General features: G+C 47.0%; 1 protein-coding gene across 3 annotated transcripts; it reads right to left on the reverse strand.

The window, feature by feature from the left end:
- Positions 1-6,853: 6,853 nt before the first annotated feature.
- LOC144732768 (uncharacterized) lies at positions 6,854-179,282 on the reverse strand. 3 transcript variants are annotated; one of them, XM_078614346.1, is made up of 10 exons: positions 179,082-179,282; positions 178,879-178,921; positions 161,750-161,815; positions 158,579-158,681; positions 152,419-152,489; positions 138,013-138,111; positions 135,701-136,197; positions 122,893-122,987; positions 41,810-41,913; positions 6,854-10,357 (listed from the first exon to the last, which is right to left on the reverse strand). In XM_078614346.1, exons 2-10 carry the CDS (start codon positions 178,889-178,891, stop codon positions 10,221-10,223), a joined length of 1,185 nt encoding a protein of 394 aa, XP_078470472.1. In that variant the 5' UTR covers positions 178,892-178,921; positions 179,082-179,282; the 3' UTR covers positions 6,854-10,220. The 3 variants fall into 3 exon arrangements, with proteins under 3 accessions (XP_078470472.1, XP_078470473.1, XP_078470474.1); XM_078614347.1 differs by lacking the exon at positions 161,750-161,815; XM_078614348.1 differs by lacking the exon at positions 138,013-138,111.
- Between the last annotated feature and the right edge of the window lie 109,076 nt (positions 179,283-288,358).

Below are 288,358 nucleotides of genomic sequence, written 5' to 3' on the forward strand. Positions count from 1 at the left end.
ATTGTCATTGTAGTGCGTATTTAATGTGGCGCTGCACTCTGATGTTGTAGGAGAAAACATTTATAAAAAAGTGTATCTAATTAAGTAGAACGTGTTGTTTATATTTGTTTAAAGTTGCGCATTTTGATGTGACGTCACATTTCTCAACCCCCCCCCCCCCTCCATCGTCACAAATGTCTGACCCCCCTCCACGTAGGTGCGTGACGTCATTCATGGACGGCCCCAAACGGCTATTGGCACTTCACTCAATTGGGATCCCACACAGAGCCGCAACGTCGCTCGCCCTCCTGTGTAAACGTGGCAGGACCCTCTTGAGAAGAAGTCTTGGGACTCGGCGAGACTCTCCCGGTCACGCAAGCACAACAGTATGAGCGGGTGGAGCTCCGAGGCATTGCCCCTGGGCGGGGCTGTTGTGAGTGACCTCTGACCACGTGGTGTTCTAATTCAGAAAAAACCTCGTCACGTGCATTGGCCTTCCCGTGCAAGTGATGCAGCTGTCTTATCTAGCGACGTTTGGCGTTAATAAACAAAACACTCAAAATGCTGTCCCCATGACCCCAAGTCCACACTACACAACCCCTTCTGGAGCGTGTAGGCCGTGTGAGCTGCTGTACCTCGCGTCGTGACGTCGTCTCTCATCACTGCCACGGGCGCCTTTCTCACCGCCCTGAATGGGTCTCAAGCGGCGTGGCTACAACGCTGGAAGCTCGTCGCAGTGAACGAAGGGAAACCTCTCGCTCGGACGCCTTCACAGGCGCCCCGAGACCTCCCAGAGGCACGGCTGTGGTGTTGCAGCGGTTTCTAACATGAACTTAAAATGTTATCCTCATTAGGCAATTCACGTTTGAAAGAATCGTTATATTATAACTGCTTTAAACACAACAACAAAAAATTCGTAGAAAATTTATTTTTTATTTGAAAAAAATCACTTCCCCTCCCCAGGCGCTTGGTGTGACGGCGGCGGCCCCAACGCCGCTTGTGGACGAGTCGCGCTGAGTGCGAGCGATGTGATCGTGGTTTGCAGGGCCAGGGATTCAATCCAGGTGGCTGGGATAACACCGTGGCAAGCTAACCACTGCACTAATGCCACCCACGTGCACACAATGTGGTCTCTCACACACACTCGCGCGCACGGATATGGCCATGTATATACCGCAATAAAATGCACAAACATTTGTGCATTACCGCCTCCGTCTCATCAAACACGTACACACGCACATCGTTTAATGGATATTTCCCTCGCGCATGGATGCACGCACGGGCTCTGAAGCATGCACAGCCATATGCGGGACTTGTAATGAACAATCGCTAACACGTGCAACCTTGCGTGGTGAAACGATGTTTTGGGAAGGAATCATCGAGAGATGGAAGCGCGTAATTACGTATTCTTAGGTTTTTTCGGTAAAGTCACGTAGGTAAAAAATTAAAATTAATAAAATAAAAATAACATAAAAAATCACGACGTTTTGGAGGCAACACAAGCTTCCTTCTTCAGGTGGAACTGTCACAGCACGATTGCTGTATCAAGTAAGAGAAATTCCAAGAAAACAGTCCTTGTATATATACTGGTTGAGGGTGGGAGGAGCCAAGGCAGGCCCCTGGATATAATTATTATTGTGAAGTTGGTGCGGCATAATTACGTGTTTCAGATATTCTTCAGTGGGTGCAGCAATGACTTCTATGTCGATGCATATGCACGTACGTTTGAACTTCTTTCGCACCGTACGTAGCCCACCGTGCTAATCGGAGGCGCGGTGCCCTTCAATCTCTCGTGTTGAGCTGTCGGTACAAATTCCACATTACTTTGGGTAGGGACGAGCCTGTGCACAATGTAACCACTTGTGACTTGACAATCGTTGTGCGGTTGCAGCCCCATCAGAGGTTGTGTTCCTTTACCCGAGGATGAGCAGTCAAAATAAGAATAATAAAAGTCCCACTTAAAAACGCGTACAAAGTTCGCGCAGCGAGCCACTGACGGCAAGTCATAGGCACGGGGGAGTTTAACGCCCCACTGGGATTTGAAGTCACGAACTCGCGGCTAAAATATCCAACGCGGGAGTGTTCGTGGGTACACATCGCTTCGACGAATGGCAGCCCTGTCGTCCGTCCAGAAAGCCGGAATACATAAAACACGTGGCAGGGAAGACAATGACCATATGACCTATACCTCACCAAAGGTCACCGCTAAATACCCAGCCCATTGTTTAAATGTTGCAACAATGGGTCTGCGTTTGTTATGCCAAGGCTGTTTGGACAAATGCAGCCCAATTACGTCCCGGTGTTCCGAGTTATTTAGAGCAAGTTGGAATCCCCAGGTCTGCCAGCATATGTAATGTGGCTCCGTGACAGGCAGCGTGATCCCCGAGACATCCGCATTATCGATTGGATTTCCATTCCATCTGTACCACGGCGAGGCTCTCCTAGGACACAGCCTGGAATGGCTCCACGAACTGTGCAGTCAAAAGTCACAGCATCTCCTCCGATTACCATAATTGGTCACTTTTTTTGCCATCAGAACCATCCTACCCACCACCCTCACTTTGGTTGCCTGATTTAATGAGTTCGATCCCAGTCCAATTATCAAAATGGAAAAAAATATCTGAAAATGATGTGGATTTGTTTCACATGCTGAAAGTAGGATTTAGTAGGAATGACAGTCTTTAGCCAATAATCTAGTCACGGAACTCTTGCAGGGAAAGGCCCGACTAGGGATGCATTTCCAATCATGTTTTATTAATTTATTTATCCGTCACCAATTTTATCCCGACAGTGCTATCGGCCTCTTGTAACGAGCTAAATAATCTACGTAAATCTCACAAAATCGCGAGATCCACGTGGATCTCTTCAATCCCTTCGTGCGCTACGGTGCGGCCTCTCGTCCACACGGTAGCCCACAGCTCCTTCCCACCACGGGAGGTGAAGGGTCTTGCGACGGAAATTTGGCCAGTATCGTTAACTAGCTCTTCTTCTTCTTCCTAGCGTTGTTCCCGCTGTGGCGCAGGGTCCGCTTTTCGGCATTGTCTTCTCCATCTGGCTCGGTCCAGGGCATCTTCAGGGGATGCGTTGACCGTCTTCATGTCTTCCTTTATTCGGTCCATCCATCGCTTCTTCGGACGCCCGCGTGGACGGCGTTAACTAGCTCAACTTGAGGAAATTTACAATCGAGAACAAAAGCAAAGGAATGGTCAAGGGCTTTGTATTTTATTGCTTACAGTGGCTCCAGAGGCAGAGTGGGATAACCAAAGCCAGGCGGCCGCTGATCCAGTCTCGTGAAGATGTCACGAGTTGCTGAAGATCATCACCATCACGATCCACGGGCAGATAGCCCCCAGGTGTCTACTGCACATTTCGTAATTTATTTCCACTTTCCTCTCTGCCTTGTGCCAATATGCTCGGGTGGTGGACACATCTTGTCTGGCACCAATCTCTTGCGATGTCATCGTGACGCCATTCTCCTTCCGGTGCCTGTGGAAGAGGCATTCTCCCATTTCATCCACCACAGTGAGCTGGCAATGTTCTCGCCAAAGACGCACACACGTGGTCGTGACGGGCACTGCAAGGTCCGACCGTGTCCGTCCAGTGCTCGCAGAGCTGCATTGGCTTCTGGGTGCCGAACAAACAAATTGCTGTCAAGTCGCACTCGTCACACGCACAAAGTGCTTGCCACAAATGAACGACAATTCTAGATTTGAACCACAACACCTTGCTGGTCTCATCAAGGAGCATAAACCATAAATTCCGGTCATCCGAATCCAAAGGAGGTCGTAGGTCCGATCCCAACCCTTACGCCTGTATATTCAGAGTTTGCATGTTCTCCCTGTGGTCGCGTGGATTTTGATGCGGATCCTCTGTCTTTCTCCACATTTCGAAACGTGATTTTAAAGTATTTGCCTGCTGTATTTGCATGATGTTAATGTGATAAAACACTTGGTTGAGCTATCAGTAGTGGTCAGATTCCTTCTGAAAAAAAGATATACAGCTCAGTGGCCTTACCTCGTCAAATATAAAAAAAAATAGTTTCGTTGAGGCAGACCCGTCACTGTCGCAGAAATGTTATTTTTGTTTCTTGCATGCACGAAAAAAATACTGTTAGTTTTAAAATAACGGTGTATTCCGTGCTGTTTTCTAAACGTTCAGCTATATTTTACTGTTAATTTACAAACTTGATTCCTAATTTATGAACAAACAAATGGATTTCATGAACAAATGTTAAATATTTAATAAAAATGGCTTTTGACATAAATGGCTTCCCTCGCTACGTCACTCGCCCGGGGGCAACAGCAAGATAAATGCATCAGCATCAGCATCATTGGCAATCAATTGTTTCGTTTGATGCATAGAGGCAATGTTGTCTTTTTGTTCTTCCCCCAAACAAATCTCGTCAGTGACAAATCAACTCCGTGTGCACCAACAACGAAACTGAAGATCGCCACCATGAGACAGCATTTCCCTCTGCCACATAAGGGCTTCCAAAAGCGTTTTGGCTCAGCGATTATATCGGAGTCATGCCGCTCCCGCTGGTGCGTTGACAATGGTGCGCAAGCACAAACGAACGCCACAACTCGCACTCGTCAACAGTTCAAAGAAAAATAGCAAAAGGAAATGTGTATAACAGGTGACGTTTCAGGCAATGACCCCATCCGATGTGCTGAGAATGGCCGTTGCGCGAAACGCCGTCTATCACATTCATATTTTGTTCCTTTTAAGGCAGCGTCATTGACAAATGTGTTGAGATTGTTTTAGTTGATAGCGGCTGTACTAAGGAGTGAGTGGCCCTTGCTTTGTGTATGTGCCATTTGCCCTCAGCGGCTCTGGATCACTGCCCTGAACTAAAATGAGTGTAGAGGGCAATTACATGGATTCACGTGGACATTTGCGTAAACGTGCCGTATCTTTATACATATTCTCAACTAGACTATGTTTTTATTTTACGAGGTAAGGCCCACTAAGCTACACAGCTCTTTTTCAGAAGCGACTTGGCTATCACAAATGATAGCTCAACGAAGTGGCTTATCACGTGGATATTGATAGCAGCCAAATACTCTAAATGCACGTTTCTAAATGTGAATGGAAAAACCGGAAGACCCGGATAAAAATCCCAGCGACCGCAGGGAGAGAGACACACAAACTCCAAATATGCTGCAGCTCGGCAATACATTTGCCAGACGTCCGGGAGAGTAGTGAGTTGCGCTGGTTCACTTAACGAGCAGAAAGACAGCCTGAGTAGTGTCCTACTCAGAGGGCGTTGTGGAATGGTGACGTTTCTCGTTGACCTCGTTGGCATGCATGGGTCCAAGACTGGCTGCCAATATTTGACATCCTATCAGGAGGTGTCTTGACCACCTCTCGCCTCTCCATTGGTCCTCGCGAGCGTGCAAAGGACACTGGTGCCAGCCGAGTAAACACCCAATTACCTTGGTAATCTCTCAGCGTTAACGAGAAATGGGCCAGGCAATTACCCGGACACTCTGCTCATTCGCGCTCTCCCTCAAGGCGAGCGTTGCATTTTCATCGCCGCCACCACCGGCGTGTCAGGAGGAGGCCATCAGGCCGGGACTGACAATCGCGCGCAAATGAAAGTGAACTCCCAGAGATGAGTCTGGTCAAGCCAGGTCACACGCTGCAACATTCCCATTAATTCGGCAGGACTGGGGGTAAGAGCCACCGCAATGCGACCGCTTAGCCGAGCCGAATGGGAAAGCGCCTTCCCCGTGGTTCGTTAACACGGGTGGGACATGTAGTACCGTGAATCATTATTACGTATTTTTTTTAAACTTACGCTGCCATCGAATAGTGTTGGCACCGCGGAGAGACGACCCCAAGCTTTGCGGAACGTGGGACTTTTCCCACCGGCTCGCCGAGCTGCCAATGGAGAGCGCGAAGAAACGGTAAAGGGATTTATTTCTCGCCGCGACAAGTCGCTCGGAGTGATTTGATCGTCTCAAAAGAGGTGCTTCGGACTTCCTGTTCACAGGCTCTGAGTCGGTGGCGGGAAATTCCACGTTCCTAATGGTGAGGGCGAGTTCCTCCATGGGACAACCAAACAGGGATTGACTTCGCCGCAAAAGTGTCGCTGGCTGTATCGACACCGCAGCGAAGATGGAGCGAGTCGAACCCCAGAGCCGGGATTTTAACTCGGAACCTTCCGATGGGGCCCGCTCACTCCCTCAACCGCTCGCTGGCCCTACCGCTTCGGCCGGTTAGGCGCCACTGCGCTGCTGTGGCCGGATGCAACGGACTGCGTGGGGCTTTTTTTGGGTGGGTGAGGAAAAAAAGAAACACTTCCACAGGAACGGCAGCGCGGCCCAAGTTGTCGTCGGGCCACCCCCCCCCCCGCCGCCCGGCATGGTCACGCGCGAGACCCGCGGTGTCTTCGCTAAACGTGGACATTTAGACGCGGTGGATAATTTTCAAGTGATTTGTTGCTCCTACGAGGGCTGAACGTCCCTGTAAATAAGATCATTAACGCGCCTCCGCGGATCACTTCAGGACGAATGCTTTAAAAAACCCGGCGGCTCGTAAAGTGCTCAAGCCCCGACGCGAATGGGTGTTACACCACGGGAGGCAGCGCTGTGTCCGCAGCGCTGGTGAAAGCCCTTTTTGTTAAGCGGCAAACCAGCACGACGAGGGTGATAAATCTCGGCGCAAGGTCCCAAACCCCGCCACCGTGCAGAGTGACCGGCCTGGCTTGATGCCGCTTTCTTTTGCCACATTCACGGCCAAGTTATTATATATATTTTTTATCGCAGGGCTTACATTAGTCCGTGTGACCTTCCGACCGGTCAATAAACAAGGCGAATGTTTGAAACGCAAGGGACACTGGAGAAGAGAGAAACCCACCCCAACCGCGCGAGATGTTTAAATGGCATCTTTTATTAACAAACGGCAAATGTAGAAAGCAAACCGAAATAAACGCTAAATCATTACAGGCAACCACGAAGCGATTGGTGCATACGCCAGGCACGTAACGATTCCCCTCCTCGGCGATTCAACTGACTGCCCCAAAATCCGGCAGTCACAATTCGATTCAGGAACCACTCGTTTTGACGAATCTCACGTCTTGTTTCTTGCGTATTTGTTTCTATCCCACGAGCTTAGTCAGGTCTATTAGCCGAAATATAACAGACTAATGGCTCGCATACAATTAGCATGAATGCGTACACATTTAATTCCTCCGGGTAAGATTATGTGCGGAATGTATTTAATCATTGAGTCGATGCATCGTTACATGCCTCGTACGTATGTCGACGTTGACTCACGAAGGCTGTACACATTGTACGAGTGTACGTACGTGTGTTGAACTTCCGATGCAACCGACGTAGCCCACCATGCTAATCGGAGTGCATGCAGGCGACGCGTCTAAAACGATGCAGCTCAAGTGAGCATTGAGTCACTGGTGCTCAGCTCCTGCTCACAGCCCTGAGCCAGCTGTGTCAATGCCACACTCCTTCGGGGCGAGTCAGGCCATAGGATAACTACCATCGATTCTCCCCACAAAGTGGTACCCGTTTTATTGACCCTGGAGGGATGATAGGCCGAGTCAAACCACGACCAGGATTTGAACTCACAACCTTCGAATTGCGAGCCGCTCGCCCTATGGCTGAGCCACCGGCGTACGAGTCAAATATATACAGATTTTATATATATATATATGTGACTCTACTTTCAAGAAAACACACTGCACGTGTATACACAGCATGCAGGATACGCAAAAACTCGTTTGTATGCACGTTACGTTTTTAGATGACATATTCTGTTCCGAAAGATCAACTCCGAACATCAATGCCCTTATTATCACTATTGCTGCTACTACAATGATCAGTTACATATGCAGGGCTCTGACTATGCTTTATGTTTAACAATGGAGAGACGCGATATGTTTCGTAGCAGCATCAGCTGGGTGCTGCTGCTGCGATCAAACCGCATGGCTCATGAATGCGCCACGGTGGTGAGACGTTAACTACATCGCCAAGTACACAGGAGGTCGTGGGTTCGATCCCGACCCTGGCGCCTGCTGTATATTTGGAGTGTGCGTGTCTCTCTCTCTCCCCGTGGTTGCGTGGATTTTTCTCCGGGTCCTCCGGTTTTTCCCTCCACAATTATAAACACGCGATTTGGCTGCTATAAATTTCTACGTGAATAGCGACTTCGTTGAGCTATCATTTGTGGCCAGGTCGCTTCTGAAACCGAGCTTCATAGCTCAGTGGGCCCTTACCTGGTAAAATAAATTGTTTAGTTTTTATAATTTAATGCAATGTCACGATTTAAAACACCCCTGGCTCAAGGGTCAAATCGGTCCATCAGCTCACCGTGGCTGACAAACCCCCAAGTTCCGCTGAGCGTTTTTCTTCTAAAAGAGAGAATTGGCCCGAGTTATACGAATATGGAACCTCCTTCACTGGCTTCGGGGCTGCCAAACGAGAAGAGCAGTGTCCCATGCCCATGTGAGTACTGTATGTGGAGATGCAATAGCTTGTGTTAGGCCTCAAAACCTTTGGGCGATCTCTTGTAAACGACTGCCCCGCGTATGTTAACATTGCGTCACGTGCCACTGCTCACACCACTGCTTGACAATATGCACGCACTTAGTTCTTGGCTCTGTGAAGGCACATTGCGCTATTTTAGCAACGTAGGCCAATTTCTGCTTGCGGAACCTCGTGCTGCTGGGATTGCGTAATGATCACGTGTTGCACGACTTTAAAACACAACCCAGACTTTAGTCCGCACCCAGAAGAGTTCAAATGAAGAGCCCACTCACTGCAGTGAGTAAATGCTCAGCCGCAAACGACTGCCGAGAGATGATTAACGATGTAATTATGAACAAACAATAACAGAACAACAAATCGGTGTTTTCGTGGCTGAATAATGACGACGTCAAATCCCTTGGACACGTGGCCGAGAGTTGCTACAACATCGTGAGTCTCAATGCTCGCAGCCACAAGTCTGGAATGTTAGACCCCCCCATCTGAGGTTTACCAATCGGGTCCCGTCCATTGGGATGATAACGAGTGGCATGTGGAGCGGGCCCTGAGCACCCCGAGAAAAACCCACGCGTTGGATGAGGGGGGTTCAAACTCACAGCTCCACACGGACACGTCACAAACTCGGTCGCGGTGAGTGGACCGAACGGAACTGGTGATCACGCCCATCGCCACGATTCCATCTACCTGCAAACTCACAGCCCTTGCGGCGATATGCCCAAGCCACCGGAAAAGCGCTGGTGGTTACCAAGCCAAAAGCTAATCAGGCTTAACACTACACAGCAGCCAAGATCCGATGGGATTAAACACATTCAGGGTTGCAGGCCATTGACATTTCTTGGGTAGTGCCTGGGTGTTGGCAAGCACATACAAATGACACCAAGAACAAAACTTTGCAACTGACGGATGAAGGAAATCTCCGGTCCACCTTACTGGAGGCTATCTTTCATAACCCCATGAAGCACATGATGTGCGATATTGCGAATAAGTTTGCGAGAAATAAAAAAAAGTTGGCTCCAGCGGTGAGTCTGCAACTGCAAATAAAACTGTTTCATGTCAACTGAAACAACGAATATGCACATCGGTTATGCAGATACCAGGTTTTCAAAACGTTCCGTGAAAATGGTGATTTTGCAAGAGAGTAATCGAATGGCTTCTAAGGACACTTTCACCGTCGCATAGCCACTGGTAGGATAGAATTAAGCACAACATCAAAATGTCTGGGAATACCCCAACGTTCACGATACTTTCATCACTTAAACGCTTCTGCAAGCAATCCGACGCTTTTCCGTGCGTATATCTGCATTTTCGCTGGCTTCAGAAGTCTCAAACTGTACCCTTAAAAGCTTGCGCCTATCTCGCAATGCGTTCACACACCGAAACAACAACAACAACAATGAAAGACATCAACAGAAAGTAACCCGAAGACACGGAGCAGCATCAACAACAACAAACGCTTCCTTAAGAGGTTTTTTTTTTTTAAATGCTTCCTTGCTTAACAAACAAAACAAATTCCTGTATCTTCAAATATCCAATGGCTCAAGGTGAGCGAACATTGATGTATATTTTTTCTTTCACGCCGTATTGAGATACTTTCAAAAAGGGGTTGACGTTACGGAAAATTAACGAAAGACACTTTCCCACCACCCCCCCCCCCCTCCAATGTTTATTTCAAACATTTTTTTTCTTAAACCTTCCGGCTTTACACACCGCGACGCAAAATACCAACCAAGAGTCGGCCTAGAGCTGTGGATAATACGGCCAGAGCGGCAGCATGGGGAAGAAGAGGTCGGCCCGGCAGCTCAGTGACTCGCGGTGGTGTGAACAACAAGCACATCCTGCGACGCGGGGCGATGGTAGACACGACCGAGGACATCCTGCGGAGAGAGAACACACAAAGACAAAGATCCCCCGTGTATCCTTAACAGACTGTAGGGGCAAGTGCCGTCAGCGAGCACCTTTGAAAGGCTGGAACGGCACACAAAGGGGGTGGGTGGCCAACACCACGCCCGGCCGCCTTTGTCTCCCCGGTGGCAATGTTTACACAGGCCCAGGACCGGTTCAGATAATCGTTGGCATCGAGCGGGAATCAAACCCGGGTCGCCGGGTTCATAACCGCTACACCACCACTCCCCGTACACACACACAGACACACACATGCGCGCGCATGCATGACACGCGTCTATGGTGGCGGCGACGGCAGTTGCCGAGTAGAGGGGACGTTTCTACCGCTCGTTTGTCGCAGACGGTGTCGGCGGACAGCCAGGTGAAAGTGGCCGATGCCCTGCGGGTGGATCAACGGTGAGGGCCACATGCGGAGCCAGCGTCGTGGTCAAGATTTGTAAAAAAAATTAAAAAGCTTAGCCAACAACTTTCCTTTCCTCTGGCTGTCCACACTGCTGAGACCCTCCGTGCCAAGTGCGGTTTGTTCGATACCCAGGCAGGGTAGAGTTAGCTGAGGTCACTTTTACCAACGAGGCCATCCCAGTCTCCGGAGTTCTCACATCGTTCAACAAAATACGTGCACCTTCTCTTCTACCATTCCATCGTCTCTGGACGATGGTGTTCTACCGTTGGCTTGTCAAAAAATCTAAACCACCTCAATTCCCTCGCCTCCTCTTCATCAAGCTCAAAGTATGTGCTGCACGTTTCGCCCACCGTTTGTGCGGAATCCTGAGATGAGGTCACACTTAAATGAACGGAACACACCAACAGCAAGTCCAACATGTGACAACGTGATCGCAAAAAAGACATTCGTCCCAAGCAAAATGCCGTGGATATTTAAAGGACAATTCTAAGTGCTAATCACGCATTACAACGCGTGAATTAGTGTTAAATTCAGAGATGTGGGTCACGCCAATTTACCGAATGTGCACGCCACGTCAGACCGGGTAGCACTGCAACCGTCAAGATGAAGATTGTCATCGCGATCAAAGGCACCGCTGCCGCCACCACCACCACCGCCGCCACTACCGCCACCACCACCACCGCCGCCACTACCGCCACCACCACCACCGCCGCCACTACCACCACCACGATCCGCTACCAATGCTCTCTACCCCTCCGCCAGATCTCACACAAGTAGACGCCACGGTGGCGAGATGTTAACGCCCTCGCCTGGTGCACAGGTGGGCATAGGTTCAATCCCGACCTTGACGCCTGTATATTTGGAGTGTGCGTGTCTATCTTCCCGTGGTCATGTGGATTTTTCTCAGGGTCCTCCCGTTTTTTTCCCCTCCACATTTAGAAGCAACGTCACGCGTTTGGAGTATTTGGCTGCTATACATTTCCATATGATAAGTAATCCACTTCGTTGAGCTACCACTTGTGGCCAGGTCGCTTCTGTGGGCCTCACTTGGTAAAATAAAAAATAGTTTTAACAGTTTAGTTTTGGACACGCCATGACAGTCTCCAGCCGTTTCCTCTCAGTTCTTGCCCTCGGTCGCCGGATTCGTGGAGACCACTCCAATGCCCGTCTTGGCAATCGGCCCATCCCGGACGCACAAGCTCGCGTCCCACACGACTTCTGTACTTGCGCCGTGCCCTCCGGCGCAAGTCCAGCATGGTTACGAGTTCAAATCCCCGAGGAGTTAACTCGCCCTGATCGTCGCTCTGTGGAGCAAATGACGCGAGTGAATAAATACAAAATAATAATCAAAGTGTAACGCTTTGGTGGACGTCAACCTTTGGGCGAGCTGTGACGAGACCGGGGTCGTGCTAAAGGAAAGCGGAGTTTCCATTGCAAGCTCAGGCTCCACCGATGGAGATTTGGCAATGCCCCATACCCGTTTGAGCCGTCGATACACTTTTACTGGATGATGACAGTTGAAAAAAAGTGAAATGTAATCCCTAATTACATTGAACAAAGCCTACGTGTTCAACTAAATAAATTTGAAAAGTAAAACCAGCATTGGTTCAAGCAAGTCGAACTATGCTGATGAGACGGGGAATGTCAAAAAGCACTCCAGAGTTTCGGTTTCGTTGAACCAACGATGATGAAATTGCTCACTCCCAGAAGGCCTTTTGCTTGATGGGAAGTATCAACAAAACGTACATTTGTTTTATACGCGAAGGAGGCGCACTGCCCGCTTACTTACCTTGTTGCTATTGGTGAAGGTGCTCGCCAAATTGAGTACCGTCAACAAGAACACACGGAGCAGGTGTGGTGGGTGGAGGACTACCTCAGCGGCAGTTAACCTTAAACTCCACGGCTGACGTTGTCAACACAACGCCAGATACGACGTTGTGAAGATCAAACATAAGCCGACCTAGGCAATAGCGAAGACCGCCTTCGACGCTAAGAGTCTCAAGCACCGCGGTACCCTGCGCAGCGCATCCATTAAAAACGCAAAAAAGTATTTCCGATTAAAACTGCAGACGCGTCATTCAAACTCCTCCGTAATTTATTTTCACTTTAAAGCGCCGCGTGCGAGCCCCCCCATCCCCCCCGCACCGCCACGGTCGCGTGCCGCTCACAAGGACAGATTAATTACTCTATTTATGCATTAGGCATTCTTTAACGAGGGCTGGCGATTTTATTATCCGGCACATCTGCTTGAGTTAACACATCGCCCGCCTCCGCGAGCTATCGGGGTACTCGCACGCGGGGGCCTCATTCGTGTTGTTGATGGGAGAGGACTTTTTCCGCGGAAAATAGCGGCAATTTTCGCGAATTATTTTTTCACACCCTCCTCCTCCCACACCACCACCGCCTGCCAACGAAAACTTCATTCCTACCAATCGATGAATTCATCGCGCGGCAAAACAATTTTCTACTATTCTTGATTTGAAGCTTTCGTAACTGCAGGAATCCATACTCTTTGGTTCTTTCGGTAAAGTCACGTAGACAGAACATTAAGAGATCACGACGTTTCGATCGCAACACAAGCAACCGTCATCAGGTGAGACAAACACAGCAGGCAAACTGCTGACGCAATATTCTACTATATTAGCGGCGCAGCGGTGAACGCATATTTTGCCGGAATGTCCACCTAACTTTTACCCCGCCTTCGTTTACGAAAGATTGTTCGGGTAGGCGATGTAATTAACTGGCCAAAAGTATGGTTAATATCCCGCCACCCACTGACGCAGCACAACCGCTACTGTGTCAGCTCACTCACCGTGCAAGTTGAAGGACAATTCCCATGAGGACATTTAGCAACTGGATACGCTGTGATGTGATTCTAACAACATAATGTAGCAATAACATGCAATGCATATAACTGCTAAATGCAGTTAAAACGCATGTACACCACGTGACAAGTTGATTTGTTTGGCCGTGTCTGCTGGTAGAGGGCCTTAAGTGACACAGATTAGTCCAGCTTATTATGGAATGGCCTAACACATACATCAACGAAGAATCATAATACTGGCTGCAAAAACCCACGTGTTACATTCACACATGCGGTTCTTTAATGGACTGCTTCGTGACGTTAGTTATTAATGGACCACCGTCTCTAGTATTCACCACACGGTGCATTGGGGCTCTTGAAATATTGAGGGTTTTTTTGTTGTCACCCGAATTCAAATAAAATGGCTCTTCTTGTGATGTTTGGTTGCCCACGACCTGGTTTAACCACTTCGGGGGACATCAACGAGAGTTGCGGCAAGCGGAGGCAAGTCGCTGGCAGACGAAAAGCTGACGTATCCACTCATGGCCTAGGTGTGCCCACAGAGAGACAAACTCCACGTGTACACACGAACTTCATCTTTATAACTATATTTCATCCTCGCCGTGGCTTTTGGATCGCCATCGAACAAAGGCGGTGGTCACCGCATTACGCGCAGCGCTTTCAGATGCGCTTCTGTGGCTGTCTGGAATGCTCTTCCTTCAGACCTGGAGAAAAATCCACGTGACCACTGGGAGAACACGCAAACTTAAAATATACAGCAGCAGGCGTCAGGGTCGGTATCGAACCCACAACCTCCTGTATACCAGGCGAGGTGATTAACATCTCGCCATCGTGGCGTCCTCAAGTTTCCCAACGAGAAGGGAGTTTCACAACATTTGCATTTGTGTGTTTCACCAGCCGTCGCCTCCAGTGCTGGATTACAGGCGTGCATAGCCACCACCACCACCACCACGGCCCGGCCCGTCAGCCACTGATGGACCCGTGAGCGAGCAGGGCAGCAGTGTCTGCAGGAGGCACTGTGGCAAGGGTGTTTGTAACGACGTCTGTGCAGCGTTCGCTATCCACCCCACAATCGCTGCTGTATGCAATGGGTTTTCGTGCCAATATATGCAGCAAAATATGTAGACAAATTATAATCTCGAAGCAAAGTCCTTCACTTGTAGGGGCTGTGAATTGTTACACCCCTATTTAACATTGACTAGCCTTTTGCTCGTCCAAGGACGGGTGTATTGCAGTACATCTGAAACTTGCAAGCGAAAAACAGACCGCGATGTGATATTCATCGCATTCATGCGTGTGCAGTTTGTAAGGGCGCGGTGACACAGATTTATTTCATTTAAAGGTTATAATCCCTTGTTCATAACGACGTCCTTTTTACTTTGATGTCTCAATAGCGTTACGGAGATCGCGTGACGTGAGTGTTCTGCCTTCGTAGTGAGGGTTGTTAAGTTGACGCCGAGGAGGGGGGAGGAGGCGCCTCGCCCCACCATGTGGAGTGACGTCACCCGCTAATTATTATTAATGGAGGGGGGGGGGTGTCTATTTGTAAGACGTCACTTCTTCATGATTAATAATGAGGGGGGCTGTTCGACGTAGAGTGACGTCACGCGTGTTACACACTGACATTCTTGGGTAAATATAGTAGTAGATATATAACTGGCCAAGTTAATTCTAAATGTTGTACAGACAGGGGCTGCCAATCACGAGAACAAGAGTTGAATTCTCACCCAGCGTCCACATTCAAAACCACGACTACCACAGTAATTTTTTGTCGTCATTACCATTCCGCCAGCGTGGGTAATACCCACCCCAATCCACGAGGGAGTCACCAGCAGTCGTCCTACGGAGACGATCCGGAGCCAAACAAAAATAAATAGCGTTTCAACTTGTAAATAAGGACCACGGATGTAAACGAGCAGCGTGTTAAATGCTAATTCAGGTGTAGAGACACCCGGCTAATTTCCCAGGAACAATCAGACTCATGATGCCACCATTGGTGACCTTGGGGATAATGGTCCCAGAGTGCACCTTTGAGATCGTTATGACCCCTCGGATGGGGCGAAATGTCACGGGATAGTTTGTTTTCTCTCAGCAGCAACTCATTTTGATCTATTAGCGTGTCAAAGAAATATCTATATCACGGAACAATAAAATCATTAGCATCACTCACGTTGCCTATTGAGGTCCCCTTTGGTGGGATTAAATGTTAAATGTTGTTATTTCCTTTAAACTGGCACATCATAAAATATCACCTTATAAACGAGCACCCGGATTTATTTGAAAGCATCTCTCCTCCACACTGAGAACAGTGAATATTCTCGGAATTAAACACGACCAGAGACACACGTGTTGCGTGCGTACGCTACGTTCACTTTGAGCGGCCGCTTTATGCGCACGCTTGATTCTAAACCGAGGACGGGCTCCGTGCGGGCCGTGTTGTCGCGACCGCCATGATTGGACCGGCGACGTCTCCAAGTGCGACACAAACCGCTCAAGAATTTCATCGTTGCCGTGTGCGTGCGTCAGTCCAGCCATGACGCGGATCCCGCAGTGTCTGTGCCTTCCTTTCAGCCGCTCAATCGGTTTCACTCGTGGGCTTTCGCGGCCAATGTTATGATTCATAACGAGGGTGAGATTGTCAAAACGTCGTTTGCTTTTCAACATTTCTCCGAAATCGAAAAAACCGGCGCGATTGCTCACGTGACAACTTGATTCGAAAGCCTCCCTGTCGCTGGGTGGTGGAGCGTTTGAGTTAATAGATTTACATTATACCAATACGTTCTAATCTAAAAAGACACTCCGTAAGAAGTTTTTGGGTTAGATCGCGTAAATATATGAATGTGTCGTTAAAACCCACCACCACCCGACACAGCCAACTAGTAAGGGTTGTCACGTAAACAGAACGTGGCCAATTCGTCACTAGTACAGCACGCCAGTGTGTTGGAGAGCCAAGCCACAACATTCGTAATCTGAGTAAGAGACTAACAATGAATCAATAAATCGATCAAAATAAACTTTAAATCAATTAAATTGAAGCATGGATTAGGTTACTCTACGACCATACATGTTCTAACAATAATCTATTCATCTGCAAAAATACCTGGCATCGTTGTACTTAGTTGCCAGGAGAGCCATGAGACTCATCGATACTCTTCTTGGTTAACAAGAGTAATAATAAAACAAATATCGTAGAAATAAATGGACATCATAGAAATCAGCGGTTTGCTGACTGTGCGATGAAAGCAGCAACACCCGCTTAAGTTCTTTGCTACGGCTCACATCGGTGGCACGCAGGAGGGCAACCTTACTGTGGGTGTCACGTGTGTCTGGGCAATCCCACGTGGTTCATCAATGGCTAAGGGACACCCACAATATATATGCCTCCTGGTCAAAGACAAAGATTCCCTGCATAGCCTCAGCAGACTGTTGGGGCAAGTGCTGTTCACGGAGCAGCGCCTGTGAAGGCAGGCAGGGGGTGGGTTGCACGTTTGTCTCCCCAGTACTGATGCTTACACACTGCTCCAGGGACTCAGTTAAGGCTGAGTCGATCTAGAGGTGGCCCAGGACCGATTCTAAATTTCATCACCAAAATTGGTCGTGAGCGGGAATCAAACTCGGGCCGCTGGATTCGTGTGCGTGATGGATATCTTCAGACACACACGTGCGCGCACGTGTGAAAAGTATCTTGAAGTATACCTCCACGCACATACACACACACACGGTAAACATCCACATTGACACACATTCAAAGTCAGCACACGCGTGCATATGCACATTGACAGTCAGCACATATTCACGAAGCCAGCACACACACATGATCACATTCGTCAGCATACACACGGTCAATATAGACAACGATATAGCCTTGTAGTATGTGTGTATGTTGAACCTCTTTCGCACCGTACGTAGCCAACCGTGCTAATCGGAGGTGCGGGTGGAGGACAACAAACTGAACACAACAAGCAGTTCCAAAGAAATTAGCTTGTCAATGTAGATGATTTAAATCTGCATAGCTCCCAGTGGCTTCCTGACATCGGAAGGAAGAGCGTTCCAGACGGCCTTAGAAGCGCATCTGAAAGCGCGTGATGCGGTGACCGCCTTTTTTCTGATGGTTAACCAAAAGCCGCTGCGAAGATGAGCGGAGTCCACGTGATGGTTGTTGCTCCTTGACGAGATCAGCGAGGTGTTGTGGTTCATTTGTGGCGAGCACTTTGTGTGTGTGATGAGCGCGACCTGATCATGTGTTCGCTCGGAAACCGGCGCAAGTGCTGTTAACGAGTAGCACCTATGAAGGTCAGCATGAAACATGAGGGGGTGGGTGGCCAGCACCACGCCCGGCCGCCTTTGTCTCCCTCGTTGCGATGTTTACACAGCGCACCAGGTACTCATTTAAGGCTGAGTCAACCTAGGGGAGGGCCCACGACCGGTTCAGATAATCGTCACCGGTGTTGGCTGCGAGAAGCAATCGAACCCGGGTCGCGGCGTTCGTATCGCAGCGCGCTAACCGCTGACCCACCACTCCAACCTACACGGTCAACACACACAGATGCACACAGTCAAAGACTCCCCCTCACTGTGCTGCGAGTTCACCATGCCCGCGTTGAACCCACAGATATCGGACACGCAAAGTTTGTCTCCCCACATCAGCACGGATGAGAGGAATTCTGCCGCAGTATATATGTACGTGGTATAGGATCCGTAGCGTCACAGTATTTCTTCAGACTATTGCAGACTGTCATCGGTGTCAATGGGAATGGGGCATTTGGAATTGAAATTCTCGGACAACTTTGTTTATTCCAGTTTGTTGTTGTCGTCGTCATAAGCTTACACTGCTGTCGTGGAAAACACGTTCAGTACTAGTTAACGATAGCAAACAATTAGCCTCTGCGCTTCATAATTATAAATGCGCTGCGTTGGCGAGACGTTAACTACCTCGCCTGGTATACAGGAGGTCGTGTGTTTGATCCCGACCCTGACAACTGCTGTATATTAGGAGTTTGCATGTTCTCCCCGCGATCGCGTGGATTTTTCCCCGGGTCCTCCGGTTTATCCCTCCACATTTAGAATCAACATCACGCGTTTAACAGTATTTGGCTGCTGCTATGAACTTGACAAGCCACTTCGTTGAGCTATCATTTGCGGCTAGGTCGCTCCTGACAAAAAGAACTACACAGCTCAGTGGGCCTTTGCCTGGTTTTCAAAATAGTTTTATAACCCATGACCACCGTCAACTATTACGTCTCTAGCAGTGCACCCCCAACCTGCAGGCAGTGGCTACGGGCCTGGTGGGTTCGTGGCCATCTGGACCTCCTCCCCACTCCCCGTGGGTCAACCCGGTCGGTGAGTAAACATCAGCGCCGGAGGAGGGGGACCGAGTCGGCACGGCAACGCCCTCCTGCCGGCCGTAATCGCTGGTTGCGAGCGTCCCCCGGCAACGCGGGACGAGCACGCGTCTTTGCACGCGTGCCATGAACTGGCCGCAGCATCTGGCTGCTCGTTGCACTACAGCGGCGGGGGGTCTATGAGAGCAGATGTAAATATCACAGCTTGTTCTTCAGTGGCCTTCAGACGACAGACAAGGGACAGCGAAAGCAGTTTGGTGTTTGACTCGCGGCAGTGAAGAGCCCTTCAGAAGGCGCACGATATGACGCGGCACTAGTCACGGTGGCCGCACGGCTCACGGGGCTCGTGATGCCTTTGTTAGAGCACCGGGCGAGCTCGCGCTAAGATCCTGGGTTTGAATCTGGGCAGCCACTCGTGGTTGAGTGACACATCGCCAGCTTAGCGAGCTGATCGCAGCCTGTCCGACCCCTTAAAACGCATTCAAATTATACCGTCCTCATCGTCAGAAGACGAAGAATTAATTCATAGATCCCACTGGACGGAGTGTGCCACACGTGCCAGAGGGTCAACTTGACATCTGTGAACGACTGGACACTCGTGTAAAAGAGTTTTGAAGCTCATCGGATTCCTCCGGTCTAAATAAAGATTCTGATTATGATTGTGGAGGGCTGTCGAGGACTTTTTGTCACAGGCCTTCTCACAAAAAAATTATAATAATTTGTTTGGCCTCTTATTATTCATTGCACGGAAGTTGTAACACTACGGATTATTTTTTTGTCATTGGTGACGAGGCCGGGCCCACCGGCTCATCGATGAGACTGCCAGATCACGGCGCATAAGGACCCCGCTTAACCCCTTCCCATTCTGATGGAGTATGCATACAGTTGTAAAGTAACTTTATCGGTACCGAGGCTCCCACAAGGTCATGAGGGAGGGCGTGTGGCACATTTTGGACCTGGCTATCGTAGATATCGTAGATAGCCAGGGTACAAAACAACGGCGCGATCAGAGATCCAGCTGCGAACGGGACCCGCATCCTGCAACTTGCAGGCGTCTCGGGACGGTGAAAGGGTTCATGAGCGGTGGCTGTGCAGATTGGAGCCCAGGATGTTCGCAGCCCTGACTCAACACGACGACGTCGGAGCCACCTGTCCATCACCAGAGCGCGGTGATCGATGATGGCATGAAAAAATAAATCGTATTTATTATTTCATGTATTGTAGCGCATCTCAAATGCTTCTTAATGCTCTGTAAATCGTGGTTTGCCACGCATCAATGTACATTGGATAAAATGTTAGCCTCATCGTCAGCCCTCATCGATCCACTGCTGGATGAACGCCTTCCTATTTGGGGTTGTTGGGATACGATGGCGTATCGTAAGGAACCATGTCCACGGTCATCGGTTGGCTACGTACGGTGTGAAAGAAGTTCAACATTCATACAATGTATCGTCTGTTTAAAAAAAAAAAACTTATATCACGATTACCATGGTTTGCTTTAAAATATATCCTCATATCTCATGTCAGAAGAGTTCTGAAATAACAAGAGCACAATTGTTAAAGTCATAAATACATAGCTATTACCCGTTAAATTCCCGCGCAAAGTTACCCAATAATATAATGGAATAAAAAGTTAGGATTTGCATAATGGTCAGGTTTGCTTCCTTTTTTTTGCATGCGGGAAAAAAACTTGGGAGTGCTCCAGAGAAAACTCTCGAATATGAGGGGAGATGACTTAGGCTCACACACACGGGTCACCAACCCGGTTCTGTACTGACGCTGGCCATAACCGTGCAGTTCAGAGACATTTCTCAAACACATGATCTCTGTGTAATCCACCAACCCCATTCTCACGGCTCACGTTACCCAGGCACGCAACACCACAGACCCTTAAAGTTACTTTGCTTCTGCCTAAACCAGGTGGGAACTCAAAGAGACCAGGATAAGTGAAATGTTCAATCGTGAGCTGGGGTAAGACGTTTTAAGTTGTCCGAAAATCTTACTCTGAATGGATTCACCGCGACTGTGTGAAAACATGACGCCGTTTACAAGAACCCACACTCCCGAAACTCAATTCCAAGCCCTAAAGTGAACCTGCGTGCTTCCTTAACCCAAGAGATTGTACACAGACAAGACGACAGCGTGTGGGATTGGAGAGATGAAATCAGAATATGGAATAAGGAAAAAAAAGCAGCATTACGGGAAAGCCTGACGAAAAGAAGGGCATTTGAAAGAAGGATGAAAGGTCATCACCCAGTGGTAGATGGACGGTGGATAATGAAGAAGAATGCATTTATTTGTAATATATTTATGGCCAATATTTTCCACTGAGGTGGTACGCATCTCATTCGCCGAGACGTCCGGCCCTCAAAGGGAGAGAGAATTTATTTTGCGAATTATTCATGCTCGGGGAGCAAAATGTGGCCAGACTCAAGAGCTTATTATTAAGCCGCGGTTGTATTTTATCCAGGCCACCGGGGGTTAACGTCGCATTGCTTTCATCCGGGAGAGACACGGGATCTTCAACGTCTGCAGAGGGTGGACAGGACCGCCCTCCCCACTACCCACGCGCCCCCGAAGGGATACGTGTCATCACCCCACACGACTGGCACCTCCGCCAGCAGCCGTGCGGTCGCCACGAGCGGGAGCCACACTTAAAGCGAACCGTTGCAGCTTCAGCCACAAGAGAGGTTTCTTCCGGCACTGAGCGAGGGAATAGATGCTGCACGACCACTGGCAAGTGAAGTGCTCTCGGTCAAAGGTCAACTTGTCTCTGAACAGGATGCAGTGCGTAGGCTTTCGTGGCCAATATTGATAAGTATTACGAAGCAACAATTTGTTTTATATCACCAGGTGCAAGGCCCACTTGAGCTACACAGCTCTTTTCCCAGAAGCAACCTGGCCATCACAAACGACAGCTCAACGAAGTGGCTGATCATCGTGCGGACATTGAAAGCAGCCAAATACTCTGAATGCATTCCGATTCTAAATGTGTAGGGAAAAACCGGAGGACCAGGAGAAAAATCCACGCGACCATTGGGTAGAACATGCAAACTCCAAATATACAGGTGCCAGGGTCGGGATGCAACCCACGACGTCCTGCATACAAGGCGAGGGAGTTGACATCTTGCCACCGTGGCGAGGTGTTGCGTCGGCATAATGCCACACAATATCCGAGCTCGCGTTAACACCCTGACGATGCTGGATGTCATCTCCAGCGAAACGTCGTGTATGAAATTGTCAACATTCCAAGCGGTTTCGTTCATAAACCAAATCAATGTCCATGTTTGCCCACGTGACAAGTTTATTGGCTTTGTCGGGTGGTGGAGGATTATAGTTAAACATTGGTGTCATACCTGCATAAAAATCGAACCCCAAAGGAAACCGGTTACATTAACCGAGGTTTATAAATCTTGCTGCTGCCACTGCAGCAGAATTTACTTGATTTATTGCCACCGTTGTTGGAGCGACTTTCAGGAGCCCCATGGTTTAGCTGTGTGTGGCCTTTCGCTGTGATACCCTCACCCATAACATTCCGAGTGGTCTGTAGCTGAGAGCATATGAGCACTTAGGGAAATAAGTTTTTCTTTCTTTCTTCCATGCAGAGGACTGCTTTGTATGCTTCAAAGAACGGTTAGAGAAAACAAAGTGAGTAATATCTGTCAATGAGGAAACTTTACTCGATACAAAAACACATTTGCCTTCAGTATCAGATTTTCCAATAGATTCCATTACAGTACGAGCGATCATGACACAGAACGCATCGCCAAATGTATTCCGAATGTGATATTTGAATTATGTCGTGCCAAGAATGAAACTTTGTTTCGCGAGCTCTCTTTTGTCGTCAAACAAATGTTCAAGTTTTACATTTTTGGTACTCGTCGTCACGTAATGAGTGAGGATCTCGCAGGGCTGTGTGTCCCATCTGTCAGTGGAGTGCTCGCAGAGGCAATTTTTCTCAAGAATTATTCTGAAAATGGACTTCAAGCGGCCGTCTTTTTTTTATTATTAACATAACACGTTCATACCAGCTCTGCTGAGATCGTTGAATGACAGTCTCACCAAGAGTATCGTTATTAATTTTCAGATTAAATTATTTTACAACCGAGTTATATAAGATGCTATTCTCGTGCTGTCACTGGTGGGCAGGCTGAGTGAGATCAACAATAATAATAATAATACATTAAAGCAAAGGCTAAATGAAAGACACAATTTACAGATAGCATATGAATAACTCAAAAAGATGTGGACAAACAGAGAATAATGAAAAATATTTTCGTTCGTAATTTGTTCTTCCCTCGACTGTGGGGTAATATGTCTGTCCTGTGTAGTTGTTGGACAGTCTACTTGGCCAGCAACCACTTCCTGACCGAGAACATTTTTTTCTCATAAACCCCTTTGCCCTGGTATCTCGTGAGGTACTGAATGGGAGGTACGGGATCAATAATTAATGACGACAACGATGACGGTGATGATGATGATGATGACGAGACACTCAACTCAGCAGCTCTTTTATCCCCCTAGGAGGCTCTAATCCCACACTCAATCCCAGGGCCTCCTCTGCAGTGCCGGCTCAGGATGCTGACCTCTGAGCCACCTGGTACCCTCTCACGGAAGGAGTGCGTTAGTTCAACACTTCGCATGTCAGCCTTTTAACTTTACATCGGCTGGGCTATGCGCAACTAAGTTAAAGGCAAATTTAAAATTATGCGTTTTGTTGTTGTGGTTGTTGAATTGGTGCCACGATTGTGTCTGAGCTGCAACCATCGACTTGATGCACCGACGAACCTGGATTTAACGGTAGCTGGCTACCCAGATTTGTAGTTGGGATCTGAGATGTCGGTGGAATGCTTTCGCCCCGTCTATGCGACCCGGCCCACCCGTAGTGGCATGCGTTGCATCAGCAAGGCGGCCAGAGAGGGAGAGAACAATCCAAGAACAGCACTGACGGAGCGGGCATGCATTATAATAGCGATAGGGAGAAGCTCAAACACACATTCAATTACTCTTGAGGGCATGTAAGAGTGACAGCGGGAAGCGCTGTAAAACAATATGAGTTACGATGTTCGACATGCAAAATGCAGCAGCGAGCCGAATTAGCAAACACGTTTTAAACTGCACGGCATTCAAGCAAGATTGACCTAAATCTAGAACCAGTGCAATGATGTTGTGCAACACTGAGGATGGATATGGCCTAGGTGATCTGAGCACCCAGTCCATATTAAACGCACGGCCGTGCTTCCCTTATATTTCCCTGTTTGATAAAATGTGTAGTCGTAATAATAACAACAAACACACATTGGTAAGGCGCGCCATATATGGAAAACAGGAAGCAAACAGAACCTGCAGGGCAAACGGCCAGAACAAGGGATATGAAGGCGAATCTAAAGAGGTGCGTTAGCAAGACAGAATTAAACAGGCTAACGGCTCTCGTTGTCTTGCTACCCAGAGGCAAAGTGTTCCGTAGTCTGAGAGCTGTACTGTCACAAGCCCGATCACCCTTCAGTAGACAGATCTTCCTGCTAACAGGCAGATATTACTCAAAAGTGACTGGGACAAATTCACGAACATGCCGTGCCTCGTACTGCAAATTATTATCCTCCATTAAAACTGTAAAAAAAAATCTAAAGTAACCATAAATTTTATAACGTTAATTTAGTTTCCGTCAGTAAATGCGGCTCTACCTTCACAGAGCTTATTTAAACAGTTCGAAAACTGCTCAGAAAACAGGCGCCCTGGAATTATGTTTGTGTGGGTCCACAACAGCAACGCACTGGAGTGGCGTGTCAAGAGCATTGCATGTATCCAACACAACCATGACCAAGGGAGTTGTGATAGCCAACGTCATTGATCGCTCCATTCGTTGCCACTGCTGTAGTACAGTAGTAGTAATACTAATTGTGACTTGCAACGCGAGTGACGCAAGAGTGGTCGTTAACTCTGGAAGGGAGAGAGAGAGGAACGCGGAGGCGCGAGGAACCACAGACAAGGGGCAAAGGCAGCAGCCACGATGTGAGCTCCTGCCAAATTTGCCCCGCCCCAAGCTCTGTGGTCCTCTATATGCTAAGGTGTCATCGGCCAACGGAACAGGTGGAGTCCACATTTTCGGTACCGCCTTCTCCTGCCAAGCCCAGGGCACGGTGTTTTTTCTGCAATATTTTGCTGTCTTTTTTTCTATTTTCTGTTTGCACTCAGTCACATATTCACTTTAAGATGTTTTTTTGTTCATGTTTGTGTTTTTTGTTTGTTGCGGTTGTACCCGATTTAAGAGCCGAATGGCTCACAGGGCTATACCTAATAAATGAACTTGAACTTGTACGCCCACGAGAAGGGAGTTTCACTGCCTCCACGGTGCTGGATTGCAACAACAACAACCGCCATTCGCCACCAAGTGGCGGTGACGTCACCACAGCGCTCGTGCCAAACTACGTGCACGTTGAGGCCACGTGAAGTGTAGAACGCCCGCTGGCAGGAGGTCACGGGACAGACCCAGGTGTCACGGGTCGACTGACCGAGTTGGCCGGCCGATGGATTGCAGGCCACTTGCATAGCCACCACCGCTTGGTTCCATTTCTTTTTGCTAGATATCACAGCTTTTGCACATCGGACATGTGACCTCCGTTGTCCCTATCACCCTCTGGCTTCGGATCTTCTCATTGGTCGCCGACAATTGGGCACCACTCCGATAGCCGTCTTCGCGACCTGACCGCCCTCCACAAAAAAACCCTACAAATTCCCTCCCAGTCGTTCAATTCCACCAACGGATGGAATTTTGTTTATTTTGCACGACGTGAAATGTGTAGATAAATAAGCCTCCGTTCTTTTCCATTACTAGCAGCACAGGAGGTGATAAAAGTGACGGTTTTTCGAAAAGCATGCCATTCCAATGTTGTTTATTACTTTGGTAAGTGCTCTGAGGGTCTATTCATCTATCTATACAATGTTAATTAGACAAGGTGCAGCAGCAATGTATTAAGCTTCCACTGAGCGAACAAAACACCCATTTTTAAAGTGCACGCGTCTAGACTGTGCGGGGGGCGCAGGTTCACGGCAAGTGCCTTCTCAGAGCTCGGATGCACAAAATATCACCGTAACTTGTTTTCACGTACCAACCCGCACTGACCAGCCTGGTGAAGTATGGTCAAATAACCCACAAGGCCTGCAGCCAGCAGTGGATTGCACCTCCCCCCTTTCTTACCGAGATAACCTCCTGCCACGGCAGCTCTCTCCACCTGATGAGGATTGCTTGTGCTGCGATCGAAACGTCGTGATTTGTTTTATTTTATTTTTCTACCTACGTGACTTTACCCAAAGAACCAAAGAGTATGGATTCCTGCAGTCACGAAAGCTTCAAATAAAGATGAAAGGCATGTACGTTGACACATACCAGGGCACCTTTAGTGATACGGCGGTTCATTTGTAAATTAAGATTTACTTACGTTACTTATTTGAAGAATTATTTTGTTTTTTAACCTGGAAAAATCCCCTGGGATCGAACGCATCATTGGCGTGAGTGCTCAGGGTGTCAATTGCCGCAGATAGCAAACAAGCAATGACACGTGCACCAACAATACCCGCGGCTCAGAAGAGAACTGACATCCCCGAGATTTTAAGGGTTCGCTGTTCATGCCCGCGGGTTATAAAGACAGACTGAAACGCCTTTACAATTTTAAGGGTTAGACTGTGAGCGCTTGAGGTCCAGTTGCAAGAAGTGCATGGCTGGAGGAAGCCCAGCTGGTGTGAGCAACGTATTCATATGAAATATTAATTAAATCGTGTCTGCTCATCCGTCCATCCATTCGAAACCTCTTGCATGTGACTTTACACACACGCAAAAATCATCGACGTGAGGCGATGTAAATGGAATTTGTTCGCAAAGATAAACTCAGACTTTGCAGGGGGGGGTGAGGTTTAGAGGGATATGGGAGTGAATAATCGAATTAGTGGCTATGCACACTCAGCACTGTAGAGGCATGGTGGCTCACACAGACCACTGTGAAACTCACTTCCCGGGGGCGTCGAGGTGGCAAGCTAATACCCTGGCTTGCCAGGAGGTGGTAGAGAAAAATGTTTTGTCTGTATGGGATAGAGCGTTGCCCCCTCGCGGGTTTTCGTCCGTGAGCTACCGGTTTCCTCCTACGCGTAATCCACTCACCAATTGGGGCGATAACACCTTCGCGTACAGAGGGCCGCAGAGCTTGGGCAATTGTTGGCACCGGCTTATCGTGTGGCCGCTACCTTCCTGCTTGTCTGCTGTTCCTCCTCGCGCATCCGAGTCGTTCTCCCTCTCTTCCCTCGGCGGCGAGTGAAGGCTGATTGGCGGCATGTTACACGTCCAATTGAGCAACGTCGTGTTGAAATGTCCTTATCGAGTAAAGCATGTCAAAGCGATGTAAATGTGTCTTCCTGCTCAAAAGAGATGCTCATCTCATGTTGCTACCCATAGCCCAAGAAGAAATATACGCATTTTATTTTTACCCTGGAAACTATTACAAACTAAACGAAGACGTTTTATTTTACCAGGTAAGGCCCGTTGAGCTGTATAGCTCTTTTTCAGAAGGAACCTGGCCACAAATGATACCTCGACGAAGTGGCTTATCACGTGGGAAATCATGGCAGCCAACTACTGTTCAACGTGTGATGCTGATTCTAAATGTGGAGGGGAAAACCGGAGGCCCAGGAGAAAAATCCACACGACCTCAGGGACAGAGAGACAAGCAAACTACAAATTTCCAGGCATCAGGGTCGGGATCAAACCCACGCCTCCTGTATACCAGGCGAGGTCGTTAACTACCTCCGTGGAAGGATAATCGGTTGTGAATTTCAAACCAAGATTTGAACTCACAAATCTTCCATCTATATGATAATCTTTGATAGCCAGAACGTGGTTAAAGAGGTTTAAAGATTGGCAACTGTCCACCGCTTAAATAGGTTCAGTGGCAAAGCATGTACATAGCTTAGAACAAATTAAGCAGCTATCCATTATGCAGTTGAAACTGAGGGTGAAAATGTAAACACAATTCCTTGCATTAAATGTATGTATATGTACGTTGAACTTCTTTTGCACCGTACGTAGCCAACCGTGCTCATCGGAGGTGCTAAACGTTGGAAGATGTTGCCAGTTTTTACACCGTCGCTGAGCACAGGGCCAAAAGGCCCAAGACGTCAAGGGGCCAGCCGCAAACGGCACTGTCGTCAACGCTGTCATGAACAAGGTGGGAGGAGATTCCTTTCCACCAAGAGCTCCGCTCGCATTAACCGCCCGGCTGGTCGACGTTGGCAGAACGAGGAGGACAAATGCCCGAATGTCAGGGCCAGAAAAATGGAGATGAGTGTCAACCGGAGCTCCTGTGACCCGGCGCTCCTGCGCTGCCTGGGAAATTCCACCTTCATATGGCGGGGGCCAGTATCGCCGCAGGAAGCTCGCTATTATGCTCCCACTCAAAATTACCCACTCCGTAAAATAACAGGTGGAGTAAAAGTGTTAAAATATGCATTGTGCGAGACAAAAATAACAAACCTCTTAAATTAATAAAGGACTGTAATGCCGCAATGGAAGATTAAGCAGATCGTATTTAAAAGGTTCGAGAAATTGTAATATTTACACATCTAAGGCACGGTAACTGCCTTACCCCCTGAGTGCATGCCTACTGTGGCTTTTCTTTCAAAGGCAGCCATCGCATTTGATTGGTTAGACATGAATCACATTTGTAAAAAGAATATTAAATCTTGTTTCAATTGTGCACGCCTCAACGCCGTTGTGCCATGCAAACTACCAACGCCATAAATTTCGATTTAAAGCTTTCGTGACTGCAGAGATTCATCTTCTTGGTTCTTTCGGTAAAGTCACGTAGAAGGGAAGTAATAAAATAATAAAAATAAAACAATAAAGTTATTCTCACGACGTGTCGGCCACAACGCAAGCATCCGTCCTCAGGTGAAGACCATGTCTGTCGTGACTTTACCGAAAAAACCAAGAAGATACCAACGCCATAATAATGTTGAGACCACCTGTTTAGAATCACAAAGTTGATAATAACGATGAACACAGCAACAGGAATGTTGAATTTCCACTGCTGGCTCACGACAACAAAGTTTATAATAACGATGATGATTGCATAAATGAATGCCCATGTAAGTCACCGTATCGTACTGTTGTCTTTCCTTGAACCTTGCTATTCCAGATTAAAGTAGTTCAATGACCACGTAGGAAAATACACGGTTCCCGCACATTCTTCGTCGTAACGAGATGCAACTGTTGAGTGTGAGGCTAATGGCGTTGGCAATCAGCCTTCACCAGAACAGACACCAACACAGCTCTGTGGCAGAAATGTTGTGTCAGTCTGCAAGTCTGTGCGTCACTGTGTGTAATAATACCGACTGTTGCGTTAACCTAATTTCCACTGCCAGTCCTAATTCACAACTGTAAATTGTACGCAATTATGGTGGTGGCAAATCTATCCAGAGGACAACTGCTGTTGATTTCCTACAAAGTGGTGTATCCATTTTCATCGACAAAGGGTGGATGGTGGGCCAAACAAACCCTTACGATATTTGTTCTGCTCGAAGGTTGTGTTCATGGTGACATTGATTGTGGTTTTTATTTCTGGTAGAAACATTTAATGCTATTCAACGATACCACGGAGGCGAGATGTTAACCTTTCTCGCCTGGTACGCAGGAGATCGTGGGTTCGATCCCGACCCTGACGCCTGCTGCTGTATATTTGAAGTTTGCATGTTTGCTCTGTGGTCGCGTGGATTTCTCTCTCCACATTTGAAATCATGCATGAGGAGTATATGTTGCTTCCGCTATGAATGCCCACGTGATGAGCCACTTTCGTTGAGCTATCGTTTGTGGCCAGGTCGCTTCTGAAAAAAGAGCTAAATAGCTCAGTGGGCCTTACTTGGTAAAATAAAAAAAAGTTTAGTTCATAATTTAGATATCCTGTTGAAATGCGGTCAGAAGTTTTATTTCAGTATCCATTTTAAAATGCTGGAGGGCATTGCCACAGCATACTGTTAGCTGTAAAGTCAACATTAAAAACAAAACCAACTGGTGAACTAGGGCAAGCATGTTCTAATTCGAATTACAACTTTAATTACCGATTATAAAAATAAATAAACTTAACTGTGTCTTTAAGCATATACAAATGAAATGCGCCTTTCAAATGGAAATTATTACAACACGAATGAAGGTTTAATTTTGTGAAAAAATATAATGAATACTATTGGATCTGATTAGGCTAAATAATTTTCAACATTAATTTGGTATGTATGGCTTGTGAGTGTTGTTTAAAAGTTTCAGCAGAAAGTAAACTATAAATTACGGCGATCTATCGTTCAATGATTCACAGAATATCTCTCTAGAAGAGAGATGATGCTAACAAATACAATTAAAATGATGACTATGCTCACAGCGCTTTAATCAAAATATGCGTGTGCAAATCCTTATTTATAACAAAGACATGTTCGTATATATGGATAGCACCACAAATTCCACGTGTGATCAATCGACTATTCACGCAGAGCAAGGCTCCACTAAGTATTGATTTGAGAACTTAATCATTACCGAATAGTCAATTCAACACGATGTTGAAGGTGTAAATGGCTTCATCTAGAATGTTAGACCATCGCAGACCTCTCAATTATAAAACGAAGTCAAAAACATGGGCTCACGCAGCCAAGTAGTATAGGTATGCGGGAAATCAGAAGAGGGGTCTTACAATTCGGGTCCTTGGCCGCTAAACGGGAATTTTAAGTTGATTTTATTTGTTGGACGGACGGTCCTGTGTAGCCAGCTACCTGGCCTAAGTTGCACGGAAGATCCGTGCTGCGTGAGCACAGCAGCAACCAACAGACAAAAAGAACGTCAATGTTGCAAAGGACGCTTGTGTTGCGCCCGAAACGTCGTGATTTATTTTATTTTATACCAACGTGACTTTACCGAAAAAAGAGTTTGAGAAGAGCGTAACAAGAACGTCCTTAAGGGGACACTGTACAGCTAACAAGAGCGTCCTTAAGGAACACTGCACAGATAACAAGAACGTCCTTAAGGGGACACTGCACAGGTAACAAGAGCGTCCTTAAGGGGACACTGCACAGGTAACAAGAGCGTCCTTAAGGGGACACTGCACAGCTAACAAGAACGTCCTTAAGGGGGCACTGCACAGGTAACAAGAACATCCTTAAGGGGACACTGCACAGGTAACAAGAGCGTCCTTAAGGGGCACTGCACAGATAACAAGAACGTCCTTAAGGGGACACTGCACAGGTAACAAGAGCGTCCTTAAGGGGACACTGCACAGGTAACAAGAACGTCCTTAAGGGGACACTGCACAGCTAACAAGAGCGTCCTTAAGGGGCACTGCACAGATAACAAGAACGTCCTTAAGGGGACACTGCACAGGTAACAAGAACGTCATTAAGGGGACACTGCACAGGTAACAAGAGCGTCCTTAAGGGGCACTGCACAGATAACAAGAGCGTCCTTAAGGGGACACTGCACAGGTAACAAGAGCGTCCTTAAGGGGACACTGCACAGGTAACAAGAGCGTCCTTAAGGGGACACTGCACAGCTAACAAGAACGTCCTTAAGGGGGCACTGCACAGGTAACAAGAACATCCTTAAGGGGACACTGCACAGGTAACAAGAGCGTCCTTAAGGGGCACTGCACAGATAACAAGAACGTCCTTAAGGGGACACTGCACAGGTAACAAGAGCGTCCTTAAGGGGACACTGCACAGGTAACAAGAACGTCCTTAAGGGGACACTGCACAGCTAACAAGAGCGTCCTTAAGGGGCACTGCACAGATAACAAGAACGTCCTTAAGGGGACACTGCACAGGTAACAAGAACGTCCTTAAGGGGACACTGCACAGGTAACAAGAGCGTCCTTAAGGGGCACTGCACAGATAACAAGAACGTCCTTAAGGGGACACTGCACAGGTAACAAGAGCGTCCTTAAGGGGACACTGCACAGGTAACAAAAGCGTCCTTAAGGGGACACTGCACAGCTAACAAGAACGTCCTTAAGGGAACACTGCACAGGTAACAAGAGAGGCAATTGAGAGTTGTAAATGAAACACGTGCGAGTCAAAAGCGGCAAGTTTAGGTGGAGCTGCACGTCAGCTCTCTCTCTCTCTCTCTTTATTTTAGCAGTGACAATCTACCTCGCGGGATGGAATTTGATCATCGGAGAGAAATGCCAAGCATACGAGGGGACGATGCCTCAACGTTCAAATTGAACAGCGGCCCACGTGCTCTTCATCCTATCCGCCGGATCCCTCGCGCTCCTCGCAAAGCGGACGTCTTCTCGGTTCTGTGCGGAGTGGCTGCCCGTGGTCAAATGCAGCTGTTGCACTCACCACGGGCAAAGGGCACGTTTTGACTTCGTGGCAGGGGACACGCGGCGCGATATTTACACCTGACGGACGGCCCACATTGTGCCATTGCAGGAGAAAGTAGGAAAGTAAGCCAAATATGGACATGCAGAGGATTCAATATTTTTGACCGATGGAGAAGTTGATTTCTTCTTCTATGTATAGACTTTTAAAAAAATTATTCTAAAAAACAATGTAAAATGTAAGTTAGGAGAGGACTCGTGTGTGTGTATATGCCGCGTATACTAACGTTTTGCCATTTCAGCAACTTGGCAAAGGATAATACAATTAGGGGGGGGGGGGGAGGAGAAAAAACAATTACATCTGAAAGGGAAAGAGTCATCATTTTGACTGACAGGTCTTTCCAAGATACGCGGCCAGATACGCACGGACCCACAGTGCATTCAGCCACACGAGCACACACTCACTCACTCAAACGTAGAAGCATTTACAAAGGTCCCCTGTTTACCCTGCCTGGACTGCTGTGCCTCGCACTCCGAGTGAGCGTGCGTGGTAGTGCTGAGCGGTGGCGCTACGGTTAGCGCGCTGCGCTACGAACCCAAGAACCCGGCCACCCGAGTTCGATTCCCGCTCACAACCTGTGGTGAATAACCTGAACTCATTCCGAGGCTGCCCTAGGGCGACTGAGCCTCACATGAGTTCCTGGGTGTGGCGTGTAAACATCACCACGAGGGAGACAAAGGTGGCCGAGTGTGGTGCTGGCCACCCGCTCCCTCGTGTGCTGTGCTGGCCTTCATAGCGCTCCTCGCAAACATGGGAGCTCCAGTCTTCATAGGTGCTACTCGTTAACAGCACTTGCCCCAACAGTCTGTTCAGGCTATAGGGGGGATCTTTGTCTTTGCAGCGATTAGGACACTGCGCCGTGAACCACCACCGGTGACGTTTATTTGAACTGGGCCTCCCCTAGGTGGACTCAGCCTCAAATGCGTAACCGGGAGTGTTTCTGGCCACCCCTTTAACCTCGTGTGCCGCCTCAAGTATTTGTAGGTGCTGCTCGCTAACAGCCCTTGCCCCTGCAGTCTGATGAGGCTATGTGGGGGACCTCTGTTGTGTGTGGAACACACACGGTCGCACACCGCACCAACGCAACAACGCACAACCAACAACGACTCGCCAGGCTGAATAGATTTAGTTGTATGAACACATTGGTAAGAACAGGTTTTTACCCTGCCTGGCAATAAAACCCGTTAGGTGCTAAGATGCTCAAACACCAAATACAAAATATGTTTCAAAGAATCAAGTCTGCATTAACCACGTGTAATTGTGGTGAATATGCAAACAGACATGCTCTGATAATATATGCAAAGGCTTTGAAAATGACTGGTCTACACCAGAGACAGCCGCATTATTCAGGGCAACCCACACGCTTTCTCACTTTTGCCTCCAAAGCAACGACACGTAGCCAACCGTGCTGAGAACAACGCCAAAAGGCGACCAGAGCATGTTTCATTTGCATGCTCACCACGAAGTCGTCTGTGTGTGGTCAATGCGGACCTGATTCCTTGCAAAAGGTTTATATTTGGTGTTTGAACAGCTTAACACCTCCGAGTTTTATCGCCAGGCAGGGGAAAACCTATTCATGTATTTTCATCATTTGAAACTGGCATGAAATGTCCCTGATTTCGTTGTGTGAGCATCGTAATTGTGATGTATCCACTCACTGATTAAAATCGTTTCTTAAGATTTACCCACGCACGGATGGATCATAAAACATTCATACAAGATGCTAATTGTCAGGGTACTAGCACGGACAAAACTGCACGCATGAGACGGAAACAACAGCACAGACAACAACAAATACACACAAATCATTGATTCTTGCATGAATTTGCACAGTAAACTTATGGCAGCTTCACTAAACATCTGGGGAGGGTGGGGCGGTTAATTGATTAATTGATAGACGCCTCGTGCATGCGTCTCGTAAATGTGTCTAGTAAATGGCACAATTGGGCAGACATATGTCCAAGGTGTTAGTGACCGTGACATATACAACATCCACCGTTCGCCATACTGCTACAAAAAGTTCGAGTAGCGGGCGTCGATCAACATTAGAAAGTGGACTCTGTTTTCAGAAACCCACACGGTGTCTCACTTTTGCTTCCAAAAGTAACGATACGTAGCTAACCGTGCTGATCGAATTCGCACGGTTGGCTTACTACGGTGCGAAAGAACTTCAACAAACATACACCTCGGACTAAAGTGTTGATCTGCGGGAAAAATCCTGGCCATCTGCAAATACTCACGGTCATTGATGTGCGTTGATGTGCGGTGCCAGAAATTGAACCGTGTATTGCTGGGATTTTAAGAAATGAGATCACCGTATAGCCTTACAACACTTTTGGGCTTGGCCGCCTTTGTCTCCCCAGTGTTGATCTTAAAAAATGTCATCGGGTATTCATTTAAGGCTGGGTGGACCTCAAGGAGGCCCAGGAACTTTTCAGACATTACTCCCGATGTTGCCTGTCGGCGGCAATCGAACTCGGGTGGCCGAGTTTCTAGAGTAATGCACTAACCACGACACTACCAATTCCCACTCACATAGAAAAACAAAGACAAAGATCCCCCGTATAGGGGGTGGGTGGCCAGCACCACGCCCGACCGCCTTTGTCTCCCCGGTGGCGATGTTTACACACCACACCGGTTACTCATTTGAGGCTGAGTCGACCTAGGGGAGGCCCGGGACCGGTTCAGATAATCGTCACCGGTGTTGGCCGTGAGCGGGAATCGAACTCGGGTTACCGGCTTCGTAGCGCAGCGTGGCGCTAACCGCTCCACCACCGCTCCCCATAATAAACACACACACGTTTAGGCTGTAAGAATAATTCCACGTCCAGTTCAACTATCACAACAGACACAGCAGAGGGTTCGCGTGCAACTTTCTTTAATCGATGCGCGTGGCCAATTGAAATGAATCCCGGGTCACCACGACCGATGTGAACAACACACGAAGAGGGCGCCCTGCTCACCGGCATCGCGCGGCACAACCTGCCACGGAGTGACGCCTGGCACGCGCGGCGCGGGAACGTCGCATCCGCGCGCACGCCGCTCTCGTCAGAGCTTTGCTCGCGCGTTTCTACGCAGGAACACGCGGTCCGATTACTAAACCTTCGGCCAGCGTTAAACACCTGAGCCCAGAACGGTCATGACCTGGCCAGACCGCCGCCTTCCGCGGGGAAAATCCCTTCCGCCCGTCGAGCCCCCTGCCGTCCAGAATGTCAGGATGTCGCAATGTATGATGTGAGAGAGGATGTGGGGGGAAAACAGAAACGATTTTAGAAAATAATACCCCCAAAAAAACCTCGCATTTCAACAGTGGTTGACATGGAAATCCACGAGTCGCGGCCGCGAGAGCCGCCGGCCGTCGCCTTGCAGGCCGGTGGCCACCGACGTTTGCTCCTCAGAAAGGCGCCAGCACGCACGCACGCACACACACGCACGCACACACGCACGCACACACACGCACACACGCACACACACGCACACGCACGCACGCACGCACACACGCACGCACACACGCACACACCCGCACACACACACGCACACACGCACGCACGCACACACGCACACACGCACGCGCACACACGCACGCACGCACACACGCACGCACACACGCACGCACACACACACGCACGCACGCACACGCACACGCACGCACACACACGCACACGCACGCACACACACGCACACACGCACACACGCACACACGCACGCACGCACACACGCGCTTTCGACGCTATGAGATACGCGCCGGTAACTTAAGGCGTTCCCGTTGGACACCGGCACAATACTACCACTGCACACACACAGCACAAACAACAGAGACAAAGCTCCCCCGTGTAGTATACACAGGCTATTTGGGCAAGTGCTGATAGCGAGCACCTATTAAGGCCGGCACGGCGCACCAGAGGGTGGGTGGCCAACACCACGCCCGGCCGCCTTTGTCTCCCTAGTGGCGATGTTTACACATCGCACCAGGTACTCATTTGAAGCTGAGTCGACCTAGGGGAGGCCCAGGACCAGTTCAAATAATCGTCACCGGTGTCGACTGGGAGCAGGAATCGAACCCGTGTCGCCGGGTTCGTAGCGCAGCGCGTTACCCGTTACACTACCGCGTACAAAGACAAAGAGACCCCCGTAACGTGTCCACAGACTGTTGGGGCAAGTGCGGAAACAATGCCGCATACACCCACACCAACACACACAGACATTATTATTTGTTTCTTTCGGTTAAGTCACGTCTAAAGATAAAATAATAAATTAAATTAAATAATAGAATACGACGTTTCGATTGCAACACAAGCAATCATCATCAGGTATAATGAAATAGCGACATAAAATCTAACCAGAAAACTATAGACAGACATATTAGCAGACAGATATCACCAAGATACATAGAGAGAGCAACACAGGCAACAGAGAGAGGTGGTCGTCTCTGTGGGGTGGCCTTAAATAGACAGAGGAGGGCGGACGCAGAGAGAGGGAGGGGGGTTAGAGAAAAAATTAGCATATCAATGAGTGGACAACAAAACGTGGTGCTGCAAGTGCGATGACACGGCAAGCAAGCCTGAAAATCAGGAGGACACACTAAAATTAAATAACCTAGTAAAATATCGAAATGTAATGTAATACAACACAGAGGGTCGGTCAACACACAATTAACGCATAGCCTGGTTGATTACGTATTTCAAAGATTGCTAATTTAGAATTTAAGTGTGAACATTCCAAAGAAAGGACACAGGCAGAGAGAGCAAGTAGTCAGAGAGAGAGAAAAAAGAAGATAAGTTTAAAACTTCCCCGTAGAAGTGGTTAAATCTTAATTTTTAGAACTTTCGTGACTGCAGGAATTATTATTTGTTTCTTTCGGTTAAGTCACGTCTAAAGATAAAATAATAAATTAAATTAAATAATAGACATGCCACTTGCAAGGGTGTTTAATCATCTCACATTCCTTGTTACTGCATCTGCCTGTATTGATTGGCGGGGGGAAAAAAAATAATTATACACAAAGTGAATTACAACAGCCAACGTTAGCAACCAGCTCTGGCCCAAGAACCGCAGTCTCGACTTTTTATTGGGAGAACACGGAGCACGTTGTTTTCTGTTGTTCCCCGGCTGATTCTAACTCCCGTCTCTCTCTTTTTGTCTTCTACAGCCACACAATTACACAGGTTTAGTGTTGGGCCCTTTCGTACATGTGGCCGTGTGTGCGTGTGTGTGGGGAGCGGTGGTGCAGCGGTTAGCGCCACGAACCGGGCGACCCGAGTTCGATTCCCGCTCACGGCCAACACCGGAGACGATTCGGCCTTCCCCTAGGTTGACTCAGCCTCAAATGAGTGGCTGGGTGACACCAATGTGGCCGAGCATGGTGCTGGCCAGCCGCCCTTCCCTCGTGTGCCGTGCCAATGGTTTGTCAAGGTTACAGGGGGGGATCTTTCGCTTGTTCTGCATAGAGTAAACGTTTAAGGGCGAGCAAATGCATGGACAAGTTTGCGTGTGTGCGGGTGCTGGAGGAGGCTCGTGAAGGATGCTGCTTGAAATTTGGAAGCAGTCGCCCTCCAGCAACAACGGAGGGCAGAGGAGCGACGCTCACAACAACGAGCGGAGCGCCGGGCGGCTAAAACGTCGATAGTTGGCACAGTGGGGGGCACAGTTGGTGCATCTGCCATCCATCTCAGTCAGCCAACCCATGGCACCTGCTGGGTCTCTTCCGTGGCCTTCTGCCAGCCAGCGAGCCTTCCACACTTCGCGTGGCCTCAAAGTGCACCTGGCATGGCACAGGCGCCGTGTTGACGTCACCGCCACTTAGTGGCGAGGGCGGCCGGTTGTTTCGCCTGCGGCAAGCTGCCACACGCGGGCTCGCGCGCACGCATTTGGAGCGCTGTCGCGCGCGCTCCCGGCGAGTTCACACGAGTTCACGTGCGGCGCGCGCGGCAGTGCCGCGGGGAGCCCCGTGCGGGATTCCGTAACACTCTGCTCGCGCACAGCGGGGCCGAGAGACCAATACGGCTCAGGTCCACAGGCCGCCAACCTGAGAAATCCATGACCTTGCAGAATTCCACGTTTGGGTAGGGGAGGGGGGGGAATTACTAACTAGGGTCAGGCGGTCCCTGCACACCCAGGCATCAGTGTGACCTTTCCCTGAGGCCTGGTTCTCAATCTGGTTACAGGCAATACCACGGAACAAAGGCCGTTCCTGTTAGGTTTACCAATAAAACCATGAGCACAGACAAAGGGCCAATTTAGTCGACAGATCTTTTGCTAGATATTTCCACAGCCTTGGATACACGTTATTTTTCGTTTGCCTTTCAAGTCTAAGAGTGTCTGGCACAGTGCATGCATGGTCATCATCATCGTACCTTCACAACAAGACTGATAGGGTCTTTGCATAAAATACAATCTTGGACTCAGCCGACATAGTGTATTGTGTGCCACACAGCGAATTTCTTAACCCTTTAATCTTAATGCGATATGTGTGCTTCCCCTGGGAAATTTAATCAGAAAGCATCACTTTGCTTTTCACTTTTAAGTGGATGAATCGCAAATCCACCCTGTAATGGGCACAGGAGGGCCTCTTATGCCGTTCCCCACGGTTGAGAATTCTCTGTCACCGATTCGGCCACTCACCTTAAAATTATCATTGGCAACAGAGTGCATTATGCAACGGCGCAGAGGACATTGTAAAAACCGCCTCTCAAAAAATCACATTCGTGACTATTGCCAAAAACACAGCACATTTCATACACACACTACATCCCGTAACGGATGGGTCGTGCCTGCCTTGATGAAGCAACGGCAGAAACGCCCAAACATTTCGTTGCGTCTCATATCGCTTCCCCCTATGGCGGCTCGACTTTCAAACGGACTGCAGCTCATGGAAAAACGAGGCCGCCGGATTTTTTTTTTTCTTGCAGAGTAAAATTTATCTAAAACACATCCCGCCAGTCCTGCAGCAAGCAATTCCATTCGCTCTCGAGAGAATGCAATGCGTCAATTAAAAAATATATAATAAAATCATGACGACGATGCACACTACTGCATGAAGCTACACGATAACTTTGCGCGAAGCAAAGTCCTCGCACCCCCCATGCTCCCTCGCTCGCTCGCTCTCCTCCGACACGGTCGGCTGGTGAGATCGCGGCAATATAAATGTGCCGTTAAAACCCGCCAACGCCCGACACAGCCAATTAGTAAGGTTTGTCACGTATACAGAACGTGCCAATTCGTTACTAGTACCACAGCACGGTACTCAGATTGTGCATGTTGTGGGTTAACTCTCCAACACACCGGTTAGTGCTGTACTAGTGACGAATTGGCACGTTCTGTTTACGTGACAAACCTTACTAATTGGCCATGTCGGGCGGTGGCGGGTTTAAACGGCACATTTATATTCACGCGATTTAACCCAAAAACACCTCTATTGTGGCCGACTTCACCATGCCGCTTGAACGTTGCGTGCGTGAGTCGACATCTAAGCCTGAGCCCCAACCCCCCAAAAAATAAAGTTAAACTAAATTTTTGTGGGAAAGCAATTTGCAATCTGAAATTGATTCGTCAAAATAGTGCATTTGATGGGCAAGTTTAGTTTTCTGCGTGAATGTGTACAACGAGTGATGTGAGCAAGATGTGAAGGAATGTTCACTGGTATCTTAGATGAAATACGCCGATTGAAAGGAGCGATTGTCAGCACGATCCTTTCTCTACTGCAGACCAATTCCCCTGAGAATGCGCCCCCCCCCCCCCACTTGGTATGTTGATTGCATGACTATAACCACAATTAGTGTTGCGAATAAAAAGTCAAAGCGCCTCGCTGCTCAAATGCAACACGTGGTGCGAATTCCACATTCCTCTGACCGGGATCAGTTCCCCAAGGATGCTCAGTGCTATCTACGGGACCATTTTTTGCCAGCATTAAGCTCATGAAATTAAAAGGCTCCATCCCCTTACGGCATGAATAACGGTTGTTACGAACGGCTCGGGAGCGAGGAACCACAGACAAGCGGGGTAAGGCGGCCACCCGATGGGCCGGTGTCAACAATTGCCCAAGCTCTGCGTTTCTGAATACATAGGAACCCTCTCCCGCTCCGAGATGTCTTCAAGGTGCAGGGTGGTTGTCCAGTTCACCGCCGATTCTTGGCGGTGAACACTCAGCGTTCATTTCACGAAGAGGAGACGTTGTCACTCACCGCAGAGACCCACTCTACGATGGTTGGCATCAAAATGTGCCGTACGGACCTCCCGCATGGCCTTGTGGGCGCCTCGTTTGGCACGGTTGGCTACGTACGGTGCGAAAGAAGTTCAACCTACAAACGCACGTGTTCGTGAGCGATCCACCAGCGCCCGCTGCCTCCATAGGGAATGAAGTCTCAGCTGGGATGTAAAAGCATCGAACCAGCGCAGTCAGGTCAACTTCAACACAGGGTTTTGTGGTTGCACATTTTAACTGTAACTCACAGGCTGGCTAATATCATAGTAATCATAATCGTACCTATTGTCATCCCGTAATCATCATTGTATCTATTGTAATCTCGTAATCATCATACCTATTGTCATCTCCGTCACCATCAGCAGCAGAACTGGCATCAAGTAGCGCCATCAGTTCCAAGAAACACAGAGCCACGGCTTCCCGCTCTCTAACTGCTTTCTCCAGCAAACACGTGCACAGCAACGGCAGAGCTAATTAGCCAGGCGCACGCCGGGTAACGAGCGTGCTCTCACTCCTCTCTCGCCAATCGAGCTACTTAGCATTGTCCTTAATTAATAAACCCCGTCCCCCAAGCCCCAGTGGTTCTACACAATCGCGGCTATATGCTTCCCGAACAATAGGACCAGACGAGTTGTCCCGCAGCCGCATCAGCGACACGCGTGTACACTGCCTGCTGCACGTGTTTGATCTCCAATGCTTTCTTAACAATACATCAAGAGTGGAGTCCATCCTCTGTAGGTCCCCCCGCCGCCCCTTCTCTCCTTCTTTGGACCCCCGCCCCTTTCTGAGTAGGGTGGGGGGTGGGGGTGCAGCAGGAGTAGCGGTGGGCGCGAGGGACGCAGAGCTGAGTGGACTTGCCGATGACCGATACCAGCGGTGTCAAGATCGGCCTCTGTGAACTCCTGCCACTTCACGTGGTCTTAACGTGCACATAGCCTGGTGCGAGAGCCGTGTTCACATCACGGCCACTTAAGTGGCGAACGGCGGCTGTTGTTGTGGTGGGCTAAAGACCGTCGGGGTAGGGAGGCAAGGTGGCTTCACAGCACCCAGAATCCCTCTCAGGGCACCAACATGACAACAGATGTAACGGACACGCCGGCCCGGCCAGCAGCCAGCAGCACCGCATAACGCGCGTGGGTATTACCCAGCATTCCGTGGCACGGGGCCCCAATGGATGAGCTTACCACCACTTAGCGGTCGATGAAGTTTACTGCACAGTGTGTGTGTGTGTTCATGATCATGCAGGGGTACCTGGCTCCGCACTGTTGCACGTGCCCAAGCACCACGGCGCGACGGAAGGCACCACGTTGTCCAGCCACTCTGCACAATCGCCGTCTGCAGCGGACGCCGTTGGGCTGCAATGAAACGTGGAACCACGTAATTTTAGACGCGCCGACGTTTGCGTTGAAATCCCTCACCCCCTTTGCGGGGGGTGGCACCGAGATCGCCGCGTTTGGAGTATGAAAGCAGCCGACTGCGTAGTTTGGTCGGCTCGCCGAAGCGCGGGACGAGTCACTCGCGAACGCGAACGTGTTCCTTTGGTTTCGTTGGCACAATTACAAACGGCATTCGCGAGAAATCGAAACGACGCGGTATAAATCGGAGGATCGTTTTGCTTGCAACTTCCGACAGGCTTTCACCGTTATTTTAATGCGATTTACATCATTGAAGTTTCACCACAGGCAAAAAACCCCGTTTTCACAATCGATAAAAATGTAATGTTAAGTCTTCCTCATGAAATTTTGGCCATTTACCAAAACGAAGACATCTCTGCACTTACGTGTCGTCAATATGGGGGCAATCTCCTTGCTAACCCACACTGTTGTCTCTGTGCAGCAAAACCTTCCACTAACTTTCATTCTGCCCCAATGCACAACGCTGTTTACCTAACCAGAAGTTGGAAACGAGATCACCTTTATCCGTACAATGGAGTCTGGGCCATTCTTGCAGGAATCATATTCGATTCTGAGAATTAAACTCCATGCAATTCCTGCATGGACCGTGACTTTCCAGTGGGTGATTTGAGTGTGTGCGTGTGTGCAAATAAAATAGTGAGGAGCGGTGGCACAGTGGTCTGCACACTGCGCTACGACACCGGTGAAATGAGTTTGTTCCCGCTCACTACAAATAACAGGGGCGGATATTGTAAACAGTTCTGGGCCTCCCCTCGGTCGACTCAGCCTCCAACGAGTACCTGGAGCGGTGTGTAAAACTTTGGCACTGGGGAGACAAAGGCGGCCGGGCGTGGTCTTGGCCACCCACCCCCCTCCTGTACTGTAACGGGCGTTCATAGGTGCTCGCAAACAGCACTTGCCCCAACAGTTTGTTAAAAGCTATACGGGGACCTTTGTCTTTGTATATATATATACAATTGAGAGTCTACGTGGGTATGTAAGTGAACAATCAATGACTTGTTAGCCGTGGTAGTCCCAGTGGCATCCTGGTAGGTCACGTGGCAGCCCCAGTGGTGTGATCAGTAGTCTTGGCTTTCACGCTTGGTCCTATATGTGGCCCCAGCGAGCGGTAGTCCAAGAAGTTCCAGTTGGGAATTCGATGGTTCCGACGGCAATCAGTGAGGCACGTGACGGAATGGATGGAGGGACGGGGGCTGGGAATGGAGATGATGTTGCTGGGGTAGGTAAGGCAGAATAAGGTGGAATGTGGCGGTGAGTGAGGGTGTCTGATGGGTGCAACGTGGACGAGAGGCAGTGGGGTATGGGGCACGAGCGTGACGTGGTGAAATGGGCATGGATGAGGGTAGGTGAAGGGTGGTAGGGGCAGCGGTCATCTGATCGGGATAATTCACGTCGGTTTTGTATAGAACCACTCCTTCACTCTTTCTTTATCACACAGAAAGTCAGTCAGTCAAACCTGGAGTTTGGATTTAAGAACGTTATTATTAGAGCTGAGCAAACTTGTATATATTTAATGAGGAAACACGAGACTGGGAAATGTATACGTACAAGAAGTTAATTACGAGGAAGACAGCGAATTAAGTACAAACGCAAGTTTGATTAAATGGATGAAACTGGAATTATCTAATAGATTAAACTGGGAGCATCTAATGCAAAGTTCTTCAGTAATATCATGGACAAGGATATGATCGCTGACGACTTTGAGAAGAGGCATGGCACATCGATTAACATTGTCCACAGACGAACATTGCCCATAGACTCCCATTGTCCAGAGACGAACATTGCCCATAGACTCCCATTGTCCACAGACGAACATTGCCCATAGACTCCCATTGTCCACAGACGAACATTGCCCATAGACTCCCATTGTCCACAGACGAACATTGCCCATAGACTCCCATTGTCCACAGACGAACATTGCCCATAGACTCCCATTGTCCACAGACGAACATTGCCCATAGACTCCCATTGTCCACAGACGAACATTGCCCATAGACTCCCATTGTCCACAGACGAACATTGCCCATAGACTCCCATTGTCCAGAGACTAACATTGCCCATAGACTCCCATTGTCCAGAGACTAACATTACCGATCGACGACATTGCCCATAGACTAACACTGTCCAGAGACTTACAATGCCCATAGATTCACATTACCCCACGGAGTAATATTACCCATTTATTTCATTTTGACATTTTTGCCCACTCAGAAAAAAACCTTTGGAAGTAAAACTGGCTGCCATTTTGTGTTTTTTACAGCAGCCGTTGTTGCCCTGGAGCGTAAAATACAGTACCCCCCTCCCCACTGCTGCCCCCCCCGCATCGCTGCTGCCCCCCCCCCCCATCGCTGCCCCCCCCCCACCACTGCACCCCCACTGCTGCCACCCCCCCCCCACCGCTGCCCCCCCCCTCAAATTTATTTCAAAGGTGCCCCCCAACCCCCTCTGGAAATGCCACCAGGGTACTTCTAGCGGCGGCCCTGCCCTTGTTGATGACTGTGCTGTCAAAGCAACGGGACCTCATTTCGACCAATCACAACGCAACATTTTCTCATTTTCAGGAGCGGGTTCCTAACAACGTCGCCGTCCCAAAAATGCAACTTTTCATTTCCCCGGCGCAAAAGGTCATCTAAGACGGAGCAACAAAAAAAGCTAAAATAGAAACCAATAATGTCGCAAGCTACGTTATTGGGCAAATATTGTGATGTTTAACTTCACCTTTAGCGGTATGGGGCACCTCTAAAGGTAATGAAAGTGACGACGGCCTTGCTGAAACAAGACGGAATTAATTCGTGATGAGTGCCCCGCGCGCGCTCTGATGAGAGCCTGAAGCGCAACATCTCACAGCGGAGTCCCGGCTACGACCCGCGTTCGATTCCCGCTCGCGATCAATCGCCGTTGCGAATATTTGAACCGGTCACGGGCCTCGCCTACTAGGTCGACTCGGCATCAAATGAGTACCCGGCGCGGGCGTGTAAACGTTGCCCCCTGAGGAGAGACAAAGGCGGCCGGGCATGATGCTGGCCACCCACACCGCCGCACGCCGTGCCGTGCCGGCCTTCGTAAGTCCTGCTACTCGCTGACAGCACTTGACGCAACGGCGGCCTAAATGGGGGGTTCGTTAGTCTGTTCCGCAACACACTCGCGCACGCGTACACACGCATGAACCCTGCATCTAAACATAAACATATATACAAATACTTCTTGTTCACGGTTGTTTTTGCGAGCGTAAAATGCGCCACCCCCCCTCCCCCAACACCAAATGGACTTTTGAAGCAGGGGCGCGTGTGAGCTCACTAATCCTGAAACAAAATGAAATAACAATGATAGAACGACGACCGGCGCAAACAAGCGGATGTGTGAGAGCGGAGATGGAGAAACTTGATATAGAGTGAGAATTCAGTCAGATAAAAAAATCACCAGAAAAAACTAAATCGGCCAGGCTAGATAACCCCCCCCCCTGTCACCTCCACCCCTTTAAAGACAAATATCACGAGCATTGCACCTTAACGCTCTCTAAAACAGGGCCGTATGTCGGTGGGGGATAAGCGGAGTTCATCTGATGATGCACGATAAAAGGAAATGAAGCAAATTGATGGGCAGGTTGTCGTAATGGGGCCACACCGAAACTAAACACCCATTCCGAGACCCCCTCGGGATAAGCGCGGCTGGAAACGGCAAAGTTATTCCGCGTCGCTCGGTAACGCGACAGGCCACGCTGCAAAACCCGGCAACAATAGGGGGCATATATTGGAGCTCGCTTTGTGGGTGGCGCTCAATGGGCACGCAAGCACATCCGTGCGTTCCCTTTGCCTTCGTTGGTCACGGCGAACGAATGCGAGACGGTAGGGACACACACATATATATAAATAGCGTTAGCAAATCTCAACAGATTTCATCCAAACAGCCCGCACGAAAGTTGTATGGGTTGGTCTGCCCGTGAACCTATTTGGAATGATCATGATCAGCCCGTGGGTTGTTGTCATTTTAGAGGCCGCGTGCCTCTTTGGCCCCTATTACACCGTACGGAGGACCTCCATTAAATGCCAAGGCTGCTGTTTGTTTGTCAGAGCGTGGACTGTGTCACGCGAGTGATCTGCGTGTACTCTTATCGCGGCGGATCGTAAAATGGGACGCTGCTGAATGTACAATGGGGCGGGGGGGGCCTCTATTTTTTCTTGAGAACGTCTGAAAAAAAAAGAAATCGTGATGGAATTTCGTAGAGGTCCTTTGGCTTTTGGCTCTTATTCTGTCACTGGTCTGTGATTGTGATTTGTTCCCTGATCCACGGTGTTCGTCAGTGTTTTTAGATCCAAGCATTCCTCGCAGCTGGCAATGACTTAAAGCGTTCCTCTTCAATTAGTGCATCAATGTTTAAAATACTTTGAAAGCGCACGCCGATTTTCAAAGCAAAAATTGCATGAAAGAATAATTATCTTCTTTTTAGAAAAATGCACAAAGCGATATGATCAGCTTTGATAACGGGGATGTGGTAAAGGGGTTTAAAGACTGGTAGCGGCCTACCGCTTAAATCAGTACGCGTGTAGTTCAGACGAAATTAAGCAGCTATTCTTCATGCGGTGGAAGCTGAGAATACAAATTAAGAGAAAACACTCGTATTAAAAGTTTGAAGATGTGCCACCTTTTACACAGTTGCTGAGCACAGGCCCAACGACGTCAAGCAGGCCAGCAACAAGCGGCACAATGTAAATTGTAACAGATAAGAGTGTAAGACGTTGACTTGAACTGAGCACAGATTATCACCGGGGCTCGGGGGAAAAAGACGACCATGGGAGACGGGAATTCCAAAATGTGGAGCGGTGTGAGGGAAGAAGCAGGAAGATCAGTGTTGTGACCGGCAATGTGGTGAGTGGGTGAGTGAGTGAGTGACAAGTGAGTGAGTGGGTGAGTGATTGGTGAGTGAGTGGGTGAGTTAGTGAGTGGTGAGTGAGTGGGTGAGTGAGTGGTGAGTGAGTTAGTGGGTGAGTGAGTGGTGAGTGAGTGAATGAGTGGTGAGTGAGTGGTGAGTGAGTTGATGAGTGAGTGAATTGGTGAGTGAGTTGGTGAGTGAGTGAGTAGGTGAGTGAGTTGGTGAGTGAGTGGGTGAGTGAGTTGGTGAGTGAGTTGGTGAGTGAGTAGTGAGTGAGTTGGTGAGTGAGTGTTGAGTGAGTTGGTAAGTGAGTTTGTGAGTGAATTGGTGAGTCGTGAATGAGTTAGTGGGTGAGTGAGTGGGTGAGTGAGTGGGTGAGTGAGTTGGTGACTGAGTCGTGAGTGAGTGATTTGGTGATTGAGTTGGTGAGTGAGTTGGTGAGCGAATGGTGAGTGAGTGACTTGGTGAGTGAGTGGTGAGTGAGTAAGTGGTGAGTGAGTTGGTGAGTGAGTTGGTGAGTGAGTTGGTGAGTCGTGAGTGAGTGAGTGGGTGAGTGAGTGGGTGAGTGAGTTGGGGAGTGAGTGAGTGGGTGAGTGAGTGGGTGAATGAGTGGGTAAGTGAGTTGGTGAGTGAGTGAGTTGGTGACTGAGTCGTGAGTGATTTAGTGATTGAGTTGGTGAGTGAGTTGGTGAGTGAATGGTGAGTGAGTGACTTGGTGAGTGAGTGGTGAGTAAGTAGTGAGTGAGTTGGTGAGTGAGTGGTGAGTGAGTGGCTGAGTGAGTTGTTGTGTCTGGCTTTGCGGTGGTTGAACACAGTGTGCAGCAAAACACAAATCAGTCCGAGTCTGTTATACCGAGTCACCACTGTGGTGAGAAGAATCAACAGGTAAATGGGATGGGCACAGTCACCGTGGCAGTAGCAATAGAGGAGCGATGAGGAGGTGACTGGCTACCGGTGAGCGAAGTGACTGAAGTGAATCAGTGAGATCCGTATCATCAATCAAAGCTGATGCTTTATTCTTGATTTGAAGCTTTCGTGACTGCAGGAATCCATAGTCTTTGGTTCTTTCGGTAAAGTCACGTAGGTAATTTTTTTAAATAAAAAATAATATATCACAACGTTTCAATCGCAACACAAGCGGTCGTCCTCAGGCGGAAAAAATAATCCAGCAGTGGAACTGCTGAACCAGGAAGAGTGTTTCTTCGACTCACTCACCCACTCACTCACCCACTCACTAACTCACTCACCCACTCACTCTCCCACTAACTCACTCACTCACCCACTCACCCACTCACTCACTCACCCATTCACTCACTAACTCACCCACTCACTCACTAACTCACTCACCCACCCACTCACTCACTCACCCATTCACTCACTATCTCACCCACTCACTCACTAACTCACTCACCCACCCACTCACTCACCCATTCACTCACTAACTCACCCACTCACTCACTAACTCACTCACTCACCCAGTGTTTCTTCCAGGTTCAGCAGTTCCACTGCTGGATAATTTTTTCTGCCTGAGGACGACCGCTTGTGTTGCGATCGAAACGTCGTGATTTATAATTTTTTTTTTCTACCTACGTGACTTTACCGAAAGAACCAAAGAGTACTGACGCTTTATGTTGAATTATACAAATGTGGCCAACGATTTCCACCGTTCGCCACATTTGTACTTTGTATAGCAGCAGCAGCAGGAATAATTGTTCGGAGCTTAGCTGATTTTGGCAAAGAATATAAAACCAAGCTACTTTGATGCCTCCGTAGAGAGGTTAGTAACACAGCTACTCCATGACGGAGTGCAATGGGATTTTTGTGCCGAGAATTAAAGGATTACAAAATCGAATTCTGCTTTCTGGATGACACATTGGCAACTGTGCCTCGTAGCTTTGTTTTTTAAAGAGAAAAACGTCCACTTGGAGCTCCGCTATGCTCACGAACAGGAACGACAGACGACTCCAGGTCACAGAGACAAAGATCCCCCGTATAACCTTCACAGACTGTTGGGGCAAGTGCTGTTAACGAGCAGCACCTATGAAGGCCGGCACGGCACACGAGGAGGTGCATGGCCAGCACCACGCCCGACCGCCTTTGTCTCCTCAGTCGCGGTGTTTACACAATACAGCAGGTACTCATTTGAGGCTGAGTCGACCTAGGGGAGGTCTAGAACCGATTTAGGTAATCGTCGCCGGTGTTGGCCGTGAGCGGGAATCGAACTCCGGTCGCTGGGCTCGTAGCAAAGCGCGCTAACCGTTGCATTACCGCTCCCCACTCCATGTCACACACACACACGCACACACACACGTACACACACACACGTGTGATAAGGCAGCCTCCATTCCCAAAGCAATTACCAATGGGTCTGGGCCTGTGTACTCTGTTGCACTGGACTAGCCTCGTAACACGTCGGGGTACTTGCCACGGTCCGCTGCACGTCTCGTCGTTTGTTTCAACCCTCCTCTGTCTTTGTGCCTCCACGCTCAAGTCGTGGCCACGTCTTGTCTGGCAGCAATCTCCTGCGATGTCGTCATAGAGACATTCTCTGTGAGGTCTTCCTCTCTTTACGGTTCCTTACATTTTTTCGAACATCGCACTTTTAAATTTCGATTTAAAGCTTTCGTGACTGCAGGGATTCATCTTCTTGGTTCTTTCGGTAAAGTCACGTAGAAGGGAAAAAAAAAAAATTCTCACGACGCTGGAGACAACTGTCTCCCCGACAGACCTGGTCTTCACCTGAGGACGGCTGCTTGCGTTGTGGCCGAAACGTCGTGAGAATTATTTTGTGTTTTATTTTGATTATTTCCCTTCTACGTGACTTTACTGAAAGAACCAAGAAGATCGCACTTTTAATTAAAAAGTATTTGTCCCTCCTATATATGCATCCAAATATGCCAGTGTCTTTCTCATCACTGCCTGCATCATCAGGGTCTACTTCTGTGTGCAACATTTGTCTCATTTGCACTCTTTGGGTGCGGTGTAGATGCAGAATCCTTCTCCCGCAATACATTTCTGTAGCAATGCAGTTGATGCAGGTACAGGTGTTGAACTTACGCGGTCTCTTTTGGGGTCGTTTCTCCATTTTTTAAATGACGACGCAAATCTGTAGGAGCTTCTGTGAAGGACTTAACACATTCCTATGCTTGGCAATTGAAAGCACAATTATAATTACACAGTACTGATGATTTTGAGAGATGACGATACGAATTAAATTACACGATGAAAAGCGGAATAATTAGTTTCGAGGTAGGTTTTAAATATCATAAAAGCAATTCCAAGGCAAGCAGAAAAGACACAACGCTGCAATAACCCTACATTTTTCCCCAAGAGAAATTAAGGCTCAATTAGAAAATCACCTGGAATTTCACCGTGCGGTAATTATTACATCACAATGAGATTACGAAAGCCAACGGGTTCCTAATAAAACACATCAATCCCACTAATCGCTAATCTCGGATTTGAGTTGATCTTGTCGACCTGACCATGTATGCATGTGCGTTTAACTTCTTTCGCACCATACGTAGCCAACCGTGCCCATCGCTTATTTCATTGCGTGATGCCCTTTTTTCACATCCACACCACACAACACACCACATTCGCATCGTCCGTTCACTCCCCGTTCTTAGGCCGAGCCTCTCTCATTCAGCCCTTCATTGACGTGCGACGATGCCAGGTCCGCTCCCGATCCACTGCCGCTCTCAATCTCGCAAAGGCCCACATCTGGGCTGCCCCACATTTCCGACACCCTCCAATTGCTCAAGTGTTGCCCAAACACTCAATCTCCTCTTCCACTGACAACGATTGATTCAAAAATATAAAATGTTTACGTTGAAACTTCCTCCACACTGGCAAAGGAGGTTCCATGACATATGAATAATGTTCAATACAGCTGAAGGTAAAAGTGGTCGGTGATGTCCAAGGTGGACAGTGTTTCATGGTCAGGGCGCAGTAGCCAATGCCTCCCTGATCCTCCGAGGTCGCGGAAACTATTGAGAACTGATCAACAAGCACGCTAATTTATTAAAACAAGAAAAAAATTGCCTGCCGTTGCTGATATATTCGGCTCCGAATGTGAGAAGCTATTCATGACTAAATAATATTCCCAAGTGTAGGGAGTCCATTGATCAACTTATGCACAAAATACCACGGTGGTGAATCAGTTTTGCTCACTTAACCCCTTTCCATTCCGATGACGCCTTCGAGATTGGAGTGGTTAGTACGGTACAGTCAATACGGTAACTTTTTACATTGGGATATTTCTTTTTGTCTATTTGTATGTTTATTTATGGCAATTTCATAGAGTAAACAAATGTAAAATGCTAAAAAAACATATACACAACAACCCAAAAACATGTTACACAATAATGTGCTAAAATAAGCTGTTATAAATAACGATGACTGGTGATTATCGCGCGTTTTGATAATCGATGATCGTCGATTCTAATCTATGATCTACCGTATTTAAATTCTGGTTTAACAAGATAAACTATGGAGCTGATTTTTGTTTAATTCATAGCACAGGATTTTTTCAGACCCGTCATTGCCAGGAGCAAGGACAAGTAAGCACGGCACGATGACCACGACTGACAGTACGCAGCAGCTCAAGTCGGAGGAGTCGGAACCTCGTTCTGTTTGGACTTGGACAATAGGGTCAGCGGTGCAGACACAGAGCTGCGGAGAAGCCCTGCCAGACGCGCTAGGGACGGCACAAGAGGAGGTGGAGCTGCTGATGATGGCGAGTGGAGGAGGCTCGCAGAAGGCTTGTGAGCATCCTGCTGCTGCTTGTGAGTTTTGTTTTAAACGCGGCAACAAAATGCAAGCTTCCTTTATGTCAACATGTGCTGTTCAGATCAGTCAATCCCGGTGCTATTTTTAAGATTCAATTAAACGTCCTTATTTTAAAAAAATACATATTTAAGTTTGTGATTTTATTTCCTCTCTATGCCCCATAGATATACAGGAGGTCGTGGGTTCAATCTCCACCCTGACACCTGTATATTTGAAGTTTGCGTGTTCTCCCCATTGTATCGTGGATTTTGCTCCGGGTCCTCCGTTTTTCCCTCGACATTCATAAACACGAATTTAGAGTATTTGGCTGCTATAAATTTCCACGTGATAAGCCACTTCGTTAGGCTATCATTTGTGGCCAGGTCGCTTCTGAAAATGAGCTATGCAGCTCAGTGGGCCTTACCTTCTTCTCCCAAAATATTACAATAACAATAGAGAGTACTTGTAAATCATTTGAAAAAAACAGGATATGAGCTATAGAGCCGTGGAGAAACCGGATACATTGCTTTTACAACGGCGACGTGGGTTACATACATTTTCAATCCTCCGTGGGTCATGGGGGGTTGTTTGACCATACTTCACCATGCTGGTCATTGCTAGCCGGTGAAGGACCAGGTCAGACATCGCCCTCCCCGCTGATGCTAGACGTGGACGGAAATTGAATTTGGGTCGCCGTGTTCACATCTCAGCGCCAAATCGCTGTGGGGCACCGTCAACGAACTGATGTAAGTACACAGAGAGCAAAAGCAATGCCTTCCCATTAATTCTCCAAAAAAACAACAACTTTGAATTAGATTTACACAGGGCAGCCATAAAGATCTGAAACGTGTGCGCTACGTCTGTTGTCTATGCCACGTGGAGAGAAAGATCTCGCGTAGAGAACTAAACACGCCGTCGCCGCAAGTGCCGTTAGCGATGCACATTTGAAGACCGGCACGACGCACGGATGGGTGGCCAGCACCACGGCGGGCCGCCTTTGTCTCCCCCACTCGGTGGCCCGTGAGCTGGAGTCGAACTCGGGTCGTAGCCGGGTTCACGGCGCGGCGCCCGGCCGCTGCGCCAGCGGGCTCTCTCGCACAGATGCGATGCGCGTTCGCCCGCGTCCGTGGCACAAGCGCGTGAAAATGATTGCACGGGGATGGAAAACGGAGAAAACTGACGGCAAACCCAGGACATTCAAAGCACACCGCAGCTGCACGGGTGCCGTTAAGACGAGTTGAGTAACCGACACATGGGTGTGCCTCCTGAAAGAGAGCGTACGAAGCAAGCAACAATCACCTCGGGCTGTACAAGTCGTGCGTGGGCAATAACAGTGGCGCTCTGCACTTATAAAGGGGCTCTCAGAAGCTATTTCCTTTACTACTAAGCAATGCAGGAAAGGGGGCACGTAACGTGCCCACTTTCAATCAAGAGATATATCGACCCGTATACCATTAGGGCAAGTTCCTGCATTGGTGTGAGCAGTGGTTTACTGCTTAAACATGATGCTTTTGAATTCGGGATTAACTAATTTTGTACGGAATGGTGGCGAGTGGGTTACGTGAGCCAAATAGAACCCCTGCTGGACAATGCAGCACGATAACCGCTCCACTCCCTCTTCCCACACGTGCACACAAAATACAAAGATCCCCTGTACAGCCTTAACAGACTGCTGGGACAAGTGCTGTTTGCGAGCATCTATGAAGGCCAGCAAGGCGCACGAGGGGGTGGGTGGCCAGCACCACGCACGACCGCCTTTGTCTCCCCAGCAACGATGTTTACACACTGCACCAGGTACTCATTTGAGGCTGAGTCGACCTAGGGGATGACCAAGACCAGTTCAGATAATCACCACCGGTGTTGGCCCTGAGAGGGAATCAAATTGGGGCCGCCGGGTTCGTAGCGCAACGTAGCGCTAACCACGACACTGCCGCTCACACACACAATCGCACGCAACAAGGAACGCACGAGTAACCACACAGCAAATGCACGCGCACGTGCATGAAGCGCACGCATGCACAGTGCACTGCACAGCGCCAAAGCGTGCAATCACCAGCAATGCTCCATTCTCACTTTAATTCCCTGGCTCCCAATTTCAATTATTAGAACCGCACACTCTGTTAATTGATTTACCTGCAGTGGCAATTCAATTAAAAAATTAGCAAGCTAAATATACGGTGCGGGAGGTCTAACAATCAGAACGCCGTTCACCGGAATGTAAATAAGGCTAGAGAACGAAAATGATCGGTTAGTTGGTGCTCTGGTCCAAAGGTCATCTTGGTCATTAAGAATGAAAGTGTGAACAAGTGAGACTGTGTCCCTTCATGGGTATATTTTACCTACAACCGGCGGTTTATTCCAGCGTCTGTAATCCATACAAAAGGGGCCCAAACCAGGTCAAACGAGTCGCCGCTAACAGCTTCCCATTGGTCAATTCATTCACGAAATAGTTCTGAACGAGGGCTTTCTTTTCACGGCCCAAGCGATGCCAGGTGAATGGGTTCAAACGTGACATTAACGGGCCCTGAAATGAGTGCGCTATGACTCCTATTATTCGACAAGCGCCGTTATCTAGAGGGCTCAGCCAATCTGTGATTGGTTGTTGTGATCACAGAGCCCACCCCACCCGCCATCAGGAGTCAAAGAAATTCCCCCCCAATTTTTTTTTCATATAATCTTGTTCAGAAACTACGGGACAAGATACAGCGAGGTTTTTCTTTCCAACTGTCAGGATTAATAATGAGAGCAAAAAAAAAAACCCGTCTGCAGCAGTCGGGGAAAATAAAGCGGCGGCGTTGTGTAACAAGCACAAGGCCGTTGGGCAGACGCACAAGTGACTGTGGAGCGGCGCTCCTTACTTATGTTCTACATCTTGTTTGAAAGTCGTGGCTCGGAAAAAAGATTACAGAGTGCACAAGCCTGCGCAGTTAAGGCTGAATTGACCTAGGGGAGAACCCCCAGGGAATGATGAGATGCTACTTGCCACCGATGTGCATAGCGAGGATTCCAACCAGGTCACGGTGACCGCAGCACACACAATGACAAAGGTCCCCCCACCCTACATCCTTAACAGACTCTTGAGGCAAGTGCTGTTAGCGAGCACCACCTATGAAGAAGGCCGGCACGGCACACAAAGGGGTGGGTGGCCAAGCACCACGCCCGGCAGTCTTTGTCTCCCCAGTGGCGACGTTTTACACACCACATCAGGTACTCATTTGAGGCTGAGTGCACCTAGGGGAGGCCCAGGATCCCGTCAGATAATTGCCACTCTTGTTGACCGTGAGCGGGGAATCGAACTCGGGTCGCCGGGTTCGTAGCGGAGCGCGCTAACCGCTGCACCGCCGCTTCCCCTGACGCGCGTACACGCGCACACGCGCCAATCACACGCACCAATTACACGCAGCAAGGAGACGCGTGACAAACCAACACACCCCTACATGACACACAGGGATGTTCTGCTCGTTCCGTTTAGCGAGGAGGGGGGGGGTGATAACACTCCAACATCCGCACAGACGGGACATTGTCCTCCCGCTGGGTCCTGACCACCTCACGGGTCACGAGTCTCACAGGAGACGGTGACGTTTGCGTGATCCGCTAACCCCGCCTCCATGATCCTGGTTTGTACGCGAGCAACACCAAACATGGAGGAGTCGTAACAGCAGCGCTGTAAGCGCGATAGCAAATGAAAACCAGCTGTGCTTACCTTTCGACGAAGTCGAAGCTCATTTTGTTGGGACTCAATTAGCCAGTATCAAGATAATTAATGATAACAAAAGGCTTCTCCCTCTCTGGTTTAAATACAGGGAGGTGTTCAGATGTCCAAAACACCAAATAGATGGACACTGATTACAAGACATCAGGTCTGCATGAACCACACATGTTCCTTGGGGTTTTCGGTAAAGTCACGGAGATAGGTTCAAAGAAAATAACAAAAAACAACAAAAAACTACGACGTTTCGACCACAACACAAGCAGTCGACGACGATCGCTTGTGTTGCGGTCGAAACGTCGTAGTTTTTTTTTTGTTATTTTCTTTGAACCTATCTCCGTGACTTTACCGAAAAACCCAAAGAATATTAATTCCTGCAGCCACGAAAGCTTTAAGTCAAGATTGAACCACTCGTGCTTATGGGAAAAAAACCACACAAACAAATGTTTGATGATATCTGCGCTGTCCTTGAAAGGGATTGGACTGCACCAGAGGCAGCCTGTGTCACGACTGTCCCCCACCAGCGCTATCGGCCAAAGGCTGCCAAAAGCCGAAACAGTGCAGGAACAATGGAAATGTGACAGCTTGAATAGCTCGCGTTAAGCAGTTGTTAAATGAAGGTGACTGATTAATAAAATGTTTTTGGGTTAAGGCGGCGTAACGACCTGGCTTTTTTAATTTTGTAGCTGTTCACTCCGAGCATCATCGTTGCAGTGTTCGCCTTTTGGCGTTCTCTGGTCTCAAACTGGTGAGACTAGGCCCTGGTTTAGGCAGGCAATGCATGTATTAAATTACTGAGGAAAAAACACGAGGACCCCGAGAAAAATCCACGCGACCAAGGGAGAACATGCAAACTTCAAATATACAGACGTCAGGGTCGGGATCGAACCCACGACCCTCTGTGTACCAGGCGAGGGAGATAACATCTCTCCACGTTTAAACGTGTTTACACGACAGCTCGAAGATTTGCGTCTTGAACTGTGAGGTTACGATCCACTTCTTTAACTACGCCCATTGGCCACACGTAAGGCGAACCCACACGCACGCCGATCGCGACGATAATCAACAGGGAAAAAATAAAAATCACCGGCTTTGCTAACAACATCAACAGTGCCCGGGCGCCAATGCGCATATGCACACACTTTGTAAATCCTCAAATTTGTCGACTACAAATGTCCCCTTTAAAATATCAACAGAGGGCCCTGGCAGAAACCCGCACATTGAACTTTTGGATCAATGCCAGGCGACGTCTTCCCTCATCCTTCGAAAACAACGGCCCCACCAAGCAACGCTGGCAACCCGAATCGAATGCACATTCAAGTGCGTTCAATTTGCTGTAAGTGCAGCAAACTTCACGGGGAATACATCCACCCTGCTCCGCTAATGTGCCGCGCCCGGGCGCATAAATCAAGACACGGAAATATTTTTGGGGGAATTGGCTTTGCCACGCGGAGTGGCCGTGGCAACGTGGAGTCTGCCTCGCTCGCGCTCGCTAGGGCTTCCTGTGCGTGATTTATGCAGTTGCCACTGCGGCAGTCAATTAATTTGGAGATATGTAACCCGGCCTGCCACGTGCACGAGTCGATACTTGCGCGTCCGTGTGCGGTGCCCCACGCGACTCGCAAATTGAAATGTAAATTTGAAAAAATATATATAAAAAATAAAAATAGGATGGACGTGAATCAATGCAAAAACTTAAATTGGATTGTGGCCTGCAAATTTGAAAGTACACGGGTTGCCAACGTAGCAGACACGCACTCGCAATTGTGCAACTTGCGCGCTGTGTGTTTGCTTGGACTCGCACACAAACACAGATCGCAGTCGGTGTGGGGTGCGTGTGTGTGTGCACACGTGTGCTTGTACATTCCTGCTCACAGCCAACATCGGTGATGGTTCTAGGCCTCCTCTGGATCGGTGTGTAAACATCACCATTGGGGACACAAAGGTGGCCGGGCATGGTGCAAACCATCTTTGTGCGCCGTGCTGACCTTAATAGGCGCTAACATCGCTTGCCCCAAGAGTCTGTTAAAGCTATACGGGGAATCTTTGTCTTTTGTGTGCATGTGTGGGAAGCAGTTAGCGTACTAACCGCTACAAGGCTATACTGCCCTTACTGATGTACATTTGAGGTGGGGATAAATGGCCTTGTCAATGCAACTTTTAATTGGTTTACACATCACCATTGATTGTATGTTATGTATTAATGTTGTAAGTGCCATCTCATTGTAGAGTGCTTTCAGGTGTTGCAGCTCCTGTCTTAAAAGTTGACATTGACGGTGTGACTATAAACAGTTTTTTAGAAGCCTACATTTTTTTTTAATCAGAAATTTTTTTTATCATCATCATCATCGTTTTGACAATACGGGGTGGCGAATGGTGCAGAAGTGGCGGAGGTTGCAGAGGCGCGTGGGTCGATTCGTAAAGTCCATCACGAGTGAATTCTGCAGCAGCAGTAGCAGCAGCACTAACCACAGAATACGAGCCGTCTGCTTCACAGAGGACACGGAGACCAGGCCACCGTGGCCTGGCGTCGTGGTCCACATGCGAGTCGTATTGCCTGCCAATTACTCGACTGGAATTACACGCAGCAAACACCGATCTGCAGCGCACGGCCGTTACTGCAGACTGCGTCCGTGAAACATTGCGCGCCATCGTGATGGCCTTTCGCTATCAGAAGAGAGCGGCCGCCGTCTCTGCATCGACCCCCGTTGTCTGAAACTTCCTCTCCAATGGCTGCACGCACCGCCAAACCCTTCCCCTCTTCAAAACTCAGGGCTTACCTGTACCTGACTTGTTGTGTTTTTTCGGGCGCCTCTTTCTCCCGCACGCTTGCACACCAATTTGATTCGTGTGCGGTTAGTCTCACAGCCGTCAATTACTCGGGTGTGCAATATTCCGTAAGGAGCCTGCAGTCGGCAATATTCACATTGTTGTTGTTGCTGTGCTCACGCACGGCGGATCTCCCGTTTAAAATAGCAGGGCAACTGGCTAAACGGGATCGTCCGTGGTGACAAATACAATAAAATAAAACAAGTTCACACTTGATGCCTTCATCTTCTCTGTGCACGAATTTCTCTCTCTCTCTCTCTCCCTATTTCTTTCATTTTCCGTCCGACATCAAACGACCTCAAGTTGCACATTCCCCATCGTGTGCATGCTCTCTTTTAGCACGCACGCACGCACGCGTGTCGAACTTCTTTCGCACAGTACGTGGCCAACCAAGCCAATCGGAGGTTGCGGGTGGGAGGACAACACGTCACTTAAACACAACAAACATCAGTTCTGAAAAAGGAAGTGAGTCTTCAATCTCGATTTAAAAGCGGTGGCTTCGCAATAACGGAACGGAGCGACGCGGTGTGGGCCCATCCGGGGCGATTCGTTTCCCAGCCCCCCCCCCCCCCCCCCCCATTTGCGGACGAGGCGACGGCTGATGGCAACGCCGTGGGTGCTCACGACGTTCACGCTACTGCTGCTGCTGGACACCTGACAGGAGCCGGCTCATGTGGGCGCCAATTATCGTACATCGCACGGTGGCCACGGCGGGGACTAGTGCCTTTGTTGTAACGGGTAAGTGATTATCAAGGGGGCTATGATGAAGCAATGGCGAGCGGCACATGTGTCAGACGCTGGGATGGTGCAGCAGTACCCGCAGATACATTCCGCCAGGCTAAATCTCATTTGGTGGATCCGAGGGGGGGGGGGGGATTGCAACCTCTCCCATTGTCTAGCCTCAAACAATGGCAGGTGATTGCTATGCTCCGCTCGGCATAAGCGCAGACGAGCACACGTACGGTCGAGTGGGAATAAATATGTGCAATGCACGCACGTTTACAAGCCCACGATCGAGCTACTATGAACTACAATGAAGAAAATGTATGCATGCTATTCCCCGAGACAATTGTCACGTGATATCACTGCCGTGTGAATGTAAAGCGCGAAGATCGGGTTTCACAACGTCGCGAGCAATTGCCAGTCAATGTTATTTCATCGCGTTCAACAAAAGAGAACGCCATCTCAACAACTGTTACGGCTCGGTTCCAAACATGCCTTAGGGTCGCGGCATAGCGTGACACACAGCACGTCGGCGAGTTTCTATGGCCCTGAATGTACAATGAAATAAATGTGTGTCTGTACACCAGTGCAAGTCGCTACTGCGGTACGACACAAATGACCCAATAGTGTGTTGGCAAATGTAGTCTCAGTGCAACTTAAATAACAATTGGGCTATGGGAGAATATCGATTGGTTAACCTTACAGACATTTTTTTGTTCACAGGATGAAGGCTCCTCCCGCGCAATGTCAGCCACGCGGCTTGTTTGATCAGTGGAGGTTCTGACCTCCGGAATAAAAAAAAAAGTTCTGAAAATGCATGGAGTTATCCACCCTTTATATTTAATGTGAAATAAATCATGAAGCGCCCTGCAATGTTTGCTCGGTCACTGCTGCTGGTGGAAGCTTCTCCACTCGAGGGAGTTCCAGAGACGGAGCTCTGCACAGGGAAGTCCACAGACGGAGCTCTGCACGGAGAGCTCCAGAGACGGAGCTCTGCACAGGGAACTGCAGAGACGGAGCTCTGCCCATGGGAGCTCCAGAGAGGGAGCTCTGTGGAGCCTCTCTCGAGGGTATGTTGTCCTGACCAGGCATCTTTGAAGAGTGCTGCAGTCACCACAATTGACTCCACCGCACGCAGCCTGCGAGTTGACTAAAACTGTGCTCCACCCGTTCACACAGCTGCGTGCACGGAGGCGGAAGGGAGATTCAAGAAACCTGCTCCGTTTTTTAACTCTGGATTGCAAAAGTCTATTGTGCTATGTATTACTCTCACTGCAGCATCCACATTAACCTAGGCAGAGCCGTCCATGGGGGTACGGCGAATCGGAGTGATTGCCCCGGGCCCCACACTTTGGGGGGCCCTGCACCCCCCTATGAATGGCCCTGAACCTAAGGCATAGTTTGAGTGCAACCCGATAAGTTCTGTTGATACGATACAATGAAATGCTTTGTGTGTCACGGTGTTCGTCAAAAAATAAAAAATAAACTTCCAACAAGTTCCTTAGACATAAAAAAACATGTATGCAATTGTCGAGAGGTGCGAACATGAAACATTAAAATATATATAAGTACACGCGCATTGATAAAAAAAAAAGTGAACATCTATTTACAAGCATCGAAGAGTCAGCGTCCTGCTGTTCACAGGAAGTGTGGGACAGTTCTCATCCCGTGGCTGCCATGAGCCTGTGGTGCCAATTCCACGTTCCTATGGCAGGGTCTACTTTATCTACAGGACAACCATAAAAGCGATATTCATTGTATCAGTTGTTCATAATATTTCTGTTGTAAAAGTCAGACACACGTAGCTAAAGCACTGTCTTGTTCATTTATGTACAAAGATCCCTATGTACACATTTGCATTCCTATTAATAGCTCCGCAGGAAATGCATCCACTGTTATTCACGTCAACATGAAGCACCACTGTACCAATATGACATACTTTTTAATAATTATATTCTGTACACAAGCGCGCACACTCAGCATTGCACTCGCGAGCACGAGAGTGGTAACCCACCCATGCCTTTTGGGCGCCTACACAATTGTGAATGTTACCACTTGCGTCAAGACGCCATTAGACGACGTTTCTACGTTGTTATATTTTTTATTTTCAAGCCCATTAGCGCACACAGAGAGAGATACGTCGCCAAGAGCCAGAGGCAATCTCAAACCACCCCGGGCACTCCGTGAGCGCTTGCATTGAGTGGAAATTGAGCTGCGTCTTGGGCTTTTCTCGAGGTCAGCCACCTTTTGTCATTTCAAGACATGAACAACCACAACGCATGGACGTCAATGCAAGTGCACTATTGTGACCGTGACATCCTTGATAGAAATATAGAACTTCGTAACATTTGTATCCGTAATGCAGTTTTTTTTTGGGTTTGATCGCGTAAATATAAATGTGTCGTTAAACCCCCCCACCAACCGACACAGCCAATTAATAAGTGCATCTAGACAGTACAGTCAACAGTTTGAAAAGTGAATATCAGTGATGTATTAAACATACAAAACACAACGTATTATTATTAGTTTATCACGTAAAAATTGTTTACATTGGTGTAAAAATAGTGGCCGTGAATACGGTATGTGGGCAAAAAAAATCTGATCGAGTAGATAGGAGGGAGGCTGGAGCAAGTCAGAGACGCTGGTTCTCGGGCACCATCTGACACCTGAACAACATTTGGGGATTAAAGGTAAAGTTGGTCAATCTCGAGTACGCTATGGCGAGGTACTGCAGTACGTCAAACGGGACATCGGTATCAATGGGTTGAGTCTGCTGCCACGGATGTACGCAAAAGGTACGGGGGCTTGAATCAGGGTTTTACTGCGTTAAGCGCTTGCGAAGAGCACGAGATGAACTCCGAAACGGATGGACTACAACACCTCAATGTTTACAGTATAACATGCAAACACATTTGGCGGCACGCGCAAACAAAACACGTGCTCAATCGGTGGATTGATTTTCATCGTTCATAATAAGCTCGGTATCTGTCAAGCATCGGCAGCTTCCAGTTGTGAACGACTTTTCCCGAGACGTTTTACCAGTGCCGTACACATGCACAAATTTTTATATTTAAATCTAGAGCTGTCTTTCCCATCCATCCGCCCTCAGTTGTAGGTGAATAACTGTCAACACACTATCAACGATAATGCCCGGGCACTATCGGCAAGAGGCGGGAACCCCTCCTATCACGATGAAGGCTACGATTTAAGCACGAGAAACTGCCCATTTCACCAATATGACAATCACAACAATGACGTACGCATTCGTACGGCCGTGCAACGATGAAAGTGTGAAATGAGGGGTAAGGGTAATCACTGGGTCTCGGGTTTGGACTGTATCATTTCACAGAAAAGGGTCTCGTAATAATAACTTGAAATCTATATCAGATCCTGATTTGCACGTTGTGAAATTTTCTACGCGTTTCTTATCTCGCCTCAATTATTTTTTGGATGTAGTTGAGAATCATAACAAATGCCTCAAGTAAACTCGCACAATGAGGTGTGAAATTTCTGTCCGTGGAGGTCTTTCTTCCACAAGAGATCTAATTATTTTCATGAACAGCCTCGAATACGTGATATGCACAACTTTTCCTGAATCGCATCGCCTCTGCAACGGCATACGCTGGCAACCTGCGAACGTGGCCCTGCCGAGAACCAAAGTCATTTCAAAGTGATAATTTTATATGATCTCAATGTTGTCGCCTCAGCAATCTGAAGATGGACACATTTACTCGCACGTGGCGATAAATCCGTCGCAAATTATTGCGCAGCCAAAGATGTGCAGAAGTTTCTGGAACGTTTTGGATGTGAGCAAAATTGGTTAAACAGGGCAACGAAAAGATAGTCCACGGTTATAAACAACCCTGCTTCACCAATATCTGATGCTGAACAAGCACTTCTTATGCCCACTACAATTCCTGAATGAGGTATACAGCACTGCTACAAATAAGCAGTGAATCAAAACAATGTGTATTCTAATCACGGTAAGTGGCACTTTGGCATTTTTTGTATCCATAATTTCACCAAGATGAACAAAAAAAGACCCCCCTTATAGCCTTAACAGACTGTCAGGGCAAGTGCTGTTAGCGAGTAGCACCTATGAAGGCCGGCGCGGCACACGAGGGGGTGGGTCGGCAGTGCCACGCCCGGCCACCTTTGTCTCCCCAGTGGCGATGTTCATACACCGGACCAGGTAATCATTTGAGGCTGAGTCGACTTAGGGGAGTCCCAAGACCCGTTTAGATAATCATCACTGGCGTTGGCCGTGAGCGGGAATCGAACCCGGGTTGACGGGTTCGTAGTGCAGCGCCATAACCGCCGCACAAGTGTTCCCCACCTGAAGCATCATTGCCTCTCTTGCAAAGGCACGCTGGGAGTGTGTACAGCAATTCGCGATGTTGTTGAAGCGTAAGCGCCTGTCTCAGCTAAGAAGTCATCCAATGTTTTCCCTGCTCCCAACGAGGTCACGGCAGCAGTGCCCATATCCTCTCTACAGCCCTGTACCACCGGTGAAAATTCCACATTCCCATGGCAGTGATAAGTCAGCCCATAGGATAACCAATTATTGATTTCCCACAAAAGTGGTCATGATTGAATCAACTTCAGAGGCATATGGAGATTAGAATTTGGCAACATTTTCATTTTCAACCTTCGGACTGTGAGCCAAGCACTTCAGACACTCGCGAGGCTTCTTGTGCAATTATAAACCGCGCTGCTGCCACGAGGCGGGGTTTTTTTTTCTTTACCCTTCAAGGATTAACGAATACAATCGACGCAAGAGACGGCCTGACAGGGCTCTGAAGCAAACGAAGCGGCGGAATCACCATTGGCGGCATTATGAAAAAATCTTTATTTTTTATTATTACATCCCTAAAAATATGTATATCAATTTACTCTTATTTCATCTGCGACGAAGTCGAAGCCGGGCCGTGACCGCGCCCTCTCGTTACCGCGATCTCCCTCCTTGCCACGGGGAGCGTTGGAACGGGGACAGGACACAGCAGTCGCAAGCTCCCACCACCGCCCTCGGCACGGGGGGGGGGGGGGGTCAACGCGAGCGCCTCCGGCCACCGCAGAGCTCCGTGCCACTCCTCCTCCGGGTGCCGCGGATTTCGGCGTCTCGGCAGACGGCGTCTTCAATTTGTCGCCGAGTGAACGTCTCAACGGTCTCCCCTCGCTCGCACGGGGAGAGAGTTGTTCTTTTTTTTGTGGGGGGGGGTAGGGCGATTTTTTTTATGTTGAAAATCGCTTCTCATTTCAAGTTACGGTTTCAGTCGCGTTTCATGTTTTGTTTCTTTCTCCAGTGACGGGGAATATGCACCTCATTGTACAGAATACAACCGAAATAATAGTTTGAACAAATATATTAATAAAGGGAGAGGTCTGTTTCTCGGCTGAAATAATATATTTTCAAAAATAACATTATTTATATTAAACAGGCAAACTGGATTTGGTTTCTCTACATTATATCAGCAGGCCATAGCCTGTTAACCCAATGACACCGAGTTGCTTGATGGTATAGACAAGAGCCAGCCACAAATGCAAAAACAAAGATCTCCCATGTAGACTTAACATACTATTGGGGCAAGTGCTGTTAGCGAGCACTTATGAAGGCCGGCACGGCACGCTAGGGGGAAAGTGGTCAACATTACGCCCGGCCGCCTTTGTCTCCCCAGTGGCAATATTTACACATAGCACCAGGTACTTATTTGAGGCTGAGTATACCTAGGGGAGGCCCATGTCGGGTTCAGATAATCGTCATTGGTGTTGGCCATGAGCGGGAATCTAACTCAGGTCGCCGGGTTCGTAGCGCAGCGTAGCGCTAACCGCGACACCACCGCTCCCCACAAATGCCCACACACGGTCTACAGGCCCCTTGTCTGCCTATGCAACCTACTGCTGTACATGTCGCAATGACATGGCAGATATTATGGACATCGAGTTTCATTGAGGGAAATGGATGTCCAGCAATATTCACTTCCTGTTTACAGCTTTGATCAAGCGGTTAAAAACCCACTCATCGAGTGGGCCAATCTACAGGACAAGTCATATTTGCCACCTTACTAAATGGTGCTGATTGTATCGATCCCAATCAATAGGACGGGATGAGTCCACACCTCGACCAGCTATCTGAATCCGCAGCAATTATAATGAAACTGCTGTCACAAATGTGTTTTTTTTAAGAATAAACTGTTTAACTTATCCTTTTAAAGTTTGGCTGTGTACGGCACGAAAGAAGTCCAACGTACATCCGTGCACGAAGTGCTTTTTAAAAAGCGAAATGAGCACGTGATCTAGTGCACGATGACCTCATGCTAGGGGCCGGCACACAGTGTTTACTGGACCCAAGTGACAAGTGCCAAATATAATGTGAGTGCGTGAAAAATAACTCGTAAACAATACCCGTGTGGATACAATTATAAATACATGTGTGGCCAGCCCATAGTTCGGGTGGAAGTGGCTATCGTCATTAGCTTGTATCCCCGGATACGGCAGGTTGTATCCATGGATACGGCAGGTTGTATCCACGGATACGGCAGGTTGTATCCACGGATACGGCAGGTTGTATCCACGGATACGGCAGGTTGTATCCACGGATACGGCAGGTTGTATCCCCGGATACGGCAGGTTGTATCCACGGATACGGCAGGTTGTATCCACGGATACGGCAGGTTGTATCCCCGGATACGGCAGGTTGTATCCCCGGATACGGCAGGTTGTATCCCCGGATACGGCAGGTTGTATCCATGGATACGGCAGGTTGTATCCCCGGATACGGCAGGTTGTATCCCCGGATACGGCAGGTTGTATCCATGGATACGGCAGGTTGTATCCCCGGATACGGCAGGTTGTATCCACGGATACGGCAGGTTGTATCCATGGATACGGCAGCTTGTATCCACGGATACGGCAGGTTGTATCCATGGAAACGGCAGCTTGTATCCACGCTCGAGGGCCGAGCTGACGGCCACGGTGGTGGCCTGGGGCTGTCGGCTCTGGGGATCCGGAGATTGCTGGTCGATGTTCGGCATCCCGGGTTGATCAATATGGTCACCATTGCATGAGATTTGTAGCATGTAATGAGAATTAACAACCATCAAAGGATAACTTTTTTTTCATGCAAGGGGAAGTGGAAGAAATTGACTTGTATTTTGAGTTGAAAATTGACTTGTGACTAATTGTGGGCTAAAAATTGACCAATTAATAACACGTTTCACAAGTAGGTTTTTTCAACCAAAACTACGATTCAAAAATGATTGCTGGGTGAGCCCACGTAATTTGTGTCGTAAATACCCTCCACCACCCGACCCAGCCAAACAAATGACATTGTTACTACCTGGCTTCTTCCGAAGATGCTCGGTGCAGTTCTAAGCCAAATGTCGTATCTATTTAAAAATGCTGGTTCTGAGAATTGTTCTTAAAACGTAACGGTGAGATGAGACGATACAAATCGCCGCGTTAAATGCTTGTAACACGTGACAATTTATTTTTTTTCGGCTGCAACAGGTGGTGGAGGGTCTTGAGAACACAAATTTGACTTGATTATTTCGCTTACCCCCAAAATCAATTCGGAATTTTAGAGTAATCAATTGGCGCACTTTCTATTTCCACCCCCTCGCGAGGGATTTTCCACAGCTTTCCTTTACCGAATCGTCCCCAGCGGCGAATTCGCCGACCTTCCTCCGACTTGCTACATTAAAACAAACTCCGTGCCATTATCGCGTGACGGCAGGCGGGTGGCTCCCTCTGTGCCTGTCCGACAAGTAGACCATCAGAGCCAGGCGAAGCCGCATTAGGGGCAATAAATGCATTCATTTGCCACCAGAAATACACCTCGTTTCCAAGCCAACGTACATAGAATGTGCCGGCTACCTTACTTCCAATCACTTCAATTTGCCGCTCCAATTAAGGGCAGCCAGAGGCAGATCCAAGGGGTGGGGGGGTGGTAATGGGGGCAATTCCCCCTTTGAGACCCTTAAAATTGGTATTTTATTGATATTAACGACAGTTAACCCATTAAATGTTTTATCATTATAGTAAAAGTCGGGCCCTGTTTGAAAAAGACTGAAATAGTATTTTTAGATCTGCCTCGGTGCGAGGCCCATTCACTCTCACGTGTAAAATGATGGTAAAATTGTAACCAATTTCTGAGAATCAAAAGTCTTTCAAAATAAATATATATAAAATAATAATGATTAAGTGGCCCTGAATGGCACTGCTGGCAGAAGGGTCTCCACACTCGAGAGAATCCCTCTGGAGAGCATTTGGCCTACTCCTCCGCGCTGGCGAAGATTTCTTGGAAGAGGTGGCAGTACTCAAACTTTAGCCCACCGCACGTGACCTGCCTATCGACTGACTGGCGTAGCCATGAAAACCATCGGGTGGACAGAGGCGGGGGAGGGAGAGGGGTGGCGGGTGTGGAGGGGTGAATGATATGAGAAACGTGAAGCACAAACGTGCGTGGGTTATAAGAGCATCGAAAGCCATCATCGAGTTAAAGTTTCACTCCAGTTGCTCGGTCAGAGACACCGCCATCGGCACAGCCGTTGTGCGGGTGCGACGTTAACCAGATTTGTGTTTTTAAACCGTCAGCTGTGTGCAAAATGGACACGTTACATATCGCGTTCCTTCCAACTTTGAAAAAATAATAATGATCAAATACGAGCTACCTACCGTGCAGAAAATGCTAAACTGCTAATATCCATATTTTCGGCCAAAAAAACCATATAGGATATCAGCATTATATTTAGATAATCTTTAGATCCACATTCATCACGTGGTTGCATTTTTATTGGCTGTTGTGCCACGTGTGAATATGGGGGAGTGAACACTGAGGCCATCGCTGCAATGGTCTGACATTGGATATCTTTGAATATCACGAGACAATATAAAAGCAATCAGTCCAAAATTTACTGTTTTAAGAGAGACATTTCCGTAAATAGAAATGGTGCAAAAAGTATTTTATTTTTCTGTGTTCTCTGTGATTGAAGTTTTGAGGCCCAAACATTGACTTTCAACAAAATGTGTTTGAGTGTTTGCCAAATTAAATGCAGTCAAGTAAAAACAAATGTTCCTAATATTTTCCACATTGTTGCACTTTATTTTCCGTGATTGATTTCGTCATTTCGGTGACCGCAAGGTGACTATTGCACGTGACACTATCCAAGTCTCAAATTAACTTTCACCTAAACGTAGATCTTCCGTATCACATCACGTCACGTTTGGGATTCACCTCGGAAGAAGGGTGGAAAAGTCACGCAACTATTTGCATTCTCTTCGAATGCACCCTGTGCAACTGTAAAAAGATACTCATTTACAACGGCATCATAAAGCAAAGTGGCTCAGCGATTGGGCGAGCGGCTCGCAATCTGGAAGGTTGTGAGTTCAAATCCCGGATAGGGGTTTGACTCTGCCCGTCAAACTAGCATCCCTCCAGGGTCAGAACAGTGTTCTTCTTTCGTATGGATTCATATCAGCAGATAAAAGAGGTAATTTTCGATGCTGTTAGCCACTCCATTGAGTGGATCTCGTCCGTTCCTCCTTTAAAGGAGTCAAGACAGCAGCTGTTTACAATGTGGTCGGCACAGTGGCGTGGGGCTTGTTTGCGGCCTTGTGCTCCACAGGGAGCGGAGAGGCGTAAACTGTAAAACTAGCTCAGAGTGAACACAGTTTGGCTGCTGCACTGGTACCCAACCATGATGGTTACTGTTGTTTTTATTGACTCCGCGGCGTTCGCTTCGCCTCGCCCCTCACCTCCAACCCACCCATCGTTAACTCGTCCCTGCCGTTCGTGCACTAGGCCCGTTTGTTAACCACGTCATGTTTTATTATTTAAGCACTGTTTGCCTGTACCTCTCCGACACGTTCGTTTCCGTTGTTCTTGTTCTGAGCACGGATACTCCCTTGCAAACTATAGCTGGGCAACTGGCTACACGGGACTTTCCGTGCAACAAATACACATTGATTTATTGAATGAGAAAAGCAACAATTTTATTTATTCAAACATGAATTGCCTAAAAATTCTAAACAATGCAATGCTTTTTTTTGGTATGTGTGTTTTAATTGACTTCGAACTTGTTTCACGTATAATTGAGAGATTTCATACACAGGTTAACATCTACAAACAAGGCTGTGCGGGCCTAAGCTTATTTTTTTTATGACACAGCTGAATTACTGGGCCTTTAATTTCAGCCAGAAATATTGAGCGCAATTATCAACAGCGGGAGAGAAAAATGAGAGGGCTTCAAAGCCCGCATTTCTAAAACTCGACTAATAAATGAATTCATTTGCAATCGAATTACTTAAAAGGAAGCTTCAATCAAGCTAAATATGTAAATCGCATCTATTTTTGTGATCATTGCAGCCAGTTATTGGTAACTCTGGGCTCATGCCGTCAAAGTTGCGATGTCCGAGAGGTTTTTCCCAGCAGGAATGATTACAGGATGGGTCAGCAGCAATGGTGCAGTGCCCCAACGTGGCCATGAGTGGCCCTATCACCTGTTTTTGTTGCATTTGGATCTCACCGTGTTGTGGAATTCACAATGCTCTCCATCACACAGGTGTGTGCTGTGTTTAAACGTGTGCTTTATCCATAATACGTTTTTTTTTTGGGTTAGATCGCATAAATATATAAACGTGTCATTAAACCCGCCACCACCCCACACAGCCAACTAGTAAGGGTTGTCACGTGAACAGAACGTGCCAATTCGTTACTAGTACAGCACACCGGCGTGTTGGAGAGCCAAGCCACAACATTTACAATCTGCTTGATAGCTGCTGGTGACTGGTGTCAAACTGCGGCGTTATCTTCAACCACAATGACTTTGTGAGTTTCCTAGTGAGCATGGCTGAAGACAAGCGCTGTTAGCGTGCACCTATGAAGCCTGGCACGGCGCACAAGGGGGAGAGTGGTCATCACCACGATCCGGCCAAGCGATTGCTGTCCCGCATCATCACGCGGGACAGCAATCGCTAGAACTCCTCACTTGCACGCAGGCACCACAGACACGCACCGGCGTGCAATGAAGGGAGATGAGTAGGCACCAAATGGGCCTTCTCATGCAAACGATGTCACTTCAGCATTCCCTCGCTATTCACGAATGTGCTATCTGCGATTTTGGCGATCCGCAAATCGTATCTGGAACTCTACACGACTGCTGCATCGAGAGAGAGATAGTGTTGGGATAAAACTGCCGCGAGCAAAAGTGATGTGGTATTATGTAAAAGTTCACGTATTTAATAGCGTATTTATGCATTTACTTAAGGTAATTAATGGAATAGATAGGTTTCCGTTGGCCAATATCATTATCCTCAAATTTTGCTTTTCACGAGCATCTCCGGAACATGTCCCTCGTGAATAACAAAGGAAAACTGCGTTATTATTTAATTTCCTTGAGCAGGAAAGCGCCGTGCGAATTCAAGTTGCAGTCGAAGAAGCATATGGCAACCCCTCATCTATGCCAGAGATCCCCGTAGGACCAACAGCCACTATGACCGATGACAAAGTGGCACTCAGTAGTGATGCAGAACACAACGCGATCATTCGTGTCGTTGTGGAGAATATTAATAACAAAAATGGATAAGCAGACATTATAACTACTTCATACATCTATCTCTACCCACATAAGAAAAGTAATAATAAAATTGTAACCTAATCAATGGCCCCACGGCCTTCTGGGAGTGCGTGACTGCAGAAGCAGATTCAGTGCAAGCAAACACTGGACAGGGTTCGACACAAAGTCTCTCCATCATAGAGGTGTTTTGGGTTAGGTCGCGTGAATATAAATGCGTCGTGAAATCCACCACCACCCGACACAGCCTATCAGTAAGGTTTGTCACGTAAACAGAACGTGCCAATTCGTTACTAGTACAGCACACTGGAGGTGTTGGAGAGTAAACCCACGGCATGTACAATCTGGGTGTGACGTTTCGCCAGTAACTACAACGAGTATCATCAGGCGACAACCTCTATTATGGATCATTTTGGTTGCGAAAGCCTACGTGTTAAACGCAGTGTCCATCAGCAGAGTGGGGCTTCATTGCATCAATGATGGTGCACTGCCAGACATTAATAGGTAAGGACCATTCCTGTTTTAGTTTAACACAAATATGTGGAGAATATATATCGCAATGTCAGATTCATACGCTCGCTCTATATCCCACTCTCCACAGTGAGTCAATGAATTCTCATATATTCAAGTGAATATTTGTGTTAGATTAAATTTTACTATCTAATTTTCATTTGTATTGGCATTTATTAAATCGTTTTATTTTTGTATTTGTGGTTGGGTCGTTATCTTATACATTATGTTCGCATATCATTTGCATGTCATTTGAAAGCAATTTATTCTTACAAACATGTCGTTAAATCAATGCATCATTACATACTGCTCAAAATAATCCTACCCTTGACAGTTGTCCAGAGTCTAATCGTGGCCTGGCGATTTGAACATGCAGCCTTCAGATACGTAGCCTAGGCCTCTTCCAAAGTACCACTCACCCACAGTCGTTTATTTCAGTACCATATTTGCGATGCCGATGATGTCATCATTCGGATCTGTCTGACAACAGAAGGACCGCACGCGAAAAAGTACGATCCCCCTTCTTCCCATGTAACCTAATTAATTCCATCATTCATTTTCTAAATCAATCCAGAGTGATTTAAAATTAATTGTGAAGCACCAATGCCATCGATTTACTTGAAAAGGTAAAGTGATGCCCTTATTTGAAAATGGAAATCATCCGGAGTGAAGGCAGACAATGCACGGGTACTGTTTATACGAGAATGCATGGTGAGTGGTAGGTACTGCTAGAATTTTTTTTATTTTACCAGGTAAGGCCCACTGAGCGATGTGGCTCTTTTTCAGAAGCTGACATGACCACAAATGATAGCTCATCGAAGTGGTTTATGATGTGGAAAAGTATAGCAGCCAAATCATCTAAATGGATGTTTATAAATGTGGAGGGAAAAACTGGAGGACCCGGAGAAAAATCCACGTGACCTGGGAAGAACATGCAAACTCCAAATATAAAGGCATCAGGGTCGGAATCAAAGCCAGGACCTCCTGCATATCAGGAGAGGGAGATAACATCTTGTTATCGTGGTGGGTGCACCTGTGAGCACGCTAAACTACGAGCTCGGCGACCAGTGTTCGATTCCCGCTCACGGTCAACACGACTGGCAATTATCCGAGCCAGCCCTGGGCTTCCCCGAGGTCATTGGTGCTCGCTAACAGCACTTGCTGTTAGAGTCTGTTTAGGCCAGGGGTCGGCAACCTGCGGCTCCGGAGCCGCATGCGGCTCTTTTGAACCTTGACCGCGGCTCCGGGGCGGATGCTAGCGAGGGGAGGAGGCGCACTGTGACACCTGCTCTGGCGTTGCCGCTGCTGACAGGTCGCCGCTCCGCTCCACACTGCCCGCCCGGTGACAGGCAATAACGTTGCCGTTGCTTTGTCACATGTTTGGAAGAAGTAAAAACCTTCCTGGGCAGCAAAGAGCTCACCTTTGCTGAGCTGGAACAGCCAGAGTGGCTGGAAAAATTACATTTTATGGTAGACATGACAGCACATCTAAACACGCTAAATACAACCCTTCAGGGGAAAGGAGGCACAGCCCTGCACATGCTGGAGGAGGTTTTGGCATTCGAGCGCAAGTTGACAGTGTTTGTCAAAGATTTACAGAGAGGTACACTGTCTCACTTTCCCTCTTTGAGAGAGTTCAAACAAAGTCATGATACGATAAATTTGGAATATTTCAAGTCTGCAATCACCACAATGCAAAGTTCGTTTGGGAAACGATTCTGTGAGTTCAGAGAGGAAAAAACGACATTATCCTTCCCTGTCACTCCCCTGGCGATCGATCCATCCCTATTGAATATGACTGCATTTGCAGGTGTAAGTCAACCTGATCTTGAGATGGAACTGGCCGATATAGCCGACAAAGATATATGGGTGTCCAAGTTCAAATGCTTGACCGCTACTCTTGAGGATGTTGCCCGTCAGAAGGCCATTCTGGCTCAGAATCATAAATGGAGTGATATTGAAAACCTTCCCAAACAGGACAAACTTGTATTCGAAACATGGAATGCCATCCCCAACACTTATATAAACATGAAAAAGTATGCATTTGGAGTCCTGTCGATCTTCGGCTCCACATATGTATGTGAGCAGGTCTTCTCCAACATGAACTATATTAAAAACAAACATCGATCACGCCTCACAGATGACAGCTTGCAAGCCTGTGTGAAAATGAAGGTGACGTCTTACAGCCCTGATGTGCAGACACTGTGCACTGAGGTTCAGGAGCAAAAATCCCATTAACCAGGTAATTTAGCTATTAATTTGCAAAAATATATTTTACATTGTTAAGTGAAAAAGTCCTTTTTTTATTCAGATTGACAGCTGACTGCACGATCCTGTATATAGCAATAAGGTAAGAAACAATATATGCAGTGTTATATTTGTTTTAATAGTTGCAATGGTTTTGCGGCTCCCAGTTTATTTTTTCCTTCGGAAACGGGTCCAAGTGGCTCTTTATGTCTTAAAGGTTGCAGACCCCTGGTTTAGGCTATACGCGGGGGGTCTTTGTCTGTGTAGGGCACGTAGTTGACTATGAAGGGAAAGATGGCCATGGAAAATTGAGAATCACGGATTATCCTAAAATATCCATTTTCCGTGGACCTCTATGCCAAAAAACGAACGATTGACTGACCGATCGATCGATGTGCGTTCTCAGTGATAATAACACTTTCCTGCTCCCACCCAGCAGAAGGCTCGGCCCACTAAGTGGACAGCAGCAGAGCCACGCCAGTCAACATCAATCAAGACTCCGCCCACTGTTGTAAAGATATGGCAACTACTGTACTGTTGAGGCGATCACGAGGGTTTCGGATTAATCGGAGAAACATAATTGTTCGGCTTACACACGTGACTTGTCGTAAACATTTACAAGACTAACAACGTACACCTGTTTCTAGGTTATTAATTTGGGCTTAAGGGAAAATCCGTGAATTTTTAATTCATGTCAAAACCTCAAGGTGCGCGGTTAATCCGCAAAATGGATAAACCACACGCGGATAACCGAGTCTCCTGTATATGTATGGGGAGTGGTAGTGGAGCTGTTAGCGGGCTGCGCTATGAACCCGGCGACCAGAGTTCAATACCCGATCACGACCAACACCAGTGACGATTGTCTGAACTGATCCTGGGCATCCCCTATGTCGACTCAGCCTTGAATAAGTACCTGGTGCAGTGTGTAAACATCACAAATGGGGAGACAAAGGCGGTCGGGTGTGGTGCTGGCCAACCACACCCTCATGTGCCGTGCTGGTCTTCATAGGTGCTCGCTAGCAGCACTTGTCCCAACTGCTTGTTAAGGCTATACGGGGGATCTTTCTATTTGTATATATATGCGCACGGATGTGTCTGTGCGAGTGTGTGTGTGCGTCGTTGTGTGCATGCGTGCGTTCAGGAACGCCCCAAGACAGCACAGACACGTTTAACGCCGTACGCTTTTGTCGCAATAAAAAAATTATATTGCAATGTGCATTCCCATTTTTTTTGTTACTTTTTACAACAAACGTAAAATGAAAACCAGCCACAATAAACCCAAGGTATTATTAGTCGCGTGGAATAAGGAAGAGTGAGCAGGCAAAGTGAGGTGCAAGTGCTGAGGAAAATGATCGCCCCCGCGGAAAATATTCTTCCCTTTCAGAGCAAAACAATAAACCCTGCCGACAAATGGGATGTCTGCTCTCACGCGGTGGCCCCAATCCTGTAAGACTATCTCCGCTCGCAGCGAGAGGAGCATCAACCACAGCCTGAACGGTGTACTCGGGGCGAGTGCCTCTCAGCCGAAGGGTGTTGGGGAGCGGGTACGAATGCTTTTGCAGGTACGAGCGAGAGCGTACAAATGCACGCGCGCTCGCAGCGACGGGAGGGCATGCGCGTGCAGCGGTTAGCTCGCTCGCTGTGCTACAACCCTCGAGACCTGGGTTCAAAATTCCTACCCATGCGCATCGGTGCCAATTTTGAATCCGAACATTTCCAGCGCGTGCATTGGGCTCGACTCCCATCTGAAATGAGGTGCGTGCGTTGCTGCAGGGGGTCAACTGTTTGAGCGCTGGCAAACAAATGACGCTGCAGGCTAGCTCCTGGACGCGGCACCTCGCCACGCGCCCAGCCTCGCTCTCTCACTCCTGTTTTGGCCAACGCCCCCAAAAAAATAAATCGTAGTGACTGCTGCGGGCGTCATTTAAGAGGCTATCAATAACGTCACGTGCGTCGGCGGCACTGACTGGGCACAGAGCCGACGCGCGTTGGGATGTCCCGGTGATAACTTTCACGTGCGGATCCAGACGCAGCTGCAAATAATGTAGTGAAGCACCACCTTCTTCTCCTGCACAGTATACATGCTCCAGCCTGCACTTACCCCCGCCCTCCCCCCACCGTACAGGCCTCCACCCGCAGGAGGCATGACAGACAGCCTTAGAGCCATAATAGAGGGTTTTTGGGGGGTTAGATTGCATATAAAAATATAAATGCATCGTTAAACCCGCCACCACCCAACTAGTAAGGTTTGTCACGTGAACAGAACGTGCCAATTCGTTACTAGTACAGCACACCGGTGTGTTGGAGAGTAAACCCACAACATTTACATTTTGAGTAGCAGGTTTAACGACACGTTTATATTTAGGCGATATAACCCCCCCCCCCCCCCAAAAAACTGTTTTATGGATGATATTGGTCACGAAAGCCTTCGACATGTTAAACAGCCTTACAGCCACCGCCTCCTTAGCCAGTGCTCACTCACAGCACACTCCTTAAAGAGTCTACAACAGCTACTCAAAGGGTGTTTGTGTTGGCAATTGTGTTCGTGTTTGCCAAGTGGCCGACGTGTGTGACGGGTTGCGAAGGTACGCGTAGGAATGCGCGCTTATGTTGGTAATCTACAGAAGAGTCAAGGTGAACCCCGCAACGTTGTTGTTTTTTTACGCTACACTTTAAAATAGATCATGCGAAGCTGAAAAAGCAATTAGTTGCAAGGTTGACATTGTCAACACGGATGTAAAATCGCATGCGATACCAGTGCCCAACACAACGGCCATAAATAAGGTGATGTCACCATGTCACTTCCGTGGAATCACATTGAAGAACGATTTTTACGACGGAAAATGTTGAATGCCGCTTAGCGGACAACAGCAGAAGCCGCACAATCGAAGTGATACTTCCTGTGTGACGTAACTCTTGTAAGAGCATTGAGAGATAATCTTCTCACATGAAGCGGTGATAATCTTCAACCGTTGTCTGAAGTCCCGGTCGCACATTGCCTGTCCTCTTCAGGAGGCTTAGGAGATGATTGGATCTGCCACGTGGTGTCTTTTTTGACGTTAAACGCGGACCATTGTTTCTGGGTACAGATTGAAGCCCAGAAGTTCCTTGTTGTGGGGTTAGCAATCGAGGTGTTTGTTTGTATGGGACAACTGAATCAGTCCCATAATCATTTTTATCCAACGTGGCTCAGGATTGACAGAGGACACTTTTACCAAGGGCAGTGTAAACTCGTCATATTTTGGCACCTCTGTTATCAAGGCCGGATTACGGCCTGAATCATCCCTCTGATAGCGACCGCTGCGGGGTGCCGACGTTCGTCCCCAGCCTTCATCGAAGGAAGGCGGTCACCGCCATCGCGGCCGTCTGGAACGCTCTTCCTTCTGATGTTAGGACTTTCGAATCGAGACTGAAAGCTCATTTCTTTAGAACTGCTTTCGGTGTTGAGTGTTGTTGCTCTTCCAGCCCGCACCTCCGATTATCACGGTTGGCTACGTACGGTGGTGCGAAATTAAGTTCGACATGCGTACCTACAACAGGACTTGCTTTTCGTGGTCTTTGTGTGCTCCTGTGTGTGTGTGTGTGTTTATTAGCATGCAAGGGTGCACATCGGTGTCCGTTCATGTGTTTGTATTAGCGTGAATTGTTATACGAAACACGCCACGCACTGCTTAGCAATGTTTATAGATTCATTCCAATCATATATAGAGGCAAATTTTGCTTTTTGGTAGCAATAATTACAGACCAATCTTCCACTCTCATTCCTCCACCCCCAACCTAATGGGCCACCCACACATCGGAATGACTTCATAACTTTGTGAAACAATGACTGGGTTTTTAGAATCCTCACTCGTCCAGAGTGAAGCCAGAGGCACCCACACAAAGCCGGCTTGCACACTGCCCCAGGAATCATCAAGCAACTTGCTGCAATTCGATGCGGAGGGTTTTCAGGATATTTCTGGAACAATGTTGCCCCTTCCTTATACGTGTGCTGGCATTACGGCGGTAAGGAACCCTCAGTGATTAGTTTAAAGATTCTCTGCCACGTTACTCAAAAACTGATGACCGACAAGTTTTTTTGCTGTTGATGTATCACGAAATCATGAGAGCAAACACGTATAAGTCATACATTTGGCATCATTTCCGAGAAGAAATTAGATTGATGCATCGTCCTACGGGCCTTCTATATTAATGTATCCCAGTAGTTTTTTTTTATAAAGTAAACTTGTTGAACTATGATTCGTAATAGATTTTTGTGTGGGATCGCCGCAAGTGAAATGTGTGTTGTGTACCCTCCCCAACCCGACACAGGCAAATTAGTGACGTTGTCACGTGATGAACAAATGCGGCCAATTTATTACTGCTTCAGCAACATTCAACAATTTTTGTACGTGCTGTGGATTGCTTTCCGACACACAAGTGGTCCTGAAGCGGTAATAAACTGGAAAGTATGTTCACCACGTGACAAAATTAATTTTCTGTGTCAGATGGCGGAGGGTGTACAGTGGCGAGATGTGAACTCCCTCGCCAGGTATGCAGGAGATTGTGGGTTCGATACCGACCCCGACGCCTGCTGTTTACTTGGAGTTTGCGTGCCTCTTCCCCACGCGGTCACGTGGATTTTTCTCCAAGTCCTCCGATTTCTCCCTCCACATTTAGAGTCAACGTGCATTTAGAGTACCTGCCTGCTTTAAATGTCCACGTGATAAGCCACTTCGTTGAGCTATCATTTGTAAGAAGGTCGCTTCTGAAAATGAGCTGTATAGCTCAGTGGGTTTAGTTGGGTACAACACACATTTAATTTACACATTCTGACCCAAACAAAATCTATTACGAATCATATCGGTCGCGATAGCCTGCGTGTTAAATAAACTTGAACTCGTTTTGCCTTTGCTGAATTTCATCCACAAGGTGTGGCCTTCTAAAACAGTCGACGGCCGCCATCACCGTCAACACCGCCATCGTCATCCACACTCAATCCACTTCTAGATGCAGGCCTCCCCAGGCAACCGCCCTCTCTCGTGACCCTGCGATGTGATGGGCAGCTGGTAGCTCTTGATGTTATGAAAAGCGACCATCTGTAAACAGCATATGTTAAAAGCCCCGAATGGTATTTGTGCATCGTAAAAAAAGAAAACATTCACTGAATTTTATGGACTGTTAATTTTAATGACTGCAAGGAAAAAAAAAATCCATCACGTACATTTATTTTTCTGTTTCATTTCATATGGCGATGGCCAGCCATGAGGACAACAATTTCTAAACAGATCTGATGACATCCCAATCGGGTATAAAGACAATACATCTCATTGTTGTAACGTATTAACAGGTGCCAATCAACACCCTGGACACTGATGAGATATTTCACCTCAAGGGACTTTTTAGTGAAATATTTCAATTACCAAAATAAAATTTAAATAGAAGTAGAGTCTCTTATTCAGTACGAAAGAGGTCGTTGGGGGTGACGCCGTGGATGAACCTTCCTGGACTGTTTGTCTATCATGGTTTGAGGCTAATCTGACCCACAGAATTGTGGGATTTTGTTTCTCTCACGATATGACACTCTAAGAGCACAGTTGGGAAGGGCAACGATTAAAACTCACGAATCGCTGGCTCGGCAAGCCGCCTCGGCTTCATGAACTGTATCTTGCTCACTGCGTCTGGGCTCACCTGATTCATGTGTCCCCAATGTGCAGTGTGGGTAAAAGCGAAGGGTTTGAAAACAACATGATTTTGTTTGTAATTTCCCTCACCGCAGTTTTCAAAGCACTTCTTATCCTCTTGTCCTGCGTCCACACCCGCATGTTTATCCAGTGTGAGGCACGTGGTGTCCATACGGTCAGCAGTGGATAGACCATGGTACGTGATCATGGGGCGCCACAGTGACGAGATGGTAACCACCTCGCCTGGTATGTGGGAGGTCGTGGGTTCCATCCCGATCCCGAAGCCTACTGTATATGCGGAGTTCGCGGTGTCTCTCTTCCCCATGGTCACGTGGATTTTTCACCGGGTCCTCTGGTTTTTTCCTCCACATTTAGAAACATTCGTTGAGAGTATTTGGCTCCTATAAATTTCCAAGTCATGAGCCACTTCATTGCGCTATCAATTGTGGCCAGGTCGCTTCTGAAAAAGAGCTGGATAGCTCAGTGGGCCTTACCTGGTAAAATAAAATAACAAAAACTGTTTACAGTTTCAATTTTGATTTAAAGCTTTCGTGACTGCAGGGATTCATATTCTTGTTTCTTTCGGTAAAGTCACGTGACTTTACCGAAAGTCACGTGACTTTACCGAAAGAACCAAGAATATGTTTACAGTTTAGTTCATGTGTCCTGGGCTGTCGCTCTCGAGACGAGATCTTCCAGGGTGCACGACTCCTCCAGGAGCCGAGAGACCGACAGCTACTCCGTGGTCTGTGGGTCACGGCAGGCACACGCGTGCCGGTGTCGCTAGAGACGTCCCCCCCCCCCACCCACCCACCACCCACCCACCCACCACCCACCCAGCCACCCTGCCGTCCCTCAGCTGACACGGTGCAAGGATCGAGAAGGCCTCGGGGCGTAAAATGCGGCCGGTGGGGAGAGTGTAATGAGAAATGACCGAGGCCACGTAGTATGGCAGGGACGCGACTCTGCCTAGCTTGGCAGTATTATCCCTACAATAGCTCTGCCATGTCAATAACAATTCATGGAAATAGAATAATAATAATGATAACGTTGTTTGCCTTGAGTAACACGCGGGATGGATGCACGTCCACGACCAAACTTCAGTGTCTGAGAGAAGCCGGCTCGAACACTAACACCCATGGATTGGTTAAATCACCCAGCTACCTCTGTGCAACACAGTCATAAGTGGGCCATTTGGAACAAAGCTTTGCAGAAGAGGAGACGTAAAATTACGATGTTAACTTGGTACAAACCAATATGCCTGCGAGCAATATATTTTTTCAGCTTCTCTGAAGATTGGCTGATTACACGCCTGTTATGTGTGAAGAATAGCTGACGACTGTGTTGGTGAAATAACCTTTATACATCGTGCAATACTTACTTCAGATATATTGCTTGTTCAAGCGATGCATTACCATAATAATTACACTGCTGTCAAGTGAAAAAATGCATTAATATAATAAATTTGGTTGTCAAAGTAACGGCCCATTAACACGACACGCTTTTCTATCCGTCCGCTAACGCAGGGTCATAATATATTCAGATGTTGTGTTCAGACAGCAACATGAAACACGGGGCAAAGGTCATCCCCGTGCGACGTTGCTCACATCAACACAGGTGGGTGGTGGGCCCTTCCCCCTCCTCCTCTCTCAAGGGGCACTTTGCCGTTAGTTACACACTGCCCACAGGGGTTTACCCACACTCAGAATGACGTGTTAACCCAGGAAGCCACCCCGAGTCCAAAGGCACCTCTTTCAGACGGTCCTACAGCCATGGCAGTGGTGACTACACACGTGGTCTGTGACCCAGCACTGTGGAGGCAGCGAGAGTTGGTGGATCACGTAAACATTGTGAAACTTCCTTCCTGTGGGCATGGAGGGCATGCCATACCCTGGCTCACCATCAGGATGCCATAGAGCAAGTGTGGGCTAATATCATCTATCCCTTCGTCTGAATGGGCGCTGTCTTTCCGACAGACCTGTTCTTCACCTGAGGACGGCTGCTTGCGTTGTGGCCGAAACGTCGTGAGAATTCTTTTATTGTTTAATTTTTATTATTTTATTATTTCCCTTCTACGTGACTTTACCGAAAGAACCAAGAAGATGAATCCCTGCAGTCACGAAAGCTTTAAACCGAAAAATTGGTGGATTGTGTCCAGCGCGGTGCCGGGAGATCGTATGGAAGCGGTGACCTCTGGATTTCAAGCCCAGGTTAACAAAAAAAAGGTACAAACGCTACGTTCGTCTTTGGCTGTCCGCCTGATGATGCTATTTGTAATTACTGGCGCAATGTCGTACTCTGATTGTAAATGTTGTGGCTGTGCTCATGAAGAAATGCCACGTTCTGTTTACGTGACAAACCTTACTAATTGGCAGTGTCGGGTAGTGGCGGGTTTAACGACACGTTTATATTTAGCTACGTTCGTTGCTAAACATTAATGTAAGTGCTGTAAAAATATTCGTTAACCAATTCTTATTGGTTTTTGACTGACACAACGTAGGCACGCTTTCATCCAGCAGTGGAGTGGCAAGGGTTGTACATGTACACCTATACTCACTCATCATCAGGTGCAGTTGGTGGATCACGCAGAGATGCAGCCTGTGTAAGAGACCAAGCTGCCGGTCGAGATGGTGGCTTATGGGAGGCGGTACAGCAAGTAGGTTGTCAGTTCGAGGGTGTAATTTCTCCGTGCGCTTCAGGTTATTATAACCACCACAAACAAGAAATCATCGGCTAAACATCCCAAAGTAATATCATGCCATTCCCTCTCACTGCTCTGGTCACAATAAATATTAGTCCGCTTTTCATTGATCATCTCCGTCCACAAAAAACTTCGTCAACGTGGCATCGCGACTTTTTTGTTTCAATTTCAAGTAGCCGCCAATTTTCAAAAGTGCAAGTAAGCAATGAGTTGCGCGTGCGCACACGGACGATGTCCCACGGGCCCACACGGGCAGTCTTGGACGACAAACCTCGAGGCACAAAGTCAAGAAGAATGTTACAACCCGATGCACCCACGTGTGAACTTTGAATCTTACAGGAAAACCCCACGATGTGGTACGGTCACTTTACCCAAGCGACACTAAAAAATCCTCGACGGGGAAAAATAATAATAATTATCGGCCGTGCATTTCCATGCAAAAACCACCACGGCCTTCCGATAAAAAAAAACGTCGGAATTTGATCAACGTCCTTTTACTTACTACGTGCGATCATGCTGTGACGCGTTATCTCTTCTTTCTTTGGCTGTTTTGTTCAAACGATATCTGACCGACTGCTTATTTGAGTACTAACCAACGGCCGTTGTGCTCGCGGGCAGTTTGTCTCCACCAGAGGAATGTGGAATTCCACCACTGGACCAAGGCTGCAAATATAAATTACTTATACTCTTAGGTTTTTTTGGTAAAGTCACGTAGGTAAAAATAAATAATAAAATAAATATTATAGAAATAAAAATGATAAATCACGACGTTTCGGAGGCAACACAAGTCTCCATCATCAGGTGAGATCGTCAGAGCTAGATTTACTGTGAGCCAATGCTCACGAGGGCATTTGGACACATGTTGAAGAAACTGCAAGGATATTAATGCAGGTCACCAACATAGATCTGAAAACAATGTTCAAACTTGTTTTTAACCATGGCACATATTTATCATTATATCTATATCCACTGCTGGATGAAGGCCTCCCCCACACCCTGTGTCGGTCATGTGGGTTATGTTACCATAATGATGTTACCATACTTCACCACGTTACTATACTTTACCACGTTTGTCAGTGCCAGGTTGGCTGAAGTGTATGCCCAGGATCAGTTAAAATTTCACTCGCCAATGGCATTGTAAGCCACGGTCAGGAATTGAACCCAGGTGGCTTGAGTTCACCGTTACGCGACCACCACTCCTACACGAAAAATAAAATTTAAAGATAAATACTCCTTGCGATCAAAGCTTCATGTGTTGGTGGGAATAAATCACACGCTTGGCTGCGTGTGATTATGTGGTAAAATTTCCAATCACACGATTCTTAAAAACCCAAAAAGCAGCTTTACAAACCAATCAACGTCGCCGTTGATTTAATTTAAATCACAATCTTCTCCATTCAATATTGTGACCCATTCTCGCCTACGGAATGCTCGCACATTCTTCTTCTTACCGCAGATGCAGCCTTCATCCAGTGCAGGGAGGGAACACCTCCACCACCGGCTCCCGATTGCCCGAGCGATACGTCCTCTCCAAGTCTATTCAATTCCCTTAACGGTCAATACGTTCTCTCTGATTTATGTTATTTTTCGCTGATCCGCATGCGTTTAGATATTATATTACCGGCTAGATGGCATTGAATGCAGCGTGTGGTTTGTTTGGCACAACAGTTCAATCACCGCTGGTTGGCTGGTACCAGATTTTTGCAAACCCATTTTTTGTTTTTAGCACGTGTGTAGGTAGTTAAGTGACCTCTTTCTGGGATCTCATTGGAAGTTGCCAAACCATTTGCTCAGGTAGGAGAGCAGCGATCAGACGCATCCACATTTTTGGGCAACTCAATTTCCGAGGGTCTGTTGATGGAGAGAGGGCAAAATTGATTTTGTGGATTGGATCGTGTCATGTACAGAAGGGGCCCCAAAGCTTATGCCGTGATTGATTTTGTACATCGCCAAGCACATGGCAGTTCCGTAAAACATAAACAAATTAATTGATTAATAAATCAATCACTAACAAAAATGCCAGCGCCACTCGAGGGCAGCGATGTCAATGCACCGTAACGTCAATGCGCGTGGCAGCCACAGCAGTCAAAGTAATTAATGGCCCTGAGAACGATTGTTTAAGGGCGCTTTATACATTTAAATGATGATTATGAAAGACTAACATTTTTTTTAAACACGTCACGAAGTTTCACACGAAGTATACATTTTAGTTTTGGTTTCGACACGTATCCAAGTTGAGCACAATTTGTTTACGCAGTTGTGGATTTAGCGTGGCGAAGGAAGCACGATTGTTAATCTTATCGTAGTCAAAAAGGACTGTGATAAACACTGCTGTGGTTCAGTCGAGTTAAAATGTAAATCAGCTGTAGCCCTTCAAGAAGATATCAGTTTGTTATTGGGGTTATTATCTCATCGCATAAACTGCAAAGCATAATATAATGCAAGCATGATGGCTGCTCCATCATGAATATAAAACAAACTTACGGACAAACAAATCAACTTCTCTCTTGAGAAGTTCATCAATACAAAAACAACAATAGTCTTGGTTCTTTCGGTAAAGTCACGTAGAAGGGAATTAGTAATTATTGTTTCATTTGTATTATTTCCCTTCTACATGACTTTACCGAAAGAACCAAGAATATGAATCCCTGCAGTCACGAAAGCTTTAAATCGAAAAACAATGTCATCTTAATAATAGGGGTTTTCCCCTTTTTTCTGGCAACAAAACTGAAACCTTTTTACAAGGATTCATGTCTGCATTAACCACAACACTTGCAGTCAAAATGCAAACAAAAAACACACTATGATAATATATGCATTGTCCTTGAAACTGATTGGTCCCACCAAGGGACGGCTTTCTTCTGAGCCTCGACCCAGGGGAAAACCCCTATTATTATATTTTGGCACTGGCAAAGGATGTCTAATGAAACAATGTCATCTGTTTGTTGAAAAAGTGCACGTTTCGTGACACCTCGATTCCTTTGCTCAATCTCAAGTGATCTGAATAGCTTGCGTTGCAATAACGCACATCCCGTATGAATTTCAGTTTCAGTTGACAAACATGTCGACGTACAATATACCCACGCTACAAGAAGTGCCGTCCAAGTACCGAAAACAAGTGCCGCCTCTGCTCTTTGAAATGGTGCAGATAAAACGATCAATAACATTGATCAAGTTTGGCTCCGGGAATGCAAGTGTGGTGCTTGAGCTCGTAGGGGACCGTTGTGCACTCTGCCAGCGATTTCGACGTGAACTCCACCATCCTCGTAGCAGGAGCAGCAGCATCAGCGGCTTGTGGTTCACCGTGGAACAAAGACGGTCACTTGCTCTGGTCTCACACTGTTTCATCATCTACTACCAGAGCGTGTTATTTTGTTTGCATGTTCACCACAAGTGTATGTGGTTAATGCAAGACTTGATTCCTTGCAAAAGGTTTCAGTTTGGTGTTTGAACATCTTAACACCTCCTGTTTATTGCCACAAAGGGTAAAACCATGTTTTATGTTGTCATACTTTGGAACTGGCAAACAGATCCCATTAGGAATTTGAGTGTTTGTAATTTAACTTTACTGATTTTTCTAAAGGTTTCTGAAAATTGTTAATATTTATAATTAATCGTGCACTCTTTTCTACTTCTTCTGCAAAACGTTTTTTTTTATCAGATTTTTTAATTTGGTTGTTTTCTTTAAAATTTATTTCTATTCTCTTCATGATTGTACTTCTTTTTTTATGCCACCGCTTGACATTCCTGTGACCCAGGTTATTTTTTTTCCAAACGAGACTCACCCTGGGTTTCTCTCTCTCGAGTTCGTCAGCTGGCAAAACAGAATAAATGTGAACTTCAACACGTGGGTTCGGTGCCCAGGTTACCGCTCAGGTTCAAAGAGGTTGTTCGTGCGGCAAGTTTAACATTCCCAACCCAGCCTCCGTACGCGTGGATGTGACCCAGCAGGAGTGAGCCACTGTGCACCGGTACGGCAGCCCAAATCGATATCGGGAACAATTACCAGTGTGCCAAATTTACAACAAAAATACACGCTTATGCATTTATATCGTTTGCGGGTCTCACTTGCATTGATTCTCAATAGACTGCAGTTAAATAATTGAAGGTCGCTGTAGTGAGGCTGAGTGCTGTAGACCGATGTGACAGAGAGGTCATGAGCTAACATGGCCATGCTACCTTTATAAAGTTTACTTAACTTAGAGAATGGACTCTTTGGAATTTACTCAAGAGGGGAATTTACTTTACCCAATGCCCTTTCATAAACCTATCAAATCAGCGCGCCGTAAAGTCAGGACAAACACAGCTGCATTGATGGGGCGTGGACATTTGGAGAGATGGGAGACTTTGCGATGGCTGTGTGCATTTCCAGACTACCCGGGCAAATGTCCCCAATATCTTAGAGCGATCTGGCAAGAGGAACATTGCATGAAAAAAAGACAAAACATAGATTGACATTATTTACTTTCCAGAATAAACACCGAATTATAGATATCCAAAGATCGTCGCACCTCCCGGCTTTGACATTCGTCCTCGAAGACACCGGCGGTGGAACCATCAACCGTGTCAGATGCATCAACAGGCCGACGCGCACAAACTCCGTCATGAATGGAACATTAAAGACACGAGCCAGAGCATTGCGACTGTGGGCAGGCAACCAAATCTATGCATCATTGAGTAAACCCACAGAGACCCATTACTCATCCTCTAGTTGCTTTCTTTCTTCTTTTTGAGATAACTTTCAACTATTGTTCTGAATGGGGGGGGGGGCGATGAAATATTAAACATTGCAAACAATTTACGATGCAAATGAATTGGATGAATAATTATCAGAGGTGACGTGTGAGAAGGCGTTTAAAGCTTCGTCTTCGGAAACTGACGCGTTGAATATTTATGGAAGTATTTATGATCATTGCTGTAACGCTTTTGTTTGCCAAAGAAAGTCTAATGAGTTGTGAGAGTCTGTATGGGTGTCTGCGTGTAAGGTACGAACACTGCACTGCAATTAAATATAAATGAAAGTTTTTTCATTTAACCAGGTAAGGCCCACTGAGTTATTTAACTTTTGTTATGAATCGACCTGACTATCACAAATGATAGCTCAACAGAGTGGCTTCTCACGGGGAAATGTACAGCAGCGAAATACTCTAAACGCACGTTGATTCTAAATGTGGAGGGAAAAATCGGGGGACCCAGCAAAAAATCCACACGACCATGGGGAGAGCACGCAAAGGACAGCAAAACAAACACAAAAAGAAGTTCTAAAGAAATGAGTTTGTCAATCTATCTAATGTAAAAGCGCATAGCTCCAGTGGCTTTCTAATATCGGAAGGAAGAGCATTCCAGACGGCCTTAGAAGTGCATCTGAAAGCACGCAATGCGGTGACCACCGCCTTTGTCCGATGGTTATCCAAAAGCCGCTGGGAGGATGAACGGAGTTTGCGTGATGATGGTTTATGCTCCTTGAAAGAGGTATTGTGGTTCTTTTTTGTGGCAATGTGATGGTGTTGTACTGTGAAGAGAAAACCTTGGGAGGTCACGTGAAACACGGTCTCGCAGAGAGAAGAAATTGCACTGTATGACGGTTGTATCAAAGGCATTGGCCTATTGACCTTGAACCAGATTTTTCCATTTCACATTGATAAGGGATTTCTACAATAAAGTCACGCATCACCACACGTGCGGACAGCAACAAGGGCCTTGTGGCGGTTACACCGAGTGAGATCCCGACTAACGCGGCATTGGGGCTCTACCTCATGGCACCAACGAGATGGACAATAGAGCTGTCCATCTCGTTGGTGTTCTTTCTTCTTGTAACGTCAATTCGCTACCGGTGGCATATCCAAATTGAAGGCGTTGAAATTCCAGGTGACATTTTAACCTGTGAGAATGGCATCGCGGGCTGTTTAATGTCCCAGATTTGAAGCTTTCGTGACTGCAAGGATTCATACTCTTAGGTTTTTTCGGTAAAGTCACGTAGGTAAAAATTTAAATTAATAACAGTACTTTAAAATTAATAAAAGTACTTTTATTAAAATGTCACGTCCCATCTAAATAGATTAAATGTACCGTAACACAACAAAACATGTAATTGGTCATAATATACGTAAAGCAAATAAAAATAAATATGACAGTATTAAATACCAGTTCATAAATTAACGTACCTTACATTTTGATGTTAATGTATATGATCACTTTATCTCTCATCGCTTTATCTCTCATCACTTTGTCTCTCATCACTTTATCTCCCATCACTTTATCTCTCATCACTTTAACTCTCATCACTTTATCTCTCATCACTTTATCTCTCATCACTTAATCTCTCATCACTTTATCTCTCATCAATTTATCTCATCACTTTATCTCTCATCACTTTATCTCTCATCACTTTATCTCTCATCACTTTATCTCCCATCACTTTATCTCTCATCACTTTATCTCTCATAACTTGATCTCTCATCACTTCATCTCTCATCACTTTATCTCTCATCACTTTATCTATCATCACTTTATCTCTCATCGCTTTATCTCTCGTAACTTTATCTCTCATCACTATCTCTCATCACTTTATCTCTCATCACTTTGTCTCTCATCACTTTGTTTCTCATCACAATCTCATAATTTTGTCTCGTTACTTTCTCTCTCGATTCAGTGGTGTAGAGAGTTCCAGATGCGATTCGCAGGCAGCCAACATCATCACGGATAGCCAATTTTGTGAGTAACGATGGACTGCTGTACTTTTAATCAAAACAGGGTGATGCAACTGGCTTGAAAGACCTCTAGAACCCTTTAGCCTTCCTAACACATATATGAAGAGATCATTGGGAACAAACTAATTATAATTTTAGAAGCCAACCAATTTTACTTCAGTGTCACCAGCTTGTAAATAAGGCCAATTATTTTGTTCCAATTTACAACAGCTATTCTGTCTGGTCGTGGGGCTTCACTCATGGGATATATAAATATAATAACATTTTTTGCCATGAAAAAAAACACTGCATAAAATGTCCCCGTGAAATGCTAAAATTCAGCCAATCACAGCTTCATTCCTTCTCCGCTGAGGGTTATCACGTGAATTGCAAACAATCGGCGACTATCTGCTTCCATGCTCTCGTCGCTTGCTACGACACCTCCAATCTATTTGCATTATGCTCTCTTGATTTCTGTTTGCAGTCTTGTTGTAACCTTTAACGTAGTTCAATGTACCACACCTTTTGTTTGACATCATTGTCTAGTTTCTCATCACTCCCCCTACTACTCACCAGGTGCATGGTTAAAAATTACAGCTTATCCGGTTAGATTTTTTTCTATCTCATCCTGTACTCTCAGTGCATTGTCGATTATCGTGTTAGGAACTTGCAGACCCTACCCCTGCTGTAAATCTGCGGGAAAGTAACTTCACAGCTCATCGGTTTCCCCCTGCAGTCTAACCAAACATTCAGACTCCGAGTCACTTCATTATTTCAAAGGTCTCTGTCCTCAGAAACGCCAGCACAGGAATTGATTTCCAGGCTGCATCGATGCGCGTTACCGAGTCTACGTGGCGCCTCCGATGAGCACGCCTGGCTACGTACGGCGTGAAAGACGCTCAACGTCCGTGCACGCAGACGGCCACAGAGAGGGAACGCCTGATTTCAGGCAAAAGCCAGGATCCTTAATCTAGGGCAGCATGCGGCTGTTTTGTTAAATTTATTTTTCAGATAGCTCTAAGTAAGAGATTCAAATGCAGAAAGGATTACACAGAATTAATGAATGTCAGCACGTTAAATCGTGAATTAACTAACGTGGGAATGAAGTGCATTCTAAGTGTGGGCGGTGGGGGGGGAAAGGTTAGAAGACAAGCAGACCCAAAAAGCCTGGCGGTTGATCAAGAGGAGATGAATTAAAAAGAGATGGAGAAACAGAAGGTCGAAAATTCACGGCCAAAGAGAGAAGGCGGACAAAACGAATCACAGGCAGAAAGCAAACACGCGTCAAAAGACTGGGTCAAGTCACAGCAGCAATTACAATAATTCTCAGCAACAGATTAAAACGGCAAGAGATGAGTAAAAAACACACAACAGCACCTACGTAAATATTACTGGCATGCCAGCTTGCCGCGGCCTCACTTTGCCAACATAATTTAAGAAGCGGGAAGAAGAAAAAAAAACAATTAATAGCAGCCTCTTTAATTTTAATTGCCATTGATTGAAAGTAACACTGCGGTCATCGCCAAAGCCGACGCTATACAAACTGAAGTGAGCATCTGTGCGGCAAAAGCCTCCAGCAGCAAGCAGCAGCTAGCTGCAGGAGCCATCATGTTAATGGGGAAGCCGCGTGCCTCCCCGCTGATAGCCAATTACTGGTGCGGTTTGTGTGGGATTGTGCCCATCGCTCGGGGAATTCTGAATCATGAAAGAGTGGTGGACAGCAAAAAGGAAAAGTCCATCAATTAATAACCGATGTTTTGGTTAGCCACACCAAGCCTTGAGGTATCACTGATGTTGCTGTGTGTGTGGGAAGCACGTGGATTGTGTGTGCGGGCTGCTCGCTAACAGCACTTGCCCTAACAGGCTGTTACAGACTACACAGGGATCATTCTGTTTGGGTGGTTTGTGTGCGAGGGGAGCGGGAGTGCAAGGATTAGCGCGCTGCGCTACGAACCTGGCTACCCGAGTTAGATTCCCGCTGGCGGCAAACGCCAATGACGATTATCTGAACCGATATAGGGCCTTCCCTAGGTCGACTCTGCCTCAAATGGGTACCTGGTGCGGTGTGTAAACAATGCCACGTGGGCCACTTGGGAGACCAAAGGACGTGGGGCTGGCCACCCACCCCCTCGTGTGCCGTGCTGGCCTTCATAGGTTCTCGCGAACAGCACTTGCCCCTACAGTCTGTTAAGGCTATACGGGGGATCTTTGTCTTCATCATGAACGTGTATGTCAGCGGAATTGTACTTGCGAGTATGCACTCTTACAATGCAATACATAGTCGGCACACTGCAAATAACAACAGTAATGTCAACAAGAACAGACGTTGATAGTCTTCTGTCAGCCTACTACTACTGCGTGAAAACGTCCCCATGCAAGGCCAGCTCATCGGGGTTTCGGATCCTACTTCATCAGGCTGGTCAGTGCAGGGTGGTGAAGGGGTGGGCCCAGAACTGGTTCGGATATCACTCGACGCCGATGATAGCCATAGCAGGCAATCACACTTGGCTCAATGGGATCAGAGCGTTGTGCGCTAACCACTTCGCCACCACTCCCCTGGGATATGAAGTAATGCACCTGCGAATGTGTATTGTGCATGCACTGTGGTGCCGTGGGTCAAACACCACTGCATTATAATCCTTGCGACCAGAGTTCAATTTCACGCTATTGCTAACACCAGGCAGCATGCTGGATGTAAAAATATCCTTGGCCTACCCCTAGGGTGACCCAGCCTTAAATGAGTACTTTGCACGGCGTTTAAACATCAGCAGCGGGGAGACAAAGGTGGCCAGGCGTGGTGTCAGCCACACCACCGCTTTGTATGCCGAGTCGGCCTTAATATGTGCTCGCATACAGAACTTAAACCCTCGCAGCCAACAATTGGTAATAATTCATCGTGAATCTGCGTACAAGTGCGGTGTGCACCGCACGCGAAACCAGCGCCCCGTGCGGTGGCTATGGCAGCGTGCGAAAGGCGAGCGTCCGCCCGCATAGGACCCAAATTGATTCGTAACATTTGGCATCTCAATCTGGCACGGGCCTCCGCTAAGTCTCCTCGATTGAGAGGGATGAGTCTCTGGCACCGTGTGTCAGCATGCGCACGGGGGAAGACAAAGGCAGTCGAGCGTGACGCTTCCGACACCGTCCCCCCTCGTGCGCCGTGCCAACCTTTTCTGGGCGCGCGCGCTAACGGCGCTTATTGCGACAGCCCACAAAGGTTGAAATTGGAAATGTTCATTTCTGTGAGCGCGCTGCGCGTGTGCAGAGGGCGATGGCGGCGTGCGGATGGTCGGCGAACCGCGCCGTGACCTCCGTGACCCCTCCACTTTCGGGTTCAATGCCCTCTGGCAGCTCTGCCGAAAATGAGCGCCTGGTGCAGTGTCAACAATCGGCACTGGGGAGGCAACTTTGACGACGCTCGTGTGGGGGCCGCCCTCCGTCACGCACCCGCTCGCCGTGCAGTGTCAGCCCGAGCGCGGTCTCCAACCCAACAGGCCCCATGCAGCTGCAGACCCGCGTGGGAGTTGGATCTAACGTAGTCGTGTGTCAATGGCTGATCCAGGAGCGGGGGGGGACGGCTAGGCAATGGAGACAACCGCCCCTCCCCCCCTATCGCCGCCACCACTCTTTAGACCCCGAAAATGTGTATTAGTATTGTCAACATTTATTTGGCTACATATATCAGAGAAAATGCATCGAATTATTGTTGTTAATTATTATTATTACGAGCAGCTAGCGCACGTGCTTTTGGCGTGACCGCCCATCCGTCCCTCCCTCCGGGCGCGATGTCCTGCCAGCCGGCTAGCCAGCCAAACTTTTTGCTAATACGGTGTGAAGTATGATTAATGTAGGGAACGATTAAAAGAAAAGGTTTAAATTAAGATTCCCGCATTGCTCACGGCTTGAGATCCCCCTCAATCAACGTGCGGGCCCGCTCACTCCCCCACCCCCACGTCCTGTGTTCTTCATCGCTCCCTCACCGCTCCACTCCCATGTCCCCCCACCCCTTCGTGTGTTCATGAACAGAAACGAACGGCCAACCCCGTGACATCACAGAGAGAGCCTCTCTGCGACAAACGTCGCGCACGACGACCTGCAAACACCGGCCAGTGCGCGCTATTGTTGCTGAGTGTACCGTGCCGTCGGGAAATGTGAATAAACAAAATTATATATTTGTAGATTTTTTTTAAAGTTGATATTTCACGACTGCCCCCCCCCCCCCCGCCCGCCCCCTTTGACAAGTTTCTCTATCCACCTCCGGCGCGTACGGTGCACCGCTCGCATTGCTACTCCCGTCGAGTGTAGCGTGCGTCAGCGAACTCGTCCATCACTACAAACATCGGAAGCTGTTCTGACCGTTAAACAATAAGAAGTATAGCGGGTAATTTTCAGTGCAGTCGCACTGTTATAACAATATTTTGTCGAAAGTACAATGTGGTTGTTCCACCTGATGAAGAATGCTTGTCTTGCGATCGAAACGTCGTGATTTGTTTTATTTTATTTTATTTCTACCCACGTGACTTTACCGAAAGAACCAAAGAGTATGGATTCCTGCAGTCACAAAAGCTTGAAATCAAGTTAAAGTACAATGCTAAGAATTCCCGTGATATAATACATTGAACGATGCATACGAAGGAGCATCGTTCAATGAGTGCGGTCCCGTCTCATCATGTACTCGGCACGTCCCATGCTCTCACGGTGGTAGTTACCGACTGTCACACATTCCACGTCACTGTGTGCCACACCACCGATCGGTCAACGTGGACACAGCCTGACTCGTGCTCCTACAGGGCTTGGCGCCACTACCACTCAACCTCAGGCCGCCCACTGGCCACTCTCACGACGTTACGCGTCTCCTAATTCGAAGGGGGTCATGGGGTGAGGTCAACTCAATTGTCGCTTTGCTTTATTTGGCAACACCGTATGTAAAAGGATGCGCAGGAGCGTGCATGTGGACGGATCCTATCTTTTGTCATCGGACTGCGTTTTACCGTCGCTTGCCATGTCCGCTCCGGTCGGGTGTATCACGTTTGGTTATTTGGGCCACAAGAGAGGCACAAAATTATGAACTCGTAATGACCGAATCCAATTTTTTGTAACTGCGTTTTTTGCGCGTACGAAAATTCGCATTTGCATTTTGATTAAAGGAAAAAACAATGGCCAGGCACAGCTGATTGGTGTAATTTTCCAATTTTATATAACGTGCGCTCTTAGAACCTTCATCGGTGCACAATGCACGCAAGTGTTTGCCGAACAAGAGAAGCAGGCTTCGCACGCCTGCACACAACGGGGGTCGATAAATCGTGTGAACAAAGCCTATTGCAGAGGGGGGTGATTTGCATGCCACTTTTAACTTTGGCTAAAACTTAAGACGAGTGGCCTTCAAGTAGGCCTCACGAGCAGCATTGTTAAAAGGAGGTGGGGAGTGGGGGCGTGATGAACGTATTTCAACAAGTTTTTAAACGAAAGCTGAAATTAACCGAACATTTTAATCCTTTCCCATTCGTAACTTTATCCGTACGTCAAGTAGGAAGACGTACCGAGGCTCCCACAAGGCCGTGCGGGCGGGCCATGTGTGGCACAGATTGGCGCCGGCTATCGTAGAGTGCGGCGGTCGTGTCGCTACGGTCCTCTGCGGTGAGTGACGACGTCTTTGAAAACGACGGCGCTGCTACGCCTCTTGAAATAAAATGAATGCCGAACCGCTGGCGGTGAACGGGACACCACCCACCCTGCAGACGTCTCGAGACGGGAAAGGGTTAAAAGTTTTGTTTCAAGCAAAGAGATCGTCAGTGTAATGTGGTCACCATCCAAGTAACTGAATGGTAATGTTTTGATGTAAAGCTTTCGTGACTGCAAGGATTCATATACTTGGTTCTTTCGGTAAAGTCACGTAGAAGGGAAAAAATGAAAAATAATAAAATTCTCACGACGTTTCGACTGCAACACAAGCAATCATCATCAGGTGTGAAATCCACCGCAAGAAAATTTTAAAATTTTTACATTTTCTTGCTGTGATGATGATTGCTTGTGTTGCAGTCGAAACGTCGTGAGAATTTTATTGTTTAATATTGTTTATTATTTTATTATTTCCCTTCTACGTGACTTTACCGACAGAACCAAGAATATGAATGGAAATGGTCTCACTAGGAATCCGCTTGGACGTTCACAGAATCAAGCGATATTTTCATCAGGCGACTGTTCCTCCGAAAATGTATCCGAGAATCTTAAAAACCGCAAGCCTTCACAAATTCAGCTTCAACACACACTCAATCCATCCGTGGGCTCCAAGGCCTTTAGCTTCTGACGTTTTGTGCAGTTAGTTGATGCTTTTAATTAGCGGACTTCACAAGAATGGTCACTTTATCGAAAGCTTGATTGGGCGACTGATTGCGCGATTGCTTAGCATCTCCTTATTGCATTGTGTTAAGACTAACAATGTGTGTGTAATTGAAAACCTAATTACCTGGGTCTTTCGGTGACGTCATGTCACGGTAAGTATCTCTCCTCGAGGCCTGCTCTTCTTAGCCTGCAGTGCTAATCGGAGCTCCACAAATACAGCCACGATTTATACCACTTTGTTTTTCTAATGTTTGTGATGATAAATAAATAATCGTAAAATCATTCCCCTAATCATCCTCCTCACCCACCGAATTAAAACATTGAATTCAAACCGAGATTACTTCGGCATCAACCATTAAAATCAATCGCTTAATCGGCCTGCGCCTAAATCAATCCCTCTGCACTCCATTTTGATATAACCTCAAGCAAGGAGGCCACAGAAACCTCGACGCTGTCCTCACACTCACGCGTGCCGACCCACAACGGTACCCGCAAGACGCGACTAAGCTGCTCCAGGATGTAGGTGATGGGAAATCTGACCAGGAGAGCAAAGGAGAAACAAAAAACTCAACTTGCGTGACAAAACAAACACTTTGCAAGCTGCTAGACACGGGAAAACTGAGACAACCCAGCTACTGCAATAATTTCCCTCTCTCGTCGACTGCCCAATCGCCGCCGATTAGCACGGTTGGCCACGTACGGTGTGAAAGAAGTTCAAAGTACATAATCGGGGGTTGTAGGCAGACAATCAGAGAGGGGGGGGGGGATAAGCAGGGGTAAGTCTATGAAACAACTGTGAAAACAATAAACGCGATCGTAAACTTGACTCGAGCGGAGATGGGAAGCCAGTGAAGTGAAATAAAATGGGGGCGATGTGGTCCGGCTTACACGAGCAGCAGCAGCAGTAGTAATAATGATGTCGACTTGTGATGAGCTCGCTCTTGTAGAGAGAGAGAAAGAACGACTCAGAGGCGAGAGGAGGAGCCAGAGATGACGTGCGTTGAGCCGGCGCCAACAATTGCCCAAGCTCGGCAATCCTCATTATATGAAGGTGTTATCACCCAATTAATAATTGTAAACATGTGGGAGTGACAAAAACTAAACTCTTTTCGATGTTACCGGGTAAGGCCCACTGAGCTGTACAGCTCTTTTTCAGAAGCGACCTGGTCATCACAAATGATAGCTCAACAAAGAGGCTTATCACCGTATGGAAACGTAAGGCGGCCAAATATTCTTGAACACGTGACGTCGATTCTAAATGTGGAGGGTAAAAACCGCAGGACCCGGAGAAAAATCCACGCGACGAAGAGAGAGAGAGACACGCAAACTCCAAATATACAGCAGGCGTCAGGGTCGGGATCGAACCCACGGCCACCTGCACACCTCCTGTATACCGGCCACCAGAGCATCCGGAGAAGACATGTGTGAGGGGGCAGCACTCTATCCCATACGCACGGAACTGGTAGTGTCCACATTTTCTTGCTGTGCCGCCTTCTCCTGGAAGGCCAATGGCATGGGCACCTCCCCGACGCCCACAGGAAGGGAGTTTCACAACATTTGTGCGGTGATCCACCAACCCTCACCTCCACAGTGCGTGGCCAACACCGCCCGGGTCGGGCAAGGGCTGTGTCAGTAAGGAAGATCACGTGAGAGAGAGAATTACAGTGATCATTTCTGGAGGTTGCAAAGGCACCAGAATGATTGTCTCATCGGCAGCTTGAGTAAGTTTGAAATGAGGAACACCTCGCAGAGATGAAAGATAAATCAGCTTTGCAACAATAAAGAAACACATGGTGAACTCCGAATCTGGGATGGCTCCAGGATTGCACGCCAAGCTTCCTTGATGACGAGCAAGTCAGTAGATAGCCCTCCTAGATGCTTAGAAAGAGGGCTCTGCATGATATGTTGAGCCAATTCCTTGTTTATTATTTATGTATGTGGGAGAAAAACTGCATGTGTTAATAATCCAAAAGAATATCCAGCTATGAAGGGCCGGCACAGCACACGATACAGGTGGGTGGCCAGCACCACGCCTGGCAGCCTTTGTCTCCCTAGTGGCGATGTGTACACACCGCACCGGTACCCATCTTAGGATGAGTCGACCTCAGGGAGGCCCAGGACCAATTCAAATGAATTGTCGCTGGTGTTGACCGTGAGCGGGAATCGAGCTCGGGTCTCCGGGTTCGTAGCGCAGCGCGCTAACCGCTACACTACCACTCTCCACACACAACACGCACACACAGACACACAGACACACGTTGATCGTATCTACGATCCACCAACCCCTGCCAGCGACCGCTGCCTCGAGAGAAGCGGCACAGCACGGCACACCCCCCCCCCCCCGCCACCCAGAGAATACCACCGCGCGTCGTCGTGCGGGAGGCGTCAAGCACACGGGAGGCCGCCTTCGGCATCGGACGCCTGGAGCACTCGTCAAGCGGGACGTCAACAGAGACAAACCCCGCGGCGGATTTTCCCAGAGGCCTCTCGAGATTTTTCAGTCAAAGCGAGCAGCAATGTGTTGGGAGTGTCTTTTTTTTTGTCATGTTCGTCGTCTTTGCTGCCGTTGTTTTTATTGTCGTGCGCATTCTTTATTTGTTTATGTACTTGCAGGCAAGGCAGGGCAATGCAGGGCTCACTGCCAACAAACTGTCAAACTGGCCAAACAACTCCGAGGAGTCGTTGATGGGATTGGCTGTGTAGCCGGGCACTGCGGGCACGAGCAGTGTGCGTGGCAAGCTGCTACGGGCGCAGCGAAACATGCGATTAGAACCTACAAAGTGTCCTAAGGCCGGCGGCATCCAAGGAAAGTGTACAGGCGTGAGGGACGCACGGTGTGGGTGAAGACGAACGCGAGGGCGGTGTGATTGATTAAATATTATTATTTTTTTGCACGAGGCCAAAATAATAATCCATAATAATAATACCTGACCGAATTTTGTGTCAAGACCCTCCACGGCCCGGCGTGGCCGCTAAAACAAATTCAAATTGCCACGCGCAAAAGCGTCTGACGTGCCCTTTTTTGCTGTATCAGTTCAATCAGAGGTCGGGAGGTTAATCCTCACAACCACAATTTTTCAGGAGATACTCCTTTGCAGGAGAGTCTTGGATTGAGATGTTTGGCCCAACACCAAGTACACTGCGCATGTTTTTAGCTATGGCAGGAACCAGAGAACCCAGAGGAAACCCATGCAGAATGGGGGGAGAACATTCAAATTCCACGCAGAAATGCACCCGAGGCAGGGATCGAAGGGAGCTTGTAGCTGTGAGGCACAAGCGTTACCACCGTGCCACCCTCCTGCCCTCATTAACTATCAGTGGCGGGCAATAGATTTACGCGAAGTCGCTTCTGGTTATGGATAAAGTGCCCAATCCCAGGATCAACAGTTCTTGATCTTGGTTGCTACCGCGTGTCTTGCATACAAGAACAAAGAACAAGATCCCCCGTATAGCCTTAACAGGATGTTGGGGCAAGTGCAGTTCGCAAGCACCTATGAAGGCCAGCACTGCACACGAGGGGGTGGGCGGCCAACACCACGCCCGGTCGCCTTTGTCTCCCCAGTGGCGATGTTTACACACCGCACCAGGTACTCATTTGAGGCTGAGTCGACCTGTATTGTGTTCTTTGTACAATACAATACCGTGCACAGACATCAGTACTTATTCCAAACACAGCTATCAACATGGGACAGTGGCTCCAGTTATTCTCATCAATGCAAAGGATTTGCAGATTGAATCACAAGACCAACAAATACATCACAACTTTCAAATTACCACGTGTTTTACAAAGGCGATGCTGGATCACATTGTTACATAGCGACAGCATTTTAGTACACACTGGCTGACATCAACAAACATGTCTCCCGTGTAGCCTTCAGCAGACTGCTGGGGCACGTGCTGTTATAGCGAGCTCCTGCTGAGGCCGGCACGGCACACGAGGGGGTGGGTGGCCAGCACCACGTTCTGCATCCTTGTCTCGGCAGTGGCGACGTTTACACATCGCACCGGGTAATCATTTAAGGCTGAGTCGACCTAGGGGACCGGTACAGATATTCGTCTCTGATATTTCCCACGAGCGGGAATCGAACTCGGGTCGCTGGGTTTGTGGCACATCGCAGCGTCCGTGTGCTCTTCGTGTGTACGTGTGTGTACGTGTGTATGTGTGTGTACGTGTGTGCACGTGTGTGTACGTGTGTGTACGTGTGTGCGTCCGTGTGCTCTTCGTGTGTGTACGTGTGTACGCGTGTGCGTCCGTGTGCTCTTCGTGTGTGTGTACGTGTGTGTGTGTACGTATGTGTACGTGTGTACGCGTGTGCGTCCGTGTGCTCTTCGTGTGTACGTGTGTATGCGTGTGCGTCCGTGTGCTCTTCATGTGTGTACGGGCCCTCGCGGTCAAACACCAAATGAAAACATGACACGCCGGGCACACGCGCAGAGTGTAAAGTGTACTGCGTACACGGCGCACTGCGCTGCGGAGTGCACACACTGCGGAGAGACGGACGAGGCGTGGATTGTTTAGCAGCGCGTGCGATCGTTATGCGCGGGGCGGCTGACGCAAGGCGATCGCAGCGCACAGTCGTAAATCACCGCGAGGGGAAAGCGTTCCCGCTGCCATGCTCGTGACGAGCGTCGCAACCGCGGTGCGCTGTAACGAGTTCATGCCGTGCACAGGCTCGTACGTACACACGCACAGCGTACGCACGTGTGTGTGTACGTACGCACGTACGCACGCACGCACAACGTACGTGTGTGTACGCACGTACGTTGTGCGTCGACAGAATGGTGGCTGCCAGAGGCGGATCGACAATCAAGAGGTATTTCTGGCCAAATCGTAAACCTATTTTTTGTTTTAATTGGGAGCCCTACTTTAATAAAATAATCAAGAAAAACAATCAATGCATTTTCGACGGTAAATATCAATACCAATTTTTGGGGGGTTTCAAAAGGGGGGCGAGTGTGTAGGGGGCGGGGAGGTGGGTGGGGGGCAGTCACCCCCCCATTGGCCCCCCATGCTCTTGTGTCTGCCGCTGGAGAGTGCGAAGAATCGTGCGCTGAGCTGTGCTGCTCTTTCTTTCAGAAGCGACCTGGCTATCACACACGACAGCTCAATGAAGTGGCTTGTCATCACGTGGACATTTACAGCCGCCAAATATTCTCAACGCACGTCTCTAGACGTGGAGGGGGAAACCCGGGGTCCCGGAGAAAAATCCGCGCGACCACGGGGGAGAGAGAGACACGCAAACTCCAAATATTACAGCCGTCAGGGTTGGGATCGAACCCACGACCTCCTGTATACCAGGCGAGGCAATTAACACCCGGTGTAGGAGAACGCACGCAAGTTAACGACATCACATTGACTGCGGAGAACGAACGAGTTAGCTTGGGCGGTGCCCGTCGCGTGGAGGTCGATACCTAACCGTGCAGTGGCGGTCAAAGGGAAACGCGCCTGAGAGAACGTCCCCGCGGAGATGGAGTGCTGAATTCAGCTCGAGTGCAGCAGCTTGAATGGAGCGTTGCATCGCGAGACCGTGAGAGATGTTGAGACGGTTTGGGGAATCCGTCATTCAGCAGTGAATGTCTGCTCCTTGACAGTGTGTCTGATCCTTGACGAAATTATATTTTGGGGTGCCACGGTGTTGAGACATTAATTATCTTGCCTAGTACGCAGGAGGTCATAGGTTCAATCCCGACCCTGACGCCTGCTGTATATTTGGAGTTTGCATGGCTCTCTCCCCGTGGTCGCGTGGATTTTTCTCCGGGTCCTCCGGTTTTTCCCCTTCCACACTTCTACTCAACGCGCGTTCAGAGCATTTGGCTGCAATAAATGTTCACGTGGTGAGCCACTTCGTTGAGCAATCAATTTGTGAGGTCGCTTCCGAAGAAGAGCTACATAGCTCAGTGGGCCTTACCTGGTAAAAAAAAAAGATCGTTTTGTCCCAACGGTGTCGTCAATGGTTAAATGAGGGAACCTTCATCCCTTTTGTGCGCGCGTGGGAAAATCGGATGAATACGTTTGGACAGTACCTCGCTCGTAAGGTCGCACGCGCGAGGCTCAAACAAGAGGACTTCCTTCAAGAGGAATAGTCGATCGTGGAATCTCACAAAACTCTCCGATCCCAATGCCACGCATCGATCTTCAGGAAACTAAAGTTTGTTTCACTCATTGGATTGTGCTTCTATCGCCCCAGGAGAAAGCCTTCATTTGGGGGCTTAGAAAACCAACATAACACTGTGTTGGTATTGATTTAAGCCAGGATTACATGTCCATTTTGAGTCTCCGACAAAAGCGCTGACAAATAATTGGACGTAAACAAAAACAAGCTTTAATTAATATAATTATAATAATAATAATAAACACGATCACTGTCTTTGTCTTCACCGTCAACAGACACGTCTCTGGTGACCAGTGTATATGTTTTGTTTGTACCGGATTTCTATTCATGCTTTCGAAAATCCACACCACGTTGTTAAACCGCAGTGCGTCTTCCAAGTATAAATGACATTAAATGAATTCTGAATCAGTCGGTAAACAGGTGGTAATCTTTCTCGGAATCGATAACCGGTTTCCCAAGCCAAGAAGCGGTTAGCGATTCCAGTGGAATTTCAACAATGAATGAGTCTGAAACTCACGCCGTTCAGAATTTAGTCAAAACCCACATTAACTCAAATGGGGCTGTCATTATTGACTGCGGCCGGACCATCAAAATCATTCTCTATGTACGAGAACACGGAGAGCTCCTGGATGGCCCAATACAACTTGAACTCTAGAACCACGAGTTCTGGTCCAGTGCTTTGTCTCCAACACGCACACCCCGAGCCAACGAAAACGTCACGATATTTAACAATCATGACGGGACGTGTCTTTTAATGTGGTCAAATAATGAAGTTCTCTGCCTGGTGGAGATTGTCATGCCTGCAGGTCTCCTCAGCCACTCTCTCCCAAGTGTAATCCAAGACACGCTGGCCAATGCTCTTTGCAATACTGTACAGTAATGGGTTATTCTTAAATTGTATTGAGGATTCGGCTTCATTTTCGAGCAGCCGATTGTTATTGCCTCACGTATTCATCGCACTCTTTAAAATTACATTCATCCATCATTCGACGGCTACTATTTTTTAATGTTGATAATGTCGCATTAGTATTATTGTTGTTGCGCGCATGTGTTTTACACGGTCGTTTAATTCTAAATGTATTTGTAATCACAGTTTTGTTGTGTGTGTTTTCTCTCTCTCCCCCAATCGATGTTCTTAGCATGGCTGAGGTGGGCCCACAGTTTGCCTTGCTCCCATAGCCCTCCAACTGCTGCTGGGAATTTCCCGGAGCTCACCGCCTACTTGAACGTGAATGTTAAAGGCCCCGTGGTGTTGTAGGGAGCGGTGGCATAGTGTTCCAACGCGCCGCGCGACAAACCCGGCGATTCGATTCCCGCTCACGGACAACGCCAGTGATGAACATCTGAACCAGTCCTGGGCCTCCCCCGAGGTCGACTCAGCCTCAAATGAGTACCTTGTGCGGTGTGTAAACATCGCCACTCGGGAGACAAAGGCGGCTGGGCCTGGTGCTGACCACCCACCCCCTCGTGTGCCATGCCGGCCTTAACAGGTGCTCATTAAAAGCACTTGCCCCTACAGTCTGTTGAAGGCTACAGGGGGGATCTTTGTCTTTGTTGTCTGCATGAGGCTACCTTGAGCTGATGTCATAGCCCATAGCCCAAATCCTATACTTAATTACCAGCCAGATTTGCACATAAATACTATCACTGTGTAACAATGAGACCCAACATCACCCTTTCGAAACGCATGGTATGTAATTGCAAAGTTGCGATGTATTTGTCCCGTCTTGTGTCGTCGTGCGTTTCTTCGGAGGTGCAGTTCAAGTTGCCATTAAGCCCATTACCGTGAGCAACCTGATGTATGGCGGTGAACTTTCGTCTCTCCGGCTCCGCGAGTGGTCCGTCATAACGAGGCAACGCCGGCACTCTCCTAATAAGTCTCATGGGGACCGGGTGCTGTTCGAGAGCGGCTATTCATCGCGAGTGAGGCAACATCAGCAGCTAGGAAAGCAAGGGTTGTGCTTGAACACGCTTAACTAAACAAAAAAATTGCATTTTACCAGGCAAGGCCGAATGAGCTATGCAGCTCTTTTATAAAACACGTCGATATTTACAGCAGACAAATACTCTAAACGCACGATGATTCTAAATGTGGAGGAAAAAATCCGAGGACCCCGAAAAAAATCTACGCGACCACGGGGAGAGAGAAACGCAAACTCCAAATATACAGCAGGCGTCATCAAGGGTCGGGATCGAACCCACGAACTCCTGTATACCGGGCGAGGTAGTTGATATCTCGCCACCGCGGCACAGCACCAGACACTACACCAAGCAGTCGTCCGACGATGGCAGGGACAGGCAAGTCAGCGGCACTACGAGCCACTGCGTTGACACGACTCTACGGCTGACCACGCGCATCCGGCGTGGGGAAAGATAGGGTCATGCAAAATAACAATATTACTTTCATTTCATATCGCGTCAGTCATGCTAATGGCATCCCGTAACGCAGTACATGAATTATATATAAGGACCAAATCCCATATACAGCCACTACCAAGCAAACGAAAACCCCGCTACTACCAAGCGAAATCGAAAATGCATAAACAAATTAAGAAGTGGCACCGAAACAAGAAGCACAACCAACAACAACAACAACACGTTATTGCAACAAAGATCTCAGTCCATTCGGTCTACACATCCCAGACCACAATCCCAACTTCCCAGCCGAGCCCAAGAAACCCTCACGGGAGGGGCAGTGAAGTGTCAAAAAGTTACGACTCATTTTTATCAATCGGTCCGGATGACAGCTGCCGATGCATTACCGGACGGCTGAAATCAACGCACGCGTCAAGAGCCAGTGAGTGCTCGCCGGAATCGCACCGGCAGGAGAGCGGTCGCAATCAGCATGCCAACGATCGCGACGGCTTAAGGACAACGGGGACATCCGCTGTATGGTCAAACCGCGGCCGTATAGCCGCCCTGAAATCACATAGGTGCCGGTTCCTAACCGCAACAGAGGCGTATACCTCCAACGCGGCTCGACACAAAACTCAGACCAAGGAGCATCTATCGATCTGTCGGCTCTTGGAGTGGCCATGCACAGTGCGGGACCTCGCCACGGCTGCACACCGGGCCACGTCGTCGTCATCGCCACCGTCACCGTCACCGCGCGGCCGATACCGGATAAACATACCACTGTGGTGGCACGACACGAGGAAAAGAGGCACGCACAGATTTGGAAAACGATATGCACGACAATCAAATAGCCCAGATACATCGTGTAATATGAGTGATGTATTCCTATGTGCTTCTCATAAAGCGAAACTTTGTTATTTTGCGTGACAAAAACAAAGATCCCCCGTGTAGCATTAACAGACTGTTGGGGCAAGTGCTATTAGCGAGCACCTATGAAGGCCATCACAGCACACGAGAAGGTGGGTGGCCAACGTCACGCCCCGCCGCATTTGTCTCCCCGTGGCGATGTTTACGGACACCGCACCAGGTACTCATTTGAGGCTGAGTCGACATAGGGGAGGCCTAGGACCCGTTAAGATAATCGTCACCGGTGTTGGTGGCCGTGAGTGGGAATCGCCGGTTTCGTAGCGCAGCGCGTTAACTGCTACACTACCGCTCCCCACAGCAGTGACCGTGCACACGCACGCACACACGCGCACACATGCACACACACACACGCGCACACACAAGCACACACACGTACGCACACACACAGGCACACACGCACACACACACGCACACACACGCACGCACACACGCGCACACACGCACGCACACGCACGCACACACGCACACACACGCGCACACACACGCGCGCACACACGCACGCACGCACACACGCACGCACACACGCACGCACGCACACACGCACACACACGCACGCACGAGTGACGTGCCACTTGGCACTCGCAGAACAATGAAGACGCGCACCGTACGCTTACGGAGGCAGAAACCGATGGGTGGCTTACAGGTGACGCTGTGAATCCTGGAAGCCGTTGTTCGGGGTCAATGCTTCATTAGCAGGCACACGGCAGTCTCATGAATGGATGTTGTTGGTCCAGTAATTAAATTCCTTACATTCTTGAACAGGCCGTGTCAGCCCAGAGCAGCTCTGACGATTGCATTTGAAGAATTGGTTGCTGGCTACAAAGGGGCCTTGTCCCTCGTATTTGCAAGCCGAATGTCTGTGGGCTGCTTCAGTCACCCGTTCCGCATCTTTTGCTTCTCCGCCACTTGGCAAAGAAACAATTCTCTAAATGCCCACACACACACACCGATGGAAAAATGCAGCTTCACGTTTCCGAAATGTTTAAGACTGAATGCCTGGTAAACGTGTAAGACTAATCCGCCTCGAAAGCTATTTCACTTGCATTTATTTTACCGGATGGGAACCCAGTGAGATTGCAAGGGCTGTAAATTCATGCACCGTGGTCTGTTCCCACGCTTTTGCGAATTCCCGTGTTGTGAGGGATTTCTGCAAAAGTTTTTTTTTCAGTTTTTTGGGCTCAATTCTCCACATGAAATGGTTGGAATCCCGTTCCAAACATCCCCCGCAGCCAATCAGCTCACACCGCTGACAAACCGATGCCGACCAATCGGGCACAAGGACCCGGTCCACTCTCGTGTGGGGAGCGGTTTTAGAAGAGGCGTTCCAGACAGCCGCATGAAGCACATCTAAAATAACGCCGTGCGACGCCGCAGCGGTCGTCTTTGTGAGATGGCCAGCCAGAAGCCACCGCTGTGAGGATGAGGTGAGCGTGGCACCACACTTGTTCGATTTTTTTTTAACCGATACCAGAAGGCCTCACTGAACATCAAAAAAATTAACCCGTAAAAACAAAGTTTTTCACTATAAATCCTTTATATGCGTGGCATCGGTTTTATTTTACTATTCATTTCAGTTTTTCTTGAGTAAGAGTTTCATTTTTATCACATTGGCATTTGAAATTAAATATGAAAAAAAAATTCCCTAAAAAGTGGAAAATTTTTGAATTTTTTTTCATGAAAATAAATTGTCACGCACAACGAGTCTGTGTGCAAAATGTCAGCTCGATTGGATCACGGGAAGTGGGTAAAAACAACCGAAATATTTGCACGGTCGTAAGCGCACAAGCAAGCAAGTGAACTTAATATAAAGGATTTAAAAATGAGGCTTGGCGAGTCTCAGGAGGGCCCTGTTTGGGAATGTTTTGGTCAATTCTTTATCGAGCATTTGGCGGGCGGGAAGAAACTGAAGGACGTGAATTTAAATAAAAATTCACGGTAAGAACACTCAAATATTTCACAAAAAGGAGAGACATTTCCTGCACGACATCTCCTGGTCCCTACAGATGGATGTCTCAAACTACCTCACTGGCTTCCCCAATCACGCCTCCAAGTAGCTGGATTGCAGTGGTTCAGAACAGCACATGTGGCCAGCACGCTGCAAGTGTGGTTTACACGGGGTTTTATTTTTGGTTTCGCATTTTGTAATTATTTTTGAAGCCAAATTGTTAATTAAATGTGTTTGTGGTTAATTGCATTAATGCCTACCATGCACAGACACTGCCTTACCTCGGAAGACCCCCGCTGAATTAAAAAAGCAATCCCCACGTATCGAGAACCGACAGAAATAAGAAAAATACAATAGACATGAAGGATAAATGCTGAAATGAATATAACCTTAACAGACTGTTGGAGCAAGTGCTGTTAGCGAGCGTCTATGAAGGCCGGCACGGCACACTAGGGGGTGGGTGACCAACACCACGCCCGGCCGCCTTTGTCTCCCCAATGGTGATGATTACACACCACACCAGGTACTAATTTGAGGCTGAGTTGACCTAGGGGAGGGCCATGACTGATTCAGATAAACGTCACGTGCTAATCGGAGGTGCGTGGGAAGCACAACAAACTAAACACAAAAAGCAGTTCTGACAAAATGAGTTTTCAATCGAGATAATGTCAACGTGCATCATAGCTCCCAGTGGCTTCCGAATATCGGAGGAAGGAGCGTCCCGGATGTTCGCAGAAAAGCACCCGATGGGATAGGTGAAGATCAGGACTGGCAAAGCAAATCCACAAAGGTGTGGTGCTCACCACACCATCGTCTCACGCTGGGCTGGCCTCAACAGGTGATCTTCAGCACCACGTGCACCCTGGACAGCAACGCAGTGCAGGTTTCCCTCGCTCTCCGCGGGGTTCGGTTTGTGCGATTTCACGCTCCGTGCACGCGGCTAACGCATTTCTAGCCATGATTCGGTCTACTACGCGGTGTTAATTCACGCGTCGGACGTGGGACAACGTTGTGTGTGCACCGTGTGTGTATTGTGTGTGTATTGTGCGTACCGTGTGTGTATTGTGCGTACCGTGTGTGTATTGTGCGTACCGTGTGTGTATTGTGTGTACCGTGTGTGTATTGTGTGTACCGTGTGTGTACTGTGTGTGTACCGTGTGTGTACCGTGTATGTACCGTGTGCACCGTGTGTGCACCGTGTGTGCACCGTGTGTGTACCGTGTGTGTACTGTGTGTGTATTGTGTACCGTGTGTGTACCATGTGTGTACCGTGTGTGTACCGTGTGTGCTGCTCGGCAGGCAGCCGTCTCTTGCCGTTTCGCTTTGTGTGCCCTCTTTCGGAAGGCATCCAACAGCGTCAAGCGAAGAGCAACCTGCATCTAATTCCTGTCTTTGCAATGAGTCAAATGGCCATCAAACAATGATGATGATGATAATAATAATAAGTCCTCCGAATGGCTGCTGGTCATTGGCAGGGCTGTTTCACCAAAATTAGGGACCAGCAGCTGAGGTGTCATCCAACGGTGATGCTACGACGACACTTGGGATATGCCTCGGTGCGGAAGATTCACAATGCAGCACACTAACCACTGCGCCACCGCTCAACGCACGTACTATAAATGCCAATTATAAAACGTAAATATGGAATACATGTTTCAAATCTGTTACCTGTTTTGAATACCGTGATAAATGAAATCCAATGAAACCTTTACGACAGCAATGCGGGGAAATGCATATGTATTTATTTAGATGCATGAGGCAGCATGGGTCCCATGCTGAAATTTAGTTCGATTAAAGAATGCGATGCAAATATTCAAATAAAAACCCAAACGGTGACCTCGACTTGTGACCCGTGAGCTGCTGTCAAGGGGACCAGCAGCTTCCATCACCCCACAGCGCTGCGGCGAGGAATGTGTGTGGGCGTGCGTGCGTGCACGTACAAAACAATTACCGCAGCGCCGTTGTGGCTGTGCGTCCATCTTCATGTCAACGGTGAGCGTAAGTGTAGTGGTTAGCGCTACGCTGCGCTATGAAACCGCCGGCCCAAATTCGATTCCCGCTCACGGCCACCATCACCCGTGACGATTATCTGAACCGAACCTGGGCCTCCCCTAGGTCGACTCGATCTCTAATGAGTAGCTGGTGTGCGGTGTGTAGTAAACATCGCCACTGGGGAGACAAAGGCGGCCGGGTGTGGTGCTGGCCACCCACCCCCACGTGTGCCATGATGGCCCTTATAGGTGCTACTTCGCTGACAGCAGTTTGCTGAATTGCTTTTCGTGTTAAGTTGGTTGTCATTCCCTCTGCACCTTCGATTGTCATGTACGGTGCGAAAGAAGTTCAACATACACACGTACTTGCCCCTACAGTCTGTTAAGGCTATGTGGGTGATCTTTGTCTCGTGTCGTATCACAACAAGAAGGTAGTGCCAGGCAGCGTACCGGGGATTTTGCGTCATGATGGCTCGTCAAGACGTCGACGTTTAGCAAAACAAAAGTACTTAATTATGCCATAAATATATAGAACCGATGAACAGGGAACGTGAATGAACGGTTATACAAATTAATATTATATATATGTGTGTGTTCCATATCTGCATACTGGCACAAAAGGGTTCCATAGATAGAACTGCTTAAGCCGAGCTAAATTAATGCTTTGGTATTTCGCATTCTTCTTGTCCTGTTCACCTATTGGGGGCATTTGGTCTCGAGCAATGTTGAGACAAAGAGATAAGACATGAAATACGTAATCAACCAGGCTATGCGTTAATTGTGTGTTGACCGACTCTCTGTGTTGCATTACATCACATTTCGATATTTTGCGAGGTTATTTAATTTTAGTGTGCCTTTCTCCTAATTTTCAAGCTTGTGTGCCGTGCCACGTCGTCATCTTACTTGCGCAACAGCAACACGTTGCCGTACACTCATTGATATGCTAATTTTCTCTGCCCCCTCCCTCTCTCCGTCCCCGCCCCCCCTCTCTATATTTAAGGGACCGTCACAGAAACGACCCCTCTCTCTGTGCCGATATGTGTCCTCTCTCTGTGTCCTTGTGATGTCTGTCTGCTTATGTCTGTCTATAGTTTTCTAGTTAGATTTTTATTGCTATTTCTTTTATGCCTGATGATGATTGCTTGTGTTGCAATCGAAACGTCGCTATTATTTTAATTTATTATTTTATTTTTAGACGTGACTTAACCGAAAGAACCAAAGAATAATTCCTGCAGTCACGAAAGCTCCAAATTAAGGATAAGACATGCTGTAGGACAGGCTGTCTCTGGTGTGGGCCAATCAGTTTCAAGGTCAGTGCATCCAGTATCAAAGCATATCTGTTGGCATTTTTCCGTACCACAAGGACGTGTGGTTAATGCAGACCTCATAATAATTCAAATGTACAATTGATAACAATTTGAATTTATAAAGCGCCCTTGAAACAATAGATCTCAGTGGCGCTTTGCATGTAAAGGCGAAAATGAGTTTCACAACAACCAAGTAAAGATGAAGTGAGAAAGGCTGGTTGATAATAATTAAAGAGAGAGAAAGCCATTTTAAACAGAGACGTTTTTAGTCGAGAGTTGAAGATTTGTAATCGCCTCGGAAGTCCGCTAACCTCGATGGATAAGGAATTACATAGTTTAGGTGCCACAATTGCAAATTCACCGTCACCCCTTTTGCAAGATGTGTCTATTTGGCTTTTGAACTTCTTACCACCTCCACCTCCTTGTGCTTATGCCAGAAAGGGGTTGAAAGCCTTTATGTATCATTCAACATTGAATTGGAAGTATCGTGATCTTGGGAACTCTGGTACAGAACTCTCTTTGCCTCAGCGTGAGCTGAAAGGGAAGGAGTCAGAGGAAGCTGTCCCCGCTTCTCAAAAAAACTATTAACTATTTAAATCGAAAACTATTAACTATTTATTTTTATTTGACCAGGAAAGGACCACTGAGCTATATAGCTCTTTTTCAGAAGCGACCTGGCCACAAATGATAGCTCAACGAAGTGGCTTATCATCACGTGGACATTTATAGCAGCCAAATACTCTAAAGGCGCACGTTTATTCTGAATATGGAGGGAAAAACCAAAAGACCCGGCGAAAAAGTCAGGGTCAGGATCGAACCCACGACCTCCTGTATACCAGGCGAAGGCATCAACATCTGGCCACCGTGGCGCCCCTGCAGCCGGAGACGATGGGGATGGACTCCCTGACACTGAAACATTCGAGCAATGTTTCAGTGTCAGGGAGTCTGCTCCTCGGGGAAAACAAGAACGATGAACCCCGAACGTCGGCGCTTTTGTGACTTCTATCTCCCGTTGCCGTTTGGTCACATTGTTCGTTCCCCCTTCCTCCGCCTCTGCCCTCGTGCCCCCTGAACCTGCTGCGCCTTATATCTGCCCCCGCCGCTGCCGCTGCCGCCACGGCGCTGGTGGTGGGAGTAGTGAGCCCAAGTGCCTCCAGACGGCGCCGCAATCCGAGGGGCTGCGTTGTTCCGGGTTCGACACGTGCTCACGATTTGTATCTGCCTCTGCGATGTTTGTGTTCGGGAATAATAATAAAATGTCATTCAATTGTATTATAATACTGTATACGATATTGTTCGAAACAATACACGTTAAAAGCGGCCAGGCACCAAATCACGTAGGAAATTGTAAATCGGACCAATGCTTTGGCGGCTGTACGTACGTATGCTGAACTTATTTCGCACCGAGCAGGGCCAAACGTGCGATACAGAGGCAGGGTGTGAGGACGAGTGAGGATGAGTGAGGACGAGTGAGGGCGAGTGAAACGCTTGCCGTACGCCGACGTTCAATTCCGTCGTGCGGAGTCTCCGGCCGCCACCGTTGAACAGCAGCAGGCAGCAGCAGGCAGCAGGGGGGGACTTTGTCAGTCACAATTTGATGAATACATTTGGCCGCGTATAAATCAGATACCTGTATAACCGCGACAATCTTGTCATGTGCTGGAGGGAAGGGGGTGGGGGGTGGTGGATAACGACAATAATGGTTGGCATGAAACGTGGGTCTAATCCGCAGTGGAGAGATGTTAATTATCTTGCCTAGTATACAGGAGGTCGTGGGTTCGATCCCGGCCCCAACGCCTGTATATTCGGAGTTTTCAATTTCTCCGTGTGGTCGCGTGGATTTTCCTCAGGGTCCTCCGATTTTTCCCCCGACATTTAGAGTATTTGGCCGCTATAAATGTCCACATTGAGCCACTTCGTTGAGTGATCATTTATGGCCAGGTCACTTTGAAAAAGAGCTCTATAGCTCAATGGGCCTTATCTGGTCAAATGAATATAGCGTTGTTAAGTTTAGTTTAAAAAATTAATATGGATCATGTATGTCACGTGATAGGTGCCCGCTAACAGCACTGGCCTCAAGCCAAAGGCGACTTACCAAGCTGAGAACGTGGATTTGCTTGAGGGTGGCCACGCCATTTTGTGTCACGTGGCGTGGTGATCTCACCAGCGCGTGTCTGGCACGAGGCGTGCGTCCATGTGGACATCGTGGTTACAGTGCACAGGTGGTCCATCGCCCAGTCATCTCACTTAGTCAACTCATGGCACCCGGGCCTCTCCCGTGTTCTCCGGCCTTGACGAGCACTTAGCCGCGCACAAGCGCCGTGGTGACGTCCCCATGACTTGTGTTGTTATCGTACATGCCAGTAGAAGCGATGAGTGGCAATTCCTTGCATGACACGTACGGGTTTTATTTTTTGAGGCATCAAAAATGCATTTGACACTCAGTGTCTCTGTTGACAATGTGTTAAGCGTATGCTGCTACTTCCCGTGCGACTATACTCCGATGCGTGCGTGCACGTGTGTGAGTGCACAGTTCGATTCCCGATCACGGCCAATAGCACTGACGATTAGCCCAACCGGTCCTAGGCCTCCCCTAGGTCGACTCAGCTTCAAACGAGTATCTGGTGCGGTGTATAAACATCGCCAGAAGGGAGACAAAGGTGGCCGAGCATGGTGCTGGCCATCCACCTGCTCGTGTGCCGTGCCGGGCTTTCATAGGTGCTCGCCAACAGCACTTGCCCCGACAGTGTGTTAAAGGCTGTACGGGGGATCTTTGTCTTTTTTGTATATACAAGAAAACTGCCCATGATGCATGAGGAGTTTTATGTGCAGCATGAGATGAAATACACGTGATGTACGCGTACAATTTGGGGCGCGCTGAGTACGCGCGCGTGCCTGCGTACATTACAGTTGCATGCATCGTGTGATGTGTTTTAATCCAAGCAGATTGACAGTTTAGCTAGCGCAAGCAGAGATACAGAGAGTGCATGAGAGAGGATGATGAAATGTAATCAGGGCTCATTAAAACAACAAAGCCTTGCGCACTTGTAGCGAACGCGTGCACTCAGCGTGACAGTACGGGGGTAGGAAGTGTGACAAAATCAGATTTAATTTATTGGCATACTGCCGATAGAAATTAGTTGCTAATGTCTACGGAGATTCATCATAATTCTTTGGTTCTTTCGGTTAAGTCACGTCTAAAGATAAAATAATAAATTAAAATAATAGCGACGTTTCGATTGCAACACAAGCAATCATCATCAGGCATAAAAGAAATAGCAACAAAAATCTAACTAGAAAACTATAGACAGACATACAAGCAGACAGACATCACTCTTTGGAATTTTCACACTTAAATTCTAACTTAGCAATCTTTGAAATACGTAATCAACCAGGCTATGCGTTAATTGTGTGTTGATCGACTCTCTGTGTTGCATTACATCACATTTCGATATTTTGCGAGATTATTTAATTTTAGTGTGCCTTTCTCCTAATTTTCAAGATTGTGTGCCGTGCCACGTCGTCATCTTACTTGCGCAGCAGCAACACGTTGCCGTCCACTCATTGATATGCTAATTTTACCTGCCCCCTCCCTCTCTCCATCCCCGCCCCCCCTCTCTATATTTAAGGGACCGTCACAGAAACGACCCCTCTCTCTGTGCCGATATGTGTCCTCTCTCTGTGTCCTTGTGATGTCTGTCTGCTTGTATGTCTGTCTATAGTTTTCTAGTTAGATTTTTGTTGCTATTTCTTTTATGCCTGATGATGATTGCTTGTGTTGCAATCGAAACGTCGCAATTATTTTAATTCATTATTTTATCTTTAGACGTGACTTAACCGAAAGAACCAAAGAATAATTCCTGCAGTCACGAAAGCTCCAAAATTAAGATTCATCATAATCTCTTTTTTCACCGGAAATTTGGGAACTCGAGATTGATGTGATTTAGTCGCGTTAAATAGATATGCATTTAAATTGACTGTACCGCACACGAGAACGACAACAGCCCGCCCTTAAGAATGACACCAAAGGGTCTTTAACTTGCAACTCCACGGCAGGCGGTGTGCATTGGTGAATTCCCCGCAGAACCACCCAGGCGGCGAGGTTCGGAGTCGGAGCCGCCAGACTCCGCCGCTGGTACAGCTCACGCGAACACGCCACGGGATTCATCTCGAGGAAAACAAAAACGACTTTTCGCCTCCAAGTGCCATCGGCGCCTCAACCGGCGGTTCCCCCCTGGAATCACGGCGCCACATCAGCACGCGGCGACGAACGTGTAACGCCCGCACGCGGAGACGACTCCGGAGTTGTCTCCGGAGACGACTCCGGAGAGGCGCCGCCGCGATGTTCATCCCTTGATGCCGGCGCTGCGAAACATCCGCTGAAACGCGACGGCTTCATTTGGAGCGAGCGAGAGCACATTTGCTCGCGAGCGTGAGTGGTGGGGGGCAGGGAGCGAATGGCTTTGCCTTCCTCCCCCCTCCACCGTAATTGCGCATTAACCTTTCAGTAAACTCACATTCCTGAGGAGACCAACAAAAAAAAACACACGCACACAATCCTTCATATTAAACGGGTGACTTTTTTTTTCCCTCCGGGGCTGGGATGGAGGCGGCTTTCCACCGACAATGGGAATAGCACGGTTGGGAGCGGTGCCGGTAATTGTGCAAGGCCACGGAGAGTGAGCGGATGTGCCGGCTGCGTGCGCTTCGCCAATCTGTCTTGTTAGAACCGTAATGCCGTTGCGCCATGCGCTGTCATTTTTTTTATTTAATAAAAAAAAAAATTCGCGTGGAATAAAAATAAAACCATTCTGGCGTCAACATCAACGTAACGCGACGACCCTCGTTTCATACGCAAGTGACAGCCCCGTTGAAAGACGTTCGTGTTCGCCCCGCGAAGACCGCGGGGATCGCGGAGTCCTGTTAAGGGCCCGGCGCCCTTTGATAATTGGAAGCCCGGTGCGGGTTAGCGTGTCCGTGCGCGGGGTTCGCAACACGACAAATTCACGCCGCAAACGTCGACGGTGCCCAAATTGTCTCCGACGTCAACTGCGCTGCACGCGGTCGCTCGCCCCCCTCCCGCGGCCCCCAAGCACAACGAGGAGGCGCACGTACGGTATAACAAGGCGACGCTTTGGCCAAGTGGCGCCTTCTTCGGTACCAGGTTGGCCGTTTAGATTTGGCGAGACCCTCGTCCGCGAGGCGGGAAGGAGCGCAAACCGGCAGCGAGGTAGCAAAACAGGCTTCTGGCCTCCCTGCAAAAAAACATTCAAGGACCAAAACTAATCATTTCAAAACTCCCGCGGAAAGCAATTCACCACCCCTTGTTAGAGAGCATCCTCTGTGTTCCATCACGGAACTATTATCTGAGGTCCCTTCATTTTCCCCTAATCCAACCTCATGAATCAAAGCCAATGTTTCATCCTCGAGAGATGTAATTTGCCGAATCAAGTGAAAATACAAATCGAATAATGATGTCTGTGCAGTCAACTCATTCAATTCTGGGCGGCTGCTCGAATATGAGCCAAGCATCTGAGCTGTACAGTCCCGCTGCTATGATGGCACGGTATTGACCTGCTCTGCGATAAGTTTCTCGGTGTTCTCCACTTATTCACAAATGTTTTCTCTGGGCACTGCAGTTTTGTCTATTTCGAAAATATACCCGAATAGCAATTGAAAATTATATCTTGCAGGACTTTCCTGAAACCGTATTCAGGTTCGGTGATGCATTCACCAGGTAAGTGATTGCTCAGCAGCCCTTGATATTCTTGGTGTTCAGTTAGAAATGATCCATAATACAGGTTTTTTTGGGGTTAGATCACGTAAAAAGAATAATGTGTCGTTAAAACCCGCCACCACCCGACACAGCCAACTAGTAAGGTTTGTCACGTACACAGAACGTGCCAATTCGTCACTAGTACAGCAACACCGGTGTGTTGGAGAGCCAAGCCACAACATTTACAAACTGATGATATTCATCGCGAAAGCCTCCGTGTTAAACTGAGTTAGAAGTGAGTTTAGAGTCAGATAGTTTAAAAATGTCACTTTACCGAGGATGATATTGGCACGTACAATAAAGACTGATTTGAAGCAAGCATCGGAGAGTCACAATCGTCATTTATCCTGGAGAAATCCGATGAGCTACGAAGCTCTTCCCCCCCCTACAGATGTTCCAGTAGGCACTGTGATGTGCTGCATAAAAAGTCCTTTGACGTGAAGAAACAAAAAACTGGAGAGCGTGTCGCTGATGAAAGCATGTTCCTTGTAATAAGCGCTGTGCTTTGTGTCACCCACTGTCTACATTTTTGCAAACAAATGCACTTAATGGAACAATGTGAAGGGGAGTGAATGTCAGGGTGAAAAACATCCAATCAATAATAGAGGTGACACCACTATTTTAAGAGGACAATGTTGCTTTGAGCCACGTAAAAATGTGAATCATTACAAGGACGACTTCCACCGTCGTTGTCGTCGTCAGTGTCGTGTTTCCCAGAAAGCGGAATCACCAAAGAGGGCAAGACAGGGCGGAGGAGACCTCTCACATTGTAGACCGAGCCAGGAGACGCTTCGCCAGCCAGCGCTGGGTATATTATCTAAACTGTGCGGTACGCTGTGATCGCGTTCAACGCACCAATACCGTGCACCAGATGTCTACGAGAATTCGCTATCGTGAGAAATTTGAATTCAGACCAATTTGTTCGCATGGCGAGCGGGGACCGACCGACGCAATGCGTTGCGTGGTGGCAGGGAGCGGCACTGCGGCCCACAGCTGTTTGTTTGCCCTCGGTATCGCGCGGCCCTTTCGGACGCGCTTCTGCGCTGCGCTGCGAATCCCGGCGACCCGAGTTCGATTCCCGCTCACGGCTAACGCCAGTGGCGATTAGCTGAACCGGTCCCAGGCCTCTCCTAGGTCGACTCAGCCTCGAATGAGTACCTGGCGCTGGTGTGTAAACATGGCCACTAGGGAGACAAAGGGCCGCCGGGCGTGGTGTTGGCCACGCACCTCCTCGTGTGCCGTGCCGGCCTTCATAGGTGCTCAATAACAGCACTTGCCCCAACAGTCCGCTAAGGCTACACGGGGGATCTTTGTCCGTGTAAAACGCATTGAGCCTGATTGGTCAGCTGTGTCCGTTAAAAGAATTCCACAAAGGTACAAAACTAAATTTTACATCGGGCCTCATGAGAAAAACAAACCCTAATCTCTCACACGGATTTGCCACGTATGTTCAAAACAAACAAGAAAAATGTGTACGAGACTTCATTTATCATTATTTTGAGATGGTAAGACAAGGGAGTAACTCCACTGACAACCTACGGCGCTTACAGTTAACTCCGTGATATGTCCGCAAAACCAGAAATAAGACCGTATATGCACGCGGAATCTACAAGGCCAAAGGCACTGGTGGCTATGGATTATTAAAATTGCCAATCGTGTACAGAGCCCAAATACACAGCCAGAAACCCCGTTGGCAATCGCACCGGAGGGATGGAAGCCAGTGAGAAAACAGCGGGAAAAGAATTGTGATTTTTTTTTACGACGCCAAGTTGACAGGGCACATTACGGGAGACGGCTGCCCGAATGGAATTAGCTTGCATTACCCGTTTCTTAGACTGGGATTAAACGTGAGCACAAAAGCCCCGTGAGCATCTGCAAATGTGCACTGTACTCCCAACTGTGTGTGTGTGGTCTACGGTGGGGAGCGGTAGTGCAGTGGTTAGCGCGCTGCGCTACGAACCCGGCGAGTTTTGATTTCCGCGTACGGCCAACACCAGTGACAATTATCTGAACTTGTCCTGGGCCTCCTCTAGGTCGACCGAGGCTCAAATGAGTACCTGGTCTGAACTGTAATAATTGCAACTGGGAAAACAAAGGGTGTGGTGCTGGCCAAACACCCCCTCGTGTGCCGCACGTGCCGGCCTTCGTAGGTGCCTGCACTTGCCCCAACAGCCTGTTTAGGCTACACGGGGATCTTGGTCTTTGTCTTTTCTGCGTAGTCTAGCGTTTCCACCTTTTCCACTATAGACCAAACCCAGACATCTTTCTCAGTCAGCCCAAGATCTTAAGAAAACTATGCAGCACATGAAAAATAAAGTTAACTTCAATTTCTGCCACAGATGCCATCCGAACGCAGATGCCAATCCCCAGACTGTCGGCATCCAACTCAGACAGGTGGCAACGCTAAGTGAAGTCCTCCTCGTGTGCGTCTCTTACAGCTGATTTTCAAACCCCCAGCACACCATCATCATCCCCCATCTGGCGCACGCAGGGAGAGCGACCGTGCGGCGTTAGCTCGTTGTCAGCAGCCCACGTGCGGCCGTTGCGACCAATGGGGACAGTGGCTAAAGCGGCTACGCGGTGCGTGCAACCTTTCAAACGCGAATGCAAAACAAAAGCGCGCAGGAGAGTTCCGTGGGCAGCGCAGCGCACGTGAGCAAATACCAAAATCGGCCGATTGCCATCGTCTTTAGCTCACGGAGAAAGTTCGGCATATAAAGACAATGCAAATGCCAAGGTGGAAAAATGTAGAGGCCATCCATAATTACGGAACGAGCCCCCCCACCCACATCCCCCCCACGATGACTCGCCAAATTAGGCGGAATAACGTGGAAAACAAAAGTTGTATTTTTTTTAAGGAAGAAATATATTCAAGATCCCAAGACCAAAGGCATGACAATGTCTTCGGAACGTAATATTACTGAAGCGTGCTTTGCAAAAGAACATTTTGGAAAGCAACATTAAGCAAACAAAAGAAAATTGGAAACATAACAAGCACACTTCCTTTATAATGACGCACAATTTACGGGCAATACGTTCACAGAGAGCCGTGCGAGCAAAACCAATGTGGATATCTGTCGGAGTGGTGGTGGACGGGTGGGGGGGGCACACACGGGAGTGGAAAACCACGGCTGAGTGCGTTGAGACGAGCAAACCCAGTGCCGCCGTCGAAGCCGGACTGGGGATCAGGAATGGAAGATGAAGAGGAGGGGGCAAGGGAGGTGGTCCGGAGTGGCTCTTTTGGTGAAGCCGTAACTTGATGACAATGTAGCGGCTCAGTGGTGGTAGTTGTGCCAGAAGAGGAACGTTCGACCCCTTGCTGCGACGACGCACGGTTCAAGAATTCGCGGTCATTCTCAGGAAACTTCCAGAACACAGAGCGGAAAAAAGGTGCCCAAGTGAGCACGGAGAGATTCGCGCTGGGAGTTACATTGAGAGACAGAGGGAGGAACACATGGATTCGATGTGCTCTTGACTACAAAAGTACAATCCCAATTATGTGTTGCTCGTTAGCTTCAACCAATGAGCTAATTGCTCTGCCGAGTTGAACACGTAGGCACCGCTGATTTCGCATTTATCGGTCCAACCTGATGCTCAAGCTTAACACTCTGAAATGTAAACATCCACAACAAAACATATCCTGAAGCAGATCAGTGCTGGATACAACCAAATTTTCCAATGTGATTTGTAGTTTTGATCCTTATCCGTGTGTCGATAGTTACATTTTCGCAGACAATGTTATCGAGGGACTGTGAGTTGTTGTCTTGCTGTGGTCTGGCACTGTTGTTGTTGTTTTGATGCTTTTCCCAAGGTTGCATTGTTGAAACATCTGCAGGACTTGATATACATGCTTGCAATGTGTAATTATGTACTTTATTTATGTTTAGTGATTTGGTTACTTTTCCAATACTGTGCAGTCCTGTCGTATTTTTGCGTTGTTTGTCGCCGTAACTTTCTGACCCTCCCCCTACTGGACACCTGTGAAAAAGAGCTTCATAGCTCATCAGATTCCTCCTGCGGTATAAATAAAGATTCTGATCCTGCTTCTGATCCAGCTCGTACCACACGCTCACACAAATTATGGGTGGAGAGACGTCAAGCTATCATTTGTGATATCCAGGTCGCTTATGTAAGAGAGCTAGTACATAGCTCAGTGGGCCTTTCCTGGTAAGATAAAACAAATATTTGCGTTCAGTCCACTGATTACGGCATATCGATGTAGACTCACAGACGCGGCGTGGGCAGACTTAAGAAACCTACACCGTCGTTCGAACTGCCGTGCGGGGCGATCGAGCCGGCGACCCCCCCTGGGTTGCCAAGTGCAGTGCACTCACGATTGCACCCCAGCAGTGTCTCCTTCATGTTTGTACTGCAGATATGTTGTTTTATGATGATGATGATTATTATTATCTTGCGCACTGTGCACAAGTGCAAACAGAAACGCACGTGAAATAACACGACGCTGCATTTAGCTTGTTGGAACATTGCCAGAGTAAACGCCTAATTGTACACGTGTTGCACATACTAACACGTGTTGTACATATCAACACGTCTTGCACATACTAACACGTGTTGTACATATTAGCGTGTATTATGATGCATTGTGTGCGAAATGGAAATTCTCAAAGCTCGCTTTCTGAACATCATGCATGGTATTTATGTGATGCATAAAAGGTTTGCATTTTGTATTGTTATTATAACCACGTTCGAACTTAAAAAACATTCTGGCTTTTGTTACTTGGAGGTGGTTAGAATGAGTTTAGAAGTGTTTACTTACAGGAATTTAAAGGTATTTCGGTATGAATAAATGTCCGCACACACAGTGAGAGCCACCATAATTGCCTTCTGAGCTGCAGTACAATGGATAGAACCACCGTGATGTCACGTGAAAGAGTGGTGCAATAATGTTCACGTTAAAAAGGATTCCACCTCTTAGCTCTCCGGCTAACCTTAGGCTACAATGCAATGGTTTCCATTGTCACTAATGCCCGTGTAATGTTATTGAATGTGATAGTGATTTTATTTTTTATGCAAGCTATTTTTATGCAAAGTCGAGGGGTGGGGGGTGTTTTAGGCAGATCCACATGTTGCAGCGAAACCATGTTGTCGATGTTGTTTAAATATTTGCAGTTTCAAACAACATATATACACGTTGGGTTTTTTTTTCATTTATCCGACCGGCAATAATTTTGAGTTTTCTTTGTTATTCTCATCATTGAAGGGCTGATGTACGTATGTTTAACTGCTTTCGCAGAGTACGTAGCCAACCATACTAATCGAAGGTGCGGGGGAGAGGGGAAGGACACAAAACTAAACGTATGTTTACAGAGCAAAATCTGTCAGAATGGATACAAAAAAACCAAAATAGTGGGATTTTGTCCAAAAAAAATTCTGCCAAACATTGGCCAAAGCATGCATCGTGTTCAAAGTGTCCACTGCTCCAACTAGCTCATTTCTGTTGGCAAGTGGGCAGGGATTTCACATCCCCACGGCAGTAAACCGCCCCCTTGACAGCCGCCATGCTTCACTTCACGTGAAGCGCCATGTGCTTGTTTTTTTTACGTTCCTGAAGGTGTTTAAGAACAAAGCACTTCGCAAAGAATACATCCATACGTGCCAAACTTTTTGTTCTAATTACAGAGGCCTCTTTAAAAATAAATAATCCCGTGTAAACATCACAAAACTTGCGCTACTTTTTGAAGCCGTGCGGAATAAATTGGTGCAAACAACATGAAATATTTACAACTTCCAGAATTATACAGAGACTATTCCCACAAAACTGTTGTCTTTCCAATGAGGTTTGCATGACGAGTTTGGTGTATGTTTCCACGCTTTCAAAATGTTAAGTCCACCAAAAAGTTCATGTCGGCATAGCGGTGTTTACGAGGCCAAGACAATGACGAATACAGTTCTCAAGTTTGAGTTTCGTCACCGACCTGCTAGATAATTCAGATGGACCGTAACGAATTCTACACGCAATGAAGTGTAATTCTCCCAGAAAAGAAAAAAACAAAACCTTTCAACAATCTGAAAGCTCGATCGCATGGACCTCACGTTGTTTAGAGCAAGACTGGATCCCCTTTAGTTTACCGACCGGATCACCTTTAATCTCCTGATCCGGCTTCCCTGGCTTTCCCGTCTACTCTCAGATTCCTCACCCTAGTTTATCAATCTCTCCGCGGTCTCGCCCCAACGTGTCATCTCGCTTCCCTCACGTCGCTCTACGGCCCCTTCTCGCCCTCTGCCTTCGCAATCCCAGCTGCTGCCTCTCTCCGTCTCTGTTCCCTCTCCTCCTCGTGCCCAATCGCACGATTCCGTTCTCTCTCGCGCCTGGCCCCCCCTTCCACTAGAACTCCCCCTACACCTCAAACCATCAGCCCCACTGCCTCTACATTGGTCTTCCCTTAAATCGCTCTCACTTACTATCCCTCGCTTTCCCCAACTCTCCCCCTCCCTTGCGCACCGCTAGCTCCATCCCTCTTCCCAACTCCCCAGCCCACCCATTCGTCACACTCACTCATCATCAGCTGTCACTCATTGTCACTTTCACCACCATTTATTCCACGCATCGTCATGTTCGTCACGCCCTGCCATCCTTCTCATCAACCCATCTCACGCCAACACACTATTCTGCCGTCCAAATAGATCCTCTACTTTTTGTTCAGCGCCTTCTATTTATGGCGCTACATCAATTAAAATAAACTAAGGTGAGGATCGACTCCCTTTCCCTGTCGCGTTTTTTCCGTCCTCCCGCCGGCTTCTCTTCTCCTCTCCTTCCTCCTCCTCTCGTCTACTTCTTCGCTCTCCTTCTCCCGGCCATTTCTCCCTCCCCCCCGCCCCCCGTCGCTCCCTAGACCGCAGCTACGGGGATTCGCTGCGATCACACTCGGCTACCGTGGGCTCGCATTCGGAAGGAGATGTCAACCCCGGTTGTTTCCGCGTCTGTGCTGGTGGTTGTGGGGGAGAGGAAGACTAAAATGAGAGATGAAACGCTGCTTCACTCTGTCCGGTTACGGTGGGTTATGTTTAACGGGCTGTGGGTTACGCGCGTGTGTGTGTGTGAGTTGGGTACAACGGTTATGGAGAGCGGTGGTGTAGCGGTTAGCGCGCTGCCCAGCGAGCCCGGCGGTCCAAGTTCGATTCCCGCTCACGGCCAACACTGTTGACGATTATCTGAACCGGCCATTGGCTTCCGCTGGGTCGACTCAGCCTCAAATGAGTAGCTGGTGCGGTGTGTAAACATCGCCACTGGAGAGACAAAGGCGGTCGGGCGTGGTGCTGGCCACCCACCCCCTCATGTGCCGTGCCGGCCTTCATAGGTGCTCACTAACAGCACTTGCCCCAACAGTCTGCTAAGGCTACACGGGGGATCTTTGTCTTTTGTAAACGGCGCAAGCTTTGTAAATGACAATCAGGAAAAAGGTTATCGAAGACACTTTCCAAACCAGCTGCCTTCATTTTTTTTTGTTTAAACATCAATGCTCGTGTCATTGCATCCAGTATTGATACAGTAGCCAGAATGGTTAAATGGTGGACCTTGACTATCGATTTAGCGGCCTTCGGGGGAAAAGGCCTTGATTCACGATGCCGATAATATTAAAATTACCGAGGCTCAGACCTATCTTCACAGACTGCAGCACCGTGCGCATTACCCTATTATTGAACCGTGTTCGAAAGAGGCATGAGCTTGCCACAGCAGTGTAGCAGTTTTCAAGTCAAAGAGTTCCAAAGATTCGACGAACCATACCATACCGGCCGCACTTGACAAATGTGTGACCTGCGCAAAATGGCTCAAGGCTCCGCACGTCCTGCCGGAGAAAGAAACGGGAGGAAGAAAAGCCCTCTTCATGAATAAACGAGCGAGTTGCACGCCGAGACTCACCCTCGCAGGGTCGACATGCCTCGGCTCGCGGTCTCCCGCTCGTGCTCACGACACTGGCCGTCTCCGGCTGCCTCCCATGCAGCCCCGGCACGATCCTGCGGCCACACATCAACACACGTGGGGGCCTCCCGTTAGGACGCTGCGGGCAGTTGCTGTTATCAATAATCCATCGAGGTTCCGCACCGTGCACGCCGGGGATGATGTGGCTGGCGCCTGTCACGCGATGCGAGCCACACGATGCAATTTGGTTGCGCTGGCACCGTGGGTAATCACTGGCGGTGCCTCACAGCAAGAGGGGTCCGGGGTTCGACTCCCGACTCAGGCGCTGTATTCCGCGTGCCGTTTGTTCGCTCTCCACCTGATCTGCGCGGAACTCCTCTGGGTTCTCCTGCTTCCTCCCATGGCTGAAAGGATGAAACCCAAAATGTAAACTATTGGCCAAAAGGTTGTTCTACAAATGTATACGTGGAATTAGACACGCAACAATTGCATCATCCAGAGTGCAACAAAAATGTGGCAAGACCCTCTTCAGATTCAGTGAGGCGTTTCTGGGTAAACAAAGTATGATCGTAGTAGCAATAATACCAAATAACAATGCGACTGAATGAGTTGCATAGTCTAATTAATTATCGACATGCTTATGACTCGGACAAGCAAAGGTATATCAAATGCCTGCGATGATCCGGCGAAGGGAATTTATTCCACACAATGAGGCACCACCCATGAGAAAAAAACATCGCGCGCGAGTGTCAATCTCAATTTATACATTTATAAATTACACATATATATGTAAATGTAAATTGCACGCAATAAATTATGAGGCAAGGGTGTTATCGGTTCCCTCCATTATGCATTTCAAAAGTTAAGCCTATGGGTTTAACTACGCATGCTCCTCCTTGGCTAGATGCTTGAATACATTATTGGTACGCACACGTTAAATTACTTAATGGAGTACAATGTTTCTGAAGGATTAATTAAGCCGCCAGACTTACAAGAAAATGGATCCACCGCAGAGAATTGTTTTACTTGACCGCGCTGCGATGGTAACTGTGGGGTCTACACTATCGCAGGTAAGAGGAGTTCTCCTGTACGCATGCAGGCTACCGCTGCTTCATAACGCCTACATCATCCATTGAAATGGGACGGAAAAAAACCACATAAGCATAAAATGTTATCATTTCTGAAGAATGCTTAATGAATAAATCATGATCCCTTCCAGTATGCCGATTCCCAATATAAACGGCATCAACAATGCAATGTATTGTATTGCCTGCCAAATATGGAGTATTGTATTGTTAATGATGTACAATACTTCATATCACAATGCCAATATTCTGATAAGGTGAAAAGGTCATCGCGGCTGACATTTAACTTTCCTTCTCATAAACCCCTCCGTGTATTCACACAGTCAACAGCTGACCACGTAGGCCCCACTCGAACATCACCCCACCATCTGGCCTTTCCCCATGGTTCCTGACCTCTGGGCCCCACTCTACTGCCTGCCTCAGGATTGCTAAATCTGGAAAGAATTGCCAATTCCCGTGTACCGGATACCAGTATCTGTCATTACGCGCTGATATCTGGGGGCGCCACCAATCCCTAAAACCGTGAGTCACCCAAACCGGCAGTGATCAGGTTCCAAAAATCCTCGGCTTAGCTTGTGATCATGTCCATTTGAGTAGAAGCATGGCCCGTTGAAATGTAACCCGCATTGGCAACTTCGAGAGAAACAAAGCAAATTCCGTCACGTAAGCGCTCGGCAGAAATCTCAAAACTTCACAATCCTGCCGTGCAAGTCACCTGACGCAGCCTCTCAGAATGTCACTGTGCCGGGGGCCAACGAATGCAATTACAAGTAAAAAATGCCGTCGCTTACACAGCAAACCTTGACTCACCGCCCATGGGCATGGCCTGGACGCGGCAATTGGGGGGTGCGAAACTCTAGGCGAGATTACCGGCCACGCTCATTGACTTGCGAGTAGCGTCACCGTGCCGCCGGCGGGTCTTAGTCGAGAGAGGTTTTGGTGTGAGGCCTCAACAAGGAGGTGCGTCACGCCGCCTCAGCATTACGCATGCCATTGTGCACTGGGGGGGATTCAACCGCCGCGCTCCCCCGAGCGTCCTCGTAGCTCAAGAGGGATAACGACGTGGGAGGACGGTCACAGAAATGCCGAGACGGGGAGTTCGGCGAAGAGCCGAAGTGCTCTGAACATTTTAATCCTTTTTATTCGACCGTCTAAACTGGATGAATCGGTCAAAGACTTTACTCGTTCGGCTTGTGGGGCCCCGTTGCGCTAAGCGGCTCGGTTACACGGACGACCACAACTATGGGCAGCGGCGTCAGTTCGGGGACATTGAAATTATGCACGGAGATATACAAAGTTACAAAGTTACACAGAGATTCTTAGGATTAAAGAGAGATTCATAGTTCAATTGAAACTCGCAGAGTCGGCTAGTGAGGTCTATTGAGCGGAGCAGCTCTGCTACGAGGACGACCACAGGCGCAAGGCCGTCGGCAGTGGCGACAGTTACAGAACATCGCGAGGATTTGCAAACAAGCGCCTCCTCGATTTAAAGCTTTCGTGACTGCAGGGATTCATCTTATTGGTTCTTTCGGTAAAGTCACGTAGAAGGGAAATAATAAAATAATAAAAATACAACATTTGTACTTTTATGTTTTATTTTTATTATTTTATTACTTCCATTCTACGTGACTTTACCGAAAGAACCAAGAAGAAGAAGCGCCTCCTCCTCGCGCCACGCAGTTCGTTCGGGGGTTTATTTAGCCATACTTCACCGTGCTGGCCGCAGTGCGGTTTGGCGGAGACGGCGGCGTGGGGCACGACGGAGACGAGACAAATGGAACGCGTTGCAGTGACATCGCAACGCACGTTCAGGGCCCAATCGCGCTTAGTTCCCAAGGTGTCACGAGGGCAGGCGCACTGCCGGCGATGTGGCTCAAAGGCGTCTTCCTTGGAAGACATGTTAGACGCACGCTGCACCATGGCCGTCCTCCAGCATTACCCTGAGAAGTCTATGACAATGGCCCGTGACAATTTCGAAAGCGTTTGATCGTGTCTGGCACCCCACGCTAATTTCCAAGCTGCCACCGATAAGGCATCCACCGTAATCCACAAGCTTGGATTTCTAGCTCTTTAGCTGATAGGTGAATAGTGTGTATGCAGGCAGTTATTAGTGGCAAATATAATGCCTTCACCATGAACTCCGGTGTTCCGCAAGGCTCTGTGTGGCCTCCGACATTATGGCTTCTCTATATAATTGATGTATTACAAAATAATCCACCCATTTTCAATTGACAGCACATTTCAAGCATAATTTTCATTTAAATCGCACAGCTGAGGGGAATAGACATTTAGTCGTCGAATATGCAGATATCTCACTATCGCCGCTGACCTGAAATGCAAAGCTTGATTGGGCTGATAGAAAAACAACCTTGTCCACAAAAACAGAACAGGCTGTTTTGCACCCATTTAGCCTCAGAACATGCGTAGTTTAATGACGTGCAAGTACCACAATGATCTGGCCAGGTGGCACAAGTTTATCAAGCATGTCTGACATTGTAAGTTGGTATGGTTTTGCAGAAGAAACTCGATACTTAGTTTTTTCGGTAAAGTCACGTAAGTAAGAAATGAAATTAAAATTAATAAAAAAATAAAATAAAATATATATTTTTTAAATTTTAATTTCATTTCTTACCCACGTGACTTTACCAAAAAAACTAAGAGTATGAATCCTTGCAGTCAGAGAAACTCGATTCTAGATTTGAAGCTTTCGTGACTGCAAGGATTCATACTCTTAGGTTTTTTCGGTAAAGTCACGTAGGTAAAAAAATAAAATTAAAAGTTAATAAAAGTAATAATGGAAATAAAATAAAATAATAAATCGCGACGTTTCGGAGGCAACACAAGTCTCCGTCATCAGGTGGGACCGTCACAGCTAAAATTACTGCATCCTGATCCGTCATTTATTATTTTATTTTCATCATTACTTTTATTAACTTTTAATTTTATTTTTTACCTACGTGACTTTACCGAAAAAACCTAAGAGTATAGAAACTCGATTTGACTATGGCGATGGCCTGATTACGATGGCATTCCTAAAGCAGCGGAGGGGTACGGATGGTTGAAACACCCAACATGGCGAGATCGCAGTGCGGCGATCGCTTCCCTCAAAGGTGAAATCACAGTCCCTCGTTTCATGCTCATGCCGTCTAAAACCATGTTCCTGAGGCATAGGCGCGTTCGGAGGGTGCCGCAGTGATGCGATGTTAACTCCCTCGCCTGGTATGCAGGAGGTCGTGGGTTCGATCTCCACCCTGACCCATGATGTATAATTGGAGTTTGCGTGTCTCTCTCCACGTGGTTGTGTGGATTTTTCTCGGGGTCCTCCGGGTTTTTCCCTGGACATTTAGCCTCAACGTGCGTTGAGAGTATTTGGCTGCAATCAATTTAAATGTAATATGCCGCTTCGTTGAGCTATCATTCGTGATAGAAGCCAAGTTGCTTCTAAAAAAAAGAGCCGAATATCTTCATGGGCCTTACCATGCGAAACAAAGAATATTTTCGATTGTAAAACGAGTTTCGTTTCAAGTAGTTTTTGTGTGTGTGTGTGTGTATGTGCCGTTTGGTCGTAACGCGTTGATGTGACGCCACTCCCCTTGCACGGCTTCTTCACTCGCCCCAGATTTCTTGAAGCGCGGCCCGTCGGAGCGCCATCCGACTCGGGATATTAATTTGCAGCTCTGCGCTCTCTCACCTCTAGTAATTCGCGACTTGAATGATTGTTACGACTGTTATTGTCGTCGTTTGCTTGCACGACTCAAAAGCAGCCCTTAACGTACAATCCGCACCGAAGCAGCCTTTTCAGTGAGGTTAATTGAAGGTCGCGCTAGGCAGGGGGGGGGGTCAAACGCCGATGTTTACACGTGGCTCCCCACTGTAACAGCGGGGGGAGTCACTCGTGTTGTAGTGCGTCGTGTGTGTAACCGCTGCCAGGGCATGACCGGCGTGCACACGGAATTGGGGGAGGGGGGCAGCAGGAACCTGGAGAGCGCACGCGGTGGCTGCGGCTACGCGGACCGGGGCAGGCAGGCGAGGGGGGGTCAACTGATATTGAACGGCAGTCGCCGCGCGGCTCGACACGCTCGCTTGCCCTTCTCTGCGCGTTGTTTTTCGTCGGCGATTAACTTGCTTGTTTGCATTGGGAGGTTACATGACCAGGGGGCCGAGGTAATTATGGATTAAGGAACACAAAACCCCCAGCATTTAAACAACAGCTGCTGTTGAATGTGTGTTTTCCCAGTCGCACCTGGTTGGCCAAAGTAATTATTTCCCATTGCTTTTATTGATCCCGGGATTGACCCGCGTCTGGGAAACAGCTGAGCCGTCATACCACGGGAATCAGACGCGTGGGCAGCCACAGCCACAAAGGCAGAGAGAGAGACTCGCCGCTTCAGCCGTGCCACGCTGGCACATGTCGGCAGGGAAATCTAAGAAGAGAAGTGTGGCGGTGTCTTGCAGACACGTACATATGTCGTTGAACCTCTTTCGCACCGCACGTAGCCGACCGTGCCCATCGGAGGTGCGGGATACCTCAGCATACGCAAGCAGACAAAGACGCCTCCCTCCCATATCTGTGCATCCACGTCTCATCAGCCACACGAACCTTCTTGGGACAGCATAATTGCAGCAACATTGGTGCAACAAAGTAATCCCTGGACTGGTTTACGACAATTCCTGTCTCATTATTGGACCGGTTTTGACATTTAGTGTATCAGACCTCGGAGATTTCCTATAGGGGCACGAGAAGGCCGATCAATCGTATCCCATAATCCTCAGACAGCGCCAATGAGCCGTGTTGTAGGGCAAAGGTCGCATGGTCAGGCCAAATAAATGGACATTGCTAAGCGCGACATTAGCTCTTCATTGGCATAAATATCATCATCATCATCATCCACTCTCAACACACTGCCAATGCAACTGTAATCCATCTGATACACATGGCCAGTCTCCTATCGCTCGATCGCTCCTTTAACCGCCACCTCACGCAAACGTGCTCATAGGCTCTCAATGTGTCACGCGTTTTAGCCACCGGTTGGCAATCCTTCCATCGATCCATTCCACCAATCTCGACAAATGCTTAATGACCCGTTTCACAATACCGAGTGGTGGCAAAGTGGTTTGTGCATTTGTCCATGAGACCTCCGACCGGGATTCGACTCTTGTTGTTCGTGTACAGGGCCAGAAGCAATTGGAATGTGACCCAGCATAAGCAAAACGCCTGGACTTTCCCGAGGTCCCGAGTCCTCCCCGCCACATTTAGAAACATGCATTCACAGTATTTTCTGCTATGCATCTCCACGCGATAAGCCACTTCGTTGAGCTATCATTTGTGGCCAGGTCGCTTCTGAAAAAGAGCTGTATAGCTCAGTGGGCCTTACATGGTAAAACAGTCTAGTAGTTTAGTATTATTTAAATTTTAGCAGTTAAAGTCAGTTCAGCATACAATGACTTGTCATGTGGGTTTTGTGGTATTTTTGTGTATAAAACAACAGAGTGTATTCAGCATCTGGCAAGGTTAAGGCGGCTAGGCCATGATGCTGGGACCCACAATTCTCTGTTCTGGGTTGGCCACAATAGGGACCCGATTCCAGAACTTGCCCTGACAGGAAGGTTAAACAGGGAATCGTCTGTGTGTTTGTGCGATCCACCACATCTTAACAGGCACGTTCCTGTATTCTTTCTTAAATAAAGTGACCTTATGCATGGCGGCCCATAAGGCAGGATAAACGGAGGGTTATTTCATTACGTTTAACACGGTCATTAAAAATTTCAAGCGTTTACTCTTTTTGTTAATATTTTAAATATCATCATGTAATAACGGTTGTCCTTCATCCCTTTTAGATGACGTTTAAAATTTGGAATGAACTGGAATTAAGACGAAATATAATTAATTAACGTTAAAAGACAGCGCTTGTAATCTTCAGACAAAGGTCCTAAAATTATTTCAAAAGAGAATGCATGCATTAATGTTAATGGAAGTCAGTTTGAACATTTGTTAAAATAAATGAAATATAACCTTCTGTGATCTGTTCAAATAAACATAACCCTGTGTGCTGACATCTGGGCCACCCTCCGTATCCGGATGCCGAGTCATTAACATCTGAGCAGGGGGCTCAGCGGCAGAGCGAGCGGCACGCAATAATAAGTTTGTGAGTTCAAATCTGGTTCGGGGTTGACTTGGCCCATCACCCCTCCGGGGTTGATAAAATTAGAACCAATTTTTGGGTGGAAGTCAGAATCAAAGTAAAAATATTTATACTGGATGAATCCGATGAGCTATAAAGCCCTCGTTCACAAATGTCCAGTAGGAGCAGGTCAGAACGTTGCAACAACAAACAGTATGAAACACGATTGATTATTTGGCTGCTATCAATTTCCACGTGAAAAGTCACTTGTTTTTTAGCTGCCACTTGAGGTCAGTTCGCTTCTGAGAAAGAGCTACATAGCTCGGTGGGCCTTACCTGGTAAAATAAAACTAGTTTGATTTTAATTTAGTCTATTACTCGAGCAGGAAGAGAGAGCACCAATACTGATAAAGTAGCATGTTAATAAATCACGATGCTATGTACACACAACAAATGCTAAATTATACTGTTGTAATCTCATGAACTTATCAAGGCAGTGGGCACGACAAAGTCTATCCGTAGATATTGTTCAGGAGAACACCTTCACATCCAATTACCCGCGATTTCACAAATGATGACAGGATGTTATCCATATTATTACCCCTCATTATCCAACACTGCAAACACTGCATAAATTAAAAATAAATACGCCCCAATGCGTTGCAGGGCATCGATGAAGATTGCGCTTCGCTATGCCCAGCAGCACGTGAACGTCTCACTGTGGTTAGACTCGCCCCCGCCCATCGCACAAATGTCGAATATTCACGACCGGGTTCAGGGCTGCCAACAGGAGATGAGCTCCACCTCAGCGCTCATTCTGGCAGAAACATCACCGAGTCCCGAGTCGTAGTAAACGCCACGGAGGTACGGGCGAGGAAGTAAACCTTGCGAGTGGCCCTTGGTGGCATGACTCGTGAGCAGTCAAAAAACCGCCCGACCTCCCTTCTATCACCGAGACGATCACGGAGGTGTTTTCGACCAACGATGGCGACTTCTCGTTAAATGTCGCACCTCACGAGACGCTGCAAAAAACAACAACAGCAGCAGCAAACAATAACAAAAAAAACGATAGTTTAAAAAAAAACTATTCTGGAGTTCTTTAAAAACAAAACGATCGTGTCCACACAAAGCGGTAATGGGAAACCGTGTGATCCTCGCAGTAAGAATCGATTGTTCATCCGTGCTCGTGATCACCGCGAAGAACCGTAGCCGCGACACACAGCATGGAAAGTTTCATTTTACATCCGCCTCTAACGTCGTTCCTCTCTGCCCCACGGTCATGTTTTTGTTTATTATTGTCGGGGATATTTTCTTTTTTTGGGGGGGGGGGGTTTGGGTACACAGCATGTTTGCAACAAGCTGAAAAGGGCTTAAGGGCTAAAGATGCTGACTGGGCGCATTTTCTCTGTTTATCTCCATAATCCTGCTACATGGGTATTGCTGGAGGGCAGCCAGAAGCCGCCGCCGTCGTAGGCAGGCCAGGAGAATGCGTCACGGCCGACGTGAGAGGCATCTGTGCACGGGAACACGCGGGGCGATGCGCTCACACCAAAACAACTACAAAGATCATCTGTATAACCTGGACAGACTGTTGGGGCAAGTGCTGTTAGCAAGTCGCACCTAAGAAGGCCGACACGGCACACGAGGGGGTGGTTGGCAAGCGCCACGCCCGGTCGCCTTTGTCTCCCCAGTGGCGATGTTTACACACCGCACCAGGTACTCATTTAAGGCTGAGTCGACCTAAGGGAGGCCCAGCACCGGTTCAGATAATCGTCACCGGTTTAGCACGTGAGTGGGAATCGAACTCGGGTCGCCAGGTTCGTAGCGCAGCGTAGCGCTAACCGCTACACTACCGCTCTACCCACACGTATGCACACACCACTACACACAGACACACGTGTTTGTTTATTCCAACTATTGCAGCCCTCTTTTAACTTCAAGGCAACATCCAAACAACAGTGATAATGATCCTTTGTTTACCCAGCAAGAGTCTCAAGGTTTAACTTTTCTCACAAGGCTCATGCTTGAGATGTTTGGATAACAGTGACGTGGTGGGGTCGTTGCGACATATATTTATATACGTATCAGAATCTTGAGAAATAAAGCTCTTTTTATCAAAGATATCCAGTAGGGGCACGGGGTCAGAACGTTACATAAATATCAAAACATGCTAGGAGTGCAAAGTATAGGAAAGATAAATAAATCCGTTAAAAAAGAAATATAACTAAACTTTCTTTATCTTACCCAGGTAAAACCCACTGAGCTATGAGCTTATTTTTCAGAAGCGACCTGGCCACAAATGATAACTCAACGAAGTGGCTCATCAAGTGGAAATTGATAGCAGTGAAATATTCGAAATGCGTGATGTTCATTCTAAATGTGGAGGGAGAAACCCTTTTCCTACCAGTATAACAGGACCTGGAGAAAAATCCACGTGACCACAGGGAGAACACGCAAACTCCACATATACAGCAGCAGGCCTCAGGGTAGGCATCGAGCACATGACCTCCTGCACACCAGGCGAGGTGGTTAACATCTCGCCACCGTGGCGCCTTTTACCATCCACTTTCTTCCAGTAACACATTCCTGCGGAGGGAGCTGGTAGGAACTTTGGGTTGCTCGGTCAATGGCCAGGGTCATTGACCGGCGTGAGTAGGTTAAACGTTGAGTTGTATAAGGGCACCACGGGGTGACCAGCCCCTCCCCACCCAGCCCCACCCATCCCACCCCCCACCCAGCCCCACCCTCCCCACCCAGCCCCTCCCTCCCCACCCAGCCCCTCCCTCCCCACCCAGCCCCTCCCCACCCAGCCCCACCCTCCCCACCCAGCCCCTCCCCACCCTCCCCTCCCCACCAAGCCCCTCCCTCCCCACCCAGCCCCTCCCTGCACGACGGACGGACGGACACAATAATCCCCTGTGAGCTGGTGTAACCTGGCGGTTCCTACCAGTATAACACACCGCATAGTGCAGTGTGTTCTGTTCAGGTAACCTGGGTTTAACTCCTGGCCAAGCACACCAGTGGCGATGCGAGCCTCTAGATTTGAAGTTTTCGTGACTGCAAGGGTCCATACTCTGTTTTTTTGGTAAAGTCACGTAGGTAAAAAATAAAATAAAAAATAAATTAAATCACGACGTTTCGGAGGCAACACAAGCTTCCATCTTCAGGTGGCACCGTCACAGCAAGTAATTTTGCTGTGTTGCCTCCGAAACGTCGTGATTTAATTTATTTTATTTTTTACCTACGTGACTTTACCGAAAAAACCAAAGAGTATGATGCGAGCCTCGTCAATCTAATGTTTGTATTGACAGAGTTGCCTTCACTCTAGGAGCTTGACATCGCTTACCAAACGGTGACAGAATACAATTGATTTACAGCACAGTTTTATGCTAAGCTATTGATTCCTGCAGTTGAATTTGACACGTCTACTTGTTCCTGCAGCTACAATTTGTTTTACTTTGAATGGTTATTAAAATACATTTTGTAGGAGCCAACGTTTGTTCCTCTAAATGTATGTTGTGTAACATTCATGATGTTCCCGCACTGCTTTCAATTTCTTGTGTAATGCCGTTCTATTTGCTTCTCTGTTACACGCACTTTTTTTTTTTACGCGATTACTTTTATTTTTATTTGTTTTGGTGAGCCAGGTCACTGTTGAAAAAAATGACTCTCCTTGTCTCTTCGAGTTCTCGCCTGGCTCAACAATATCTACTTGAAACTCGACTCGGGCAATAATAGCGAGCACGTCACGCAACGTGTCCTAAGTCAGCACTCGAGACTACATAGCAAGTCAGCGAATTACTCAATTGGGACCAGACGTGGCAATAATTGCCTCCTGCTGGCAGCCTCATGGCCCACATTGCTCTTGGCAATGAGATTTCCCCGGCCTCGTGAGTTCTGACCTGGTTAAAACAAAATCAACTTGAACCGAAGATGCGGGCCCCAGATCGCTACGCATGCTGTGCAGGCCTCTACAGAGGCGTCCTCTTGACCTCGTCATGATAGCTACTGTGCCTACGTACCTGTAATTAATGGGATCACCATTGTGAAATATATGGAAATCCAATGGGCGTTAATGAAAATAAATCCCATGTCCTGCTGATACATTGTACTGCATGTCACATTGTTTCAGTGGCAATAATTATTTTTATAGTTCATCGATATTACTGCAACCAAACCCCTAATTAAACGCCTCCTTTGCCATGCATTCAAACTGAACAACCTTCCTCGTCCACACACGTATTAATGTCTCCCATTTCTTTCTTAATAAACACCGAGGTCAAAAGGTCACCAATTCCGGTTGTAAAACAAAAACTGTGAAAATTAAAGTGAACGCCCACATGACACTTTAGTTTCACAGTGGAATTGTTCAGTGTGATCCGGTTCAACGCCTCACTTCTACGAGTCTGTGTCGTGTATCCCGCGTGCGAGCCGTGCCAAAAATCTTTCTCTTTGCCAGATCCCTTTATTACGGCACAGTCAACACGTTCCGTCCGAGGCGTGTTGAGCATTTCCCCCACAATAAAATTGCATTTCCACTTTATTTGGCCCAGCCCTATCTCTGAAGGCCAACATCGATAATAAATATTTTTATTCTACCAAGTAAGAAGGAGTTCCAGTGAGCTAATTAGTTCTCAGAAGCGACCTGGACACAAATGATAGCTCAACGAAGTGGCTTATCGTGTGGAAATGTATAGCTGCCAAATACTCTAAACGCGTGTTGATTCTAAATGTGGAGGGAAAAGTTCTGGAGGAAAATCCACGCGACCACGTGGAGAAAGATATGAAAACTCCAAATATACAAGCATCAAGGGTGGGGATTGAACCCATGCGCTCCTGCATACCAGGCGAGGTAGTAAACATCTTGCCACCGTGGCGCCATACAAAAGGCCGATGGGAAAAGAAAAAAAGTTCTTCACGAGGCGTAAAAGGGGCAGCGACAAATCTCGGTTAAGAGGGACCTCATCAAGCGAATCCAGAAGAAGCTCTGTGGTGTCTCTTGCACTGCCATTCCCTGATGCGGCGACACTTTCCTTCACCGAAGGAGTTTAACAGGAACCTTTCTCTGCTCCCTGTCACATGTCTGATAGTGCAATTGGGATAAAATTGGTGATGCACTCTCAAACAAATATTGACGGGACAACAACAAAAACAATGCACCTGCATTTGCAGTGGGCTGACCACCGTTGCCAGGAAACATCGTCCAATTCCCCTGCTGGAACGTGGGGAGAGTCAACTGACACGGTCTGACAGTACAGAGGTTCACGGCTCAAGTCCAGCGGCCACCCTGATTAACGCTGCGGGTGTTCCGGGCGCCATCAGCTTCGCTGTGGACGTTCAAAGGTACCACGACATCGCTCGCACGAGAGGAGCGCTGCGTCACGGTCAACATTTGTCAAATTGGGAAAAATGACCCACAAACCACTCAAGTCGAATCTGCATTTCAATCATTACCCCACCCCACCCACCCTCCCCCCCGCTGCAAAAACGTGGCAGTACTCTCTTGAGAAAGAGTCGTGAGACTCGGTGAGGCATTCCCGGGTAAACAAGCGTAACAACATGAACAATTAAATTAGTGTTGCCGTTTGCGGTTGCGTGTACCTGTACATGCTGTGTGAACCTTGCCATTCTTCTTGAACATGCCGCCACTGGGTCCTGTGTGAACTCTGCGGAGTGCTGTGGGCGTGACCCCCACGTGTCCTGTGTGAACTCTGCAGAGTGATGTGGGCGTGACCCCCACGTGTCCTGTGTGACCTCTGCAGAGTGATGTGGACGTGACCCCCACGTGTCCTGTGTGACCTCTGCAGAGTGATGTGGGCGTGACCCCCACGTGTCCTGTGTGACCTCTGCAGAGTGCTGTGTGCGTGACCCCCGCGTGTCCTGTGTGACCTCTGCAGAGTGCTGTGTGCGTGACCCCCGCGTGTCCTGTGTGACCTCTGCAGAGTGCTGTGGGCGTGACCCCCGCGTGTCCTGTGTGACCTCTGTGCCTGCCTGAGCGTCTGGTCTGCGTGTCGCCGTGTGCCCTGTGTGCGTGCTGCTGGTTCTTTGGGAGTTTCGTCTGGACTTTGCCGTGGCGGTGTCTTCTACAACTTTCAGAGCTGTTGGACACACAAAAATAAAACCCAAAAGCAGATGAGCTTCACGATATGCACAGGTTACATTGCGCACACGTTACTCAGTTTTGTAGTCACGCGATGATGTTGCAAGGAACAATGTTGTTGTCTGTGTCCCATTCAGTTTTGCAACAGCACGGGTAACATGCACCCTCACTGGCCGGGCGGGTTCATGCGGTGATCATGAAGATCTTCGTTCACCTTATGATGAGAAAAAAAAACTATTCTGGCCGGAGACCCTGGGTGGATTCCTGTCCGTCTGGGTAGCGCGCGTGCACGGCGGTGACGTCAGGGCATACGTCCACGCGACAACGTCACCCACATCCCAGAGTGGTGAGCCGGCTTCATGCGTCACGCTGACGTGAAGCTGGCATCACGCTGCCGTCACGCTGACGTGAAGCTGGCATCACGCTGCCGTCACGCTGACGTGAAGCTGGCATCACTCTGCCGTCACGCTGACGTGAAGCTGGCATCACGCTGCCGTCACGCTCACGTGAAGCTGGCATCACGCTGCCGTCACGCTGACGTGAAGCTGGCATCACGCTGCCGTCACGCTGACGTGAAGCTGGCATCACGCTGCCGTCACGCTGACGTGAAGCTGGCATCACGCTGCCGTCACGCTGACGTGAAGCTGGCATCACGCTGCCGTCACGCTGACGTGAAGCTGGCATCACTCTGCCGTCACGCTGACGTGAAGCTGGCATCACTCTGCCGTCACGCTGACGTGATGCTGGCATCACGTGATGCTGGCATCACATGCTGGCATCACGTCTTCCCCCGGCCCTCCAAAACCACCAACCCTCCATTCCGGCCGAAGATCCCGCACAAGTGCGGGACAGCAGAGCGGCAGAGGGAAGTGAGCGGCGAAGGGGGTAGTTAAGAGGGAAGAAGAGACGGAGAGGAGAGAGGCGGGGAGAGAGTGAAAAGGCGTGAAAGGGGGAGGAGGAATAAGAGAGAGCAAAACAGAAAGAGGAGAGCGAGAGAAAGCCGCAAGCGGGAGGGATGCCGAGGGAGAGGCAAGCGAGATTGAGATGGGGAAAAGGAGAGGAGGGAATGAGGAGGGTGAGAGGTGAGAGAGAGAAACAGGGAGATAGGGGTATGGAAATGGGTGAGACACAGGGGGAGGAGGAGAGGGGACAGAAGAATCGAGAAACAGACAGACACAGACAGGGCTCGATATAAGAATACAAGTTTTGCTGGCTGGCTGGGAGGGACAGATGGACATCCAGAAGACATGCGGTTTGCTGGTATTTTAAATTTTAAAAATGCATTAACGTGTCTTCGTGCATGTGAATAATAAAATGAACTTTTTGTTTATTTTAATCATATTCGATTATTTTTGCCTTAATTACTCTTCGTAAATGCTTTTTTCGGAGGCTGAATAGGCCAGTGGTCTTTCCTTGCCGAGATCTCGTGCTGGGCTCCCGAGAACGAACATACTGTAGCATAACCTGTCTCTATTTGTTTCTCGATTAATAACGCACACCCAATATATACAGATGAGCTTTCAAGTTCAAACTAAGCCTAACATTTTGACTAGTGTGACATTTTTAAGTAATTAATTCCCCAAGCACATTTTTTATTTTACTGGGACAGCCATATATACATACATTAAACAAAGCACGCACGCGCGCACACACCTTCAAGAGACATAAGCGCTCTACTTAATTAAAATCCCGTAAAAAGGATGCACACGTGGGTTTTATATTGCCTCACTAGCAGATGTAGCCCCGGCGAAAGTTAATGTAAATTGCACGGCAACAGCCTCACTCAGATTTCAATTAACTCTGTTGGCCGCACCTGGCATCCCAGTGAGGCTTTGCAAATCCAGAGGTAAGTGGCTTCTCCACCCCCCACCACCGCCCTCTTCGGCTGACTGCAATCGTTGGTGGCTCGTTCCTGAGGGACAAGCCGTGATTAAAAGTCTTAGTTGAAGCCTGGCTGCGCACGTGCGCGCCGTTCCGGCTGCATCCACGTTACGTGTTGGCTTGGCGTTGCAAAACCACGGGGGGGGGGGGGGGAGGGGGGCCGTACGCCTAATGACATCTTGAATCCGTCCAACAAAAAATTCAGTTTCAACAACTTTGGCGAGACTTTTTTTGTTTCTGTTAGGAAATTGACAATGGAAACATTTGGGAGCCTCCAAAAAGTGCGTCGTGTCCTTGAGGGCGTGTGACGGGCTGCGAGGCGAAACGTAAAGTTCCGTTTGCACGAGACACCACTTATACACTCCCAGCGTTCGTATTCTGTAACACAGGAGGAGATAGAGAAAGGCACGAACTTTTTTAATTATTTTACAGTTTAAATTATTTTACAGTTTAAATTATTTTAGAGTATTTGGCTGCCTTAAATTGGCGTGTGATAAGCCGCTTCGTTGAGCTATCATTTGTGGCTGGGTTGCTTCCGGAAAAGAAGCTCCATAGCTCAGTGGGCCTTACCTAGTAAAATAAAAATAGGTAAACATTTTCTTACCTTTCCTACACTTCTCACTCCTGTCGTGCTTTTGCATTGGTTGTTGTTGTAACTTTCTGACGCGCTCCTACTGGGCATCTGTGAAAAAGAGCTTTATAGCTCATCGGATTCCTCCTGCAGTATAAATACAAATTCTGAATGGGTGCTCGAGGGCCCGATTAGCGCAATTCAATTGTCAAAATTAGCCCCAATTACGTTTCGTGAATGAAACGTGCAGTGTTGTCCACCTTTAACCAAGTATTGTGAAGGCGTGATTGCCGAATCGAACGGATTCCATCCATTATCATTATCATGAGTGCAATTATAATGGGCTGTGAGGTGACCATGAGATGGCAGAAATGCTAAATGGATACCCGAATCTATCTGTGCGGATTTTTTATTTTATTTTAACCTCGCAGAGTTTAGGGCACTGGATCCCACAGCTCCCAGTGCGCCGTGGCGTAACGTGCACTCGACGCACGCGAAAACAAAGGGCCATCATTTTAAATGGGATCAAAATCGTCGTCTTTTGAGGTCATGTGTGGCCCAAAAAAAACTCACCCAAAGCGAACGTCGTCAAAGTCGGTGGGAGGCCTCGTATCCCGAGGGACAACAAATGTCACAGGGATACGTCTCCTCTTCCTCACGCTGTGCGCGACGCAACGACAGCCCCCTTTGCTAAATGTGCCGACGTGCCCATGACCGACGCCGTGTGGCATCGCACGCATAATGAAAGACTCCACTCACTCTTCATTCCCCGCTGTCGCAATGTGGAACGTATCGTGCGCGATCCATCACCAAAAGAGGGTGATCTATGTACCCATCTTCAATATTTGCATACCAATTACTCTGCACGCATCCGTTGCAAGAGGCTCATTCCATCATCGGAAGTGCCCCCCGCAACTGACAGCAGAGTGACGGGGCACATCTCTGCGGTGAGACGGCATTCGGGCTTCCAGTGGTGTCCATTCAATGAGCCTTTCTACACACCAAACAATAGGAGCTCCGCATAGCTGCGACGGAGACGCCGCGTGCGTCAATCACAGCGCATGCCACACAAGGCGCCACCGATTGCTGAGGCGTGAACGGTAGTACACCGGAAATGAACGTGCGGGCAGCCACAGCAGCTCGTTGCAACTGAAGCCAGCTGCAGAGCTCTGCGGCGGGTTCGGATGCGGCAGGCTGCCCTGGTTAACACTGCGGGGGAGCGTTGACCGCGAAACACCGCGACGCACCGTCTGCTTCACAGGCGGCGGTAAACCCCGACGGGCGCAGGTTGGGAAAGCGCGAGGAGGAAGTCATCCGGAACCGGCGTCACAAGAATTTTTTTTTTTACTAAATTCGAAAGATGGGCTGCAAAATTACTCGATTAGGAGTGCACGCACGGCAACATAGTCCCCCACCTCCTGCGAGACCACTGCAGGCCGTGATAAAACACAGCGCCTCCTTCGCGATAGCGCTTGCACTGTGACAGTGGTTCGAAATACCACGTTGTTATTTCCATTATTTTATAAGATCACCACGTAAGCGACACACCTAACCGACAGAGCAGAGAAGTGACGAGTAGATGGCGGCGCAATAAGGATGCTGACATTATCCGTATGGATATTTTGTTACCCCATTATGCGCTCCGTTTCCTCCAGAGTGCCCATGGATTGGCCAGGTACCCCAAGCGTGGCCCTATCCCTGCTTCATCTGAGCCTTGATATTCAGACGAAGCTTTGCACGGTAAACATAAAGACTACTTCATGTTACAAGCTAACATTTTTTGGGGGAAATAAAAACGAAATTTGATCCGTACATCTGTGAGGCTTCTACGTGAATGGTGAATGGTAGTAATTGAGCAAGCAAGGCACTGTCTGGTTTCACTTTCCTAGTTCGAATCAGCATGGTGTGGCGGTTTTGCCAGAGCAACAAAAAGTCAATTTCCAAAGTGGCAAGAGTGTTTTGTAAACACGAAAATTTTATTTTGCTGCCTCAACAAATCATTTTAATAACCAAGTGCACAAGGTTTGGTATAAGTGCTGACTGGATAAATTATTCCATCACAGTGCATTGCTTTGCACAGTATAATTTATTTCGCACTTGTATGCCTACGATTTGAAATACAGCAAAACTGCACAGATACTTATAACAAGATAAAAATTTACAACTCTTTTTCAATGCAATGCTGGATGACGACCACCGCACAAGGTGTTTGGCCGTACTTCACCACGCTGGTCAGTTCAGATCGGTGTCGGTCGGAGATATCGCTCGTAACTGATACTAGCCGTGGCTGGCAATCGAACGTGAGGTACCAGGTTCGTAGCACAGTGTCATAACCACTGTGCCACCCCAACACTCCTCACTCATAATGAGTGGAATACATGAACTAAAAAACAAACTATTTTAATTTTGGATTTGAAGCTTTCGTGACTGCAATGATTCATATTCTTAGGTTTTTTCGGTAAAGTCGCGTCGTGGCTGTGACGTTACCACCTGAAGACGGAAGCTTGTGTTGCCTCCGAAACGTCGTGATTTTTATTTTTATTTTATTTTACTTTTTAATGTTTTTACCTACGTGACTTTACCGAAAAAACCTAAGAATATTTTAATTTTACCGGGAAAGGCGCAAGGAGCAATATAGCTTTCTTTCAGAAGTGACCTGCCCACAAGTGATAGCTCAACGAAGTGGCTTATCATGTGGAGATTCATCGCAGCCAAATACTTCAAACGCATGATCATTAATGTGGAGGGAAAAACTGGAGGACCTAGAGTAAAATACACGTGACCACGGGGAGAACATGCAAACTCCAAATATACAGGTGTCAGGGTCGGCACCGAACCCACGACCTCCTGAATAACAGGCGAGGTAGTTAACATCTCGCCACAGTGGTACCCCATAAATACGTCAAATATTTTAGTTAAAATTAGCATCGTGGCAAAAATCAAAGCCTTTCCCCACGTATATCAGCATAGGGCCATGCTCATCATTATTATAAATTTACATAACTACAATAATAAATCATTCCAACTTGGAACGCTCCGCACAGCGTCCGCTCGCTCTCGCAGAGAGAGGACAACTCGGAGGCGCGAGGAGGAACCACAGATGAGCAGGAAGGCAGCAGCAACGCAGTGAGTCGTTGCCGACAACCGCCAAAGCTCTGCGGTCCTCTACATTTGAAGGTGTTTCCGACCAAGTAACGGGTGCTGACGCGTGGGAGGAAACCCACGCTGCGTGAGGGGGAAACACGGGTGGAACAGATGGGAGTCCACATTCTTGCCGCGCTGCCATCTTCCGGCAAGCAGCGGTATACGGCACCTTCTCGACAGCCCACGTGTGCGTGTGGTGATCCACCAACCCTCGCTGCTGCCTCCACAGCGCTGGATTACAGGCAGCATCCGCGTGCGGCAGCGTTGCCAGCGCCGCCCGGCTCGTAAAACTTGAATTTGGTATCTAATGTCGAATATAGCGGCATCAACACATTTGTGAGACAATCAAAGCGGTTTGATTGTGGGCTGTTATTGTTTTATCCAATTATGTATGTTTTCTGCCGACAGCAACCATCAATTTAGAGGGAGTGCGCTCGCCAATAACATCAGTCATACCCAAGAGTGTTTGTTTACACAAACAGGAGCGGTGGTGAGACCCAGAAGCTTCAACCTAGTTTCCTTGCTATAACAAATGCGAATTAACATAAGGTTAAATTATAGGCCATCGAGCTCACACACTAATTTATATTTCAGTAATATATAAAACAGAAGTCAATTAGTTAATTTCATCACCCATAATTGTGATTATAGTTCGTTAAAAAGTGCAAAGATCCCCCGTATAACCTTAACAGACTGTTGGGGCAAGTGCTGTTAGCGAGTAGCATCTATGAAGGCCGAATGACACACGAGGGGGTGAGTGGCCAGCAACAGTGCCCGGCCGCATTTGTCTCCCCAGTGTCAATGTTATTACACACCGCACCAGGTACTCATTTGAGGCCGAGTCGACCTAGGGGAGGCCCAGGACCGGTTCAGATAATCTTCACCGGTGTTGGCCGTGAGCGGGAATCGAACTTGGGTCGCCAGGTTCGAAGCGCAGCGTAGCGCAAACCGCTACGCCACCACTCCCCACTACGTGTGCACACACACACATCGACATGTACAACGGCATTGTTAAATAGAGCAAACCCTCTGATTGATGCACATATTTCTCTCACATGTAAGATTAGCAACGTTAACGAATTACCTTCCAAGTCACCCTAACGTTATGCCGATGGGGGTCTCTTATTACGACTGGAGTATCACTTCATTTTGTACACCCATAGTGTGCCTAAGTGCCACGTTTATTGTCAATGCTGGGCTGCCATGCCCGATGCTGTGATGGGTTGTTTTTTCCACGTCAGAGAATTAACTCCAATAGATTGGCACGTGTGTTCATAGCGTCCGTCGGTGCAAATGCCTCCCATGCCAAAACGGCATTGTCATCTGCCGGCGGGTTTGTATGTATGTACGTTTAATTTATTTCGCACCGTACGTAGCCAACCGTGCTCATAATTTCCAGGCCTCCAAAGCCTTAAGATTACCAGCATTAATAGTTAACAGCTGTTCATAATGGAGGGAGGCTAAAAAAGGAAATCTAGGCCAATTTGGGTTACTCTCCGTGTTTCCTAATAGAGCTCTAAAGTGGACCTGTCTGCACAAGGGGCCTCAATAGATCCATCATAGATTAGACAGGCCCAGTATGTTTGATCTTTTATGAACCCCCTAATCCCTTCTTTGCAAAAATACATCCAAGGCTGCCTTGTCGGAAAAAAAAATCTACACAATCGTTCGCCGATGATAAAGTCAAACCTGGCTTAAGAACTAAATTCTGAAGGCCGCAATATCTCGTAATATCTATTTTTGCTTCATTTTAATGGATTTTGCAATTCCCACCGATTACCACGCACGCTGAATGTTCTATCGGCATTTAGGAATTGTGTTTGTCTTTTTGTATTTCTCAATAAACTACGACAGCAGACCGCCAAACACTGTAATGTGGAACAACCATTAGTTGCAATCAAAGGATTGTGGCCTGATCCCCTTCATTAATCCATAAATACGTTTAGGGCTACACTCACTTCAGGCGTGCAGACCGGTTCGCTTGCCAAAGTGCTTCTTTACGGAACAAATCTGCAGAGGTGGACTCAATAAACCCACGAGCAACGTCACACCGTCACGATGGCTTCATAGTTGCCCAGTCGACCTGGGCCATCGTTATCATGTTGCGCACGAGACCGTGACGTTTGTCTGAACACCTCGGGTGCACGAAACGTACTCACAGCAATTATCGCGGCGCCGCTCCACATAACCATGGAATTCTACACCTGCTGCATCCAGCCAACCGAAATTACTTTTTTTCGCATGATAATTATAATAACTCTGGTTCGTAATTTGCAATCATCAGTAACACTTCCATCTCCTCTGCACCCTGCTGAAAAATAAAAAGTTACGCTAAAATATGGAAGTGTGAGCGTGTTATCGTGCACTCTCCCGAGCCCAGCTCATCGTGAATGTGCCACGCTGATTGCTCGGAGACGGCTTCGTTTCAAAGTCTGTTCCAAAACTGGCTGAGACTCAAGGATGGGATGCCGAACATCTGCCGCCAGTCACCGATTCCAGGTGTTCGAGGCCCCCGCAGTGAACGCTCGCCGGCTGCATAGGCGCCACACGAGGCTTCGCGTTATATTGAATCGATCAGCCGGATTTCAATCGGGTCAGCGGCGGCCGCACGCGCCTGTAAGTTGAGCGCTGTGCAGTCGGCGGGGAGGGTTGGTGGATCGCACAGACGTTGTGAAACCCCACCCCTGTGGTCGTGCAGGTGCGCACCAAAACTGTGCACTTATACCTCTTACACTCGCACACGTGGGTTTTCTCCGGGCGCTCCGGTTTCCTCCCACGTGTAAAGACTCATTCAATTGGCGACAACACCTGGACATAAAGGGGACCGAAGAGCTTGGGAAATCGTTGGCACCTGCTCACCGCGTGGTCGCATTCCCTCTCGCCTGCGATTCCTCCTCGTTACTCCGAGTCGTTCTCTGTGCGAGTTACACGTTGACAAGACTGTAAATATATTTTTCCTAAACTGGTGTTAAATGTTAACGTTAGAAATGCGCACAGTCCTTCCCACTGCTCTAATCAAAAACACTGTACTTTTTATTACTCTATATTTTTTGCAAATCACTGCAGCGGTGTATGGACGGTGTGAGTCAGTCACGTAGAAATCCACCCCCGAAACGTCAACGTCTACAAAACCCAGCGATGGCTTTATGAAAATGTTGACGTTGGTTTCCCATTAAAGCCCGTGCACCGTGCAAAACGTTCCCATCTGCATTAAAGTGTTGACAGAGAGATATTTTAAATGGATGTCATTCATTTGCCTCGGCCTCTCGCCCAGGACCCTACCGCCTTGAGTGGAGTAGCCCCGGGAAATATTTCAGCCGCATTGCTGAACGTTTCCCTCACCCCTTTAATTCCCTAGCGCCCCTCTACGTATGTATATTGAACTTTCGCATTGTACGTAGCCAACCGCGCTCGTCGGAGGTGCGGGAGAAGGACAACATACTAAACGCCGTTCGAAAGAAATGGGTTTTCAATTTAGATGTAAAAGTGCATAGCTCTAGCGGCTTCCTAGTAATGGAAGGAAGAGCGTTCCAGACGGCCGTAGAAGTGCATCTGAAAGCGCGCGATGCGGTGAACGTAGCTGTTCGACGCGATGATGGTTGATGAGATCAGCAAGGTATTGTGGTTCATTTGTGGCAAGCACTTTGTGTGGAATGAGCGTGCCTCTACAAAATATTTTCAAACCTGTTTATCATTTTTTTTCCGTTGCTTTTTCCCTCTTGCTGATCTGCTGGCAGGTACTCGGAGAAACCCCAAACACGCCCAAGGAAACAATACCAAAATCTCTGCGCAGGAAGGTCAGAAACCTCACGCTTATGATCTCCCCATGACACCACCCCACGCCAATCCTCCAAGCCAGGAGAATGCCGGCATGCTCTACTACACCCGCTCATAATAACACAAATAATGATCTGGAATCATTATTCGCCTTTTTTTTTTTACAAAGTCTCAAGGTGCCATGGTGGCGAGATATTAACTACCCTGTGTGACCCTGACGCCTGTACATGTGGAGTTTGCATGTTCTTCCCGTGGTCGCGTGGATTTTTCTCCGGGTCCTCCGGTTTTTCCATCCACGTTTAGAAACATACGTTGAGAGTATTTGACTGCTTTAAATTTCCAAATGATAAGCCGCTTCACTGGGCTATCATCTGTGGCTCGTCACGTCTGAAAAACAGCGATGCAGCTCAGTGGGCCTTACCTGGTAAAATAAAAAAAATAGTTTACGTAGTTTATAGAAAATATAGAAGGAACCAAGTGGAAAAATAAGTGTCAGAGAGGAACAAAGATATTTATAATTGTGAAAATTACGTGTTTTTAGTCACGATGTAAATATATTAACAATGACACAGTGAATGCCCGATCGTGCCATTTATTAAAAAAAAAAAATTGCTTAATCGTGGTAGGGTTTTCATTTGCTCGGTAGTGGCTGTACACGGGATTTGTTCCTCATATATAATTAACGTGCAGCGTTATTGGACCCTAGTCGCATGAATGACGCTATATAAAATTAAAGTATTATTATCATCGAGGTTTACACAGAAGGGCACCATCGGCAGATCTTAAAGAAAAGGGGGCGGGAGGGCGGCCGTGAGATTGAACGTGCTCCCGAATGTGAAGTGGCGCGTCGCTGGACTGCCCGTCGCTTCCACGCCGCCAGGGCCGGCAACGCCACCGAGGTGGTGGTAGTGGTGGTGCTGTTGTGAACCCTGCTGGCAGAAAGTGATTCAACAGTCCCCAGCTAGAGCAGCGGAATAAACGCACCCCGCGTGCATGCTGGCTTCGCGACATCGCGGGCATCTCCGCTCGGCCACACATTTTCTGAATTAATTTCCGTCCGTACGTCACTTGCATCGCCGGTTCCAATATTCCAGTGTTTACGTCCCAACGGCTGAAGCTCCGGCGATGAAAAATCCGAGGGTAATTATTTTTTTCTTCAACGCGGCGGTAAAATTTCGAGCCTCGCCCATCTGTGTGCCATGCAACCCGCCACTTGAAAAACTTTGAATTGACCGGACAAATCTCTGTGAAAGTAAAAACACATTAGCACCCCTAACACGATACGGACGGCCGTCAGTTGATGTCAACCCGTCGAGTGTATAATAACAAGGATGAAACGCCTATACAATGCAACGCTTCGCTTGCATCTACAATTGCACTTTCGTTTTATGTGCACTCATATAAGCAATGCACTGTTAAGGTGGGATAATAAAACAACTGATATAAATACACACACACAGTACGCATGTCACATAAATTCAAAATATTGTTCATGCTCTGCTCTAAATATGGAGTAATGGCCAAAACATTAGCTTAGTACGTACGTAAGCTTAGTTACAAGGGAGTGCTATAATGAAGATGGCAGCAAATCACTTCCACGTGTGCCATATGTGGGCATGTTTACAAGGAGCCTATGAAAATATTATACGTTTATTTCAAGCCATAATAAACTATAAACTAAACTATAAACTATTTTTTTATTTACCAGGTAAGGCCCCACTGAGCTACGTAGCTCTTTTCCAGAAGCCACCTGGCCACAAATGACAGCTCAACAAAGAGGCTCATCACGTGGACATTTATAGCAGCCAAATGCTCTAAACGTGTGTTTCTAAATGTGGAGGGGAAAACCGGAAGACCCGGAGAAAAAATCCTCACGACCACGGGGAGAGAGAAATATACAGCAGCAGGCGTCAGGGTCGGGATCGAACCCACGACCTCCTGTATACCAGGCGAAGTAGTTAACATCTCCTAGCCACCGTGATGAGTATGAGAGAGAGAGACACCGCAAACTCCAAATATACAGCAGGCGTCAGGGTCGGGATCGAACCCACGACCTCCTGTATACCAGGCGAAGTAGTTAACATCTCCTAGCCACCGTGATGAGTATGAGAGAGAGAGACACCGCAAACTCCAAATATACAGCAGGCGTCAGGGTCGGGATCGAACCCACGACCTCCTGTATACCAGGCGAAGTAGTTAACATCTCCTAGCCACCGTGATGAGTATGAGAGAGAGAGACACCGCAAACTCCAAATATACAGCAGGCGTCAGGGTCGGGATCGAACCCACGACCTCCTGTATACCACGCGAAGTAGTTAACATCTCGCCACTGCAGTGCCCCCCATCATGCAGACGCATTACTTTCTATTTGCTTGACTGCTCTCCGGGATGAATGAATAATAAAGCTATGTTTGGGAGAGGGTAACTTTTAAAAGTAATCAGTTTTTGATGACCAAAAGGAACGTAATGTATAATACAATATTTGTCAACTAAGTTCAATTTACTTGATTACTTTTACCAATGCTTTCTTCGAAATGACAATCATCACGTACATTTTAATACGGAAGGAACTTTTCAATTGGGAAAAATAAATTAAGAGCACAGGAGAATTCCCCATACGAGCCGCGGTGATATGGAGGGACCGATATTGCAGATTCCATTATCTGCGGTGGGTTATCCACAATGCTACTCCTCTTATCCACGGGGTAAAACATTCTGGATAACCCCGTGGCTAATCAGATAAATTTGCCACGCCTAGACGCGCCTCTTGTGCGTGAAGAGAATAAATAAAAAAGCCGTCAATAATGAGGAGTTTTTATAGCGCATCAGGGATCGTTGAAATCCTCCGTGTTTGCACACAAGTGAAAAACGAGACACGTTTCGGTCTCTGTATCCCCCCGTGTAACGAAAGATAACAGAGACACAGTAAAACCTCGTCATTTTGGTATTTGATCACTCGTGATCGGGGATAATTCGACACGGGTGCGCTTTCGGCATATATACGGCGTATTATACTGGTAGGAACCTCCTGGTTACGCCAGCCCACAGGGGATTATTCTGTCCGTCCGTCGTGCATCCAAAAATGGGAGGGGTGGGGCTGGGTGGAGAGAGGAGGGTGGGGCTGGGTGGAGAGGGGAGGGTGGGAGAGGCTGGTGGGGAGGGTGGGGGGTGGGAGGGATGGGGCTGGGTGGGGAGGGGCTGGTCACCCCGTGGTGCCCTTAAACGTTTAACCTACTCACGCCGGCTTGTGCCCGCCTTCACAGTCGGCCATATTTGCGGAATACACCACGCCGCCGTTGACCCCGAGCCATTGACCGAGCAACCCAACGTTCCTACCAGCTCCCTCCGCAAGAATGTGTTTAATTCGCCGTGAGCCGAACTGCCGTACCGAATGGTCCAATTTCGGGACAGACACGTGGAGCGACGCCGCGCGCTACGACCAAACCAACGACTCAGTCTGGTGGTGGCGTGCGTGGTGAGCGTCCGTGTAGACCCGTCGTCGCTTTGGACTTGACTTTGCTTATACGCTCTGTGCAAGCCAACCCTCTCGGAAATGTCGTCACCACCTACATCAAGAAGTAATAGAAAGGGAGTGAAGTATAAATCCCTGAGTCTGCGAGACAAATCCAAAGTTTTGGATAGAATTGATGCAGGGCGTGTGTCAATGCGTATGGTGTGTGAAGAGTTTGACATGAAATCAAGCACCTTTTACGACATCAACAAAGGCCGGGAGAAGATTAGGAAGCGTGCCTTAACCTTGGAGGACCCGAGCAGCTTCAACAAAGTACAGAAGAGGATCAACGATGATGGTGTTACTTTTTTTGGAAAATCATTTTTGGAAAACGAATTTGGAATATGTTTTTATTAGGGCAGGGGTCACTGGGGAGTATCATTGTACATAATTGTACATAATTGGGAATACTGGATAAATCGGCATGACCAGAGCCCCATGTGTTTTATTAACAAGGTCTAAATGTACGAAGGCAAAGAGACACACACATATGACACGGAGATGCACAAATGTGTAGATGTGAGATGTAAGCGAGTCTCTCAACTGTAGGTGTCAGTGGCCAGCGACAAGTCCTGCCCAAGCTCCTTTACAGAAAAGCAAAGGGTGCGTCTGCCTGTCTCCGTGCCACTGTGTCTATTTATCTGTGACTTTTGTCTCTGTGAATGTCTTTGTTGTGTGTGTGTTGACACAGTAGGGAGCACAGGCGGTGCATCTGCCAGTCATCTTAGTCTGTCCCATTACCTCATAGCAGCAGAGCCTTTGACACTTCGCGTGGCCTCAAGCTGCACCGAGCCTGGCACAAGCGCTGCGGTGACGTCACTGGCACTTAGTGGTAAATGGCGGCTGTTGCTGTTGTTGTGTGTCTCCATGTTTGTCTCTGAAGAACCCCTCGACGCCCACGGGAAGAGAGTTTAACGACATTTCTGCGATCCACCAACCCCAACTGGGCTACAGGCGGTACGCCGAACATTTATTTGACGTCTTAAAGTCACCATGCAGACGCTACTTGTGAGACTGAAGAACGGTCTACGTTTATAGCGCAAGAAACCGCGCGACCTCGACTCGCATCCATCTTTGTACAGAGGGAAACAAGCGTACAGCAAGGATGGAAACACGAGAGATATATCTCACTAAGAGAGTAGGCTTGCTTGCAAGAACATGAGATGCACAAGATGACAGGATAGCGGAGACTAATACGGTGTGCGCAGCATTGCAATTCTACATTTGGCTAGAAGCGCACACTTTGCAAGTGTTTTGCTCGCCTCTTTTATCAACTCCCAGCTGTTTTGGCGGGCGATAGCCATTTCGATATGCATTACCCATTGCGGGACAATTATTCTTGAATCGTGGGCCTCTTTGATAATTGTTTTATTGCTTCAACGGTGCAGGAAGTGTGCCTTTAACCCTTTGACCTGAGAAATTAATTTCACTCAGTAAAAGCCACCTGCACCATGTAAAAGGTTAGTTGTTTTTCATTTCATGAACTGGCACTGAAAGGTAGAAACGATTCGTGTAATAAATGATGTTGAGACCTTGGTGAAAAGTGATGTTGGCATGCAATTGTTAATGAGGTTACAGTGAACCCCACTTTAATGAATGATCACCCTTGCCTCAATGGGCACTTCACGTGCGGGTGTGCGATGAACTTGTTTCGCACCGTGCACAGCCAACTGTGCTCATCGGAGGCAACGGCGAAGGATAACAAACTAAAGACAAAAAGCAGTTCTACAGAAGTGAGTTTGTCAATGTAGATGATTTAAAAGTGCGTAGCTCCCAGTGGCTTCCGAATATCGGAAGAGCATTCCAGACGGGCGCAGAAGCGCGTCTGAAAGAGCCGCGATGCGGTCACCATCTTTGTAAGATGGCTGAGCCAAAAGCCGCTGCGAGGATGACCCGAGTTTGCGTGATGGTTGATGCTCCTTTATGCTGAGTCAATCTCAGGCAATCCCTCAACAAGTACTCATTTCATCCTCCGTCTAGTCAGTGGGGACCTGTGACCAATCGCTCACTCCCAGATTGTGCACAGAAATCCGGCAATTTTATATCTGACGTGTTTGTGCTTTCCTCCCAATTCAGGAAATGTGGCCCATCTTCTTCTCCTGCCATATGGCTCATGTAGATGCAGCGCAACAACTTCAATTTCACATTCAGGTGGCCAAGCCAAATAGCCGCGTCACAAACAGCGGAGTGTATCGCTGTGACGTCCCCTTCGTATTTGTGGATCGGGGCATTGTGTACGTTGTACAGTCTGTTCTGGATGACCACAGTTGCACGCTGGAGAGTTTACATATTCCATTTGTGCATCATCAGGTATCTGCGCATCTGCCATGGTTTGTGCAGTGGATGCGGTTTAGGGTGGACCATGAGCTTCGTGGAAGATCAAACCCAGAGGGATCTTCTGTGTTGGGCCTTTGACATGGTGTTTGTTTGCGAGTTTTTAACTACAAATTTCATGCGGCCCATGAAATTAGCACACAATACCCTAGATTGATATAGATTTCTTACTCGTCCCTTACACAGGAAAGTACACGTTTAAGTAACTATATAGCCCACTTCACTATACAGCTTATTTTCAAGAGCAACCAGGCCACAAATGCTCAACAAAGTGGATTATCGTGTGAAAATTGACGTCAACCAAATACTCGAAATGCACGTTGATTCTAAATGTGGAGGTAAAAACCGGAGGACCTGGAGAAGAATCCACGCGAGCACGGGGAGAACATGCAAACACTAACAATACAGGCATCAGGGTTGGGATCGAACTCATGACCTCCTGTATACCAGGTGAGGTAGTTAACATCCCACCTCCGTGGCACTCCATCTGGCAGTGGATTTACCATAGCTGATGATGATGATGATGACAATGATAAATCCGAATTTTATTGTATATTACTTTTAAAAATGATTCTGTTTATATCACGTTTGGGCTCACAATGCTGGCAGTTCGATAATGTGCAGCAATGCTGGTCACATCCAGGATCCCCTTCTGCACCTGGTCTCATAGTCAAAAAATTCAGCACACGCCCGGGTCAACAGGAGTGCCCTTTTGGGTTTACTCTAGTTTGGTTGTGACTTTCAAAGTGCATGAATAAACACTTAAGGAAAAAAATAACTGACATTCAAGCTGTGCCACTTACAGCATCTAGACAACCCAAGGGAAGGCACAGTAATGCCCTTCCAAAGACTCTCGTGCGTTTCTGCCGGACTACGTGCAGACTCCAGCGCATTCTCGCTCTACGGTGGATGTGAATGCGGTAATGGGTGCCGTCGGGAATCTTTCAAGACGAAAATCAAATGAAAAAAAAATTAAAATACGTGAGTGTGCGTGTGCTCACGTCTGGCCTTTATGATCTTCACACGGACATCTTTGATGTGACTTCTTGCGACATTCAGCGGAGCTGGCATCCTGAGAAGAGGCAGACAGAAGTGTGTGTGTGATGTGTTCCCGTGCACGCAAAGACCCCTCCACCTCCGTATAGCCACGCTCTGTAACAGCGCTCATATACAGTATGCAGCATGCAGGACACGCATGCACAAACACAACATACATCGCTCTTTTACTCAAACGCACAAAGATAAAAATCCCCTCCGCCCCCCCCATATAACGTTAACAGACTGTAGGGGCAAGTGCTGTTAGTGAGCCACCTATGAAGGCCGGCACTGCACACGACGGGGTGGGTGGCCAGCACCACGCCAGGCCGCCTTTGTCTCCCAAGAGGCGATGTTTTACACACCGCACCGGGTACTCATTTGATGCCGAGTCGACCTAGGGGCTCAGAGAGAATCGTCACCGGTCTTGCGGAGGGCAAGGCGCGGTTGCCGAGCGACTGCCGAGATTTTGAATAAACCCCGAGGCGGCCCCGGGCATCTTTAAGCGCTGCTGCCCGTATCGCTCGCCCGCTCGTTCCCTTCCCACGCATCGCAACCCAATCCTCGCTTCTTGGGCTGAACGTCAAGAGTCAGGATCTTTGTTTGAGACTGCAGGAGGAGAAATCCGATGAGCCACCAAGCTCTTCATAACAGGTGTCCCAGTATGGGGGCGCGGGTGGTCAGCGAGTTATAACGGCAAGCGATACACACAAATAACGACGACGGGAGTGCAAATGTGAATACGTAGTAAATGCATTGTACCTAAGGGAAGACTCCTCCAGTGTCACAATGCAGATTACCAACAGCGTACGTGGCCGGGAATCTCCGGTGACGAGATTGCAACACGTTAAGACCAACTCCATCAACAACCGCTCACAAAAGGGCAATAACGTTAACGCGACCGCAAATGTAGCATTTAGACGCCTGCTGAGGCGGTTGTGCACAGTATTTTTTTCTCCATCCCAATTACAGCGCTGGCTCTCTTTTGCCTCGAGTTAAAATGACATCACCGCTACATTAGTTGCCAATGGCAATCAAGTAACGATGACATCACCACTTTATTTAGTTGCCAATGGCAACCGAGTTACTATGACATCACCGCAACATCCCAGGGAGGATGAACGCTCAGCAGGACCGGATGATTACGTGGCCTCCAAAACTCGCTGAAGGGCTTCATGTGAAAGTGAATATGTTACGTGGACGGAGATTCAGAGCGTGGTGGAGCATCGCAAAGAAATTATTGGGAGGAATTTCTGTATCTGAGGTTCGCAGATGAGGTGACTAACTTGGAAGCTCATTCAGGATACCAATCGGAAGAGTTAATGGCGAATGTTTTTTTCATGCGAGGTTGGCAATAAGCAGCGCCGATATGAAAGACAAGATACCAGACTTAACGCCGTAGAAATGCAAAGGTTATTGTCCGAGATGTGAGTTTGCAAGTTTCAAATTCTCTCTACGCTGCGTAAGTAAAGAAAAAAAGAGATGAGAGAGAAATTTTAAAATGAAAACATGGACAATTTATTGCTTATTTCAGAATAAGAGAAAACTTATTATTATACCTGTTTGGAAAAGGAGGTAAATTTGTTTTGGAAAAAACGTGTAGATTTTCGCAGTCAATATTATAATTAAAAATAGCCTTTTTGCGTTAGACCACGTTATGAGCCAAACAAAATTTAATTGTCAAGTGTCATGACGTGCGGATTAGAAACGTGGACACTGACCAAAAATTTTTTTAAGTGTGCTACGAAGCACGCTGGGAAATATACACAGGAGGAAGAACAGGCGGAGCAGAAGACAAGACAGAAATTCGGGGCATCGCATCGACTCAACAGAAAGTTTGCTCGGCAAGGGACACAGGTCACTGGGTGTGGGTGAGAATGGGCCGAGGGAGGAGACCCCTCCCTGAGCCAAACGGCACGACCGGCACGGTGGCCATGACGGTACACGGGCAACGAATAGATGAGCCCAGCTGCAGGAGCGAGATGGGATGATGCGCCGCAGGACCGTGAGGGATGGCGATGATGCGGGTGGGAGGAAGAGGTCTTTGTCCAGCAGTGGATAGCACATATCTGATGTTGGTTAATTATGATGATGAGGGCGCCGCGGTGGCTAGGATATGTTAACTACCTCGCCTGGTGTACAGGAGGTCGTGGGTTCGATCCCGACCCTTTAGCCCCACGGTCGTGACGGGTTTCTTTCCCACTCCGCTTGCTCCGTGCCCCCGGTACGGTTCCCGTGCGCTGTGATGTGCACCGATGCACGGCTTTATTGAGGGCGTTATTGGCACGTAAAATAAAGATCGATTGATTGACCCTGACGCCAGCTGTATATTTGGGGTGCGCATGTTCTCCCAGTGGTCGCGTGGATTTTTCTCCAGGGTCCTCCGGGTTTTTTTCTCTCTCCACATTTAGCATCGACGTCACGCGTTCAAGAGTATTTGGCTGCTGGAAATTCCCACGTGGTGATGAGCCGCGTCGTGCGTTGAGCTGTCATTTGTGGTGGCCGGGGCGCTTCTGAAAAAGAGCTCTGTGGCTCGGTGGACCTTACCTCGTAAAATAACAAATAGTTTAATCATTTAAATGAGGATATGTGTCATTTCAAGTGAATGGGTTTTTATGAAAGCACCTCCAGCCCCCACTCCACCACACACCCGGGAGTTAACCCCACAATGTAGCACGTCGCAGACGTGAAACAAACGTATAAAACAGATATTATTTAAACCCCAAAGAAATGCAACGTGAATGCAAACGAATAACCTCGCGTGAAAAAAGAACGTGCACGGCACACGCGGCGAAAATAAAAAAAAACTCGCAAAGGTATTTAAAGCCCGACGCTCAAGAAATTATTTAAAACTTAAGTAACATTGGGGGGGGATGCAGAGCGCCACATGGCTGACTTTGTACGGCTCTTCCCAGGCGCCTCCTCGCTCCTAATAAAACCCTGCAGTGCATCCAGATGTGCAGCTCAAACGTCAGCTTTCCTCCCCGACAAGCATTAGCCTAATTAGCTTTGAGGCTGTCTTGCACGGACTTCTGTTTTGAAACGCACACACATAAGCGCGCACGTAGCCGCACACCACGAGCGCGCGATGACGCGTGCAAAGAATGCGCACGCATAATACATCCATACACACCCAACGCACGTATTTGTCAAAGTAGGGTAAAGGCTAACATCCCCCGTATAGCCTTGAACAGACTGTTGGGTTAAGTGCTGTTAAGCGAGCAGCACGTACGAAGGCGGTTGCCCGAAAAAACGCACATTGCTCCAGGTACTAATTTGAGGCTGAGTGGACCCAAAGTTCCTACCAGCTCCCTCCGCAGGAATGTGTTTAAATCCCCCCGCTCTTCACACAAGTTGGGCTCACAACGGACGTCATCACATCTACCCCTCCATGTAAGGGACAAAACAGGAGGATTTCTCCACAAATCTGGCGGTCGCCTGATGATGCTGGTTGTAATTGTAATGACAATAGAGCCTGCATGCCGTGTGAGGGGACTAGTGGCCACGGGAGGTAATGACAGGGGAGTCAGCCTGCAGTGCAAATGGACTAGTGGCCACGGGAGGTAATGACAGGGGAGTCAGCTTACAGTACGAATGTACTAGTGGCCACGGGAGGTAATGGCAGGGGTATCAGTTTTGAGTGCGAAGGGACTGGTGGCCACGGGAGGTAATGACAGGGGTATCAGTTGTGAGTGCGAAGGGACTGGTGGCTCCGGGGAATGATCGAAGGGAGCGTGGTCAGGTGACAAAAGTGGACGTTCGAGTCTGCCGGTAGAGCGAGCGTCGTGTTGATTTATAAGGGGGAGATGCGCGGGAGGCTGTTGCAGTGGGATCTCCGCCTGATGTCAAGTGAACGTGTCTTCAATGAAGTGCCATCTCAAGAGAAGTGTGTCAAGTCGTCATTACATAAATTGCTGGCAAAAGGTCGTACTCAGATTGTTAATGTTGTGGATTTGCTCTCCAACACACCGGTGTGCTGTACTAGTGACGAATTGGCCACGTTCTGTTTACGTGACAAACCTTACTAGTTGGCTGTGTCGGGTGGTGGCGGGTTTAACGACACATTTATAGCTACGCGGTCTAACCCAAAAAACCTCTATTATGGATAAATAATATGGCATCACATCTGTCTCATCCTACAAAACAAAGTCATGCCGATGGCCGATGGCATGAACTCTTTAATTCAGGATTTTAATTCGACAATGTACAACTCAAATTACAAGCTCATTTACCACTAATTCTAGATATGAAGTTTTCGTGACTGCAAGGATCCATACTCTTTGGTTTTTTGGTAAAGTCACGTAGGTAAATTCATTTACCACTGTTCAAACGAAAACTCAATATCCTTAGAATGCCACCGAGAATAAACACAAGACAAAATGTGTTAGCCCTATGAGCCCCAACTCCGCTTGAACTCACAACCATAGGCATCATCGCTGCAGGGTGATTAAGAATTATTATCAATTTGTAGGAAGTCAACAGTGGCTGTCCAATAGTGAAACTCACCCCCACCATAGGGATGAGGAATTGCCAGCACTGACTGTAAACAATAAGATTGAGCACCAACCCTGATGCTTTTTTGAGCAGTAAATCACTTTGGCTTTGAATGAGTTGAAATGTTGAATTTAAATCCTGGGCTTCTACCAAAGTTAAAATGAGGTTCCTGTGTGTTAATGAGTTGCACAGCACAAGTCTACCTTAAGAACAGATTGGGTTTGAAAGTCATTTGTTGAAGCTGAGTTTTGAGAACTTCGGTTACCCAATATAGCAACTTAATCACGTACACAAATTAAGATTATTTCATGTAAGAGAGATTACTCAAGCACAGCGGGCCAATTATCTTACTTCTGCACTGTTTCACAACAAGGTTAGCGTTGTCTATAGTTGCTAAAAGGCTAAGATGATTTTGCTTTGCTACTGGAAGCCAACAGCATAGATGTGCTCTAACTGGAGAAGGCTGTAAATATTAACAATCGCAAAAGATAAATAAAATATGAAGTTTTTAATTGACGGGCGACATCTTGGCAAGTGTGATGTCTCCCTAGGGCTCAACGTCTCTCCGCGCACAAACGCAACGTGTGAGGGATGTTGATGTCCTTAAAATTCCACAAAATGGTGAAATTAATGGACACGGAACCTTGCCCACCGGCACATTCATTCACATTTTGTTTTTCTTTTTTCAATCGTACAGAAACATTTTTTGTCAAGTTCAAAAAGCACTTTTAGATAGTCACACGAGCTGCTCAAGAGTCACCAGGCGGACTGGTGTGTCTCAACCACATTGTGTTCACGCACCCACCCACTCGCTCACCCACACTCACTCACTCACACACCGCACTGCAGGTCATAACCACCCACTCACTCACCCACTCACTTACTCACCCAAGCACTCACTCACTCACCCACTAACTCACTTACCACCCTGCAGGTCACAAACACACACTCACTCACCCACTCACTCACCCCACTCACTCACCACACTGCAGGTCACAACCACTCACTCAATTACCCACTCACTTACTCACCCACGCACTCACTAACTCACCCACTCACTCACACACCACACTGCAGGTCACAAACACCCACTTACTCACCCACTCACTCACCCCACTCACTCACCCCACTCACTCACCACACTGCAGGTCACAACCACTCACTTACTCACTCACCCACTCACCCACTCACTCACACACCACACTGCAGGTCACAAACACCCACTCACTCACCCACTCACTCACACACCACACTGCAGGTCACATAACTTCTCTCGCTCTGCTACATTCCTTGCAATACTCCGCTTTGAAATTCCCTCCCAAATTCCCTATTCCCCCCCCCTGCCCACCAAAGCTCTCATTATAACATCCTTGCTCCATTCAACAAATGTGTTGCACTCTCAAACAACGACTTATTCCTGGCCCCTTGATGTGTTTGGATCTTTGGCCCTGTTGCCGAGCCTGAATCCCACCTGAGCCTGTGCTCACGGCAACACTGTTCATATTTTAAACAACAACAAAAAAGATTGCCAGCTTGGGAAGCCCCTGGTGTGTAGAGGAGGCGAAGAAGTCGACTCGCGAACAGACCTCTGGGACTCTCAACTCGCTTGTGGTGGGTGCCCAGCCATCGTACCTCGCCCGTGGTGAGGTAGGGGGGGCGTCGTTGAGCTGCCCCTTGCTCCTCCACCGCGTGGCTGCAGGGTCCTCTCTACGCTCGCTTCCGTCCTCTTCCAGACCTGAAGGGACGGAGTCAAATCAACGAAACTGTCTAAATGAGCTAAACTAATGTAAATTCTGTTTTACCAGGCGAATGGCGCCTCCGATTAGCGGGTTGGCTACGTAGGGTGCGCAAGAAGTTCATCATACGTTAATGGGGCGCCACGGTGGCGAACTGTTAACTACATCGCCTGGAATACAGGAGGTCACGGATTCGATCCCGACCACAACACCTGTAAATTTGAAGTTTGCATGTTATCTCCATGGCCATGTGGATTTTTTTCCAGGTCCTCTGCTTTTTCCATTCACATTTAAAAACATGCGTTTAAGATTATTTGGCTGCCATAAATGTCCACATGATAAGCCACGTTGTGGCCAGGTCGCTGTTGAAAGAGAACTATATAACTCAATGAGCCTTACCTGGAAAAATAAACATAGTTTATAGTAAAGTCACGTAGAAGGGAAGTAATAAAATAATAAAAATAAAACATAATAAAATAATTCTCATGACGTTTTGAAACGTCGTGAGAATTATTTTATTATGTTTTTTTTTATTACTTCCCTTCTACGTGACTTTACCGAAAGAACCAAGAAGATGAATCCCTGCAGTCACGAAAGCTTTAAATCGAAATATAGTTTATAGTTTCATAGTTTTTACAAACTGAGATGTATAGCTCTGTTTCAGAAGCACCACAAATGGTAGCCTAACGAAGTGGCTTATCCAGCGTAAATGTACAGCAGCCGAATATTCTTATATAAACATTGATTCTAAATGTGGCATGAAAAACTGGAGGACTCGAAGAAAAATCCACACGATCACGGGGAGAGAAACATGCAAATTCCAAATATACTTGGCGTCAGGGTTGAGATCGAACCAAGGACCTCCTGGATACTAATACATAACTTAAAATCTGTTGTATTTTTTTAAACTGTTAAATGGTTGGGCCATGATGGGTTCAGATAATCGTCACTGGTGTTGGCCATGAACGGGAATCGAACCCGTGTCCCTGGGTTCGTAGCGCAGCACGCTAACCGCCACGTCACCGCTCCCCCACCTACTGACAGGGGCCTTGCTGAGTCTCAATCCCTCTTATGGGAAGGCAGGTCCTGTTTGAAATGTCTGGTCAACATCTTTTGTTCGTTTGGGAGTTTCAATAAAAAAAACACCCCCATGGACGCAAACAAAAAATAAGACAAGCAATCAGGTTGGCAACCTACTTCCTGAACTGCGTCCTGTAAGCACTTGGCTGCACGTGCAGATGCGTCTTGCCACGTGATCTCAACGCCATCCGCAAATCCGACCTTCGATGTGTTGGGCTACAAGTGTGAACCGCCATATCCAGCGGTACACACGGGTGGCTACATGGGTGGAAGGTGAGATCGATCACTCGTGAGGATACATGTATTCATGGCGGATATAATGAACCCAAGCCAGTCTTCAAACATCGCAGGTGCTGCCTAAATATGCAGCAATGGCAGCGGTGCGGCACAGCTGCTTTTGAGAATTCAGCCTCCCGACCGAAACAGCTACGGCTCTGAGCCAACCCTCACTTAAAATAACCATCTACCGCGTTTAGTCTTTTGAGATTCTATTTTCGGTGGCCAGCGTTTGATGGGGCTGAACGTGCAAAGATGACATTTGGAACAAGAACTACAAAAGGGAAAATTTCAGACGGTTAAAAAAAATATATGAAAGTTCTGCATCTAAATATATTTTAGCACAAATGCTGAGCACAGATCCCAAAGGCCCGGAATGTCAAGTGGACAGATAGGAATTATGCGTGCAATGTGTTTGTGAAATTGGCAATATGGGTGGAAGGTGAACTCCTCCTGCCGCCTCCGATTAGCACGGTTGGCTACGTACGGTGCGAAAGATGTTCAACATTTATACAAATTGCGTGCATTTTTGAAGATTCATGAGGGCAGCTTTGAGTGTCCCGTACGCGTTTCTGTATTTCTTTTCACACCAAGTAAGAACTCAAAAATGACTTCTACGTTTGCAAGGTCGTATTTATGTGCCCAATTGTGTGCTCGCTTACAGACGTGAGCGAGTTACTTTTATGCGATTCATTATGTTTTTCGGGTGAGGCCGTGTAAATTATTGAAACCGAATTGTGTTGTTAACACCTTCCACCACCCGTTTGTCACCAGTAATGAGCTTTTAATGTTCCAACAAACATTACCGTAAATTTAAGGACAAATCTCACAACCAAATATTTGACATACGCAAAGCCTGTACCCGTGACAATTATGTTGTATTGCTCGTGTTGGGTGGTGGAAGATAAGTCCATTACGTGGCATCACTCAAAAATATATTAGCAATCGTAACGTTGGCTGCAAAAACCTACTTGTGAAAGTATGTATGTTGAACTTCTTTCGCACCGTACGTTACCAATTGTGCGAATCAGAGGTACGGGAGAAGGCACACAAACTAAACACAAAAAGCCGTTCTAAAGGAATGAGTTTGTCAATATAGATGATGAATTAAAAGTGCATAGCTCCAGTGGCTTCCTAATATCAGAAGAGCATTCCAGACGGCCGCAGAAGCGCATCCGAAAGCACCGGGCGATGCGGTGACCAGCGGCTTTGTTCGATGGCAGCAGCCAAAAGCCGCTGCCGCTGCAAGAATGAAGTACTCTCACGTGCGATTGTGCAAGTGTGCGCGTGCACGGAGTTGGGTGCGCGCACGTTGTGCACGTGTGTGTGTGTTGTGCACGTGTGTGTGTTGTGCACGTGTGGGGAGCGGTAGTGTAGCGGTTAACGCTACGCTGCGCTACAAACCTGGCGACCCAGGTTCGATTCCCGCTCACGGCCAACACCAGTGACGATTATCTCAACCGGTCCTGGGCCTCCCCTAGGTCAATTCGGCCTCGAATGAGTACCTGGTGCGGTGTGTAGTAAACATTGCCACTAGGGAGACAAAGGCGGCCGGGCGCGGTGTTGGCCACCCACCCCCTCGTGTGCCGTGCCGGTCTTTATAGGTGCTCGCTAACAGCACTTGCCCCTACAGTCTGTCAAGGCTATACGGGGGATCTTTGTCTTTGTTTTGTTGTGCACGTGTGCCGCGCGTGCGTGCGTGCGTAAGCACCCGTTGATCTCCGGCTCGCGTGCTTTGGGGCTGTCCGTCTCTGCGTCTTCATATCGGGCTCTTGATCTACATCACAGACGTCAAAAGAGTCGGAACATATTAACGGACTTGCTCGTCATTGTCAAGTACAATCGCCTTCATCATCCGCTTCTGCAACGTCACCACAAATATTGGTCGTAAAATTCACATCACCCTGACAAGTGAAAATTTTAATGTTTTATTAAAACATATATATTTATATAAAACCAACATTATTAACAGAATGCTGCAAGCTCTATATTTTGCCTTTGTTTCAACAGTAAAGTTCTCGTTTATTTTATATTTGTTTTATACTGTCAATGTCACGAGTATATGAGTAATGTTCATGCCGAGTTACGTGCTCCATTTGCGATTGGCAGGACGTGGGTTGAATTAATCGTCAAGAGGTCGTCTTTATGAAGTCCCACTTCTGGGGATGATTAAATAAAGTAACGAGGACACTGCAGGAAATTCGATAGCGCTTGTTCCTAACGGAGAAAACGGTGCTCGCTAAATGTGTGGGGAAATTTTCACCGCTCGCTCAGGACCTGAACGCCGCTCATTTGATTACAGATCACCGACATTTCCACCACCATCATCATTATCAGTCATTTCACAATGAGGTCCCAAAGCACTCCAACTCAATGTGGTGTGAAGACACGCTTACTACTGCCTCAGGACCACAAGTGGAAATGAGCAGCACGTAAAATAGGTTTTATTTTTACCCAAAACCTGGTTCGTCATAGGCATCTGTTGGCATGTTACAAAGTCTTAAACAGAGTCTAGTGCCACGGCAATCCATAAACCTATTGGTTTTAACAGGCAATTGCCATGAGGGCATCTTTACTGCACACTACTAAGGCCCCAGTACTGTATCCACGACCACCAAGACTGCCAACCCTCAAGTGGCTCTATCTATGAAAACCCAAGCGAAAACAATTCTCCGTCACATAAGTCCTCAAAATTCATTATTTCAAGTTTAGATAAAGAGGTTGGCAGAGAGACACTCTGATGGCTGACGGATAAAAATTCAGATTTTCTCACGTCGCTTTGGGCACCGTACGGAAGGGACTGCCCGAGTGAAGCAGCCGAGAGCTGGAAATGTGTTGAGGTTCAGAACAAACTCGAAAGGATATCACGCTATCGACCACCGGGGAACAGACTTCAGCTGCCTCTGTTCACAATTCAGGAGCGGCTCAGAAGCACGCTGGGTGTGAGATTGAGTTCCCACGCTCCGTGAGACGTGAGGCTTCAAGGGCTGATTATGCGAAGGAAAATGCCATGCCTGTATAAAAATCTGCCCGACAAGGCGTGATAAAATGGTGAACTGTGTTTGCTTAATGTTCTTCTGTTTCACAATTTTGACACCCACTGAGCACAATCCTTTCGGGAATTCAACTGACCTACCCCTTCTGTTGTCAACTCAAACATGCCCACATCCTAATTAGAGCCATTCCACCCATTTTTTAAACGTGTCCGATTGTTCATATTTGTCTCTGTAGTGCAGGTTAATTACTTGATGAATTTCACTCAAGTGTGAGCAGGCATCTTCCCCTTCACAGGGCCAATGCTGAGGATGAGCAACAGCTATAATTTCTGCGGCGAGGTGAGCGAGCCAGATGATTGCGTCAGCAGTAGGGGAGTGGTCCATCGCTGTCGTGACGACGCCTCCTCCTTCGTATTTGTGATTTGAGAATTGATTTGCTAGATGTTCCACGGTCTGTTCTGGGTGACCAGTCACACACTGGAGAGTTTATAATACTGTATTTCATTTGTGCATTAAGAATCCACATTTTATAACAAATAATAATTCCACACTTAGACACACACACGTCTCTATTATTTTGGTGGTATAAACGTCCACGTGAAAAGCCACTTCGTTGAGCTATCATTTGTGGCCAGGTCGCTTCTGAAAAAGAGCTATATAGCTCAGCAGACCTGGTAAAATCAAAATTAGTTAAGTTTCATAGTTATTTTTTTGTGCAAATACACTGACACATTAGAGGCTGCTTCACTTCTAATCGCACAATACCTCTACCATCTAGCACCAAAAACAGGTGGGGGGGGGGGGGATATTCCACATGCGTACCTGATCTAAAAATAAAAACAGTCTAATGATTAATTTTATAAAGCGTCGCTCATGCAAATTGCACCTCGCAATTGCTGAGCGGGAACCACAGACCAAGCTGGAGGCCTGCCAGTCCGTGAGAGCCGGAGCCAACAATGGCCCAGAAATTATCTACATATTAAGATGGTTTCAGCCAATTAGTGGCGAGTGTTTATTATGCATGTGGGAGGGAGCCAAAGGACCCGTAGAAAAAGCACACAAGTGAGGGGGCAACGCTCGATCCCATACAGAAGGGACAAGACGGTATCGGCCCACACTTTTCCGTGCTGCGTTCTGCCGGCGAGCCAGGTTATCGCGCCTCTATGCCCGCGGGAGGGAAGTTTCAGGACGTGTTTGCGGTGATCCACCAAAAACCCTCGCGCCGGGTTGCAGGCCGCGTGCGTGGCCACCACCGCCCGGCAAGGCCCCTGCAAGAATGGAGGACGCTCTCGCGCATGGCCCTTAACCGCCTCGTGGCCTTGTCGGATCTGAGCTGGCACCGGCCTAACGTTGCAGGAGGCCTCCTTCTACAACGCGGTGAAACGTGGACTCTCTTGGTTGTGCGTCGAGGGGGTCTTCCGACATCCACGTGATTCTGGTGATGATTCTAGTCTCTTCTTGCGCATTATGACGGCAATAAGCTCATGAAGCGAAAAGCCAAAGTACTGATGCAGTCGCCGATGTAGCAGTTGTGCTCTTTTCGTTCTGCAAATTGTTACCGACTTTGTGCTGAAATTTTAAAGGGTGAGCAAGACGTCTCTCTTTGCCTAATTGAAACCTACTCCTGTGGCTTGTATGTATGTTGCAAACCACGCATTACCACACCGATAGGGGATGAGTCACTCGTCTGCACAGCTGACAGCGTGTTCTTGTGCTAAGCAAGTCCCATTTATAAAAGATCAAAAGCAGCCTTGGACCCTGCTTCCTGTACAGGGCTTTGTGAAGGATCAATACAAATGCAGCTCATCACTGTACTTTGATCTGTGCCTTCATAGCCAATAGCGCAAACGAGATGTAATAAGTGAGAAACTTTATAAATTCTTTAAACAATTAGCGAGTTCTGCTGTATGGATATCAGCAACGTTGCAACTTGTCAATGACATGAGGCTGGGAAGGCGACTTTTGTAAATTGTAAATTTTTCTCCAACGGTGTGAATAATATTGGACCGGACTTTTGTGTTTACTGGCCAAATGAGCTTTCTTCACGAAAGACGAACGCCGCCATGAGGAGACTGCAAGCGTGACCGAATTAGCGAGATGAAAGGAACCAGTAATTGAGCAAATGGGATTGGAGCAGCGATGCTTGTGAAGAAATATTTTGAGCCGAGGACAACGCGAGGCTGAAATCTTTTTGTCAGATATAAGGGATGATACTAATAATTTACAGCACTTTATCCTAAAACTGCTGGATGAATGCCTCCTCAACCCGACTGACAAGGCCACACGGCATTGACTTTTCAACAAAAACGATGCCGTCAGCATTTTCTCAAAGGCTGTCAATAAATACACAAACGGCTCAATTAATAGGCGGAATGCCAACCAACCTCCCACTCCGTGAGTGAATATGGCAAAAGCTGTTGTTGCCTGCGGTTCCAGTTGACACGAGGAATCACGTGAAAATTTTATTTCCAAATACAGTGGGAAATGATCTTACCAAACTTGATTTGGCAGGAGGCACGGGTCGGCATAAAGCGTGGCTCCTATCATCGTCATTATAATTATCATCGTCATTTATCCACACCTCGAGTGGAAAAGCACAATGCAAAAAAAATAATGAATCATCGTCATCAACACCACCACCATCGTCATCATCGTCGCCGCCACCATCGTCGTTAACACCACCATCAACACCACCACCATCGTCATCAGCGTCATCAACACCACCACCAGTCATCATCGTTGCCGCCACCATCGTCATCAACACCACCATCAACACCACCACCTTCGTCATCATTGTCATCAACACCGTCATTAACACCTCCACCATCGACATCAACACCATCGCCACCATCATCGTCACCACCATCATCATTGCCGTTATGCAGCGTGCGACTCCCCTTTAATTCGGAAAAAAATTGCGGGTGATTAGAAGCCACTGTGCAGTCACTTATGGGGAATAATTGGAACAGGGACATTGATAACAGGAGTGTTCGCGGATCCTACAGCCCCCGCAGATAATAGGGGTCTCGGGTAATAGGGTAACGCATAGAAAGGAGTTCACCTATCATATTACAGGCTGTAACAAAGCAATCATAATGGACTGCAGTTCGTGACCACCTAGTTTTATTTTGGGTGAGCTGGACTGTGCACGAAAAATACGACGGAGAATCTCGCTGCAGCATATCCACCAACGTGTGAAGAACAAACACATTTATCTTCTCGCGAGCGTGCGAGAGAAACACCGCTTTTATTTAGCTCTTGACCCGGGTCATATTGCTGTCATTCAAACTTGGTGCTTGTTCACAATTCACACCTCCCACGGGGTGCCTTTCGCAGTTTTGCGGAGATCCACGTGAAAGGGGCTACGCGTGTAACGTCCTTGTCAGCTTCTTTGCTAAGGGTCACGGAAAGCCGAAGGCTTCGCATGGGCGAATGAATGGATGTCGTATTCCAAACACACGATCCATAATATCTGGTCGTAGCTTCATTTGCAAGGGACTTACTTTTTTTTAATCCATCCTCGAGAGTAGTTTTCCCAAATGAAGGGATGGCAAAAGAGAGGCAAGCCCATGTCTCAGTGCTGAGCCAGCACAGCTTAGATCCTCGGTCTGAATCTGGGGCAGCTGCCCGTCATTAAAATGGGTTCTCAACTCTAGAAGTTTGATGGTCTCCTGGCTGGCCATCAATTATAGCAACAGCAATCTTTATTTCGTCACTTAATTCGATGAAGTCACATCGCTGGTAGGAACACAATTCGCCCTGGTTCAGCATGGCCCAGGCCTATAAACATTTTATTTGCAACTGACCATGAAAGTTATGCATATTCTGTCTCTGTGCATCTGTCTGCATCTCCGCATGTCTCTCTGTATCTGCCTGCTCTGTATCTGATAGACACTAGGAGGTACCGAGACACACAGAAATACGAAGATACAGAGACATAGCCATAGGAGACACACACACATAAGACACCGAGACCACGTCCAGATCAAGGAACACAGCAATGTGTACACAGGCTATCAGGCGATGTAAAGAGGGCGTGGTTATGTAAAAGTAGGCGGGGATGGCGGAGAGAGGCGCTGCAATCGGCTCACACCACGTCCTGTTTGAGCCTCCCAGAGATTTGGTGGCCACACAAACCTAAAGGCTCCACCGAATGGATGGGGAAAACGGCATTCACCACTTTGGGTTTCTTTGTGGCACTGTGCCCCATTAATTGTCTCTGCTATGTATCAACCCAACGTGTCTCTATGGTCAAAGGAGTGCAGGTCAGGGAGGGGCCTTCTCATGTCTGTGAATGCCCCCGAGCCTAAGCTGGGAAATGTTGCATTCTTCTAACATTATAAACATGGGTTCAAAATAGCTTTTGGCTCGCTCTACACACTCACGGCATCGGTGCCAACTGAGATTTAATGCAAATGTTGACAAACTCCCAAAGGTAAAATCAAGACAACGTTAAAATAACACAATCGTAACAGCGGGGGGGGGGGGAGGAAGAGTTTGGCAGATGTTAAACTGTCCATTCCAGAATTCCGGGCTTTTTCATACTCTGGATGAAGATGCTCTCATGTTCCCTCGTATAACCTGTGAAATGACAGCCTCCGCTGCTATATCTACCAATGGTAGGGTTTTATTATAGAAACAAAGGGAGGATAATACACAGAATATAAACCAATCACGTTAAAGGGATTGTGATAATAACCCTACCAGCAAGAGCCACTGTAGGCGAGCAACACTATTACACACATTTATATATCGGAAGAAAAAAAAGCACGCCAACTAATTGATTACTTGCATGGAACCAGAAAAGAAAATTTGCCTTCATTAATCGCAAAAAATGAAATCAATCATCACCGCCATGCATTTTTTATTATTGTCGGATTCTTCATTAGTCATCAATCGGCATGATCTATCACTGCAATTGGACGCGTGCCATGTGAGTATCACGGTGTTGGCTGGACGGCCTGTGAAGAGCTAAAACGCTTGCCTCTAGGGTCTCAGTAATGGCTGTTGCTGCTGTTGCTGCTGCTGCTCCATCTGTGGTCATTTGCAGCCTTCGTCTTTGGTGCCCTTTCGACGGTTATGAAATGAAGAGCTTCACGCAGTCATCGTCGTCCCTCGGGATCTGAGGATGACATCCATCCGGTCTAGTGGTGGTTCTTGAGGTGGCTGAGGAGTCCAATTTTGGATCCGCAGATCTTTGGACATTGGGGGCACCACGTGGTCCCAGATGGAAGTGGAATCCGCAGTGCCGGGCCGGCTTCCTTCTCCTTACTTTTCTTTTGTGGCTGCGATCCGCTTCGGCATCGGCACACCAGGCCTCGAAGTGGGTAGCGAGATGTCCTCTCCCTCGCCTGCTATGCCAGAGGATCATGGGTTCGATCCCGACCCTGACGACGCCTGTATATTTGGAGTCCACGTGTTCGACCCGTGGTGATCGTATGGATTTTTCCGGGTCCTCGGTTTTTTTTTTTCCCTCCACGTTTTACAAACGTGCGTTGAACTTATTTGGCTTTGACTATAAATTCCCATGGGTGATGATATCAACCACTTCGATGAGCTATATCGTGTGTGGTCAGGTCGCCTCTGAAAGAGAGCTAGTCAGCAGCTCAGTGGGATTTACTTGGTAAAGAAAAGAGTGGAAAGTATTATTGTCAAAGGAAACTCGAGTGACGATGTGGAATAGTGTATTGCATTATGAGTGCATCTTCCTTGGAGACAATGACCAGCTGACTTACTTTTAAATGTATATGAATCCACGTTATGTTGTAACCTACACACGTACTGCGCAGGGGTACCGTGTGCCCAATAGTTAAATACAATGAACACGAAGACAGTGGCCAAAGCAGTATGCTATTGCAAGCGTGACAATGCAGCGCCACAATCGGTGTATACGTTTTAATGAAATGTAAGGAAATTGCATGTGCAGATTAAAAGGAAAAAAATATCCAATGTAAGAGAGTCACCCGTGTATGCAGTAGTGTAGCTAAATTGATATGTACTTGAAATTTTTTAAAAATTGAACAAATGGCCTCCCACCTAGCATTTTGATTAAACATCTATGCTGTTTTATTTACCATATTGCTTGGATGTTTGTCATGTTTGGATCGGTGACACGTTTTTTTTGTCACCATTAACCTCAAAAGCCTAACGTAACATTTGCAAACGATTTGTATAAATTATGAGTAATCCATTCTCATGTACATGATTTGATGCATTGTCGTTGAAAACAGGAACCATTTTTATAATCAATTTCCCCCCAAAATGTTTGCAGGATTGTGCCATCGGCGTCACGTCACGAGATGAGAGAATTCCATTCGGTGATCGTTTGCAGAGCAGCCCCGCGTGTTAGAGAACGGTCTATGGATAGTGGATATCACAGAACTACCTCTGAGGTTCTTTCAAGTGACCTCAGGTCCACACACAGTAGAGGGCAGCATCTTCCTCCTCGCTCGGCATATGAGAGTGACGCTATTTACGCATAGCAGCCAATAGTTTAATGCTTGCTCAGAGCTGGAATTGTATCTAAATTAAGTGCGGAATCAAACTTAATGTATGGGATTTATGTTGTTGTTGTTGCTACAGTCATAGGTGACTGAGCTGAGACAATTAACTCAATACTAAAAACAATGTTTTTAAAAATTTCAACAATTTTTTTTATTTTGCCAGGTAAGGCCCACTGAGTTATGCAGCTCTTTTTCAGAAGCGACTTGGCCACAAATGATAGCTCAACCAAGTGGCATATTGTCACGTGGACATTTATAGCAGCCAAATACTCTAAACGCATGTTTCAAATGTGCAGGGGAAAACCGGACCCGGAAAAAAATCCACGCAACCACGGGGAGAAAGACTTGCAAACTCCATATATACAGGTGTCAGGGTCAGGATTGAACCCATGATCTCCTGTATACCTGACGAGGTAGTAAACATCTCACCACCGCAGTGCCCTGACTTGAGGACCCGGTTTAATAACGGGCAACTGCCTGGATTCAAATCCAGGCTCACAGCGATGCCATCTAATCCCTTTGACCTCTGAGCCACCTCTCGTAAGAATCAATTTTCATCAACGAGTCGACGCACCGCTACACGCCTAGACATTGGCGAAAAGAAAATTAAGGATTGCTGGATAAAAAAATGTATATGATAGTGCCAAAATAAATATAACAGATCATGTCTGTCTACATATTATTCAGTCCTCAAAAGGATGATTGTCGCACGATATAAAATGTATTGTACCGAGACACAGTAGTTTGTAACATTAACAGTTGCCATGCTAAAATGAGCATGGGGCAAACGCCAATCTCTGTTGGCAGTCAATGTTGCTGTGACAGTCAACTCCCCAGATGACAGACACTATTAACTTTCAACAAATTGGTCGAACTCCTTCTAATAATGCTCGACTACTAACACCTATAGAGATGATTATGCTGGTGTGATGAGTTGACCTTGGATGGAAACCAAACCCACAATTTGAGCACTATAAAGCCTGTTGTTGATTAATTGACCCATATCTGTCTAGTTTTCACACACACATAATAGGATTGCTTGTGCATTCCCAGTTTAGCTATACACCACTGTATACATACACACAAAAGTATTAGTGTGTGAATGCTAATTACAGACTGTGCTACTAAGTGTAATAATCCAATTAATTTTAAAGAATTTTAAACGAAACATCACTTAGCAGTTTTTTTAACAACAAAGCTTCAGAATTGAGAATAACGAGGCAATTCGTTAACCCAAACATAAGTCGCTTAATTGCTGGGGTTTTTTTTGCAAAGCACATTACATTGATGAGAACGATTGACATTGTAATTTAATCTTGCATTCTGGTGTCTCTTTAAGATAAGATCACTGCAATTAAGCGTGCCATTTACGGCTTTGCTTATTGAGCTTTGTTAAGGAAATCAATGCTGATATCAGCTCATTAGCGGGCAAATACAAGTGGCAAAATAGTGATGGTAAAAAATATTCATTACATTTCAGGAATTATAAAAATTTAATCTCTACACGTGCAGCATACACAGGGAGAGTGAATTTAAAATACGGTATCTCAATTTGCAAAGCTGTGACAATATAATCAGACGAGGTTAATTGGAATAATTATTGCTTTTTTACCGCTCTATTTCCAATATTGTTTCCTCCCGCCCCCCCAATTCAGCTCTTCTGTGTCAAGCTCTATTCAATTATCTGAATACCCAACTGATAATACGGTGACGTGGCCCAGGCGATAGCGCCTTCTCTGCTCATTTACAGAAGTTCACGGTTCCAATTCCGGGTAGGTGCCCTAGGGGTCATTGCTCATTCGTTAATTCACTCATCGCGTATCGAAGGACCGTTACTGCGCTGTTACTAAACGTTGACAAACAAACAAAATGCCGCACCCTCTGCTTTCACTGTGGACACTTGAGGATCCCGTGGCATCATTGTGCTGGAGCAGGCCATTGTGTGCCGGCGTGACGATGCAAATGTTTTACCCAATTTTGAAAATTAAACAGCAGATTACTCAATAGGGAATTATACATCGTAAATATCCCCACCCCCACCCCAATGCAGAACAAACTTGGCTGGACCTTCCTCGAATAAACGAGTCACCAGTGAGGCTTTTCCTGAGTAAACAAACGCAATAATATTGATACGGTGATACAGCCTGGCAGGACATGAATATCATCAAACACTGCGAACATTTTTATCACGAGCAACTGCACATGAGGGTTTTGTCTTCCGTGCCAGATTTGAACTCTCAACGCTGGGCACAAAGCACCTTTTAAAGATCAATGACTTGGAAGTCAAGCTACAAATCAAGACGTGCCAATATGAATTTGGCGAGCGGACGTCAGGTGAACTCTGTTCACACTGGAAGGCAAACCCTGCTGACTGAATCTATTATTTCAGAGGTGCCTGGGTGTCGTAGCCAAGACACACTGGCATTACTCTCCAAAGATCCTGCAGTTTTGCAATATGAGAGAGGGAAAAAACGACAGCCAACTTCACATTAATCCTCATTGTTACTTCATGACACCGACATAACAAGAAAATCACCAAAAACTGAAGGCATTGGTCAAAACCAATGTGGACTCTTTGGTTTTGTCGGTAAAGTCACGTAGGTTAAAAAGGAGAACAAATAAATTAAATCACGACGTTTCGGAGGCAACACAAGCCTCCGTCTTCAGGTGGAACCGTCACAGCAAAAATTACTGTAACAGGTGACTTTACCGAAAAAGAGTATGGATCCTTGCAGTCACGAAACCTTCAAATCTAGAATCAAAACCAATGTAGCCTAAAATGGAAAAATATATTATAGACGACGTTTCGGGCAAGGGCCCTTCTTCATAGCACATGCAGCTGCATATAATTCTGCACAGTGCGTGAAGAAGGGCAGCTATGCAAAAACGTTGGCAAATTTTGTATTTCTCATGTTAAAGAAGTGGTAAAGACGAATGCATTGGGTGTTGTTATTTGTGCTCGTGCACCACTTCCCACACGATACCACCAAATAGTTTGTTGACTAAAAATAAGAATATTTATCCTAAAAAAATCTGATGAGTCATCAAGCTCTTTCTCACGGATGTCCAGTAGGGGCAGGACAGATTTTGAACAAAATTACGAGCTTTTATCTTCATGGGTAGCATCGCGAGCTCTTACTTCAAACAGTATTTGCAGATAACCGTAGTCGCTCTGCAATCGGACTTCCCGTTCCCAGCAGCAGAGCCACCACAACGGGTGACCATGCCCTCTGCTGCGCTACTCCATGATGGTGCAGCACTATACCCAGTGTTGTGCAGCTCACTGACTGTGCAGCACTATACCCAGTGTTGTGCAGCTCACTGACTGTGCAGCACTATACCCAGTGTTGTGCTGCTCACTGACTGTGCAGCACTATACCCAGTGTTGTGCTGCTCACTGACTGTGCAGCACTATACCCAGTGTTGTGCTGCTCACTGACTGTGCAGCACTATACCCAGTGTTGCGCTGCTCATTGACTGTGCAGCACTATACCCAGTGTTGTGCAGCTCACTGACTGTGCAGCACTATACCCAGTGTTGTGCAGCTCACTGACTGTGCAGCACTATACCCAGTGTTGTGCTGCTCACTGACTGTGCAGCACTATACCCAGTGTTGTGCTGCTCACTGACTGTGCAGCACTATACCCAGTGTTGCGCTGCTCACTGACTGTGCAGCACTGTACCCAGTGTTGTGCAGCTCACTGACTGTGCAGCACTATACCCAGTGTTGTGCAGCTCACTGACTGTGCAGCACTATACCCAGTGTTGTGCAGCTCACTGACTGTGTGGCGCCCTGCCCAGTGTTGTTTGCGGTTCGGAGATGACGGCCGTGTGGATTGAACCCCGCCTCAAGACGCATTGATTCTCTCTCTTCTTGCTTTCGGGTTCTATAAATGAGCTTCTCGACTTGTTTGTTTTCCCTCCCCTTGGCGAACGTTATATTTATTATGATGTACAGCACCCCGGGTGCTTTGCGTGGAAATGCCCTTAATAAACGTAAGTTATTATTGTTAAGATTAATTTGGAGGGAGCGTGAGTCTGAAGCATTTGTACCAGGGCACCTCACCTGCCCTCAAATGTCAATCGGTCCCAATAATGAACAGATTTCACCTCAAGGGAATGAATACGAGTCCGTAAAAAACCTCCTGTGGGCCCAAAGCGGCATGGACCGATGACACAATCGAGCACGGTGCTTTTTGCACGTGACGTGTACTGTGTACCATGTCACACCCTACAGTGTTACGTACATCACCCCTTGTTCTTTCCGTGAACTCAGGTGTAAGCGCATAAGAGACCAAAGGACGCAAACGTAATTTCTCTTTTTGGATGCATACCTCCGATTTGCACGGTTGGCTTACATACGGTGCGAAAGAAGTTCGACATACGACGCATTCAAGTTGACGTTGATATCAGTAAGAAATATTTTTGTCCCGAGAATCGCATCTCATTCCACCCACAAAGAGGAGATGCCCTTGACTATGCCCTATTCCACGTTGGAATAAGTGTTAGCTCTTTAAAAACAACATTACGGGTGGCTACTAATTCTCTGCAGAGATCACACATCACACCTTCAGATTACTACCAGGCAGCTTAAGCAGAGGGACAAAACGCCGGCCTAAAAAGGCTTAGAACAAAATGGGAGTTGGTTGTGACCGTCTGAGTGGAAACTGTTGAGGCCACGAACAGTTAAACATACGTCATAAATAATCACAATCAGCAATAAAAAAAAATTGTATTTGCCCTTGACAACAAAAGTGCCGAGTCAGCGCATTTGAAAGCACGTCAAAATACATTTAATTCACTGACATTTAGCACGGCAAGGTTACAGTAACACTGTGGCAGTAATTACGGAGCACAGCACTACAGCAAAGCCTTCAATCCGTGGAATATTAAATCCGGAAATCCACCAAACATCGTGGATTATGGTGGGTACTTCCTCCCAAAATCCGCGCAACACTGCGATGGCAATCTTTTAATTTTGCGTGGGACTTGGTTCACGTGAGAACGGAGTGTTGGGTAATTCATTAGCAAAGCAGGTCAACAGGAACACGATACTATAACAGCAAAAGGGCAACTGAAACATGAGGCATTGTGGATAAAGTCACGAAACTAAGGTAATTTGTATAAAAAAATGTATAGGCAGCACGCCTCCGATTAGCATGGGTGGCTACGTATCGTGCGAAAAAAATTCTAAATAATGTACATACACACATACAAAGGGACCCAGCAAATGTAGTGGATGTCTGCATGTGAAGAAAAATAAAACATTGTAAATCTTAACCAAAGACCTTAGGCAAGGTTGTGGAGAAATATGCTTTTATTGATGTGGCGTAAAAATGATCGGATAGTGTGCAGCTATGAATAACTTTGGATGATTTTTTTTTCCCTCGGGGTTCCTTCAATGTTCTGTCAAAAAAGCTACCTTCAGCATTTGGACTCCACAGATTACGATTAAAATCGTGGAACTTAAAAGAGGTATAAGGGCATACGAGGACAGCCTTCCATTTATTTGGTTATTTATTTGTGACGCTCACTACATTTCCACTGGTGCCCTCCTCCCCCCCTAACCTTCAAAAAGACTGTGACCTTTAATGGCCGGGGTGTGCATAAAAAAAGAGATTTAGATTCCAAACGTTATCCAATGACGATGTCGGAGTGAGTTCAGACAAATAAACGAAACAATTTCCCATGAACAGAAACCAGTCGAGGTTTGTGGCCGGGCAGGTCTCGAGACAGAGAGATTACTGGGAGATCACGCAAGTGAAATGCTGTGTGCTCTTTTTGCCTTGCGGAGACCCTGTCGGCCAAAAATGTCAAATATTTCTGTTCTATTTGGAAGAAAATTGTGTTTTTCATTATTTGTTATTCTTTTAACCAATATATTGCCTTTGGTAGATGCTGATACAGCTGCAGTTTATATTTGATGTACAGTCCTATATCGTACACATCCTACATCTTTACAAGCACTACATACAGTACAGTATAGACCTTAGCTTCATGTGCAGTGCACGGCGTGTCTGCAAAAAATAAAAGTTTAAAATCCGAGAGTGAAATCGTGGCATGTTTCACCGATGTTCATTCCACAATTCGAAAAATGAGCTGCTTCCGATTAACCATTAATGACATACATATGTCAATGAGTTCGATACATTGAACGCATCAAAACTCCCAATTATAGCGTGACAGAATAATCGCAGTGCAGAACACATCTTAAGAAGAGAAAAAAACATCTTCGCCAAAGTGGACGTGTCCTGCTGCACGACTTTTCACAACACAGGCAAAGTTAACGTCTGAAAAGCCACAAACAGGACTACCAATATACGACACTATGCAATTTTCTTTGAAAAGGAAAATGTCCACGTTTTTAAAGTCGGTGTGAAATAGCCTCAATTATATGTGATCTAAAAATATCACTCCGTATGCAAAAGCACAAAATTGTATGCGATTGTTATCGAATAATGTGCATGGCACGATCCGTGGACCTAACGTTCATTTTAAAAGACTCTGTTGGATATGTGATTAATAATGGCCAATGATTGTCACTCTAATAAAAATTTATTTTTCAAAGAACTAATGAATAGTAATATGATACTGCAATACAATTTTGTCCTAACACCCACTATCGAGCAATCATTACAACTAGACCCATCTTAGACGCTAATGGCAGTGTCTGCTCAGTAAAGTCGTATCTGGATTTGTAGAGGTGCAAATTTAATTATTTTGCGCCCACACATACCAAAATCTACAATATATATAGCTTCCATTTGAAAACTGTCCATTCTCACAATACCTGTACAACCAAATCAAAAGTCGTACCAGCGATACAGCTGGGATAATTCCAAGGGAATCAAATTCACTTTCCTACATTCCATCCGTCACAATTCCAATAGGAATCAAGATTATTCTAAGATCAATGCCGATGTTTAAAAAAATTATATCAATTAGTGAGAATTTTTGTTAATTTACGCATGTGTAAACGAGTATATAACCCACAGGTCGTCAGAATATCTACTGAATTAGAAGTCAGTGAAAGGGCGCAGTTATGGGGTGACGTTATAGGGTGACGTGTCTCACTTGAGACAGTAAATCTAGCTGTGACGGTCCCACCTGATGACGGAGACATGTGTTGCCTCCGAAACGTCGTTATTTATTATTTTATTTCTATTATTATTTCTATTATTTTTTACCTACGTGACTTTACCGAAAAACCTAAGAGTATGACGTGGCCACGTTTACAGGTGCGGGTGATAAGTGTGGCAGCTTGAATTTTGAATTACAGACATCTGGAATTCGGTGAGGAATTTTGAGTAAATACTGTAGAAGAGTTGCCCAAGCTGAGTCAGAATGTTGGTGAAGGTGGTTGAATGAGGGTCTCAGACACGGTGTGGGCAAGGAAACTGTGGATGCGGGCGATAGGGTTGCAAATAGACCTATTGAATAGGACAGAATGAGATCACGAGATCAGTGACAACTTTAAGGTTTTGCACTCTCCGGCCCTTTGTAAAGTCTGGGGGTGATGGATGAATGTATGGAAGTCTGTAGTAGCTGGGATGGATTTAGGTTATATCAGCTGCTGCTATAAATTTCCACACTTCGTTGAGCTATCATTTGTGGCCAGGTTGCTTCTGAAAAAAGCTAATCGCTTGGTGGGCTTTACCTTGTAAAAAAAAGATATTATATTTTAGTGATTTGTTTACCTTTCCTATATTTTGCAGTCCTATAGTGTTTTTCTATTGTTTGTTATTGTAACGTTCTGACCCGCCCCTACTGGACATTTATAAATATAGATTCTGATATACGAAAGATGTTGCGCTGATGGAGTTACACGGTCCTGGCAAGTTTACATTTGGGTGTCATCAGCGTAGAAGTGATGTTAATAGAGGCTACTAATGCCATGGATTTGTCTGGTTTAGTCTCAATTAATGTGATCGCTATTGACTTATTACTTAGGCTTTCGCGACCAATATTATCCATAATACAGTTATTTTTTGTTATTTCGTATAAATATAAATGTCGCTAAACCCGCCACCACCCGACACGGCCAATCAGTAAGGTTTGTCACCTAAACATAACGCGCCATTTTGTTACTAGTGCTGCACACCCCCGAGTGTTGGAGATTGTAAATGTTGTGGATTTTAATTTCTACAGACCAAAATGATAATGACGACTGGCTGAAGATGCCGTGATGATAATGATGACAGGAGTATCTAATTACCGTCGGTATGCATGAGCCAGTGATGGAAAGTCCACATTTCTATGGCGCGACCAAAGACGGATATCGACCTTACGACCAAGATTATCAATGTGTGACAAAACAAATTTTGTTCCTGTGTAGTAAGTGTTATTTCCTAATTGCTTACGCCTCAAAAGTACAGAAAGTGGCGATTATTCACCACAAACTTTGCTTTTGTAACCAGGACAGTGATATTTTGAAATGTTCCTATTTTCAATGAGAAAACGTGGTGTGCATTTGTGTCATTCCTTTACATAAAGTCCTGGTCACAAAAGCAAAGCCATTTTCTGTACTTTTGAGTTATAAGCAATTGGGGTGGGGAACATTTTTTTTTGCCAAGGGCCATTTGGATATGTAAAACATAATTCACGGGCCATACAAAATTATCAACTTAAAAATTAGCTTGTTATGTTTGGTCAAAATTTTACTAACTCACCCCTAACGTGATGGCTGGAACAGACCAAATGATTTCGCGGGCCTCATACGGCACGCGGACCGGACTTTCCCCACATTATAAAATAACACTAACAAAAATCGTGTTACATAGTGTTATGAACAGAGTTGCTACAAACCACCCCCACCACCACATTCGTCTCACGTTTAACTTTTGAAGTTACGAGTTTCCATTTGAAAGTAAACTTTAAACGGTATAGTGGTAATAATGCCCTGCAAATAACCCCAACTTAATAGCGTCACGTGCAACATGATCCGGTGTGGTAGTTCATTACAACGCTCGAATCGGCCCAAATCATCATGTTGGGGGTGGTTAAAATGACTACCACTTTGTGGCAATTCAACAAGTGGTCGTCATGTTTGGATGGAATGGCTCCTGCCGAACGAATGTGGAATTTGCTCGCCAGGTACTCTGGACTTTGTTTTTAAAACAGATGAAAATATCACCGTACAAACAATAAATATGTACAATGTTTTGTTTATCGCGAACGTAACGATTAAATCATCCCAAATCGTAAAGTCTCCACGTGGCTTGCAGCTCATCCAACGTCCGTTAGACGTGGGCCCGCGGTCAGTCAAAAGGCTCACGTTATTTAAACAAACATCATTGTTTTTATACATATAAAAGCCACTAATAACAGCTGCACGTGTTTACCTTGTAGATTCATTATCCTGTAGACAATCACGGGGTCCGGGACCTACAAAATAAAACGGTTAAGATTATAAACGTTGACCGTGGATGAAGAACGTCGGGACAGCATCGAACCGCTGGAAAATAAAAATGTCACGCGTCCCACGATCCCAGATGAACATTGAGAGAGCTGCGATTTGAGATCGATTTGAGATCGATTTGCGTACCGATTGGCGACGATAACCTGACCCTGGCACGAGGTCTTCTCAAGTCCTGGCGCGGTAATTTGAAGGAAGAGAGTTCACGAACAGACGAAACACAAACACGTGGAAACTTTTACCATTTGGGATGATTTTTAATCGCTACGTTGCCGCCTAAAGTCGTCAGCCAGGGTGGGGGGCGTGACGTCATCACGCACGAACGCGGCGGTGACGTCACCGCGCATGCGTGCGTGATGACGCACGCTGCTGCACACGTCATCACGCACGTGCCCCGCCCTTCGGACAGGAATCCAGCCAGCGAAACTTGTCTTTTAAAAAATCTAAACATAGCATGAGTATGCTATATATGAGATATAAAACAACATTTTCTAATTAACTGCAATGTATTGGTGGAATTAGAAACACCCGCCAACACTTGATTTGTCTCGGCGCGCCAGTTGAGCCAATTAAGACGTTTATTTTAAAAAATATATACACACACAGATATAAACAAAATATACACACACAGGTATAAACTATATATACACACACAGGTATAAACAAAATATATACACAGACACAGGTATAAACAAATTATATATACACACATAGGTATAAAAAATATATATACACAGACACGTTTTTGTTATCTGACCCAATCGATCTGCTCAAATATGCTATTACAGTGAAGTACAACATTTACACTTACCCACAGATAAAATACACCTTGGAAGGATTACGGCAAGCCAGGGCATCTCCTTTTTTGTCCAAGCCTTTAACGCAGACAAAGAGTGACTCGGATGTTGCACGAAATTCATCTTGTGTGTTTTTCTGGAATTTTCTGGACTGATGAAAAAACGTACGAAAAATGTACAATGTAATGTTCACATATAAACATGGACAATGGAATCCACCCCAATCGTGTGCCCCATGTCAAATTGAATAAAAGGATGTGTTGTTGCTATTGTTCAAACCTATCAACACCGTCGTTGCCGAAAGCGTAGGTTGATCATCTACGGTGCAGATTGAAATACCGTGGAGCCAACTGGCAAATCCTTTAGAGAGGTCACTGAAAGCATCTCGGCATTTTTCTCTTGTTGGTGTCAACAAAACCGGACATTTATGGCGGTTGCCGTTAGCGTGTGTCCAGAATTGTAATTGCTATGAAGTAAGTCATTTTATTGCATAAGTGTTTTATAAAATCTGTAACTATGTACACATTTAAAACGGAATGGTCCATATACGATAGCTTGTATGTGTTTACGCCACCTTTATTTAAACAAAGATGCTCTAAGAATTCATCCAACTATTCCAAAATAAATGTAGCATTTTAGAAATGTAAAGGGTGAAACCACCTCGTTAGTTCAGCAATAAAGTGTGAAGCTGCTGCAGTAATTTGTTTGATTTAAAGTAAATCCTTCTTTACGTCTTTATGACTTGAAGATATAAAACACTGCAGTGTAATACAGGAGCGTGCAATTAATTTCAAGCTGAATTAATTTAGAATGTTGGTAAATCCGAGCAATCAATACCTTTGTTTTGAGACCAACGCATCACTGCAGTGTATTACAAATATTGCATTAGTGATAAGCTAGCTTATGCTTGCAGAACCTATTGAAGAGTCCTAACTAAGGTGAAACTGAGACAGCTCGTACAGTACAGTATTCCCTCTCTATTCGCGATCTTGGCTATCCACGGATTTGGCTATTTACGAATTGCATCTGTAACTCCACACGACTGCATCGAGAGAGAAAGAGAAAAGTGATTCAACTGATGAGAGATAACGTGATGAGATAAAAGAAAAATTATAAAAAATAACTAAAAACTGTTTTATTTTACAAGGTAAAGCCCACCGAGCGATTAGCTTCTTTTTCAGAAGCAACCTGGCCACAAATGATAGCTCAACGAAGTGGTTGATCACGTGGACATTTATAGCAGCCACATACTCTAAACGCATGTTTCTTAATGTGGAGGGAAAACCGGAGGTCCGCGGGGAGAATATGCAAACTCCAAATCTACATGCATCATGGTTGGGATCAAACATACGACCTCCTGTACACCAGGCGAGGTAATTAACATCTCACCACCGTGGAACCCTGTAGATAGGTTTTCGTGGGCCAATATCATTATCAGCGAAATTTGCTGGTCATAACCATCTCCGGAACGTATCCCTCGCGAATAACGAGGGAATGATGTGCAACATATGAGTTGTCACGTCAGGTGGCAGGGCTATGATGCACTTGCAAATACCTAATAAGGCTGAAGGTATACCGAGGCATGCTGCTCTGCCGCCACGACATTCAAAAAGGCCACGCTGACCGGCATTTCAAGGTTCGAGGCTCAAACATTAGGTCGCTTGGGTTTTCTGACATCCACCATTGGCCTATGTGATACTGTGGGGTTTCCCTTAATGCTGTTTGACCCACAGTAATTATGTTTACAACCTCATATGGGACCACAGCTTTTTTGCTCACTGAAAAAAGAAAATAGGGGTCACGTCAAAAGTCAGAAAAGGAACGGTGGCAGCAGCGATCTTTGCCAGTTACCTATATACCGGTGGTGGAAACTCCTATGGTCGAGGCCATAGTTTTTATCGCACGCAGGCCATAGTGGGATTTTCACGTAGTGGTAGAGAGCTCATTTTGTTGACCTCAGGGTGATCATCATATGCTGAGTTGACCCATTCTCAGGAGTATAATTCATTGCAACCATCCAATTATAAGCGCGGTAACAGCGGTAACCTGAACACATACATTTTGTAAAAGAAGTTACAGTGTATCTGTCCAGTACAATAATGTATTGCATAGTGATTTTACATACAGTGTGTATGTTGAACTTTTCTCGCACCGTACGTAGCCAATCGTGCTAATCGGAGGTGCGGGGGAAGGACAACAACACTAAACACAACACACAGTTCTAAAGAAGTAAGTTGTCAATCTAGATGATGATGATTTAAACGTGCATAGCTCCAGCGGCTCCCGAATATTGGAAGAGCGTTCCAGACGGCCGCAGAAGCGCATCTGAAAGTGCCGCGCGATGCGGTGACCACCGCCTTTGTTCGATGGCAGCAGCAAAAATCCGCTGCGAGGATGCCTGGAGTTTGCGTAATGATTTAAAGTATATACTGTATGTTTAACTGTATATGTAAAATGTCAATCAGTTAATCATGTAAACTGTGCATAACATGCTGGAGTAAGCAAATTCAATCCTTTGTTAATCCACTCCTGGATTCCTCACACCATCTAAGTCATGGCAGTTTATTTAGCAAGTTCTATTATACGAGCTGTGTGTAAACTAGCAATAATAGGACAACTTAAATTTCGATTTAAAGCTTTCGTGACTGCAGGGATTCATCTTCTTGGTTCTTTCGGTAAAGTCACGTAAAAGGGAAGTAATAAAATAATAAAAATAAAACAGATAGGTTTTCGTGGGCCAATATCATTAGACCTGGTCTTCACCTGAGGACGGCTGCTTGCGTTGTGGCCGAAACGTCGTGAGAATTATTTTATTATTTTTATTTTTATTATTTTATTACTTCCCTTCTACGTGACTTTACCGAAAGAAGCAAGAAGATAGGACAACTTGTGTATCCCTACAATCCGTTCAATATAATAAAAACAAGCTCTTACATTTATTTTAGAGCACTGCACGTGCATTACTTTCATTTTAATGCTCGTAACACACACACGCACACATTTCGGCTATTCATAACTTAATTGTATTAACAGTGTTGAGAAGCCAGATTAGTTGAGTAATTTTAATGTGTTTTTTTTTGCGCCTTCTCTCTGTTGACCCGGTCACGTTTAAATGTCACCACCGCCTGCGCTGGCAGGGGCTCAAATCATGGGGCTGTGAGCGTTTCCCACCCCCCCCCCCCGTGACAAAGTTCAAATCCCGGCCTTCTCCGAGTGTGGCACGTCCTTCACTGGGTCGTGAACGCCATCGCGCAATGGCGCTTTGTGAGACACCTGAAGGTTCAGTGCTTGCCCCATGAAGGTGGGGGACAAATATAGCCGTTTTTTTAAACGTAGCCTTGTGCAAGTGCACTGACATTTGGAGTAGGGCCGTATAAAAAAAAAACATGACATGATCTCGGCAATGACCACAGCACTATTGGTTTTTCAATCCACGCTCCATTGTGTGTGTGTGTATGTTGAACTTCTTTCGCGCCGTACGTAGCCAACCGTGCTCATCGGAGGTGCGGGTAAACGACAACAAACTAAACACAGAAAGCAGTTCTAAAGAAATGAGTTTTCACTATTGATGATTTAAAAGTTCACAGCTCCCAGTGGCTGATTAATATCGGTAGGAAGAGCGTTCCAGACGGCCGCAGAAGCGCATCTATTCCAAGGTTTTTGTTGTGGCAGATGAACAAGAAGTAGCCCCAATAATAATTCAGGATGAGATCAACAACACCAGTGCCGAAAGAGTACAAGTGTCAACATCTCAAGGGGCAGATGTTAAATGCCATACAGTCGTTGATGATGTGCAGAATCTATGGAGTAAGCAAAGGTAATTCATAACTGAGGATGCAATGCCATTTGATTTGTTATTTTATCTAAACGTACATGAATATTTTAAGATATTGTATGTACAGTGCCATATATTTTTCATTATGGAAGCGATCCATCAGCCGTTGGTCAATGACTCCCATTTGGTAACTTTTCATATGCCTATTTTAAAACCGGTCACTGGAAAACATAAAAACATGTTTATTCTCATCAGGTCTCAGGGCGTTACGTGCAGTTCCCAACCCTCGCTATCCACTCCGTCGCTGTGGCCTCACTGGAAGTGCTAAGTAAAAAGACCATTGCCCCGAAATGTCGCCGATTATGTATTTTCTTCTTTGACGTCAGTGTTATTGAAGAACGTTTTTATTTCGTCGCGGATACTGCGATGTACAATTTATTATTATTTTTTATTTCGCAACACACCAGACAATGCGGTTGTTGTTTTGTTGTTTTTTACAGCGTGGCGGTCCACAAAATTTGACTTGAGGCTTGCCTTTGGTCCAGTGTGCCCCGCAGTGCAGTTCATCAACAGGGGGGGGGGTAAGTAAGCTGGCCATTAAAATTAACACAAGGGAGCAGACATTTCTTTCTTATAGATACTGCAATACAACAACAACAACAAATGCCCGTTGAAATTAGGTGGCACCAACTCTTGCATTGGACAGAGCGGAGGACAGTGCTGCGATAAACAAGAGCTGTGACCCTGTTTCCGCATACCGCGACCCCACGCAATAGGCCTCGTAGCTTTTTTGCCTGGGGGAAAAAAAAGCCATGAGTTGCTTGGAATTCAGGTTATTAAAGGTGCCACATACCGGATATACAGCACAATTTTGGCCAACCGTGTAGCTTAGACGCTACCACTTTTGTGTAATTTCAAGGTATCACAGGATGCAAGAAGTGCATACTTTAATCTTGGATTTCCTGGAAATACTGCGGTTGTTTGGTGAGAGAATAGTGCATAGTGCAGCAACACGTTACGTACACATGCAAACCAATTTAATTATGCATCCTGAACATGTCAATTTAAAATGAATGCATTACCCACTTGAAATGATTCCTTTGAGATGGAGCATGTTTGATGGTTTAATATATGCATTGTGAGCGCGAGGACAAAATATCGTAGTTCAACGTGTTTAAATGTGGTTGTGTGTAAGCCCCAGGGAGATAAGCTCTATAGCCTGCCTTGGCAAGGTTCTTTTTCCCATAAATACAGTTTTTTTTACTACCCATAAGCTTTATTTCAGCATGGGGTATTAATCAATAGCGATGGCTGTCTTCACATAGCTCGCCAGCGGTGCCAAGTGTGTGTGGCCCGGCCATAGAAGGGCACCGGCTGAAAAAAATATATACGGCAAGTTCACTGAAATTTAAGGCAGAATGGCCAATTACAAGAACACAATTAATTCTGCAAATTGAAACTGAACAAATAACTAAACCCAGGTGGCCGTCTTAGTGGGATAATATCATGCCCGTGTGATTGCGGTTAAGCAGTACAGCTGAGCCCCAGGGTTCGATTACAACGCGGGAAATTAGTACTACATCAGAGGGTGTTTAACCTTGATATTACAGCAATTATGGCTGTCCTGGGATATTGTTTAATATTCGTTAGTCTAGTTATACAGTAGATCCAAAAACCTATTTTTTTTCATTGCACTGTGCATTATGGACTATAGTCTGGCCCTGATTGGCTCTCAATCTGACGCTGTGCACATCAGTCCAATCATCAAATCCGATCAATTAAAAAAATCTGACTTTGAATCAAACTGACTGTACATGTCTTACACTAATCAATATTTGTGAATGATCCCTCTGCTTCAAAGCAGACTCAAAGTGCTGATCCAGCACTTCAGAAATCCCTGGGTTCTCATCTGGGTTTTGCCCCCCCCCTCCCTGTTGTTAAACTGGTGTAGCAGTTTAGCAAGTTTGTGATCAGTAACTGCATGAAGAAACCACCGTGTTAAATCTCCTTTGTTTGTCTAAATTCCAGGACTGTGAACTAAAATAATCCATCACCTCCCTAACTCTTTATAGGTTCCAAAATGCCACTACAAATCTCCTTACCCATGAGCAAAATCGCATCTCAGATCCCTCCACTGGCTTACCGATCCAGTCATGGATCAACTACACGATATTATACTCACCGTTTTCGAGGTCCTCTATGGACTCGCGACTACATGCCACTTCTCACCTCACACGACTCGCCTACATGTACTCCTCTGTTCAGACAAACGAGACCTCCTGGCTAGGCTGCCATCCATCCTCCGCTCAATGAGAGGTCGTCGCTTCTCTGATACCCCCCCTCTCCATCTCTCAGTCGTCTGTGTTACTGACTACCGGTCCTCTGTCCAAGCCCCGAATAAAGATGTCCTCTTCTCCTCTGCCGGTCCATATAAAGATGCTGCTACATTTAGACGTTATATACGAACGTTATAATTGTACTTTATAATTGTAATATGCTATGTAGGTTCGGGCTGGGTAGGAATTATAGTTCGCTAAAAAAAGTGTCTCAGATTATATCTACCTTAATTAGGCATTGAACCCTGCACCTCTAGACGATAAATAAAAAATGACAGATCCCACTGCACAGTAACTATGAAGGGCATGCATGTTGTGAGATTTAAACAATCTCAAATTGCCTTCAGGCTCGGTTAAAACTTTTTCGCCAAAATGTATTCGCAGCAACAACAAAGGGTGGCACGAGGAGGTCACTTTTAATCACTAAGCCTTTGCCAAATGTGTTTGTTTTGCCAGAGAAAATTACAAGATTTACCAAAGGCTAATACATTCTGATGGGAGGATTGAGTCTACGTGCCACTTGCCCTACTTTCAGGGTCACTAAGAATCAAGAACATCCGTAGGCACCATTCTCGAGGCGTAGGGAGAGAGAGAGTGAGAGAGGAATAAAAACTACTTATGGAAGAGAGATGGCTCCAATTTTCTCCTTAATCATTCTGTCCATCTGTGCGCCTTCGTGATATCGTGTAAGTGGGGCAGCTGTTTCGCAATACACTGCGACCGCTGATGAGTTGCGCGGCGCATGCGTTTACCTCTGCGTGCACAAGTGGGCTGCTTTATTTAAAACAGCCATTATCCACACTACACAGCCTGGAGGGCCTACATTCGCTCAAGTGATGTTTCGTGCTTTCCATAATTCATTTCATTACCCTTTTTCTTAAACACATGAAAAGACTGTAATTGTCAGCTTTGCCATAAGCCCAACCCACTTTGGGCTATTTTTTTAAATTGGGCCATGAATACTTGCAGAATGGCATACATTTTCTGTCGAATTGACCACGGATGGAATTACTGAATGCAAATGTTTCCAAATTTGCCAACATTTTGTCACTTTTTTTTGGCGGGATGACCGCCAAATATGACTACATGCAAGAATCATATCCATTGCCTCCATTGCGAGGGAGACCTATACAGCTGGCTACATAAAGGCTCGTGCTGTTTGTAATGAACTTACCGACGATGTTAACATTTGGGATGTGGCCCACGATGGACTACCCTTGCAAGCGGTGGCATTTGGGTTTTTAATGTCCAGTTTAAAGCGGGCGGTGCATTTTGGTAATTACTTGCCTCAATTAATGGCCGGCCTTGGGAATCGAACCGTTGACCCTTTGAAAATTGACTTAATGGCGAGCATTTTGACCGCCCGGCTATCCAGCCACCTAACTCTGCGGTGCTGCGGTCCTCTCACCGCTCTCTCCCCCAGTCACCACGTTCTGCCATTCGTGTTCATTAATGCTGTCTATTAAAATGCTAATGGTGCCTTGATTGTCCTGGGGTTTTTTTTGTACATAATTGTCGTGTTCCTTTCATTCTGGCCAGCTGATGAGATTTTCCATCCGTCGGAAAAAGATCGTGCATTGGCCGCGGTCGAACACTGCATTTGTACTGCAACGAAAGGGGTAAAGGCGCGGCCCTGCAATTGCTTGCTCGGCACCACCGCCGGCGGAAGGGCATCCAATAGAAGGAGTTCTCGAGGGTTGGAAGAGGTCGGAGGACCGACGCTTCACCCCGCTTCATGCAACCGGCCGATTAACAGCTTTGTGTCCTTATCCACGACAGGGTGGACAGGGGCAGAAGTATAAGTGGCTACGCAGGATTGGAGTATAAAAGTGAAAAGGTTGTTTGCCTTTGTATGGTGTATGGCATCGTAATAAATTGCCACTATTAGCATGCCAGCCTCACTAGGTTTCCAGAATCTAACACTCCAAAGGTGCCAATTGAGATGTTAGACCGTTGATTCCCAGGAGTATTTCATGAATGGAATTCAGATGAGAGTTCCTGGAGAAAATATACAAGTTTGAGGGGAATAAGACATTTATTTCTTGATGAAGGCAGATATGAAGTTCAGGGGAATAGTGATCATTGTCACATGGTTTGCCCATATTTCACCACATTGGTCATTAGGAGTTTGTGAAAGGGGGGCCAGATATTACTCCCCAGTGATGTTAGGCGTGACAGAGAATGTAATTCTGACCGTTGGGTTCAACCATAGTGTGCTAACCACTGCGCCACTGCTCAAACCAGGGTCATCACGCCACGTCACTCTCACTGCGCAGTGTGGCATTATCTCGTTGTTGTTGTTGCTGCTTGGAATGTAACTTTATTATTATATTAAATCTTGATTTGAAGCTTTCGTGACTGCAGGAATCCATACTCTTTGGTTCTTTCGGTAAAGTCACGTAGGTAGAAAAATAAAACAAAAGAAAAATAATATATCACGACCTTTCGATCGCAACACAAGCGGTCGTCCTCAGGCGGAAATGTTTCTGACAATGTTGGAAAGCATAACATAATGCATGTGTTTCCTCCTCGTCTCTTCATTAACAAAGGCTCTTAATTTAACGATTCTTCAAACTATGGGACAGGCCATAATACACATCCGAGGTATTTCTCAAGTACTTATACATATTATATGGGTCTGTCGGTAAAGCTACGTAGATAGAAAAATAACAAAAAAAATATCACGATGTTTCGATCGCAATACAAGCAATCGTATCTCACTTGAAGACGATTGCTTGTGTTGCGATCGAAACGTCGTGATATATACTTTTTTATTTTTCTATCTACGTGGTTTTTACCGAAAGACACATAGAATATGTATTCCTGCAGTCACGAAAGCTTTAAGCCAAGATTTTACAAATATATAAATTCTTTTGAACGGTGTCCTCCTTTAAATAGTGAAAGATGCATTCATATCGTTCACGATATGACAATGGAATAGAATTGTCGTAAAATTAGCCACCAAATTACACTTGCACTCGCCCAAAAGCACCCCTACCATTCTATCCATCGTGAACAGCTCAATTTACAATTCCTCTCATTGTCTGCACTCCGCAAGGATCTTATCTGCAACGCTGTAGACGCGATGAGCTTTTTTTTATGCCCCTCGTTTTTTTTGTCGCCCACCATGCTAGTGGTTGAAACGTGGCACGTGACTCTTCTTTCGTACAGATCACATTTGTGTAGCAATCATAAAACGATGTCTAAGATAGAAATCCTGCGTGACATGTTTGCAGAGGACACGTTGCCGAATACAAAACAGTCGAGCTACTGTCTGTTGTAATCATGAATTTGGTTTGGGCCTTATTTTGACTGCACCACGAATTGATGGCTTCGTCATGAAGTAAATCCATTTCATACCTCAATTGCATCATTAGAAATGGGCAGCAAGTGAATGTAATTCTTAAAACGCAGGATATACGTTCTAATTTCGAAGTAACTGGGGTGCTCTGTGACTCTGTGCACACGTGGGGCAGTAAATAAGGGCAAAAAAATGAGCAGGCCGTAAGCGCCTTGCAAGCTGGTACGGTGTCAATAGATCAAACAAATGAGATGTGGTGAAGCTATAACATACCCTCTTATACGTAGGTCACGGTCTTAAACATAATTAGTGACATAACCGGCAGCTATCCCATTTGTTTCAATGGCAGCCGTGACGTGAACACAATTGCACGCTTTAAAAAAAAGCAATCGAGCATCAAAATTTATAAGCGCGTTGATGTGTTTTTTGTGGTTTTGCAAATTGCAAATTGGGCCCCCCGTACAAGGCACCATTACAATAATCAATACCTGCATGGTGATGGATATTGAAATGTCGTGTTTTGATGAATGTTTGCAGGAGAGGTCCAGCTTCTGCATGTTGGCTTCCTTCTCGGCCCATCGAAATTAAATTGTCTCCACCCGAATGTGATTACGGATTGACAAGTACGGTTGCAATTGTCCTTGAGCCCTAAATGCAGGCTTTGCAAATCAGTTTCCCCCCGTTTTATAACTAATTTCAAATAGTAATTACATCTCCAGTTGTTGCTGTTGTTGTTGGTTCACGTTACGTACGGTATTTACAAAATGCAATGCTTTTCACGCAACTCTTAGATTTTCACTGCGAATGTGGGCATTTATGGCACGCGCGTTTACATTTTACTGTTCATGAGCTCGCATTAAATGCGCGATGTCAAACGTTACACCTTTTAGAGTGCATGTGAGTGATTGTCTTTGTTGCGTTTGAACGAAAGTACTCGAGGTTGCGTTACATGAAAAAGGGCGCCTTAAAGTACAGAACGCCTGGACGTCACTGCCAAGGCCCTTGGATGTTTAATGAACACCTGCGATGTTCACTTTAATAGCCTCGAGTTACGCCAATCGACGCTGCACACGAAAGCAACATGCTCCCACTACAGAATCCTCCTGGTTCGCAGTGGTCTCACCCACACCTCAATCTATGCCCCCGCTCCCCCCCGCTCCCCCCACGTTCGTCGGGGCTCCAGGTTTTTGTTTGCGAGGCGTAACAATCCTTCTCGCCCTCCTGCCCACGAGCCCCGTCGCCACGGCGGACGTCCTCCACCCGGGCGAGTTCTCCCACCTTTGGCTGCCGCTCTTTCATTAGTCTCGGTCACAGGAACCGGCGAGGAATCACCCCCCCCCACCCCCTCCCAGTGAGGAGCTCGCGTCTGACTCCAATTCCAAATGGCTCACGTGGCGGAGCCTAAACAGCCTCACCTTACCATATTAATAACAAGTATGCGGCCCTTGCCCCACCACCTTCTCCAACCATTATATAAACAGAGTGGTAGCTCCTGCAATCTCTCATTTACTTGATACAGCTGTCGTGGCTGTGACGGTTCCACCTGAAGACGGAAGCTTGTGTTGCCTCCGAAACGTCGTGATTTTTATTTTATTTTACTTTTTTAATGTTTTACCTACGTGGCTTTACCGAAAAAACCTGAGAATAAGACTGAGATTTGGTTTCGGCAGATGCAACTCTCTCACGAGGTCATGGGGCGGGGGGGGGCAATCGACCAATGTGCTTGGTCAGGAGGCGATGCGTCTCGGTCCTGCAGATGAGTTGATTCCACGGCTCCACGACTCCACGATGGGTTTCCTCTCGGACATGAATCCCACGTTTGGCTGTCACTCCATCGGCAGCAGTGTCCGTCGCCTATCCGTCATAGCGACGTGTGTCTCGTCGCAGCCGACTTGCTTTTTTAAAAGTCAATTTAATGTCTCCGATGTTCCACGGTCCGTGTGTTCCTCTTTCTATGGCTCAATGCAATTCCCAGCATGCGTCTCTCCGTGCTTCTCTTGTGCAGCTTTCGGCCTTTGTTCCATTTCCTTTGGCAACGTTCCTGTATCCGCACCACGTGTCGTCGCAAGTAGCACTCACTGATATAAATTATTTCTTTTAGCCACATTTGTATGTGATTTTTATGGGCAAAGAAAAATTTCCAAAAGCACTTCAACCCGCTCTCATTAAAATCTGAAAATATATATATATATCTGTTGAGAACTTGGCTATTATTGCATTGTGTGTGGAGACGAGGAAAGGTCCAAAGGTCCAACCGAGCTTATTATTGGAGAACTGAGCCACCAAATGCTGGCTTTCACATCTTACGAAGTGCCAAATGATTTTAAGGACCAGAAGTTATTGGAGCATATTCCGTTCTGTAAGCCAACTGACAAGCAAAATGGAATGGTAGATACTGTATTCGGGTTGCCGGGAGATATAATTTTTCACAGAACACTATCGAACTGTAATTTACCATGATTTCATGACGGAGGATTTTTTGGTTTGATCACGTAAATATAAATGTGTCGTTAAACCCACCACCACCGGACACAGCCAATTATAAAGGTTTGTCACGTAAACAGAACATGCCAATTTGTTACTAGTTGAGCACACCGGTGTGTTGGAGAGTGAACCCACAACATTTACAAATTGAGTACTCTCCAACACACCGGTGTGCTCAACTAGTAACAAATTGGCATGTTCTGTTTACGTGACAAACCTTTATAATTGGCTGTGTCGGGGGGTGGCGGGTTTAACGGCACATTCATATTTACACGATCTAAACCACAAAAAACTTCTATTATGGATATTGGTCGCGAAAGCTTACGATGTGTGAATGATGATTTCAGTTTTCAATAAATTCTGAATTGTCTTTCTCTTCGTTACATAGTTTTCGTGCTTTTTAGTCGTTCCAATACGAAAGAACAAACCTCAAAGTTCGCGTAAACTCAGTTGACTCAACTGGAGCCTAACATAGGCCTTTGAAATAACTACAGTGTTACAGTATGATGATAACGCACGCGTTGATACCTACGCTACAAGGAATTAAATTAATGGAATGACTTTGAAAATGATGACGTCATATAATTGACGATTCCATCAATTGTTCCAGGAAACATAAAAAGAATGAATGTGACAGAGAAGAGCTATGTATTTTAAACTTTAATCATCGCGTTTGCTATAAGAAATATTTTATCATCAAAAAAATTATGATATATTTTAAATGATATGGGCAATGATAATCACAGGATGATGATATGTTAAAAAATTGATTATACGAGTATCGTGGCGCTTATATCGTACGGCTTATATCGTGGTATTGTTGCTGTACCAAGGTAAATACGGGTGCCGCAGTGGCGAGATGTTAACTACCTCGCCTGGTATACAGGAGGTCGTGGGTTTCGATCCCGACCTTGACGCCGGCTGTAAATTTGGAGTTCTCATGTCCTTCCCGTGGTCACGTGGAACTTACTCCGGGTCCTCCAGGTTTTCCCTCCTCATTTAGAATCAACATCACGCGTTCGGAGTATTTGTCTGCTTTACATTTTCATGCCGTGATAAGCCACTTTGTTGAGCGCCGATTCTGAAAAAGAGCTTAATAGTTCAATGGGCCTTATCTAGCGAACAATTTATTTATTTATTACAGATGCACAGGCAAGTGGGTGTCTTTATTTTTCAAGTCTCAATATTGCACGGGCGACCTGGGTTTACAAAGACAAATGTAAGACACGTGAAACAATTGCACAACATGCAAAAAAATGCATTCCAAGATGTAATTGAACACTTAAAATGTAAGCTAAGTGAAATGATTAGCAGCGGTGAAACATTTCCCCTTGATAAATTAAGTTAAATGTAGGCACTTGCAGTGGGCATATAAACTTAATGAGGTCACATTAAAATACAGCACCTGGAAGCGGAGGCATGGGCCATTCCCGCAACATCCTTAAGTGGTCGAAGTTAACAAACACAGAGAGGCTTTGCACAGGAGAACGGTATCTCGTTCCTGCCATCTGCCCAAAGTAGACATGAGGAATTCATGAAAACAAATCCCAAATGATCCGTGCGTATGTATGTTGTACGTCTTTCTCACCGTACGTAGCCAACCGTGATAATCATAGGTGTGAAGTGTTGAGTCTATGTTGCAGTGATCTATGTACGTATGTTGAATTTCTTTCGCACCGTACGTAGCCAACCGTGATAATCATAGGTGTGAAGTGTTGAGTCTATGTTGCAGTGATCTATGTACGTATGTTGAACTTCTTTCTCACCGTACGTAGCCAACCGTGATAATCGGAGGTGCGAAGTGTTGAGTCTATGTTGCAGTGATCTATGTACGTATGTTGAACTTCTTTCGCACCGTACGTAGCCAACCGTGATAATCATAGGTGTGAAGTTTTGAGTCTATGTTGCAGTGATCTATGTACGTATGTTGAACTTCTTTCGCACCGTACGTATTGTAGCCAACAGTGCTAATCGGAGGTGCGCAAGAAGGACAACACACTAAACACAAAAAGCAGTTCGAAAAGAATGAGGGTGTCAATCGAGATGATGATTTTAAAGTGCATTGCTCCAGTGGCTTCCTGATATCGGAAGAAAGACATGTTCCGGATGGCCACAGGAACGCACATCCAAAAGCGCGAGTATAAATGCGAGCAGCGTAGAATGAGATTGTCATCCTCTGTGTGTGTGTCTGTACCTGAATCGTCTTGGTAATAAAATACTTCTGGAAAAACAAAGTAAGCCTAACTGCTGATTAAGCACTGTGCGATGAAACCGGTCAAGGTCTGCTGGAAACAATGCTGCTGAAATGTATGTACTCCCAGAAGGCGTTGTGTGTGCACCTGATGGGTTGTGTTAGAAATACGTTTTTAGTTGTTTATGCAAGAGACAGACACGGAGACGTATTGTCTGCTAATGAATGTTGTTCTTGTTTAGCTGAGGCATGATGCTTGGTAGTTACATGTGTCAGGGTAGTGCTTTTAACAAGTAAAATGTGTTGGTTTTTTTACATTAACTGCGTAAAACTGGCATGAAATGGGAAACTGACGCAAATATTCTTGTTTCCCAATCTAATTTGCATTTGTGGTGCTTCGCCATTACAGACAATGCAAACTTTAAAGATAATGTTATAGTCTAAATACTACGTGATTTTACGCACAATTCAAAGTCCACTGCACTATTCCACTTTGAGTAAACGTGGCCATTGAAGACACTGGGGTTCAGGTGATGGAATGTACAGTACGTATGTTGAACTTCTTTCGCACAGTACGTAGCCAATTGCGCTGATCGGAGGTGCGGGGGAAGGCCAACAAGCTAAGGTGTCGTTTATAAAACCCCTTTGAGGAATTTACGTGCAGAGAGCGCAGAAGCGTGGTCAACACATCTACGCCTCTATTTCAGGAACGAAACAGGTGGACTTCTCCACAAATCTGGCTGTCGCCTGATGAAGCTAGTTGTAATTACTGGCGAAACGTCGTACTCAGATTGTAAATGTTGTGGCTTGGCTCTCCAACACACGGTGTTGTACTAGTGACGAATTGGCCACGTTCTGTTTACGTGACAACCCTTACTAGTTGGCTGTGTCGGGTGGTGGCTGGTTTTAACGACACATCTATATATTTACACGATCTAACCCAAACAAAATATATTGTGGATGATATTGGTCGCGAAAGCCTCATGCGTGTTAAACTCATTTGTTTATTATTCATAGTTCTATTTAAAAATGGGTCCTCATAAAACATTTTGAAAACGTTAACCTTAGTTAACCCATGCAATGCGCCAGCAACATCTTGTGATTTTGTATTTCAATATAAATGAGCTTATTTAGCAATCCTTTTTGAGTTGTCACTCAACAGCTGATAAATGGGTAACTATTCATACGCCAATATGCAACCGTTCATCAGGAAAACAATCAAATACGATAGAATTATCATCAGGCCCCATGGAGTTAAGTGTGGTCTCCAACTCTCATCACTCTCTGGCCTCTCTGTGTGCGGGCAATGAAGAAGGGCTCTTGCCTAAAACGTCACAGATGATGTATAATGTTTTTGTTTTCCTTTTGAGGCTCGTATTATTGACAAAGTGTCAAGCTTGTTGTTGTTATTGTTTATTGCGTGCAATGTTTGATGGTTAAAATGTTTGGCGAGGTCAAATTATGGATTAAATATATGTGTGTTTGTAAAATTGGCCGAGTTTAATTATTCGATCGAATGGGCACACGCATCTCATGTCGACAGAAAATCTAAATCGCATCAGGTTCTTGCTTTATTTAGTTCCGATTAACAGTTGATGTGGACATTTATTTAATCATATATTAGGTAAAACTGCAAACTTTTGAGTCAAAAATGTGTTGTACTTCTCCCAATATTCTCGTAGCTTTAGTTTGACACCAAGATTGTTGCTGCAGAGGAGATATATGAATATACACACACATATATACCGAAACTGAAATGTGAAGTTTCCCACTCGTGAGAGAAAAAAAAACATACAAAATTAACAAAAAGCGAGTTGAAAAAATGTCTTAAGATGTCGTTAACAAAAAAAAACGAAAACTGCATTGATGCATTGATGATTAACGAATGGTAAATTAAAATGTTTACGACCCATGGTGAAATGTAAGACGTAGTGATTTATTGGTCACTTTCAATAGGCAGTTTGAATAAGTTCGTGTGGATCTTCCCAGAGCTGTTCACAACTGATCCGACATGGACTGATGTCTTGGTGTCAACACGGCTCATGGCGTGAGCTGTTCTGCCTCAGTGCTCTGACACTGGGCATTAGCATTAGCCCTCTCGTGACCCAACCACCTTTCTGGAATGATGTTTAATGCACATTAATCCCACCTATCAACTTTAACATTATTAACTCTATACCCGAAGCTGGGAGATTATACTTCATATCACGGGGAATTGGGATGCGCGGCTTATATCAGCTGAGCTCAAACACTTACCCATGACCCTTCATGTTCAGCCGATGAGAATGTAATAAGTGAGGCTGAAAGGTAAAACATTCTACTGTGAGTGGGCATCATTACTGGTGGACGACAGGGTGTATTTTTGCGTAATCTACAAAGCGATTTAGAAAATTCGCCGTTGTCAGGTTCATTTCCACGAATTAAAGATGACAAGACCGACTCTAAGGAAAGGCCAAGGATCAATGCGGATAAGACGTGGAACTCCATGGGATGAGATCAGGTCATGAAATTCACATGCCATTGAAAAAAATACTTTTGGTTGATCCTTACCGATGGATGTCTTAAAAATAAAAAAGTTACAACTATGATAAAGCGAAAATTAATTGCAATGTTTTGAGAGACGGTGGTATATAATTCATATTTTTCCAGAGTTTTTATCACGCATATTTTGCTTCACACAGAATAACTCTCCAAATGTGATATGTTGAGTAGTTAAGGATTTTTGCATAAAAAAACAACCTTGAATATTAAGTCTCAAAATAACGTAAAAATTCCTCCAATTGAGTTTTGCGGAAAACACGGCAAAACTTGCAGAATTTGCACATTTTCCACGGCTAATCGGAGCCGGCACCCACGAGCCATGCCTCTTCTGTCATCCGCCTTTCCCCATGGATTCACGGAGCCGCGTGCAAAAAAACCCTCAAATCCGCAAAACACAACTATGACGCAAATGCTTTTTGGTGGTGCATTTTTATTTTCCGCAGTGGGTTGTGGATCACAAAAGAGTCCGTGGGGTGGACCCCCTCACATCACTACGGGTGATGGGATTTCTTCCTGTGAAAGCACATTAGTACCTCACGTGCTGTACCACCACACCGTCCACTTCGTGGGCCTGTGTAACGGACACAGAAAACAAAGTGCATGTTTATCTATTTTAAGTAAAGTTAAACCCAGCAGTCCGCACGTCCTTTGGACTTGACCGTACGTCCATTCCTCCGGATGGGACGTTCTGCCAGACAGCCAGCCAGCCAGCAAAACTTTTTTCTTATGTACGATGGCATAAGCCAGACGAGGCAAACGTCACTCCCCCCCCCCTTCCGTCTCACGTCAGCGTCGGTGTCGTTCTCAAGTCAAGATATGAAGACTCCTCTCTCTCTCGATCCTTCTGTGCCTCGCAATGTCCTCAATTCGTGCGCGCTACAGACTTTATGGATGAACGAGTGGCAATGTGCTATGTTTATTCGTGTGTATTGTTCGATCTGTTAACGTGGCAATGAGAATTGTCCGTTGTACTCCGCTGTGCATGGAGCAGTCCTCCGTACAAAGGCCTTGATTCGGTCGAGCAGAGCTCCCCCTCTCATTAATATGCTGATGTTCTCGTTAGTTGTTTGTATTTGTTTTTAGGCCAAATGAACTCTTGAACAAAAAGTGGAAATTTGCGTGGTTGTTATTCTTTTGCGGCTGCCACATCTGGCGCACGCACCTGGCACGGAGAGCTGAACGCCCTGAGGAGAAATTACCGTCACTTTTAACTTGAGAAAAATGACCAAAAGTCTGTATTTGAATAAAGATTATGAATACAACTTGCTGTAGGATTCACAATATCGAGTGCAAATGTAAAACAAATAGTAACTGCCCTCATTAGACGTATGCTTACCTGAGTCTTGCGCAATATAGATAGTCTCATTGGGGATTTTTATTTGTTAAACAAACAACGTTCATTATTTAGTGGCTTGTCATGTTTCACAGTCTTGTTTATTTGTCATGCTTGGGTTGCGTCTCGATGTCCCTCAGAGGAATTCAGCGACTTGTTTCACCTTTTGCAGTCTTATTCCCACGTTAATTAATATTCTCACTCATGCCTTGCCGATTTTGTGCAAAAAAGTTTGGAACTTCCCTCACAGATAGGAATTAAACATATCTTGAATTAACATATTTTTTTCTCTCTCTACCAGTTGTTACAAAAAAAATGCAGTATGATAGTTGACCGATTACTCGCTGTTCGCTCTCTTTTGGTGTGAAAGGTCAGTGACCCATTGTGGCTAAGAGGTCACTTATAGGGGCACTTATAGCACACCTGGAATGCAATTGAGAAAAAAAAACTGCTTTCACAGAAACACATTTTACATGCGGGGCTGCGTATACCAAATAACATCACAGACACGTAGAGTTGTTATCCGTGCCACGTACACCTTATCAAATGCCATTGCAATGTTAAACATACAAATCAAATGCATTCCACAAACAAAAAAAACTGAAATTCAATTTCTAGGTTCAGAACAGTTTGTAAATAATGTACTTTCTGTTTCCACAGCCTTGTAAATTAATTTAAAACCATGACACAATAACCATGTTGATATGGATTGTTGCTCTGATTTCTCTCACTGGTAGCGCACTTTATTAAAAGTATATGCATTTTAAGATGACATTACAACTTATTTAAATGTACGTTTTTTTACATCTTTAAGAGTCAATGGTTACCAACGGCTATTTCATTTGTTTGTTACAGTAAATGCTTTCCCGGTAGTGGTGTTATTCCCAAAAATAAGAGAGTTGTTAGTGTGCTTTAGGCGCCTTTGTACCAGTTGATTCAACTTTCTATGGAGGCTTCGCGGGTTTGAGGTGAAGGCTTTCCTCTGTAAGAGCCACAACGTATAAGTGTTGTTTCGGGGCATCAAGATACTGTCCAACATTTTGCATTTGTTAGTCGACGGACACGTTTCTGACAAGAACATTGCCCGACATTAATTTATATATTTTTAAATCACGTTTTAACGCATTTACGTGTTTCACTTCTCGTTTCACGAGGCACCACGATTCAAAGAAGATGGAGACAGATGGTGGCTTGGAAGGAGATTGCGCAAACGGAATCCCCATTGCCGTGGAGCGAAGGTAAAAACATAAAATGTGCGATGAATTCCTGCCATCCCCTTCTCTTTGGTCTTCTCAAATCCCTTTTTCTCTAAGCTCCCAAACAGATGCAGGGAGCTGCTGTTGCCGCATATTCCGGCAAATCATAGAGGCCCCGACTGGCTGACATTACAACTGTGCATCGACGAAAACATTGCCCGGGTCGTGTTATAAATCATAAATAATGGCGAATTTACATTTACAAGGCGCACTTCATCCAGGGATCTCAGTGCGCCGCGCACGAAGTTAGGAAACATTAATACGACAGAGGAGCCTGCGGCTCGTACATGGGAAGTGTAGGGCTGGAGGCGAAACAGGTGAGTCGTCTTTAGAGAAGACCCCAAACAGCACGAGCTCGCTCGCCTCTCTCACCACCCGGTGGCAGGGCGTTCCGTGGTGTTGGCTCGGGTCACCCCACATGCAGAGTCGCGTTCTCGGCACGCGGAGCGCGACGTGAATCAGCGGATCGGAGAGGTCGCGTGCGTATCAGCCGTCGAATGTAAACAATAAAAGGTGCAAGGCCCTTGTACGTTAGCGGCGATACTTCAAATTGTACCCGAAATTAAATCGGATAGCCAAATTGCAGAGATTTTGTCGCAGGGTGGGGGTGATGTGATCACGGGATGAGGTTCGCGTTGAGAATCCTGGCGGCCGCGTGCTGGATCAGCTGTCGTCGTCCCAAGATCCTACGTCGGGACACCCGCCGAGATGCAACTAAGCGGTGCAATGATCCACGCGAGGGATGATGGGTGAAGGGGGCGCGCACACACACACACACCAGTCGACCCAGGTCAGTGGTGACAGAGCGTGGCGTGAGCGGGCAACGTTTGTCAGGCGGGAGAGAATGAGATGCGGAGTAGCTTAAGAGACGGACTATTGAAGGAGACTTAATGGTCAAACAAACCTCCGAGGTTATTTAACCACTTTCACGTGGGTCAAGTGGGTACATGATCAATTTCCAGCTGAAATGACTCACAGAAAAGCAGCTGTTTTGAAAATCCCAATAATAAATATTGGTTTTGGATATGTTAAATTGTAGGAAGTTCTGATTCAGCCATGACTTTATTAATGGTATTGAAGTGATGAGTTTTGAGTCAGCTGCAGTGGATCGGGGGGGGGGTATATTTGTGTTTCGTCTGCGTAGCAATGATGTGTACGTCGATTCGAATCGACCCCAACACCCTGGCTGCCAGTGCTGTCACTCATCTCTCCTCCACCCAACGCTTGAACCCTGCGCAAGTCCCGCGAATCGAGCAAAACAGTCGCCTTCCCATTCATCAGGATCTCGATAATTCAGTGCGTAATAATAATAAATACGTCGACAGGAGCCCATGACTGGCAGCAGCCTCGGGTGAATATTTCGCAATAATCGCAGCCTGTCGAGGAAGACGTTGGATTCCACGACGCCAGAATGGGCACCTCCAACAACACGGAGACGGGGAGACAGCGAGGTGGATCGGAGCCAGTGGGGATGTGGAACGTCACGGTGGACACCACCAGCGGCCGTGCGGTTCTCAGTGGCCAGAGGTTGCAGAGATCACCGATCTACAGCAAGGGCTCCGCTCCAAGCCAGCTAAACTACACAAGACCACGGATTCCACACACACGGCTCACGATACAGCAAGGGCTGTGCGCTGGCTGGTCCAGAGGTCGGTAACCTGTGGATTCCGAGCCGCATGATGTGGCTCTTTGGCTGTCCCCCTTTGCGGGCAGCCGTTTTAATAAAAAAAAAAAAACGTAAATCTTGAAACAGAATTTAACGTTAAGATAATTGATTAAACGTGGCATGGGATGGATCACAATGGAATGTCTCGGTGACGACAAAATGTACAACAGTCAAACTGTATTGTTAGAGAATAACTATGGGGGGGTGGGAACTCAATAGACGCAGTTTATTCCATAACCTATTTTGTTCAAGGCAGAGTGTGTGCTGTTGTTTGATGTCAGACTGCTGTGTACCTGCCGCTGTGTTTGTGTACGAGCTGCCGCTGCGTGTGAGGCGGCTCTTCGAGCTCTTTTGGTTAAAGACAAAAATAATAATACGAAAGCTGCTTTCTCCTTTTTTAAAAGGTTTTCCAGGCCGGATGTGCATCAGGCGAAACCGAGACCTGAATACCGTACAGGCCTTGTTGAACAGGTTACATGACTAAAAATAAAATATGATTAAGTTATACAATTTACCAAAAGAAGAGAAATGAGAAAAGAGTCAATGGAAGACAATAATCTGGCGTCGGTCTCGAGCAGCAACACTCCCAGCGTCCCTCTGCCCCACTCTTAGCCTGAGCTTCCTCTCCTCGATCACCTCCATCTCACCCTCCTCACGCCAGCAATCACTCGGCTTGCTCTCTCGTCTCTCCGTGTCCCCCCAAAGTTCACCTCCACCCAACGAGATGTTTCTGATCCTCCTCTGTTGTCCACACTGGTCTGGAGCTTCGTCGTCGAGACCAAGCCGACTAGGTCCGCGCACCGCTTGTGCGTTTGGAGAGTAAGCCCACCGCCGGACAATTCTGGCTGTCGTCTGATGAAGCTGGGTGTAATTACCTGCGAAACGTCGTTCTCGAATTGTTAATGTTTGCAGTGGGTTTACTGTCCAACACGCAACCGGTGTGCTGCACTAGTAGCGAATTGGCACGTTCTGTTTACGTGACAAACCTTACTCATTGGCTGTGTCGGGTAGTGGTTGGTTTAACCACACATTTATAAATATGTAATTTTATGGATAATATTGGTCGTGAAAGGCTACTACTACTAGGTGTTAAATAGACCATGCTTCATTGGCCATATCTGTGCAGTCTTTTTTCTTGTGAGCTAAAGAAAAACAATTTTGGTTCATCTCAGAGCGCTGTGCACACGAAAAGCGACTCACAATCTCATCTCAAACATTTGAAAGGGCACCATCCAGTGTAAGCTGTCCCATGGGCACAATGGTAACTCAGAACCTGGCCTGCCAGCATGGGGCGATGATTTGCTCTCTGTAATCTCGAGGTAGTCATTTGAAGAGTATTTTTTTAAATTTATGAACCGTAACGAGGAGACGCACGATGGCTTAACTCGTTTCGAATAATGTCAGGGATTCTTAACATGCATTGGGAAGCAGATTGTGTATCGGTTAACCGGTGCTGCCTGCTGGATCCGAACCGCAAAAAAAATGCAGCAAGTGGTGGACGCGCTGCTGCTAAATCCTCGCTCCTGTGCTTACAACTCATTAGTAAAATATCTAAAATCACTTTCAGTGCTCATTGCTTTGAATCAATTCGTTCTATCGGACTGTGCATTTAAATGCTACCAGATCCGACGTGTATGTATTGCGTTTATTGCATGAGCTCTTGAAAACAATGATCCAGATTTCATATCCCTCCATTGAAAAAAAAAATGGTTTACTGATCGTGTGCGTATCAATTTGAAGGAGATATGAGAAGACAGAGTTTTCTGTTCAAATGGAAAAAATAAATAATTCAGAATGTGATTGACCCATGTCGATGAATTATCCAATATTGCACAGAATTGATATCGTGCGTTTCAAGAATTGTATAAATATTTATGAAAAGAAACTATCGGAAACTATTTCCATCATCCCCAGCTATCACTACAAAATTTGTTATATTGCTTATGATGATTAGGCATGCATATTTATTGGTTACTCTTGCTTAATTCTCCAGAGTGCATTCCATTCATGCAAGCAGCCTCTATGGATAAAGATCGCCGGTAATTCCCCTTGTTTATACCCTACGAATGTCTCTAAGTTTCATTCCAATGTTTCGCTGTTTTTTTTTGTTTGCCCATCTTCATGGTCTGGTGTACTTTCATTTTGGATTTGTAGAATCTTTCTCATCAGTCTCACTTTGTGGGTGTCCTTTGTATTGTGTGTTTTTTTTTATGAAGACAAGGTTGGAAAATAACCCCGCTCCCCCGTTAAATCCTAAAAAAACTCACTGCACGACTCCGATAAAAAAAAACATTCTGAAGCGTATCTAATACATCCAACACGTCGTAGGCTTTTTGTGACCAATATTATGATTCGTAATTGATTTTTTAAGCCAAAGTGCACGTCGTGCACACCCTTTAAGAGTTCTGGCAACAGCCTGATGATGCTGGCTGTAGCTACCAGCTAAAGTTGTTAAATGCCGTGAGATTTCTCGCCAACAACTGCACCGGTGGTGGTGTTGCTGAAGCGGTAATAAATTGGCACGCCGGTTCACGCGGCAACTTTGTTATTTTGTTGTGTCGGGTGGAGGAGGGCGTAAGACACAAATGTTGCTCACACGATGTGTGTTAACGATGGCCTCTGGGGAAAGGCCATCGCTGTAAATGTTTCCCTATTATCGTAAAGCATAGTATTTGTTTTTTTCCTCTGAAAAGGCAGTGCTCATGATATATGTGGTGAGCGTATTTGGAATTTTGGTGTCAACAGGAGTAGGTAAATGTTTTTTTTGTAACAAATTGCATTTGAAGTTCCGATGATGCAGTAAAACTCCCATAAAAACCATGCGAAGCACGTCGGCAAAATACATTTAAGGAGATTTTAGCCACGCCGACTCCGAAAATCCACGAAAATAATCGGGGATTATAGCAGGATGGTCGTGGCTGTCTGTGACTAAAAACACTCCAAGAAATTTGCGGGGTGCAAAGGACAACGTGTTGGAGCTTCGCAATCTTTCTGGGCACGATGCACGTAGCAACGACGTTGCGTTTGATTCCATGCGATAGATAACTGTCCCGCGGGTACGATAGGAGCACAGCGTTAGCCAATACAGGTGAGTGACACCCATTTGTGAAGGACGCTGCTACTGGGCAGTTGGAGGAAGTCGCCCTCCAGCAAAATAACAACGGAGGGATGAAGAGCGACGCTCACAACCACGAGCGGAGCGCCGGGCAGGTAGGATACAGCAAAGTTGGCACAGTAGGGGGTACAGCTGGTGCATCTACCGGTCATCTCAGCCAACCCATGGCACCTGGGTCTGTCCCGAGACCTCCTGTCAGCGAGCCTTCGAAACTTCACGTGGCCTCAACGTGCACCTAGCCTGGCACAGGTGCCGTGGTGACGTCACCGTCACTTAGTGGCGAATGGCGGGGATTGGTTATTCTGTTCAATTTGCACTGCGTGTTAAAATACTATTTTTATTTCTGTTTGGTGATGGATTTTTGTTTATTCCTCCATCGGATTTGTTGCATGACTTGAAGGCAGATTACGAAAATGCCATGACGATTCTTAGGCCAGGAAAAATGAAATTCAAAATCTCATAATCAGTTAGAGAGCCCAGCGTGATATATAAGCTCCTATTCAAAGAGAGATTTAGTAAGCTTAGTTTCTGTAACTACATTATACCGTAGTCGCTGATCATTTTCTGAATTGCTGTATGATGAATGTCTCGAAAAAATGTCCACAAATCTGTGGTGAATGACAACTGGATACTATACAATATTGCTTTCGTATAACGCCAATCATGATTAAGAACTTGCAAAACTCTTAACATTCCAACCACCGTGGGTGCCACGGGGACGAGATGTTAACTACCTCGCCCGGAATGCAGGATGTCCTGGGTTCGATTGAAATTTACAGAGCAAACATTGCCCCCCTGCCAACCCCTAATGCGAAAACTTGGCAGGAACCTCTTGATCAGAAACCACGAGACGAGGTGAGGTTTTCCTGGGAACAACTTCCCTCTCAAAGCAGGCAGGACGGAGGAAAGCAGGGAATGTTGTACCGTGTCAGCCTACGACGTGATACATGTGTATGTATGTTGAACTTCTTTCACACCGCACGTAGCCAACCGTAGTTATCGGAGGTGCGTAATAGCTCCATATTGAGAAATATCGAGCAATATTAAGCAATATCGTAGGCCGACAAATCCATTAATTTATTTTGCAACCAAATTCAATGAGAATTGGTGTATGTGTTTTTTTTTTACTGTGGTATTCATTGATGTGACTAATGAAATAAAAATATATATTTGACCATAATTGGAAGACAACTGTAGATGCCATGTATAATGTCACACTGGGGTAAATGTCATCCAGCCCTAACATTAACCTTAGAGTAGACTGGTACATGGTGGAACACACTTCTAATGCAACACACTGATTTCGGTTTGCCACCCGTCTGGATTTGGACCCAGACAGTCCGAGAATTGGCATCTGTGATTCGGGTGGCCGGAAATAATTTGTGCTGAGACCTGCAATGAGTATTGTGTTGAACTGCGGCACAGTATACTCCACAGCTTCAATAGACCCTAGGTTGACCGAGAAATAAGTGGGAGTTTGGTATGCGGAAAAATTGGAAGCCCGATTTTAAAGACAGAGATGGTGGCTCACACAGATGTCATCATACCTGTACCTGTACGTATGCAGACTCTTCATCTGCTGGGCTTCAAGATGGACAGGAAGCGTTACCTTATAATTGTGTACATACTTTGTGTGTTATCCCTTCGTATATATCACGAAAATAAATGAGCAGACGATTCATATCTTGTACATGTTCATCTCTCCACATTAAACGTAAAATAATTTCTTACACGACCCATCCGCCGCATGGCCTTCTGGGAGTGCACACTTACAGCGGCATTGTTTCAAGACAAGCAAATCTCTCGACCGGTTTTAACATCCAGTGTCTCATCAGCAGAGCCAGCCTTGCTTCGATCAATGCCGATGAACTGTCGATCTTGCAGGCAAGGACTCTCTCTTTATGATATGGGGTCCCCAGTTTGATGCAAAAGGCTATCGTGCATAACTCAAACTAAGAGCTAGCATCGTTGCGGAGAATATAAATTACACAATAAATAAGGAGGCAACGTCTAGTTCACATGTCCGTGTCCCCACGTGTCACGTGGAATTTCTCTGGCTTGCTCCAAATTCCCATCGCATGCGACACACTTGGGATGAATTTGGACACAGCATCCCACGGCAGGACGTGTTTAAATAGTCTTGAGACTCGGTGAATTGATAATTGGTTTTTTACCCTTCTATCTGGCAACAAAACTGACACCTTTTTTTACAAGGAGTCATGTTTACATAGACCACAATACCTGCAGTCATAATGCAAACAAAAATATAACTCTGATCATGTGCACTGTCCTTGAAGTTGATTGGTCCACACCCGAGACAGCTTACCTTAGAGCCTAGTCTCACATGGGTTGGACCAGATGACGCCAAAAGGCGCACAACTCAAAGACAATGCACCATCAGAGTATGAGAGCTCGGGGTAAGCATTTACACCACTCGGTGAATTGGTCCCAGATAACTGGAGGACGCAATAACCACGGGTGTAAAATATTTAACTTAAAAAAAACACATTGTTAAACACGCAGCTCCTCCGAAATACTTTTGTTTTATTGGCCGTTTCACTCTTCACACGTATAGAGTAGCAAGCAACCTTCGCACGTTCAGATTTAAATTATTATCAAATTACTACCTGCTGATATTTACTGCGAACTGGCGTCACCGTTGAAATGCAGAGGTCCTCACCTCTATAATATATGCTGTGTGCTTATGCTTGTAGGTTTCTGTTTATGCAGAGAAAAATATAAATCTGTCCCGGGCTGTTAATAATCATACCCTGGCATGCGGTTTCACCTCACTGTGTTGGATACGGCTTGTAAATAAAATACAAAAGTCGCCAAAACCGCAATCAAAGGCATGACTGTAGCCATGGGCAATTTTTTTTTAAAATCCTCATATAGTACACACCGCATTCATATTCACCTCGAAAAAAAAGTGTAAGGCATACCATCCCTATCACACATTGCAGGGTTCAAACCTTACACGCCACCCTGGTAAGATGTAAAGAATGCAGTACAATTACAATGTACAGTCCTTAAATGTATTTGCATTTTTTAAATGGTTGCTTTTCTCTGATAAGGTGTGTCTTTTTACATGTTGTCAGTATTTGCATGTGCATATGTGTCGGTGTGTATATAATTGTGTATATATATGTTTACGTGGGTGTTTGCATGTGTATTGAATATGTACTGTGTGTGTGTGTGTGTAGCGGTGGTGTAGTGGTTTGCGCTACGCTGCGCTTTGAACCTGGCGACCCGAGTTCGATTCCCACTCACGGCCAACACCAGTGACGATTATCAGGTCATGGGTCTCCCCTAGGTCGACTCAGCCTCATATGAGTACCCGGTGCGGTGTGTAAACATCGCCACTGGGGAGACAAAGACGACCGGGCGTGGTGTTGGCCACCCACCTCCTCGTGTGCCACAGTGCCGGCCTTTTTCATAGGTGCTCGCTAACAGCACTTGCCCCAACAGTCTGTTACAGGCTATACGGGGGATCTTTGTCTTTGTTAATATGTATCCTTTTGAGCATCATTCACATCATTAGCATGCACACTCATGCATCGCATGGATGTTTACTGAGTGCACGTCTTCTGCACATGTATAGATGGATGTGTGCATGCAATAATATATGATGTGTGTGTGTGTACGTTTTGTGTCATCTCAGTCCACCCAAAAACATCCGGGTCGGTCCCATGACCTGCCAGCGAGCCTTCGAGATTTCGCGTGGCATCAAGGTGCACCTAGCCTGGCATAAGCTGTGTGTGCTGACGTGACCGTCAGCATGGTTGTTACGTGTGTCATACCTGTGCGTGTTTGTTAAATTAATGGGGAGCGGTGGTGCAGCGGTTAGCGCGCCACATTACTAACCCGGCGATCCGAGTTCGATTCCCGCTCACGGACAACACCAGTACGGATTATCTGAACCGGTCCTGGGCCTCCACCAGGTCGACTCAGCCTCCAATGAGTACCTGGTGCGGTGCGTAAACATCGCCACTGGGGAGACAAAGACGGCCGGGCGTGGTGCTGGCCACCCACCCCCTCGTGTGTCGTGCCGACCATCATAGGTGCTACTCGCTAACAGCACTTGCCCCAACAATATGTTAAGGCTATACCGGGGATCTTTGTCTTTGTAATTAATGCTTTCATTGCACCGTTGCTATAGAATTCACGAGAAGCGCAGCGGGCAAAGTAAATGTCACGAGCATACACTTTACACAGTGGCCGCATTCAACTTCTGTTCGTCGGCAGTCGGTGAACTTTTTAAAAATCACTGCCCGCGTGACGAGTTTTAGCGCAAACGTGCCGCACGTCCAGAGTTCTCCTCGCGGTTCTCCTCGCGGTCGCACGCATGGGCTGCCCGACGCACGAATCCTTTCTGAGAAAAACAAAAATCCGCGGCAGATCGTGCGGCGCTTGGGACCACGCGGCATCGACGCTTTGCCCCGAACGCACCGCTTTGCCCCGGCAAAGGTGTCAGATATCACGTCTTGCAGCTCTCCTTCCCGGCCACCCTTTCCTCCCCACCTCCACAAAAGCAAAAAAAGATATTAAAAAAAATATGTTCCGGGCGAGTATCGAACTCTCGACTCCTACGTTGGTATTAAACATTTTTTTCACAAAACCTGTTCGCAAACCACTCGGCCACTAAGGCTTCCATACAAAATATTAATTTATTTAAACGAGACAATGCATTTGATACAGGCATGCATTGTCTCCGGATCTGAGTACGTGTGCAAAATTTGGGATCGATTGGACAACGGGAAGTGGATGAAATTTTTATTACAAGATTTGACCACGACAGACAAACAGAGGAATCAAGTTCAATAAAATCGTTGAAAAACCACACAAACAAACGCCCACGCCTCCAAGCTGAGACTGTGGTGTGATCCGTGCCGGATGAAGCTAGGGTGGGGCTTGTAGCATGCGTTCTCAAGGGGCCCTAAATAAAATAAAAACACGTAAATATAAAACAACATGCAATTTTTTACTTGCATAATAAGGTCATTGTATTTTTTCATTTGCTATACAGCCGGATAATACGACAAATCGCTAATCTTAAACAGCCAGTCGTACATACAAATTGAAGGCGGTATAGTACTATAGTAATAGAGCAAGTGCAGAGTCACTGAACCGAAATTGATAGCTTGAACGCATTTAGCGTGGGGCCCTTGAAAGTGCGGGGCCCGTAGCAAACGTATCTACCTTTTTCTACGAGGATAATCCGGCACTGGGTGTGATCCCCAATCAGCGAAAGACGGGGCAGGGCAGGGAAAGACTCTCTGAAAGTGACAACGAACTGAGGCCTAAACGATCCGTCGCGTCCGTCAAGGTGTGCATTGGTCACGTGATGAGCCGAGTAGAAAGTCCCGTCTGCAGGCAGCGTCGCGATACGAATATGACCATCGAACAAAGGTGGTGGTCATCGCATCGCGCGGCGCTTTCAGATGCGCTTCTGTGGCCGTCTGGAACGCTCTTCCCTCCGATATTAGGACGCCACTGGGAGCTGTGCAGTTTTACATCGAAATTTAAAAACTAATTTATTTGTGTTTGTTGTCCTTCCCCCGCACCTCCGACTAGCACGGTTGGCTACGTACGGTGCGAAAGAAGTTCAACATACATACACACGGTCCATTCGTCATCTAAACGTAAAAAGTTCCAACAGCTCTACGTATAGACACGGGCTGAAGAAGTATAATTTAGTTCTGAAGAACATTATAGCTTAATGTTTTCTCTGGACAGATTTATCAATGATATTGAATAAGTCACATAGGACAGCGTTCCAAGCCAACAAGATATTTGTTTAAACCTTCAGTCCTCTCAGAACACCTTGAAACAAATACTGCGATCTTGCATTTGCAGCAAGAAGGGTGTTTCTGAGATTGTCCCTCATTTTGTGGACAGACACGCACATAGACCCACAGACACGCACATAGACCCACAGACACGCACAGAGACCCACAGACACGCACAGAGACCCACAGACACGCACAGAGACCCACAGACACGCACATTGACCCACAGACACGCACAGAGACCCACAGACACACACAGAGACCCACAGACACGCACAGAGACCCACAGACACGCACAGAGACCCACAGACACGCACAGAGACCCACAGACACGCACAGAGACCCACAGACACACACAGAGACCCACAGACACGCACAGAGACCCACAGACACACACAGAGACCCACAGACACGCACAGAGACCCACAGACACACACAGAGACCCACAGACACGCACAGAGACCCACAGACACGCACAGAGACCCACAGACACGCACAGAGACCCACAGACACGCACAGAGACCCACAGACACGCACAGAGACCCACAGACACACACAGAGACCCACAGACACGCACAGAGACCCACAGACTCACACAGAGACCCACCACGTTATTCTATTTTAACCCATTGTCAACACTTTTTCAAACATGAATAAAGAGCATCCTTTTTAATTGATTGCTAAAGAATCGTGGCCCACACTCCAGGGACACTATGCCCACTCAATTCTGTCAGAAGTCCTCAAGCAGTCGTGTCAATTCCATATCACATCTACTGTTGTATTTACGGGGCCCTCTATGGAACGGACACTGCTGTTAATCCACAAAGTGGTTCTCGTTGTACTCAGACTCATCGATAGGAGAATGATGGCGGGTTTATGATGGGTCGAGTCAACGCAAATGGTACTTGAACTCACAACCTTTCAATCATGATTAGAGTGCTCAGCGGCACTTCACTCGCTCTCTCTTTGTGCAAGGACTCATTGTGTGTCCGCGTGAAACTTGCTGGGATAGTGGGGCCACATTTGTGAGCCGAGCTCTTTCCCCGCAGGCAAACTGCCTCGCACGTTAATTCATTTGTCCGTGAAGAAAATTGGGAACAGGCAAATTAAATGAAAACTAAACTATTTGGTTTTATTTGACCAGGTAAGGCCCATTGAGATGTGTAGCTCTTTTTCGGAAGCGGCCTGGACACAAACGATGTCTCAACGAAGTGGCTTATCACGTGGAATTTGAGAGCAGCGACATATTCCAAACACATGATTCTGAATGTGGAGGGGAAAACCGGAGGGCCCGGAGAAAAATCTACGCCACCACGGGGAAAGAGACACGCAAACTACAAATATACAGCAGGCGTCAGGGTCAGGATCGAACCCATGACCTCCTGTGTATCAGGCGAGGTAGTTGACTGGCCACTACAGTGCCCCCATTAACCAAGGCAAGCGATGTTTAGGAAATGTTTCTTTCCCATGGACCACATGCAAAGTATAATTCAGATTCTGCAAACGACAAATGTGTTTCACTCAACATTGTGTGGCTGGCCTTTTGTAGATGATGGAAAAGCATTAGACCCCAGCTCTCCAGGACACTTAAGAGAAGACGAAAATTGTAGTGGAGAAAAAAAGGCCACACATATTAATGGAGAAAACATCTCATGTTTTGTGACAACAGATGTCACACTTATATTATGTCCAGTGGTAAATATGTCTATACAGATCACCAACGACAAGTTAAACAATTGTAGATATCTAGAGCCGGGACACAACTGCTATATAATACAACAGATCGTGTGAAACTAGGACGGCTCTTGAAGTGGGATGGAATTTAAAGAAAAAATGTAATAACGAGGTGGGCGAGAGTGGATTGCAGTGTTTTTGGAGAGTTGTATTTGACAATGTGCCCACAGCAGAGAGTGTCTAATCATTGTGTACTACCTGCTATGACAGACAGAGAGAGGAAGACATGGATTCGAGGATGTACGCAGTTTAATGACATCATCCAAATGACTGTATGGAAAGTCCTCGCTCCACGCGTGTTCACACAACAACTGTCTCTGTTAGGGAACTTTCATGATATTGTTTTCTCCGAGACTAAGGTGCTCTGCAAGCCGTCTGGCTACCATCAAAGATTTGTCCATGAAGCCATCCAGATATATAAACATAGACGTAACTTCAACCGAGATGATGGATACAAATTGAGCAATCATTGGAAAGATGTTATTTACCAAGTATAATTGAACTGTTCATAGTTGTTCCGTCTTATTTACTAGTCTATTTTACCGAGTTAATTGCATCCTCAGCGTTTAGCAGTGCGGCTATTTTGCTTTGGGCGCCATCATCGATCTTGGCAGCACTCATGTTGCGTCTTTGCTCTCAGCGTCCCTGCAGCGCTCGCCCTCCTCTCCCCATTCGCCCCCCACCCTCCCCCTCTCTGACTTATTTAACTGACCTAACCCTGGCATCTCTCCCACTTCAGTAAAACAAAAACATATTGCTGTGGTTGTCACACCTGGTGATGATTGCTTGTGTTGCAATCGAAACGTCGTGATTTAATTTATTTTTGTATAATTTTTAATTTTTAATTTTTTCACCTACGTGACTTTACCGAAAGAACCAAAGAATATGGATCCTTGCAGTCACGAAAACTTCAAATATAGAATGTTGGGGAACTCTTTTCGCACAATGTGTAACGCGCACCGCTATAACGCGGGACGCGCACAACACGGTTTCTTGGGCGGTCGACGATGAACGACTTTCTTGCGCTGCAAACTTCCCCCGCGTGGCCTTAAGAGACTTTTGGGGCAAGTTCTGCCAGCGAGCACCTATCAACGCCCTACACAGACGCCGCAATGCACAGACGTTATAACGCATGCAACCTCTGCCTCCGTGTCATTAATGTTGAACTTCTTTCGCACCGTACGTCGGAGGTGCGTTAATCGTGACTCGCATCAAATTACTGATTGGCAGAGCGCACGTCCCTTTGCAAACTCGTTAACACGCAACGAAAGTAGGTTAAATCAAAACAACATTCATCAGCTCTTAATTTTTAATTGCGAGAATTGTTAATGGCATTGACAACACATATCCCTTCTAATTCACTTCCCTTGAACATTTTTTTTGTCGATAAGCCAAATTTAATTTTGCACCTGCGGTGCCAAACACAATTAAAAGTATCGTCTTAAGCACGTGCACTGCACTACTACTTTATGATTTTTTTCTTATTTGAATTGCAACTCATCGTGGAAAATAACCGTCTGTGGTAACGTTGGAATATTTAACTTCGCAAAAAGTTTAAGCACGTCACTTGAAGAAGGGCCAATGCCCGAAACGTCGCTAATTAAATATTTTTCTTTGATATTTTCCTTTATTTTTATATATTTTAAAATATGATTTAACATGAATTTGATATATTTGCATATTATATTGTATCTATTTTTTTTATTTTTTTATTTTAAAGCCACGGTCTTATTGACGAACCTGTTGACATTTTTCCCCTCCGTTATTAAACGATAGCATGTCCCTGTAACCCAGTGCCTTGAGGGACGCGTGTGTGGATTCCAAAGGCTGCATCGTGCAGTGGCTCTGTCACTCCCAATCTGGAGAGTTTCTGAGTGGCCAGTAGATAACAGAACATAAATTGGTTGCCGACCTATCCGTATGGATTCGAAGGAATATCTCCTCAGATGCATAATGGGTTTTTTTTTATTCAGGCACCCATTATTTCACGTGGGGAAAAAAACCAAAACATCTCATTACGGAAACCGACGTAGCATCAACAGCACTCCTAAACGAGTATTGAGATTCTGGTGAAACAAAACTAAAATAAGTGACATGATTGTTCGTGTTTGATTTCGTTGCCCGGCGTAGGCCCTCCACCACCCAACACCCCCAATCAACAATTGGCTGAGATCTCGGCCTCCTGTTAACAACCTGAGGATGCTGGATACAATCTCCGGCGAAAGGTCGTGACGCATTTAAACGTTGTCAGATTCCTCTCCAACAACAACAATAACACCTACAACAACAACACCGGTGGTGGCGGTGCTGCCGCCGCTGAAACAGTGAGACACGGTGGTGGTCACACGTCAGGTGGAGGAGGGTACACGACACACCGTCTTATACACGACCCAACGCCAATGTAGACCAATTAGGAATCCTAACATTGGTCGTGAAAAGCCCACGTGAACAACGAAGGCTTTGTGATGGCAGCATGAATAATTGACACCCCCTTTGCCATTGCACTAATTGAAAAGAAAACCCTCGCCGTGTGCTGTCAGCCGCGTGGAGGTGGGGTGTTGTTTGACCATACTTCACCACGCTGGCCCTGTGAAGGCGTGTGGGGGCACTGACAGATCCAAACACCACGTGGGTGCAGAACCTCTTGAGGCTTCACGCGCCACTGGTGCTGCGAGCAGTGGCTGGGGCCAGGGCCACTGCTCCACCAAGCTGGAGTATAAATAATTTTCCTACCCGAGGGTAAATTGTGCCTTTTTAAAATTAATTTCTCTCTCCAGAAGCGCAACTTGGCAGTTGTTCCCAATGCAATTACTCGCACCCAGCTTGAGGGCAAGTGGAATGTCCACGGCTGGCTTGGGGGAGAGATGCGTGCGGATTAGCGCTGCCCAACACTCACGTGCGTCTGGAAAGGGCCTTGGTCCAACATCTTTGCCCAAAGAGACTCGTCTCAAAACGAGTTCCCCCGGCTGATTTCAAAGCGATCAATCGAGCTACCGAGAGACAGATAACGCAGACTCAGCCGAGCAGCACAGAGACGCCAACTGCTGGCGGTGTGACTTCATAATTGGTGACATGGTTCATTTGTCTCAAACTATTTCTTTCTATTTCCACGCAACGGGAAGCGGTTTATATATATAGAGAGAGAGAACAACGCAGCAGATTAGAGCTCTCCGCATGATGACTTATAAGCCACCCACGTGACCCCTCAGCTCTCTCGTGGCCCGTTTAGATCTTCCGCCCAGAGAGAGAACGAGAGGAAACGAGAGAGAGAGAGGCTGGAGGTGCCGGGATGGAAGAGATTCACCCTGCCAGGCGCGCGAAGATTGATTGCCCAGGCGCGAGAATTCTGGGTGCATTTGCCAAACGCATGCCAGGAGACCGTGAGCCTTGGAGTCCACGGGGGGGGGGGCTGGTTGGGGGTCTGGGGTTGGGGTTGCGATGGTGGTGGTGGTGGAGGGGGCGAGAGGGAGGTTACGGTGGAGTGGATCGCGGGGCTCGAAGCAAGCGGCAAGGGTCTCCGTTAATATTCCGAGCGAGCCGACGCTGTCCGTAGAGCCGGACGTGAGGAGCCACGTGACCATTGCTCCCCAACACGTGTCCCACCGTCTCCGATGGCCACTGAAGCTGCCGGGGCACGCAAACAAAAATTACGGTCGAACAAAAAAACGAATAACGCAATGAGGATGTTTGTTTTGTTTTTCGCCACGCATCTTTAAAACACGTGTCCGCATCTTTTAAAGAGTATCGTGGTAAAATTAAAAAGGCAGAGTGTTCCTGTTCTCAAGCAAAGCAGAGGTGTAACTGTGCACTGATTTCGATTTAAAGCTTTCGTGACTGCAGAGATTCATCTTCTTGGTTCTTTCGGTAAAGTCACGTAGAAGGGAAATAATAAAATAATAAAAAGAAAACATTATAAAATGTTATTTTATTATTTTATTATACGCTATTTTTATTATTATTTTATTATGTTTTATTTTATTTATTTTATTATTTCCCTTCTACGTGACTTTACCGAAAGAACCAAGAAGATGTGCACTGATTCATATTGATTTGCAAGCATCACGATACCACGTGTTAAGATGTGCTGTGTTCTTGCGTGACTCCTCTTATCATTTGTACTTCGTTGTTTTCTTCAGCCAATCTCGGTGAAGCTGTTCAATATATATCCGTGCATTTTGATAAAGTCTTCACACTCTTTGACTCGGGCCTCGGTTTGCCAAAGTTCGGATGAACGGCATTATATTATCGCTGATTCAAATTCCTTTTGCGAAGTCGACATTCCCCTTAGGTCAATGTAATGAGCCTATGACCTATGCCAACAACTGGCTCAGAGAGAGAGACAGAGAGATAAATGGATCGAGAGAGAGAGTAACCACTGACTCATTGCCCATTGGAACCATTCTCAGTGTTTACATCACTTCAATACCCACGTGTCCGCCCCCAGCGGTGGTCTGATTGGATTTACTAATCCTGCAACCACTATCGCGGTGGCTAGTAGATGTTAACCAACTTGCCTGTTATGCAGGAGGTCGTGGTTTCAATCCCGATCCTGACGCCTGCTGCTGTATATTTGGAGGTTGTGTGTCTCTCTCCCCGTGGTCGCGTGGATTTGACTCTGGGTTTTCAGGTGAACTGTTCCCGTGAACTTCACTCGTTGATTCCCCCACCCAGATACGTACTGTGTCGTCTCAGCCATCACACAGCAGGTCACAACATTACACTCGCTCACGCAGCCACTCACTCACCCACTCACCACACTGCAGGCCACAACACTACACTCGCTCACCCACCGACTCACCCACCCACTCAAACACTCACTAACCCACCCACTCACACTCTCACTAACCAACCTACTCACCCACCCACTCACTCACCAACCCACCCACTCACTCACCAACCCACTCACTTACTCACCACACTGCAGGTCACAGCACTTCCTCTTTCTGTTTCTTCTCTCGCACTGCTCGACTTTCCCTCCCATCGCCCTTGTCCCCACATTCTTATAATAACCGCGCTCAATGGGCCTCGCCAGCGGATCTAATAAAGTCTGCAGTTCAGTTTGATTTCTGTATAGTTTACTTTTTTGTTTAACCATTTGTTTGATCCTCCCTTTGTCCAAGCGAATTTGAGCACGTTACGCTCACCCATAACCCCCAACCACAAACATAACGCTGCCCCAAGTCCAGGAATTGGGCATCCGTGTTAGACTGCACAATTTTTGACAATAGAGAAATATGTCTGGGTTTTGGATCTACGGTTTAAGGAAAACAAAAATATTAATTTTCTCCACAGGTGTATAAATATTACACCAGGGAACGAAATCAAGAGATCGTAATTCAGAGTGGAGTGCGCTAATCGCCTGCGCCACGAGAAAACTGGCCACGTGGTTGCCACTTGTGTGCACGGGACGTATCTGCCCGCTGTTTCTGCTTTCAAGCAAAACCTTCAAAATAGTGACCGAGTGTTGAGAGACGCCGTGATGTGTTTCCCGCCTCTACAAAACACCATTTTCCAAAGACCGTATTTCTGATGCACAATTCACAACACCGGTCTGTCTCAACGTGCAACCTTCAAAACACAATTCAGGATGCGCATCCTCCGAGCCAGCGATGTGAACTTTTAACGCATCGAGTGGGAAACTACGGAGGGAGTATCCAAGCAAAAAGACGAGTTGAATCTCAGATTGCGTAACATGTATGGAAATCGTTAACACGCACACACACACACACACACAAAATAACAGGCAATACTTGAGCATCAAAATACATTACATTTTCTCCTTCTTGAATTTATGTAAATGCCCATGCATTACGGCAAATTGCACAGCGTGTATACCATCCATTACGGTAGAACCTCCAACAATCAGCGGTGTTGCGGATGCTGTAATCTACCATGGGGGCTCTGCAGAGTTCAGGGTTATGAATTTGACTTGAAATTCAAGTTAAACAATTATTATTCTTTAGACTACACGACGTACCGCGTCAACGTAGCCACTTTAAGATGTTTTCTTGTTCATGTTTTTGTTTCATATTTTTGTTTTTTGTTTGTTGCGGTTGCACCCGATTCAAGAGCCGAATGGCTCACAGGGCTGCACCAAATAAATGAAATAAAACTGAAACGCGGTTCTGCCGCGTCCGTTTGTCTCTACGTCTCTCTGCTGCATCTCTGAGACGCAGAGATGGCGAGCTAAGGGTTTTAATAGTTTCAAACGCGTGTCTCTCGCTCTCTGTGTCACGGGTGTATCGTGGTGTTTTACAAATTTTAAGAGGAATTAGCCAATATTATAACCTGCACGTTTCTTTGCAGGTTTTCTGAGTTTTTTTAAGCCACCCTTCAAATCGTAAATTTAGTGGTGCAATGTTAAATACCTCGCCTGGTATACAGGAGGTCCTGGGTTCGATCCTGTTCCTGACGCTGGTATATTTAGAGTTTGCGTGTCTCTCTCCCCGTGGTCGCGTAGATTTTTCTCCGGGTCCTCCGGTTTTTTTCCTCCACATTTAGAATCAACGTCACGCGTTTAGGGTGTTTGATTGCCAGAAATTGCCACGTGATGAGCCACTTCGTTGAGCTGTCATTTGTGGCCAGGTCGCTTCTGAAAAAGAGCTATTCATCTCAGTGAGGCCTTACCTGGTAAAATAAAACTAAGTTTCGATTTTTTTTTCTTTTTTTATCCATGAAAACTCACGGATTTCTCACGGCAAGTACTCCAAAATCGAAGGACAGAGTTCCACGATTTAGGAAAGTCGTTTGGGTATTTATTGCCAGGTCGTTCCTCGGGGACCTAATTCTGTCAATCTGCTGCCGTGGGTGGATGCTGCCGGAGTCGCCGCGGGGAGTGTTGCGTGCTGATCTGCATGTCCGAGTGCCAAGCGCAGCGGGGACGTTGCCTAACAGCAGCTGCTCCTACTCGCGACGCGTGGCGCTGGGCACGCACGCTGGCATCGGGGAATCCGTGTGCACGCGTGCGTGTGTGGTTGCGGTGGTGTAGCGGTTAGCGCTACGCTGCGCTACGAACCTGGCGAACCGGTTTCGATTCCCGCTCACGGCCAACGCCAGTGACGATTATCTGAATCGGTCCTGGGCCTCCCCTAGGTAGACTCAGCCTCAAATGAGTACCTGGTGCGGTGTGTAAACATCGCCATTGGGGAGACAAAGGCGGCCGGGCGTGGTGTTGGCCACCCACGCCCTCGTGTGCCGTTCAGGCTTTAATAGGTGCTCGCTAACAGTACTTGCCCCTACAGTATGTTACGTCTATACGGGGATCTTTGTCTTTGCGTCTTTATCTGTCTGGCAAAACAACCCCCTACCTCCTCGTGTTGCCGGACGGTAACGCTGTGGTGAGCGGTGCCATGGGGAGAGGGCCAAATTCGATTGGCCATTCCCCTCATGGCGTTTGTAGCCACCACAGCAGGCAAAGGGGGCCTCCACCTTCAAATAATTAACCACTAAACGACGGGAAAAATATCAAACGAAGCTTCTGTCAGAGGCCCCGAGGGGGACAGGCGTCTATGACGTCTCCTGTCCAAACCCCATTTGTCGGAGCAAGGAGACTGAATCCTTACCCTCGGGGTTCCTCCAGAAACATCAAAAAGCCACTGCGGGTGGCCATATAATTTTCGAACCCTCACTGCGGAGGAGAGGCTGCCACTCCTCTGTCGATACCGCCTGGATCTGTGTGGCATTCAGGAGGTTCGGTGGACCGGCTCTGGCTCCTGCCACCATGAGAGGTGGACAGTCCTGTACTCGGGGCAGGAGACTGCCAAACAACAGGGAGTGGCTCTTCTTCTGAACAAAATAATGATTGGGGCGTCGGATGAATGGTGGTTGTGGTTACTTAAGCCCCCACCAACAATGAACATCAGTGGAGAGATGCAGGCAATGCCGATGATTCAGATGCCTTCTATGACCTCCATTCACAGGTGCTAGCTAAAGTGGCCCCTCTGGATAGAGTCATCCTGTTGGGTGACTTTAATGCCCGAGTTGGTCATAATGCTGGCACCTGGTCTGGAGTGATTGGAAGGCATGGGCCAGATCAGCTCAATAGCCACAGTAGGAGGCTGCTAGACTTTTGTGCAGCCCATGGGCTTGTAATTACCAACATGCTGTTCCGGCATCGGCGCATCCACACAACATCATGGATGCATTCCGGGTCCAAGCAAGAACATCTGCTGGACTATATAGTGACGGAACAGTGTATGGGGCCCATGTCTTTGACACCAGGACCTACCGTGGAGCTGATCTCCCCACTGACCATCGACCTGTCAACTGTGAGATGCGCCTGCCATTCTTCCACTCCGGTAATGGGTGTACACCCAGGACTCCGTTCAAACCCATAGTGGCCTGGTCTCAGATCGCTGATGAAAGTTGCAAGCGAGAATTTCATCATCGCTTGCAGCTGGGATTGGCATCGTCCCCCCACTCCTCCTGATGTCGAGGGGAAATGGGTGAGGTTTAGGACTGTGGCTCATGCAGCTGCAATGGCTGCCTTGGGCACACGGTCCAGACCTCCCCAGAGACCCTGGCTGACAGAGGAGGTGTTCACGATGGCTGCGAAAAACCGACAGGCCCACTCTCATCGTCTACAGCATCCCACATCAGAGAATGAGGAGGCTTACCGCCGCCTTCACTCGGAGGTTCTGAGAGCCGCGAGGTGGTGCAAGGATGGGTGGTGGTCGCGGGTTACTGAGGAGATGGAATCTGCCTCAATGGCCCGCGATCACAAATCGCTCTTTAATTCCATAACAAAATAACTTGCAGCGCCACACCTTTTACCATCATTAGGGGAAAGAACAGTGATCCAATCTCTGACCCTCAGGAACAGGTTCGCAGATTTGCTGAGAACTTCTGTGAGGTCTTGGGGGAAGGGAAATCCCTCAGCCTGGAAAGCATCATTGGGCAAAGTGGGGATGACCCTGCTGAGGCTGCCACGCCTCAAAAATGAGAAGAAGTGAGTGGCTGGCTGAGGTGCCATCTGTTGAGGAAGTACTGAAGGCAATCCAGAGTCTGAGACCAGGAAAGGCACCGGGCAGAGATTATCGCCCAAGCGTAATGCTGGGGGAGGGTGGCATTTGTGCACAGACTGCCCTACATGACATCATTATAACAATCTGGACCACTGGACGGGTTCCACAGGATTGGAAGGATGCCCTGGTGGTCCCCATCGGGTGTGGAGTGTAAAACATTGGCACTTGAGCGAGAGAGAATGGTGGCCAGGTGCGGTGTTGGCTACCCACACCCCCATGGTGTGCCCTGCCTGCCGTCGCAGGTGCTCACTAAAAGCACTTGCCCCAACAGCCTGTAGGGCTATACGGGAGTTATTTGTCTTTTTTTGTGTGCGAAATGTTAATATAGCGGTTAGGGTCGTGCGTGACGCTTCTGGACACATTCATGAGATAAACGTCTGTGCACAACATCACTTACAAGTGACAATATGTCCTAGGTGTCCTTTGAGTCAACTCAGTCCTAAATTCGTAACTCGTGCAGTGTTGTCATAAGCCACACTGGCTGGGGGGGGGGGGCAGAGTAAATAAGTTCAATGAGCCTCCTTCACAGAGCCGTCTCTCTACATTTTTAAACGAATATAAATTAATTTCGTACACAATCCATCAGCCCCGCACGCTGTCTCCTGGGAGGGCACACACTTTCAGCGGCCTTGTTTCGGGACAAGCAAAACTCTCGACTGGTTTCGACGAACATCGTCTCGGCAGCAGATTCGGCCTTGCCCGATCCGACGTGGGCGAACCCCTGCCCGATCTCACAGGTGAGGACCCGTCCCCCGTTCACACTCGCGACACCGCCCACAGTCGGACGCGCGCATTGTACGCAGACACACGACTCAACGTCATGACGAGCGTCGTTGCGGATAAAAAAGTATATAAAGACTTTGTTTTGTTACTTCTCCTGTACTCTCCACGACGACTGCTGGCCGATTATTGTTGGGGAGACGCAGAGGTGCGATGCTGGTCCAACCCCGACGGGTGCTCACGAACGGCGAGTGCGCGCCAAGCACGACTGCCCCACTCCCAACCGGTCCCGCCGTGCGTGTTGCCGTGCAATGCGCACGTGGTGGTGACGGCTACCACCAGAGCCGGCACGACCACGTGCAATGCGCACGTGGTGGTGACGGCTACCACCAGAGCCGGCACGACCACGTGCAATGCGCACGTGGTGGTGACGGCTACCACCAGAGCCGGCACGACCACGTGCAATGCGCACGTGGTGGTGACGGCTACCACCAGAGCCGGCACGACCACGTGCAATGCGCACGTGGTGGTGACGGCTACCACCAGAGCTGGCACGACCACGTGCAATGCGCATGTGGCGGTGACGGCTACCACCAGAGCCGGCACGACCACGTGCAATGCGCACGTGGTGGTGACGGCTACCACCAGAGCCGGCACGACCACGTGCAATGCGCACGTGGTGGTGACGGCTACCACCAGAGCCGGCACGACCACGTGCAATGCGCACGTGGTGGTGACGGCTACCACCAGAGCCGGCACGACCACGTGCAATGCGCACGTGGCGGTGACGGCTACCACCAGAGCCGGCACGACCACGTGCAATGCGCACGTGGTGGTGACGGCTACCACCAGAGCCGGCACGACCACGTGCAATGCGCACGTGGTGGTGACGGCTACCACCAGAGCCGGCACGACCACGTGCAATGCGCACGTGGTGGTGACGGCTACCACCAGAGCCGGCACGACCACGTGCAATGCGCACGTGGCGGTGACGGCTACCACCAGAGCCGGCACGACCACGTGCAATGCGCACGTGGTGGTGACGGCTACTGCCAGAGCCGGCCGTGTCCGTACACCAGTGCTCGCCGCTTGCCGAACGAACACATTGTTGTAAGGTCGCAACTCATCACACACACAAATTGCCTGCCACAAATGAACCACAATTCCTCGCTGATCTCATCAAGGAGCATAAACCATCATCACGCGAACGCCGCTCATCCTCGCAGCAGCGGCTTCTGGCTGCTGCCATCGAACAACGGCGGTGGTCACCGCATCGCGAGGTGCTTTCAGATGCGCTACTGCGGCCGTCTGGAACGCTCTTCCCTCCGAGATTAGGAAGCCGCTGGAGCTATGCACTTATTAATCATCTCGGTTTAAAACTCACGTCTTGTTTGTGTTTAGTTTGTTGTCCTTCAAAGCGCACCTCCGACGAGCACGGTCGACTACGTACGGCGCGAAGGAAGTTCAACGTAGGCGCAGCGCATCCTGCCCCGTGCGCGAATCACGCGGAGGGGCCGTGGAGCACGACTCTCGGTGCATCGCGCTGCGCTCACCGCCGTCCCCATGTTCCCTTCGCGGATCCCGGTCGAGGGCTTCCCCTGGGGGACACCGATTCGACACGAGCACTCGGGGGGCGGGGGGGGGGGTGTCTGGCGAGACGGTCGGGCGAGCGCCCTCTCAATACCCTCCCCCTGGGGTGAAGTCGGCCAATGAGTCACAACAACAACAACGAGGATGACGGCGACGCTGGGTCAACCATTCCGAGCAGCATTTAAACCGGTCGATCACCGTTGTAGTTTAAGAGGCGGTAAAACAACGCGTCGTCTCTGTCACAATAAGTGCCCCACTTCGATGTGAATGCGTTGCGAACGTGGTACGACGGGTCCACCTCGGATTTTTGCCACTATTGTGGGGAAGTGATAAGTGGTTTCGCCAGGTGGTGGTGGTGGTGGCGGCTCTGCACGCGTGTGACCCAGCACTGGAGACGAGGGGTTGTTGGATCACACAGATGCTGTCGAAGTTGCCATACCTTGAATGCCGGACAACAGAATATAGACGCCACCATTTACGTTCGCATGGGATTGAGTGTTTCCCCCTCGCACGTGCGTGGTTTTCTCTGGGCGCTCCCGTTTCCTCCCAGGTATAAAGTCCCGTATAATTGGCAGGTGACACCTTCATATACATAGAGAACCGCAGAGCTTGGGGGAGAGTTTGGCACCCGCTCACCGCGTGGCTGCTGCTGCTGCTGTTCCCGCTCAGCGTTCTGTGGTTCCTCCCACACGGAATATTTGCTCCATGTGATTCGTGCACGGGGCATGATGTGCTGCGCGCACGTTGAACTTCTTTCGCGCCGTACGTTGCCAGCCGTGCTCGGGGGAAGGACAACAAACTAAACACAACCAGCAGGTCTCAACACGTCCCAGTCGTTGTTCCCTGTCTAGGAAAGCAAGCGAGTGAACACCGCACATCGGCAGGAATTTAAGTACTCATTTATCATTTAAGTGACTTTGTTTCCTCGTCTTTATGTTGCACTCCGATCGTGTTTTTGTGTTGTTTGGCTGTTGCAACTCGAAGACCCGCCCCTACTGACATGTCTGATAGAGCTTCACAGCTCATCGGATTTCTCCAACAGTCTAAATCAAGATTCTGATTCATAACAACTTGACATTACAATGATTAATATGTAGATCTATGGAGAGACTCGTCCCTGCGATGGGATTGTCAAATTGCTACCACTCGCTTCAAGGCTATAAAACAGAGGCAAAAAAACCCATCACTTTCACTTGACCATGGCAAATCGTGCATCGCAGATTGAACAAGGCCCTGCATATGTCGCCAATTACAATGGGAGGGAGAGTCCCCGCACCCCCAGCGGGGCCTTCCTCCTCGCCGCCTGAGCGCGTCTCGCTCCTGCACTGCCACCTCTCGGCTCGTCACGCTGCCCTGGGATCTCATCGCGTTGGTGAGTGGGGGAGAGGACGCGGACGAGGGTGGGGGTGAGGGGTGGGGGTGAGGGGTGGGGGTGAGGGGTGGGGGTGAGGGGTGGGGGTGAGGGGTGGGAGTGAAGGGTGGGGGTGAGGGGTGGGGGTGGTGGGTGGGGGTGAAGTGTGGGGCGGCGAGAGTGGGGAGGTGGGAGTGAGTGGGTGGGTGGGTGGGGGGTGAGTGGGTGGGGGGAGGATGAGTGGGTGGGTAGGGGGTGAGTGGGGGGTGGGGGGGGTGAGTAGGTGTGGGGAGGGTGAGTGGGGGGGTGGGAGGGTGAGTAGGTGGGTGGGGGGAGGGTGAGTGGGTGGGTGCGTGTGGGGGTGAATGGGTGTGGGGAAGGTGAGTGGGTGGGTGGGGGGTGAGTGGATGTGGGGAGGGTGAGTGGGTGGGGGGTGAGTGGGGGGTTGGGGGGGGGTGAGTAGGTGTGGGGAAGGTGAGTGGGTGGGTGGGTGGGGGGTGAGTGGATGTGGGGAGGGTGAGTGGGTGGGGGGTGAGTGGGGGGGTGGGTGTGGGGAGGGTGAGTGGGGGGGTGGGAGGGTGAGTGGGTGGGTGGGGGGAGGGTGAGTGGGGGTGTGCGTGTGGGGGGGGGGTGAGTGGGTGGGGGGGTGAATGGGTGTGGGGAAGGTGAGTGGGTGGGTGGATGGGGGGTGAGTGGATGTGGGGAGGGTGAGTGGGGGGGGGGGTGGGAGAGTGAGTGGGTGGGTGGGGGGAGGGTGAGTGGGGGGGTGCGTGTGGGGGGGTGAGTGGGTGGGGGGGTGAATGGGTGTGGGGAAGGTGAGTGGGTGGGTGGGTGGGGGGTGAGTGGGTGGGGGGAGGATGAGTGGGTGGGTCGGAGGGGTGAGTGGGTGGGGGGAGGATGAGTGGGTGGGTGCGTATGGGGAGGGTGAGTGGGTGGGTGGGAGGGGTGAGTGGGTGGGGGGAAGATGAGTGGGTGGGTGCGTATGGGGAGGGTGAGTGGGTGGGTGGGAGGGAGGGGTGAGTGGGTGGGGGGTTGTCCGAGCGAGAGCTTCAATTTAAATCCGGCACCTCCCTCGCCACGCGCAGCTGGGGCGACACGAGACGGAGTCACCACCACTGCGTCTCTGATTTGGCTTCGGCGGGCACAAGGTCTGGCGGTCTCCCTGCGGAGTGCACTCGCACCCCGGAGCAGCAGCAGCAGCTTGATCAGTTGGCACGAACCACCGTCGTTCGTCGCTTATGAGGAGGCTGCCTTGTCTGCTGGGCCTGCGTGCCACCATCACGCGAGAAAGCCACCGTCCCCTGCATGTCGCGTCATGGTTTGTCTTCGTTGTATCAGTCGTGGTGGCTCTCATTTAACTTGTAAAAAAAATAACAGATCCAGCACTTGTTGTGACCAAGAGCTTCAGTAATACCTCGGTATACGGCGTAGATGCGTTCCTGGAGCTTAGTTAATTTATTTAAACCTTCGTATATTGAATCACTTAGAAGAGTACTGTTAGCATGCGTTCGCAGCCTTCACATTTTACATTTCACACTATAAACATATCATAACTTACTATTCATATTGTGATCAAATACCATTTTATATTGAAAACTTAATTATATTTTATACTTTACAGGTTTAATATGAAGATAATTTAAAAAAAACTTACATAAGAGAAACATTGAAAAGAAATATAATTCGATTCTTATATAGCACAGTAGGTCAATGAATTATTTATTAATTTTAGTGTATTCATTCTTTTATTCATAGATTTCCGTGTAAAATAATGGCAAAAAAATCAAAAGTTCGTGATACCAAAACTTTGTTTGTCGAATATAGGCCTACATCAAAGTAATATTCAACTCCAATGGAAACGGGATTGGTGCGATTCAGCAAAAGCGCGTGCTTGGATATTAAAGAATATTTTCACGTGACCAGAAATGCGTGGCTTTCATGCTGTTATTATTATTGCATTTGCTCGGGTGCATGTGCTGTACATATACACCCACTTGCATCCTCACTTAATTAACAACAGTTAATCGATCGGTGGCACCGCATGTGGTGAGGGTAAAGTGAAGGTACCACCACCTTACTCTCACCTCTTCCAAAACGGCTGGCCAGTGTGGAAGAGTAGGCCAAAAACACCATCTGTAGGGGCCCAATAGAACCCCATCACGAGCCCCTCTAGCGGCGGTCCTTCGCCAGCGGTTGCATGAGCAAGCAATTGCAGGGCTGTGCCTTTATCCCCTTAACTATAACCGTGAATAATGCAAATGCCAAGTACACTGGGTAGGTCGGTACGATATCATCCCAGGAGCCTGGCGGATGATCTCGGATCTTCTCTCTCTCTCTCGTTCTAGCCTGGGCTCCACACTCAGCCCGACGTGCCTTGCTCAAAACGAGCGTTGATTCTCATCTCCCATTTACAGCCCCTCACCCAGTGGTGGAAAATCCACGTTTCCTACGGTGGAGGGCGAGGAAAACTGCTGTTGACCTCTCCGCAAAGTGAAACTCTTTTTATTGACTGCAGAGGGTTGTTGATGCGCCGAGTGAAACTCTAGCCAGGATTTTAAATAATCTCCTGCGTGATTGCGACTATGTTAATAGGCGTGCCCTTAATTTGGATAAAACTTGTCTAGTCAAGTGGCATAAACTCCCCACCATCATTGATCCTGCCCTGACCCTGCCCTGACCTCGCCCTGACCTCGCCCTGACCCCGCCCTGACCCCGCCCTGACCCCGCCCTGACCCTGCCCTAATCCTGCCTATTTATGGGCGCTTCCACAACTCTGGCACGACATATAATCGCGGAGAAATAACGGTGAATGTTCCTTCGGCTTCATCCACGCATTCGTTGAAAGATGTAGAATGGGTAACATATTCTGAGCAAAAAAAAAGTGGTGGAATAATTGCCGCAATAGTGATATTTGAATCAGGCCCTTTGACTTTACTCTTTGCATTACTCGATCTGCCAGTGCATCTCATACAGTTGTATTTTCTCTCCCAGTTAAATTGGATGTCTGCCCTTGAGTCTGGGTGCTCATGCGGTACCCGTGTAGTGTGGCTTTCCCAGCAACACTAGCCACGTTACGGGAATAAATTACATTTCCATCTAGAACTCTTGCTGCGATCATGTGCGAGAGAATGGCCCGGAAAAATAATATCGCAACATTTTTTTTTGTAAGCCACTCGACTCGACATGTTAATCAAAATTGGGGCACACCTATAACGTGCCCGGCAGAGAGTTACGGTCACATCGCAATCCCACCACCCAAAACTTTAATTCGCAGAGAAAGAATGAACGACATTGGGTGAAAAACTACATTTATTACGACTAGTTTAGTATTTTCGCTGAGCCATTTATGGTCAGGCTAAGACCATCAGCTCACAATAAATTTCGAATATGGATGTTCACGCAACACATCAATCGTATATATAAACAAAACTAGAAGTTTGCTGACCTTCAAAATACTACAATTCTCTTGGAATATCTACGATGCAAATGTGCTGAAAAGAGAAAACACACCAAACAACCAAAAAAAAACCACTTCAACATGTTTATTCCAACTTCACAAAGACGAGCGAGCGGTATAGAGCATTGGGACCGCTTCTAATGAATGGCAAACGTTCACGCTCGTGTGCATTCTAGTCGCCTCCGTAGTAAATGAGGTGGGTTAAATGCGAAAAACGCACGTTCGCTGGCGGTGGCGGTGATAGTTTATTTTGTTACGTAATCCATCTTAACAAGATTGGCCTGTCCGCAGCGGTGCTTCGCCTTCTGTCCGCAGTTATGACAAACGTGACCTTAGGGAGCGAAGCCTTCTTGCCTCCAGCGACCAAAAGCAGGAGAGATACCTTTTTTTCCAATCTCAGAATTATGACTCTAAGTGGTGTCTGGCCTGACCTCTTACCAAAGCCCTTCGCCTGATATTTGGTCGGGCCGTTTGACCATTAGAATGGTCTTATGAAAACAAGATCCTGCGTAGTTATTTATTTGTGCACTCACTCGTAACCTGGGGTGATTGAAAAATGACCCCCCCCTCCAAATTGCATGGAACGGGTATAATGCGTGCTAAGCTAAGCACGGGAATTGTCGCTTAACAGATACACGGACATTGTTAATTCATAATAAAGGCTTTTGGGTTAGATCGCGTAAGTACAAATGTGTCGCAACCCTCCACCACCCGACACGGCCAATCAGTAAAAAAATGTGTCACGTTAACAAAACGCCAATTAGTTACTGCTTCAGCCCACCGGTGTGTTTGAAGAGTGAATCCGCAACTTTTAGAATTTGAGTAGTACGACGTTTCGCTGGTAATCACATCTGGCATCTTCGGGCGATTTGCCAGAATAGTGAAGCCACCGCGCGGTGTCCCTAAGACGGGACGCAACGTTTGCGATTGAACGGCGGCCGGGGTTTGAGAGGCGGCGTGGGTTGTGACGCCTCCAGAAAACGCGCAGCGCGCACTGGGCCCGCAATCGCAGACCGACGAAGGGGAACGCTGGGAATGGACGCCGCTATCCCTCCTAAGTAAGTCCCCCAGACCGCAAGCCGCATGCACGCGACGACGACGACGATGATGATGACGACGAAGATGATTACGATGACGACGATGATGACGACGAAGACGATGACGATGCACGTGCGGCACACGGTGTGAGGCAGGAGTCCGAAAGAGGCCCCCGCCCCCCCCCATCATGAAAAATCCACGAGTGTTGTGATTAATTACATCCCCAGCCGATACGGTCGGGACTCAGCAAGCGAATGTAATACAATAACAACCACCATTCGCCACCAAGTAGCGGTGACGTCACCACGGCGCTTGTGCCAGGCTATGTGTACCTTGAGGCCACGTGAAGTGTCGAACGCCCGCTGGCAGGAGGTTACGGCACAGACCCAGGTGCCACGGATCGACTGACTGAGATGACTGGCTTATGCACCACCTGTGCCCCCTTACTGTGCCAACTTGCTGTGCTTTAGTTACCCGGCGCTCCGCTCGTTGTTGTGAGCGTCGCTCCTCCCCTCTCCGTTGTTGCTGGAGGGCGACTGCCTCCAACTGTCCAGTAGCGTCCTTCACGAGCCTCCTCCACAGAGGCCGATCTTGACACCGCTGGTACCGCTCATCGGCAAGTCCACTCAGCTCCACGTCCTCCTGTACCACATCACTCCACGAGCCGTGGAACCGGCATGCGCGCAGGGTGAGCGAAGCTTCGGTCTTCCGCCGTCTTCTTGGCGTGCTCCCGGCACCTTCGATTAGCACGGTTGGCTACGTACGGCGCGAAAGAAGTTCAACGCACATACACGTCGTGTGTTCTCGTACGTCACTGAGTACCACACGTCTGGCTGCAGGCACGTGATTAATTGCCACCGGCGTGTGGGATTTTAATTGGTTTCCTAGCTCAAAGAAGAAGATCCCCCGTGGAGCCTTAACAGACTGTAGGGGCAAGTGCTGTTGGCGAGCGCCTATGAAGGCTGGCGCGGCACACGAGGGGGTGGGTGGCCAGCACCACACCCGGCCGCCTTTGTCCCTATAATAGTGGCCAGGTTTACACACCGCACAAGGTACTCATTTGAGGCTGAGTCGACCTAGGGGAGGCCCAGCACCGGTTCAGATAATCGTAACTGGCGGATGGCCGGGTTCGCTGCGCTAGCCGCTGCACCACACTCAGTGAGTGCCTGTTGCATATCCAGGTACAATTATAACTGCTCGTCCAACGACACTTAATTGTGCATCTTAAGTTAAAGGTCCCGATGTATAACAAACAACGGCCTTGTAATTGGCTCAGGCTGACAATTAATGTCCACCTCTCGGCAATGATCAGAAACTTAGAGCGCGATTTAGCATTCAGATGGCAATGTGGCTGTTCATGATCGCACGCGTTTGAAGTTACAGCCTTGCAACGTCGCCGTTTGTGCGTTTCAATTGAACCGGAGGCAGACGCGCACATGCACGGGACGCTACGTACGGCAACGAGGCAAGTTGCGTCGGTGACATATTTTGTTGCGCGTTAATGATCGCGGTGTTCTTGTTGTTCACCAACCCGCAAATCTCAATCGCGAATTCACTTGGGAATTCCAAATCTGGCATCAGTTTTTGTCTATCACATCAGATTTTTGAGATATCAAATATTGCATTTTCAATAAAAACTGCAGAAAAAATATTAAATAAAATGTGGATATCTACATAACATTATATTATAAACACACTATCCTAAAAATACAGCACCATATTTTAGCACTAAAGCAGTCACTGACTCGCAACAACTTGCAATCATAAGTGACAGAGTTAATTTCGGGTAAAATCAATGAAAATGGGGTATGCCGATAACATAAACATGAGATGTGATAGAGCAAATCTGAGATCAGATTTGGAATCAGCACCCTGAAATTAGTCTAAAACAGCTGCAAAAGTCCAGGCCAGAAAAAAATGTTTATTTTTTGTTGACCAGTGTAATTAATCGGGGGGGGGGGGGGGAACTATACTTGCGAGCCAAATGTCTCGTTCATCAATGTTCTCACCACCGAGCCGGTGACGAAGATGCCGGTGGTTCGGTTCCCACGGCAAACCAGGCGGCGTCCCTGGGAATTGTGAATTGGACATCGGAGAGGCCGTGAGACTCCTTGGGCGCGTGCCCACGGTGCGGACAGGTCAAGGCGTCTCCCTGCTCACACGAGCCCAGGGTGGTGCTCAACCCCGTTGGGGCGTTCCTTGGAACCGGCGCTGGAAATTTCAAACGTTTTTGTTTCGGGGTTCGTTTACGATAGTGGGGCCAGCCTCATCAAAGGGAAATAAAAACATCGGCATCGTATCTCAATGAACCCAATTCGTGTATTTTAATTACCATCATCCGCGTCTGAAACATTTTGATTATTCCTGCCAATCTGTCGTTTCGTGGCCCCCTGCTCTTTGACGATGGGACTCTCACCCGCTTTAATCGAGGACATCGATTGGCGTAAAGCAACGGTCTGGCTATTGACCTCGAATCGGAGTATCAAGAGAACCTGTCCAACCTAAATGCTTTAGTTCTAGATTTGAAGCTTTCGTGACTGCAAGGATTCATATTCGTAGGTTTTTTCGGTAAAGTCACGTAGGTAAAAAAGTATACCTGATGATGATTGCTTGTGTTGCAATCGAAACGTCGTGATTTTTTATTTTTATTTTTATTTTATTTTACTTTTATTAATTTTAATTTTTTACCTACGTGACTTTACCGGAAAAAACCTAAGAATATAAATGCTTTAGTGTTAATACCCCCCCCCCCTCCGCTAAACATTAGGCAGACAACATCAGCGTTGTATAACATCGCACAACGCACGCATTGCTTCTTTTCCCATTAAGAATATTCCGCATCTCTTTATTTAATTGAACGGCCGGACTAAAGGTTTGTACGAGTTTCCCACGAGGAGCAAAGCAAGAACACGGGAATATGAAGTTAAACAACAGAGGCGGCACGCAGAGCTAATGTGAGTATTCGAATTTTCGATTTAAAGTTTTCGTGACCGCAGGGATTCATCTTCTTGGTTCTTTCGGTGAAGTCACGTAGAAGGGAAATAATAAAATAATAAAAATAAAACATAATAAAATACAATTCTTACGACGTGTCGGCCACAACACAAGCAGCCGTCCTCAGGTGAAGACCAGGTATGTCGGAAAGACAGCGTCTGAATGTTCAGACGTCTGAATGTTCAGTCTGAATGTTCAGACGTCTGTTGGCAATAAAATGGGAGGTGTTCAAACACCAAACAGAAACCTTTTGCAAGCAATCAAGTCTGCATTAACCACACAGTACTTGTAGTGAACATGCAAAAAAAAAACATGCTCTGGTAATATATATGCATTATCTTAAAAAAGCTAATCTTACCATGATTTCATTTGTCAACGTCAAAGGTCAAGTGATTGTATTTCACGTGGCGCTAAAAACCCGAATGCGCGGAGCAGATCTCGCAGACTTTCTATGCCGAGGCACGGAATCTCACGGAGAAAGGGACATTTATTTTTACCCGCCCGCAAAATTGTTTTTGTTGTTGGTGTAAAGTTACATCATTAACCTTCAAGCGAGGCACGCTGTTCGAGTGCTCGGGACACAAGGAGCCACGGCATGTCATTTAAATGCATATCGCTTTTATTTGCCCATTGATTGATTTATTTAAAAGCCACGGGTAGCTTGTGAGCTTCAGGGGCACAACTATCTCTTTCAACGGGGGAGTGGGGGCTATGCACGATCCGACTGTGGGCCCCCCTCCTTCATCCCGACTCACTTTTAACTGAAATAGCTAGGGATGGTTTTTAACCCCGTATACAGTGATATGTAGGCTATAACTATATAATGTTTTATTTCGATGTAAAGCTTTCGTGACTGCAGGGATCCATCTTCTTGGTTCTTTCGGTAAAGTCACGTAGAATGGAAATAATGAAATAATAAAAATATATTTTTTACGTGACTTTACCGAAAGAACCAAGAAGATATATATTGTTTTATTTTAGTAGCACCGTTTAGATGAAGACAGACTCACAGTAACAGTATTAATAACACGATTTCAAGGGACCAATACTCACAATTAAGTGACCGTGCGTCTTTGCTTTCCTGCCGGCCCCATTGGTCGATGATTTAATCAAAGGGGGTGGTGGGTCTCGCTCCCTCATGCTGCTCTATTCATGAGATAGCCAGATGCATTCATCGGCCTTGGTCCACGGTAGGCCGCAGTCATTTTTAATTAAAAACATTTTTTATATTAACATGTTGTTACTTTTTTATCTGTAGATTCGGGGCCGTCTTGTAGCCAACTCGTATAACGCTGCCGCTTACCCCCCCCCAACCAGAGTTGCACCCCCGGTTTAGCAACCACCGCGTCTCTTGCAAGTGAAATCCGGCGACGATGCGTTACCAAGCCGCGTAGGCAGAACTGTGAGGTCTCAGGTCAAGTGTTCATTTCACAAACGAGACTTTGGGAACACGCCGTACATTAGCGAAGAACCAAGAACGTTGATTGAGCTATGTTCAGGCAAATCAGCATCGGTCAAAGCGACGTGGATGTCAACATTCTGTCGAAGGTGACCATTTAAAAAGTGACGCTGAAATTCTATGTTTAATCGAAAGTCGATATTTTTCCACTGTTCCTACACCACGTATAAGTCCGTGCCACATCGAAGTGGCTTATCACGTGGAAATAAATAACAGCCAATCGCCGCCGGTGTCCACGCCAACGACATTGTCGCAGCCCTTCAACGGAGCACGCGTGGTTCAGCGCAATCAATTATTTAGAGTTTCGTTGGAAATGTACAACGAATAAGAATGTTTTTGGGGAGGACGTTTCAAAAGCATATTCCAGTTGTTATGCCGATGGGCGTCATGTCAAGAGCCAGATTTACATCGTGTTTTGTTTTCACACTTTTCTGGAACTGTGAAATTCGTGAAGAGGCCTTTTAACTCATATTTCCTTGCACAAAAATAATTTATAAAATAGCACAATTTGGGTGCCCGCAGCCATCCTCGTAGCGCATGGTGATGACGGACACAATCCACAGTGGTCTCACAACAGAGCGGGGCGGCGTGATGTTTTGGGGTGCACAATCCCAGTTGAGCAATTAGCGCTCTCATGTTTCCCATCTGGCAAAACTTTCACCGCGGCGCGAAGCGTCTGACGGCGAACATTCCCGCCGGTACACACCGGGACCGGCGAGACGCGCCTAGTTGGCGTGCTCGTGACAGCCGGCGCCGTCACCTCTTCCCGCCACACACCTCGCCTGTCACCGCCACTCGAAGGGGCGCCAGTGGGTGGGCGTAAGAGATGGAGATGTCTGCCCTTCCCCGCATCGCAAAAGACGAAAACCGAATGGTCTCGCTCATTGCTCGTTCACTCGCTCGCTCGCTTGCTCACTCACAGGTCAGCAGCGCCCGAGACGTGCGCTCATTCACCAGCTCCGTGCAGAGCTCTCCATCACTCCGGCCATTCCCGAAACGGCAAAGCCTCTCCCTAGTTGGTTCCCCGAGCTCGGCCGTTGGACGTGTGAAATCTGTCAACAAAATTATTAATTATATACGTCGTGTACCGGATATATAAATGTTGATAGATTCAGTGTTGTTGCTGTTGTTGTTGTTACATATTTTTTATGGACTTTTTTTCTCCCCCAAAGCGTATTCTGTATATTTTGAGAATTTTTTCGGGAAACCTCAATTAATTTTATTCGACAAATTATTCCATTTTGATGGTATCCAATGAAGCTTTTTTTTGTTCCCTAATAATACAATAATAATTTACATTTGGAAGGCGCATTTCATCCGTGGATCCCAATGCGCCATGTGTGCGGTGACCGATGGGCAGTGCTCGTACACATCGGAGGTCCTGAGCCCGGAATGAAAATGCCACAATCATTTTTGTTGATGATCAGTATCCACAGAACAACATTTTTTTTTTATATCAAGGTTGAAGTGGAATTCACGTCATTTATCCCAGGAGGATGGTAGGCTCAATCGACCCTGGCTGGGATTTGAACTTGCTGAGTTTTGACTGTGAGGTTGGTGATCTGCTAAAGTTTCACCTGGCAAGATTGTCACATTTATGTGGAAGGGCATTGCCTATCATATCAGGACAATGGGTGGAATCCCCTACATGCCACCAAAACTGTCAATACGTGCAGTTGCTGTGTGAACACAAAATAGTTATCAACGATGTTAATTATTCATTTGTGTTGGGTATCAGATAGTTTTGCATTGAGCCAGGACCCATATCGAACAGAGTCCTTGCCTATGAACATCTTCCGGTTCATCAGCCATTGGTTCAAGAAAGCCTGACTCTGCTGATGACACATCACGTGATATCGAAACCGGTTCTGAGATTTGCTTGCGTTGAACCAACGCCGCTGGAACTGTGCACTCCCAGAATTCCGTGCGGCTGTTGGCACGTGTTTCCCAATAATTAATTGTTATTTTATGAGGAGGGACATGTAGGTGGAGGAGGCGTATCGTCTGCTTATTGTTTTACACCAGAGGTGGGACAAAGTCATTGTTATGCAAGTCCAAGTCGAGTCGCAAGTCATCAAATTCATGACTCGAGTCTGACTCGAGTCCAAGTCACATGACTCGAGTCCACATCTCATAGGTGGGACAAAGTCATTGTTATGCAAGTCCAAGTCGAGTCGCAAGTCATCAAATTCATGACTCGAGTCTGACTCGAGTCCAAGTCACATGACTCGAGTCCACATCTCAGAGGTGGGACAAAGTCATTGTTATGCAAGTCCAAGTCGAGTCGCAAGTCATCAAATTCATGACTCGAGTCTGACTCGAGTCCAAGTCACATGACTCGAGTCCACATCTCATAGGTGGGACAAAGTCATTGTTATGCAAGTCCAAGTCGAGTCGCAAGTCATCAAATTCATGACTCGAGTCTGACTCGAGTCCAAGTCACATGACTCGAGTCCACATCTCATAGGTGGGACAAAGTCATTGTTATGCAAGTCCAAGTCGAGTCGCAAGTCATCAAATTCATGACTCGAGTCTGACTCGAGTCCAAGTCACATGACTCGAGTCCACATCTCAGAGGTGGGACAAAGTCATTGTTATGCAAGTCCAAGTCGAGTCGCAAGTCATCAAATTCATGACTCGAGTCTGACTCGAGTCCAAGTCACATGACTCGAGTCCACATCTCATAGGTGGGACAAAGTCATTGTTATGCAAGTCCAAGTCGAGTCGCAAGTCATCAAATTCATGACTCGAGTCTGACTCGAGTCCAAGTCACATGACTCGAGTCCACATCTCATAGGTGGGACAAAGTCATTGTTATGCAAGTCCAAGTCGAGTCGCAAGTCATCAAATTCATGACTCGAGTCTGACTCGAGTCCAAGTCACATGACTCGAGTCCACATCTCATAGGTGGGACAAAGTCATTGTTATGCAAGTCCAAGTCGAGTCGCAAGTCATCAAATTCATGACTCGAGTCTGACTCGAGTCCAAGTCACATGACTCGAGTCCACATCTCAGAGGTGGGACAAAGTCATTGTTATGCAAGTCCAAGTCGAGTCGCAAGTCATCAAATTCATGACTCGAGTCTGACTCGAGTCCAAGTCACATGACTCGAGTCCACATCTCATAGGTGGGACAAAGTCATTGTTATGCAAGTCCAAGTCGAGTCGCAAGTCATCAAATTCATGACTCGAGTCTGACTCGAGTCCAAGTCACATGACTCGAGTCCACATCTCATAGGTGGGACAAAGTCATTGTTATGCAAGTCCAAGTCGAGTCGCAAGTCATCAAATTCATGACTCGAGTCTGACTCGAGTCCAAGTCACATGACTCGAGTCCACATCTCATAGGTGGGACAAAGTCATTGTTATGCAAGTCCAAGTCGAGTCGCAAGTCATCAAATTCATGACTCGAGTCTGACTCGAGTCCAAGTCACATGACTCGAGTCCACATCTCATAGGTGGGACAAAGTCATTGTTATGCAAGTCCAAGTCGAGTCGCAAGTCATCAAATTCATGACTCGAGTCTGACTCGAGTCCAAGTCACATGACTCGAGTCCACATCTCATAGGTGGGACAAAGTCATTGTTATGCAAGTCCAAGTCGAGTCGCAAGTCATCAAATTCATGACTCGAGTCTGACTCGAGTCCAAGTCACATGACTCGAGTCCACATCTCATAGGTGGGACAAAGTCAATGTTATGCAAGTCCAAGTCGAGTCGCAAGTCATCAAATTCATGACTCGAGTCTGACTCGAGTCCAAGTCACATGACTCGAGTCCACATCTCAGAGGTGGGACAAAGTCATTGTTATGCAAGTCCAAGTCGAGTCGCAAGTCATCAAATTCATGACTCGAGTCTGACTCGAGTCCAAGTCACATGACTCGAGTCCACATCTCATAGGTGGGACAAAGTCATTGTTATGCAAGTCCAAGTCGAGTCGCAAGTCATCAAATTCATGACTCGAGTCTGACTCGAGTCCAAGTCACATGACTCGAGTCCACATCTCATAGGTGGGACAAAGTCATTGTTATGCAAGTCCAAGTCGAGTCGCAAGTCATCAAATTCATGACTCGAGTCTGACTCGAGTCCAAGTCACATGACTCGAGTCCACATCTCATAGGTGGGACAAAGTCATTGTTATGCAAGTCCAAGTCGAGTCGCAAGTCATCAAATTCATGACTCGAGTCTGACTCGAGTCCAAGTCACATGACTCGAGTCCACATCTCATAGGTGGGACAAAGTCATTGTTATGCAAGTCCAAGTCGAGTCGCAAGTCATCAAATTCATGACTCGAGTCTGACTCGAGTCCAAGTCACATGACTCGAGTCCACATCTCATAGGTGGGACAAAGTCATTGTTATGCAAGTCCAAGTCGAGTCGCAAGTCATCAAATTCATGACTCGAGTCTGACTCGAGTCCAAGTCACATGACTCGAGTCCACATCTCAGAGGTGGGACAAAGTCATTGTTATGCAAGTCCAAGTCGAGTCGCAAGTCATCAAATTCATGACTCGAGTCTGACTCGAGTCCAAGTCACATGACTCGAGTCCACATCTCAGAGGTGGGACAAAGTCATTGTTATGCAAGTCCAAGTCGAGTCGCAAGTCATCAAATTCATGACTCGAGTCTGACTCGAGTCCAAGTCACATGACTCGAGTCCACATCTCAGAGGTGGGACAAAGTCATTGTTATGCAAGTCCAAGTCGAGTCGCAAGTCATCAAATTCATGACTCGAGTCTGACTCGAGTCCAAGTCACATGACTCGAGTCCACACCTCTGTTTTACAGCACTCCAGTGCTGCGAGAAACCACGAGCAGCCTGGCAAACACAATCGCGTTTCCTTTTAGGGGATTCAAGCCATGTTTCTTTGTTTAAAAATATAATTGCACCAAAGTGAAATTAACTTGGATTGCATCTCATATTATATGAAGCAAAGTACAACACTTACCCTTCAGTAGTAACCAGAGTTGAAAGTGAATCATGCGACTTGTTAATGGTGTTGTGTTAGTGATAATTCGTATTCAAGATGTACTACTGCATGTCAAATGCATACATTAACCGTACTAATCTCTGACCATGGCCCTGAGTCAGTAGTGGACATTCCACGTTCATATGCCAAGGCCAAAATTCGGTTTCCTGTAATTGCATGAAAAAAACACGACGGACGTGAGAATACAATTGACACCAGGATGCCAGATATATGAAGGTATCTGATGTAACTCCAGTTCAATCAATGTGCTCCCTGCTAACATGAACAAAGAATTGCGGCATCAATTGTTGGTGCAGACCCCAGAAATAATGGAATTTAGACATTACCATTGCGGAACAAAAGTTCTTCGCAAAACGACCAAATGTTGACTTTCCACAAATTGTTACGCGTTTTTAAATCCTGCTCGGGTGGGGGGGGAGCCTAGTAATTTGGTCACGCTAATATGTTTAACGTCACACGAGCAAGCCCCACTTTTCATAATCTTAATTCACCGTCCATTACTTTAACATTTCTCATGGAAATTGTGTTCAGGGAAGTGCTTTCTACACAAGCGGCAAATGGTCCATCCCTGCTGTTCAGCACGCACGGCATCTTGCAGCTTTAACTCCACCCAAACCTGTTTCCAACTGAGATATGCAATTACGAAAATGCCCCTTTCACGTCGGCAGCTCTGTAGCTTCCGTGGTAATGACGCTTTTTTATACTAAAATAAACCCTCCTCCCCGACACAACATCCACAGGCTGCCGTGGTCGATTGGAATCGTAGCGAAGTCAACGTCGGATGGCCAACTCCGCTCGACGAGAACGCTACAAATTAAAAAAGTTTGCGTGGTCCCTTGTCCGAGCACGAGTGGAGCGTGCGTGCGGTATGCGCCTTGAACTTCGTTCGCACGGTGGGCCCTTGTTTGTCCAGTATGGAAAAAAGTATGAAAAATAGTAATAGGCGTTCACCCCTTACTGGCAATAAAACAGGAGGTCTTCAGATGTTCAAACACCAAGTAGAAACCTTCTTGCAATGAATGAAGTACTAAATTAACCGCACATGCAAACAAAGTTGCTCTTATAATATAATGGCATTGCCTTTGAAACTGATTGACCTGCACCAGAGACAACAGTCTTCTGTATGGCCTTGTCTCTTACAGACCAGAGAACACCACCAAAAGGCGAACAATTGTTTCATGCTCAGAAAGGGTAAAACCGATTCTCACGTTTTCATTCCTTCGCACCGTACGTTGCCAACCGCGGTAATCGGAGGCACGGGGTGGGGGGGGACAGCGGATCGTTTCGGTTTTTTACAGAAATTTTTTTTACATAGTTTCTCCTAACAGCGCTATAATTGTAAAAGGGGCATTTGCCTTTAACGTCAACGCTCTGATGTTATTTCTCACCAGCAGGCTGCGGCGACTTTATATCGGCATCGCGTCGGACACGTTAACGTCTCCACGGGGCCCCCGGCCGAAACGAGCCTCCGCCTAATGAAGTGCGCACGCCCGCTTCTTTCTCTCTTTAGAAAATCGTTTAAAATAAAATGAAAAGAAAAAGTTAAAATGTAGAGGACGAACGAGAATAAATCCCCGTCGCGTCCCCCGATGCGGTGGGTGGCCAACGCGACGCCCGACCGCCTTTGTCTCCTAGATTTAAAAGTGCTGATAGCATCTGAAAGCGTGCGATGCGGTGATAGTCTATATGTTCGATGGTTAGCAAAAAGCCGTCGCTGCGCGGATGAACCGGAGTTCGTGTGATGGATTTGCGCTCCTCGACGAGATCGCCAAGGTTTGTGTGGTTCATTTGTGGCAAGCGCTTTGTTGGAACACATGGGCGAAGGAGGGCCCGTATATATGAGGATCACAGCATCGTGGAGAGGTGAGGAGAAGAATCTGGAACTCAGTGAAGCGATGTCAGCGCAGGGGGTAATATGTTCAGTTGCAGGTTGAAGTGGCCCATCAGGGTTTTTTTAGGAGTTGATCGAACGAGGGGAGCTGTTCTGGATGATGGGAGATCGTTGATTGCCGTGCAGTCGCGAGGTTGATAACGGCACTTTTCGTGATTTCTCACCTAACAGAGTGGGCCATGTGGAAGCTGCCATCTTGAACTCCGATACAGCGATGACCACTATGTGCGAAGCCAACAGTGGGAATCGTATATGGACGCACTGCTACAGGCCCAGGGAAATTATGGAGTTTTCCTACTGTTGGCTCAGAGGCCCCCGGGCAAAAATGAGGCCCACCCAGTAGTTGCTGCTCGAGCAGGGAGGCAATCTGACCTGCATTGTCACCATTACTCAAATGATCTCGGGTGCTACGGTGGCGAGATGTTAACTACCTCGCCTGGTGTGCATGAGGTCGTGGGTTTGATCCCAACCCTGATTTTTTGTAGAGTTTTCGTGTCTCTCTCTCTCTCCCTCTGTGGTCGTGTGGAGTTTTCTTCGTTGTCCTCCGGTTCTTCCCCTCCACATTTATAAACATGCGTTTAGAGTCTTAGCTGTCATAAATTTCCACGTGATAAGCCACTTCGTCGAGCTATCGTTTGTGGCCAGATCGCTTCTGAAAAAGAGCTAAATGACTCAATTTATTAAAAATGTATGTATAATAGTTAATTTTTGTTTTCTTTGGTGTTGTTAAATAGTACCGACGGCGGCTTGCCACGCATTTGCAATAAGACACTGCAGACATTGGCATCGCATTGCAATAACAGTATAGCGGATACAAACCGGTACGGTGCATCCTTATAGAGATAGGAAATGCATTTACAGTGCCTCTATCTGCGCGTGGTCTTCCTGCAGGCTTGTCTCAGCGCGGCTACGATTCCACCATTGGATTTTGCGGGGTTGCGGCAAGATACAGTACAACATAATAGAGGTCACCAGTCTAACTCCAAACCAAGATTTTGTCTATGAATGACCAGTTTAGCCCTTCCACTGATAGCAATCCAGAATATAATGCTTCCTGTTGTTTTATTCATTGGGTTGTCTCCACTATATTATATCTTTTCTACGGGGCTAATCGTTTTGTATTGAGCAAATGTTTGAAACGAAAAGACCGCAACAAAGATGGTCCGGTAATAATACTATTGAATAATACTATTAATAATACTATTAATAATACTATTAATAATACTATTAATAATACTATAAAACAATGTAAAGCCACTGTTGTCGCATTCAATTTATCGAGGGCCATCCTATGCAGGATAATGGCAAATCGTGCTATTGATTAGGCCGAATAGATTGTTTTTACAGCTTGCCATTTCATCGTCCGCATGCCACGCCGTCGCTCGTGGCAGTTTTAAGAGCTCCGTGTTCACCGCGGAGGCGCAGGGGGACACAAATGGGGAGCATTGCGGTTATTGCAGCGATGCATTGTGGGTAGGATTCAAATTGGCCCATCCAAACTGCAGGTGGCCAAACTTTACAGGTGGTAATCCCGTTAGTTCATTGTGTTCGGTTAAGTTTGGATGAATGTTTTTTTAAAATCATTTTTCCTAGCAAATTGTTGTAACCGGGTACTTGTTTTGTTTAATATTGATTTTGAAACAGCATTGTTGTGATTTATTCTGTAATGCAGTTGTTTTTTGCAATTATTTCTATTTTCTTTATCGTTGTACTGAGTTTTACGCTACTGCTTCTGTCATTTTCAATAACCCAGGTCACTCTTGAAAATGAGACTCATTCTTGTGAGTCTCATTTTCAAGAGTTCAGATGCTCCACAATTGAATGCGAATGAGGAGTATCCAGTGCGAAGTTCTTGAGTAATATTATGGACGGAGCCAAACGGAAGACCACGATCGGACAGTTGGTGGGGCGCACTGAAGTTGCGAAACTCCCCTCTCGTATTGGCGTCGTGGTGCCGTACCCTGGCTCGCCAGGAGAAGGCAGCACAGCAACAAACGTGGACTCCCATCTGTTCCGTCTGTGCGCCGTCAGAGCGTTTCCCCGTCGCGCACGCCTGGGGTTTCTCCAAGTGCTCTGGTTTCCTCCCGCGTGTCAACATCCATTGGCCGATAACACCTTGATATATGAAGGACTTCAGAGCTCGGCAAAAATCGTGGGTGGTGGCTCATCGTGTGGCGTGCCTTCCTGCTCGCTGGTGGTTCCTTGCGAGTCGTTCTGTCTCTTAGAGCGCGAGCAATTAGTGGGGCAGCTCGCTCCAAGTTGAAATTAGGATTAAAATCCCAGTCTGTGTCAAATCAGTACTCCAACCTTCTGCAGCTGTTTTATTAATAGACTTTTCCCCACCATAGGAATATGGAATCACCGTTCCTGGCTCATGGATATCGAGGCAGGGTTGGTGGAACACATTGAGATTATTACGTGCTGTGAAACTCAACCTTGTGGCATAGGAGGAGGCGCCGTATAATATAATGCACGCACAAAAAATCATCTGTACGCGTGACATTTTTGTCCCGTTATGTTTTGCAGTGTTTCCAGTTTCACCCCGGGCACGACTCCATCTGTCTCACTAAATGCGCGAGTGTGGTTTAGTCAGCAGTCTCATTTTGTCATGTCAGAATGCCATAATTTGCCTGGTCCTGAGGCATAACATTGGCCATTAAAACTCAGAAAATATATTATTATGATGTAGTTGTAGACATTCACCGCACTAATTGCATTTCATTATTGCGTTCATATTTTATGAACATCATTTGCTTCACGTTAGTATGCTATGTGTCTCTCTTCCCTGCCTGTCTATGTATCTTCATGTGCATTATATCATATGCGTAATTGTTTTTAATATAGTAATAACAAATATATATTTACCCAAGGAAGCCTCCGACTACGTGTCCACTCTGCTTAGGAGGATATTTGATTAATTTCTCACTGACCAGTTTATGTTGTGAGAGGAAAGTGGCATTTATTGAGAATCCCGACGTGAAGACTAAAAACATCTACACAGATGGAGGTCACGAGGACACGTTTTCTGTAACTGCCATCTATAATAGAGGTGTTTTTTTTGGTTAGGTCGCATAAAAATATAAATGTGTCGTTAAAACCTACCACCACCTGACACAGCCAACTAGCAAGGGTTCTCACGTAAACAGAACGTGCCAATTCGTCACTAGTACGGCACACCGGTGTGTTGGAGAGCCAAGCCACAACATTTACAATCTGAGATTGTTCTGTTTACGTGACAACCCTTACTAGTTGGCTGTGTCGGGTGGTGGCGTGTTTTAACGACACATTTATATATTTACGCGATCTAACCACCCCAAAAAAACCATCGATTATGGATGATGTTGGTCGCGAAAGCCTCCGACGTGTTAAACTGACTTCCATCTCTTGGCCATCTCTAAATTCTGAGAGATTTCCGGAATATGATTATCTCTCCTGATGAATCAACTCACCCCGCAGTGATTGGATTCATTTTTTGCCATTCAGGGTCGCAATTGAGTTCTAGAATGGATTACCTTCGTCTCGTGTTCACCATGCAGCCTTTTGCGTCTCATTTCCCTCCTCCATTGTTTGTGCACTTCTATTCGTACCATTAGTCGGAATGTAACACAACAGGAGCATTTCACGTTCATATCATTTGTGTAATCTCCATATATATAAAAGGCAAAGTTGTGATTGTGTATGTCTGTTCAAAATGTTTAGCGTACTTCCCGACATGCAACAAACTCGAAATTTCCCATGTGGGTACTTTCCAGACTGTACACCATGCAAAAATTATAAAAATACACTTTATTTTTTTTGGGGGGGGGGAGCTTAATAATGCATATCTTTTTTTGCACGGCAATTGAGCTGTGACGTCACATCTGTCATGTGACCCGCGCATGTGGAAGCGTAACGCATTGTAGTGTAGTGGTTAACGCGCTGCGCTACGAACCCGGCGACCCGAGTTCGATTCCCGCTCACGGCCACCACCGTTGACGATTATTTTAACCGGTTCTGGGCCTTCCCTAGGTCGACTCAGCCTCAAACGAGTAACTGGTGTGGTGTGTGAACATCGCCACTGGGGAGACAAAGGCGGCCGGGCGTGGTACTGGCCACCCACCCCCTCGTGTGCCGTGCCGGCCTTTATAGGTGCTCGCTATAGGCGCCCCCCAACAACCTAGTTAACTAAATACAATCCATCGCAACATGTTTAATGCATCTATCATAAGCATTGACAATCAATATTAAGGAATTGAATCACCTTGAAAATTGTTAGCCCCCTGCCAATGTTTCCCCTCTGATTTCCTTTTCACCTCCCCTCCCCGGGTTCCCCGTTCATCTTCTCCAGCCTCTGCTCTCCACTCCAAAAGTAAAACTTAATCCCATCGGTGGACGAGCTTTCTCATGCGCAGCCTCCGCACTCTGGAGCACCCTGCCACTCCACGTCCGACACATGGACTCCTCTCGTGCCATTCAAATCTGAACTGAAGGCCTTTTTCATTCATCCACAGGAACACGCTGAATAAAATGTGTGATCACGTTTCTGACCGATTGAAATAAACGAGTCGTGACTTATCGGCGCTCCACCGAACTTGGGAGGCTGGGATTGTGGTTTTGGGCTGTGTAGACAGAATGGACGAAGTTCTCTTGTTTTGATAACTATTCTTTGATGTTTGTGCTTTTTGTTTTGGTGCCATTTCTTAGTTTGTTTATTCATAGTTTTTGTATTCTGTTTGGTAGTAGCAGGGTTTTCACTTGCTCGGTCTGTTTGTGTGTGTGTTGGGCTTCTTTTGCGCCACGCATAGCCAACTGGGTGTATGGGATTTGGTTATTATATATATAATTAATGTACAGCATTGTGGGATTCTGTTGGCATGAATGACGCTACATAAAATGAAAGTATTATCATTATTATTACTACAACCATCATCACATGTGTGTGACACGCCAACTCTGGATTAGAGACAGCCACTCGTACCGGCGTAGGCCAGGGGTTTCAATTTCATGCATTTTAATTAAAATATTTCATCATTAAGGGCCAGCTTAATAAAGTATATGACTTGGAATAAAATATTGGCACTGCTTAACAAGCACAAGCGGAAAACAACGAAGGCGTGAAAGCAACGTTGGTGATTAAAAGAGAAGCCAACCTCCATCCACACAACCGGGCCTTGTTTATCCTCAGCGATGACATTATTTTCTTCCCAGAGTGCACGGCACTCGCATTTGTACGTAAAATTTAACACGCTGGCACATTTGCTTCCAACGGTGACATTTTAAGTCGGTGCCTTTCTAGCTCTTGCAAAACAACGAATGCGGTCATCATTGCATCTACACACGTCCGTTCGAGGCGCGTAGAATATTTTTCACGTGTAGGGCAGTTTCGGACGCGCGTTCGTTTTTCTCGCCCGTCGCGCTTTTCCTAGAAGCCCCGTTCTGCCTCTCCCTTTCCACCTGTCCCAGGCAAACACCTTCCAACACTCCTCCTGCTCTCCCCACTGCCGCTGATCTCATCCCCAACCACCCCCAACCACCCCCACACGCCACCGTCGTGCACCACGGCTGGCGCTGTTATCTGTGAGTTATGCACACACCCGCGCTTGAATGTTGACTTAAAGCTTTCGTGACTGCAGGAATTCATACTCTTTGGGTCTTTCGGTAAAGTCACGTAGATAGCTTCAGATTAACATAAATAAAATAAGCAAAAAACTACGACGTTTCGATCACAACACAAACGATCGTCATCAGGAGTAAAAACAGGGAGAAAGCTGCTGAAGGCAGGCTGTCTTTAAAGGTTTAAAATGGGTGTAGCCAACGGCTCATAAACGAAGTGGGCGGGGCTAGTGATGTTAATGTGAAAAATTAGCACGTTAACGTAAGATCGGATTTTTTCCCCCTGCTGATGACGATCGCTTGTGTTGCGATCGATACGTCGTCGTTTTTTGTTCATTTTATTTTGTATTAATTCGAACCTATCTACGTGACTTTACCGAAAGACCCAAAGAATATGAACACCCGCGCTTGTTCTGTATTCGCGACGGCCAGACTCGCCTGCCCGCTGATTGCTATCGGGCGTGTGTGGCCAGCGGCCCTTTTGCGAAGGAGAGACTGGTGATTGGGGCGGTTATTAGCCGTTTCACTCTCCCCTTCGTGTGCTCGCGTCCAGGGACGAGTGGCGAAATATGACACTTAATTCTGGGAGCGTCATGTGGTGGGTTCGCTCGCTAACACACCGGTTTGTTGGCGAACAACACAGCAGTGTTGCTGTACTAGCAACGATTTGGCACGTTCTGTTCACGTGACAGGCCTTACCGATTGGCTGTGTCGGGTGGTGGTGGGTTTAACGCCACATTTATATTTTACGCGATCTAATAAAAAAAAACGTTATTGTGGTTATGCAACGACTCTACACATATCAATGGCATCTAACAATGTACCGGTGTATGTCGGTAAAAGCACATTGTAAAATGGGGTGTCTAATTATGAGTCTAAATATAAAGCTGTCTAACTACGAGGAAAGGATATTCTCCCTACAACGATACATTAGCCCAAAACATACCTTCTTGTTTTGAGAGGGTAGTAATGATGACGGGTTTGAGATGTTTAATGTCAATAACGATACACCTGTTTGTTTACATTTTAATCCACGTGTCTTTGCAAATGTACGCTTTAATGTGCGTGTGGTTGAATGAGTTTGTTACATTACCTGTCATGGCAAGGCAACATTTTTTCATGCCAATTGTTCTTGTGATGTTTATTTATTCTTGTTGTCACCCTTGATTTTTATAAAGCAGCACCGTAGCTTAAAATTTGTATTTGCTTGTTAAATATTTTAGCAATTTGTAAAAAAGTTTGAATGTGTGACTGCTACAAGAACTCATTAAAATATCCTTGTAGAACTGAGTTTAATATATATATTTAAAGATAAAAAAACACCCCTATTACGTGCCATTTCTTCTATTGGTGTAACGTCTGAAGAAAATCACAAATCTAATTTGAATGCTAACAACGCGCGTGACAGAAACCGCCCCCCAGAAGTAGACATTGCAGAACCACTTTAAGAATTTCGGGAACTGCGTTTTGCGTCCGTCCAACTCGACCACACACCCGTACGTACCCTGCAGAAAGTGTCCATCGCGTGGAAATTCACTCCACTATTGCTGACGCAATCATCTGGGCTCAACCGCCTGAAAGCAATATTATAGCTGTCCCTCTACACCGTACTAAAACAAAATAACAAAAAAAACTAATTTTTTTATTTCACCAGGTCAGGATCACTGAGCTATGTGGCTCCTTTTCAGAAGCGACCTGGCCACAAATAATAGCTCTACGAAGTGGCTTGTCATGTGGAAATTTATAGCAGCCAAGCATTCTAAGCACGTGTTTCTAGATGTGGAGGTAAAAACCAAATCCCACGCGACTACAAAAAAAACATGCAAACTCCGAATATACAGGTGTCAGGGTCGGCATCGAACCCACGACCTCCTGCATGCGAGGCGAGGGAGCTCACATTTTGCCACCCAGGAAAGCTCGCATAGAAGTCAAACCTCGTGTGCTGTGATGGTCCATAACATCCCATCCACATACTGCGTTCGACCATCACGCTGCAGGTCACGAAACCTCTCTCTTCTTGCTTCTTCCCTTTGCACTGCTCCAATTATACATTCCCTTCTCTTTTCCCAAGCTCTTATAACATTGATATATTCAAAGTCATTCTTTAGACTCTTATTTTTTTTACAACGTTGATGGTGCTTTTTGTTGCTGACCGCCTTTTGGACCTTTGTTCAGAAATTGTGTAAACAAAATACAACCCTAGACCTATGGCTTGCCAAATTACGTGTGTATTTCGTCAGTGCTATCATCTGTGAAAAGGAACCTTATCGGATTGCTCCAGCATAAAACAAATACTCTGATCCCGATATATTTGTAAACCTTATTTAACCATGTGGTGACTTAACTAAGAGTCAAAAGCGAGGATCTCAGTTGGTGTAGCTCATAGTTCTGATATCCGCCATTACAGGTCACCTGATGTAACTTTCTATCAAGTGAAACGCGACACTCAGGGTTCACACAAGCCCCATGGTATTTGCCTCTAACGTAGCGCGTTAAATCGCACCTCCGATCAGCAAGGTTGACTACGTATGGTGCGAAAGAAGTTCAGCATACATACAATGTAACATTTCACTGCTGGGAAATTCATTTCACCCAAACGTATTCCATGGCAATCTTCATCTCCGAGTGCACGGATGCGCGCAACGCTGCATTGCGTTGAATTATTAGCGCTGACATTTATTAAAGTGGAAATGTTTTAAGGATTACTCTACCTCGCGTCGTTGTTAATTACTTGGATCATCTTTAGACGGTGACGTGAAACAAGTCCTTCCTCTGCTGCCCGGCGGCCCGAGTGCCTGACGCAGGCCACAATTGCACGACCACCCCCTTCACGATTCTTAGCGCTGCAATCTCTTGCATAGATAATTGGTTTTTAGGTGAAAAGGCCAAAGCACAATGTCACAGAGCTCACTATTGCCGTCATTTCTGCAGTTTATGTCTCTTCCCCGACGAATTAATTTGAACCCCTTTGGCCAATCCACTACACAGAGTGTTTTAACTCTCGGACCATCACACGACCATAATTGGCTTGGATTAATTCTCAGCTGCATGGGGTTTTAAGGTCAAGGGGTCGGTGTCAAATTAATTCTGAAAATTGTCACGGAACGAAGGGTAGCTCTCCGATCTCTTCCGTGACACTCCGCATGCATTCAGTATGCTTCATGTTGAGCAGGGACTGGTCATAAGCTTAATATGCGCAACTCTTCATATACATTCGTGCAGGGATGTCACAGTGTTTCACAGCAGTTCCTGAACCTGGCTAATATGAGTAGTCTGGCCCCATCTCTCCACCCCCTCATCCTTCGCCAACCTGACCAGCGTGGAGAAGTGTGGTCAAATCCCCCACTAAACAGCCACGACTGACACGCTATGGGGGGGGGCGGAGTCCTTCAATGAGTAATACATCGACAAAGGGGCTGACAGATATTCAAGTTTATTTAAATAAATATAAGTACACATTTTCAGTGCACATTTCTCTGGAAATCGTGCATACTATTTACTAAACTATTACTATTTGTATTCTTTGTTTCTTTCGGTAAAGTCACGTAGATAGAAAAATAATAATAAAAAATAAAGTGAATAAAAAAAAGTAATAAAAACAAAAACACTAATGTAGACTGTAGCCTGGTTCTTAACCTCGGTAAGTGAACTGACAGTCTATAATGTAGACTGTAGCCTGGTTTTTAAAGCTTGGTGAGCGTATTGGCAGTCGATAATTTAGACTGTTGCAATGGTAATTAAACTGAGTGAGCATACTGGCAGTCTATAATATGGACTGTAGCCTGGTTCTTAACCTGAGTGAGCGTACTGGCAGTCTATAATGTAGACTTATTCTTGGTTCTTTTGGTAAAAAAACCACGACGTTTCGATCACAACACAAGCGATCGTCTTCAGGAGGAAAGAGGGGAAAGGTCACCAAAGGCAACCGTTTATAAAGGTTAAAAAAATGGGCGTGGCACAAGCACTCCGGCGGTGCAACAAAGTGGGCGGGGCATCTGTGCCCTGGGGTCAGAGAGCACCAATGTGAAAAACGGAACATGCAGTGCCACAAAACGTCTCGGTGTCAGAACGAAGTGGGCGGGGCATATATACTATTTTTTATTTTACCAGGTAAGACCCACTGAGCTATGTAACTATTTTTCAGAAGCGACCTGGCCAACAAATAATAGCTTAACAAAGTGGCTTATCACGTGGAAATGTATAGCAGTAGCCAAATACTCTGAACGCACGTTCATTCTAAATGTAGAGGGAAAAACCGGAGGACCCAGAATAAAACCCACGTGACCATGGGGAGAACACGCACACTCCAAATATTAAGAAGGCGTCAGGGTCGGGATCGAACCCACGCCCTCCTGCATACCAGGTGAGGAGGTTAACATATCCTAGCCACCGTGGCGCCGCTTGCTTGTGGCCAGCCTCTGTAACGGGGCTAGGAGAGAGGCGCTCATTCTCCAGTGCCCTTTGATGGAGCCGCCGGTGTCAACTTGCAAATTGTTGTTTCGGTCGACAGTCGGTGCTCGCCGTTGCATGGAGAACGGACCATGCCGATCCTCGCCGTCTGCAGTGCAGAGTCGTCTCACGGGCCCGGACAATGGACCATGGCTAGGTGGTACCCTTGCTTGCAGCACACCGGGGGGCACCTTTATTGAAGGCAGTACCACAAGTAAGGAGCTACTAAGTGTCCCGCACCTCCGATTAGCACAATTGCCGACATACGGCGCGAAAGAGGTTCAACATTCACACGTTCGTACACTTGATGCAGGGTTTGAATGTTATCCCCGTTCATGTGTGGGGATTATGCACGCAGTGATGCAGCTAAGCTAAGATTTTTAATCACAATAGAGGTTTCTTTGGGTTAGATCGTGTAAATATAAATGTGTTGTTAAATCCGCCACCACCCGACACAGCCAATTAGTAGAGTTTGCCACGTAAACAAAACGTGCCAATTAGTTACTGCTTCAGCACTAAACGGTGTGTTGGAGATTAAACCCACTACATTTGCAATCCGAGTACCGTGACGTTTCGCCGGTGATTACAACAACCGGCATCATCAGGCGACTGCCACAATTCCTCCTGTTTCGGTCTTAAATAAGAGGGGATAAATGTCGTCACTTGTGAGCCAATCAGGTGAGAAACCCAGAGGCGGGGGTGGGGTGGGGTTAATATAGTCATATACATTACAATGGAACTCTATTATTCGTTGGGTTATGCACAGTTAATCAACAAACATATTGCATGTCCTTGCTGCAATCTATAATCGTGTCTTTCGGCAGACTCTGACTTCAACGGGCACTTTTCATTACAGCGATGTGCGTTTCCCCTTGTGTGCACGCGTGCGCACGTGTGTGCCTACACAATCATTCACGTACTCCGCGGCCTGAGACACGCTGTCCCGCATGTTGAGTTTCGAGTTTTAAAGTGCCTCTGTGTTCCCGCAGCTTGAGACTGAAAAAAACACAAGACGAAGGAGAAGATTGCGAAATTAGTCATTCCAGTTGGCCGGCTTGCAGCAGGTGTAGAATTCTTTTTCTTATGTGGAGCGGCGCCGCGATAATTGCTTGGAGTACGTTTCGTGCACCAGAGGTGTTCAGACAAACGTCACGTCCTCGTGCGCAGCGTCATAAAGATGGCCCAGCTACGACTGGGCAACTATGAAGCCATCCATACATACTATTAACATTCCTTCCCTTTATTAATGCTACCCCTATCCCCTCCCTTTGATGCTGCTAATCCTGCATAATGCACGGGCAAAATATGATTTTGAAAACCCCCCGCCCACCTCCTACGCATTTCACAAGTAGTACTAATAGCATATCTGCATTTCCCATAAATATGCTAAATTCCTCTTGATATGCAAATTATTTTGTCAAGGCGCTCTCCCCCCCTTCCAACCCAGCTTAAAGAGACGCTCCAAGCCTGGGGTGTGTCATTCAGACTCTGTCTTCTCGACAGACCTGTTCTTCACCTGAGGACGGCTGCTTGCGTTGTGGCCGAAACGTCGTGAGAATTATTTGATTATGTTTTATTTTTATTATTTTATTATTTCCATTCTACGTGACTTTACCGAAAGAACCAAGAAGATGAAATATGAAGCCATCGTGACGGTGTGACGTTGCTCGTAGGTTGACCAAGTCCGCAGATTTGTTCCGTAAAGAAGCACTTTAGCAAGCGAACCGGTCTGTACGCCTGAAGTGAGTGTAGCCATAAACGTATTTATAGATTAATGAAAGGGATCCCGGCCACGAGAAGATGAGGAAATGTCCCACGTGTCGCGTGTGACCTTCGTGGCAAGCGCTGCCGGTGAGGCCTATCTCGATAGAGCACCCCGAGTTTCGCACCACCGTGCATTGCGCACTGGATTCCCAGAGGTTGGAAACACAACAATGCCATAGTCGCATTCTTGCTGTTGGGTGTTAATCCTTTTTCCCCCGTTTCTTCGAGACTTCTGCACATCACGGGGGTGACGGGCGTCCCCCCCCCCCCCCCCACCATTCATCACCGAATCCCAGAACTGCGCAAAGCGCAATCTCTGCATGCAAGGCGTGCCACTGTTTTGAAAGGCGTTGTACTCACCGCGGAGAACTGTAGAGACACGATCGCACTTTACGATCGCTGGCGCCAAACACTGTGCCACACGCGCCCTCCGGCATGGCCATTTCCTTCCGAGTCGGTTTCTGGTGACGTACATCGAAATGGGAAAGGGTTAAGCTGACCCAATAGGTAAAACGTTCATCGTTCACGGCTTGAAAGGACGCACTGCTCAAGTTTCAAGTTTCATTTATTAGGTGAAGCCCTGTGAGCCATGCGGCTCTTGAGTCGGGTGCAACCGCAACAAACAAAATATGAACAGAGAACATCTTAAAGCGACGACGTGCAACAGAAACATCCTGGATAGACCAGCAAATCTTCCAAAAAAAAAAAACCCACCGTATTTCAGCGCCGTCGCGAGAGCCTCTCCGGTAAACGGTGATGAGTGCCACCCCTTCCGACTGGGTTCAAGGTCGCGTGTCGTTCAACGCTTGCTTCGTCACACCTGCCTGGAGGATTACGCGGCGAGGCATTGGCCAGAAGTGCTCGCTCTCCCCCTTTGGTGCCGAGTTTGTTTTTTATTTGCGGCAAAACGCGAACCCCGGTACGTTGAATAAAACGTTATTTAATTCCGATTGATAAAAAAGTGCCTTATAAACAGAGGGCATTTAACTGCAACATACTATTAACATTAATTGGGTAAATGGTCCTTGTTCATGGGGGGAAAAATGAGGTATAGAGATATTGACTGTGTTATTGTTGAAAGACTGAATTTTAAAGTGGAGCGCATTGAAAACAATCAGAAATTCGATGAAGGTTGGCATGAGAACAATTGTTGTATCGATGGACTCTGTGTTTCGTTTCTTCCATTAGCCAGATATTGAGTGGCTCGATCGCCATGACAAGGGAACAGTGGTTTGGTTGTTGTTATAATATAGTCATAGATACTTCAAAGATTGATCTGACCGCCTATGGCACTCGAAGAGAAAAGCCATCCCATTGTATCTGATGTCACACAACATCAACATTTAATTTCCACGGTGACATGGATCAACGTATTTTGGCTGCGTGTAATGGTGCTAATCACTGCGCTACCACCCTGCATGCTTGTGCAAACCTGGGGCAAGCGCCGCTCTTGTCACCTATAACACATCACGAACATTTCCTGCTCGGTGGCTGCTGCCGCATTGAGATTTGGGAATCCAATCGTTGCCAACGGCGAGTGACCTCCATTCACTCCTGAAACTCAGGTTCCTTCAAAGACAATCGCTGCAGTAAATAATTTCATCGGCTGAGAAGCGTTAGCCCGAGTCCGTGTGGATAAGACTTTAAAGTTCCCGGTTACTGACTGTGTTGCTTAATTAAATGACAGATTATTTAATTTTCGTTATTTTTTGTTCGAGTAGAATAACCTTTAAATAATGTTTTTTTACCACTTCCCTATTCTTGTAACATGCAAAGCACGTACCGACACTCACTTTTTGTGGTGTCGCGACCAATTGTCACCATGATTGTAACTAAAGATCCGTACCGTGTAGAGCCATCGGTACCGTAAAATAGAGCCTAACAGCTCACTGGACCTTTCCTGCTGAAATAAATATCATCCAAATCTAAACGTACGGGTCTGAAACCTTCTTCCAACCATAACTCCCCCACCCCGTTGCTCCTCCGCCCAAATGCAATCTTCACCTCTCTTGGCTTAGACGTTCAATCTACGTTTCAGCATTGTTGCTTTCACTCAATTTGTTTGCGTACAAACTGAAATACATATATATGGGGAGCATATCCCCTCTATTTTAAATGTACGGTATAGTTTGTTTTTGTGTCGCAAGGGGCCACACGTGACTCGGGGGGGTGGGGGAGGGACTGGTGTCAAAGTCAGGGCCAATGAAGCAGCACACTTGAGGACCTGGGTTCAAGCCTCAAGTCACCTCCTGCTGTGCACAAAGGTCCCAATAACCCTCCCCCCACCCCACCACAATTCAGTAAATGTGACCACCTCAACCCCGTTGTAAATTGCCCACAGTATTTACATTTCATCGAGCCATTACCCAGTTCAGAGGGCTCCAAAATCACAGCGGGGATTGTGCGAAGCAGCAATGTAACTGCCGCCGTGAAGGAGAGACGTCTTTCTTAGGGGGCAGGAGATTGACGATCATTAAGCTGGACACTGGAAGAAATCTGACGGTGCCTTTGCTCACGAGGGGACACTTTATATTTATGTTTTATCCCTGCCAGGATTCTCCGCTGACGCTAGGTGGTCGTGACAGTGGAAACCACTCTGTAGTTTAGACGAGATAAAGTTGTCACGGAAACTGGCCAAGACACGCAATGTACATTTCAAGACACGAGTACAAGGACAAAGATGTCCCGTACAGCCTTCGCAGACTTTTGGGGCAAGTGCTGTTAGCGAGCACTTATGAAGGCCGGCACGGCACACATCGGGGAGGGGAGGTTGGACAGCACCACGCCTGGCCGCCTTTGTCTCCCGAGTGGCGATGATTATTACACACCGCACCGGGTACTCGTTTGAGGTTTGAGTTGACCTAGGTGAGGCCCAGGTCCGAATCAGATAATTGATCGTCACTGCTGTTGGCCATGAGCGGGAATCGAACCCTGGCCGCCGTGTTTGTGGCACAATGAGCTCACCGCTACAGCACCGCATACACATACACAGCAACAACTTTGTGTGTGCACACGTGGTCGTTAGTGGCGTACACACATGAACCTGTTGCGTGACGTTCAACGCCACGGTAGCGTGAACAGGCGTGGCGACCAGGGAGCACTTCAATTTAACCGGCATTGTACAATCGCGTTTTACACGCAATTTAATAATTTTTCGGAGCGAAATATATTAAAATGGAATTTGGCAATGGCTTTATTGGCCACATGAGGAATATGTGTATATATATAAAATATAAACCAATTTTTATTGAGCATTTCTTTACGCCCTATAGATCCGCCAGGATACATAAATCTATTTCATCTCATTTGCAGGGACGCTCCCTCCACCCCTCCACTCCCCCAAACCTCCACCTTATCCACCCCCCACCCTCCACCCCATCCATCCCTCCACCCCTCCACCACGCCCCCTCCATCCCTCCATCCCTCCACCCCCAGACCCCTCCCCATCCATCCACCCCCACCCCATCCTCCTCCATCCCCCCCACCCCTCCACCCCATCTACCCCCCGCACCCCAAACCATCTATCCACCCCCACCCCATCCTCATACAACAGGAGGCCGTACTGCCCCGACTCTTCAGACCAAAATATTCAGAGGTTGTTTCTGAGTCGAGGTTTTTGGCTAAGCCCAAAAGCCACAAACCTTGGACGAGGACATTACCACATTTTATCAATATTTTATTTGGGATATCCGTGGTGCCTACAATTCGCACACACGCCCACTTGGCCGTCGTCCCCACATTGATTTCGGCTTTGCACGATCGACCATTACACGCATCGCTTTTAGTGCCCTTACACTCTCACGACCACAGAGGCAATAGAAGACTTGTGAACTGCCCAACAATTGAGTGCTGGCCGAGTCTAATGCACGAGACATCCACTCTTGAACACCCTCAGGCGCCGGACCTTGGGGATGGCGAGTGGCCCAGTGGTAAATTTGGTCGCTTTTGTCGACGCACTCCCGAATTAGTGATCAGGCGAATGATGTCAACTTGTAACACACCGATTCGTGATCGCTCGCTCTCGTCGGGAGAGGACTCACAGGAGGCGCGAGGAGGAACCACAGCCGAGCGGGAAGACAGCCACACGATGAGCTGGCACCAAGACATTTGCCCAAGCTCTGTGTTCCTCTATATATTAAGGTGTGATCGGCCAAATAATGCGTCTTTGCATGTGGGATGAATCCAGAACACCAGGGGAAAGCCCACACGCGTGACGGGGCCAACACTCTGTCCCATACCGATGGAACGGAGATGTGGAGTCCACATCTCGACGTCCACGGGATGGGAGTTTCGTAACAGTTGTGTGATTCACCAACCCCAGGTGTGCGTAGCCACTGCCGGCCAATTGTGTTGTACCTTTTGGCCATAACCTCTCACCTTTCCTGTCTCTCTCTCTTTCTCTGTTCTACCATATCTATCCCATTCATTTTCCCAAGCGTTTCTGTTTGTTTCCTAGATCGCAAATCGGGACTATTGTGGCTGTGCATGTTTGTGCCAGTTGTACGCATGTATCTATGTTGAACTTCTTTCGCGCCGTACATAGCCAACCGTAGGTGTTGTCCGGATGGCAGTCGCCCTTGTTCTGTGCTTTTCTGTATTGGTAGAAAAGATACCGGCTTTTGCTGGACGCAGTGTTGCATACATACGATGGGGTAATTTGTGGGTGGGGGTCTGTGGGTCTCTGGGATGAGAAGTGGTTCGGAGTTGCCAGCCAATCGTTTTGGCTTATGTCCCATCATCTCTTTATTGTATTTGGAGTTGGCATGACCCTCTTCCCCGTGGTCGCGTGGATTTTTCTGCGGGTCCTCCGGGTTTTGTCCCTACACATTGCGTATGTTTGAGCCGGTTGTATGTATGTTGATCTTCTATCGCACAGTACGTAGCTAACCGGAGTTGTTATGTCCAAGCACCGGTCGCCCTTGCTCCTTGCTTTGTAATAAAAAAAAACGACAGAAAAAGATGAAGCGAAAACTAAGGACGACCTGTTGCGCGCGTCATCACGTAAGGCACGACGTGGCTTTGCAACGCCAAATTCAATTACCCGCGAGTTAGACGCCGCATAGCCGTGCGTATTAATAAAGAGCTCTTACACATCACTCTGATGGCTCAATATTGAGTCCACATCTGACCTTGTTTGTTCGAGATGGGAATTCAATTTTTCGCGGGGTTGTTTTATACACTGACCTTTATCCAGCCCATGCCACTGCAAAAGATTGAAAAATTATATAAATGATAGCGTGGCCAGGATCCAATTCTCCGAAGAGCCAAATGTGTTTGCTTTCCCAATACGGACACCCGAGCTGAGCACAGGGGGTCAGTGCAGCCAATCAATGGAGAACATTTGTGATCACATGAACTAATCACATTTGCTCTAACAGGCAAGATTACAAGTTCCACCTTGCGCTACTACAGATTAGACGGTGTGCAGTTTGCCACAAAATCGTACCTATAATTGGCTAAGCAACGTTACGCTCTTATGTTATGCACCTCGCTTAAATATTAAAAAAAGATTGACACGGTGTGGCATGCATATTTAGCGTAACCTGGTGGTGCGAATTTGTGGATCTTTGGCATGAAAGGTGGTTCCGAATTGCCAGCAACTCAGTTTGGATTAGGTCTCATCATCTCTTATTATATTTGGAGTTTGCCGTGTCCCTCTCCCCGTGGTCACGTGGCTTTTTCTCCTGGTCCTCTGTTTTTTCCCTCCACATTTAGAATCAACATCACGCGTTTAGAATATTTGGTTGATGCTGCCAATGTCCACGTGATAAGACACTTCGTTGAGCGATCATTTGTGGCCAGGTCGCTCCTGAACAAAAGAGCTGTATAGCTCATGACATAGTTAAAAATCGTTTACTTTTATGGAATGCATTGAAGAGGAATTGTGTCCAACGTTCCAATGCCGGGACCCTTTTGAAAAATTTAAATATTAAGATGCATTTTGAAGATTCCGTCATTAAGTAAAGACCCATGACTAGTATCATTTAATTATGAAATTGTGTACATCAAAGGAGGTCCCATGATGTAGATGCTGTCCCGAGCCCTCATTACTCTGACAGTGCATTGTCTTTGTGCTGTACGCCTTTTGGCGTCTTCTGGTCTAACACCGTTTTGAGACTAGGCTTAAAAGAAAGCTGTTTCTGGTGTAGACCAATCAGTTCCAAAGACAATGCATATATTATCAGAGTATGTTTTTTGTTTTTATTCTGGTTAATGCAGACATGATTGCTTGAAAAAGGTTTCAGTTTGGTGTTTTAACATCTCAACACCTGTTTTTTTGCCAAAAAAGGGGAAAACCTATTCTCATGTTTTGGTACTGGCAAAGGAAGTCCAATGATGATGATGTGTACATCACATCAGCGGTAATCCTTGACACCCTTGCTCAGGTGACATTGTGAAGCAGCCTTATTTGGGGTGGGATGCTCAAACACTAGACCCACTGTTGCGTTAATGAAGCCAGAACACCGGCCGAATTAAAGCGGTGAAGGTATCCAAATGTCGGAGGAAATGTGTTCAATTAGACACATTGATCACAACCTGCTTGCCGCAGACTATCAAGGTACGAAGGAGATTTCCATTTTCCTTGGGATTGCTTTATACGAGGGAGCCCCCTCCCCCCCCCCCTCTAGAGGATCGTTCCATACAATTAATACGGCAATTAGACAAAAGGGCATGCTGACGGAGGCCATCCAAGCCAACCTGAGGAACCAACGTTGATGGCGCATTTGCTGAAGAATAATTGCATTTGCGGGTCATACTGGGTGAGAGCCCGCAGTGCCGTGCCCCTGAGCTCACAGAGCCACCGTTGCGTTCATTATCAGTGGCTCAAAAACACCAGAACCAGGAGACCAAGCATCGGGCAACTTAATATAATTATAATAATGACAGTTTTATTTATTTATTTTAACAAAGCACGAGCGACGAGGAGAAGGGGCATCGACGTTGCGCGGATGATAAGCCTCGATGCCTGGTGCCCACCGGGTAGGGGAGCGGGAAGCTGATTGGGCTCACTGCCCTACTCACGTCGGAGGAGGCAACGTTGAAATAATAATTATTTGAACGTTTAACGTGCTGCCGCACAGTGATTGCCCAAGCTCTGGGGTCCTCCGTGTATTGACGTGTCAGCGGCCAATCAATTAGTATTTACATGTGGGAGCAAACTGGAGCGCCCCCGGAAAAAAAAAACACAGGTGCAAGGGGGAAACACTCGATCCCATACAGATGGAACAGGTCAAGTCCACATTTAGGCTGTCTCCTGGTGAGCCCGGGTATTGCACCCCCTTGACGCCCACCGTGAACGGAGTTTCGCAACATCTGTTTGCAATCCACCAATCCTCGCTGCCTCCACAGTGCTGGATCACAAACCACGTGGAGTGATCCACCAACCACAGCGCTGGATGACAGGCCACATCTACAGCCACCACCGTCCAGTTAATGTACTGTCTGTTAGTGGTCAAAGTACACGAACTCACAATCGGCATCTTGTGAGTTTCAATTCCACCCTCTAATAAATGAGTACCACTCCACGAGGTAGTGAACTTTAGCTGTGTTATGGATGGATTCGTCCCACACACCACTTCCCCTCCCCTCCCCATGTTACCAGTGGCTAAGGGTCCCTTTCATTGTTGCACTACCGTAGAGAAGGAAGATACACATTTTGGAGTACCCTGTTGACTTCAGTAGCTCCACTGGATTGGAGCACTCATACCATCATCGAGTTCAGCTTTCAGTAAAGCAATGCTAAGGCCGCCCATTGCAGGTAAAAAACAAAAACTATGTAGCAACGAAATAAAGAGGTGGTTGAAAGCGGGGTGGAGATCTATTGCAAAGCCGAACGCGAAAATTTGAAGAAACAGCCGAAGGGTTGCGCCTAAAGGAGGACGTCTTTTGAGACCTGCTGCTACGACGCGTCGTTCCCGCAAACACGTTCACAAATAGCGGGACACAAGACCAAGGAACTGAAAGGGTACGCGGCGAAGACGCGTGGAGTGATCCAAGCTCGGGATTACACCGGAGGGGCAGAAAGAGGAACGCATCGATCGGCGAACGCGTGCCGTTGTAATGGCACCATTCAGACGAGGTATTAACACGAACATAATGGCGCCACAGACAGGACATGTCGCTCCGAGGGAATGGTCACGGATGATAACAGCGGCAGCTGACGGACGGAGCGCATCTGTGAGAACGTGCAGGTCGGAAGATGGAGCGATGAATTCAGCTTGTGTGTGAGAGCGGAGCGGATTGTTACAGCACGGAGGCTTGGGGATGCCTTAATCCGGCAGTGGAGAGAACATGGCTGATGATGATGGCTTAGGGCTGTAAAACAGGCAAGCCGTGCACGGCTCAAATCTTGATTGAGTGGGAATCAGTTTGACTGCCTTTGAATGTTTTCATTAATCCAGCTGGGTGGTGTTGTCTTTCGGACACTTGATCATTCAAATTCCAGTTGGGTATTGACTCATCCCATTGTTCCCTCTGGGGGTTTGCGGGTCAATGAAATAAGTAACCCTTTTGTTGAAAGTCAACAAAAGAGGTTCTGCCCGTTGGCTTGATAGGCGAAGGAGCAAAAAAAGATGTGGAATTCACATTCGCCGAATCGTGAGCCCCATACCGCTGTTGCTGTTTTGAGCAGACGAACGCCATAATTTGCCAATGTTCTCGGGATTTAGGAGCGAGTATGTTCCTGTGGCTGCCAGGGAGGGTGGGGGGGATAAGGAAGAAAAAATAAGAATAAAAGACAGTTGCAGTGTGATTCAGGCAATTCAGCCTCGTGCACACATTACAAAATACTGAAATAACTCGAGGTGGCAGTTGAGGGAAGTAAATCGTATTTTTCATTTCACCATCAAGTCAAAATGTTTAAAGATAATAGTTTTTTCAAAGACGTTTCCATGCACCGCGAGATGTTGCTGCACTCTAACCGTGTGATCTCGTGAGGTCAGGGTCACGGCCTCATCTCTGACCTACTGGGATAGTCACAAAACCTTCCCCCCCCCCCCCCATCTCCCCGTTTCCACGCTGTGGCCTCATTTAGAGTGTTCAGAAGCCAGTTCTAAGGCCACGCTGGCCATATGTCAACACACCAGAGGTGTAAAAACCGACAAGCTTGACTAAAATCATATGCAATGGAAAAAAGAATATCACCGATGATGACCAATGTCTATGTCGGCATAAATGACACTGGTCACGCTTTTTCTGGCATAAGGTATTCCAACGGTTTAAGGTAATTTTGGGGTGCCGATTCCAAATCTGGCATCAGTTTTTGTCTATCACATCAGGTTTTTGAGATATAAAATAACCTCCCCCCCCCCCCCGGATCCCCACCACCGTCACATAAATTCTGAATCTTGATTTAGACTGGAGGAGGAGGGATCCGACGAGCTCTGAAGATCTATTTCACAGATTTCCAGCACGGGCAGGTTGGCAAATTGCAGTTAGAAAAACAACAATAGCGCTTTACAAACCACACTTGTGTGCAGTCTCAATTTGATATGATTGCAGCGACCACTCTACTCACCGATACACAGAGGCAGGTGATGGTGCCAGTCCTTTTGTTTCCACCTCCATCACGCATGGCTCCCTCCTGCATGCACAACTCTCTCTGCTTCGTCCACAGCTCTCTCGTCCCTTCACTCCTCCCCGACGTCCCACTCTTATCCCCACGGCCCCCTCTCCCATTGCCTGCACCTCCCCTCGTCCCGTCTCCTCATCTCCACCAGCCACCAGTCCCCTATCTTCACACCTGGGACCACGGTTCCATCATTAGCGAGCAATCCCCTCTCTTCATACCGCTGGGATGGACGTCAGCATGTGTGGGGGGGGGGGGATGCCGATGTTGTGGGGACCACCATGGGAGGAGAGTCACATTATGAATTAAATATGGCAAAGAGTGCAGCTATTTATAAAAAAAAAACTGACAACTGCGATAAGGCATCTCGACCTGGGCAATGTAACCTTCGGACCACTTGACCCAATATGGAGTCTGGGTTGTTTTTCTGGAAGTGATTGCATTTTTGTTACATTTTCTTCATTAATTTGCTTAAAAAGCAGACGCAACTGCGGCAGGATATTCTTCTAAAAAAACAGCAGTATTGCAAGTTCAAATCCATGGTCAGGGCTTGACTAAAAGCCATCATTTCTGCAGGGTTTTACAAATGAATTACCACTCTGTGGAAAGCCAACAGAGGTTGTTAGTTGGAGAAATTGGGCTCTGGGCCATTATTGAAGATAATCACGGCCCAAATCTAATTTTTAGCTACTCCGACTTGAGTACCGCAAACTGATGCCAGATGCAAAATTCTGGGGGCAAGTCGTACAAAACAAATTTGCCACTCACAGAAAAGGCTCATGAGACTCCAAAAACCAATCAGGCACATTGCCAGCAAGCAGCCTGGGAAGGCTCACGAGGTTTCTGTGTTGAGCTTACAAGGCCACCGCACAGACTGGAGGGCGAAATTGGCTTCGAAATTTCACAATCCTCATTTCCTATTGTGTGCAGTGTGTAATTGTTACATAAAAGGCGACAAGCTTGGCTAAAATCATATGCAATGAAGAAAAGAAGCTCACTGATGATGAGCAATGTCTATGTCGGCATAAATGTTCATGTAAAGTAATCAATGTCTCAATCTAAATTGTAGCCGCTGGACAGCCAGGGCAGTCGATAGAGTTAGCGATGGGGCAGGTTGATTGACGTGGACAGTTCTGATCCAGCCACTAGTGCAGAGGATTTCCATGCCAACAGTTACTATAAAGTCCACCATCACCATTGCGCACAAGCCAAATGCTACGTTTACCTGCGTGGTTATCAAGGTAACCTAAATAGCATTTTGTTTACTAAATAGAAATTATTTTGGCTAAGTGCCACGGTTTCACGCACTCAGCTCACATTTAGAATGTAGTGAGTTCAAATCAAATTTCTACATACCATTCCCACCATATGAATTTGGAATTTCCACCACTGAAGGTGGACACTGGTCCCACTCTTTCTTGAGCGTGGGGACATGCGGCATTGTGACTTTATTGCCATCCACGGCGATCCAGATTTTCAAACAGAAATTTACCGCACATTTGTGTTTTACCAAGTTCCGGCAGAGTTTAAAGTAAACAAAATTATTTGCTCCATTGGCAGCGGTGCAGAAGCACAGATTAACAACAACAAAAACATCTCAGCAAGTTCGTAAATTACACCGTGGCCTTAAGAGACAAAAGGTGAACAATCGACAATGTTTCCTTGCAACTCCCCTTCCTTCTGCGTGCCATGAAGAAGGCTCATTGGCTGAAACATTGCCAATTACGCATGCTTCGTGAAATGCCACGGTGTTGTTTGACGAATACGTTTCACTCTTTAGTTGTTTCGGTAAAGTCACGTAGAAATTTTTTTTTTGTAAATAATAGAATACTATTTTCTAATTTTCTTTCTACGCGACTTTCCTGAAAGAACCAAAGAGTAATTCCTGCAGTCACGAAAGCTTCAAATCAAGTTTTAACAAGTTTCATTTTTAGTTTCAAATAAGATTGTCAAATTAGCCTTATGAGTATTTATTTTTTATTGAAACGTCTAGCCACAGTTGCGACGAGAACTCACCTGACTTTATTCTTGCCTGAGCCAGAGGAAGTTGCTGTGCTTGACAGTTAGCCACATCACAAAACTATGCACGTCTCAATGTGTGCAGATTTCCGTTTATCTCATGAACCTGGCCACCCGGGTTCGATTCCCGCTCACAGCCAACACCGGTGACGATTATCTATACCGGTCCTGGGCCTCCCCTAGGTCGACTCGGCCTCAAATGAGTGCCCGGTACGGTGTGTAAACATCGCCACCGGGGAGACAAAGGCGGCCGGGCGTGGTGTTGGCCACTCTCCCCTCGTGTGCCGTGCCGGCCTTCATAGGTGCTGGTCGCTAACAGCACTTGCCCCAACAGTATGTCACAGGCTATACGGGGGATCTTTGTCTTTGTGTACAAACTGACGAGGAAAATCGCCGCGAATGGAGGTGGGGTGATCAACTCTGCTCGAGTCGGACCTGGCCCCGAGCAAGACGACTCCACAGAGTTGTGGCCGCAAGGTGAGAGTACGTCTGTACGTGTGTACGTGTGTATGTTGCACTCCTTTCTCACCGTACGTAGCCAACCGTGCTAATCGGATTTGCGAAGTGTTGAATCTATGCTGCAGTGTGAGTCTATGGTGCAGTGTTGTGTGTATGTGTTGCCCTTCTTTCTTACGTAGCCAGAGATAGTCCAAGCCAAGCTTTACGCCCTCGAAGCAGCGTTAACAAATTGCGTTCACGCGCATCAAGCAAAGCGTGCGGTGACTCTGAACGGTTTGATGCCGATTTGAGCAACAAAAAAATCGTTGGCAGACCAAGCAGCTCGATTGCAGCTGTATAAAAACAAAAAATCAGGCAACCCATTTGAAGGCTGGTGGGAAATTAAATAAAGAAATGTTGATTTTTTTAAGTACACTATAAAAATTAATTTGAAATAAAAAAAATCATAAAGCCTGCACATAAGTGGCCACTTTACCATGAATTTAGTTTATATATATATTGCAATTTACAAAAAAACACAGGCATACCCACAATGTCTATTATTTGACACGATGTTATATATCAGGGTAGGTAAATAATACATTGTTAATAATGATCAATTTTACGAGTAATGTACCCGCACAGTATTGGCTCACTCTCGTACAGAGAGAGAGAGAGCGATTCAGAGGAACCGCAGACGAGCGGCAAGGGAGCAGCCATGCGGTAAACCAGCACCATCAATTAGCCCAAGCTCTGCGGCCCTCTGCATATTAAGGTGTTAATGTTAAACTTCATGGACAGTGGCCTATAGAATGCAAAAACATGAGCATTGTTTTTTTTGCACCACATTCCAGGAAGGTACAAAACTAAAAAGAAACCACGCAATTGGGTGCAACTTTATTCCATTATTTAATGGAATGTCCCAGAGCAATGTGACTGTTGAACTCTTCTGCTGTTATATATAGAAAACAAATTCATCTCGAAAATGTGTGCCTCCTGGAGGATATAGAATAGAGTGGCCACCATTGTGCTTTCAAATTCCCACCTCTGTGCACGGAGGGCTGCGTGAACTGCGGTGCATTGTGGGAGCGGCTCCCACAATTCACCGCAGTACGTGTCAACTATGTTGTATTTTATCAGGTAATGCCCACTGAGCGGTGCAGCTCTTTCTCAGAAGCGACCTGGCCACAAATGATAGCTCAACGAAGTTGCTTATCGTGTGGACATTTATTGCAGCCAAATACTCTAAACGCACGTTTCTAAATGTGGAGGGAAAACCCGGATAAAAATCCACACGACCATGGGGAGAACACGCAAACTCCAAATATACAGACGTCGGGGTTGTGATCAAACCCACAACCTCCTGTATACCAGGCAAGGTAGTTAATCTATCCACAGTGACGCCCTTGATGTAAATGAGGTCATGGGTCACCCAACTCGTCCTGAACGGCGATGGGAAGGGCTTCTGGCGTGATTGAGACCGCTGCAGGGCGCCACAGCGGGGCACCTGGAAGCCACTTCAAAAATAAAAAGTAATGTTTCACTCGTTCACTCAATCTCATAGAAACAAGATGTCTCGCATGCGCGAGGCATCTTGTTTCTCTGATGATTCGCATCCACGCAGCACTCAGACGGTAGCTATCCCAACGGTTAAAGTTATTTTGATTTATTTCAATTTCCATATATTCTCTAATTGGTTTTGGCCAGTCGTAGCTAGTTTTCAATTCTAGCTACTACTGGCCAAGACGAATTAATTATCTAATTAGTCTTAATCGTTCGCATAGCTACCGTATTAGTGCTGTTTGAAAGCGAATCATCAAATAATATATTCTTTAAATGCATGCCTACAAAGGGAAACGTATTTCAATAGAGATCACCGTTGGTAGGGCTATTTTAATAAACACAATAGACAGGACGGACAAGTTCAAAGGGCTCGCATAATACACATGCATATTGTTCATTGACTCAGTAATCCCCCCCCCCCCCCACATTGTGCAAGAGCGCAGAAGCGTGGTCACCACATCTACGCCTCTGTATAAGGAACGAAACAGGCGGACTTCTCCACAAATCTGTCTGTCGCCTGATGAAGCTAGTTGTAATTACTGGCGAAACGTCGTACTCTGTTTGTAAATGTTGTGCTGTTCTGTTTACGTGACAACCCTTACTAGTTGGCTGTGTCGGGTGGTGGCGGGTTTTAACGACACATTTATATATTTATACACGGTCTAACCCAACAAAAACTATCATGGATGATATTGGTCGCGAAAGTCTCCTACGCGTTAAACCTCACGCAATTAGGAGGCTCCAGTTCGTGCAGAATGCAGCTGCTGCCCCGATGATCGGGCGGGTTCGCCGTTTTGAACACATCACGCCCACCCTTCCACACCCAATTCAAGGTCGCTCCTCCTCTCTAACATACAAAGCACTTCGTGGCTTGCCCCCCTCCCCCCCGTCTACCCGGCAACCCACATCGCCCCCCAACCCTCGGGCACGTTCTGCCGGCTCCGTTGATCCACGGCAACGGAGATCCTCCTGTGCCCAGCCCAGGATTGTTCGCCCGACGACGCTGGGCACGCGCGAAGGCTTCGAGTGTGCAGCCCCCCTCCCCCCCCAGCGTCTGGAACGCCGCCGAATGCCTCTCGATGCCGTGGCCTGCTCCCAGACTCGCCTTCCCATTAGCGTCTTAACATCTTAAGAAGGGAAGTAAGAAACGGTTTCTTTACGCATTACTTGTTTGATTTCGTTTATTAGACTGCTCGTTTTTTTCTTCGGCTATGCGTTGCGCACGCCTGCACTTTATTTATTTTTTATCGCGTGGTGGCAATTTTACTTTGCTCAGTGTTAGCCACCGAGGTCGTGACGGGTTTTTTTGGCACGTAAAATAAAGATTGATCGATTGCTTGAAAGCAGCAGCGGCAGCAATAAAGTGAGCCAGCACCAACAATTTCCCGAGCTCTGCGGTTCTCTCCATGTTAAGGTGTTGTTGGCCAATGCGTACTTACACGTGGGAAGAAATCGGAGCACCCGGGATAAAACCCACGCGTGTAAGGGGGCAACGCTCTATCCCACACAGACGGAAAACACGTGTGGTGTCCCCGTTATTGCCGTACCGCCTTCCCATGGCGACGCGCACGGGAAGAGAGTTTCGCAAATGTTCGTGCGATCCACAAACACTCGCTGCTGCCTCCAGTGTTGAATTAGGTGCCACGTGCATGGCCACCACCCTCCGGCTTGTTTGATTGTTGCTTTTATAATTAACTTCTTCATGAATTCACCTTCAGAGTCAGTTTGAATTATGCACCTGCAAAATAACAGGTGTTCAGTTTTTGCGAGTATTCCTTTTAATTAACTTGTTTTACTTGGAGATGTCAGCTTTTTTTTTATCAACAAGACTCCGTAATAGTTCTCATTTGGGGTTAAGTTTAATTACTTATTCTTACAAATGTTAACATTTGAATTTACAGTTGGAGAAGTTTGACTAGCATCGCTGTAATGAGGATCTCGATGTTTTCTAGCCAAATGTTACATCCATTCAAGTTGTTATTACAACCCAGCTCCAAATATAATGCCATGTTTTTTTTACATGCAATGTTTATGCGGTTTTAGTGCGACTAAATAAAACAAGGGGACAGTACACAGTCCAAAAGCAAGTAAATAACACATGCTATAGAAAAAAAGATAATGACAGTAAATTAAAATTAAAATCCTCAAAATCAAGGTTTTTACAAATATTCTTGGTTCTTTCGGTAAAGTCACGTAGAAGGGAAATAATAAAATAATAATAAAAATAGAACATAATAAGATAATGTTATTTTTATTTTATTTTATTATTTCCCTTCTACGTGACTTTACGGAAAGAACCAAGAATATGAATCCATGCAGTCACGAAAGCTTTAAATAAAATGTTTTACAAATAGCTATTAATAGCAGGAGTAAAATACGAATATTACCAAGATGATTATAAAAATAATAAAATAATAATTATCCTGCTACAGTATCACAATTGTTATTTCAGAGGCTGTCAATAGAAGTAGACCCCTGTAATAGGCGTCTCTACTCCTCTTCAAAGTGATGAATTCATCATCATAGATCAGAATCACGGACGAGTTCGGTGCTATCTTTACACAAGTCATCGCGTAACATTGGCATTATTATTTACCGATTTTTTATTCTGTATTTCTCGATCACTAAAAAAAAAATTCACCGAGTTAAAAAATGCCCCTCCCCACCACCATCCCACAGACGCACTCATAAAGAACATCAGAATCGTGTTGCGATGTTTCACATCACGTCAGTTTCGGAAAAAGCCTTCGTCTGAATCTTGTTGGCAGGTGCAGGACACAATGATGAAATTAAATAAAAACAAAAAAAAGAAAGCTGTCTCTGGTGTGGACCAATCAATTTCAAAGACAATGCATAAATTACCAGTGTGTTGTTTTTTGTTTGCATTTGACTGCAGGTATTGTGGTTAATGTAGACATGATTCCTTGCAAAAGGTGTCCGTTTTGTTGCCAGAAAAAAGGGGAAAACCCATATTAGTAAAAACAAGCGTTGTTGTATTTTCATTTACGCTTTAGAAAGTAGATCCATACATTATTCAAGGGGGTTTTGTTTTGTTGTTCGCTTTTAAAATCAGCGACGGTGGCCTTAACGGATCGCTGCTCCCTGCCCGGGCTTCTTGAGCTGCACAGCGCCAACGGGGCGGCGATGGGCGATGGGGGGGCGGGAGCGGCGACTCCTCCTGGCGCGGCGACGTTGTCAGAGGCGCGTTGCTCGCCTGGCACTTTTCTACACCCGACGTTTTGATCGTTTTTTCTTTGTTGTTGTCGTTGTTGTTGTTTCGTGTGATCCCGCGAGGATTTTTCGTGGCGCACTGCTCTCGATGGGGAGGTTTTTGTTGTTGTTGTTATTGTTGTTGTTGTTGCGAGTGTGGGCGCTTGGCTGCGTTCGAACAGAGAAGAGGCCATGAATGTGGAATGGCAGACTCGATGGGGGGCGGGGGGGGCCAGTTTGCGATCACGCGCTGAAGCTGCGATGCGAGGCTCAGCCAACGAGTCTGTGCCGCGCTGAGCGCTGGGAGTGCACGCTCGAAGCAGACGCTGCGGCAATGAGTTTGGATAACTTGGGGATTTTAAATGGGGCCATATTTAAATGATTAAAATCGTGATGAAAACTGACTGAAAATGAAATGGCATTGTAAACGTTCTTGTTTTTACCTAAAATATTATGTAATAATTAATAAGCTCTTGACATGTTTGCGAATTAATTTAAATGAAATGTTAAACTTAGATGTTACAAATTAAAGGTGTGTGAATTCAGCCACGCCTGCCAGCGCGAGCATCCCTCTCGGGGTTCATGGGAAGTTAGCAGCACTTGTACGATGTATAGATTGGCACTTGGCATGCGTAATTTCCATCAGCTTAGAGCTGGCAACCGGAGATGAGAATCACCCCAAGGATTGTGTGTGCAAGGAAACGCGAGGAAACTTGTACGTTGCATTATAAAATAGAAGCCATATGTCCCTATCTATGCTGAACTACTTTGGCATGAATTTAGATTTAAAGCTTTCGTGACTGCAGGGATTCATATTCTTGGTTCTTTCGGTAAAGTCACGTAGAAGGGAAACACTAAAATAATAAAAAAATAATAAAAATATAAATAAAATATAAAGCAATATTTTTAAATTATTTAATTGTTTGCCTTCTATGTGACTTTACCGAAAGAACCAAAAATACGTTGGCATGGTATGTAGCCAACCATGCCAATCGGAGGTGCGGGAGACAAACAACAATGAAAACTTGGAAAATATTTCAGAATTAACGTCACGTTATCATAAAGTGAAATTAGGGGCGTCACGGTGGCGAGATGTTAACAGTCTCGTCTAGTCGACAGGATTTCGTGGATTCGATCCCGACGCCGACAGCTGCTGTATATTTGGAGTTTGCGTCTTCTCACCGTGGTCGCGTGGATTTTTCGCCGGGTCCTCCGGGTTTTCCCCTCCACATTTAGAATCAACGTCACGCATTAAAGTATTTGGCTGCGATAGATTTACACGTAATTAGCCATTTCTTTGAGCTGTCATTTGTGGCCAGGTCGCTTCTGAACAAGATCGGTATAGCTTACCTGACATAAATAAATATATAATTAGCTAATAGTTAAAAACAGCGTACTTCAGAAAAATGCGAACACTTGTGAGAATTTGCAACAACAACCACAAGAAACGTGCCTCTGGGCTCTGGAGACCACCTGGAGAAGATTCCAGGCCATGCGTTGACAATGATGGCGAACACGTGGGAGACTTTTTGACTTTCTGAAGCTATTAACATTACACTTGTTATCGTGTTAGTGTTGTACTATCCGTTCTTTTACAATTAAAAACAATATTCCCATATAAACATTGTGTTAAAATTGTTTTGAAGCACCCTGTGATTTTCTATACTCTTTGGTTCTTTCGGTAAAGTCACGTAGGTATAAAAATAAAACAAAAAATAATATATCACGACGTTCCGATCGCAACACAAGTGGTCATCCACAGGCGGGAAAAAAATACATTCCTGCGGAGGGAGCTGGTAGGAACGTTGGGTTGCTCGGTCAATGGCCAGGGTCAACGGCGGCGTGGTGTATTTCACAAATATGCCCGACTGTGAGGGCGGGCACAAGCCGGCGTGAGTAGGTTAAACGTTGAGATTTATAAGGGCACCACGGGGTGACTAGCCCCTCCCCACCCAGCCCCTCCCCACCCTCCCCACCCAGCCCCTCCCCACCCTCCCCACCCAGCCCCTCCCTACCCTCTCCACCCAGCCCCACCTTCCCCACCCAGCCCCTCCCAAACCTCCCCTCCCCACCCAGCCCCTCCCTCCCTACCCAGCCCCTCCCTGCACGACGGACGGACGGACGGACGGACACAATAATCCCCTGTGGGCTGGTGTAACCAGGAGGTTCCTACCAGTAAAAGAATCCAGCAATGGAACTGCTGGAACTGCTGAACCAGCGGTTGTATCGTTGCATTATAAGTACATGTCGTGAAAAACCCTCGCTGTCGATGAACGTGGATACTTCAGGAAACTGAGATAATAAATGAAGTCTGGAAGCCAGGACCATTTTGCATTTGAAAAAAATAAATGTGAAAAAGTTTTGACTTTTGTCTCGCTGAAGTTGCAAAAAAGCTGATCAGGCTGTTTGCATTGAGCTGTTCCAATTAATAACCTCCATCAGTTACACTTGTATGTGCAGGGGCAGTGGTAATGAGGCGGTAAACCTGTTATTAATACGCGGTAATCATTGATTCTGTGTTACTTTCACGCGGTAATGTATACGTGTCCGTGCTGTTACAAATGCGCTGGGCTCATTGACCTCGAGCTTCCGCAACAGCTTCCCAATTCGCCAAAACTCCCGTCACACGATTTCCCCAAACTCCAGTCCTCGTAACTTTCCAAACCCCCCAACCCCTTTTCACCAAATCTTCCTCTGCTCAATTATAAATGAAGTTGTTTTACGCGCCAGATTGCCTAGACGATCGCTCAACGTGTCCCATGGTGATGTCGGGAAATGATTCGGTGCCGGTGCTGCGGCTGTCGATGGGCAGTGGCGCGATGGACGACCTCGGTCTCTGAGCCACGTGAGGCCAGGATTGGGCAAGGACAGGGCCCAAATGTCACCCAGCCAATCGGAGACGAAGATTTTTCTTGACTTATCGCTATAACAACAATGGCACATATTTAAGAATGCACGATTTTAATTGATATGTACAATTAATGGGAGATTCATGGAAAGCTTCTAATCAAGATTTAATGGGAGATGAGTGATAATGACAGGATTTATTTTTTTCTACATTTGAAATCTTATCAATGAGTATCATTGTCTGGAAGACTTTCTATATCGAACCAGGCCCACTTTAAACCACTCTTAGAAGCAACGTTCCTCTCAGAGGCATGTAGAAAGTGCTTTGTTATTTGTATAAACACGTTATCTAATTGTAGAACAGGGCAATAGTTCCGAACTGGATACGTACATAGTGGTGATTCAATAAGTGCATTATCTTACCAGAGTTCTCTGTCATTTGAATGCCCTGTCAGACAGGACTGAATATGCAATACACTTTGATCTCTTGTCTCATTGAAATATGTTGAGGTTAGTTTTAAAATTAACTTCATTCTTCATTATGGGGAGGATGTTTCAACTCAAGTGAAAGCTTACACTGTATATTTTTATATTTTTTGTTACAAAGGAGTTTTTTTATAGCTTGGTTTACAAAGTTGTCTTTTGAACGATTCATTAGCTCTTCATTTAAATTGGAGATTAATTAAATTCTAATCCGCAAAAAACTGGTGACCCTAATTATTGGGGAAAGTCTATATGGCTCAAGTTCCCATAAGTGTCTGTACATTTGCATTGTTTTGAAGGTAACCTGAGTGATTAGGAAGGTGGGTTGTCGCAATATCACGGTTAATATAAGAATATTCTCAGACATTAGTGTGTTTTGCTTATATAGCTGAACTCCTGATAAAGGGGTTGTAAATAAAGGTGATAATTTTAGACACTCGTGTGTTTCATAATTAGTTTGCTTTGGGTGGGATCTTGTAGCTCTAAAATGTCAATGTTTAAACCCCCCCCCACCATCCGACAGTTCTAATGAAAACAAGATATCACGTGGGCAAAATATGCCAATTGATGGCCGTTTTGTTTTGGTTTGTTGCAAACCGGAGGAATGTTGCAAAGCGATCAAAATGTTTGACAATCGTGAGGTATGGACAGAAGTGATCCCCGTGAGCCGAGCTTCGTTAACACCTGACAATGGTGGATATCATCTCCAGTGGAGTCCGCGGAGAGTTGTACAAAATACCGCTCGCTTTTCAACGTTCTAGTTTTCCGAACAAAAAATCAAATCAATTGGCGGCAATTCTTGCCCACTGTGTGACATCTTGATGCGATTTGCTCCGTCTGGTGACGGAGTATCACAAGTTAACATTTTGACATTACACCTGCACGATCTAACGAAAAAAAAACCGACTGCGAAAGGTGATAATTTGAATTAACGTGCGTACTTCAGGATAAATGTGGACCGCGCCGGTGACAATCGGACGCAGCGTGTTGGCGTGGCGACTCTGTTGGGCACGTGGTGCGTGCCTCGGCAATGGGCGGTGGGGGCATGAGGCCCAGCCTCCGAGTTCCGCCGGTGTCGTCATGAGAAAGCTCCACCGCTCCTTCTTTACATTTGAACTGCAGCGACTAAAAAATGCAGTTGAGCACGTGTAGGCTTTCGCGACCACTACTATTTATAATAAACGTTTTTGGGTTAGATCGTGTTATTTATAAATGTGTCGTAACCCTCCACCACCCGACACGGCCAATCAGCAACAAAGTGTCACGTTGACAAAAGACAAATAGTTCACTACTTTAGCTCACCGGTGTGTTGAAGAGTGAATCCACAACATGACAGTTTGAGTACGACGTTTCGCTGGTAAAGTAGTGAACTATTTTGTCTTTTGTCAACGTGACACTTTTTTGATGATTGGCCGTGTCTGGTGGTGCAGGGTTACGACACATTTATAAATAACGCGATCTAAACCCAAAAAGGTTTTTATGAATAACAAAGGCAGTTCTGTTCTAAAGAAACGAGTTTTCAATCTAAATGATGATGATTTAAAAGTGCACAGCTCCAGTGGTGTGATGCAATGACCATGTTTGCTCGGTGGTGAGCCACGTGAACACTTTGATCCAATTTCGGCCAAAGCCTGAGCGTTAATAACTCCGCAACAATGCAAACGCACCGACGTCAAACTGTGACAGCCTTAACCGCAACGGCGATATTCGTCAAGACACCGCATTTGATACAAATCATAAGAATAGGGTTTCCCATTTTTTCTGGAAACAAAACAGGTGTTAAGATGTTAAACACCAAACCGAAGCCTTTTGCAAGGAATCATGTCTGCATTAACCACAGATACAAAAGGGGAAAACCTATTCTTATAGTTTGACACTGGCAAAGGAGGTCCCATGTTGATACAAATCAGTTTAGCCGTTTTGTTTTTTGGCATAATAATCCACATCGCCCCCCAGCTTCCTGTCGCTGCCGTTGTTGGGGGAATTCATATTTCAACTTGCAGAGTTTTAAAAGTTGAAATGAACAAAGCGGAAGCACGGTTGTTCGCCGTCTCTCTCGATAGCTAAGAGCGGGATAGCTCCCGGCGGCTTTTCACTGCAGCCAAGGATCTTCATGGAGATGTACAAAAAATAATGTTTCATAATGTAGTCTTCATCGCTTACCCACCTCCCCCTTGCCTTGCTGCAGGGTTAACACTGCAAGTACGAGACGTTGGTTTGTAAAGTCAGTGAAGTTAATACTTAGCTAATTAAACATTCAGTGGTGGGGTTTTAGTTTTTTTCTAATTGTACACCAATTATGCTACTGGAAAGCATTACAGACGGGGGGGGGGGGGGGGGTAACTGCATCCCGTCTGGAAAGCCCTGCAGGCAACAGAGTGAGACGCATTGCTGGAGTACAAAGCTAAAGAGATTACTCAGGCTGCCTGCAATATTCAGACAATCTGTTCCGGATCATTGATCTCGTTCTGCTGTGTGTGCATGGTTTGTTGTTCTCCCCGCCGCCACCGCCACCACCACCACCCCACCCGCACCTCGGATTAGCGCGGTTGGCTAGCTAGCGGTGAGAAAGAAGTTCAATGCACGAATTCAGCCTGGGTCGCGTGAGGAGCTCTGTTTGTGGAGAGGACGTAGACAATGTACTTCAAATGGGGCTCATGAACGCGATGCTTTTGTACGAGGTGCCCTCGACCCGTACACTCAGCTCCTGTGGCTGAGAGTTCAGGGTTGTTTCGGTGGTGACGAGGGTCCCAAGGGAGTGCGAATTTTGGCCAGGTAAGAGTTGGATTGAATTTATATCTGAAGAAAACTGAGCAGAGTGGACTTTTTTTATTTACCAGGTAAGGCCCACTGAGCTTATGTGGAAATGTAAAGCAGACGAATGCTTTAAGCGCGTTTTTCTTCTTCTAAATGTCGAGGGAAAAAACCGTAGGACCCGGAGAAAAATCCACAACCACGGAGAGAGAGACACGCAAACTCCAAATATACAGCAGCAGGCGTCGGGGTCGGAATCGTAACCACGCCCTCCTGTATACCAGGCGAGGTAGTTAACATCTCCTAGCCACCGTGGCGCCCCACAATTATCATGACTTACCACGATTGCAGTGTCAGGATTACTTTAGGGAACGTCGACTATAAATGAATGGGACAGTCTGTCCCTTTGATGGGACAGCCCTGATGTTCGGAAAGGAGCGGCTGTTTTTTGTTGTTGTCGTGAACCAGGCAAATGCGTATTGCTGGATGAACATTGTGAACAAGTTTAACCAATGCAGACGCGTTCCTCTCTGGAGCAAAGGGGGCAATGCCAATAAAGGAATCGATGTATATTGCAAAAAAGTGAAGTTTGTATGAAAAATAAGAGATGTTAAGATGTTCAAACACCAAATAGGAACTTTTTGCAAACCATCAAGTATTGTATTAACCCCATCACAGTACTTGTGGTGAACATAAAACCAAACATGCTCTGATAATGTGTGTGCATTGTCCTTGAAACTGATTGGTCTACACCAGAGGCAGCCTTCTTGATGGCAGTCTCACCAGTGTCAGACCACAGTATGCCAAATGTTGAACAGTATAAAGACAATGCACGATCAGAGCATATATTACCAGGTCATGCTTGCTTGCATGTTCACCACAAGAACCGTTTGTGCTTAATGCAGTGCCTTGATTACTAACCGGTGTTTGAACATCCTAACACACATCCTGTTTTATTGCCGGAAAGGGTGAAAGCCTATTCTTATTATTCATACCTTGATAGTGGCAAAAACAGACAAGGTTCCACAAGCCAGGTCTGGTTGCCTCTGTTCTGTTGTGAGATTTGTTGTTCCAAATGTCCGGCGAACGGGTTGGCGTAGCTTAGGCCCATGGCCACGACACCGGTCTGGACGTGTTGGCGTCTACTCAAAGTGACGTCGTCGAGGGCGATCTCAAGTTTCGGGACAAACCTCAACCGGTGTTGTGTTGGGAGTGAATGGGCCCTGCCGAGCCCCGGGCGCTGGGGGTGGAATCGTGTAAGCGCCTGCAAGCCATCATTGTGAAGAGCAGTCGAATTGACCGATGCTCCAACCGTTCGCGGATTCACGCCACCGACTCCCTCATTACCGTCACTCAATCGCTTCCTCGCACTTTATTGATCGCTGCTGCTACTGTGCTAATGTGAAACCCACTCTGGTACCCCTCCTCCAATGTGAAGGGGGTCATTCTGCCAGCTTGACTGTGTGGGTGTGTGTCCTCTCTCATCCGTACACGACAGTACATCTTGTTTTGGTTATCATTCATCACGCTGCACCGGGTTTACCCAAGTTCCGAAAACTTTTATCAATGCAGGTGAAGAAGAAAGAAGAAACGCCGCTACATTGCTGCTCTTAGTTTCTGCCACACTTTTGCAGCATAGGCTTTCAGGTCTGTGCTCGGCAACTGTGATGAGGAATACAAAAAAAAAGCCCCGCACACAAAGTCATAGGTCAAGGTGACAAAACGCTCGACTCACTCGTTACGTGATGAGGGATTCCACCGTTGAAGGCCCGTCATGACCCTCGGTCATCATCGCCTTCCACGCGACTCCTCTTGAACATAGCGGAGATGTTAAGTACCTCGCCCGGTATGCAAGAGGTCGTGGGTTCGGTCTCGACCCTGACGACGCATGCATATTTTGTGCGTTTGCAAGTTCTCCCCGTGGTTGCGTGGCTTTGTATCCGGTTCCTCCGGGTTTTTACCTCCACGTTTAGAATCGTGCGTGAAGAAATTGCCACGTGATGATGAGCCACTCCGTTGAGCCGTCACGTGTGGCCAGGTCGCTTCTGAAAAGAGCTACATAGCTCAGTGGATCTTACCTGCTAAAATGTGCCTTTTTTTACCTTATGGAATTTGAACTTTTCGCACGCTACATAGCCCACCGTGCTGATTGGGGGTTGCTGTGGATCGATAATAAATTGAACACAAAAGGACATTCTAAAGAAATGTGTTTTCAATTTAGTATGATTTCGAATAGTCATGTTGACAATCAGGAGAGTGGGAAAGCAGAGGGACAGACACACAACTGTATGTCTAATTTCATCTTTGTCCAACTCCTACACTTTCAGGCGCACCATCAGTCGCGATTTCAAATGCGCTTCTGTGCTCACTGGAACACTCCTCCTTCAGATATTGAGAAGCCACTGGAGCTATGCACTTTTAAATCGAGATTTAAAACTCGTTTAATTAGAACCGATGTTTGTGTTTAGTTTGTTGGCCTTCCCCCACACCACCGATTAGCCCGGTTGGCTACGTTCGGTGGGAAAGAAGTTCGAAATAGGTACATACATTTAGCCTGGAGCCGATCTACTGTGCATTATCTACGCTAGAAATCACGTGAAGGTGGCACGGCTGAGGATGTAAAGACAAGTCCCGTGGATGGCGACGTTGACAAGCAATAATGAGTACCACTTTATACGGGGGAGTTATTGGAACGTGGGTCAACTGGTCCCCGCCATAGAAACGTGGAGTTTCTTATAACTGGCTGCAGGGCTGCCAATGGAGATGAACACTAGCACCATTATTTATTTGGATATGGGAAGGCGCCTTTGACTCTTTCAATTATCGATCCAGCTTACATGCACAATTTATTATTGTTACTGTATTGAAACTGTTGCATCAGGCAGTAGCAGCAGCAGCGTATTTCCGTTGAACCGCCAGTTTAGTTTTTTTTACGAGTTGGCACGTAGGAGCGAACACAGATTTTTCACACTCAGGGTGCACAGAGGATGCCCAGGGCGGCAGGCTGGCAACGTGGGAGGCCTCGCGTGAGAAGGGGCAGTGCCAAGTTGTGGGGCGGCCATGGCAGCCGTCGCTGCTACAGCCGAGCCAACGACTCCGAGCCAGGAGCATTGGAGCAGCTGATGGGCACGAATCTTTACCCTCGGTAACACACACGCGAATGCTCGCGAATGCTCGCGAATGCCAGCTACTCCGCATATGTGCCGCATCACGGCACTGGCTCCTCATGCTGATGCGCAGAGTTGTTTGGTACGCGTGTAAGGGGGTTTCAAAGTTTGTCGCCGGCCACAAGAGTGAATGATTGTAAAGGGCGGATAAACCACATTTCGTACGTTTCATTTCAACTGTCGTAGTTTTACGTGTTTTATAATTATGGTTATGTATTTTGCATGAGGAGTGAAAAAAAGTGAAAACAATCTAGAGAATTATCGGCTCCAGACCGGGATTTGAGCTCACAATCTTTGACGACTGCGAGGCCGGTGCTGTCTGATACAGCACCACCCGGCCAGGTTCGGCAACAGCCTGAAAGTTACTGCGTTTTACACAATCTTGTAGGGACATATTTTAAGCCAAGATTATTTTAAATTAAATATTATTCACTTAAATGTGGTACCGTACAGTCATACATGTTAAGAGGAAGTGTAGTGATAAACATAGTGCGCTATGAAGCCAGTGACCCGAGTTTAATTCCCGGTCATGACTAACATCGGTGGTGAATTATATCTGGATTAGTCTGGGATCGAGTGCGGCTATGTTCATACTAAAACAGTGTCACATTTTTATATTTCCAGGACTTAAAAACGTTGCTGAAAGTGTTCATTAAAATGAGCAGAGATTGTATTATATTGTTACCAAAAGTGTCGCATTACAATTAATTGGCGCAGCAAATGCGTGCCCTGACTTATGCATGCAGTGATGAATGCGCTCGCGTGAATGATGCTACGTAACGCAAACTTGTGTTAGCGCTGCGATTCGAGCATGTTGATGCGGTACATTTAAACATTTTCGAAGCGACGGTTCTTGACGTAGCACGCGAGACGGCAACGAAGAGGACTCCGATAAGAATTCTTATACGAGTGGGAATGGACTTCTTAGTCAAGGTCAAGAGGTCAACGTGGTTCTGGCCACCACACCTCGCCATTACTCCCTGCCGATAGAACCAACAGTCGTATAGTGGATACTGGATCCTCACGCGTTCTGTGACAGCTCCCACCATCTGGGCTTGGGGAGTCCCGTTGGCCTCCGACCTTTGTGCCATCCTAATGCCCTCCTCCACCCTCCACACCACGTGCCCCACCCAGCACTACCTCCTCTTCCTATTCCCAACCGCCCAAGTTGCCTACCCTATCCTCCTCCATCCTTTCCACCTGTCATACCTATCGCAGTCTCCTTTTCCGAATTACATCTGAAACACTTAATTTTAACTTTATTTTCCAAACTTACAAGTTCTTCACCCTATCCTCCTGTGAAATGCTTCCCCCGCGTCTGCATGTGCAGAGTTCAAAGGTCAGAAGCATATTTTCTAGATGCTCTGTTGTAGTCTTGTGTATGTTGTATGCATGTACGTAAAACTTCTTTTGCACCGCATGTTGCCAACCATGCTAATTGGAGGTGCGTGGGAAGGACAAACTAAGTACAAAAATATTTTAAAAATAAATTAGTTTTCAATCTAGATTTAAAAGTGCATAGCTCCAGTGGCTTCCTAATATCGGAAGGAAGAGCGTTCCAGACGGCCGCAGAAGCGCATCTGAAAGCGCCGTGCGATGTGGTGACCACCGCCTTTGTTCGATGTCTGCAGCCGGAGGCCACTGCTGCTGCTGCTGCGAGGATGATCGGAGTTCGCGTGATGGTGGTGGATGCTCTTGACGAGATGAACAAAGGTATTGTGGCTCATTTGTGGCGAGCACTCTGTGTGTGTACGGAGCGCGACCTCGTAATCTATGGAGGCATTCTGATAAAAGTATCCATGTTTTAACACCTGCATTGAGTCGGGTTACGCGAGGATTGTCAAGACAAAGAAAATAAGCAGCAAACCTGAGCCGTGACCAGACAAATAGGTTAGGGGGATGTTGCCGTGCTCGCTGGAGAAACCCGCACGCAGCATCATAGGCGGCACATTCGTGAGGGCACTGCATCCTGAAATTGGGAGCTGGGTGTAAAACCCACACAGCTCTCGGAGAGCAATAACCATAGCAGTAGCAGTGATACAAGGAGAGGTGATCTATCTATTCGAGAGAGGCGTTGCTCATTAACATCCTCCGGCTGTTCACCACCTTTGGTACAAGCAAGGCTGACTCTGCTGATGAGACGCCGAGTGTGAACAAGTCGACAATTCCCTTGCGTCGAAACCAATGCCATTGAAATTATGCACTCCCCCCCCCCCGCCCCCCCGCGAAGGCTGTGTGGCTGACGGGATGTGTGAAAACTACTTACGTGGAGGGACAGATGTGTGGACGCGCCACTGTCCGCTTACGCATTCTGTCACAAGACGGTGTCACAGGTCAATGTTGAGGAAGCAGCCGCAGCAAATCCCACTGATGGTAGCAGTGGCGTCGAGATGAAAAAGTGGCAGAGAGATGAGAATTGCTACCGTATCTTGAATCGGAGTATCTCTCATTACAATGGTCATGCTATATTGCAAAACTATTTTAATGACTTCAAGAAAACTGTCGACTTTGAAAATGTAACTGGATTTTTTTGGGGAAAAGACGTTAATGTTTCCTTTTGTCATTTTGTTGACGTTAATAATAAGCGCACAGGCTACAACACAGTTGCACGTGATGTCTTCCAGCATACAACATTACATTGCAAATTAATTGCACGGACCGCACCGCCCACAAACACACGGCCTGATATTGATTCATTATTATTGTTTTACAAATGAATTGTCAAGAAATTAATTCCACAGCCAATTTCTGCCATTGATAAATATTGTGTGCGCTTAAATGATATTTCATGATCTTGCAATCCATTATGGGCTTTTGTTGTTGTAGAATAAAAATGTACTCCATTACTAGTAGGAAATGTTTATTCTTTTAGCAAGTGAACAACATCATTATCATCGTTCAAGCACAGGACATCAAACTTTGCTAACCCATGTCATCGCGTCCTCACTTCTGCCAGAACCCAAGTCGCTGTTGGATCCAAGGCAGAGGATTGTGATGCTCTGTAAAGGGGGGCACAGCACAGGATGATTTCGATGGCAATCACCACCAGAGGCTGGGTGGGACTCAAACCCACGTTGGGTTCACAGAGCGGTGGTCTCACCGCTGTACAAACGATACACCAACCTCAGTCTCATGATACCCAAATATCCATAGTACAAATTTCAAGTGCAATTTAATCAAGGGACTGCATTGGCTTGGGACGCCTACGAAAAGCATTAGCAAGCTGCAGCGAGTACAACATTCTCTGGCACGTCCAGTGCTGGCCAAGTTGCATTAGCTTCCGGTTGCTAAACGAACACATTGTTGTAAGGTCGCACTCATGGCGCACACACACAGAGTGTTCGCCACAAATGTAGCACAAAACCTTTGCCGATCTCGTCATGCAGCATCAACCATCGTCACGCGAACTGCGCTCATCCTCGCAGCAGCAGCAGCAGCTTTTGGCTCAGCCAACGAACAAAGATGGTGGCCACCGCATGGCGCGCTTTTAGATGCAGTTCTGCGGCCGTCTGGAACGCTCTTTGTTTCATTATTAGAAAGCCACTGGAGGTATGCACTTTTAAATCAACCAGATTGAAAATGCATTTCTTGCGAACTGCTTTTGTGTTTAGTTTGTTGTCCTTCGCCCGCATCTCCGATTAAAATGGTTGGCTAAGTTCGGTGCGAGCAAAGTTGAACACACAAACACACGTACGTACATACATACATATCACCACAATTAAAAAACCATGCGACACAGTAGAAATGTATGCATTTTTGAAATAACCACTTAAAATTATTCGCGTGTATAGAGAATTTTAGATGTAAAAAGTGTGAACAATGTGGCAGATAAGAATAAGTGGTAACACGCTGTGCGTGTGGTCAGATCATTACGGTGAGTGAACACAATTATTATACATTGGCAGAGACGAACTGGGAAAGCATGGCCACTGTGTTTAATAACGGCCAAGAATTCAGAATCAGAATATTTATACTGCAGGAGGAATCTGATGAGGTATAAAGCTCTTTTTCACATATGCCCAGTAGGGACGGGTAAGAGCGTCACAGCAATACGAAAAAACACGATAGGATTGCAAAATATACGAGGTAAAAATCGCTTAAAAATATATAGAAAAATAAAACTAAACTATCTTCATCTTACCCAGGTTATGACCACCGAGCTATTAGCTTCGTGTTCAGAAGCGGCCGGCCATGAGGCGATAGGTGCCTCAGAATAAGCATTGCCTCCTTATTTAGCGAGGGCATACATCCAGGAGATGCTCGTCAATAGCAACATTTTGCGGATAATTAAATTAATTACCTCTAAAAAGTACATGAATAAGCTGTAAAAATTGGCAATTAAAAGTGTAATAAATCTTAAATATGATAAATACATTTTCAAGGATCATCACTTTCGCCATGCGGCAATCCGTGTGGAGTTCCAGATGGGACTTGCCGACAGCCAAAATCGCGGAGAGCAAGTTCGTGAACAACGCGGGAATGCTGGAGTCATTTAGCATTCTTAGAGTTGAGTGGAAATTACCCTAAATTACCCCAAGGCCTCAGGAAGCCAAACTTCGAAGATGAGCAAAGGAAGATCACCGAACGCCACTGGTTCGGCTTAAGTTACTCGCACGTGGCAAGTTCAAGTTTCACGTTCGTTGTGTGTAACCCGGGTGAGGACCCGAGGGACCGCGATAGATGGGTCTCAATTGCAAGAGCGACCTGGGTCACCAAACTGTCAGAAGCGAAAGGAATCAGAAAAAAAACAGAAAAATAAAATAAAAACAAAACTGCATCGCATGTGGAATTGAAAAGTGGTCCGCGATGATGGTTACCACTGCACTGATGAATCCTATTATGGATGAGACTGGTGTGCGGCGGTTGCCCAATTGCCCTACACCACTGCCAAATTTGTAAATGCCACCGGCATCGATTGCTTTCGAGCTGGCCGGCTAACACGGGCTGGCTGCGCGACAACCACGCATCGCCGTTACCATTCCTTCCCGGCAGGTCACGCCTCTCTCTGCCAGTTGGGTTTACTCATCATCAGCTACAGAAGGCGATGTTTTGTTCACGTCTATTCAGGTGCTGCTCATCTCTATTCTTATGCCAGCTCTGGAATTTACACATTCCCATGGTTGGGTCACAGTCTATAGGAGAACCACTGTCGACTACCCACATAAGCAGCATTAATTGTATTAACATCAGAAAGATGACATGCTGTTGGTTAGTGAAAGTTTATTTCATGATTGGGATCAGCTAATGGACTTAATTTTATTTAGAGGCGTAGCAGTTTTTTAAGGCATTGTACTCACCGCAGACAACTGTATTGACACGACCGCATTGTGATAGCTGGCACCAAATACTACGTCATCAGAATGAGAAAGAGTTAAACTATTTAATTTATTTTTTAGTTTACCAGGTAAGGTCCATCGAGCTATATTTCTCTTTTTCAGAAGTGACCTGGCCACAAATGATAGCTCAACAAAGTGGTTTATCATGTGGAAATGTATAGCAGCTAAACACCTAAAATGCACTTTTCTAAATGTGGATGGAAAGGCCGGAGGACCCAGAGAAAAAATCCACGCAAGCATAGGAAGAGAGACACGCAAACTCCACATACACAGGCGTCAGGGTCGGCATTGAACCCACGACCTCTTGTATATCAGGCGAGGTCGTAAACATCTCACCACCGCGGCACCTCAACACCGTCACCGCAGGATCAACGGGGTCGGCCCGCCTCTGCAACGAGCGGCGAACGCGCTACCGCCGGTCCTGCATGGACTCGTCATTGCCTGCTCACTCTCATACCCTCCTTGCGTTCTCGGACCTTATCCCCCCCTTGTCATCTCCCGCGACTCCCCTCCACACTCCCCATTCCAGCAACCCAATGGCTTCCTCCTATTGAATCTCCCGGTCAACATTCGCCAAGGTGGGGATCCTTCGTTCTCTTGCGCTGCCTCGCCCCCCCCCCCCCCCCAGATTTGGAACCTCCTCCCCTCAAGATATTGGGGGCTCTGGCTCCTAATTGGGATTTTAGCTCGCCCTGCAAATGTGTGTACGTGTATAGACGACTTGACACTTCTCTTGACATGGCACTTCATTGACGATACGTTCACTGCAACAGCCCCACGTCTCCCGTGCATCTCCCCCTTGTATACCAACACGAGGTCACGCCCCCCTTCTCGAACCTTCTCGCCGACTCTGGACGCTTACTCCACCAGCAGACTCCACCGTTCTCTGCCGTCACGTGACCACGCTCCCTTCGATCATTCCCCGTAGCCACCAGTCTCTTCGCACTCACAGCTGACTCCCGTGTCATTACCTCCCGTGACCACTAGTCCACTCACACCGCATGGAGACTGTCATTACATATGTACGTTGAACTTCTTTTCGCACCGTACGTAGCCACCCGTGCCAATATACAACAAGTAGTTCTAATGAAGCGAGTTTTAAATCTAGATTTTAAAGTGCATAGCTCCAGTGGATTTCTAACATCTGAACGAAGAGCATTCCAGACGGCCGCAGAGGCACAACTGAAAGCGCACCATGCGGTGATCGCATTTCCACTCATCTGGCTCCTCCTCGTGCCTCTGGGTCATTGTCTCTTCTGAAGTGAGCGCGTATTGCGAAAGAAGCAATACAAGTTGAATATAATAATTATTATAACAGGACAGTAGTGGAAATTCCGCTAGTTTCATAGGAAAACTTTACTGTTTCCACAAAGCGCCATGTATTTTATACAGCCCCATACAAATGTTGAGCTTAGCCGGATCCCTGATAGAGGCTTCAACCGTTGCAAACCTTCCGACTGCAAGCAAAGTGTAATTGTGTAATTTTAGCTGCTGCGAAATGTCCTTTCTGGGAATATCCTAAAAAAACTCGTCGTGGTGGGGGGTGGGGGATTTAAATGTTCACCCATGAACGTGGCACAGCGAGTTCATAACATGCCTCGGAGCACGAACAACAAGTCGTGTGTAATGGAATCACGAGCGGCGCAACGCGTTGCGTCTTGCGACGCTGAGCGTTTGCTTAGCAACAAATAGCTCCGTTGGTGCGAAACACAGCGAGCAGACTCGGGTAGAACGGGGGGGGGGCCCTTTAACACACACCGTGTGCGTCAGGGATCGGAATTATTTATTGCGGCACTGTCCGTCATCCGGTTGAACGTGCAAATGAACACGCACGCATGCTAATGTCCAAGCAAAGGCTTCGTTTATTTACAAAAAATATATATTTGTGTTTTCAGAATTTTGCTTTGATTTATTACGGTATCGAACACGGTGTCAAACGTAATACACCTCTAAAAGAAGAACTTTCGTTGAGTGGTGTGATTAATGCTCCACTGTTTCCATAGGTCAGTCGAAATATTCTGAGAATTAGGTTATTAAAGAAAAAGTTATCGGCAAAACCAATCGGCCTGCAATAAATTTGAGTGTTTGCATTGCCAAGGTTTAGAAAAAACTCAATTGATATTATTTTTATTTTACCAGGTATTAAAAGGCCCACTAAGCTATACGGCTCTTTTTAAAGAAGCAACCTGGCCACATATGAAAGCTCAACATAGTGGCTTATCACATGGAAAAGTATCACAGCCAGATACTCCAATCGCATGTTGCTTCTAAAACGTGGAGAACAAAAGCGGAGGACCCGGAGAAAAATCCACACGATCAAGGGGAGAGACACAAACTCCAAACATACAGCAGGGCGTCAGGGTGAGGATCAAAACCCACGACATCTTGTATACCAGGCGAGGTAGTTAACACATTCTTGCGGATGGAGCTGGTAGGAACGTTGGGTTGCTCGGTCAATGGCCAGGGTCAACGGCGGCGTGGTATATTCCGCAAATATGCCCGACTGAGGGCGGGCACAAGCCGGCGTGAGTAGGTTAAACGTTGAGTTTTATAAGGGCACCACGGGGTGACCAGCCCCTCCCCACCCAGCCCCACCCTCCCACCCCCACCCCTCCCCACCCCTCCCACCCTCCCAACCCTCTCCACCCAGCCCCACCCCTCCCATTTTTGGATGCACAACGGACGGACGGACACAATAATCCCCTGTGGACTGGTGGAACCAGGTGGTTCCTACCAGTAAAAAAATTGGCACTCCTCCGTCACAATTTCAACTTTCAGAACCGCGAGTTGAAATTGTGACGGCCGCCGCCACACAGCGTTCGTTCTACCGCTCTCGTTGCATGGAACACTAAAACACAACAACTCGGAGATGCGCGAGAACGGGAAGCAGCAGCAGCAACAAGCAGGCGGTGGCAACAACTGGCAGAGCTCTGTGACGGTCCCGTGTGTGTTCAGGTGTTGTCAGCCAATCACCGCGAGTGTTTACACGGTGGGCGAAAAAGCGGAGCGCCTGGAGAAAACCCACGCGCGTGCTACGTTTTCGAAAAGGTTCAACCCCCCAAAAAAACTAAATTGGGTTATTCATTGTTTACATGATCTCAGAATATTGGGGTTTTTTCTCCAGAATATTTATTTATACTGGAAGATTTCGATGAGCTCTGAAGCTCGTTTTTATAGATGTCCAATTCGGGGTGGGTTAAGAACGTTACAAACAATACACACGCAAAATGCACAGTACACAAATCACCCAAACATACAAATAAAACTAAAACATCTCCATCCTCCCAGACAAAACCCGCGGCGCTATCTAAATGGCATGCCACAGAGGAGCGTGGTTGTTGAACTCCCCTCTTGTTGTAAATAAAACATGCCGATTCGACTCTCAAATGTTTGGCTCCTGGAGACTACAGCATACAGTCGCCACTATTCTGGGTTAGAAATTCCCACCTGTGCACACAGGACGATGTGAACTGTGGTGCATTGTGGGAGCGGCTCCCAGAATGCATCACAGACCACGTGTCGGTAAAGTCACGTAGGTAAAAAATCTAACGAAATAAATGAAAAAAACTAAATTAAATCACGACGTTTTGGGCGCAACACAAGCGTCCGTCATCAGGTGGGGACAACCACAGAGAGATCTATCGCTGGTGTAATTTATTTGACCCTTTATTATGAATTAGCTGCAACACTGGCATTGGTTCTTGCACTGCACGACGAACTTGACAAACTTCAATTTGATATCCGCCGCGGCTGACAGTGACGAGTTACTTCCGAATGGCACCGACTCCCCCCCCCCGCTTCACCATCCCGCACTAACCAGCGTGGTGAAGTATGGTCAAACAACACCCATTACCGACACGGTGTGTAAATCCTGCGGTAGGTTTTGCAAAGGGATGTAAACTATTCTTCTTCGTAGTTGTATGCTTAAAAAATACTATTATTACGATTCACTCGGATTTGTATTTAATTTCTGGCACGTTATTTACATCCACATTCACACTCAAATGTAAGGCAATCACCATATGAACTCCTCATAAAACTGCTATGGAGAAACAACCAAAATAACCTGAATATGCCTGGATATTATGTAGCGTATACAAATTCTGAAAATAGTAGAATGGGCAAAGTTTTTTTTATCGGCATGATCCACCTTGATTATCGGCAATGTATGGTTTTCCTTTCCAGTCTGTAATGTTCCATTGCTGAAGGCATCAAGCCGAGCAGCATTTGATAATTATCGGCAAAGGCCATTACCACTGCTACCATCACCATCCATGCATCATCCATCTACCATGCACCACTCATTCATCAGCGGCATAAACTATGCGTCGATTCATCAACTCGTATTGATTGTACTCGCGCATGACACGTTGCACCAAATTACATGTGTATTGACGTTTATATTCACATATCTTACGTGTGATGGTTTCCCGGGATCCCTTCCAACATCTAGAGGCTGCTACAATCAAAATATGGCGTTAAGGATTTTAAAAAAAATATAAAATCGTCTTTCTAAATTGTTACAATTCATTGAATCATGAGGGTGACGAAATTATCATCATCATCCGCTTCCATTCTCAAGCCTCTGTTATAAATTATAATCACCATCACCACTAATTTCAACTTGTAATACGTTGCACAGTATTTGCTCATTCATGTATGTATGTATGTTAAACGTCGAATGTTGAACGTCTTTCGCACGTTCGTAGCCAAACGTGGTAATTGGAGGTGCGGGGAAGCAGAACAACCTGAAACACAAAGCAGTTCAAAAGAAATTCGTGTTCAATTTAGATTTTAAAATGCAAAGTTCCCAGTCGCTTCATAATATCGGAAGGAAGAGCCTCCCAGATGTCCCGACTAAATAAATAATATTATTTTAAAATGTTTTATTTTACCAGGTAAGGCGCACTGAGCGGTGCAGCTCTTTTTCAAAAGTGACCTTGCCACAAATAACAGCTCAACAAAGGGGGCTTATCACGTGGAAATTTATAACAGCCAAATACTCGAAACGCACGTTTCTAAATGTGGAGGGAAAAACCGGAGGCCACGGAAAGCAATCCACGCGACCACGGGGAGAACACGCAAACTCCAAATACACAGGCGTCAAGGGTCTCGGATCTGCCGTATGCCAGGCGAGCTCGTCAACTCGCTAGCACTGCGCCCAAACAAAAGTGCCCCACTATGCAATATATGCTACCTCTATCAAATGAAAGGCAAGCCCATGCATACCCTGCCCCTGAAACGTTAATTAAATTTATTCACCAGCAGCTTGTCACAATCAAGCTGCACTTTGCAGTATTTTAATGGCGTGCCGCTGCTTACGTGCACAGCTGTAATTCCAAATGGGAAGAAAAGTCTTAGCTTTTTTTTTTCCCCCTAATGGCAATTA

Source organism: Lampetra planeri, chromosome 44 (genome assembly GCF_965212315.1).
Source record: "Lampetra planeri chromosome 44, kcLamPlan1.2.h2, whole genome shotgun sequence".
NCBI classification, from domain to species: Eukaryota; Metazoa; Chordata; class Hyperoartia; order Petromyzontiformes; family Petromyzontidae; genus Lampetra; species Lampetra planeri.

Excerpts from the sequence above, each read along its gene's own strand:
- LOC144732768 (XM_078614346.1), bottom strand. Across the intron at positions 136,198-138,012 it reads AAGCCTCACTGGGATGCCAG|CTCTGAAAGTTGTAGAAGAC; the intron begins GTGCGGCCAACA and ends TGTGTCCAACAG. Across the intron at positions 10,358-41,809 it reads GTGCAACAGTGCGGAGCCAG|GATGTCCTCGGTCGTGTCTA; the intron begins GTACCCCTGCAT and ends CTCTCTCCGCAG.